The sequence below is a fragment of the Prionailurus viverrinus genome, chromosome B4 (assembly GCF_022837055.1).
Source record: "Prionailurus viverrinus isolate Anna chromosome B4, UM_Priviv_1.0, whole genome shotgun sequence".
Taxonomy (NCBI): Eukaryota; Metazoa; Chordata; class Mammalia; order Carnivora; family Felidae; genus Prionailurus; species Prionailurus viverrinus.
Genome location: NC_062567.1, coordinates 92,782,716 through 93,064,248, shown reverse-complemented (window position 1 = coordinate 93,064,248; position 281,533 = coordinate 92,782,716). Strand labels below are relative to the sequence as shown.

At 38.1% G+C, this 281,533-nt stretch overlaps 1 protein-coding gene and 1 non-coding gene across 2 annotated transcripts; one reads left to right on the top strand and one right to left on the bottom strand.

Annotated features, from left to right (window-relative positions):
* The first annotated feature begins 103,595 nt into the window (after positions 1-103,595).
* TSPAN8 (tetraspanin 8) lies at positions 103,596-224,861 on the top strand. Its single transcript, XM_047868488.1, has 10 exons — positions 103,596-103,684; positions 108,670-108,717; positions 193,305-193,473; positions 206,367-206,429; positions 210,978-211,115; positions 212,578-212,652; positions 212,750-212,857; positions 217,170-217,304; positions 220,080-220,163; positions 224,565-224,861. Exons 3-10 carry the CDS (start codon positions 193,414-193,416, stop codon positions 224,616-224,618), a joined length of 717 nt encoding a protein of 238 aa, XP_047724444.1. The 5' UTR covers positions 103,596-103,684; positions 108,670-108,717; positions 193,305-193,413; the 3' UTR covers positions 224,619-224,861.
* On the bottom strand, positions 153,174-153,277 carry LOC125171391 (U6 spliceosomal RNA). The gene has a single exon (XR_007154308.1). It is a non-coding gene; the product is annotated as a U6 spliceosomal RNA (small nuclear RNA).
* Positions 224,862-281,533: the final 56,672 nt, after the last annotated feature.

Sequence of the window (281,533 nt, the reverse complement as noted above, 5' to 3'; positions counted from 1 at the left end):
GGAGGCTGTGGGAAGAAAAGGTTTGGGGGGATGGAGAAGGTTGGAATTGAGCATGTTAATTTTGAGAGCATATTATATGTCTAAATGGAAACACTGACTATGTAGTTGAACATATATGTCTGGCATTCAGAGACTCTAGGCTGGAAACCTAAAATTGATAATAGTCAGAATATAGGAGGAATTAACAGCCACAAGACTTTTTGAGATCATTAATGAAACGAGTGTAGAGAGAAAAGAGAAGAGATCCAAGGCCTGAGCCTCAGATACTCTGAAGTCTACTCTATAAAGGTCAACTAGGGAGGTTGGGGCACGAAAGCATTATCAGTCCAGTGAGGGAAGAAGGAAATCAGTAGAATGATGCGTGCTGGGAGCCAAGGGAAGAAAACATTTCAGATGGGAGTGAGTGACTAACAGTAAAATATGCTTCTAATAGATTTAAGAAGAGGGAGAATCGTCTGTTGGGTTTAGCACGGTGAAGGTCATTCATAATTTTCACAAGAGCAATTTTGATGGAGTGATGGGAACAGAATCTACTTGGAGTAAATTCATCTAACCTTTTTGAAATAGAAGTAATTTAATCTATGTGAAAATATCTGAGATAAATAGAAGCACTCAAAAGTATTCTCTTTGCAAAAGACCAAAAACATACTTTTAGATACGGAGACAAAAAACAACAACTGACATTTACTTAGCACCTACTTGTGCCAGGCATTGTACAGAAGTGCTTTAGAGGCCTGATTTTATCAGACTTTCACAATAGATCTATGAATGAGGTCCCATTTCTCCATTTGACATGAGGAAATTGAAGTTTGCGAAGGTTAAGGGTTATGTGTTTCTCAAGACATGTAATGAGTAAGTGATAGAGCTGGGGTGTTGAAGTATTTTCATATTTCTGCTAAGGTACACAGGTATTTGTTTCCAAGATATAATTATTGTTTTTAGAAACTAATAGTCTCATTCTTTAGACACTAAGTATCGTTCCTTCATTTCATTCATTCCGTTTACTTCATGTCATTATTTTTCAAATATGCAGCACTTCTACAATATTGAAAATTTATAGCCAGTTGCTTTAATTGTTGTCTGCTTTTTTTTTTTGATGCAGAAAATTACCCAAAATGTTTCAATGTATTGAATTAGATTTACAAGGTCATTCATGTTAAAATATTAAAGAGAAAGCAGTGTTCTAGAATGAGTTCTATTTTTTTGTATAGAAGTTTATTTTGAGGAACTTGATTACATTTTTGGAAGTACATACTTAAGCAATGGTATGGAAAGCCACTGAGGATTTAACATGCTCATTTCCTGTTTACAACCACTCTGTGAGGTGGCTATTGTTATCATCTACATTTTACAGATGGGGAACCAGAGATTTGGAGAAGCTGAGTAAATTACCCAGTCACAGAGCTTGTAAGTGGTAGAATAAGGCCTGACCCCACGTCCTCTGAAATTACATTCCATGCTCTTTCCACTACAACATGCATACAAATTTAGTTAATTCCAAAGAACGGCTTGAAATATTATCTTTCCTTATCTGTGTAAAATTGATTACCCTCATTTGATGCACCATTGGAACTCTAACAGCTGGTGAAACAGGGGCCTGAAATTTTAGGAAGCACGTATACATTTTTTAATTAGACAAGTTTTCTCTGGGAAATATGTCAGTGGGTTGATTTTTTTTTCTTTTTTTCTCTATTAGGATTGGTTCTACCTAACCCTATTGAGGACAAAACTGTCCTCAATGTAGCTGGGATTGGTGGTGGTAGAGAACTGGAGTGAACACAGAATTGTGCCATGGATTCTGGAGACTGCCATGAAATGGGCCAGAGATTATATATTGTTTTTCTAGAACGACTCCTACAACTTCCCATTGACCCCTACCCCAACCTCACATTCCATTCACAACAAAATCGTTGGTCTCTTTAAATGAGCATGCTCTTCCCACTTCTACTTTTGAGCCTCTTTAATCAGGCTTCCACTTTATGGCCAGAATGGTCTATTAAAAATGCAACTCTGAGGTGCCTGGGTGCCTCAGCCAGTTAAGCGTCCAGCTCTTCATTTTGGCTCAGGTCATGATCTCAAGGTTCATTAGATCGAGTCCTGCGTTGGGCTCTGTGCTGACAGCCTGCTTGAGATTCTCTCTCCCTCTCTCCCTGCCCCTCCCCGACTTGGGCACTTGCATGTGCACATGCTCTCTCTCTCTCAAAAATAAATAAACATTACAAAAGACAACTCTGATAAACCACTTATGTGCTTATAATTCGTCAATGGCTCCCCATTATATTCAAGATAAAATACAAACCCCTTGCTGCAGCGTACAAGGCCTTACATGACCTGGCCCTTGTCCTATTCTCCAGCCTCAGACAGCACAATTTCCCCTCAGCCCATTGTGTTCCAGCCCAATGGACTCCTTCAAGTTTTTTCTAGGCTCAGGACTCACATAATACTATTTCATCTGCCCAGAATATTCTCTCCTTTATTGTCCATGTAGGTGCTACCTTCTTAGAGATCCTCCTTGACCACCCAATCTAAATTAGACCCCCTGTTATCATTTCTCTAACTACCTTGTGCTTTTCCTTTGAAGTACTTAAAACAATTTAGGACTACATTTTATTTGCATGTTTGTTTAATATCACTTCCCCCCCCCCCCCCCACATGCACATAAGCCACATGAGGACAGTTTCTATACCTGCTTTTTTTTTTCACTATTGCCTGGCTTATAGTAGATATTCAATAGAGTGTCTTGAACAAATGAATGCCCTTTCACAAACTGTTTTCTCAGCCTGGAATGCAGCAAAAAGGATAATTTTGCACCAATATCGTAAGCACTATGATATTAGACCTCGAGCAAAGATAGAAGGTGCATGTAAGTAGCTGGTAACGATAAAGGCATTTTATGGGTAGTTATGCTAACTTGATTTTTCCACTGGATTTCATTGACTGCCTTACAAGCAAATGATAGGGAAAGAGCACAGAAGGATTGGGTCAAGCATCATATTCTATTCTGTTGTATCTACATACCCTTATGTTATAGAGAACATACAATTGAGAATCTGGGATATGTAAGTGTATCAGCGTGGGTTTTTTTAAAGAAATGAATATTCATATCAACTTTTATGTCATTTTGTTGGGGGTAAGTAAAGATGAAACTCAGCTACCCTTTATTTTCTCCAAATTTGGAAATACTTTGTCCTCCCAGGAAACAAGATTGGGAGCAGAGACTGGATAAAGCTATTGTTTTAGCTCCCTCTGCTGGCGGTGAGTGATGCTTTTAGCAGGAGGCGAGTTGACCTTGCAAATACTGCTAAGACCGGGATGGAACTCTACCATTGCGGCTGCACTCCCTCTGGGAAAGGGAGGAAGCACACGTGCTCTGTCTGAAACAATTTTTAACAGCCATGTTGAGATATAGTTTACATGCCACAAAGTTCACCCGGTTGAAGTGTGTAATTCAAGAGTTTTTTAAGCATGTTTTATAGAGTTGCCTAGCTATCATTATAATCTAATTTTAGCACATTCTCACCACCCCCTAAAATAAACCTTTGCTCCGTTTATCCATCACTCCTCATTTCTCCCTCCACTCCCTCTTGCCCCTAGCATCCTGGCAAACACGAACCTTTCTGTCTCTTTAAATTTCCCTATTTTGTACATTTTGTTTAGATAAGGTCATATTATTATGAGGTCTTCTTTGACTCCCTTATTTCATTTAGCATACTGTCTTTGAGGTTAACCCATATTACAGCATGTACCAATACTTCATGGATTTTTATCGATAAACAATATTCCATGTCATAGACATACCACATTTCATTGATCTTTTCTTCAATTGATGGACAGTTGGGTTGTTGTCTCCACTTTTTTTGTTGTTATATGTGATGCTACTATGAACATTAGTGTATAAGTTTTTATGTGGGCATGTTTTCACTTCTATTGTGTGTATACTTCAGAGTAGAATTGGCAAGGTCATATCTATATTTAACATTTGAGGAACTGCCAGATTACTTTCCAAAGTGGGTGCACCATTTTACATTCTCACACACGTTCTCTTTTCAATAGATTTACAAAGTAGTACTTAAGGGGCAGCTGGGTGGCTCAGTTGGTTAAGCATCCAACTCTTGATTTCAGCTCAGGTCATGATCTCACAGTTTCTGAGTTGGAGCCCTGCACCAGGCTCTGGGCTGACAGCATGGAGCCTGCTTGAGATTCTCTCTCTTTTCCTTGGCCCTCCCCTGCTTGCACGTGTGCATACTCTCTCTCTCTAAAAATAAATAAATAAAGTTAAAAAAACAATTTAAAAGGTAGTATTTAAGAGAAAGAGAACTTAAATTTAATAAATATGACTTATCACTTATTCTTCTATTTTACTTAGGTACTTTTATATTTATTATCTTCATTTGCTTTTTTATTGTGGCCCATTCTCTTTTTCTCCGTACTACTGTATAATCTCTTTAGTTTTCTGTCCTGTAAATTTGGGTGAAGAAATGATATCTAAGTTTCCACTCAACTCAAATATATTAGGTGAGAATGAAAAACCCAAATATTGTCTTGATCACTAGCTTCCTCAATGACACTGCTGTAATATCCTTCTGGGAAAGTAAGTGGCTTAGAGTGTTGACTCTAGAGTCAGATTACCTGAGTTTAGATCCTTGGTTCACCACTTTCTTATCGTATAACCTTGGACAAAGACTTAATTTCCTGTCTTATGTATAAAATGAGAATAACAATAGTCATAATCGAATGGGATTGTTATGCAGACATGAGAAATGAGACAAAGTGCTTCACACAGTGCCAGGTTCCAATGCAGGGAGCTCTCAATAATACTGGCTATTATTATGAGTCTATGTTATTCCCTCTGAGCTCTTTGGACCTGAATTTGGAACTGTAAGTAGGTAGGTAGATGTAGAGATTGCTCCTGGAAAATGATGGCTACTACGTTAAACAGGGGCTCCTTTTTTTAATGTTTATTTATTTTTGAGAGAGAGAGAGAGAGAGAGAGAGAGAGAGAAGGAGCAGAGAGAGCAGAGGGAGAGAGACAGAGTGCGAGTGGGGAAGGAGCAGAGAGAGAGAGGGAGACACAGAATCCAAAGCAGGCTGCAGCCTCTGAACTATCAGCACAAAGCCTGATGTGGGGCTCAAACCCACGAACTGTGAAATCATCACTTGAGCTGAAGTCAGATGTGTAACCAACTGAGCCCCCCAGGTGCCCCAATAAGGGCTCCTTTAGAAAGCAGGGAGAAGAAAAGAATAAACAATCAGGATGGATGCTGTTGTATGAACATATACTTATGTGGAATCTTCAATCTGTATCTGCATCTTCAGAAGCAAAATACTCAACCTTGGCAAAAATTCTGTGGCATTAAAGGGCTGAAAGATTGGATGAGATCGAGATTTTGAACTTCTTATTAACGTAGCTTCTCTAAAACATTTTTGGGGCCATTTACCCTATTTAAAATCTTATAAAAGCAGTGAGCCCTGTCTATAAAAAATGCTCATGTGTGTATGTACCCAAAATTTTCATAAACTTTCAGGGTAGTCATGTACTGAGGCACTGAAGACCACAGAAGTCCATGCTAATAAGTGCTGCATTAAATGTGAAAGATTATTTACATAGCTCCCCTTTAGGCAGATGAAACAAATGAAATTATTTGTTTTTACCTTAAAAAAAATTCTACTTTCATTTTCCTCAGAAAACTTGGAAAAAACATATAAAATCATTGTACTTGAACCTTTGAAATGTCCATTTTTTCTCTTACAGTTTAAAAAAAGTTTATATTTATGGAATTTAGGGAAAGATAGTATGAGCTTAAGCTCTTAGCACAACAGAGACAAAAAAAAAAAAAAAAAAAAAAAAGATACTCAGAGAACAATGTCATGGCTCCCAAGTATGGGATTCTTGAGCTCAACTGTGAGGAGACGAGACCTGTGTTTATGAGAGCCTTGAATGTTTTGTACACAAAGGTAGGAGAGTAAAATGAAGAATGGGATGGCCTTTTCTTCACGCTGGACTGGATGGGGGAGGCGGCACTGAGGGAGGACTGTGGCCCCTTCTGATGTTTCCAGGAGCCTTAAGATCTGTGAATCGTCCAAATCTCCTAGGTCTTGCAGCTCTGTCAGGTTCTCTGAGACTGTGAAGACAGAGAGGTGGAAGCTGGCCTGTGCTTTGCAGTTCATTCCCTATTGGTGGAGGAGTTCCCGCTTGATCTCCAGAGCTTGCAATAGATGTGAGATCAGATGTAAAATGAAGGCACTTTTTTCATCTATAGGTAGATGCTCTTAAATGAGGATCACGCCTCAAGATTTCCCCTCTGTTCTGCCTTCTTCATGGGCTACATTTTATTACCTGTTCAGTTCCTCTCTGCTTGCTTCCCACCTCTCCAAATACCTAGCCCTGTGTGTATGATGTGAGATATGCTCTTCCTACACCTATGAGCTCTAGTTGGATTCATTATCTGGTGTCGTACTACAGAGATGTGGTCAAATTTTAGCTCTTCACTCTTACCCATAAATTTAAAAAGAAACTCTAGGGGCGCCTGGGTGACTCATTCAGTTAAGCATCTGACTTCGGCTCAGGTCATGATCTCACGGTTCATGGGTTTGATCCCCCGCTCTGAGCTCTGTGCTGAGCCTGGAGCCTTCTTCGGATTCTGTGTCTCCCTCTCCCTCTGCCCCTCCCTGGCTTACGCTCTGTCTCTCTCTCAGAAATAAATAAACATAAAAAAAAGAAGCTTATTTCTAAATCAAGAAGCTGAAGTTTCAGAATGGAAGCTGACTGATAAAACTGTATGGTCATTTATAAATTGGACTTTTTGAAATGCTAAACATGTTAAATTTACTCTTAGCAACCTTCAAGTAATAAACTGCAACTCCAATCTGCTACTGTGAATAAGATGATAATCAAAGATTTTATTGTAATTTTTCATGAGGGCTCTTTGGACCTGTAATGCAAGAGGCATTTCAAATTTTGGATTGCCCTTTAAAAGAAAATGCCAAGTATGTTAAATTGTGCACTTAGTTTTTAGTGTGGAGGAACGAATCCCAGGTTCAATGAATTAACAAAATTCTTCAGAGCTCTAAGTATATTTGCAATTAAGACACTGTACTTGCTGTGCACTGGCTGATTCTTTCTCCGGGAAAGCTTTGTTTCTCTGTGAAACCAAAACTCCTGCCATTGATCTGTACTCACAAAACCCTGTTGATTTAAACAAGACTCCCAGAGGTGGAACAACAGCAAAACCAAGAGACTCAATTTACTAAGCTTGGGTTACAGGAAACATATTTAATAGCAGACAGTTCCTGTTTTCATTGTTTTCCATCTAAGTTCCTACAAAATCAGATTGTCTTTAAATAGATGCTGCTGCCATTGGGACAAGGTTCAGTTTCACATCCCTAAAGAAATAAAGAGTTTTGTAAAAATCCACTCTACCTTGGCCTCACATATAATGAGCCTAAGTCAAGCCAGACGGATCAAGATGGATATCATGCTAAAACAGTGATAGAATAACAACACTAAAGATGTGAAACACATACTTTTTTAGACTTTTTAATGTAGCCCTCAATAGCCCAGGAGCGACTGCCGGTCAGTGGAAGTGAAAAGGATTTTCATTTGAAAGCAGTCCCTTTTTGTCTGTTTTAGAAGCATAACACAGGTCAGTCTTAAAGATTTCTGAGGAGAGAAAGGAGGGGCAATAGTTGGAGAAAATCATCACCTATGATTGTTCTCACTGTTTGGAAGGATCCTGGGTTTGGCAGGAGTCTTGGAATTTTGCCTTGACAGAGATGAATTCTGACCGAATAGCAATAATACTAAAGCTGATAATAATGATGATGATGATGGCCAATGTTAAGCACATAGTATGTGTCGCAAGTCCCATGCTAAGCATTATATATACACACACACATATAAATATATATATGATCTTATTTAATATAACAGTTCATAATGCTTGGATTAATACCTCAACCCTGAATGGCTGCATAGTATGATGATTAAGGGAAGGTATAGGGTTTTGTTCCTCCTCCACCAGAAATTTAGTGACCTAAAGTAATTTACTCTCTGAGTCTTAGTTACTTAATCTGTAAAATAGCACAGGAAGGCTTACCTCATTGATTTTTGTGAGGATTAAATAATACAGGCCGGTAGCAGAGACAGACAACCAACCACCCTGCAGTTTGAATGCAGTGAGATCCGTGGGATATAGGTGTGGAACAGTGGGAAGATTTTGCAGGAGGATTTCCTGATCTCCCAGGTCTTTGGGGATACCGGACTTCCTCAAGGAGCGGCCCTCTAAGTGGAGGCTTGGGTTATGGATGGGAGCAATTCAGGAGAAAATAAGGGAAGGGTGTGCTGGTTGTAGGGTTAGTGTGTTCTTGGGGAATTGCCTGTTGTTGCGCAGCTGCAAGGTCGGGAAGCCGGGAGGTGGAGAAAAAAACAAGCAGGAAAAGTAAGCAAGCCCTGTTCCTAAAGGAGTTTGGAGGCATTCTAGGGAGCTTGAACTTTCTCCTGAGGTCAGAGGCAGGGAGCCAGTGAAGAGTTTGAAGTGGGAGAGTGACATAATTAGATTTGCTTTCACTCTCTTTGAGATTAAAGCTACTGTGTGAACAGAGACCCTTTCCTGACCCCACATTAGAGCAAATCTATGACCTTGACCTCTTTGGTTTTAGGACTGTCAGCAAGTGACATCAAGTATCATCAAACAGGTATTTGACTCTCACTGCTGTGATTTCTGTTATAACCTCTTATGGGCCTGAATTATTTCCTTATCTAAGTGAGGTGGTTCTTTTTTTTTTTTTTTTTAACGTTTATTTACTTTTGAGAGAGAGAGAGAAACAGAGTGCAGGGGTGGGGTGGGGGGGGGGTGGGGATGGGCAGAGAGAGAGAGGAAGACACAGAATCCAAAGCAGGCTCCAGGCTCCGAGCTGTCAGCACAGAGCCTTACGTGGGGCTCGAACTCACGAGATCATGACCTAAACCGAAGTAGGATGCTCAATGAACTGAGCCACTGTGTGGGCCACATGAATACATTTTTTTCTTGAGTTGCCATATTGCCTATACTTAATATATTAAATGCAGCTAAGATTTAGTATTCAGGTTGACTTTTAACTGCTTTCTTCTCAATTGCCACCATTTACTGAGAGATGGTTAGGCAAAGCAAACCATTGTCTAACGTTAATCTAAGTAAAACAATAGTAAGTAGACACTCTGTCTCTTCTTACCTCCAACCCGGCTGCTTGTTATTTGAATGAAACACACAATGAAATCCAATTACATAAGGGATTCTTTTGGGGGGATGGGAGGCCTATCTGTGCTTCTGCTCCCTCTGAATAGAAAATTGATTCCATTTTATTATCGCAATCTTACATTCCCCGAAAAGTCTGAGAAAATCATCTTTAAAATAAAATTAGGTAACAGTGGCTTTCTAGGGCATATCTTATTAAATGATTAGCAATTACTATTCTATAAAATATTTATTAAAATACCAATACCTGCATAGTTAAAGGTTGAACTTAGGACAAAAATAAGAAGTCACTTTGGATTGTTTGGATTTCTGTGGAAGCAAGCACTTAACACATTGAAATCAAGTGAATGCTTATTTAGAACTCCATATGTTCTAGACTTGTGGTAAAATTAGAAAGTTTTAATATATCCACAAATAACAATCTATGCATAGTACCTAAAGGTAAATAGTTATAATTTAATTTCAAGAGAAATTACATGTTAGAGGACTGTGATAGAACATTTATTGGAAAATTTTAGAATTTCTTAAGAAAGAAAAATATGTATAATGGAAATCAAATATATTTGCTTTGAGTTGTTCGTGAAGTGACTTAGCACTCTTGGAGCATTTTATGTTTTACTAACGTTGTTAAATCCCATCTGGTGTTTGTAAAGTCTTTTACTATCCCCTGCTGGGACAGGCAGACATTGGTTTGCATGACTGTGTGTTCCGAAAATATTTTTAAAAAGTATCTAGTGGATTTTTACCAACTGTAGCAGGATGATAGAAGACCACATTTCCATTATGATGCCTTCAGGAATGGAGACAAATGTCATCAGGTCACAAAATATCCATCAGTTTTACACTGTGTGACATTTGGGGAAGAATGTAAATGATTAGTGGTTTTCAAAAGTTGTTTGGAATTCAACATTCTGTGTAGATATTACTTGAAAAATATTTATAGGTTCTGAGTCAGTGAGATGCAATTTATTCCTCCATGGAATTCATTCGAGAATGTGTGGAATATTGCCTTGAATCTTAGTCATTCCAACCAATTCCCTGGAAGTATCATTATTGTCAATAAACAGGTTGTTCTGCCTCCTTGAGTGATTTTTATTGTAGTATGATCCCCTATATTTCTGGAAATCAACAAAACTTTTCTATGAAGAGAAAATAATTCAGCAAGGATTTATTGAATAATTTCTGTGTTCGAGGCAGTCTTATAGGCATTGAGAGAAATGAAAAACAATCAGACATGATTCCTATTTCAAACAACTTATAGTTTAGGTGGAGAGACAGATAAAAAAACAAAGTAAGCTATTTCAAAAATGAAGTATAATAAAGATGTTTTACTGATACTGAGAAAGGAGCAATGAAATTTGATTGGGGGATGAAAAAAGGCATCATAGTGAAAATAAAACAGACCTTGAAGAATAAGCATAATTTTAATTTAAAGGAGGTGGTAAAGGTTGTATATGTAAAATAAGTAGTAAAATTTACAATATATTATATTCCAAGGTAAACTTATGTAGAAGTCAGAATGTAGTAAAAAGAATTTATAGATGGACACCTCAATTTTAATCTTGGCTCTGGGACTAACAGCGTAAGCTTAGGCAATGCTCAGCTGACACTTATTGAGTCCTTATGATATCTTGGGCACTGTTTTAGGTGTTGGAGTTACAATGCTAAATGTGACAGGTAGGGTATCTAATAGCGTGCATTTTAGTGGGAGGAGATGGGAAGAAATAAATGCAAAAATTAATAAAAAAAGAAAAAAGCAAGGAATAATTAGTACTGTGATAAAATAAAGCTGGTAGTGTGATAAGAAGATGAGAACGGGCTGCTTTAGGTTGTCATGAGAAAAGACCCATCTGAAGAGGTGATATTCTAGCTGCAGTCTGAATGACAATGAACTTTTCACATGAAGCGTTGTGTAAGATCGTTACAGAGTAGGATCTATAAAGTAGGAACACGCTTGAGTGTTGTAGGAATAGAAATGGGTCTACTGGCTGGAGAGAGGGGAGAGAAGCCATGAAGTTAGAGTTCTTGGCAGATTCTCCAGGGTTTTGTGTACGGGATAAAATAACTTGGCCCCTATTTTAAGTATGGTGGGGAATTACTCAAGTGTCTAAGCCAGTTTGTTTTATGGGTTATGTTTTACAAAGATCACTCTGGCTGGTGGGTTAGAGTATGGAGTGGACAAGTGTGGAAATAGGGACATGAGTTAGGAGGCTCTTGCTGTAGTTCAAGTCATGATGGTTATGTTGACTGGGGGGAGCAGTGGACATGAAAACATGCATAAACTTCAAGGATGATACATAGGTTCTTTCTTTGGGTAACTGGAAGGGTGGTGGCGACATTCACTGAGATAGGGAACACTGGGGGATATGGAGGTTTGGAGGGCATGACTCTTGATATCCCTAAGCTCACTTTCCCAGTTCCAAAATGTCAGCGATAATACCAATCTTCCCAGATTGTTGTTGTTGTCGTAGGAACATATGTTTTATACTAAACTGATTATTTGATTATCTTGCGTTGGATGTGCTTGCAGCCAGGAAATTCTATTATTGAATTCTATTGAAGCAATGACTCCTGGAAAGAGCTAGAAGTAGGAGATTCTACATTACGGAGACTGGCAGTGTGGAATATGAGCTGTTTTCTGTGCACCTGTAAGGATATTCCCATCTGAAGATATGCTAGTGATGGTTGAATTGGATTGTGGTATGCCCACAGACCTTAATTTAACCTTAAATGACAGTGGGACACTCATGTCACTCTATTGGATGGCTCAGAGGCTTGGACTTACATTAGAATCATTTATCTATTGCCTCCTTTTGGCTGCTAAATCAGTATGCTTCCGATTACATTGTTTGCTTTGTCTACTGATAACAGGACTAAGTGGAAGGGGTGCCTGGGTGGCTCAGTTGGTTAAGCGTCCGATTCCTGATTTTGGCTCAGGTCAGGATCTCATTATTAGTGGGTTTGAGCCCTGTGCAGGGCTCTGCACTGGCAGCATGGAGTATACTTGGCCTGCTTGGGATTCTTTCTTTCCTTCTCTCTCAGCCCCTGATCCCTCCCCAACCTCTCTCTCTCTCTCTCTCAAAATAAATAATAAAGAAACTTAAAAAAAAAGATCAAGTGGAAACCTGAAAAATCACCAGATGATTACCAAGTATTAGGCTATGGTAAGAGAGAGCTGACCCTTGATCTTAGAACTGAGAAAGGTTTTGATTTTTGACATGCAATGAAAGCTTTTGGACACTAGAGGACACTTTGCAGGCTGCATTCTCAGGGCACAGCTACAGCTTTCTCCAGGCTTAAGTCTTCGGGCAGTACCTTTTTATGGCCTCAGAAAAGAGGGCTTGTCTGGCTATTGCTAAAACTCTGTTACATCACAGACTCCTATTGACCATGTTGGGGTTCTACCTTTGTCTTAGGGTACCTCCCATGTTGGAGTTGTCTTCCAAAACTCTGTATGGGCTTCCTCAGCCCTTTAGGGCCTTCCGTCTTTCTCCCAAGATACCTGTCCTGTGGGTAATGCCCCAGGGAGTATACTCTCTTTAGGCTAAATGCACCCCAACTCTCCACTGGCCCATTAGTGTCAGATAACTGCCTTTGTTTAGATAGTTAAATTATTCGCATTCATTCCTCAAATCGTGCTCTTGAGTAATCATAATCATTTAACTATTGAAAACAATTTTATGATTGGTTAGTGTTTGTTTTTTGTGTTTTTTTTTTCTGTATTTTTTTTTTTTTACAGTCTCCAACACATACAAGTGCTTAAAATACCCTTTTTTCTTTTTTAACCTTTTATTTTTGAGACAGAGAGAGACAGAGCATGAATGGGGGAGGGTCAGAGAGAGAGAGAGAGACACAGAATCCGAAGCAGGCTCCAGGCTCTGAGCTGTCAGCACAGAGCCCGACACGGGGCTCGAACTCACGGACTGTGAGATCATGACCGGAGCCAAAGTCGGATGCTTAACCGACTGAGCCACCCAGGCACCCCTTAAAATGCCTTTTAACGGTGAAGCTGATTATCTTCATGACTGAAATTCAACAAGACAGGTTATAAACAAGAAATACAAAACTTGGGGGGAATAACAGACTTAATTCCAGTTATAGGTTCACAAATACACTTGCCATATTCATAGGGTAGAGAAAGGCAGAGTGATAATAGACTTTCTGGTGGGCTTACTTCAGCGGGTGGAGATGTGAGGTGCCTTGAGGGCAGAGAGCAGAGCAATCTTGCATTTCTCAGCCTGGCACCTGGGTCAGCCTTGAAGACAGAAATTCACAGGTATTTATGTCAATACTAATCTAAGTTCTTAAATTACCTTTCTTTTGTTAATTTTGTAGCATAGTTTTATATTTAGATTGAAGATATGATGTCTAAGAAATTAATAAAACAGGGATACTTTGTGAAGATAAAAGTATAGATTTAAAAATTATTTATTATTTATGAAATCTTATTACAACATATGTTACATATTTTTCTTCTTAAATTTAGGTCTTAAATAGGACATTAATATTCCTTAATTCATAATTCCATTTGTTTTTAAAGAGGCCTGAACCTTCTATTACACCTTTTTACCACCTCTTATCAGTGACTTTGTAAATTGACTTGTCTCTTCCCTCCACCAGACTCTTCCCTCAACTGTTGTTGTTTATAGTAGACAAGAGGACCTCAGAAACCTCACTTATGTAAATGTTTGGTAGGAGAGTCGACTTGTTATTGGTGTAAATAACACAGCCAGGCACAATAAAGAGTAATGTATTATTTCCCCAAGGTGAGGGGCAGTTACCATGAAGGAATAGTAAATGATTCCTCAGTCTGTTTGACATGATCATAGGCTTTAAAGTGCATTCAATTCGATAGTGGGTAAATCATTGTTCTTGCATTTTCTTTCAATTCTTCTAATTACTTTACAAGATAGTCTTAGTTTTGTGTTAATTACATTTATGATATCTTTCGAACACTTTGAATCTTTTATTTTATTTTATTTTGGGGAAAACACTTTTGTTATTTATTTTTGTTTTAATTCAAGTTAGTTAACACATACTGTAGTATTGGTTTTAGGAAGTAGAATTTAGTGATTCATCACTCACATATATCATCCAGTGCTCATTCCAATAAGTGCCCTCCTTAATGCCCATCACCCATTTATCCCATCTCCCCACTTATCTCCCCTTCAGCAACTCTCAGTTTGTTCTCTATATTTAAGAGCCTCTTATGGTTTCCCTCCCTCTCTGTTTTTATCTTATTTTATTTTTTCTTCCTTTCCTCTATGATCATCTGTTTGTTTCTTAAATTCCATATGTGAATGAAATAATATGATATTTGTCTTTCTCTGACTTATTTTGCTTAGCATAATACACTCTAGTTCCATCCATGTTGTTGCAAATGGCAAGATTTCATTCATTTTGATGGCTGAGTAATATACATTTATATATGTGTATATACATATACACACACACACCACATCTTCTTTATTTATTCATCAGTTGATGAATATTTGGGCTTTTTCTATAATTTGGCTAATGTTGATAGTGCTGCTATAAACATTGGGGTATATGTGCCCCTTTGAATCAGCATTTATCCTTTGGATAAATACCTAGTAGTGCGGTTGCTGGGTCCTAGGGTAGTTCTATTTTTAATTTGTTGAGAAACCTCCATACTGTTCTCCAGAGTGGCTGCACCAGCTTGCATTCCCACCAGCAGTGCAAAAGGGTTCCCATTGCTCTGTATCCTTGCCAACATCTGTTGTTGCCTGAGTTGTTAATTTGGCCATTCTGACAGGTGTGAGGTGATATCTCGTGGTTTTGATTTGTATTTTCCTGATGTTGAGTGATGAGTGATGTTGAGCATTTTTTAATGTGTCTGTTAATCATCTGGATGTCTTCTTTGGAAAAGTGTCTATTCATGTCCTTTGCCCATTTCTTCACTGAATTATTTGGTTTTTGGGTGTTGAGTTTGGTTAGTTCTTTATAGATTTTGGATACTAACTCTTTATTTGATATATCATTTGCAAATATCTTCTCCATTTCCGTTGGTTGCCTTTTAGTTTTGTTGATTGTTTCCTTTGATGTGCAGAAGCTTTTTATCTTGATGAGGGCCCAATAATTCACAGAATAGAGAACCCAGATATGGACCCACAATATATGGCCAGCTAATCTTTGACAAAGCAGGAAAGAATATCCAGTGGAAAAAAGACAGTCTCTTCAAAAAGTGGTATTGGGAAAACTGGACAGTGACATGTAGAAGAATGAACCTGGGCCACTTTCTTACACCATACACAAAAATAAATTCAAAATGGATGAAAGTCCTAAATGTAAGAAAGGAAACCATCAAAATCCTAGAGGAGAAAACAAGCAGCAACCTCTTTGATTGATCTCGGCCACAAAAACTTCTTAGTAGACGTGTTTCCAGAGGCAAGGGAAACAAAAACAAAAATGCACCTTTCATTTTGAAGAAGAGGAGCAGGATTCATACTCGGAGTCTTGGTAGGTATTTATGTATAATTAGAGTTTTTCTTTCTTATTTTTTTGTGTCTTTAAAAAGATGCTTTTTTTTCTAAGAAATTTTATTTTATTTTATTTTATTTTATTTTATTTTTTAATATATGAAATTTATTGTCAAATTGGTTTCCATACAACACCCAGTGCTCATCCCAAAAGGTGCCCTCCTCAGTACCCATCACCCACCCTCCCCTCCCTCCCACCCCCCATCAACCCTCAGTTTGTTCTCAGTTTTTAACAGTCTCCCATGCTTTGGCTCTCTCCCACTCTAACCTCTTTTTTTTTTTTTTTTTCCTTCCCCTCCCCCATGGGTTTCTGTTAAGTTTCTCAGGATCCACATAAGAGTGAAACCATATGGTATCTGTCTTTCTCTGTATGGCTTATTTCACTTATCATAACACTCTCCAGTTCCATCCATGTTGCTACAAAGGGCCATATTTCATTTTTTCTCATTGCCACGTAGTATTCCATTGTGTATATAAACCACAATTTCTTTATCCATTCATCAGTTGATGGACATTTAGGCTCTTTCCATAATTTGGCTATTGTTGAGAGTGCTACTATAAACATTGGGGTACAAGTTCCCCTATGCATCAGTACTCCTGTATCCCTTGGATAAATTCCTAGCAGTGCTATTGCTGGGTCATAGGGTAGGTCTATTTTTAATTTTCTGAGGAACCTCCACACTGCTTTCCAGAGCGGCTGCACCAATTTGCATTCCCACCAACAGTGCAAGAGGGTTCCCATTTCTCCACATCCTCTCCAGCATCTATAGTCTCCTGATTTGTTCATTTTGGCCACTCTGACTGGCGTGAGGTGATATCTGAGTGTGGTTTTGATTTGTATTTCCCTGATAAGGAGCGACGTTGAACATCTTTTCATGTGCCTGTTGGCCATCCGGATGTCTTCTTTAGAGAAGTGTCTATTCATGTTTTCTGCCCATTTCTTCACTGGGTTATTTGTTTTTCGGGTGTGGAGTTTGGTGAGCTCTTTATAGATTTTGGATACTAGCCCTTTGTCCGATATGTCATTTGCGAATATCTTTTCCCATTCCGTTGGTTGCCTTTTAGTTTTGTTGGTTGTTTCCTTTGCTGTGCAGAAGCTTTTTATCTTCATAAGGTCCCAGTAATTCACTTTTGCTTTTAATTCCCTTGCCTTTGGGGATGTGTCGAGTAAGAGATTGCTACGGCTGAGGTCAGAGAGGTCTTTTCCTGCTTTCTCCTCTAAGGTTTTGATGGTTTCCTGTCTCACATTTAGGTCCTTTATCCATTTTGAGTTTATTTTTGTGAATGGTGTGAGAAAGTGGTCTAGTTTCAACCTTCTGCATGTTGCTGTCCAGTTTTCCCAGCACCATTTGTTAAAGAGACTGTCTTTTTTCCATTGGATGTTCTTTCCTGCTTTGTCAAAGATGAGTTGGCCATACGTTTGTGGGTCTAGTTCTGGGGTTTCTATTCTATTCCATTGGTCTATGTGTCTGTTTTGGTGCCAATACCATGCTGTCTTGATGATGACAGCTTTGTAGTAGAGGCTAAAGTCTGGGATTGTGATGCCTCCTGCTTTGGTCTTCTTCTTCAAAATTCCTTTGGCTATTCGGGGCCTTTTGTGGTTCCATATGAATTTTAGGATTGCTTGTTCTAGTTTTGAGAAGAATGCTGGTGCAATTTTGATTGGGATTGCATTGAATGTGTAGATAGCTTTGGGTAGTATTGACATTTTGACAATATTTATTCTTCCAATCCAAAAAGATGCTTTTTAAACAAGAAGTTGATTTTAAAGAAAAATATAAGTAAATAATTACAGAAATACATTTTGTATACAAATATTTCAAACAAGTGAATATAGTACTTGACTGATTAAAGTGTGTGAGGTATTGGTAAGGGCACAGGCTTTGGACATCAAGACTGTCTCTTCCATTTAGTCCATGACTTGGGTGAGTATAAAATCCTTTCTAAGCTTCAGTCTCTTCAACTGTAAAATGTGATAATAACAGTACCTATCTCATATGGTTATTTTGAGGATTATATGAAATTTAATATTAAGTCCTTAGCACATTATAGGCATTCAATGAATGTTAGCTTCCTCTGCTTCCACTATTTCTATCACCATGATTACTTTTGTCTGTAATTTTGGTTAATGGCATATAAATGTTGAGTAGAAACTAAAAATTATGAATAATACATATCTACTTTCATTACCATAGTTTTATTTTTATGAGCTTTATATGACCCTTTACTTCCTTTTAGATAACCTAGTGACTAAAATGTATTGAGTTATAATTGATAAGGTTAATGATATCTCTGGGGATAATAAGAGGAAAGTACAGGGGTGAATGGTGGAGCATAGGAAATTTAAGAAGGAAAACACAAAATCAATATAACTCTTGCCTTGACCTTGAAGAGCTAAGAGTATAATTAATCTAGGAATTCAGAACCACTGACTTAATACTATTCATTCTCTCCATTTTAGGTAGATTTTATTTCTTCTGTATTCGACTTTATTATATTCTTCAAAGGTTTTCTATATCTATTAGGTACAGGTAAAATATAATGAAATGTACTACACCTTTCAGAGTGAAATAATTTTAGAAGTAGGTGTATGAAGCAGCAAGTGTAGTGATTTTCTGCTTTCTTCACAGAGGTGTACTGCTTATATTCATTCAAAAGAAGAAATGAATTTATTATTTATGTAATAAACTGTAATTTCTCTAGATAATGCTTAAAGCAGAATTCATTATAAAGTGACTTAACAAAAATGCCCTAAGCAGAGTGCCAAGACCATTCAGTGGGTAAAGAGCAGTATATTCAACAAATGGTGCTGGGAAAACTGGATATCCACATGCAAAATAATGAAGTTTGGACATTTACCTTACACCATATATTAAAATTAATTTGAAATGGATCAAAGACCAAACATGAGAGCTGAAACTATAAAACTCTTGGAAGAAAACATAGGGACAAGTTTTCATGACATTGGATTTGGGAGAGATTTCTTTAATATGACACCAAAGCCACAGGAGACATACACACAAAATAAGTCAAATTTCATCAAAATTAAAAACTTTTGCGCATCAAAGGATACTATCAACAGAATGAAAAGGCAATCCATGGAATGGGAGGTAATTTTTATAAACCATATATCTGACAAGAGATTAGTATCCAGAATATGTGAAGAACTCCTACAACTCAACAAGAAAGCTATCTAATTAAAAGGTGGTCCAAGGACTTGTGTAGACATTTCTCTAAAAATAAGTATATAAATAACCAGTAAGTACATGGAAAAGATGTTCATCATCACTAATCATTAAGGAAATGCAAATTAAAACCACAATGAGTTAGACCTTCACACACATTAAGTTGGCCACTATTAAAAAATCCAGAGAAACAGAAATAGTAAGTGTTGACAAAGGTGCAGAGATATTGGAACCTTTGTGCATTGTAGGTAGGAGTGAAAAATGGTACAATCACTGTAGAAAACAGTATGGTACTTCCTCAAATAATTGAATATAGAATTATCATGTGATCCAGCAATTCCACTTCTGTGTATATACACAAAATAAATGGAAGCAGGGACTGGTCTAGATATTTGTACACCCATGTTAGTAGTAACATTATTCATAATAGCCAAAAGGTAGGAGAAAACCAAGTGTTCGTCAATGGATGAGTGAAGAAACAAAATATGGTGTATACATACGATGGAATATTATTCGGCCTTAAAAAGGAAGGAAATTCTTGGGGCATCTAGGTGGCTCAGTCGGTTGAGCATCCAGCTCGATTTTGGCTTAGGTCATGATCCCAGATTTGTGGGATCGAGCCCCAAGTCAGGCTCTGCACTGAGTATGGAGCCTGCTTAAGATTCTCTCTCTCTTTCTCTCTCTCTCACTCTTTCCCTCTGCCCCTTTCCCCTGCTCGTGTGCACTCTCTCTCTCTAAAATAAAAACATAAAAATATTTTTTTCAAAAAAGGAAGGAAATTCTCACACATGCTACAACATGGATGAACCTTGAGAACATTATGCTAAGTGAAATAAGCCAGTCACAGAGGACACACGTTATATGATTCCACTTATATGAAGTACCTAGAACAGTCAAATTCAGAGTGACAGAAAATAAAATGACTGCCACCAGAGGCTGGGGGAAGAGGGGATTAGGAGTTATTGTTTAATGGGTATATAGTTTCAGTTTGGGAAGATGAAAAATTTCTGGATATGGATAGTGGTGATAGTTGTACAATAATGTGAATGTACTAATTCCATAGAACTATACACTGAAAAATAGTTAAGGTGGTAAATTTTATGTTATGTGTATTTTATCACAAAAAATAATAAATGCTGTAGGTATGTATTTTATGTCTGCTCCATGTTTAGTCCTGAGATTGGAGAAGAGACATGTCCATAAGCAATATAAGACCTGGCTTTCTCCCACAAAGAGCTTAGAAAGTTCCTGTGGAAGTTCTGTCAGAGTTGCTGAAGATAATATATTGACTTCTTTTAGGTCACAATCACTTGTTGAGAGCTTGCTAGGTGCAAGGTGGTGTTTGGTTCTGAGGAAGCTTTAATTCCTGTGGGAGAAGAGAACAAAATAAGTAAAATATAGTATGCAGGTGGGAGTGGGTGATTAGTACTATCAAAAAAAAAAAAAAAGAAGTAAAGTAAAGCTGAAAAGGAGAGTAGATAGTGTTAGGAGTTCGGGGGTAGGGAATGTCCATTTCTAAATAAGATGGCAAGGAAAAGCCTACTTAGAGGTGACATTTGAGCAAAGACCTGAAGAAGTTGAGAAAGAGAGCCATGGTAATACCTGGGGGGAAAGTATTTTAAACACATGGGCTCTGACGGGCCTAGAAGTGAAAAGGAGCATATAGGACATGATGGGGGGCAGTGAGAAGGGAGAAAGTGGAGCATAGGAGATGAGAGATCAGGAGGGTATGGCAGGTAGGGTGAGTAGATTGAATAGTCTTGAAGATGGATCTAGGGTCTTTCCTCTGTGTCAGAAGAAAGGCAGCTACTGGACTGGAAGGTTTAAATAGAGAAGTGATCTGACTTATGTTTTAATAGGATTACTCTGTCAGACTGTAGGTGGGTATATTAGTTTCCTATTTGTGCTATAATGAATTTCTACAAATTTACTAGTTTAAAACAATACAAATTTATTATCTTATGGTTCTGTAGGTCAAAAGTTCTACTGGGCTGCAATCAAGGGGTCAGTGAGATTGCATTCCTTTTGGAGGCTCCAGGGGGCTAATCTATTTCCTTATTTTTTCCAGCTTACAGAGGCCACTTGTATTGCTTGGTTCTTTTCTCTATCTTCAAGTCCTTCTCTTTCTCACTCTCTCTTATCTCCTTCTTCCACTTATAAGGACCCTCATAGTTACATTGGGCCCACATGGATAAGCCAAGATAATCTTTCTATCTGAAGATCCTTAACTTAATCACACCTACAAGGTCCCTTTTGCCATGTAATGTAACATATTCACAGATTTGGGGTATTACGACATGGACGTTTTGGTAGAGCCATTATTTTGCCTACCACAGTCCATCCTCTGGCCTCTGTCTTACATACAAAATGTATTCTTCCAATCCCCACATCCCCCAACATCTCAACTCATCACAGCAGCGACTCTCAAAGTCCAGACAACCTCATCTAAATCTCACTAACTGAAAAGTCCCAGATCTCATAATCTAACCAGATATAGTATAGGCTCTGGGTATAATCTATCCTAAGGCACAATTCCTCTCCATCTGTGAACCTACGAAATTCCAGAAACAAGTTAGCTGCTCTAAAAACACAGTGGTGAGAGGGGTATAGGATAATATTTACAGACATTCCCTTTCAAAAAGAGAAAAAATGGAAGGAAAAAGGAGTCACCAGTCCCAAACAATTTTGAATCTAGGTGGGCAAACAGCATTATGTTTCAAGATCTTTGGGTTTATGGAAGCCATCATTACTTTTTCATGAAGAGTAAGTAGTATGGGCTTGCAGCTGAGTATTTTTATCAGTCTGTTTTCTGCTTATAGAATTTTGGGAGTCTGACAGCTTTTTTTATTTGTTCTCTGTCTTTTCCAGTCCAAACTGGTTCTGCTTTTATAAAATTTTTGAGTCTTATGCGTCCCTTGTGTATGTCTTGGGATTTATTCCATTAGACAAGAGGCTCTTCCATAGGTCTTTCCTAGGTAATCCCATCCCAATTTTTAGCTTCTTTTGAAGTGGCTCAGGGGGAATCTATGAGTCACATGCTTAATCTTTTCAAAGAGTTCTTTTTGTGATCGAATACTCCAGTCTTTTGGACCCTTCCAAGGCACTAACAATATATATTATACATATATGAATATTTATTTGAGGTATTATCTGTTTACAGTAAAATTCATAAATTTCAAGTAAACAGTTACATAGATTTTAACATGTTTACACATCCTTGTAACCACCACCCAGATCAAACTATAGAACATTTCAATTCTCCTAACATCTTTTTTGGTGACTTTTTAATCAATACCCTCAGCAACTTCCCAGAAGTAATGACTATTCTGATCTTTATCACTGTAGATCAGGCCGGTCAGTTTGTGGAGCTAACATTTTCTGATGAGGTGGATGTGGGATGTGAGGAATAGAGGAGAATCAAAGGTTACCCCAAGGTTTTTGGCCTGAACTACTAGATGTTGCTATTAATGGAGGTGGGGGAGGCTGTGGGGGGAATAGGTTGTGAGGTAGGGAGGATAAAATATCAGGCACTCAATTTTGGATACGTAAATCTTGAGATATATACTAGATGTCCAAGTGGAGGTACCAAGTAAGCAATTTTTTATGTGAATTTGAAGTTTAGAACTAGTGACATAAATTTGGGCATCCTCAGCATTTTGATAGTCTTTAAAGCCCTGAAAGTTGGAGTGATCAATATATAGAGAAGTCTGAGGATGGAGTGCTGCAATACTCCAATTAAGTGTTAAAAGATCAGGAAGTTGAGGAGGAACCAACAAAGGAGACTGAATAGGAGCAATCTGAGAAGAGGAAAACCAGTAGCATTGCTACCCTGAAAGCCATCTCAAAGTTCGATGTGGCATGATGACAATGTTAAATTTTTAACATAAAAATCACTTTTGTGGTCCTTAAAAAGCATATGAACAACTGCGTTAGTAATATTTTCCAGAAATACAAGTAATGAACTATTACAAAAGTGAACAAAAAATTGTATCACTAGTAATTTTGAAATGACTAACGATCAATTAATTGATATTCTTTTATGATGACTGCTTACTTTGGACTTCAATTTGATACTTGGGCTTTGTTGGTCCCTGAAACTCTCATAAGAAAATTGGCCTTGGTAAACTTCACAGGAAATAGATTATAGAAATAGAGAACAAGAAAAATATCTCAAACCCATGCAACATCAAATAGAGGTTGTTAAAAAGCCTTGTAATTCTACATGAATTCCAACTTTTAGAGAGAGTGGGGAGTTTCTCTTTAAATATCATCCTAAAAATTGGGCTTTAGCTGGAATAGACTCAAAAGAGGCACTTGGATCAGCCAGGTGTAGGCTAATTTCCACCCGGCTCTCCACTAACAGTCAGTCAACTGATATCCCAGTTATTCAGTTTCTTCCAAGCAGTGATTGTCAACTGCTTATATCATTGCTGACTTTGGTTTTCTAATGAGAATTAGTAACTCTTGGAACTAGGCAGCTACCATGAAATTCTTTTTGTTGTGACTGTAAGCATATTGCAACCTTAGACCCTTATATTATTTATGATAATGTTCATTGAACTTGTGATGCTGATGATGAGAACACCATGTGGGCTAGTCTGATAGTATGAGACTGCAAGTGGAAAATTATACACCATGTCACAGTCTCCATCTTGAACATTTTTCAGATTTCTCAGCGCTGTGTAATACAATGGTGCTGTGTGACTCTTATGTCTTCAGAGAGGAAATTATATGGAAAATTACTCTCAGCAGATTGACTGATGACTTGTTAATGATGGCAATGTAACCTGTGTTAATGGAAGATTTGTTAGCTGCATTTTGGATGGCTGATCACATGCTGTTGTGGTCCCACTTACAATTCTTACTTGGGTGGGTTGGCAAATGCTTGCTATTTTAAACTGGTTTTGGAGGTAGGTGAAAGAGGACATTAAAGTCTCTGAAAGAGCTTTCCCTTCTGTTTTTAAACATGATTGGAAGCTATCTTTTATTTATTGAGGATAATTTATATTTATTTATTGAAGTATGGCCAAATTTACAAAGATCTGAGCAGTAAACTAATCAGCATCAAATTTAGGTATGCTTAACCAATAGGTGCCTTTTTGTTTTGTACCTTTTTCCCTTAGTTTTCAGTGTGTGTGTGTGTGTGTGTGTGTGTGTGTGTGTGTGGTGTACGTATGTGTGTTTTCTGAAGAGTAGCTCTGGAAATGTGGAAAGTTGCTTTCTCCTATGGAAATACTGAATATCAAATAAGGAACTAACAAAGCTATGTTTTTCCACTTCAAAGATGTGGGAACTCAAAATGCATTTTAAAAATACCAACTCATAGTGAATGCCGATTAGATGATCTGATACTACATTGGTAATATATTTGGTATTGTAGTTCTTGTACTTGTATAACAAAGTGTGTGACTCAGAGTACATGATCAATAAATATTTTTTTAATTTAACTGGCAAATGAAGTTGCGCTGGCGTAGAAATCACATCATCAATCAGTTTCTTTTGCTAGTTTGTTTATCAGTGCATCTATTAATTTGTTTTATGGTTAATACCTGCCATTTATTATAAGTTGTGATAGGTCTTGTAAAAAATATGAGAAATATGATGTGGACCTTGATTTCAAAGGATTTACAGTTTCAAGTGGGAGATGATATATATGCAAGGGATTAGAAGATAAAGTAGAAAATTATTACAGTGGGAAAAGATATTCTGAGTTCCAAGTTTATAAGCTCATGGAATTTTGGAACCTAAAACTGTGGTAAGCTCAGGGCCATCTGTGAATATTTATTTATTTACCTTTGTTTATTTACTTGTTATTTACCTTTGTTTATTTACTTGTTATTTACCTTTGTTTATTTACCTGTTATAAACTCTTTAAAATGAAGTAATAAGAATTTCTCTTTAATGAGACAAGTTAGTTTTAAATTTCACTTCCACAATAAAAAGGCTAGAGTGCCCATTGAAATTGGCATGAAATTCACAAGAGGTTGTCCTATGCTGCTTATTGTCTTGTAATAACTGAGGGTCTCTGAATTAGCTCTGCCTACTCTCTCTTACAGGTAATTTATATTTTAAAACTTTAAAAAAATTTAGAGAGACAGATCACGAAAGGGAGAGAGGGGGAGAGGGGCAGAGGGAGAGAAAGTCTTAGGTAGGCTCCATGCTCAGCATGGGGTCCCGGGACCCGGGGCTCCATCCCACCCCCCTGGGATCATAAACTAAACTGAAATCAAGAGTAGGATGCTCAACCAACCGACTGAGTCACCCAGGTGCCCCCCCAAAACTTTTTAATATTAGAAATTTTAAACATAGCAATATGTTGTTTTTTCTTTTCCTTTTATTAAAAAAATTGTTTAATGTTTATTCATTTTTGAGAGACAGAGAGAGACAGAGTGCAAGCAGGGGAGGGCAGAGAGAGAGAGGGAGACAATCTGAAGCAGGCTCCAGGCTCTGTCAGCACAGAGCCTGTCGTGGGGCTCAAACCCATGAACCATAAGATCATGACCTGAGCTGAAGTCGGATGCTTAACTGACTGAGCCATCCAGGTGCCCCTATTTTTCTTTTTTATTCCAGAATTTCTCTTAAATTCCGTGCTGAAAATACAGCATTTTTTAAAATTAAGATGTACAACTAAACTGGTGGTTGTTACCATAATCCTGACTCCTTTTGTAGGATGTTGCCAAGGCTTTGATGTAACAGCAACTAAAAAAGTAATAATAGCTTCATATTTTGTTTGTAAAACATTTAATTCTGTTAAAAACATAAACAATATTATAAATATGGCATATATGTATTTCTATTAATGTGAAGCCTTTGCTATATTTATACTTTAAAACATTATTTGGTGATTTAATTCTGTCAATAGGAAGGCAATACCGACATCCTTTTATTTTTCAGGATTCTCTTACATTTTGTACTTATAAGAAGCTTATGCATTGAAACTATGGTGGAGAATAGGGGAGAATAGCTGGAGAATAGGGGAGGAGGGTGGTTAACAGTGAATTTGTGGAAGTACTTCAATATTTTAACTCCTGACAGGAACATACCATTGTGTGTTCGCTGAATATTAGCTCTGTCTATAAACTTAATTTTACTTTCCTCATTTGTAAAATAAGTAAAAAAATTAACATACTCATAGACGCTTTGCCTGCCTCATAGAGTTTTTGCGAGATTCAAATAAAATATTTGTAAAATAGTAACAATAGTTTTCTGTCAAGCATCGTTGAAAGACCTGCAATCACTAGAGCATACAGTTCTCACAAGAATCTTATGAGGTAAGTAAGCACGATTATTCCCATTAGAACAACCCTAGGGGCGCCTGGGTGGCTCAGTCGGTTGAGCGCCGACTTCGGCTCAGGTCACGATCTCGCGGTCCGTGAGTTCCAGCCCCGCATGGGGCCCCTGTGCTGACAGCTCAGAGCCCGGAGCCTGTTTCAGATTCTGTCTCTCTCTCTCTCTCTCTGACCCTCTCCCATTCATGCTCTGTCTCTCTCTGTCTCAAAAATAAATAAACGTTAAAAAAAAAAAAAAGAACAACCCTATAAGCCAATATGTTTATAATCCACATTTTACAGAAGGAGAAAGTGAGTTCGGAGATTAGGTAATTTGTCTAAAATCACATAGCTAGTTAGTTCCTGGGTAGAGATAGGATTCAAACACTGATCTTCATTCAAAATATAAAAGCAAAATCTTAATAGTAAGAACCAGTTCCATTGATTACACACTTCATATACAGTAGTACATAACTTGTGTATCCATATTATAATATTATAATTATAAATTATTTTCGTCCTTTTTCAGATGGCTAACTAGTACTTACACTCTATAACCCTGGTCAAAATTCGGCCAAGGGAAATGAGAAAACCTGGGAGGTAAAAGCACAATTAAAACCATGTTAAGTTGGGGTAATGTGTTCAAACATTGAGTTTAGTTTGGAGCTCAGTGTTATACTGGCAAGAAATTCTGTCTCTCAAAATGGGGTTTTCAATTTCTTTATTCATAAACACACCATTAGACATTGTATTGCCTAAGTGTCAGATATGGTAAAAAATGTTCAGACATCATACTTAATGGAGAAACCCTAGAAGCCTTCCCTTTAAGGTCAGTAACAAACAGGGATGTATGCTATGACCCTTTCTGTTCAACAAAGAACTGGATGTCCTGGCCAATGAAATATGAGAAATAAAAGAAATAAGGGATAAGACCGTAAGGGAAGAGACAAAACTGTCAGTATGTGTAGATGATTTAATTATTCACACACATACAAAACTAAGAGAATCAACAGACAGGCTTTTAAGGCTTAAAAAAAAAAAACAAACAGTTCAGTGTGGTTGCTTGAGCACAAATCAATAAGTCACAATCAACAGAATTCTTTTACACTAATACACATTAGAAAATGGAATAGACCACAATGTGATATTTATGATAGCCAGAAGGAAATCTGTAAGTATCTAGGATGCAAAATTTATTATGGAGAACATTTTGAAACATTGTAAAAGGACATAAAAGTAGACCTAACTAGAAGAAAGAAATACAATACTTGTGGAGAGAAGATTTAATATTGTAAAGATGTAAATTCTCCTCCAATTAAAACATAAACTTAATGAAGCTAAAATGAAGAATGCAACAGAAGTGAAACCAGCATTTATAAATCCATACATAGCTAAAACAGTTCTTCAAAAGAGATATGGGGAAATATCTTACCAAATACTAAGATATGTTAGCAAGCTATAGTAATATGATATTGATACTAAAGATTCCAAGTAGATATAGAATATAATAGAGTCTAAAATAAATATATGTGTATAGGGGGATTTGGTGAATTGCTGGTAGATATTTGAGGAAATGGTAAATTATTCAGTAAACAGTATTGTGAAAATTGGCAAAATATTTGGAGAAAAACAGGCCCAAAGCTTATACCACAAAATAATACAAAAATAATCTCCCATTGAAATAGAGACCTGGAAGTAAAAAGACAAATGTGTAAAATATAAAAATGACTATTATTAAGAATGTTGGAGAATATCATTGTAACAATAGAATGGGAAAGTATTTCTTAAATTAGGTGAAAAAGCACAGACCATAAAGAAAAAAAAATTGCTGTAATTATGACATCAAAATAAAAGATTTCTGCTTTGTGTAGGATAAAATAGAATGGGAGAAGATATTTGGGATTTGAACAACCAACAAAGAATCAAACTGTAAGAAAATCCTATGAACCATCAATAAAAAGCCAGATAATCCAGTAGAAGAAAGAGCAAAGACTATATATATACACAGAGACAATTCACAGAAGGGGTTAACTAAAATAACTAAAAAGCACTTGAAAAGAGCTCAACTTGTATAATTGAAAATTGAAACTTTACACATGATAATGGCAACAATGAAAAAGTTAGGTAATCTGTAGAACTACCAAGATGCCTGAGGTGCTTCAGGCTCCTCCCCTTGGCTTCTCTCCAGCAGAACTGCTGGTCTTTCCACCCTGCAGCTCAGAGCTGGGAGAGGAAGGGTGCAAAAGCCCCAGGGTCAGATAAGGGCTATGTCCTAATTAGCAGAGTGTTGTGTTTGCAATATTCTACCGGTTGAAGCAGTCACGGGTCTAACCCAGATGCAAGAGGGTGGAGAAATTGATTCTACTTCTTCATTGCAAAGCATCAAGTCCACATTACTGAAGAATTTGGGAGAAGGGAGATAATGTTGCATATCTGAAAACCTGTCATGGTTGCTCATTCATTTTTTTTAATCATGCCTTTTCCATTAAAAAAATGCTTTTATTCAGGTCTCAGTTGGCTAGAGCACTTCTTAAAGTAATTATTTCACAGGAATGATGTACTTCCTGAATCTGTATCAGATCTTTTCGCCCTTAGAGGTGAATGATAGTTTGAATGCATACAGAAACCCTGGATCACAATCTTTGTCTTTAAAGCATTTGGAGCATTTAGTGTTGTACAGATGTCTGTTTCTAAATGCTTTTGTCTTTTTGCATTTTCTCTAGTTTCCCACGTTCCATCCCCTCTTCTGGTAGTTTTCCTTTCCTAAAGCCTTCAAATTCAGGAATTTCATCAGTGAACATCCAGGTTTGTTTCTTCCCACATAATTTGAGCTGGTGCTCATTAATCCATTGGGGCTAAAGAAACAAGCCTTCTCAGCTAAAGGAAAACTTATTCTACAATTCTTAGTGATTTTTGTTTACCTTTATATGTTCTATTTATATACAGTCTCTATTGTAAGTAAATTATATCTCTTGGATTTGTTCTCCATATCTCTTGGTTTTTACATTTTTTAAACAAATTCACTGATTCAACTTTTTCTAGTAATCTCTTATAAAATGTGGTGCCTTTATGATAATAATAATTTTGAATAAATCAATATTTGCACCCTTTAGATTTCTTTCATAGGTATAGTATATTTTCAATTCTTGCTTAGGATACAGATAAAAGATGTTGTTAATGTTTTCCTCCCATTTCTTTCAGTAAGTCTGTTTAAAGGGAAATTTTTATCTAGTGTTTCAGATCCCTAGATCTCTTTAAAACTACTAAATAATGTAGTAGTAGTAGAAATAATCTTTCTCTTTCTGCAAATTCCCACACTGGGGATACATGAGTTGATGCTTCCCCAGCATTTGGAGTTACACATTTTATAGATTCTATAGATTGTAATTCAAAGCTTTCAGATCCTAACACGTAAGAGTGAAACATTTGTTTGTTGTCATGGGCTGAGGAAAGTAGGTGTGGCTCCTTCTGTCTTTCAGGTGCATATGCTGTCTCCTCAGAAATGCTCCTCTGGGTTGACCCTTAAATCTAAAGTGACCTACCCAGCTTTCCCTCTTTCAAAATTTGGCAACAGAACTATGGCCCACAGGCTAACTCTGGCCCGCTGCCTACTTTCATAAATGAAATTTTACTGAAACACAGCCACACCCACTCACTTATGTATTGTCTATATTTGTTTTTGTGCTGTAGTATCAGAGTGGAGGAGGAGTTTTAACAGAGGCCATATGGCCTGTGAAACCATTTACTAATATGGCCTTTCAGAGAAAAAATTTGCTGACCCCTGTTCTATCTCATCATCCTATTTGTTTCCTTTATGCCATGTATCATACTTACAATTGTTTTATGTATTTCTTTGGTTATTTGTTATCATATCCCTTCAAAGACGAAAGCTCCATGAGGTCAGGTACTTAGTCTGCCTTGCTCATCTCTGTATCTCCAGGAAACTGGCACCCTGTTTGGAATGTAATTGACACATAATGGTTGCTTAATACATAAATAAATTAGATATATTTTTTTAAGTGTTTATTTATTTTTGAGAGAAAGACAGAGTGTAAGTGGGGGAGGGGCAGAGAGAGAGGGAGACACAGAATCCCAAGCAGATGCCAGGCTCAACTGTCAGCACAGAGACCGACGCGGGGCTTGAACTCATGGACTAAAAGATCATGACCTGAGCTGAAGTTGGTCACTTATCCCACTGAGCCACCCAAGTGCCCCAAATAAATTAGATATTAAAATGCTATATTATTCTGCTTATTTCACTGGGAATTTGGGAGCAGGATGGGAGAATTAGGTGCATTTTGGCTCAGTTAGCATATTAAATTGGGAGTAGGTAACAAGAATATAAAGGGTCCGAGACACAGATTTAGAAAGGAAGGTTGAGATGGAGTAGACTGAAAGATGTGAGGAAACCAGTAGAGACCAGCACCCAAAAGTCAAAGGCAGAAGGATTTCAAGGACAGGGAGGAAACAATTTCATCAAGTGCAACAGAGAGACATCATATAAACAAGATTTGAAAATTGTCTTCTGGGTTTAACAACAGAGACCTTTATGACATTGACAAGGGCTGTTTCGGTGGAGTGGTTGGGGGCTGTATTAGTCTGTGAGGGTTGCTGTAACAAAGAACCACAAACTTGGTGGCTTAAAATGATAGAAATTTATCCTCTCACTGGAAAGAATAAATTAGAAGTCTAGAGGTTAAGGGTGCTTGGGTGGCTCAGTCAGTTAAGCCTCCAACTCTTGGTTTCTGTTGAGATCATGATCTCATAGTTTGTGAGTTTGAGCCCCACGACGGACTCTGTGCTGATAGCATGGAACCTGCTAGGATTCTGTTTCTCCTTTCTTTCTGCCCCTCCCCAGCTCTCGTGCCCTCCCTCTCTCTCCCTCTCTCTCTAACTCTCTTTCTCGCTCTCTCTCAAAATAAACATTAAAAAAAATACAGATCTAAAAAAAAACAACAGAAAAGAAAAAGTCTAGAGGCTAGAAGTCTGAAATCAAAGTGTCGACAGGGCCATGCAGACTCTAGGGGAGGGTCCTGCCTTGTCTCTTTCTAGCTTTTGGGGCCTGCCGACAATCCTTGATGTTCCTTGGTTTGCTGTTGCATGACTCCAGTCCTTGCTTCCCTCCTCACAAGGTGGTGTTCCTTAGGTGTGTCCCAGTGTCATTGTGTCTTTACATGACCTTCTCATAAGATCATCAGTTATTGGATTTAGGGATGACCTTGTATCCAGTATGACCTTATGTTAACTCAATTTCATCCTTAAACACCTTATTGGGAAATGAGGTACTGGGGTGCAGATTTCAGCATGTTTGGGGGGCACAATTCAACCAACAACAGGAGCAGAAGTCAGACTGCCATGTGTTGAGAAGTGAATACTGCAAGGAAGTAAAGACAATGAGTAAGATCTTCAAAAGTCTTGGTGGTGAAGAGAAGGAGAGAAGTAGAGCAGTAGTTAAAGACATGAGGTTTAGGAAGATGTTCAAATGGCCAAGGGAAAAATTCACTAGAGAGGGGAAACTAAAAGACACAGGGGAGAGAAAATGTGAACATTATGAGGATGAGAAGGCAGGAGAGGATCGTGGTAGAGACTGTTACTTCTCCCTCGATAGCCATTCTTCCTTAAATTTTAGCTGGGTTCATAATTGTCCATATGAAGAATATATTTCCTAACTTCCTTTGCAGCTGGGTGGGCCTTGTAAGTTAGATTCTGGTCAGTGGGAGGAAGGTTGGTGTCTTGTGTATGTATTGACTGGAATGCATACACATTGGCTGGAGCTTCGGTCGTTATCTTGGACCATGAGGTGGAAGCCGTATGTTGAGAATAATGAAGACACGTGTCAAAAAAGGAGCCATATCTCTGATGTTTGTGGAAGTATTATAATAGCCCTGATTTGCTTAGGTAGGGTCTTAATTTTTGTAAAAGAGAAATAAATCTCAGTTTTGCTTAGGCCACTATCGTTTTGTGTTCTTCACTTTCTGCTGAACTTAATTGTGACTGAACATAGATAGACCTAGGATGCAGTAGATTAGGCTCTGTTCAGGCAGAAGGTAACCTAATTCATTGGGGCAGGAGGGGAGGATGGTATAATGGTTATGGATATAGATGCACTGGTAAGTAGATGGTGGGAAGTTTAGAGAGATGGTGTCTTAAGGCATTGGTTTTCTCTGTAAAATGAAAGTAGACTTAGTTTGTTGAGAATACCAAAAGAGATTTGTAGAGCAGGTTTGAGTTGGATGTTGAAGATTTAACAAGAAGTTATTGCAAGGCATGAGAAAGCTGACAAGTGAGGGTTTAGGGGTGACATTGAGGTTAGAGACTACATCATTATAAGACTCAGGTGAATTCCTCTTGTCATGGTCAGTGGGATGGGAGAAGGTTTATAATAGAGGCATCCATGATTAGGCTTTTGCTTTTTGGGAGTAAAGAAGGGACAGGGGGCTTTGCAGAACAGCTTCTATTCGACACTTCCCACATGGTAGATGGACTGCACAAACATGCCAAAATGAACAATACAGACTTCACTCCAACTGTAAAAGGAGCCAGTTTGGAAAGCTCGGCCCTTGGGGAGAGCTCCTGAATACAGGGGTACAGTATGTGGGGAGGTGAGTGGATGCCATTTCTGACCATGTGAAGTGAAGAAATACCTTAATATTTCATGGGTCCTACTGTAACCACGATCTTCTTCTTTTTTTTTTTGACAGGATTCATTTTATTTATTTATTTTTTAAACTACAATTTATTGTCAAATTGGCTAACACACAGTGTGTACAGGGTGCTCTTGGTTTTGGGTGTAGATTCCTGTGGTTCATCACTTACATACAACACCCAGTGCTCATCCCAACAAGCACCCTCCTCAATGCCCATCACCCATTTTCCCCTCCCCCCCCATCAACCTTCAGTTTGTTCTCTGTATTTAAGAGTCTTTTATGGTTTGTCTTCCTCCCTCTCTGTTTGTAACTATTTTTCCCCCTCCTCTTCCCCCATGGTCTTCTGTTAAGTTCTCAAGTTCCACATATGAGTGAAAACATATGATATCTGTCCTTCTCTGACTGACTTATTTCACTTAGCATAATACCCTCCAGCTCCATCCACATTGCTGCAACTGACAGGATTTCATTCTTTCTCATTGCCAAGTAGTATTCCATTGTATATATAAACCACATCTTCTTTATCCATTCATCAGTTGATGGACATTTAGGCTCTTTCCATAATGTGGCTATTGTTGATAGTGCTACTATAAACATTGGAGTACATTCACCCCTATGAATCAGCAGTAGTGTGATTGCTGGGTCATAAGGTAGGTCTATTTTTAATTTTTTTTTTTTAATTTTTTTCAACGTTTATTTATTTTTGGGACAGAGAGAGACAGAGCATGAATGGGGGAGGGGCAGAGAGAGAGGGAGACACAGAATCGGAAACAGGCTCCAGGCTCCGAGCCATCAGCCCAGAGCCTGACGTGGGGCTCGAACTCACGGACCGCGAGATCGTGACCTGGCTGAAGTCGGACGCTTAACCGACTGCGCCACCCAGGCGCCCCTATTTTTAATTTTTTGAGTAACTTCCACACTGTTTCCCAGAGCGGCTGCACCAGTTTGCATTCCCACCAACAGTGCAAGAGGGTGTCCCTTTCTCCACATCCTCACCAGCATCTGTTGTTTCCTGAGTTGTTAATTTTAGCCACTCTGACCTGTAATCACCATCTTTAATGTTATTTTTGAGAGACAGAGACAGAGCGTGAGTTGGGGAGGGGCAGAGAGAGAGGGAGACACAGAATCTGAAGCAGGCTCCAGGCTCTGAGCTGTCAGCACAGAGCCTGACACGGGGCTTGAACCCACGAGCAGTGAGATCATGACCTGAGCCCAAGTCAGATGCTTAACCAGCTGAGCCACCCAGGCACCCCCTGTAATCACCATTAAAAAAATTTTTTTTTAACATTCATTTTTGAGAGACAGAGAGAGACAGGGTGTGAATGGGGGGAGGGGCAGAGAGAGGGAGACACAGAATCCGAAGCATGCTCCAGTCTCTAGGCTCTGGGCTGTCAGCACAGAGCCTGATGCGGGGCTGGAACCCATGACCTGTGAGATCATGACCTGAGCTGAAGTTGGACACTTAACCAACTGAGCCACCCAGGTGGCCCTGTAACCACCATCTTTAAGACAAAGGGAAATCAGTCTAACTGGGCAGCTGATTCACTACTGCTCCAAGCTCTACTGATCCTGCTGATTCTACTCAGAGTGATGAGCATCCTGTACAATAGCACAACACAGGGAAAGAGGGCAGCAAGCCCTGCTTCTTAACTTAAAGAAGCCTTCATTAGACCAATATTTGGTCTTGAGTTTATCACTGCAGTGAAAAAATATATCATTTAGAGATAAAAGGCAGTGTCTCAGCAAATCATGATATAATCATGATGAAATTTGTTATTGGTTTTAGAACTTGACAGTTTTCAAGATACATTTTGATTATATGTGATCTCATTTACTCTATAAACAACACTGTAAGGTAGGATTTATTGTGATTATTTAACTTACAAATGAGGACGTTGAGGCTCAGAGAGGTTAATGATTTTTCCGGGACATGTAACTAGCAAACATTAGAATCAAATTTTGACTCCAGGGTCCCAAAGGGTGCATTTCACTGTGTTCATCTTCAATATGATGATTACTCACAATAAGTAATTAGTCTGGACAGCTCCACTGTGAAACAGCAAGGTTTTCATTTTCCATAGAAGCTCTCCAAGAGTCTGAGGCTTTTTCAAATTATTATTTAAAACTTCAGTTTGTGGTTTGTGGTTGTTAGTTCAAGGCAACATATCCACCTAAAATGGAATCTCTCTTCTGTTGAATTTGCTTTATTTTCTAAAGCCTATAAATCTTAAACTCTTGAAGATTGTACTTGGAGGCGCTGTTGAATGAATAAAATATATCACATTCATGCTGGCCTCTAGAGGTCACAAATGCAACAGAATCTTGCTCTCTTCTCTTCTCTCCAAGAGTGTTTTTGACAGCCCACAAACCACTATGGTTTTGATGCATGTGTGTGGTCACCGTAATTCTTAGGATTTTAATGATTGCATTACAAGAACAAGTTTGCTTACAAATATGTCCAGAACTTTAGTTTTTATACCAGCATTTTCTGAGTATTCATCGCTTTGGAGAACAGGCAAAAAAAAAAAACATAGATTTTTTTTTTTTATTTTTGGAATCTCTGCAAACTATTTTTTTTTTAATGCAGAAAGTGAGATCATATTATTCTAAGAAGACCCATTGGAATTATTTGATACCACTTTTGGAATCTGGGTAAATCAATGTACCAATGACAAATAAAAACACTTATTTTATAGATAGAGGCAATGAAAATATTTGAAAAAGAATTCATTTGCATATAAAAATAAATTGGAAAGTACTGTTAGTTTGCTATTTACGTGAAATAGTTAAAACTTAAAACTTAAATTGGCTTAGATAGTATGACAACATTTTAAGAAGCAATAAAGTTGGTGGTCAGTAGAGCCTTGAATTTTTTAATATTTGAATTTTATGGTGTTTTCCTAATAAAAATCTCTGCCACTTAATGGTCATTTATAACCTGCTGGACATTATGCTAAATATTCTTAAACAATTTTTTTTCTTAACGTTTATTCATTTTTGAGAGGCAGAGACAGAGCACGAGAGACAGAGAGAAAGGGAGACAAGGATCTGAAGCAGGCTCCAGGCTCTGAGTGGTCAGCCCAGAGCCTGACACGGGACTCGAACTCACGGACCAGAAGATCGTGATCTGAGCCGAAATCGGATGCTTAACCGACTGAGCCACCCAGGCGTCCACCCCCGCTCCCCCCCCATGCTAAATATTCTTTAAACATATTATCCCATTTCTTTTCACAACAACCTATGGAAACCTTTTGTTAAATTTAGAAATTGATGCCTTTTATTTGCCTGCTTTTTCCTAGGAAATGCTTCAAACTCTTTCCCACTATATATTAACTCGGAGAAAATAAGCACAGCTATTTAAAATTTCCGGTGGCTATATAAAATAAAAATATTTGTCAATTCAGTACACAGGTTCACACTGAGAGACAAAAAACCAAAATAATTCCAGGTGAATATAGGCAGTCAATAAAATATATGGCTGTTATTGCTGTATCACTACCTAAGTTTTGTTTCTGTTCCTTCGAGATGACCTCATAAAGCCACTTCTCCATCTATTGCCTGCTATGAATTGCAATACTGCACAGTTAGTACTTAGTAGTAGCACCAGCCAGGAAACAATATTGAAAATTACTCATTATGTCATTTTTACAGAGGAAAAGTTAAGACTTAATGAGATGTACAGATAGCATCAGGGTAAGTGCCCTCTCCCTTCTGAGCTGGGTTCCGCCGTGTGGAAAGAGCATGCCTGGGCTTTGAAGTTAAAGAAGGCTGGGTTTAAATTCTGACTCCATTATTTTGGGCAAGTTATTTATCCTCTCTGAGCCAGATTTCTCTCTGTGAAATGGGATAATTATATATTCTGAGAATGAAACTACCAGCATGGTGACTGCACGGCCATCCTTCGTCCTCTTTACCTTTCTCTGACAGGCAGTCATTAACTCCTTAGCGCTATAGGAAAGAAGGAAGGAAACAGCTGTGAGGTAGAGTATTCCCTACTCTCCATTATCTTTACCACTTCCTCTCCAGCAGATGGCTTCTATTAATGCTCAGCAGTCACTATTTTTTAATTAGATGATTGGAAAAGGAAGGGGATTATGGTGACTGCTGGCTGGCATCTGGGATAGTTGGCAAGAGCAGTTTGGAATAACATACCCTGTGAATCAAGGGTTTTGTATGTTATGCCGTAGGGGTCTCAGAGCAATTCTTCAAATACAAAGGACAGCAAAAGAGAAATACTATTTGTAAAGCAGACAGGCAATATAGCAAAAGGGTTGTGGGAACAGGTTCCAAGCCAGGCCACCTGGCTTTAAATTCCACTTCTGTCACTTGCTAGATCTGGAACCCTTTGCACATTACTTAAACTTTCTGTGCCTCAGTTTCTTCATCTTTCCAACATGATGATTATTAGAGTCCTTACCTCATGGACTGTTGTGAAAGTTTCCCTGGGTTAATATGTATGAAGCATTAGAGCACAGCCTAAAATGTCTTAAGCACTGTAAGGTGTTTACTGTTGTTATTAATGATTACAAAATAAAAACACCAACTAGGCTGCCTAAGTTAAGAAAGTGTAAATTAGCCTCATTAAAAAATATTATTAATGTAGGTTGTTTCCCTCTGCATCTTAAATTTTGATCCTGGCTTGTGGATGTGAGTAACTGAAAACAATGTACAGTTGAAACCGGAGTGTAAATTCCAGGAGATAAAATAGAGCCGAACCACCATATTTATGGTGTTCACACCAAACCTAAAATGAATCCAAGTTTGCTTTATGCCATCACCTGCTTTGTGTGATTTTGTTTTAAAGAGTAGGTGGTCCCTAAAAGACAGTATGGTCTTTGCTAAGTGTTTCAAAATGTCTGATGAAGCTTCAACATTCGAACTAAGACCAGCCCAAGTGATTTTGTTCTAAAAAGTGGGGCTTGATTTGTATATTTGTATATCTTATTTGCGGTAGGAACCTCTGAAACAAAGAGCACTAAATCTTGCCAAATCTAATGTCATAGAGACACAATCATATGATGTATCTTTGTCTTTTCTTTTCTCCTTTTTGGTCTTTCCTTTTTTCCCACTGCACACTAATTTAAGAAAACAAGCTTGAAAAGTAGAGTAAGACTTGCATTTAGACTGCTTTTGATTGTTTGTGGGTAGGTAGTTTCCCTTACGTCTAGATGAATTTTCTTATAGATATCTATAGTTAACTCAAACTCAGCACATTAATGAAACATTCTCTCTCAAAGCTCCCAGTTGTGGGCCTCCTCTTGTTCCACCAAGAGCACCTTCACTTACCCAGTTTTCCATCTTAGATACAGTGAGTCACTGTTTTGATCATAGACGCTTATTAAATCTACATCTGGAAAAACTGTGAAGTCTCTTTCATTCCCAGGGCCAGCCTCACCCTCTGCCACTCTTTGCCCTACAGCTTATGTTTGGCTATGTTGGATACTGTAGGCATTTTTATGGTTTTGGCTCTAAATCTAAAATTCTGCAAAAAGACTGCTTTTAATGTGTTCTTTTAGGTACCTCTAGAATCTCAGTTTAGAGATTCTAGATTAATTACAGAATTCAGCATTTCTTTCTAGCAACCCAGGAGATCTTCTCATTGTTTCCTTAGTTGTATGTGTCCTGGAATGTGGGAGATGCTCATGAATGTTTGCTGAATGAATGAATGAGTCCCCCCAAAGGATGGCAGTTTACTCGTGTGCCGAAATGGGTTCACACAAGATGGTTTCAATTATGAAGTAGTTCTGAGAAACAAAATGTAAACATAATTTATTTGAATTAATGGCTAGGAGGGATTCTAGTTTCGAGAGCACGCATAGCTTAGTAAATCTAAGATTTGAAGAGAAGTATTAGTGAAGATTAAGTTTTTCTAGCACTCAGAGAGAGTAATCAATCAGGTCTGCAATCAGGGTTTTTTTTTTTAATGTGATAAGAAAAAGAGCCAATTCCCCTTCAAGCTATCCCCCACCCCCACCCCATAAATCTAAGGCAGGAATGGCCAGCTGTCCGTCAGAGATTTTTGCTCACCCTCCATAGCGTCGAGCTGTTTCTAGGAGCTAACTGTGCAGACAGCCCTTCCAGGTGTTGGTGGTGCTACATCTTAATTCCCACAAGCAGGTAATAGAGGACGTGAATTACTTTACTCCTGGACTAAGGAGGTTAAGGAGTGGTATGCCTTCTCTATTCTGTCTTTCTCCATCCACCAGCTGACCTCAGAGGACTACAAGACTTCCAGCAAGTGACAGAGAAACAAGGTGGAAAGAGCCTTTGTTAAGTTAACATTTGTTCAGTAGAGGCTAGGGTATTCAATAGTGAGCCCAGAAGACCACAAAAGAAGTGAAATGGAGAAGTCTTTATTCACAGGTCCTGAGGAGACACACAGAATGCTTCAAGGACCTTGAGGGGAGGTCAAGGCAGGGTGCTGGCAGGCAGAGCAGCAGCACTTGGGACCCATGTCTTTTAGGGTGGAGTGCTTTGGGACTCCCAGGGTGAGGCCAGATTGATCATTTCAAATGAAAAGAATCAGGGAGAGTGCTTATCCTAAGGTGGACAGGGGAATCACATCAGGAAGTTACATTTACTTGTAACTCTGTGGGCTGTTGTCTAGGGCATGTGCTAGAGGGAGAGGTTGCTTAGCCACACAAAATGGAGACTGAGGCAGCTATGTTACAGAGTAGTTTAGCTAAACTTTCAGTGATCATCAAATGGAGGAAAGCCACCTTTACACCAGGAATGTACACAATGGACACTTACTTGAACACGAAATAGACTTCCATTGTGTTCGATTACCAGAATTTTGGGGTGTATTTGTTATAGCTGCTGGTATTTCTCTAATTCACCATCCTATTCCTATGTGTACATATACTGACTCTATAATAATATTGCATATCCTACACAGGATGGTAATTTGTCCCATAAATTTTTGTACCTACCATAATACTTAATACAGGGCTGAACATATTCTTTTCAATTCATAAGCATCCATGTTTATAGAATTGTGGATATCAGATAAGATGATTGAAACTATCTTCTGTGAAATATCTTTTGCTGTCTTCTTAAAACATAGAACAGTAGTTCGAATGGTAAATCATCTGATTTGATTGCTAATTTTTTTTTTAAGTAACGATCTTTATTGAGGAATTTTCAGCTCAAGTTTTGACTTTACAAATTTTCCTGACAGACTTACTTTATATTCCCTAAGGCAGAAGTCACTAGCCTCTCTTCTAAGATTATTAAGATATTTTCTATAGTAACTATAGTGCTGTATTACTCTTAGTTTCTTGTATAACTGTCTCTACCACAAACTCTTTGAAACAGGTGCCATGTCAAGTGTGTCTTTTTATCTCAACAGCCTAGAAATTCAGTAGTGATAAGACTTACCTTCTGCTCTCAGGGTGGTACCACTAAGTGAGGAATAGGTATTTCAATTTTCAGCCATATGTGTTACTTTCTCTTCCTCAACTAAGATTGCTGATGAGTTCTGATTTGTTATCAAGAGGGAAAATGTCTGAAATGAGATCAGGATAATAAAATAATAAAAAGTTAAAATATATAAAAGTCTTGCCCATATGCAAATCTGAAAAAATAATGTTTTGAAACAGAACTGCTACTACCATTTCTAGAGATGGACTCATAAGTGAGAGAAGGTGAGCAGGACAATCACGTATTTGAAAAACATGGTGTTACACTGTATGTTAACTCTCAGTTCTTTATTTTCTTTTTTATTATTTTTAGAGAGGCAGAATGATAAAATAGAGCATGGCTAGATGGTGAGTATTGATTTTAAAGTGGACTGACTATATATTATTGTGTAAATTACTGGTCATCTAAGTTTTCTGAGCATGAAACTGTCTTATCAGTGAAATGGGATTATTGGACAATCCATTCTAATTTCATGGTTTAATGGCCCTGTTTGAATGCAGGATGATTGAAGAATATGATGTTTATTTAAAATGTTTTGTTTAGTAATTCTTTTACTCAAATATATTATTTTAAAAAGATTTTTGGTATTTTAAGTATTTGCAATCACATTAGTCTTGTGGGTTACTTTCCTGTCTTGTTTTTCAATTACTTTTTAAATAATGTAATTTTTTACTTATTTTGATTTGATTTAAATATATGTAAAAGTATAAAGAAGAAAGTATAAATCACTAGAGTCCTTCAAAAGAAACCACTATTCACATTTTGTTATGGATTCTTTTAGTATTTTAATTATATATATTTAAAAAAATTATAATTGCGTTGTATATAAACATATTCTCTTCTGTCCTTCTTTCTTTCTTTTTGATTTTAGCATTATTTTTAGAGCATATTTCCTTGTCATTGACTTGATATTCCTTTGCCTGGAAGATCCAGGGTTTATTTAACTATTACCCTGAGATTACAGTTTAGTTAGTTATTTTTCACATTTTTAGTTAGAAAAAAAACTACTCTAAATAGATATCATTCTCCTCAGGCTTTGTTTATAAATCTGATCATGAAATTTTGTAAAATGCACTTATAGTAGAAAATGTTCTTTTTTTTTTTTAATTTGCTTTTTATTTTTAGTGAGAGAGAGAGAGGATGAGCACAAGGGGGGGGAGAGGGGCAGAGGGAGGGAGCGAGACAGAATCTTGCCCTATGCAAGCTCCATCCTGGGATCATGACCTGGGCAGAAATCAAGAACTGGATGCTTAACCAACTGAGCCACCCAGGCACCCTCTAAAATTACTATTCTTAAGTTAGTTTTCTATACATGAAAAGTCAGGGTGACTTTTACTATCATTTATAACTTACATTTTACTTGTAATTAGAAGTGTCTTAATTGCTAGTAAAGCAAAATAAACTGGAAAAATCAAATAGCACGAGAACACCTTTTATGCATCAGAAAGTGTTTCTAGAAACCTTCTTAAATAAGTGATTAGAAGCATTTATGTTTTATTCTTTTAAGAAGTTATTAATTAAATTGGCATTGAGTAAAATAAAGTAACAAACATTTATATAGTTTTCTTTCAAAAGCATATCATTGTAGTTAGTCGCTATTATCTTTTTATTGCTCACTAAATAATGATGTATAATGATGGATAGAAAGAGCTATTTGTAAAACATTGCTTTGTGTTCACAGTATTTCCTGCAAATTCAGATTTCATTATTTGGATTAAAAAACTACACATTTCCAAATATTGTTCTGAAAACAATTCATCCTGAGTGCACAGTTCTTACTATACATTATTTAAAGAGGCTGAACATTCTGGGGTGCCAGTGGCATAGTATGCTGGAAGGGCACAGTTCCAGAACTTGGAAAATCTTTTTTTTTTTTTAATTTTTAAAAATGTTTATTTATTTATTTATTTATTTTTGGTAGGGGGGAGAGGCAGAGAGAGAGAGAGAGAAACACAGAATCTGAAGCAGGCTCCAGTCTCTGAGCTGTTAGCACAGAACCCGATGCAGGGCTCAAACCCAAGAGCTGTGAGATCATGACCTGAGCCAAAGTTGGACACTCAACCAACTAAGCCACCTAGGTGCCTCGGAAAATGTTTTTATCTTAGCTTTGTAACTGTTGAGCTATTTGATTATGAGTCTGCAAACCCCCTTGTGTTTCAGGTTTCATTTTGGTAAATGAAAGGATTTGAAAGTATAGCCACTCGATTCACTTCCAGCTCTAAAATTTTATGGATCTCTGATTCTCTTTTTCTAAGATGAGGAGACAGAAACAGTATCAGAGGAAAACGGATTATAATTCATGATACATTGATTGCAGAAATGCTCCTAATTCTCTAGTATCCATACCCATTACAACGCAACTTTGAATTTCTTCTCTTTAAAGGGTAGAGTCTTCCCTACTCTTAGAACCAGTGTTGGCCTTATAACTTGCTTTGGCTGGGAGAATTTGCAGAAGTGAAACTACATAGTTCTGAGCTAGGCCTCATGAGGCCTTCTGAGCTTTCACTCTCCTTCACTAAACCTTGCTACTGCCTTGAGAATGAGCCTGTTGAAGGCTGAGAGATCGTGTAGAGCTGTGCTTGAGTCAGCCCCGTTATCAGAGCCAAAGCTTTAAATCCAGCCTAGATAGCCAGCACCTGACTACAAAAACTTGAATGAGTCTAGCTGACACCGGAAGAACCACCCAGTCACCAGCAGTATCTTGAACTAAATAATTACTTATCATTTAAATCCATTGAGTGATGTAGTTGTTTGTTATGTGGCATCATTGTGTCAAAGAGATAGTGGGTACATAATCCTCTAGAGCTTTTCTTACATATCTTGCATTTGCCCTTACTCTTGAGATTTCAGGCAGGGATATCATTTTCTCCTACCATTCCAACACCTCACTCAAAGGCACTCGGTCCTATTGGCATTATGCATGCAATATGTTTATGATTGAAGTCGTAGTTTCTCCCCTTTCTGTTACATCAGAGTGGCTCCTTATGTATTTCATATCTTGGTAAACATAGTATCAGAACTCTCTCAGGTTTCTCCCAACCAGAAACAATCTTGGAGACATACTTAATACTTCTGCTTCTCCACTGCCTCCCTGTCCCTTCTTCATTGCTGCTTAGTTTTAGCCTTAGTCTCTTGATTCAGAAAAGTTGCATCAACTTTCTAACTGATCTCAGTATATAAACTCTCCCCTGAGCTAAGCTTAGGAGCCTGGGGAAAACAAGGGTGCAGGCTAAACTTTCCATAGAGTATTCTATCATTGTTGGATACCCAACTGAACTCTCAAAAGTACACAAAATCAGCTACATACAAAATTGAATCCAGGTCAACAGTTTTGCTGAATCTGCTGAAATAAAATAAAAAAAAAATTAAAATCCCAGCAATACAGCTGAGAAACCAACCATGACCATATACAAATAATTTGCTTTGCTGGACTATTATTTCTTTGGGGGAACTTAAATACTTGCTGGGAAATTTAATGAACAAATTCATTAATCATGGCACTGAAATTACTAAAATGTTATTTATTTTTTTAAATAAAGGTTTTTGTTTGTCTTTGTACTGCCTGGCATATACAGACAAACCCAACAAATATTTGTTGTTGTTCTGCTTCATTTTAATGATTAGTGCTTATCTGTCTGAATTTCACAAGGGTGGTGGATTTCACATTGTTGCATTGAATGCCATACTTAGGTTCCGTAAATATTTTCACATACCAATGAGTGTAATCAAGGCAGGAGATATTTAAACTGACACATGGTTTTTCTTCAGTCAGAACGAGAAACAGTCACTTTATTCTGTGGCTTTTTGAAAAGTACACTTCTGTGTGTGAACATCAGCCTCTGTTTTCAAAGACTGGAACAACTACAAAATGAAAAGAGGGTCTGTGGTTGTTAAGACAGATGCTGGGCTTACAGTAAAAGTAAATAGGATTTTGTGGCTGGCACCTGATTTTTGGTGAAGATCAAAAAGATGAAAAGAAAATCTACTTGCTGCTGAGAAAAGGAATCTGGGGCCTTTTGAATCATCATTAAAATGTTGACCAGATGCAGCAGCCTTACTGGGAAAGATTCTTCTAAAGCAGGGGCTCCCAAATTTGAAATGCCATTAGGACCGCCTGGAGAGCTCAATAAAACCAACAGATTCCTCAGCTTGACCCTGTAGTGTGGCCCAGTCATCTGCATGCTCTAAAAGCTGACCAGGTGATTTCAATAGCCAGGCATATTTGGGCTTGAGTGTAGGATATTGACTTTTTTTTGGGGGGGGTTGGTTAAGAAACTATATAGGCCCCTGCTTGTGAGGGATATGTTAATTAATTGACAATGTATATGTATATGAAATTATCGTGTTGTATACCTGAAATATATACAATTTTTGTATGTCAATCATACCTCAGTAAATGTGGAAAAAACATTTTAAAAAGCAAAGCTAGGGGCGCCTGGGTGGCGCAGTTGGTTAAGCGTCCGACTTCAGCCAGGTCACGATCTCGCGGTCCGTGAGTTTGAGCCCCGCGTCGGGCTCTGGGCTGATGGCTCAGAGCCTGGAGCCTGTTTCCGATTCTGTGTCTCTCTCTCTCTCTGCCCCTCCCCGGTTCATGCTCTGTCTCTCTGTGTCCCAAAAATAAATAAACGTTGAAAAAAAAAATTAAAAAAAAAAAACAAAGCTAAAAAAAAAGAAATTATGTAGGTCTCTGCTTATGACACATTTTGTCATAAACCTTTAAAATTGAGTTTGTCTACTTAACCAGAGGAAAAAATCATTTATTTTACGATTATAATTCTTACTTCCTTTATTTTGCCATCTGGGCATCTTATGGTAGGGGATATTGTGCAACTGCGTTTAAAAAACATTATGCTTATCATTTCATAAGGCTTATTTGCAATGCCATGTTGCTTATTTTGTACTGAAAGTTAAAAGCTCCCTTTATAGCCAGTAAGCTATTAGCTGTGACAGTTGACTGCAAAAAGGGAGAATTCCTGAAAAAGAGAGGAAGATAGGAATCCTTTCTGGGAAAAGTTGGTCTGAAAACAAGTTCTAAAAACTCACTAATTTCTCTAGGGATGATGGGTTGAATTTTGTGAAAACATTGGCTGCCTTCATTAGAAAAAAAATCAACTGCCAAAATTTTAGCTAAAACCACCGGTAACTGCCAAGAATCACCAGATGGCAGCCTACCTGTCCTGATAAAGCTGAAATATTAAAACTACATGTGAGTAAAAGTATACAAAAAAGTGACAGTTCTTCAATATGCCTGTTTCTACTTGGAGCACTTAAAATTATTTTTAATGTTTATTTATTTTTGAGAGAGAGAGAGAGAGAGAGAAAGAGAGAGACAGAGACAGAGCATGAGCAGGGGAGGGGCAGAGAGAGAGGGAGACACAGAATCTGAAGCAGGCTCCAGGCTCTGAGCTATTAGCCCAGAGCCCTATGCGGGTCTTAAGCTCACGAACCGTGAGATCATGACCTGAGCCAAAGTCAGATGCTCAACTGACTGAGCCACCCCTCTACTTGGAGCACTTTTTAAAGGAGCAAATATATACTGAGCCATAGCCTAGTTTTAATGCTTCTTTTAATGATGTTTTGAACCAAGAATAAATTCTCAAAAGGTAATCCAGTGGGTAAGTCCAAAATAAAAGATAGAGATTGATGCTGAGTATGAAGTAAAGTTGAGTTTCAGTTAGTCAGTAAATGCTTCTCTATTGGCAAGTTACTTTGTATCACACCAATAGGTGTGAAACACTATATATTTGCTATTATGACTGTTCCAGGATAGTTTCTTGGTCCTTTGACATTTATTCTTTTCATTTAGTTAGCAGACTTGAATACCCAGTGTGTGTTAGGTGCTATGAAGAGAGTTTCTTGGCTTCATCAACCTTTTGGTTTAGATAAGGATCATCAAATTAATGGCTAAATCTGGCCTGTCACCTGTTTTGTAAATAAAGTTTTATTGGGAGACAGCCATGCTCATTTGTTTGTGTATTGATTAGGGCTTTCACAGTTAACAATGATAGAGTGAGCAGTGGTGACAGACCATATGGCTTTTGCCCGAAATACTTCCTGACCCTTTACAGAAAAAGATTGCTCACCCTGGTCTAGGTTCTTTCTGAAGTAGTAAATCTAGGATAGAGAAAGTAAAGACACAAAAATACCAATACCATAGATACAGTAGATACTGAAAAGTCTTTTAATTGGATAGAAAATATCTTTTGTTGGGTAGCTCAAGTGGCTACAACACCATGTTAACAAACCCAAGACCATGTACTTGATCCTGACATGAGAGATTATCTTCTCTCTAGTTATTACAGTCTAGTATGTGAACACAGACTTAAATATGAATGCCAGTAGCCTATGTTGCAAATTCATGGCATTGGTTAGAAGGATGACAGGTTGCAAGCCTGTGATTTAATCAATGCAACTTTTTTTTCACATGGTGGAACAAATAACTTAAAACGTATCCCTTTTTGATGCTGGACTCATAGTGTCTTTGTGGGTTAAATTCAGAAAGAAGTGTTGAGGAAGAGTGATGGCAGATAGGAAAGAGACTACAATCAAAGTGGCAGCACCTCTGGTCTTTCTGCTAAGTGGGAGTGACTGATGTCAAATCAGTCCAACTCAGTATCCATTTGGAAGATGTTTTAGTTGAGAAAACTCAAGTCTCATCTTGTCAGACAAAATTAGGGGACGGGGTATAGGGTCATCTCTGTGTCACTAAACTGCTTATTTAAGTATCTCCAGGATTGCCCTTGTAACTTTGAACCACATGGAGAAGACTGCTTCTAACTTTGGGCTATGAAGTAGGGGAGTTTCCAGGGAGGAAAACTGTGATGGAAACATGTGATGGTGAATCCATCACTCCTTCCATGTTGCCATGAGTGAGCATCGGTGGAAGTCTACTGAGGTTCTCCCTGCTCTGGGAAATTGGGGCTAAATATATTCCTGTTCTCCTTATGTCATAGGTAGAGGTCAAGCTTACTGCATATGAAAAAGGTCTAACATTTTATTTTCATGTGGCTTGGATAAATGGCTTTATTGCAATGCTTTGGGTTGGGAGAGAAAGTGAGAAAATGAACAACTCAATTTCATTGAATCATCACAGAATACAAGATCTCATTTTTAAAAATTAAATTGGCTTTACTTGTTCATAATTTGATTTATGATATCAACCTTGTTGAAACATAGAAATTGTCTGGTTTTCAGTAAATAGGGTGATCAATTCAAGCAAATGACTTCACTTGATCCAGGAAAAATCAAGTCAAATCTCAGTAAAAGGTCTAGAGAGAGAGAAATAAAATAACATTCTAACGGAGTAAATTTACTTAAAATGATGAAGCTTAGTGAATTAGGCAAACTATCTGGTTTCAGGACTTTGGCCTTCAATCTGGGCACCATGAGTTCATTGCTGTTACACTGTTAGCTTCCTGCCTTTGCTTTGTCTTGAGAGTTTTTTTTTTTTTTTTAAACATAGACAAACATCCCAATTGACTAGATCCATAGCTCTCTTCATTTTCTTCTCCTACTTAAAAAAGGAACTGTGATTTTAGGAAATTCAACGTTTTTTCCTAGAAGAAAATCTTTATTTTCTTTATAGTAAATCTTTATAGTAAAATGGTAACTTAATGGAAATATTAATAGATAGTTGAGAAGTGCAAATATAGGCTGATGTATATAAATACAAAAAGGGTTCCCCCCCCCTTCTTCTCATAAGCTTATAAGCTTCTCATTGGTGGTTTTTTTCTAATTATATCCTTCAATTCTCTGTCCAATATGGTTGGGTGACAGCTGTTGTTGTCCCAACTTTCCATCCCTCCTGGGATCAGGGGAAGGACATTTTCTCTGACGCTGTTTTCTTTCCTTCCTAAAGTCTGGGTTATTGTAACACCTAAGTTTCTCATGAGGATTAATAACACAGTGCATGTAAAACACTTACCACAGTATCTAGCATATAGTAAGTGTTAAATAAATATTAATTATTATTATTCAAAGTCCAAAATAAAGCATGGCAAACATTTCCATACCCCAAGCAGTGACTGTGAATTGAGGGCATGTGCCCTTTGCCAGAAATCAGAATTTGTGGATTTAAATCTCAATCTGGAATTCTAAATGTTTAATTCAGGGGAATCCAGCCTATTTTTCTAAACAGGAATAATTCCTGTTTTCTTGAAGTCCCAGATCCTCTGGGTGTGGTCAGATATGTTTTGTCTTGTCAGGGCTGAGTGGAGAGGAAACAGAGGCCTTGTCTTCTCAGGAAAGGAGATAGTGTTTTAGAGGGTCTAGCCATTCACGGACAGTTTTTACACTATATCTAGGGCCCAGGTAACAGACATGATAAAGACCCAGAAAGGCTAGGGATGGCTATTGTAATGAGTGTATATTGTGAATCAGAATGGTATTCTGTAAAGGGGATATGACGCAGTCTGGGAAGGCAAACTATTCACTTACTATAATTTGATTGGATGGCAATGGAGTGGTTGGGTGAGTGGCACCACCAGGAAGCTCTTTAGAAAAGAAAGAGATGGATGGTTGAGGGTACCTGGCAGGCCTGCTATGCTGTGTGCTTTACGGAGGCTTTCTCAGTGAGCTTGACAACAGCCATGCCACGTGGCTATTATTCCTCCAGTTCACAAATGATTAAATAGAAGCCATGAGGGGTTAAGTAGTTCCCTTGAGACCTCATAGCAAGTAAATGGAAGGACTGGTATTAAAATTTAGTCCTCAGATTGTGCATTTCATGTACTTGTATTTTGTTTTTTAATTATAAAACACTGTCTTCCTTTAAAATAGGATGTGCAGACAAAAGGAAGCAAACACGCAGAGAGGAAATTCATAGGCTAACCACCTGGGATTATGGGACTGAGAAGGCTTCAAGGAAAAATCCTAACGCTCAGGGCACAAGAAACTGAAAGCAGTGACCGAGCCATATTAACCAAAATTGGGATTTGTGATTGGGAAGTCAGCCAGAGCCACTGTGCTTTTCACCCTTCTTCCTACTGCATCTGACACACCTCTCACTTACAGTGATGTGGTTGGGAGACAACATGATGTGGATAAACTTAGGCTGAATCTCAGCTTTACAGTTGCTGGCTCTGTGACATTAGGCAAGTCACTTAACCTCTCTTAATCTGTCGAATGGGATGATCTCACATGTAACTGAAAAGAAAAACTGCAAACAACGTAGTATAATTATAACACTAATCATTTGTAATCTCTAAAAACCCCTGCTTCTTCACAGTTAAACTAATCCCTCCCCATCTCTGAATTATCTTTTGTCCTGGGGAAATAGACTCTGAAATAGAAATTTGCATGTGGGAGATTAATTTGGAAGTGACCTCAGGAATATCACCTGTAAAGTAAAGAGGAAAGCCAGATTGATCTGTGATATATTTGCAGCTTGTCTCAACTGATACCTCTCCTCACTCAGAAGTTGAGATGACACTTCAGAAGTACGCTGAATTGAGCCTTTGCACCCTTGTCCTTCAGTCACTGAGTGCAACTGCCTCCAGGGACAGGGCATGACTTTGGGAGAGACGCCTCTCTTTAGCCGGGAGCTATGCTCTTAAAGGGACTCAGCTGTGAGCTGTCAACTGGCAACATCCTTGGCATTTGTGGAAGTGGGGCTCCGGCAGCTCAGCACCGAATCCATCATGTGTTTACTGTCCCAGGATTAGCTAATTATCCACTTGCAGCCTTAACCATCCCTGTCCTTCATTGCTTCCTTTTGCTACCTCAGTCCTTCAGTGTAGGGGATAGAGCACTCACAGTTCCTTAGTATCTTCTGTGTGCCTAGTGCCGTGGTAGGTATGTCACATATATCATCCTATTTAACCCTCAACACAGTTCTAAGAAGGAGGAGGAAACTAAGGTTTATAGAGTAACTTGGCCAAATTGGCAAGAGCCAGGACTAGGTTTCCAATGCAAAGCAGTTTATGGCCAAAGCATGCTCCTCCTGTAACTTTGCTACATTCTTCCTTGCCCTATCCCCTCCACTTCACTTAGGGTTTCCAATATTACTACTTCTAGTATTTCTTCAGCAGATATCTTGAAAATAGGCCTTCCCACATAGCTTTTTGGAAATGCATTTGTTTTATTTAAAAATACCTGCATCATCCTTTTTAATACACTGTATTTAATTTGTATTTAATTTAATTTAATTTAAACTATATTTAATTTACAGTTTTAAAGCTGGAGAGGCACCTGGGTGACTCAGTTGGATAACCATCCGACTCTTAATTTCCGCTCAGGTCGTGATCTCATGGTTTCATGAATTTGAGTCCCATGTCGCGCTTTGTGCACTGACTGCACGGAACTTGCTTGGGATTCTCTCTCTTCCTCTCTCTGCCCTCCCTCCCTCACTCTTTCCATCTCTCTCTCTCAAAATAAATGGATAAACATAAAAAAAAAATAAAAGCTGGTAATCATCAAGGATCTATAAATATCAAGGTGAAGATAATTTCATTATATTCCTCAGGAGCTCATTAATTTAATTTTGTTTTTTTTTTTGTCTTTTTTTTTTTTATGAAATTTATTGACAAATTGGTTTCCATACAACACCCAGTGCTCATCCCAAAAGGTGCCCTCCTCAATACCCATCACCCACCCTCTCCTCCCTCCCACCCCCCATCAACCCTCAGTTTGTTCTCAGTTTTTAAGTCTCTTATGCTTTGGCTCTCTCCCATTCTAACCTCTTTTTTTTTTTCCTTCCCCTCCCCCATGGGTTATTAATTTAATTTTGAATCTCTTCATCAAAAATCCCTACTACGTGATAAGAATATATCTTTAGATTGGAATTAGTTTCTTAGACTCAACATGAGTCACAAAGTTCTGTCCTCCTTCACTTTCAGCAAGGACTTGGAAAAGCACTTCTTGAGAACAGTAATGTAACCAAAGAAGTTCATCTGACTGTAGTCAATTGGGAAGTTTATTATATTTTTTAATTTTTTACTTTTTACAGTTTATTATTTTTTTAAATGAAGATAGTAAAGTGATGTCAACTTAGTAACAGATAAAAGGTAATTTTCTCTTGTTGATAATTTTTCTCTGTGAATTTTCACAGTAGTTCCTAACCCCAAACAGATCATAGTTGGTTTCTTTTTTCCTTTTAAAAAGAAGTACCAAAAGGGGAAAATGTTCCTGGGTCAAACTTTTTCCCTTCAGAACTGTTGACGTTTCAATGAATTTTAAACCAATTTCTGGTTCTTTCCTTACTTCCACTGAAATATTTAAGGTATCTTTGAAAAGCTCTTGTATGTTAGCCTATAAATTCTCTCAAAATATATTGCTATAAATCCAATTTTCGTATCAGCAGCTTCCCCCCCCCCCCACAATAAAAGGTAATATAATTCTTTAGTATTCTTTGACCACTAAATTTCCAAGTTCCAGAAGCTACTGGTTTTCTACACCCATGTATTAAATCAACAAATCCTGCTTATTACAGAGATGCCTCCATAGAATTTGAAAAAGTCATATTGCTTCTTTGCCTTTATGGAAGGAGCTATTGTTTTGTGCATTTCCTTACAAAGAGTGAATTTAAGAAAGAAAGGCTACCTCTTCAAAGTCAAAGTCCTGCTCAACAGAGAAATGTGACAAAATATTTAAGCAAAGTCCACAGCCAATATGCCACTTTTCCTAACATCTAGGACACTGGCAGAAGTGAAGATTGGTTTCTGACCCAATATGTGATTTTCTTTCTCAGGTAGTTCACTTTTGTTCCTCACGCTGGGAACTAGTCTCCAGGTCAGTCTGTTCCAAAGATTCTTCTCTGCTAGAGTTCCCTAAAGGTTTACTTTACACAGACTGGTCACCCAGCATTATAGCAATATAACTTCTGCAAGACTTTCTTTGTTTCTTTAATGCCATCTACTTTCCATTCTTTTATTTAACTTAAAACCAATACTAGTTTTTCAGCACCTTACTGGTTAAGCATTTTCCATCAGTACCTCAAAAAAAAAAGAGAGTGTTTTTGAGTTTCGACCACCCTGATTAGTACAAACGTTGAAGCACAAAATGATTTAAAGTTGTATGCCTTAAAGATTAAGTAATTAAAAAAATACCCTTTGTTCTTAGTTTTATGTGTAGGAAAATGTTGAGGTTAATTCGCTGACCATGTGGGATAATTTGACTCTCAATCAGTAAATTTAAAAGATCTTTCATAACATAAAAAAGATCCAGCCTTGCCAAGGACAAATGACTGGCACTGAAATTCCTTTGTTAGCTTAAGTCATTGACATGTAAAACAAAAGAAAATTCTTTGGCAGAAAACACAGGAATGTCCAGATGGTTTCTATCTATTTTCTCATTGATTGTATAATTAAAATCCCCTTTAATCATCAGAAAAATTGAGATAGAATGTTTGTAATAGAACAGTACTGTGTTTTGAAGAAATCCTTCTTCTGTGGTAGGTTCACTAGTAATGAAGTATTGGCAGCAGCTATTTTGTGAATTTGCCCAATGGAGAAAAAATATCCAGACAGTTCATGAGGGGATATGACTGCCTATTTGGAGCATTGTGTTGGTTGTGCCAGATAAGAGCAAACACTAATCCACCAAAATGAATATGAATTAGCGATGATCACCTGCCTTTCAGGTGGTATTTCCCTGAACCTGAAGCAGAATTCACATCTTTGATGGATTAGGAGGTGGACTAGTTCATTGTGAGGTTGTTACTAATGAAAACACCAGTAAACTCCACTTATAATTCATGTCATCAGCAATTATGGGATGTAATTTATTTGCCCTGGAAGCCCTGCCCTAATCTTGCTAAACTCTATTCTGTGAAATTATGTGCCTGTTGACCAACCTAAATGATTCTGGTCAGCAGAACCACATTCTCAAGTGTTTCTTCTACGCTCCATCTAGTGATCACGCGATTATGTATTATTACCCTCTACATATAGCATGTACGTGTATATGCATGGTTTTACACTGGGTCTTTGCTAAAAGCCCAAGAAGTGATTATATGCATGGTTTTAGTTGGTGGATGACTATTTATTTATTTATTTATTTATTTATTTATTTATATCCAAGTTAGTTAGCACACAGTGTACTCTTGGCTGCAGGAGTAGAACCCAGTGACTCATCTTTTACATATGACCCCCAGTACTCATCCCAAGTGCCCTCCTTAATGCCCATCGCCCATTTAACCCATCCCCCCCACTCACCTCCCCTCCAGCAGCCCTCAGTTTGTTCTCTACATTTAAGAGCGTCTTATGACTTTATCTTTTTAGGTTGAATGACTACTTAAAATCTTATGGTGACCTTACGTGACATTCTATCTATATGTTTATGTCTATATCTATAGCATCTATATCTAAATCTATCTTCTTGGTTCATAAATGGTGTCAGTAATGGTTTTAAAATGGAAAGCAAACCAAATCCCAAAATTCTAGCAATTGTCCAGTAATTTCTGGGTTGTTGTTTTTTGTTGTTGTTGGTGGTGGTTTTTTTACTTGGTGGTTATTTTCAAGGACTTTACTTTTGTCTAAGTAATGAGACAATATTGTCACGATTTTTAGGGTGCTTATGAGACCAAATACAGGAACCTAAGATCTCTTTCCCAGCAGTTCTAGGAAAAGGCTATGGGGTAAGGTAGTGGTGGACTCAATACTACAGAGAAAGCAATACTGTTGCTCTAGTTACTAGATTCAGGGGGAAGGTGTGGAGAAGAATATGGTGAGGGGTTAGTTTTTCTATGGCTCCTTGCAGGCCTGTGTGATGCCTGATGGGTCATGACTCACAACTGACAAGACTGAAGGCACAGGAGGGTAGGTCAGGAAGCATAGGTCCTGATCACTGCTGGGCTTACTAGGTATTTACTATAAACCATGGACTTGTAAGTGCCAAGGACTTCACACAGATTATCTCATTGAACATCACCATCCCCATTCCATGCCCGAGGACAGCAGAGGTTTAGGAAAGTTAGGTAATGTGAAGGATCATTGATTCAAATCTGGGTATTTTGATTTGAGAGACAGCCTTTCCCAGCAATTACAGTATACATTATAAGCGGAAAGGCTATCTCACTGGATAATCAAGCAAAGGTGTTCATCACCATTCTAATTTGGACTTTGAAAGATCCATATCGATGTCAGAGAAAATTCCTGCAGCAACCATTACAAGAAGGGAAACTGCTGTCTGCTTCAGTTTGCTAGTTTCCTTTCCTCTCCCTGAACCTTGGTTGTTCAAAGGAGAGTGATGGGTATAGGAAATATTGGAAAGGGGGTGGGTGGTACTCAGGGTTTGACCTTTCCTGATTCAGTTGCAAGAATGTTTGCAAACTGGAAATCTGCTCCAGATTTCCAAACCAAAGTTTGTTTTTGTGTATCTTTTGCGTGACTTTGGTGATATGTGACTTTTTTTGTTTTTTAGTTGACTGATAACTTAGAACCCTGTGGTGACCCTGCAACATGACCTATTATTTAGGGCTTTGTTTTATTTAATTTTCCAATGATCCAAGGAGGCAAGTGTTATTACTCTATGTTATGAAATTTGGAATCACACATTCTGGCCCCCTCCTTCCTATATTTTAACATCGCTAAGTCAGAATGTCTCTTACAATTGATGGTATGTGTGTATCTAGTTTAATTGGTGGTATTATTTCTTTTCTTACTGGCACATAAAATAATAGCATAACTTTAAAAAATGAGGGTGTTCTGGGGCGCCTGGGTGGCGCAGTCGGTTAAGCGACCGACTTCAGCCAGGTCACGATCTCGCGGTCCGTGAGTTCGAGCCCCGCGTCGGGCTCTGGGCTGATGGCTCGGAGCCTGGAGCCTGTTTCCGATTCTGTGTCTCCCTCTCTCTCTGCCCCTCCCCCGTTCATGCTCTGTCTCTCTCTGTCCCAAAAATAAATAAACGTTGAAAAAAAAAATTAAAAAAAAAATGAGGGTGTTTTGGATGCAATGAAATACAGTATCTCTGGTTTATAGAGGCAACTGTGGATGTTAAATAATTTCTTCTGGGTTACCCAACTGGGAGTTGTTAATGACATGTGATGGTTAATTATTGAGAGAATCAGTTTCTCTTTCATCCTGTACACAGTTGGTCTACATTTTCCAACCTCCCTTGCAGTTAAGTTTGGCATAAGATACAGTTCTGGACAATGGAATATAGATGGATCACTGGAACCATAAAAACCACTTGTTTTTCTCCACTTTTTCCTTTCCCAGTTGGCTAGCTGGATGGATATCCATCTCCAAAACAGCCCTGGGAGCCAGCTGTTGAAGATAGTTGAACTTCTACCAATTTGAGTCATGAATGACTATGTGGAGAAGAACTGCCTTCCCTTCCCCACTTTCTCTAGTCTGCTGAGTGACTTTTCATGAGTGAGAGATAATTTTTTATTGTGTTAAGCCACTGACATCTTGGGATTACTATGTTGCACATAGATTGTGTTACCTTAACTAATGCATCAGTAGAGCTGGGATTCAAACTTTGTCATTCTAATTCCAATTCTAATTCATGTCTTCTTAACTAGTATATTTTTTTTTGAAATTTATTTGTTGAGAGAGAGAGTGAGCATGAGAAGGAGAGGGGTAGAGAGAGTGCGTGAGAGAGAATGCCACTCTGACAGTGCAGAGCCAGATGTGGGGCTCGAAGTCACGAACTGTGAGATCATGACCTGAGCTGAAGTCAGGAGTCGGCCGCTTAACTAACTGAGCCACCCAGGCACCCCTTACCTAGCAATTCTTAAAGTTAACTAGTATTATATTGAATAAAGGTTTCCATGGTGAAGTTTGGGAAACACTTAGTTGAGTAAGTTTTGTGATAGAAGACTGCTTGGAGCCATGCCGGTATGCCTTGTGAGTCTCTAAAAAGTGTCATATGCAGTTTTGATAGCTCTCTATGATACTGACAGTGACTGTCTGACAGACTTCTCTTAACATTGAATCATGTCTCTGTAAAAGCATGTGTTACCTTGCATAGGGCCGTATTCTTACTGGAGGCTGGTAAATACATTTCAAATTTTTCTTATAAAGAAACTATTTTTCACGATTTTTTGGTGTTCTATTTTCCAGTCTAGTCAGTAATTTTCGTATCCATCCAAGGGACTTACTTACCATACAGCTTATTTTATATGTTTTTAAATGGTAATTTTTACTAAAATTGTTTTGAGGATAGGGTCTGAGGTTTCCTCGTGCACCACGGTATTCCCTAGGCCCAGTGCCCTGTGTGCGGTAGGCACTCAGAAAATAGAGGCTAATGCAGTTAAAAGGGTAGTTTGGTGGAGTGGAATGAATGTTGAATTGGGTTTTGAAAAGTGTCCTTAGTATGGGATCTGTGAGCCTCAATTTCCTCATTTACAAAATAAGGATAATGATATTACTCCATTTAGTTAAAAGCATTCTGTAATGATCAAATGAAATAATGTTAAGTATGAGCACTTGGTAGAACTGTAATGTAACGTATTAGTACTACTATTAGAATTAAATCCTTAGTGTGTGGTAGACTTTATTTAAAACATATTTTCCCACAATTATTAGGCCTTGGCACAGACTTTATATTACATATAGATGATAAAATAGAATCATATGTCTTCCTCATGGAACATGAGGAAAGTTGAAACAGTAAATCTTATGTGCTCATCCTTGCTCAGCCAACTAGAGCCATTCTGTTTTTTGGGTACACCAGACAGTCACATGGAAATGCATTCAGCGAGGATTTGAAAGAAGGATATAAAGAACTCCAGAAGAACCAGTTAACAAGTTAGTTAAAAACCGCATAATGGATAATCTCTTAGATAATTTATCTAGGAAAAATAATTGAAGTTTGGAAATCTTTTTTCTTCCTTTGAGTTTTGCCATGTCTGTTTGTCTTAGAATGAGCAACACATTAATAATCAAAACCAGGTTAGTGTTTGAACAAGTGTCCTTCACATCAACCCCTGACTTCCCTTTGCTTCTATATAAGAAAGGGTTCATTACTTTCACTGGCATAAGCTTCTCATTTTGAAAAGTACTTGGATGAAATGTGTCCTGTGGTACTGAGTATTCTCCCTGTTAATGTGCTTCGTATATTGGATGTGTTGTCGAGTTTATTTGGACCCTCTTTAAGTGTTAGCAGTGAAATTATCTTAGATTGCTTTCTTTCAAACATTGATCTTTCGTCACTGTTGGATCAGATGTTTTTATTGCCAAATGACAGGGCCACATGTGTGGAATATTTTCAGGCAGAGATATACGGTGCCGCGGCAAGGGAAGGAAATAAAGCCCTTAGGTTTTGGTAATGTACTGAATGACTTATTCCCTTTTCCAAGAAACAATTCCAGAAACAAAATGTTTTCTCCTGAGCTTAAATGAAAAGCAGATACAACAAAGGCTTTAAACTGAGAAATAATAGATTCACTGGCATCAGGTACTAAAGGAATTGCACATTATTTAGACTTCTCAAAAAATTGGCTATGCTTGTTAGCTGGGGGTCCAAAAGTCCTCTGGAAATTATTGTCTATGTTAACCATAAAACTACTAAACAGTTTATTATTGTCAAATTCACTTAAAATGGATAACCTTGATCTCTAAGTAATTCCCTATAGGGAATCGCCTGTGGTAATAATATATTTTAGAAGTCCATTGTGAAGCATTTCAATAAATCAATATGATTGAAGAAAATTTGATATTCCTATGGAAATTTCCATGCTTTCATTGCTTTTTCCCCCTTATTATTAAGTCTAGTGATTCCTATGCTAAAGAATCTGAGACTAACATTTTCTCAGTTTAAAGTATAGTTTATGAATACTGATGGAAAGAATGTTGCTGTGGAAATATGTTTGTTTCCCTTAGTCTGCATTCTCTATCTTCTTACTCTTCAAGTTTACCTTAAACTTCTGTCAACCCAAATTAGTTCTGTTAGCCAATCACTGATATAGTCTCTATATTTACCATGAGGGAGATGTAAGCCCTAAATATTTGGTTAACCTAGTTTTCTGTTGGAGTCTTATAAAAGTTGTTGAAATCATACTGAGATTCTATGATATAGATTTTAGCTGTAGGTAAAACAACCATCTCTGTTTGCCCAGGACTGAGGGGTTGCCTGGGACACAGCACAGCTCTCTGCAAACTGGAACGGTTAGTCATCCCCATGCATTAATAATGTATACATTAAACATTATCTGAAAAATACCTAAGCCAACAGCACAATATTAATTATGAAATATATATCCCTGACAGGTCTTCGGTTTTTTAGGAATTGAATTAGCATTGAACTCATTCTTTGAAAAATTGCTTACTTAATTACTGATCACTTTAACAAAGAGATCACTGGATGGTTCTGACTTTGACATAATACAATTTAGTTATTTATGTATTTAGATAGATTTTATTATGCTCAAAATATAGAATTTGTTGTAACTTTCCTATATTCTTTCTTAGTTTTATTTCAATAAGAAGAAATTATAGGCCAAGAACTTCATTAAGAAATATTTTTTAATGGTTTATTTTCCAATTGGTTATTTTTTATGCTGAGATATTTACTTTTGGAGGTCATTAAACATATTTCTATTTCTCTGTGAATTTGAGCAGAGTAATTACAAAGTTCCCAATCTTTGGTTTTGCTAAAAATCAGACAGTTAAATTTTACATATCTGAAAAATGTCAACACTCCTTACTCCTTTTTATTTTCCCAGAGCTCTGGTTTGTAAAACAGGTCTGATGTGTGTTGGCTTTCTCTTATAGGATGACTTCACTCTTTCTCATGAAATGTAACCCAAAGCTCCAAAGAGCTTGAATTATCCCAAATATTAGGTATTTTAAGATTTGTGCTAGTGAGGCATAGCATACAGGACAAAGAATACCTACTAAATTTCTGGAGAATTTGAGCTTGGAGGAAAAATCTTGGAAAAAGACTCTCCTTCCTTAAACTTCAATAAGAAGGGCTTTCTTTCAGAGTTGCAAAGAATCAATTTTATCCTAGAAGAGTAAAGTGGGTCATAATATTGAACAAGATTACAAAAGCACATAATTCTCTCTGGTGGTAGCTAATAGTTGCACTGTAGATACACCTATCTGGTCTGTTCACTCTTGCTGATAGAATGTAGAATGACAAATGTGTTGAATGCCCACTTCATTTTTGAAGGAAGTGAGAGGGAATAGAAGGTCTATTTCATTCCATTGTCTGGGAACTTTTGGAAATGGATATTCTAATATTACAGGGCAGGAGATGCCAATAGGTGGCCATATTAAGTGATGGAATTTGTTGTACCTATTTTTCCTTTCTTGGTGTAGTTCATGGACTGTCTTACCATATTGCATATCATCAGGGCCTCAGTTGCTGTCTGTGATCTTCTATTCCTCTTCATTCTTTAACAGTGAATATAAAAAAGTGCCCTTATATAAAAAGGGCCACCAAATAAATAAAATCAAGAATGAAAGAGGAGACATCACAACCAACACAGCAGATATAAAAACAATAGTAAGAGAATATTATGAGCAATTATATGCCAACAAAATGGCCAATCTGGAAGAAATGGAAAAATTCCTAGAAACATATACACTACCAAAACTGAAACAGGAAGAAATAGAAAATTTGAACAGACCCATAACCAGTAAGGAAATTGAATTAATAATAAAAAATCTCTCAAAAAATGAGTCCAGGGCCAGATGGCTCTCTAGGGGAATTCTACCAAACATTTAAGGAAGAGTTAACACCTATTCTCTTGAAGCTGTTCCAAAAAATAGAAATGGATGGAAAACTTCCAAACTCTTTCTATGAAGCCAGCATTATCTTGATTCCAAAACCAGACAGAGACCCCACTAAAAAGGAGAACTATAGACCAATTTCCCTGATGAACATGGATGCAAAAATCCTCAACAAGATATTAGCCAACCGGATCCAACAATACATTAAAAAAATTATTCACCACGACCACGTGGGATTTATACCTGGGATGCAGGGCTGGTTTAATATCCAGAAAACAATTAACATGATTCATCACATCAATAAAAGAAAGGACAAGAACCATATGATCCTCTCAACAGATGCAGAGAAAGCATTTGACAAAATACAGCATCCTTTCTTGATAAAAACCCTTAAGAAAGTAAGGATAGAAAGAGCATACCTCGAGATCATAAAAGCATATATGAACGACCCAAAGCTAATGTCATCCACAATGAGGAAAAACTGAGAGCTTTCCCCGTATGGTCAGGAACAAGACAGGGATGTCCACTTTCACCACTGTTGTTCAAAATAGTATTGGAAGTCTTAGCCTCTGCAATCAGACAACAGAAAGAAATAAAAGGCATCCAAATCAGCCAGGAGGAGGTCAAACTTCCACTCTTCGCAGATGACATGATACTCTATACGGAAAACCCAAAAGATTCCACCAAAAAACTGCTAGAAGTGATCCATGAATTCAGCAAAGTTGATGCTGAATAAAATCAATGCACAGAAATTGGTTGCATTCCTATACACCAACAATGAAGCAACAGAAAAAAGAAATCAAGGAATCGATCCCATTTACAGTTGCACCAAAAACCATAAAATACCTAGGAATAAATCTAACCAAAGAGGTGAAAAATCTATACACTGAAAACTATAGAAAGCTTATGAAAGAAATTGAAGAAGACACAAAAAAATGGAAAAAGATTCCATGCTCCTGGATAGGAAGAACAAATATTGTTAAAATGTCGATACTCCCCAAAGCAATCTACATATTCAATGCAATACCTACCAAAGTAACACCAGCATTCTTCACAGAGCTAGAACAAGTAATCCTAAAATTTGTATGGTACCAGAAAAGACCCTGAATAGCCAAAGCAATCTTGAAAAAGAAAACCAAAGCAGGAGGCATCACAATCCTGGACTTCAAGCTATACTACAAAGCTGTAATCATCAAGACAGTATGGTACTGGCACAAGAACAGACACTCAGATCAATGGAATAGAATAGAGAACCCAGAAATGGACCCACAAACATATGGCCAACTAATCTTTGACAAAGCAGGAAAGAATATCCAGTGGAATAAAGACAGCCTCTTCAGCAAGTGGTGCTGGGAAAACTGGACAGTGACATGCAGAAGAATGAATCTGGACCACTTTCTTACACCATACACAAAAATAAACTCAAAATGGATAAAAGGCCTCAATGTAAGACAGGAAGCCATCAAAATCCTCGAGGAGAAAGCAGACAAAAACCTCTTTGATCTTGGCCGCAGCAACTTCTTACTCAACACGTCTCCGGAGGCAAGGGAAACAAAAACAAAAATGAACTACTGGGACCTCATCAAAATAGAAAGCTTCTGCACAGCGAAGGAAAAAATCAGCAAAACTAAAAGGCAACAGAATGGGAGAAGATATTTGCCAACAACATATCAGATAAAGGGTTAGTATCCAAAATCTATAAAGAACTTATCAAACTCAACACCCAAAAAACAAAGAATCCAGTGAAGAAATGGGCCAAAGACATGAATAGACACTTCTCCAAAAAAGACATCCAGATGGCCAACTGACATAGGCAAAAATGCTCAACTTCACTCATCATCAGGGAAATACAAATCAAAGCCACAATGAGATACCACCTTACACCAGTCAGAATGGCTAACATGAACAACTCAGGCAACAATAGATGTTGGCGAGGATGCAGAGAAAGGCTCTCTTTTGCATTGTTGGTGGCAATGCAAGCTGGTGCAGCCACTCTGGAAAACAGTATGGAGGTTCCTCAAAAAACTAAAAATAGAACTGCCCTATGACCCAGCAATTGCACTACTAGGCATTTATCCACAGGATACAGGTGTGCTGTTTTGAAGGGACATGTGCACCCCCATGTTTATAGCAGCACTATCAACAATAGCCAAAGTAGGGAAAGAGCCCAAATGTCCATCGATGGATGAATGGGTAAAGAAGAGGTGGTATATACATACAATGGAGTATTACTTGGCAATGAAAAAGAATGACATCTTGCCATTCTCAACTACGTGGATGGAACTGGAGGGTATTATGCTAAGTGAAATTAGCCAGTCAGAGAAAGACAAAAATCATATGACTTCACTCATATGAGGACTTTAAGACACAAAACAGATGGACATAAGGGAAGGGAAACAAACATAATATAAAAACAAGGAGGGGGACAAAACAGAAGAGACTCATAAATATGGAGAACAAACAGGGTTACTGGAGGGAGTGTGGGAGGGGGGATGGGCTAAATGGGTAAGGGGCACTAAGGAATCTACTCCTGAAATCATTGTTGCACTATATGCTAACTAATTTGGATGTAAATTTTAAAAAATAAAAAATAAAATTAAAATAAAAGCAAAATAAATAAATAAAATTAAAAAATAAAAAAGGGCCAAAAGTTGAACTGCATGTCATGTCTAGTATCAGGTGTAATTCTGCTTCAGGGAAGAACTATTACCATTTATTTATTTTTATTTTTATTTTTATTTTTTTTTAATGTTTATTTCTTTTTGAGAGAGAGTGTGAGAGACAGAGCACAAACAGGGAAGAGGCAGGGAGAGAGGAAGACACAGAATCTGAAGCAGGCTCCAGGTTCTGAGCTGTCAGCACAGAGCCTGATGCAGGACTCTAGCTCATGAACTGTGAAATCTTCACCTGAGCTGACATCCGATGCTTAACTGTCTGAGCCACCCAGATGCTCCAGACTATTACCACTTCTTTAGTAGGTCCTTTGTAGAATCGATCTATCTATGAATATTTAATTATATTTTTAGCATGTTAGTGTTATTTAAATATTATTAGATTATTCTTAAATATTTTAATATTTTAGTATTTAGCATATTTAGCATTTTTAATATTCATATTACATTTATATATTTTTCCAATGGGAAAAGACGTGTTTTAATTATATCACAAATAGCTTTTCATGCCATTAATTTATATTTACAGTTTTGGCTATAGAGCTATTCCTTGAGTATGAAATATAGATATAGATATAGATATAGATATAGATATAGATATAGATATATAGAGAGAGATAGATAGATAATCTTCTATGAGGGAGTAAAGCTGGATACTAACTCTTAGCAGTATTGCATACTGTCTTTCCTAATTTAAATAATTCAGCTGTCTGTCCAAGATCCATACCTGATATCAGCACAAGAAATGCTATTTGTTTTTGACTTTTAAAGATTGAATGTATATTTTTCTCTTTGAATAGTAATGGGAAAACCAGGGAATGTGAATTTTAATCCCTAACGACCATCCTCAAGATTTCACTTATAGGGCTTTTTTTTTTTTTTTAATGGTTGATGGTTTTCCCTACCATCCTAAGCAATATACAGCAAATCATATACATCCTAAGAAATGTAAATCACACATTATCTTTATTCTGAAATTAGAACATCTTCTGGGTTTTTCTCTCTATAGCAAATTGCGCCTTAACCATATGTGCTAAATTGTTCATTCCCAGCTGTCAGCAGTTTTGCAAACGGGTCCATGGAGGAACACTGATGTGGTCAATGGTTAGCTCTTTTCTGGACAGTCATGAATATAGTGTGTGGACCTAAGTACTCATGACCAAGTGCATAGTGCCAGAAGAAATTAGGTGTCAGGGCTGTGCAAAAGTAGGCTGGGGTCTAAAAAGACAATAAGTAAATATTGCCTGTCCTTCCAAAGTCATTTTGTTTTTTCAAGCATACCATTTCAAAGGAAGGGTTAGCATTAAGGTTAGGATTACAGACTTTAATACTAAGGCAATTACCATCTTTTATTTGTATAGCCCAAAGAAGAGTATTCTGAATCTTTCCCCCTTATTTTATTCAGATAAATGAATTAGACATGAGAGTCCTATAAGAATTCCAGTTGTTCATAATATCTATCGGGAAGAAAATGTGAGGAATTTGATATTTGTGAAAGGCAAGTTAGCAAAGTACATGGAAGCAAAGCTGTAGAAAGTGGTAGACATAGTGTGCTTTGTGAGTATGTCCTCAATCCTTCATGTCTTCTCAGCTCCCCGTTGAGGCTTTAGAAGAATCTGCTGTTCTTCAACCCCTACCTCCCCCAACTTTATTGGAATATGATTGACAAATAAAAACTGTATGTATTTAGGTTGTACAATATGAGTTTTTAGAAGGTGTACAATGTAATGATTTCATCTGTGTCCATTGTGAAGTGGTTGCCACAATCAAGTTAATACATCCATTACCTCACATAGCTACCTTTTCATTCTTTTTTCTTTTTTTTGTACATATGTGTGGCAAGAATACTTAAGATTTACTCCTTTAGCAAATTTCAAGTATATTGGATGGTATTATTAACTCTAGACACTTATGGAATGAGAGAGAATGTTTGCAAAACATATATCTGACAAGGGGTTAATGCCAACAACATATAAGGAACTCATACAACTCTATAGCAGCAAACTGCAAAACCTCTAAATAACCCAATTAAAAAATAGTCAACATGAACAGATATTTTTCCAAAGAAGACATACAAATAGCCAACGGATACATTAAAAGGTGCTCAGCATCACTAATCATCAGGGAAATGCAAATCAAAGCCACAATGAGATATCACCTCACACCTGTTAGAATGGCTATTATAAAAAAGAGAAGAAATAACAAGTGGTGACAGGGATGTGGAGAAGAGGGAACACTTGTGCACTGTTGGTGCAGCCATTGTGGAAAACAGTATGGTGGTTCCTCAAAATATTAAAAATAGAAGTACCATATGTTCCAGCAATTCCATTTCTGGGTATATATCCAAAGGAAATGAACTTGCTGTTCTTTGAACGTGCCAAGATCCTGTGCTAAGCTTCCGGGACTTTGCATTTGCTGTTCTTTCTGCCAGGAATGCTCCTTCCCCAAGTCCCAGACTGGGTCAGTCACTCTCTTCATTCTGGTCTCAGCTCAAATGTCTTCTCAGAGAGGCCTGGCCTAACAGGTCACACTGTCTGCTTTTACTGTTGTCACTAGAGCACTAGAGACTTTAGAGACTAAAGCCTGAGGTTGTTACATCTGTATTAATCAATTCATTCATTATTTATCTCTGTCACTAGAATGTGAGTTCCATGTGGGTAGGGACTTTGTCCGGCTTCCTGCAGCACACCCAGCCTTATACACATCAGCTGCTTGATAAATGCTTGTTGGTGAATGAATGATTGAATTTACAGTAAGGCCAGAAATGTTGTATAGCTCTTTTACTGGAAGAAGGAGATATTTATTTTTCAAGTTAGAAGCACAAAAAAATCTATTTCTGGCTTTAACATATGCTAAGACCAGGTGAGAAATGCAAGTCCCTTATAATAGACATCCGGTGGTAAGTTGTTATTGGAACAAAGGGCCAACGGGGGAGAAAAATGGATCGCTTCCTGAAACTCTAAAATCTAAATCAGAAGCATACCCTGGACCTGATGCTTCCTAGGCAGGCAGTCAACGTCGTCATCATCGCCACATGAACACGTGTTTATTGAACAGTGAAACTGTACCTCTTTTCCGAGGATACTTACAGGCAACAAGGAAGAAGCAGGTGGCGTCAGCACGTGGAAATGAGCCTGAGAAACTGCACAAAGATTATGGGGACATCTTTGCTCTAAGTCTCTCCTCAGTCTCATTTTTTAAAAAAAGTTTATTTATTTGGGTGGGGGAGGGGCAGAGAGAGAAAGGGAGAGAGAGAGAATCCCAAGCCGGCTCCACAATCAATGCAGAGCCCCATGCAGGGCTCAGTCTGTGACTGTGAGATCACAACCTGAGTGGCTATCAAGAAGCAGGACGCCCAACCCACTGAGCCACCCAAGCGCCCTATTTCTCAGTCTCATTTGAGGTAACCTCCCGAGAGCTTACGGCACTGATTGCTTATTACCTCTTGAAAATACTCCTCCCCCTCTTGACTTCTATTAAAATACTGAAGTTTCCTGTTGTTTGTTAACTGACCTCTTTTTTAAACTAGCTCCCCCTCCTCTGTTTTTCCTGTAAAAATTGATGCTCACTAGAATTCTACCTTTTTCCCCGTTCTCATTCAACATCTGCCTAGGGGAGGCTACTCAGGACGCTGCTGATTATTCCTGAACATAATAATGGCAACATTGAGCTTTCTTCAATTCCCAGGCCCAAGTTTCCAAGAGTCACGAGATATCTTTGTGTGGATTTTCCTTCAGGCATCTCAAAATTAATATATCTCAAACCAAATCTGTTGTATTGTTTTTTTTTCCTCTTGATCTTCTCCTTTTACTTTCTAGTCCTCTAAGGAGCTGTCTTCTTATCCCACATCTCGCTGTCTTCTTGTTACTCTCCTCCTACCTTTCTTTCAGCGGTTCATCCTTTCCCACGTTGGCTATCACAGTAAATAGCATGGCTTCTCTCCTCATGTCTCTGATGCCATTGAGTCCTTTCCTTTTTCTGTAAAACATCCCCTTTATTATCCCAGAAGTAAGGTCCGATTTGTTTATACAAGCATAGAAACATTCCTCAAATATGGCCCCCAAATATCCTTCTAGCCTCATTTGCCTCTACACCAGTCCCATCAGATGGCTTGTGTCCCTTGGACACTCCCCGTGCCTATTTCCTCTGTGTATTTAATCGTGCCCTGCTCTCAGTCTATGTGCCTTTCCTTGATTCTTTTTTTTTTTTAATGTTTATTTATTTTTGAAAGAGAGAGAGAGAGAGAGAGAGAATGAACAAGTAGGGGAGGGGTAGAAAGAAAGGGAAAGACAGAGAATCTGAAGCAGGCTCCACGCTCTGAGCTATCAGCACAGAGCTTGATGTGGGGTTCAAACCCACAAGCTGTGAGATTATGACCTGAGCTGTAGTCAGATGCTTAACTGATTGAACTATCCAGGCACCCCTCCTTGATTCTTCACATGAAGAAATTCCATTCACTCTTTGAGACCCCACTTAAACATTTACTATGAAGCCTCTCTCTGCTCTTTGAGAGCCTATGCCTCTTTCTCCATTTTATCTCATTTCATATTTATTTCATTCTTTCTCTCTCTCTAGACCATAAACCCATTGATACCAGCTGCCTTACTTGTCCCTCTTTATAGCCCCCCTTAGCATCTTCTAGTGTAGTGTCCTAACATTGGAAGCATTCAATAAATATTTCTTAAACGATATGCATTGTATGTCTTAGGTTTAGAGTAAAGTGCCCATTCTTAGTATGGATGATAAACGATGGAAGATTCACTGTTCTCGTGTTTGTAGGATGCCATTTATAAGCTCTTCACATTTAGCAAAATGGTTAAGATATAGGCTATGGAATTTAGCAGATACGGGCTTGAGTTCTGGCTTTGCTGTGTACTAGTTATGAAGTGTTAGACAAGTTACTAACCTTATCTAATCCTCAACTTATTGGGCATAATATTCTTTCTTTAATGTAGAGTGATTATTAAGATTGATGAAATATGAATGCAAAGTGTTTAACAGAGTGACTCGCACATAGTAGGTTTTAAATAAAAGCTACTTATTATTGTTCTAAGCCTTTAAGTAGTTATGTCCAGTCCTAAGATATCTTCATATTAAATATTAACTGGAGAGCAAGCTTTTCGTATAACCCCTTTATGTCTTTGGAAGGAGATTAGACACGTCTTGTGACACAAAGTCTTTGATTATATAATTCCTCAATATGCCTATTGTCATTCTTGCCTTTTGTTTTCAGTCTTTTGAAAAACAAGACAATTAAGTATAAACATTAATCGTGGCACAAATAATGCTCGCTAATGATATGAAAACAAAGCAATTGTTACCCGGTGTGGATTATAAAGATAACACACTAAAGTCACCAATACTGTCCTCTTCATTTTCATTTTGAACAAGCATTTAAAGCTAAATTAATTTAGATCGCTGAGATATAATCTTGGCTACAGTTTCTGGCATCTTAAAGCCAAAAGTAAAATCACAGTTTAATTGGCTTCCCTGACTTTGGCAATAAATAATATAATAGATTTTACTTAGGTAATTTTGACATTTTCGAAAGAATCATGATTTGTGTTTTAGCAGTCTCTTAACGACCAAAGTTAAACCCAGGAAGAGGCAAGCGGGGGAGAGAGAGAGAGACAGACAGACAGGCAGGGAGGGAATGATGAGAGAAGTATATACTTTGGCTTAGGACGAGTATAATTTTTGGATAAGAATTTGGATTGAGGTGATGTTTGTGAGGCAATTTAAGCTTCGTGAAAGAAAACTGGCATTACAAGCACAGTGTTATTATCTGCATATGTGTTTACGTGGCATCCATCAATATACTGTAAAAAAATTAGAAAGCGATGTTAAATAGATGTTTTGACCACGAGGGGTATCACGCTGAAAACACAGCCTCCTGCAGTTTCTAAGGAATCCACAGGGTTGTCTAGCCAAGTTCTCTCCTCTGCCCAGAAGTATACCTGAGGTCTACGAGGGGATTACTTATTTGGGTTCATTTAAAGGCTTTCCATAGGTAAAACCCATTGGTTGATTTCAGCATGCAATAGTCTTTGCTGGGAAATTTGCTTCCATTTCCTGAAAATCTAGCTCCCTTTTAGTCATTGTTGGTATGTAGCTGCTATTTTCGTACCTCTCTTGTCTGAACACCACTGTCTTATTTGTGTATGCATTTAACAACTGCTATCAAAAAGTTACTAGACTTATTGTGGTGATCATTTCACAATATATGCAAATATTGAACCATTATGTTGTACCCCAAACGAATATAACGCGCCAATCATATCTCAATAAAAAATAATGTATGTGCATGTGAATATTTAAAACAGCATAGAGATGCACCCATGGGAAAGGGAAGTGTTTCCTTGTCATCTTACCTCTCAGAGAAAACTTTTTGGTCTTAGGATTCTTTCAGACTCCTAGAACTTTTTGAAGAGCCCCAAGAGTATTTGCTAATCTGTCAATTTTTATTATATTAGAAACTTAAACCAAGAAACTTTTAAAACATCCACTTGTCAATTCATTTAAAAACCGATAATAAAACCATCACATCTTCACATTTAAAATGCCATTTACCAACAGATGTGTCCACAGAACCTACCACTGTGTGTGCATAAGAGTAATTATTCACTAATTCTTGACAATAAATGTATGACCGAAAAAAACTTTTTTTCCAAAGCCTAAAAAGATCATCAAACACAGATCTGCCCAGGAAGAGTATATTTCAAATGACTGACAGGCCGGAATATATTTTCTCACATCTTGATTTTTTTCCTTCAATGCGTAGCTATAACTCTTCTGGCCCCTATCCAGACCCTCATGTTAACTCACACCCAGTTAAGCCAATGGCAGCCTTCAAACCAAAAATGGGAATGTTAATTGTGAAAAGCTAATATTCTTTCATTCCACAAATCTAACCATGTGCTTCATACACAAGGCATGGTGCTAAACTCTGGAGATACACTAACGGACAAAACTGACACTACTATTCCACTACTCTTATCCGAGTGGAATTAAACCAATGAATAACTATCTAAAATATTAAAAATAAATATGTAAATATTCCATTTAATGAAAAAAGTGTTGAAAGAGATTTTCTATGGTAGTGAGAAGAGTGGCATGGTTCTGTGGTTTTTTGTAGTTTGTTTTTTTTGTAAATCTCTTTAAATGTCTGGATTAACACAAGACAAGAAGATTCTCATCTCTGATTCTGTGTGCAATCTGTTGCAATATTAAACGTCATGTAGCCCTCTAGGAAACTTCACAGTGCAGTGATGGCAAAGTGAGACCGATAAGGGCCAATAACATTGTGGTATGGTTATGAAAATAGTTTTGACCCTGTGGATTCCCTAAAGGTGTTTGTGGACTCACATGGGTCCTGGGACATACTTGGAGCGTTGCTGCCTCAGACAAAATAATTTTGAACCATTTCTGGGTTTGTCTCTTCTGATTATTACAACCATTATGTTAAATATTATGTTTATGTCCCTTGCTTACTTTCTGCTTAAATTTCTATCTAATCACTCCGTACTCCTTAAACTGTCTCCTAATACATGTTGGACACTTCTCTTTCCTCCCAGCTACACAAATGAACCCTTTGGTGTGTTTCCGTGTCCCTCACCCCCATCTCTCTTTTTCCCCTTCTCCTTTCAAAACCTGCCAACTCTACTAGCATTTTATATAGTTAACTTTTGCAGCATTTGAATTCTTTGCCATTGCTATAAATAGGGCTTCCATACTGTAAATTAAGGTTTTCCATGGATGTAAATTGGATTTAAAGTGGAAAATAAATGTCATGATTGTATAAATATTTCTATGTGTAAAAATCCGTAGAAAAATAAATAGAATCTTGCATCTCTGAATTTGTAATGTTTAGGAGAAGATGTTCCAGCATAAAAGTCAAATAAGTTCTTTTCTCAGATGCCTATTGCCCAAAACAATGACATTTCAATGTGCTTCTTATTTGGACCATATATTTCCTCTAGTTTTTTTAATTCTTCTTAAAGTTTCTAATTACCTCTTGTGGTTTTTATTTCCCAGAAAGAACTTGTGTGCCTTAAAAAACAACAACAAAACTTGTGTCCCTAAGATAATTCAGTTTCTTAGTTATACTACTTGTCAGATGCACCAGTATGTGTCCTAGACCTGCTGAAGAAGCATAATTCTGGGTTCTCTTGGATCTTATGTCCTTCTTTTTGTTGTTTCCTTTTTAATTTAACTGTAGTACATCTTCAAGTAATTCTTTTCATTTACAGAAAGGAAGATAAACACACTGATTATCTGTATGCACAAAAATGTCTTATAAAGTCTTCACGTTTTGATTACAAATTTGCCTAGGTACAGAATTCTGAGTTGAAATAATTTCTTGTGTTATATGCGAAGGCATTGTTTTCATTAGTTTCCAGCATTCAGTGTCCCTGATGAGAAATGTGATACTAATCTCACTTTTCTTATCTGTGCATAGCTTTTTTGTTCCTGTGGATACTTTCTGGTCATTTTCCTTATCTCCTGTTCTGACGTTTTGTGAGTATGTACTCAGGTGTGTGTGTGTGTGTGTGTGTGTGTGTGTGTGTGTGTGTGAGAGAGAGAGAGAGAGAGAGAGAGAGAGGGATTTCATTTATCCTGCTTTGATGTTTTAATTTGAAAACTTCTGTTTTCAGTTCTGATAAATATTATTTTTAAAAAATCATTATTATTTCCCTTCTCTCAATTTTACTTTTCCTCTGTTTCTGGAACTTTTAAAAGAAAATTGTCTGATTCTGTATCTTTTGTCATTATTCTCTCATATTTTAAAAATTATATCTTTTTCCTTTACTTGTATGTGATGTTAACTTTTTCCACCAACTTTCTATTGAAAATTTATTTTGGCTTTTAGACTGTTATTTTCCAAGAACACTTTCTTTCTCATCATTCCTTTTTAATATTTTCTTTATTTATTACTAAAATTTCCTTAATATCTTTGATGGCATTAGTTAAAATTTCTCTTGATTGGATCTGAATTATTTTTGTTTCCTCTGGGGTCAGTTCTGTTTGTTCAGCTTGATCCTCCTCTTTGGTGTTACTGGTCTTCCTCAAATGTCTGATATCTTGGTTTACTATACATATTTGTGCATGAAGAATGAGGTTGATTCATATAGGTACATGCTTTCTTATTCACCTGACAACCAGCCTGTGTCCTGAATGACAGTTGGCTGTGTTATGTGTAATGTGGACAACTTATTGGCTGCTAGATCTCACTCTAGGTTATACAGGCTTGGGACAGGAAGGCAGAATTTTTCCTCCTCCAACCTCGCACAAGACTTGCCAAAACAATGAGGGCCCTACTATGTGGCTCCAGTCCCTTACTTGGAAGCCTTAATTCCTTCAATGCAGATAGCTCATTTTATTCGCAGCATCATTTTCTGCTTTCACTTGGGTGCATATGACCCTGCTGCACATGAAGGAGGGGGAATGTCAGCCAATGCAGGTATTCAGTCAACAGATCTTCAGCCAATCGCCTGTTTTCTCTCCTTCTTTCTTCTTACTCTCACTGTTTATTCTTACTTCTGCTTTCTGTTTATCTGCTGCCTAGATTGGGAGAGGGCTGGCAGAGCTCAACAATTTTTTCCACTCCACTGTTGTCTTCTCTTGTGGATCCCAGGGTTGTAATGACCAATATTCTTTAGCATACTTTTAGTGTCAGTTAAATGAGGTGGTCATTAGGTTACCTTTTATCTTGGTTCAAATGACAGGCCCAGTCAATTCTCATTCTCTACTAATACCTGGAGAAGATAGCTTTAATGTCTCATGACAACCAGATGGCAATGTAGACAGGCACATCTACTGACAAACTAATTGATGAAGCATCCAGCTGAAGAATTCTTAAATGGCCTGCTTTTTATGTTTCAAACATTACCTGAGGAAACTTGACACATAGACCTTCAACCTAAGTCAGTTAGAGAGAGATCTGGAGTCACCTAGAGGCACAGGGAAGGAACAATTTGATTCAGTGAATGCATGTGTTACATTTTTATAACAGCCTTCTAAAATGACCCTCTCCATGATGTACATAAGCCTTTATGAACAAAATACAAATGTTTGCCAAACGATATTTTTAGGAAGCATTTAGTGAATGCCAGAATGCCTACAGGACACTGAGAGGAGAATAACAAATGCTGCATTTTATTGATGTCAGCAATAACTTGTAAACCTCAGACGTGACTTCACACCCAGAGATTGCTTCACTGCCCAGAATGAAAAGCCATTTTCAAGGGAACTCCTGGCATCACTTTTAAGAGCACTTTGTGCCTGGCCATACCACTAGGCTTCGTGCAAAGGGCAGAGGAACAGCAGCTGGTGAGTACATAAGCCTCTCACTTCTGCAGGTCTGAGTCCATAACTTAGCCTTGCTTTGGCCACAAGAAAACATTTCCTTGGTTCATTGTCTCTCTGCTCAGCCTCATTAGAAAACCACCACACCATTTGGCTCAGTTTGCTCCAACTGGCAGTGTCTGTTGAAGAAGGGGCCAAGGATTGGGTAAACATGGTCCGGTGAGGTGTGCTGGCTCTTCTGAGTGGAATTCTGCCCGCCACCTGCCTGGGCTTGAGTTTTCTTCAGACCAAACTCTATTAATACTTCTCTGTCATGAACACTAACTACATCCATGTCAAACTTCTGTTTTATCTTAAAACTAATTCATTAGGCATTTGCTCTTCTTAAATTGGAATTGGTAAAAGTTTAAAACATGAGGCTGATTGGTAAGAACTGACTGGTAAAACTATTGACTGGGATAGGATTCTTTTTTTTTTTTAAGTTTACTTATTTATTCAGAGAGAAAGAGAGAGAGCAGGGGAGGAGCAGAGAGGGAGGGAGGAGGGAGAGAGAGAGAGAGAGAGAGAGAGAGAGAGAGAGAGAGAATCCCAAGCAGGCTCCATGCTGTCAGTGCAGAACCTCATGAGGGGCTCAATGCCACAAAATGTAAGATCATGACCTGAACCAAGATCAAGAGTTGGACGCTCAACTGACTGAGCCACCCAGCAGTCCCAGGGTTTTATTTTTGAAAACATTATATCTTCATCTCACCAGGGTATTCATGGACTCCCTAGTGTGTTACTGTAATTTTTGTGTGTGTGTGTGGACTGGAAGTAAGATGTGGGTATTTAAGGTTTTCCATCTGAGACTTTAAAAATATTAGGAAAAGTACAAGTCTTTTGAAATAGCTTTAAGGGAAAAAAGGGTTATTAGTTCAATAGGATGGAGAGATAGTGACAAATTCTGCCCTTTTTGCACCATGGATCCTAAGGAACTTCTGGATCCAATAACAATATGAATCTAGCAACGTTTTAGATTCAAGTAGGAAGTTCCCAAATGGGCTTTTCTGTTGCTCCATGTCAGAGCCCCTCTTAAGTCCAAAATGGTCCTCACTTTCTGTCCTTTTGTGGCCACCATCAGCCACACCATCCTCTTCCTCTTGCCTCTGCCCACCGTGGCTACTGCTCTCGGGCTCTTTTAGTTTTAAAAGGATCTTCAAATTAGCCTCAAACCTCCAAATGCTTTAGAGGAATTTAAAATCGTTTCCTGAGAATAGTGTAGTATGCTGTGCATCATGAAGTGGTCATGAAGTCAGACCAAGGAAACATTGATGAGGAAACCTTTTTAAATTTTGAAAAAAAATTAATTTCAGCATTTAAAAGTAATACAACCTGATTGTTCCTTGACAGACAGATTAAAACAAATTTTTTTTTTCAACGTTTATTTTTATTTTTGGGACAGAGAGAGACAGAGCATGAACGGGGGAGGGGCAGAGAGAGAGGGAGACACAGAATCGGAAACAGGCTCCAGGCTCTGAGCCATCAGCCCAGAGCCCGACGCGGGGCTCGAACTCATGGACCGCGAGATTGTGACCTGGCTGAAGTCGGACGCTTAACCGACTGCACCACCCAGGCGCCCCGACAGACAGATTTTTAAGGTGAGGCATAAAAGACCTGTCATTCACTGTACTGCTCCAATACTGTCTTTTGAAAAGGAGAGTGGAAATATTTAAGAAGCCAAGATCGAAGAGGAAAAAACCCCCACCCACTGTAACTTAAAGGATACAGAATCTCTGAGGTTATATTCTGTGATCTACTAGAAGCAAAGAAGTGAAGATATAAGGTGTGTTTCTGCTAGAAATCTAAAAAATTAAAGGGCTTTTGGAGAGGCTTGGTCTCTGAATGATATTTTCAAATTCTCATAGCAGAGCATAGGGGAGACTAGATGCAGGGGAGCAGTCAGAGTTGACCTTAAATCTCACTTCTTTCCTTGAAACTTTTGTCATCAGGGAGCCCCCAGGAATTGCCACACCTCCTTTTTTGAATTTAGATCTCTACTTCACACTTACGAAAAAAAAAATTTATTGAACACCATCTATTTACCAGCAATGGTCTAAGTGTTGGAGATACAGTGATAAACAATGTGGATATGGTGTCAACTTACAAGGAGCTTACATGCTGGTGGAAGAGACAGACTGTGTGTTCTGAGTTTCACCCTACAGGCCACCTTTTAGTGAATGCTGTTAGAAGCGATGAGATGCCTGGATCTGAGATGAAAGACAGTTTATTACTCATAGTAACAACAGTCATAGTAGTTGCCAGAGAGCCAGCATTTATGTGCAAGTTCTCCAAGCCCCCATTCCCACAAGGAGAATGTGAAGAGAGTCAGATGATACCTGCCTATGCAGGAGAGGAATGCTCCTGTTTAGTTTAGGAGCCTGAATCCATAATAACAAGCAGCAAGCTGGACTGCCCTTTGTTTTGGGGAGAGATACTATCATTTTTATGCTGGATAGTAAACATACCTGCCCTTTCCTCCAGAGAGAGACCTTACCTCTGGCTCTCAAGACTCTTCATTATACAAACATCCTGGAGAAAGTGGTCTGAAACAAAGAGCAGTCAGTGCCTCATTTGCAAGACATGCAGAAACAGGAGAGACCCGTGGAAAATTCTGTTCCATCAGTTCAAAGCAATGGCTTGATTTGTCAGATTAGAGACAGCTCTGCCTACAGGAGTGAGAAGTAATTTTTTTCACATGCTGCCTTCTGGGGCTTATGGATGTGACCACAATACTGAAAAGGGCATGTCTTTGGGTGGGATAGAGGAGGAACAAGGCTAAGCCAAGAAAATCTCTGATGTGACAATTCAGTTGGCAGCTCCTAGAAACCTTCGCAGTCCTATGACAACATGAAACATTAGCTACGCATCTCAGGGTCAGAAGTGTTGGGCTGCAGGTGGCAGCCAGGCCAGCTACCAGGGTGACCAGGCATCCACCTGGGGTGGGGGAGGGAGGGCTGAGCCACTTGGAGGAGACATGGGATCCAGTCATGGAATAATTGCATTAAAAAAACCTCTGTTTTTGAAGTGAATTAGCCTAAATAAGTGTCTCATGTTGGCCAGGATTTATTTTATTTAAGCCTGATATACAGGAATTTAGAAACAGCCATATGGATTTTCTTGAAGGTTGGTAAAAACAAAATGTGCTTCTATGCAGTCTGCCAAGTTTCAGCCTTAGTTAATTTTTATGGATGAGTTTCAAACTCCTAAAAAACAAATGTATAATAGAAGTGCTGACGTAGAAACAGATTTAACTATAAAAACATGCAGTGGAAGCTGAAATATATATCATAGAATTTTTGTAGGACAAATTCGATAAAGGTGTATTTGGCATAATAATAAGTTTAAAGCAGTAATAAGATGTAGTAAAAATAAGAAATACTGATACTACTGGTGGGAAGAATGTATAAAGTGAATTGAAATGTCTCTTAATCAGAAACTCAAGGGTATTTCCTGAAATGACTGTCTTTGAATTGGACCCCCTGACTGAATTCTTCCTTACTAATAGTGTTAACAAAATAGTAGCTGTATAGCTAATTTCCTAGGCTGCCTAGGAATAAAGCTATTGTGCATTTAATTAGTCTTACTTAAATTTAAATTTAAATTTTAATTCCTCTTTTCTACACTCCCTGTGCCAAAGTTTGCCATAGATATGCTGAAGAAGAGTATTTGTGTTAAAAAAAAATCTTTTCTTTAAATTTACAAAGTGCTTTTGAATTTTTTTTAATGTTTGTTTATTTTTGAGACAGAGAGAGACAGAGCATGAGCAGGGGAGGGGCAGAGAGAGAGGGAGACACAGAATCCGAAGCAGGCTCCAGGCTCTGAGCTGTCAGCACAGAGCCCGACGCGGGGCTCGAACTCATGGACCGTGAGATCATGACCTGAGCCGAAGTCGGACGCTTAACCGACTGAGCCACCCAGGCACCCCAACAAAGTGCTTTTGTATAAATTATTGTTTGACCCCACTTAGTCCTAACAATTACACTTTGCATGGAGGAATTATACTTTTTGCAGCTGGAGAAACTAAGATAGTGAAACTTCAGTGACTGCCTACAGCTAGATACCCAGTGAGAGCAGAGAACAATGGATTGTCAAAAAATACACTGATTTGGTTCTTCCTGAAACAACCTAATTATTATGCAAACAACTTACTTGGTGGGATGACAGTTTCTAGTTTAGAGTAACATGAGAATGGAAATATCTCCATTAAGAAAAGTAATAAAAATATGTAGACAAACCACCACCACCACCACAATACACACAGACACACACAGACACACACACACACACACACACACAGACACACACACACAGTATTGTCTGTGATTCAATTTTGAATTAGACCAGTTTTGCCAATGCTTCAGAATGAAGGAAGAATGAAAATTGAAGGAGAAAAGGATGCCAGGCAATGCCTGAGATTCTTTTTGGACGTAACCTTCTGGCTTGTGATAACCTCAGAAGTAGGGTCAGAACTGCTGGAAGGTTTAGGATTCAAATATTGACTTAATTTTAATTTGCACACTCTGTTTTGTTGAAAAATTCGGGAGGGAACCTTAAGAATTCATTTACTTAATAAATAGACTTTAAGAAAGCAAATGTTTTTAATAAGGAGATCAATTTTAACACGCAGGAGACATAAAATACATTAAAACCAATTTAATTCTAGCCCCTACAATTTTGAATTACTTCCCTTTCCAGTTTAAAATATAAGCAAACTTTAGGGCTGGTGTAGTACTAAATATAATGGCAACTGACATTTTCATGGCAAAAAAAGTTTCACTATCAAATGGGTATTAAATTCAGCAATAGCTTAACAAACAGAATTAGAAAACCATGTTTATTAACATAATCACGAAACATTTATTTATTTATTTATTTATTTGGTATTTATTTATTTATTAAATGTTTATTTTCAGAGAGAGAACATGCACATGCACGTGGGGGAGGAGCAGAAAGAAAGAGAGAGAGAATCCCAAGCAGGCTCCACATTGTCAGCCCAGAGCCCAGCTCGGGGCTCGATCTCATGAACTGTGAGATCATGACCTGAGATGAAATCAAGAGTTAGTTGCTTAAGCGACTGAGCCACTCAGGCACCTCAGAAGTTTTTAATCTTAGTCAAAGAAAGTTGCAGCCAAAAGGGATATAATGTAACTGTTATAACTCTTCTTATACACAGAGAATAATGACAGTCGTAAAACACAAAATAGTATGAGACCACAGAGATTCATTCAGCATATGTTTCTATTTCTGAAAGTGACAAAATCCATTGTTTTATGTAATGGCTATGGTAAGCTTTTAAATGAAAGCTCCCACTCCCTACCACTTCCTTAACCCCTCCTCCATATACAGTTATAGATAAGTGTAAAAGGGATACTTTGCCTTCTCCTGAAAACTTGTTCTGGAAGAAAGTAGAAGGAAGTTGAAATTTAATAAGGCTTATGGGATTTTCCAAAGTTCAAAATACTATTGTGACTATTTGTGTGGTTCCCTGCCCCAAATACATGCCCTACCAGATATTTGAGTGCTTAAAAATTCACAATGGACTTATTACTTTGGGTTTTAAGATGTCTTTGGGTCATTGAGAATCTCTCTGGGAGTGATAACACCCAGTATGACACATACTGAGTGTCCAATAGATGTTTTTAAATGGAAGCTTTATTACATTCTTATGGGGATTAGTTCACAGCCAAGTGAGGTTAAATTAGGTCCTCAGTTAAGACAAGGAGAGCAAATAGAGAGTACTTCAGAGGCCCGGAGTGAGGGAAAGGGAAATGAAAAGAGAGCACACAAAAAACTTTGTTCAGTTTATAGATGCATTGAGGCTTTGTCTTTCCCATAAATAATTTGCCAGAACTTACTTTCTCTTCCTTTTATTCTTCCTCCTTTACTGATTTTTTCCTTTCAGATCCTTTTTCTCCTTTCCTTTTTTCCCTCATCTGTCTACTCCCAAAACAGATTTTTTAAAAAAAATATATGAAATTTACTGTCAAATTGGTTTCCATACAACACCCAGTGCTCATCCCAACAGGTGCCCTCCTGGAGAGTGTTATGCTAAGTGAAATAAGCCATACAGAGAAAGACAGATACCAAACAGATTTAAAAGTGTACTAAAAACTTTTTTAGAATCACAGGTAGCATGAAGAATAAGTAATTGGTACAGATGGTAAATTAGAATTATTTATTGGGCTATGCATCAAGTCAGAGATTTTTCTTAGGCTTTACTGCACTACTCTTCTTCAGGATATTTGGGGACATTAAACATACTTGAAAATAGTGTGCATTTTACTCTGTGAATTCACAAATGAGCAGTGAACTTGCCTTACCTATTTTTTAAAAATCCCAATAGTTAGCATTAAATAAATCTTTATTGAACGGCAAAGGGTGTTGAGATCAGTACTTAATATCTGAAATAAAAACACAATGCTGAATTTATTTCTCATAATGAGGGAAGACTATGCCAATCACACACACTGTCTCTGAAAAGAGTAGACTTCTGATCTTATGCAGGGTTCTTGAACACCATGAGGTTCAGGGATTGGCATACTTTGAGAGGCATAAGTGGGTTGACTTTATCCATTTCAGCGTGATTACTCAGGTGAGATGGTTGTTGATTGGTTGGCATTCAGAGGCATGTTTCTTGAAACAAATCTGTTTCTCACTGGCTGACTTTCAGAAGTGAGGGACTGTTATTGACTGGTTAGCTTGTAAAAAAAGCATGTTAATTGAGGCAGAGTTGTCAGTGGTCAATCGAATAGATTTAAAAATGATCCTGATGGTTACTTGCTACTATGGCTAAGGAACAATCATTCTTTTCCCTAAGATTGTGTGAACATTTTTATTCACACTCCCACATTTTGGTCCTTATCCAGATAAAGCTGCAGGAAGATTGCCAAAATATTCACTACTGTTGTTTATTCTCATGAAGATGAGATTTCATTTGATCAGCACGTTTTCATCCTGTTTTCATTTCTGAATCATTTGTTAAATCATCTGTTTGGATAGTGGCTATGCAGAATCATTCAAGAAAATGGACAACAAATATTGAATAACTGTGACACAAATGAGTGTAACCAGAAGGGTTAAAAAAAGGGCCTAGATAACATTTTGGAACCATGACATAGATTTCTCAGGGCTGGTCAGGAAAACTAATTTCCTGTGTCTAATTAAGAGAATCAGGATGTACCTTTTCTTTTAGCTTACATATAGATTGTTCCATCTCATCCATAGCATTAATCCAGGTATAACAGGAAGTAGAAATAATAGTGTAGAATCCCAGGTGACATAAACACACACACACACACACACACACACACACACACACATGTAAATAAAATCCAGGGCTATTGTATTGAGTTAAGGAATTAAATTGGTTTATTGTGCCCTTCTTGTCTGGGCTTATTTGTTACTACAGGAGTGAGGAAACAAATATTTTTGGTGACTGTATCAAATTGGCTAGCTATGGATGGAGTCCTTATCAGGTGATTTATTATTTATTCCCCCAATTATTATTTGCTATATATTTATTAAAAATATAATAGAGGTTAAATAGAGTGGTCTGATTTAAGAACAAAAAGAAAAATTATATAATATCAGGTATGATAAATATAATTATAGATGGTATTGAATTTAATAAAGGTTTTAAAATGTTATATACAACTGTCTGGTTATAAATTAGAAAATTTTTTAAAAATCTGAGTGTAGTAGATGCACAACATTACATTAGTTTCAAGTATACAGCTTAATGATTCAATGACACTATATATTATGCTATGCTTAAATTAGAAATTTTATTATATAATTTGTTAGATAATTTATCAAGCAAAATATAAATGCCAGACTTTGCCCCAGAAAAGGTAGAAAATCTAAATAGACCAATTGTTCTAGAAGAAATTACAAATGTTATAAAAAGTTGTTACAGAACACTCAGTATTTTTAAATACATGAGATCCAGATGGTTTTACACTTGTGTTCTGAGTAACATTCAAAAAGAGGTAATTCACACATAATGCAATTATTCAAGATTATAGAGAAAGTACACACACCATTTGCAAAGCTAGCATAACATTAATTTCAAACTCAATACTGAAAGTATAAAAATTGTAGACCTAGACATATATAGGCAAATCAAATTTATCAGTGTATTCAAAGAATAATACATGAAGTAAGTTTTGTTCCAGGAATGCCAGGATAGTTCAACTAAAAAAGGCCAGCAACATAATTCATTTCATTATCAAATGAAAGAAGAAAAAAGCACCACCATTCTGTCAATACAGTCTAAAAAAAGAAAATTAAATAAAATTTAAAGTTAACTGTGTTCCTAATAAAAATGCTAAGAAAAATAGTGACAGAGAAAACTATCACAGCATTATAAAGACAATTTATCTAAAAGTTCAGTAGCGTGCCTCTTAGTAAAATATTAGAGTTATTCTCATTAAAAGTAAGACTAACACTAGGATAATCACAGTTTTTTCTCATTATTAAATGCTATTTTGAATTTTCTAGATAAAGCAATGAGACAAGAAAACAAAATAAATAGCATAAATATAAAAAAAGACAAATATCTTTATTTGCATGTAATCCAAGTGATTCTACTAAAGGTGTTAGAATTGTATACAGTAGCTGGATATAAGATTAGCATAAAAACAGATCAGTTGCTCTTCTTTATTTAGTAATCAGAGTAGGGGGAATGCATTTAAAAGAAAGTTTCAGATTATGTGTGGACATAATGTTTTTGAAGATTCCAAATAAATGAAGGGACATGCTCTGTTCCTGAACTGAAAGAGTATTATGAAAATATTAGTCCTTCAAAAATGAATATGTAAAATCAATTTATATTTGTTCAATCAGAATTTCCACATGTGTTTTTTTAAGATTAGACAACACAATTTTAAAGTTTATCTGGAAGCATGTGTGTTGCAGAATTACCAATACTTCTAGGAACAATGTTAATGATGGGATCCTTGCATTGCTGGATATCAAAACTTACCATAAAGTTACTATAATCTAACTTGTACTGTTTGGCCCAAAGATAGATGAGTAGAAGAGAACCAGAAAGAGAGCCCCTGTATATAGTAGAGCCTAATATATCATGAAGATGGCATTTCAATGAGGTGGCAAAACATGGCATATTTAATACGTGCTACTGGCAGAATTGACAATTTTGTTGAGAAACAGAAAACTAGATTCTTATGTGGTGTCATATACAAACAAATTTTAGATATCTTAAAGGTTTAAGCTATAAATAAGTGAAAAAAAAGTAAAAAAGAAAATTAAGAAGGAACACCAGAGACCTTCATGAAATAAATATATGGAGGACTACAGAAAACAATTAAATTTATCTATATGTTGAACTACATCGCAAAAAAGGTCAAATGACAAATTCAGATAAAATATTTCCTTTTTTAAAAAAATATTTATTTTGAGAGACAGAGACAGAGGAGGGGGAAAGGGCAAAGAGAGAGGGATAGAGAGAATCCCAAGCAGGCTCCACACTGTCAGGAGCCTTGAAAATATTTTCAATACTAATGACAAAAGGTTATTATTACAAACATTTAAAGTATTGCTAGACATTGGGGCACCTGTGTAGCTCAGCCGGTTAAGCATCAAATTCTTGATTTCGGCTCAGGTCATGATCTCATGGTTCATGAGTTAAAGCCCCGTGTTGACGCCAGTCAGAGTGGCCAAAATGAACAAATCAGGAGACTATAGATGCTGGAGAGGATGTGGAGAAACGGGAACCCTCTTGCACTGTTGGTGGGAATGCAAATTGGTGCAGCCACTCTGGAAAACAGTGTGGAGGTTCCTCAAAAAATTAAAAATAGACCTACCCTATGACCCAGCAATAGCACTGCTAGGACTTTACCCAAGGGATACAGGAGTACTGATGCATAGGGGCACTTGTACCCCAGTGTTTATAGCAGCACTCTCAACAATAGCCAAATTATGGAAAGAGCCTAAATGTCCATCAACTGATGAATGGATAAAGAAATTGTGGTTTATATACACAATGGAGTACTATGTGGCAATGAGAAAGAATGAAATATGGCCTTTTGTAGCAATGTGGATGGAACTGGAGAGTGTTATGCTAAGTGAAATAAGCCATTCAGAGAAAGACAGATACCATATGTTTTCACTCTTATGTGGATCCTGAGAAACTTAACAGAAGACCATGGGGGAGGGGAAGGAAAAAAAAACGGTTAGAGAAGGAGGGAGCCAAAGCATAAGAGACTCTTAAAAACTGAGAACAAACTGAGGGTTGATGGGGGGTGGGAGGGAGGGGAGGGTGGGTGATGGGTATTGAGGAGGGCACCTTTTGGGATGAGCACTGGGTGTTGTATGGAAACCAATTTGACAATAAATTTCATATGTTGGAAAAAAAATAAAATAAAAATGCACATCAGAAATGTTCAAACTAGATATACAGACAGAAAGTTGCTTTAACTGGTAAGGGGGGAAGTTAGGAGGAAATGAGGAGTAAGTGCCAATGGGAAAGAGATTCTTTTTGGGATATGAAAATGTCCTAAAATTGATTCTCGTGATGAACACACACGTCTGTGAATATATTAAAAGCCATTGAGTTGTATACTTTAAATAGATCAAGTACATGATATGTGAGTTATATCTTAATAAAGCTGTAATTAAAAATGTAAAAAAAATAAATAAATAAAAAAAATAAAAATGAAAAAAAAAAAAGCCCCGTGTTGACACTGACAGCATGAAGCCTGTTTGGGACTCTCTCTCCCTCTCTCTCTTTCAAAAAGAAATAATTAAACATAGAAAAAAATAAAGTATTGTTAAATATTGATTAACAAAAAGACAAAAACTATTAGAAAAAGAATAATAAATTTAAATGTCCAATGAATATTTGAAAACATGATTAACTTCGCTAGTACTCAAGAAAATATGTAATAAAGCAATAATGAAACATAATTTTTCACCCACCATTTTGGAAAACATTGAAAAGTTTCATAACATCAACACTCACATATACCTGGAATGAGCTCATTTAACCCTTCAGGAAAGTTATTGGCAGCAAGTATCTCTTTTGGAACTAGGTCTTAGAAGAATACTTGCACAAGTGCGTAAGAAAATATGTCTACAGATGTTTGTAGGGAAAACATCCGGAAGAAAAATCTGAATGCCCACCAGTTTAGAGAAGTATTTAAAAAAAAAAAAAAATATATATATATATATATATATATATATATATATTCAGCATTTCCAGGATACATTTTTAAGTGAAATAAAACAAGTTGTGAGTAATATCTAATGAATAATCTGAATTTTTAAAAAAATGGAGTAAGCAAAAATCAATATATGGATATGCATGTTGGTATATGCCTTGATGATTATAGAAATAGGTGTGGGAGATTAAATACCACACAGGTTACACTGGCAATTTCTTTTTTTCTTTTTTTCTTTTTTTAACATTTTACTCATTTTTTGAGAGACAGAGAGAGACAGAGTGCGAGCAGGGGCGGGGTAGAGAGAGAGAGGGAGACAGAATGCAAAGCAGGCTCCAGGCTCTGAGCTGTCAGCACAGAGCCTGACACGGGGCTTGAACTCACAAACTGCAAGATCATGACCTGAGCCGAAGTCAGACGCTTAACCAACTGAACCATCCAGGGGCCCCTCACTGGCAATTTCTTGAGATAGGATTGGTTGGGGGTTAGAGGAGATTATTAACTTTTATTTTTCTACTTACTGTTTAATTTTTACAATAAGCATATACTACTTCAAACAATTATGATAGTAAGAAACAAAATAGATGTTTATCCATAGATCACGCAAAGCATTTTAAGATATTAAACCTCTAAGAAAATTAGGAGTTCTATGTAAAAGAATAAATGCTATAGGGGTGCCTGGGTGGCTCAGTTGGTTAAGCGTCCAACTTCGGCTCGGGTCATGATCTCGTGGTTCGTGGGTTTCAGCCCCACATCCACACCCTCAGAGCCTGGAGCCTGCTTCGGATTCTGTGTCTCCCTTCTCTCTGCCTCTCCCCTGCTCACACTCTGTCTATTTCTCTCTCAAAAATAAACGTTAAAAATTAAAAAAAAAAAAAGAAATACCATAAACCAAACACGTATACTAAACCAAGGGAACCAAGGGAATGAAGAGAGATAATAAAAATCCTATGAATTTTTGGAGTTCCTGTAAACCATAGCAATACAATTATTACAACACTAGATAACTAATGCTACCAGATGTTAGTTATTATATCTTACATCTATATATTCATGGCCAACTTGAATTAATATAAAAAAAAACAAGCGAGCAACAGGCAAACAAGTACCTTGAAGACAGACTTTTTGAGATGTATCTAATGGTAGGGATCTGGAATTATCAGTCCTGACTGTTCTTTTGGTTCTCACCCAGCTTTGCTGTCTGTATACTGATGTGGGATTAAAGTATTCTCTGAATCCCCAGAACTTGACCAAAATAATTATTACAAGAAATTAACAATGAAGAAATTTGTGACCCAGAAGGTTCCAACTTGCCAAAGTTGAGGTGAGTCAGTGGTGATGTTGAGATGTGCCCTGGACAATCATTTTAAATCGAATCCTCCTCCTCTGTCTTCTAAATTTTAGGTACTAAGATTGATCCTTATAAGATAATGCCTTTTCCCCCCAGCCAACCATAAGTAATGCTGTTTAAAATAAAAATGAACACATGTGATAAGACTGTACTTGTTTGATTTTTTTAAATACCTAAAGATTGTCTCATTATTCATAGTTTTGGTTTTCAGTTTGCTTTCTACAGCCAATGTATAAACTGACTAGATTAGCAGAGATTTAAATCTCAACAGATATCCTGTTCCTGTTTTTTCCTGCATTGACATTTTACAGGAGACAGACCCAGAGATAACAGAAATGCAATATAAATAACAATGTGGATGCTTATCTAAACTCTGTAAACATACATAGTTAATTCATTTAGATTCTGTACATAAGTTTAAAATGCACACACAAAACGTACATCATGAAGTTTAGGCTCCCTCAGGAAGACCCTGAGGGGTACCTGATTACTCTTATATTTCTGGAATAACCATTGATTTTCCCAATAAGTGATCATTTAGAAGAAGAAAATTGTATATCGAGGGAATATATCTCTTAACATAATATATTTTTCGACTTACGTTCACAGTAAAGGCTCTCGTGTCTATCCCATGATGTAAGTATATCAGGTCAACCACTGAAGGTTGAAAACTAGAATAAACTTACCATTTGTATGTATTTTGAGTTTGGTCCCATGTTAAAAAAAATACTTAGGAGCTTTGAAGAAATCACTTTAGATTCATTCCTACTGGAAATAATTGGAAACAGCTTTGCATGGAAACATTCACTGATACTTGTTGCATGGACTAGAGTCTTGCTTGTTTTTCTATGGCCCATGAGTTAAGAGCGATCTTTGCATTTTTAAATGGTTGAAAAAAAAACCACAATATTTTATGGCGCATGAAAATGATAAGAATTTCAGATTTAAATGTCCATAAATCACACAAACATTCCTTCATTTTTGCATTGTCTATGGCTATGTTCTTGCTACATGCAATGGCAAAGTTGAGCATGATCACAGACACTATGTGTCCCCCAAAATTTAAAGTATTTACTGTATGGCCCTTTACAGAATAAGTTTGCTGACTTTTGGATTAGAAAATGCCTGAAGGTATTTGCTGTGAGGAGTTTTTATGTAATGTTTCTTTTGTGGTAAGCTGTATGACATTAAGTAATTCATTCATTCATCCTTTTATTCTTTCACTCAATAAAAGCTTTTTTTGAATGTTGACACTGAACCAGCCTTAGAAATAGAGAGAAGTGTGGGACAAGTTCTTTGTCCTAGCGATTATATGAAATGATTGCATGTCAATCAGACAGTTGTCCAAATTTCTACAAATGAATGTCTTATTGGGCAGAGAACCATAGTAATTTTAGGTCTTCCAAATTCTTTCCTAAGAAGAGCTCAATCCCAAAATGTGGTGCAATACATGCAGATTCTGAGCTTTTCTTAGTATCTTCTACACCAGCATCCTGAACTTCCTTTTCCCTGCCCATAGGGTTACATGAGTTCCTTGCTCTCTGGAGATGAGCACTGTGCTTCCCTATCAGGACAGTTTTAGATGTCCAGATTAGCAGTCACTATTACCGAATATTTTCTATCTGACAGGTGCTGTGTGAGGAGCTTGACTTGAAATAACGTCACTGAAACCTCACACTCTGCAAGGTAAACGTGATCATCCTCATGTATGTTTTTTTAAAAAAAATTGTTAATGTTTATTTACTTTTGGAAGGGAGAGAGGGAAGAAAGAGAGATAGAGAGAGAGAGAACGAGCAAGGAAAGGAGGGGTAGAGAGAGATGGAGACAAAAAATCAAAGCAGGCTCCAGGCTCTGAGCTGTCAGCACAGAGCCCAACAAGGGGCTTGATTGAACTCATGGGCTGTGAGATCATGACCTGAGCCAAAATTGGACGCTTAACCGACTGAGCCACCCAGGTTCATCCTCATTTTTGTAAATGAGAACACAGAATTTCAGAAATGTCAAGTAAACTGCTAGTAAGTGGTTGAGGCAAGGCTTCAAACATAAGGTTGCCTGTTTCCAAAGCTAATCCTTTTAATGACAATTTACTGAATTTGCTTTGTTTTCAAGACTCAAATTCTCTCCACACGACGTTATCTTTTGGTTACTCTTGAGATGTCAATAGTTATCTAAGTCTTTTAGGCTGTGGCTATGTGATGGAAAACAAATATTTTTCAGTAAATATGCTGTTTTCATGTTTTTGGTGACAGTGTCACCCTGTAGGGGGCAGAATTCACCCTGAATTCCACTTTTGTTTCCTACCTTTGTTTTTGAAACAGTTGTGTTGACTTGAATGAGAAGAATTTTCCAGGCTGTCATGACTCATTCTAGGTCAGAGCCACAGGATAGGTGACAGAAGGAACACACATTCAAATTTATACTCTTGTCTTGATGTGAGCTTTTGTCAGTATCACTTCTTCTCTTAGTTTCTTCATTAATAAAATTATTCGTGGTGGAATTTGAGGTATGTCTGTGTGTTCCACATGTGCGTATGGCCATCTTTGGAATGAGTTTCCATTCAATGCTATTAATAGTAATCTATTTGGCTGGTAGGATCATAGAATCTCAGAGTTGGGGTGAACAGTACAATGTATAATTTCTGAAGGCAGATAGACTGAAATCATTACTAGTTGAAGGATCTGAGGGAAACTGACTTCTTTTGTTTACGTTTCAATTTCTGGATGTGTAAATGGAGAAATGATAGTACAACTTCATAGTAATCCTAATCTTGAGTCCTTGTTGTGTGCCAGGCACTGTTCTAAGCACTTTGGTTGAACCGAACAATTTAATCCTCATAACAACCCTGTGAGGTTGTTGCTAATATGAGCTCCATTTTTTGGGAAAGGAAATTGAGACATGGAAAAGTCTAGGAAGTGGAGAAGCCAGGATTTGAAATTTAGCAGCCTGGTTTTTGAGTCCAAGTTCTTAAAGATTATGTCACAGCATCTACAGACTGTGTTGAGGTTTAATTAAGAAAAAAACATATAAAGCCCTTAACGCAGGGTGGGTTTTCAGTAAATATTGGTTATTTTCCTTCAAAGAATGTTTTAAAAAGTGTGACTCACATGCACATGTACTGGAATCACCTGTTATGAGAGGTGTATTTGTCAGAAATGCTGATTCTTGGACTCCAGCCTGGACCTACTGGATTCTGGGAATTTTACATTTTTAACACATGCTTCCTGACTGATTTTTGATGCAACAAAGCTTGAGAGACTACCTTAGAATAACCCATCCCAGTTCACTAACAATGAGGAAATCCTTTCATGGCACTGCTCCAATTACTCCCAGGCTTCTGGGGAATTCCCAGTGATGGTGTGCCTCCAAAAAACTTGGATTGTTAGAAAAATTTTTCCTTGTAATTGAATGAAAAAAAATCTTCTCCACCTTATTTTATCTCCATTTCACCTATTCAGGCTTCTGAATCACACAGATTATCATTATAGGGAGGCAATGGGAAAGCCATTTTGGGGTGATTGGACTGCAGATATGTTTATGTACCCGGCAGGTAGAACAGTTTTCAGGGTCGACAGTTACCTAAGGTCCTCAAGGTGATGACTGTCCCAGTTGAGTGACAGGGAGACTGTGAATGGATCAAACACAGAAATCCTAAGGAGGGAGGCAGACAGATGATGATATCATCAGGAAGATGATCAGAGCATGAAGAACAAACAAAGACTCACATGCTGAAATGGGGAATGGAGTTATAGTTTGGTCATGGGGATAGAAGTCCATAAAGTTATTGTAGAGTCACTAACAATTTCACTTGACCCTGAGACAACTCAGTTACTAAATCAGGTTTCTTTAAGTTTCCCTTAGTTGGCATGAGATTCATATTTCCACCTATTGCACATTAGAGACATTTATTGAGTGAATAAAAATGGTGGCCAGGTGGCCCTAGCCATGGAGATTGCAAGGCAGGGATCAGAGCACATTTTTCCCATCCAGTCATCAAAATATTCAAGGAAAACCTTTCCTCCTCCAGCTTAAAATTTTTTGAGTTTTTTCCCCCTGCTATCCATCATAGGAGCCTATGATCTGGTTTCTGGAGCATTTTCCAATTGGCAGTCATCTTCAGGCACTTGGTTTGTCAATATCTCTCTTAAAATGTGGTACTCAGAGCTGAATATAGGGTCCTGATGTGGCATGACCGTACTGAGTGCCACAGGTCCTTCATCTCTCTTGTTCTATGTACTATATCGCCACTAATGGCCACACCAAACTATTTTTTAATTAAGTGGGCTGTATGTACATTGTGAATAACTCACTTCTGCTGAGGTAGCCTAAGATCGCATTAGCTTTTCTAGCAGCCAAATCACGCGCTTGGCTCATATTAAAACTTCTGTCAGTGAAATCCCTGAAGTTCTTTGTCATATAAAACACAACTAAACTGAGACAAATTTGGTTTGTATTTGTGCAACTGAGTGTTTGAACGGGTTTTTACATCTATTTCTGTTAAATTGCATCTTGTTAGTTTTGACCTGATTGTCATGCCTGTGGAGATATTTAAAAATTCTATTTCTATCACTCAATATATTTAGCTTCCATCCTTGTGCCATTTAAAATATTACCAAGCCTTCTATACCTTCGTCTAAGTCACTAATAAGAAGCATTTAACAGTAATAGGCTTGTTGTATTTTTCCGGGATCTCCCTTCAAGATGACATTATTTCATTTGTCAATATTCTCTTTGGTACCTATTATTTGCCAAATGCCATGTTATATCCTGGGGATAAATATATGAATATGGCCTAGACCCTGCTCTCAAGAGATTTACAATCTAATGAAGAAGAGTAACAAATTAGTGGACAAATGCAATACTGTGTGATGAGAGATGTACCAGAGGGGTACATAAGGGATAATGGTAAAATCAGGACTTTGGTAGAATAAGCATAGAATGATGAAAATCCATTTGGATCGAGTAGACCATAATTTAGAAACACTTATCTCATGTAGTTCCAATCATACGAACTCTTTCTATCACTCTTATGAAACACTTTAAAAATTACCACACTTTTTCTTTGGGTAAATACCCAGTAGTGGAATTATTGGATCATATGGCAGCCCTACTGTTAACTTTTTGAGGAACCTCCATACTGTCTTCCATAGCGACTGCACCAATTTGCATTCTCACCAATTGTGCACGAGAGTTCCTTTTTCTCCACATCCTTGCCAACACTCGTTATTTATTGTCTTTTTGATTCTGGTCATTTTGACAGGTGATCAGGTGATATCTCATTATGGTTTTTATTTGCATTTCTTTGAATGACGTGGAGCATTTTTCAAATGTCTGTTGGCCACTTGTATGCCTTCTTTGGAAAAATGTCTATTTAGGTCCTCTGGCCTTTTCAAATTTGGATTATTTGGATTTCTTTTGAGTTGTAGAAGCTCTTTATATATTTTGAATATTAGCCTTTTATTGAATATATCATTTGCAAGTATCCTCTTTTCTTCAGTAGGTTCCACTACTGAGTATTTACCCAAAGAAAACAAAAACACTAACTTGAAAAGATATATGCACTTCTATGTTTATTGCAGAATTATTTATAATAGCCAAGATATGGAAGCAACCCAGGTGTCCATCAATAGATGAATGGATAAAGAAGGTATGGTATATATAGACAATGGGATATTATGTAGCCATAAAAATGGATGATATCTTGCCATTTGCAACAACATGGATGGGCCTAGAGGGTATTACGCTAAATGAAGTAAGTCATACAGAGAAAGACAAATACCATGTGATTTCACTTACATGTGGAATCTAAAAAGCAAAACAAATGAATAAACAAACAACAAAAAGCAAAATCAGACTTATAAATACAGAGACCAAACCAAGGATGGTTGCCAGAGGGGAGGCGATGTAGGGCAAAATGCATGAAGGGAGTTGGGAGATACAGGCTTCCAGTTATGGAATGAATAAGTCATGGGAATAAAAGGTACGGCATAGAGAAAATAGTCAATGGTATTATAACAGCATTGTGAGGTGACAGATGGTAGCTACATTTGTGATGATCATAGCATAACCTATAGAGTTGTTGAATCACTGTGTTGTACACCTGAAACTAAAGTAACACGTGTGTCAACTGTACTAAAAACAAACAAGCAAAAACTACCACAACTGTGTTTTTGTTAAACATTAAGTCGAAGGCCCAGCTATGGTATGGTACTGTCAACTGTATTCTTTATCTTCTCTGGATACTCTTACCAGCTAGATGCGAACAACTACTTATTGCCCTCCTGTAGAGAATGGTTTTTATCCTTTGCCTTTTATGTAACTTACCTATGCTCCCCCCATTTCCCCAATTCTGCCCCATACCCGTGACTAAGGAGACTTCACTTAGTCACAGATGGCAACAATTAGCTCTGTTTCCATTTCGAATTACAGTGCGTATGTGTGTGTGTGTGTGTGTGTGTGTGTGTGTGTGTGTGTGTATTCTTTAAATGCAAGTGGCTGTAAGGTTCCACCTTACAGTCTTGTTCAGCCTAAGTTGGGTGCAATGCCAAAACTAGTTCAGAGAAGTTCTCATCAGCTCTCCTGCACAAGACAAAGTAGTTGGAGGAACAGTCAGCCTGTTGTTCTTCACCCACTTAACATCATTTAGGCCAAGAACTTGGCTTCAAGCTCCCATGGAAAATATTAGTTATTTTTATATATACAAATCAGTTCTGAATTAGTTTAGAAGCATATTTTTCTTTTTTTTCACCATAAAATTAGGCTAGAGAAATTTGGAGAACCACTAGTTTAAAATTGGGCTAATTCAGTATGTGCAACTTGTACCATTTTTAGTCATTCTCATATGTTAAGAAAAGAGACTGGGCCCCTCAGGATTGAGCATTGGTGCTGGGGGGCGGGGAGGGTAAGAGCTGATTAAGTACAATTGGGTCTCATACAGTAACTTATTAAATCTTATTCTTTCTTTTTTTGGGGAATTGCCTTTAAGTTTTCTCCTCTCATTTCTATTTTCTTTCTATTGCGGAGAACACTGGGGATGAAGGATTTGCTTCTGGAGTCAGAAACAACCTGGGTTTGTACCCCATTTCTCTGTAGCTTTGTGACCTGGATGGGTCACAACTCCTTATGCCTCAATTTTCTTTACTATAGAATGGTGACAACAGTTTATTCCTCATTGGGCTGCTAGGAGGATTAAACAGCATATGAAAATGCTTAGGATAGCACACTGTAGAGGGAAACTGCTCAATAAATGTGAGTGATTTTGTTGTTGATGTTGATAATGCTTTGAGGATATGGATAATGGAGCTGACAAAAATAGAAGTGACACCAGTGAATTCCCACAATTGCAATACAATAGCTCTAGAATATTTCTAACAGTGTCTCAAGGACATTGTTCTCTGAACTATTGATAAATATATCAATATATCAATATATTATTTGCAACAAATAATTTTTGTTTTGCTTTGTTTTTTCCCTTTGGTGGGTGGTGGTATTGTGTTGTGCATGGTAGAATGATTAGTAGCATTCCTGGTCTCAATCCACTATATGCCAGTTGCACCCCTTCACCCCCCAGTTGTTAACAATCAAAGCAATGTTTTCAGACATTGCCAAGTGTCCCCTGAGGAACAATAACCCCTAGCAGGCAAAGCATAATTGTAAGTCACTTTCTTCAGCCCTAGGGTCACACAGTTCCCCTTATCTTTACTGAGAGCTATAAAATTAGGTTTAAAAGGATCCCCTTGGCTTTGATGGACTGGATCCCTATAACATTTAAGTAGGTGTGGTCTTTGGAAATGAGATGAATGCTTTCTTATTGCTGAAGTATACCCATCTGGGATACATGCAACACTCCAGTGGGTTCTCTTGTATAATTCTGGAGTGGAGAACAATTGTGCATTGTGTTTGCATGTTATTTCACTTGCTACTTTTGATCCAGCACTCAATTCTGAAGGAGGAAAAAAGGAATTTTCATTAACAATAAATGCCATTTTCAATAAATATTCTTAGGGCTCATTAAAGACAAAACATTGAGCTAGGGAAAAAAATGGCATAAAAATGTTATTCATGTAAAATAAATGTGCTAATTGGCAAGAGTGGTTCAAAAGGACTTCTCCGCTCTCCAGACACTTTGAACTTTGCCCATTTTTTTTCCTTGGCAGTGCGGTGTAAAAATGGAAATAGATTCTTAGAGCCTCTTGATGACATCTTGTTGGAATATAAGACATATTGCGTTGAGATTTGTGATCTGCAAGAATTCCATCTGCACGATTCACCGGAGACAGTGCCACTGATGATGATTCCAAATGGTCTATTCTGCTTATTTATTTACCTGCTTAATAATAGCAAATTCAACTGAAAGGACAATTTGATTTGGAGGCTTCAGTCAATTATTCTATTTCTTGGAATGGCTTGTGTGGAACAAAGAGTGGTCCACATTTTGTTTGAGGCAGTTAATTTTATTCTTCCTGAATATACTTCAGGGATTTGTAAAGAAACCACTACCAAGGACCATCTTACCAGGTGAGTGCTAGAGGAAAACAGCCTGATAAAAATCCACGATTATTTAAAAACAATTTCTTTTTGCCCTCATCCCAACCCAAATGAATAGTGTCAATGAATTTAATGAGTCGACATTGTACCATTTCCTAGATTCTTTCAGGGACAGCCCTCATGAGAATGAAACATGAGTTGCTGTTTCAACCTTGGGGGACCAATTATGCAGCTTCGGTTAGCAGCTATTGTCATGGCCACTTAAGTGTCAAGGCTTTTGATATCCATTTGTAACCATAACCTTTCATTTAAAAATACTACTACTTTCTTTGGCAGTCATCCTAACCTAATTAGGAACTAACGCAGACTTGTACATTTCTTATAAACACATCAGCCGACCAGAGGATCCGGCCAGGGCTAGAGCACGATTTGAGCTTGATTGAGGGGTTTATCTTTTCCTCCTTCCTATAACACACGTATAGGTCTGGATTATATTCAGCAGAACTGCTTTTCCTCTTATTTTCTGGTTTTGACATTCTGCATTGATTACTCTCTTGCTCTCATTCTCCTGCTTTTACTCTTCCCTGCCATTGTTTTCCTTTCTCCTACAACTTTGTTTTGTACCCTTTCCTTTTTTTTTGATTGTTACAACTTTACCATTTGAACATTTACAGAAGAACTAGTCTGACAGCCTCTGGACAGTAGAGAACAAGATTGAATGATGACATCAGAGGTGATCTTTTTTTTTTTTAATGAATTGTATATTTCAAATTTGATTTTTTTAAAAACTTCTTTGAGAAGGGGGCTGCTCTGTTTCCTGCATGGCTTTAGTGGTAGAAAGCCATCAATGAGCACACACAATAAGATACCAGGCTTGAAGGAAGCCTTGGTGAAATGGGTAATTACAAGTGGCCAGGGGCATACAGTGCTACCCTAGAGATGAGTTGTGTGGGACCATGTATTTTAGGTTTTGCAGATCACCAGTAGTAAGGACATAATCATCAATTTGGACTATAAATATAGTGATAATATTCCAGCCAGTTTTGTCTATAATATGCTAGGTTCTATGCCAAGTCCTTGACCTACTCTTCATATAATCTTCACAACACTGTAGAGACAAAAATCATTTCCTTACCATTTTGAGATGAACTTACTCTCAAGGAAGTTAAGTAGTTTCTGTGCAATCTTGCAGTGACCAAGTTTGATTCTAAAATCTATATTATCAGCTAATATGACTGTCTTCCTACTAATTTGAATAGAATTCTTTTTATAATCCTCTAGAATGAGAGTATGAAAAATTGTAGTGAATAAGATAAAGATGAGCAAATGCTTCTTTTAGTAACTGTCTACTGGGCCAAGAAAAATCTTGTTGAGTATTGGTATTTTCTGTGCTTCATATTATTCTGTGGGTGTATTAATAGGTTTTAGCAAATATGGGGCTGATATGCTTTTCTTTTAGTCTTTGGTTAATTTCATCTGAAAAACTTGTTCTTTCAAACTAGCTCTTGAGAAATAAAATACTGTTCAGCACAGAAATAAGCATAATATGAAAATAAGATCTTTTCTGTGGCCCTTGTCTTAGGAGTGAGTTTTCAGCTAATGAGAAGTGATAAATAATGGAGCTGGGATAAGGACACAGTTATTGGACTTCACATGGTGAACTAGGTAGTGTTGCTGTTGGCCAACACATCCTCTAGGCTTTGGCTTTTAAGATAAAAATGTTTCATGGCTGAATAGTCGTTTCAAGAATAATGTGAAAGTAGTAAAGTAGAAAGTTAAAGCCAGGGCTTTGTTGTTGTGATATTTACAGGATGATATGCTCTAGTACAGGAATCTAGTCCTCAGTGGCCCCTGTGTGGCTTCGGAATGCCTATGGGTACCAGGGACAAATGGGAACAAAGGAAAAAGCAAGAGAATAAGAAAAGGATGAGAGAATAGAGCAGAAAAGAGGAGGATGGAAAGAGGAAGGGAGACCACCAAGGGAGTCAGATTGATGGAATAAAAGGAGATCGATAGAAGAAAGCTGTCTCCCTGGTGGGAATAACTAACAGGTTATTCCAATGCTATACTGGTGTGTAGAATTTATTTTATCATTGAATGATATGCATGATGGGATAACAAACCATTTGAGAAACCATTTAAAAAGTTCCTCTCTCTTCCATTAAACAAAACTTTAGCAACATAATATACAGTTATCGTCCTCTTGCTTGTTATACATCATGATATATCTTGGAGGTCTTCTATGTCAGAACACTGAAGTCCTCTTCATATAAGTGGCACAGTGTTCCTTTGGTGACATAGACTGGTGTATAAAATTGGTCTCCTGTGTTGTTTCTACTCATATTTTCAAACCACCCTGCCATTATCAATATTGTGCACGCCATGTTGTGTCGTGTATGAGTAGGTTTCTCTATGGAACAAATGCCCAAATACAGGATTACTGAGTTAAAAAGTGAATGCCAAAGTGAGCTCCATTGAGCGCTACCATTTTTGGACTTCCCGATGTAGGATGTGATTATTTTTTAACCCATTGTATTAATACTGAATGACAATAAACATTTAATGATTGCTTACTATTTGCCATATATTGTTCTAAGAGCTTTAAAGAACATCACTGCATTTACTCTGCCATATGAGGCAGGTAGAATTATCTCTTTTGTACACTTAAGGAAAATGAGACCTAGAGAATAAATAACTTGCACAGTGTCAAAGATATTGTAAGTGGTAGAGTTAGGCTTCAAATCCTGGTGGCCTGACCTCAGAACCTGCATTCTTTCTGTCAGCCGCTGCTCCGCCCAAACTGGGAAGGTCACCAATGACCTTCTTGTCTCCATTTCTAACAATTCCCAGCCCTCATTCTTATTATTTTTTTTTTTTTTCAACCTCATGCCTCCTGCAGCCAATGCAAGGGACTACAGGCTTTGAAGAGCCACACCTAAATTGCCTCCCATTATGTGTATTTTAGGCTTTTAAATAAAAGCAGAAGAGAGAAAAGAAAATGTGTCATTTCCAAAATTATTGAGGAAAAGAAATGGTATGTAATACATCAGTTCAGACCCGACAAAAAAGCCCTTGAATAAAAGATGAAAGTGTCAGGAAGAATTCTTGAAAATGTTCTACCATTTAATAATAATGCTAAAAGTTTGAAGAGTCTCTAGTAAAGCTAAGGATTTTAAAATTTGGAAATATATTACTTCAACATTTATTTAGCTGGAGGAAACTTTTTATGACATTCTTAAATATTTATACTTTATTAGTCACATAATTGCTTAAGCAATATTTATTTGTAAGACTAAAATTTTTGACACTTATACATCAACTTTTTGGCCTGGCCCTCAGAGTTCAAGGTAATAAGTAGGAAAATATAGTACTTCTGACTCTGATTTAATTTGAACAAATAAAGGATCAATATAACATATATTGATATTTTTTATTTCCATTATTAGGTGGAAGGTAGAGGAAAGTATAAAATATAGTTATCAACAAAATGATATGTTAACTAGTAGTTAAAATTACACATTACATCACACATCATCAGGGAAATGCAAATCAAAATAATGAGATATATAACTTCACACCAGTTAGAATAGCTATCATCAAAAAGACAAAAGTGGTAACATGTATTGGTGAGGATGTGGATAAAAGGATTTGTGCATTGTTGGTGGGAATGTAAATTGGTGCAGCCACTATGGAAAACAGTATGGAGGTTCCTCAAAAAATTAAAAATAGAACTGCTGTCCCACTTTTGGGTATATATCTAAAGAAACTGAGACCAGGAAGTCATAGCGATATCTGCACTCCCATGTTCCTTGCAGCATTTCTCACAAATAGCCAAGATATAGAAACAGTCTAAGTGTTCATCAGCAGATGAATGGATAAAGAAGATATGGTATGTATATGCAATGGAATATTATTCAGCCATGAAAATAAGGAAATCTTGCCATTTGCAACAACATGGATGGAACTTGTGGCCATTATGCTAAGTGAGATAAATCAGAGAAAGACAAATATCATATGAAATCACTTTTACGTAGAATCTAAGAAAAAAATGCAAACTCAGAAACAGAAGAGTGTAATTACTAGGGGTTGGGGGTGGAAGAAATAGGGAGATATGGTCAAAGGGTACAAACTTCCAGCTATATATGATTAACCAGTTTGGGGATCTAATGTGCAGCATGGTGGTCATGGCTAATAATACTGTATCATATGCTTGAATGTTGATTGTAGCCAATAATAGTATATGCTTAAATGTTCTTACCACAGAAAGTAAATGGTAACTAACTGTGTGATGTGACGGAAGTGTTAGCTAATACTAAGCTGCTAATCATGGTACGGTTTATAAATGTATCAAATCAATACTTTGTATGCCCTAAATGTATACAATGTGATGCACCAATTATATCTCATAAAGTTGGAAATCTATATATGTATTTCCATGAGAAAAGGACTAAAAAATTGACTAGAGTAAAAAAAAATTTTTTTAATGTTTATTTATTTTTGAGAGAGAGAAAGAGACAGACTGTGAGCTGGGGAGGGGCAGAGAGGGAGACATAGAATCTGAAGCAGGCTCCAGGCTCTGAGCTGTCAGCACAGAGCCCGACGCAGGGCTCGAACCCACGAACTGTGGATCATGCCCTGAGCTGAAGTTGGACGCTTAACAGACTGAGCCACCCAGGTGCCCCCAAAATTGACTAAAGTTTGGAAGTAATTTTTCTTTTTCTTTGTTTCTGAGAAGGTGAATGGACAAAAGTATAAAATAGACTTTAGTGAATTGCTGAGAGCATCTGATCTCTCCGTTCTACCCCCTCTCCTTCTCTATATTCTTCTCCACATGTGGGGCTGAAAGCCTACAAGCTATTTTCCTGGGATTCCATCACCAGTTGCCTCCCTGTTAGGTTCTACCAGCGGGAGACATTGGCAGGTAATTGGGAACTGGGAAGAGGGAAGAAACTTTTTTTCCCCCCTTGGCTTCTGGCAGAAGCTTCCGGTAGTAGAGGCCACTAGCCAGTGTGAGCTCTGGTTTCTCATTCAGTGTGTCCACTGGCAGTGGTGGGGAGTGTTTGAGCAGGCACTGGTACCACAGGCCACAATAGCCGCATCGGCAGTAGGGAGCTCTCAGCAGCCTCAGAGGCTCACACTGTGGGTTCTGGGTCATACCATTTCCCCCTTCACTTCTTGTCTCCTCAGCATAATAGTGATTCTCTGCAGTTACTGCTCTTTGGGTGAACTTCTCTTTTCTGGCTCATGTAGCTCTTCCAGTATCTTTGTAACCAGTTTCCAGTGTTAAATTGTCGCTGTTTGAAATGACCAGACTGGTTTCTGCTATCCTGGCTGCATACTGACTGATATAGTTCATGGAAGTTTTTCCCTTGTCCATAAACGAGAGCTTATTATCTTTAAGACAGTGGTACCCAAACAAGGTGGTGTCACATTTCTATGCCAATAGAGATATTTATGGTATAACTTGACAAGCCAAAGCAAGTGATGTGAAACCAAAGTGAAAAGAATCAGTCTTCTTGTGCTCTGTATGGTTGCCCGTGCTCCACTCCTGTCAGCATGTTCTTGGATTGAACCTCCAGCAACTGGTAAATATATTTTTTCATTTTTATTTTTTTATTTAAAAAATTTTTTAATGTTTATTTTTGAGAGACAGAGTGTGAGCGGGGGAGGGACAGAGACAGAGAAAGACACAGAATCTGAAGAGGCTCCAGGCTCTGAGCCGTCAGCACATAGCCTGACGCGGGGCTCGAACTCACAAGCCGTGAGATCATGACCTGGGGTGAAGTCGGACACTCAACCCACTGAGCCACCCAGGCACCCCTAAAATATATATATTTTAATGTTTATGTGTGAGAAAGAGAGAGAGAGCGAACTCAAGGGGCAGAGAGAGGAGACAGAATCTCAAGCAGGCTCCGTGCTGTCAGATCCATGAGGGGCTTGATGCCAGGAACTGTGAGATCATGACCTGAGCCGAAATCAAGATTCAGACACCCAACTGACTGACCCACTAAGGTGCCCCAGTAAAATCTTTGATACTGCACACATATGGATGTCTTTTTCTCCTTATCTGGAGGGCAATAAAGTTGAGGGGTGGGGGAAAGACCACCGAGAGCAATACTAATTGCTACCTTTTGTGGCCGCCTGTCTTATTACAGGAGCTCGTCAATATTGTTGTGTAAAACGATTGTCGACAACTTTGTAAAATCTATGTGTACATAGGAAATTATTGTTAAACTTCTAAGACAGACATTTGTCTCACACGTTTCATTTTTATTGTGTTTTATGAAATAAATGGTTCATTCCTGGTCTAAAAAGTGTTACGAATGTCAGAATGTAAATCAATTGCATCATTAAGCACACAGACTTAGTTCATCAGTTTTATAGCTATTTTTTGGTAACAAGATTTTCCTGATGAAGGAAGCAGTATATTGACTTATTTTATTTTATTTATTTTTATTTTTATTTTTTTTATATTGACTTATTAAAAAAAAATTTTTTTTTCAACGTTTTATTTATTTTTGGGACAGAGAGAGACAGAGCATGAACGGGGGAGGGGCAGAGAGAGAGGGAGACACAGAATCGGAAACAGGCTCCAGGCTCCGAGCCATCAGCCCAGAGCGGGGCTCGAACTCACGGACCGCGAGATCGTGACCTGGCTGAAGTCGGACGCTCAACCGACTGCGCCACCCAGGCGCCCCAATATTGACTTATTTTAAAGAACACTGCTTTGGAAGACTTTAATAGCAATTTTAAATTTAGTGCTTTTTAAAAAAAATTTCATATCATTTTACATATACCATGATATAGAATTTAAGAATAATATAGCATAGAATATTATAAATAAGAATTATAAATATAAATATAAATATTTATATTATATTATACATATTATAATTATAAAGAATATATTATAAATTATATATGATAACATAAATAAGATTTAATTGATTGGGATTCTGTCTTCCTTCTTGATTGTGACATCTTTGAAAATAGCCTGTGGCCTAATGATAACCATAACAATTTTTTCCCCTATCATTTATTTACCATTAGGCACCTGGTTAGCATATTGTAAATATTTGTTATATAAATGAACACACGTATATATAAAGATACATTTAATTCTTATCGAGAGAATAAGAATTATTAATTCTTTTTCTTTCTTTCTTTTTTAAACGTTTATTTATTTTTGAGACAGAGAGACAGAGCATGAACAGGGGAGGGTCAGAGAGAGGGAGACACAGAGCCTGAAACAGGCTCCAGGCTCTGAGCTGTCAGCACAGAGCCCCACGTGGGGCTTGAACTCACGGACCGCGAGATCATTACCTGAGCCAAAGTCGGCCGCTTAACCGACTGAGCCACTCAGGCGCCCCTATTAATTCTTTTTCTTGAGAGAAAGACTTTATCTTAAAGGTAAAAGAATAAAACTATTTACGTATATAAGGGACAACTCAAGTACAGTTTACTTAAATAATGGACTATGAAGTAGGAACAGTGTCGGAACCAAGGGTTCATAGCTCAATTTTTATCACTCATTGGTACAAAGGGATGAAGCAGAGAGCAGTAGAAAGAACTACAAAGAACCACGAGGGAGAGAGGATTACCTTGAGTTGATAGAGCAGAGCAATGAACTTTGGTGGAAAAGCAGGCCAATTCAAGGCAATCTCCAAGAAGACAAAGGAATGCTCACTTTGATTTTGGTTTCCCCTCTCTGTCTGATTTCCTAAGGGCTCATCATTGGCTGAACCCAGCCAGAACCCAGAGGGTGTGGAAATCCTGTTGATGCAGAGGATAAGTCAGACTTCCAAGATAGAGAGCAGAGTGCAGAAGTTTGGCAAGTAGAGTGGAAGATGCATTATATACAACTATAGCTTTCTTTTCAAGAGATTTTTCTTTTTTTTTTTTTTTTTTTTTTTTTTTTAAATTTTTTTTTTCAACGTTTATTTATTTTTGGGACAGAGAGAGCCGGAGCATGAACGGGGGAGGGGCATAGAGAGAGGGAGACACAGAATCGGAAACAGGCTCCAGGCTCTGAGCCATCAGCCCAGAGCCTGACGCGGGGCTCGAACTCCCGGACTGCGAGATCGTGACCTGGCTGCAGTCGGACGCTTAACCGACTGCGCCACCCAGGCGCCCCGACAAGAGATTTTTCTTTAGCTCCATTGAAAGAAAGGATTTCTAAAAGACATAAATATACATTGTACATTTATTTACATGGAAGTCTCTCTCTACACAGTATCGCCATTTATTCCGAAGTCATTTAATGATTTATTCATTTTGGAAAATATTTCGGACATATATAAGAGGGTTTGTATAGAAAGAAGAGTTATATAGCTAAAATACAGCTTAATATATAAAACATTATGAAAAATGAATCAAAGTCCTTAGATGTTCTCTCTATTCACATTCTTTTCCTCCTCTGCAGAGGTAGCCAGCCTCTGGAATCTGGTGAATATTCTCATTCATTTCTTTGATTGTTAATATTTATCTTTACCCACCCAAACAATATATAGAATTGTTGTTGTTCAGTTAGTATAATTCAGTTATACAAGATGCATACATTCTAGAGATCTAATGTATAACATAGAGCCTGTAGGTAGCAATAATGTTTTGTGTAACCAAACATTTGTTAAGAGGGTAAATATCATGTTGTGGTCTTACAAAGAAAGAAAGAAAGAAAGAAAGAAAGAAAGAAAGAGGAAAGAAAGAAGAAAGGAAAGAAGGAAGGAAGAAGAAAGAAAGAAAAAAAGAATAAAGGAAAGAAGGAAGGAAGAAAGAAAGAAAATAGGAAAAGAAAGAGACAAAGGAAAGGAAAGGCAAGGGAAGGGAAGGGGAGGGAAAGGAAGGGAAGGGGAGGGGAGGAGAGGGAAGGGAAGGAGACACCAGAAAACTTTGGATTGAGGCGATAGTTTCATAGGTGTAGGCATATGTCCTAACTTATTAAAATGTATACATTAAGTTTTAACTCAATAAAGCTGTTAGAAAACCTTATATAAATGATATCACATTTCATGAATTAGTCTGCAACTTGATATTTTTCACTCAACATTTTAATTTTGGGGCATATATGCCCCGGGTTGGTATGTTTAACACTCTTTCTTTCTACTTCACTTTCGTTGTCCCATAATTTTCTGTGACTTAATGATGCAAGTCCACTTATTGTTCTCATTAGAATCCTATGATTTTAAAAATCAGGGTCTTCATTGTAGTCATGGTTTTCTTTATACTAGTTTCCTTATCAGAATGCATGCTGCAGTAGTGGAGATTAATGAATTGTAACTATTTTCTTTTTAAGAAATTTACCTCAGAAGAGAGGAAGCCCTGAGTAAATTTTATTTTCCTCTATCCCTATCTGCACTTTCAACCTTGAATGTGTTAACCTATGCAAAATACTTGGAAGGGAACCTGGCAGAGGGTAAGTGCTAAAGAAGCATCATCTGAAGGATGCTGGAGCATTAGGATAAGGAGCCAGACTGTCTGGCTTTGAATCTCCACCGTGCTGCTTAATACCTGTGTGGCTTTGGGCAAGTTACTCAGCCTTTCTGTGCCTCAGGTCCCTCGTTTGTAAAATGAGGGTATAACAACAGTCCCTACCTCACAGGGTATTTTGGAGGATTAAATGTGTAAATGAAGACATGCAGAGAACATAGAACGCACCCAGCCAATAGTAAGTGGTTGTGTTTGTTATTTCAGCTTCCTTGGGCCCTTGCTCTGGACCTCGTGCTCTTTGGACCCTGCATTCTCTGCTGTCTTGGAACTTGGATACACCAATTCTTGCCAAGGTTGTAGTGAGTTGATGAGTCACTCCGTTCCGTGGTATTTCCCTTTAACACACTTGTGCTGAATGAGCCTGAAATATCATGTCCTGAGGGTGAGCATGTCTTCCCGGCACTGATCGAGTGGCACCACACATCTATTTCCAGTCTAGAGGACACCATCTCCATCCCTCCCCCTTCCTTCACAAGCGTTATGACACGGAGACTTTGTTGTTTCTTTTTATAGGAATATACATTTTTGTTGAAAAAGCTACTAGCAGCCGAGTTGGTGACATGACCTAAACTTTTAAAGATTTGTTTCTTTCCTCCCAGCTTAATGCTTCTTCCTCATATAACTTGTATTTCCTCTAGCTGGAGGTGGTGGGTGGGAACCAATGTTGTGAGCATTGTTCAGTTGGAGTGCCAGCCTCTCTCACCTCATGGAGCTTTCACCAAGTCCAGGGAGGTCTCGCACATATGTTCTTGGATCCGCTGTTCCATGACTCCTTTGTTCCAGTGAGCAGCACTAATCTGCTGCCACCCTTGCTGCCCATTTGCTGGTAGCCCGCAGGTCCCCTGCTCCCCTCCACCCGGGCTCACCCTAGGCACTGACCCAGCAATGGCACATAGTTCCTGGAATCTGGCTTTCTTGAAGCTCACTCTGCTCACTCAGCCTGGCTTGGTCTCCACTTGGGCAGTTTTTCTTTCAATGCTCTGCCTTTCTTCCTCCAGTCTGCTCTCTTTTGGGGAAACTCAGTCCCGTGTAATGGAAGCACACTGGAGCCACAATTGCCGGCAAACTTTAAGTTCTTTCCTACAAAGCTCCTGAGCCCCACCTGGATTAGGGTCTTTGGACGTGCCATGCCAGGAAAGAATCTGGGCTGCTCAGAGCACCCAGGAGACCTCTGGAGTGCAGTGGCTTGACTCTTTAAGTTATCCCGATGGGCTACTCTTTATACCTAAGTTAAAAGCAGTTGCTTGAGTTTCCATGAGGGTATGGCCATCATTTTAGAAGCAGAAAAACCTAGAATGTGTAAAGCTTAAAAATGACAATTATTTGAATATTCAAATAAGAGTGTTCTTATGAAACCACATGAATGAAAAATATCAGTGATGAAAAATTTAGAAATCACTATTATATAAAAATCTTAGACTGTTTTGTCTCTAAGGTATGAAAGGAATATTGGAGCCTTTATAGTTTACAAATATCTAAAAAGACTGATATAACACTGTTCCTTCATCTTGTTGCATACTAACACAGTATTCTTTTGCGTCACAAACTTTATTGAGACTAGTACTGACTCTTGCCAGGCACTGTTCTATAAGCTGAGATACAATGATGAACACAAGGAAACTCCTTTCTGTCATGGAGCTTATGTTCTAGTAGTTTTAGGATTTGATTAGACTACATTCTAGAGTATTTGGGAATCTAGTCATTTCACATCTAGAAAAGATGGCTATTCCTAGTATGAAAGTGTATAGTATGAGAGACAACTGTCCAGTTGGGGACAAAGAGCAAAAATATGTTCACAGTCTAGTTGGGAAGTCAGATGTGGGTATAGCGAATACATAATATGGAAGGTGCTATGATAGCGTATGAACAAAGTATAGCTAAGAACAATGGACATTAATCAGATTTCACAAGAGGATAAATTTAGGCTTTAATAAACTAATAAATGAGTTTTAGAAAACAGCACAAGACTGGACCAGACTACAGTCTTCCAGGGCTGGAAATCAAGGAGACATCCAGGGAGTAGTTATAGGATAGCTTGGGGCATCTGAAGCATAGAAGAACATTTTCAGACACCAGATTCTCACCAGAGGGAGAACCTTCCTCCTGCAGGGTCAGGGATAAAGGCAGGTCATCTAAGGGTCCTAATATCAAGGAGGAGGGTGGCGCTACCAATAATGGTGGAGCCATTATTATTTACCTAAAATAGTAAAAATATTCAGAAGCTCAGTTTCATAGGTTGAGAAGCTCTGCTTTCTGGTTAGGCTTTGTGTCATTGCGAAACAGAAAGAAAAAGTTGATAAAATAATTCAAGTTCTTACTAATTGTAAGCATTATCAATAACAGAAAGCTCTTGCAAGTCAATGTTTATTAAATGAAAGTTACCCACTAATTGTGAGGATTTAGAAGGATGATATATGAGTTCCTTTTCCAATTCCCACTTAAGAAAAGGAAAAGACTTTAGTCAAGTTGGATGGGGTCACAATAGGGCAGGAAAACTTTATCCAGCTCCAGAATACTCTTAATTTAGTTGTAATGGTAACATTGTCTTTCATACATGAAGATAAAACTACTGAACCACAATAAGGAGGGAATCATCTTTTGAGGGTTCCCCTAACCATGCCCTCAAAGGTGAGGCAGTTGGGTCGATACTCTGTCCTCATCTGACGGCTAACATGCAGGCTACCAAATACAAGTGTGCAGGGGACTAGGAACGTAAAGAGTCATAAGATGTGGTGTAATGGTCCCACCTTTCATAGAACTTCAAATCTTGAGGGGTGTGTGGGTGGTTCCGTCAGTTAAGCATCTGACATCGGCTCAGGTCATGATCTCATGGTTCATGAGTTCGAGCCCCGCATCAGGCTCTCTACTGTCAGCATGGAGCCCGCTTTTGATCCTCTATACCCATCTCTTTCTGACCCCTCTTCTTTCCCTCTCTCAAAAACAAATACACATTAAAAAAAAACCCTTAAAATCTTGAAAGAAGAACATAAGATAAAAAAAATCAGTACTATGTAGGATAGGGTTAAGGTACAAACTAAACTTTTGGGTCACAGACCAGCTATCATGCCCATACACAAACCTGCATTCTTCTTTGATGGAATAATGTGTAAGCAACTAAGGCTAGATATTTATTCAAACTAGAATCAGGACAATTCACTGAAAATCAGTTTCCAAAAAGTCAATTTGTCAAAATTGATGAATTCTGGAAGATTTTTTCAAAGTTTCAGTTTTGCCCTAGGCTTTACATCTCAGCTATTTTACTAAGGATTTATCTGTTCAACTTAGCTGGATGCTAATTTCGTGTGTATTTTATAATTTGGATGCCTGGTATTGCTCAATGCTTAATGCTTTATCCGTGAATGGGTGGTCTTTTCTTAAACCCAGTTTATGGCCTTCTCTATTTTGGTAGGCTCGCATCCCACCCCTGAAATTGCCCTCAAATGGTTGCAACCAAGTTTCCTATTACCTCAGGATATGAAGCTGACAGTTTCCTCCAGATGGTCTTTTGGTGGGTTTGCCATGTGCTGAAATAGCTTTGAATCAATTGGCTTTCAACAAATTAACCCAAAGCAGGTTCAAATGAACCCAGAGCACTCCAAACCACCTCTTAACTATCTCTTAATGTTTATTTATTTTTGTGTGAGAGAGAGACAGAGCATGAGCAGGGGAGGGGAAGAGAGAGAGGGAGACACAGAATCTGAAGCAGACTCCAGGCTCTGAGCTGTCAGCACAGTGCCCACAGCAGGGCTTGAAGTCACTAACCCTGAGATCATGGCCTGAGCCAAAGTTGGACACTTAACTGACTGAGCCAACCAGGTGCCCCATTAACTATCTTATGTCTTAAAGTGAAGTCTTCATTTCCCTGAATTATAAAGTTAGAAACCACTTAACTTATTTTTTAGTGATGTAACAACTTTCCCATTATCTTTCCTCCCAGTACTGATGATAAATAGTAGTAAAAATAACTCTTAATATATTTTTTAAAGCTTCCCTTTTAATTCCTTCCAGGAAAAGAATCCTGGATCTAATATAATCTAAACAAGCGCTAAACAGGTATCAGAAGCTTAGATTCAGGTCCCCAAACACTTAGGTAAACTTTTAAGATCCTTGACACTCAAATATTTCTCTATAAAATAGAAATAAAACATCAGCCTCTACCTTCCTTGTAAATAACATAGTAAAAAGGGAGTGGAGGTGATAAAGTAACTACTTTGGAGAAGAGTAGATTGATAGAGCTTCACTAATGGTCACCAATTTGATGTTTTCCAATGTAATATTTACCTAGCACTTCTGCTCAAGAAATGGTGTTATGGACTATTAAAAAATTTTAAAAAGTGACCAAGAGACAGATCTGACCCAGGAATAATTGTTTTAGTCAAATGAACAAAATAAATACATAAAACTACAGGGCCCAGTACAATAAGGGCTGAAAGATAATAGAAATGAAACACATTGTTGATTCCAAGAAGACAAATTACACGGGACATGTGGCCGGAAAACCAGAAAGTCTTGAGTAGATGAAAAACAGAAAGGGCATTTCGAGGAAGGGCACAGAGTTGGAAACCATAGCACCCATGTGTAAAAGGTGTGTTCATGGGGGGAACAGGAAATGGTGGTGGAGATTCATTGAGGGGCATAATGTGTAGGGATTTCTGCTGCATTTGGCAGCAATGAAACACTGAAGGTTTTCAAACGTAAGAGATGAAATTCAACAATATAGTTAATCTGGCAGTAGCGTTTAGGGTAATTTGGAGAGGTGGATAACGAGATTGAGAGTACAGCTAGGAATCAAAGGAGTTTCAAGTACTGAGCGGCAAAAATGAGACAGCAGACAGAACGTGGAACCTCTTTCCCGGTGCTAGTCAGAAGCCTAGTGACTATAGCCACACACAAGGAATGGGGTGGGACAAAGGGCAAACTCTTCAATATGCCATACAAAGTCCCTTCTAAACTGGCTCTTAACTGCTTTCTTAGCTTCATCTCCCACCATCTTCTTGAACTTGTCTCTATAGCCATATGGCACCATGCACATCACCCCAACCATACCGTAAGGACCTCAGTACCCCACTCTGCTTTGCTTTGCCTTCTGCCAGGGGCACTCTGGCCGCTCCCCCCCTTCCTCTGTCGAGCTAACTTCCCCTGGTCCTCCTCTTTCCACTCTCTCCTTCTTCAACCCTTTTCTTACACTGATTTAGAGGGTTTCTTTGTTAATTCCATGTCCTCCTACAGATTTTGCACTCTGGTGTAACTGTTTTCTTATTTTTCTTTTTTTCTCTAGACTATGAGCTGTGGGAAGCTGGGACCACTTGATTGAGCAGCTAGCACAGTGAGTGACACTGAATAGATGATCACTAAATGCTCGATGAATGGAATAATGACCAATTTAATACAGTACCTCAAACGTCTATCCAGAGTTGCATTTCCAGTATTTGCATAGACAGAAATCATGATACAAAAGAAGACAGAGATGTTTGGCTGGTAAGCCAAGGCAATTATCAGCACACACACATGTACACACATGCATACGCACACATCTAGCAATATGTTTACAACAAATACACAGTGGTTGATTGCATATTTAATGTTTATTTTGTTTAATGTTTATTATTATTTCTTCACTTTTGAGAGAGAGAGAGAGAGAGTGCAGGCAGGGCAGGGGCAGAGAGAGAGGGAGACACAGAATCTGAAGGAGGCTCCAGGCTCTGAGCTGTCAGCTCGGAGCCCGACGTGGGGCTCAAACTCACAAATGCGAGATCAGGACCTGAGCCTAAGTTGGTTGCTCAAATGACTGAGCCACCCAGATGCCCTGGTTGATTCCATATTTTAGATGTAAATGCTAGGGGATGGCAAAACAGAGGGATGTCTCATGGGGCCATTAGTCACGGAAGGCTTCAGATCCGCTGTAACAATTTGGGGGAGGAGGAATTAATGATTGAAAAAAGAGAACAAAGGAGAAAATAGGGTCAGTGATGTGCAAAGAGGACCATTTAAGGTTTATGTGTTATTGAGACAGGAGAGGCGAGTATGTATTCTTTCAGATCTCTCCTGTTCTTCCTAAGGTCCAAGTAAACAAAAGGAAGACCAAAATGGGAGCGGGAAAATCTATTCAAAGCCATGAAACACAGACATCACAAAATTGTTTCAGCAACATTTTATTGTCAGAAAGATTGAAAAGATAAATCAGCCAGGGGCTGCCTGGGGATTATGTTATGGGAGTTTGGACAATCGACTAACTAAGAATTACTCCAAGAGACATATTTGTAGTCATTCCTTGCTAGGGATGAAAGAGGATGATGTAAGCTTCAAGAGTAAAGTAACGTGTGATGAATTTTGGAAGAAATAAGTGGAAAAAAATAACAAGAACTTCTGGCTTGATGTTCCAGGAATACAGCTAAGCAGGCCAAGATTTTATTAAAAGAAAAAAAAGTGCATATTACAGAAATGAGAAGACAATGTTGTGTGGGTAAAGAAGCACTGTGATATTTTAAGCTGGCTGAATAAAATAGAACATGGCAATGGAAATATGAATCAAAGGCACAGAAATGGGGACTAGAAAAATCCAGGCGTAGAATGTTTTTTTTTCTGGGAACAGATAGAAGTTGATGTTGATAAAGGAATTTACTGTGAACCTGCTTTATAAGGGAATTTATAAATTTTGGGGAATTGGTTGACTTGGGCTCATGTGGTTAGCATACTGGGAACGTTGCATCGAATGCAGGCTTAAAAATCTTAATCTTGAGGAGGAACATATTTATTCTAAGCCTTTCACGTATTTGAATAGAAAACATGAGATAAAGATAAACATGAGATAAAGAGAAAATGGAAAAATCAGAGGTAACAAAATTTGAGCCTGCCTGTATTTTGTAGAAGCAGAGGAAGGAACTCTTAAAGGGAAAAGTAAAAATAATTTTATTACTTTAAAGAGAGAACACTCATTCAGAGGGACTGGAGGACATAAGGTATGGGGAAAAAAATCACAGAATGATATAGTATGGCAACTGGATTCTTATGTTGTAGCCACTAGCCTGCTAGAAGGTACTATCTGTTTTAACGTGTTTTTTATTTTTTATTTTACAAGAACCAGAAGGACATTGCTATAACTCAATTTAGATGGCAGCATTATATTGGGACAAAGTGTCCAAGAAGTTCCAGTCTTGCAAGGGCAAGATTCCATAAGAAAAAGATAAGATATGGAAAGAAGAGAGAAATAATGAAAATTGATACCATAACTATGTTCTGAAGGGGACAATAAAATTTAAAATGGAGCACTGGGGAAAGCAGTCTGGCTGAGGCCCAAATTGTCAGGAAAAGCCTTTAGAAAACCAAAGGATTCAGATGGGATGATGGGTCAAGTCTTATTTAATATCCCAATGTGTATTAGTCCAGTGGGCAGTAGAAAGTTAAAGAATCTGTATATTTAGACAGAAAATCCCATGATCAAGCACCCACAAGTTAACTACCTTCGCTTTTAAGTGGGTACCTTTGTACCCTGCAATGTGATGTGGGATGCCAAGTCAGTAGGTCACACATTCTGTAAGCACTTGGGCAATGGTGCTGGCTGAGGTCATGCAGGCAAGGAAGGCAAACCCATATTGGGAATACGTGTTGATTTCAGTCAAGATAAATGGCTACATTTCTGAGAATGAAAGGAGTCGAATGTAATCAACTTGGCACCAAGCTGGTCTGGAGAGTTGGTGCCATACTGGAGGCTCGGCATTGGTTTCGATTGCTGGAAGATTTGGACTTTCGGCAGAAGTGGTATTTAATCAGCTGTGGCGGGTGGGATCCCACGCAATCAGGCTCATGCTTCCAACTCTGCTGCCGTGGTGATACTGTTCATGTGCCCACTGTGCCAAGAATAGGTGGTCTAGGACAAGGTTGCTGATGTTCATTGGAAGTCATTCTATCTACTTCTTTATTAATTAATTTCATAAAAAAATTAATTAATTAATTTCATAAGTGTTCTCTCTTTAAACTAATACAAATATTTTAATTTTTCCCTTTAAGAGATCCTTCATCTGCCTCTAAAAAACATAGGCAGGATCAAATTTTATTACCTGCATATTGGATAACATGCAGTGCTTGCCCCCACTCCCCTTCCCGGACCTCGTTGTCTTCAATTTTGTTATTTATTCTTTATGCCCTATTTATTCTTGCCTTAAGCTTCTTCTCTTTCCACAAAAAGTGGATGACCAGGTGGACAATCTGAAGCCCTATTTATTGGGAGGATTTCTTTCCCCACTTACATTCAGGGCCACCTGTTTTTGGTGTACAATCACTTATTGAACCCGTCAGTCTGTGGAAACAAGCTTGGCCATTTTTTCCTCCTCCATTAGTTGATCATAATGGACTTCCCATGAAGCAGCAGGTGCAAGCTGGGGGAAAAGGTGCTGGAGGGAAGGTGAGGGCACCTGCTTTACAGCCTACTTGCAGTTCCAGCAGCAGCTGATCCCAGGTGTACCATGTCCATTGTATCGGATGCTGTGGGCCCACCCAGCCTTGTGATTTGGCAGATCTGGTAGGACTCAGCTTGTGATGGACCAATAAGTCAACTCTCTCACATCTTTTCTGTGGGAGAAGAGTCCCCTAATTCACTTGTTATTAGGCTCTCTGTTATTAGCAGCTGAACATAATTTCTAACTGACAAAAGCCTGATGTTTTACCACATGCTCCTCAAACTGTGTTGTATAAGCTACTGTCAGTCCACAAACTTTGCTATCCGTTGCAGTAAAATCAGAAACCAGCGCCAGAATATAGACGAATTTCTTTACTAAACACGCTGTAATTCAATTGACATTTCCCTCCTCCTCCTCCTCCTCCTCCTCTTTCTCCTCCTCCTCCTCCTTTTTCTTCCGGCAGTGGGGGGTGGGGGGTGGTTGGGAGATGTTTTCAATGAAGGGAGCAGTATGTTGATTACATTGCAGCATAAGCTCTTTATCTTGTAGTGGACCAGCAGCAAGCAGTTTGGACACAGACACCTTCAGTAGCACCGATCTAAGACTTACATCCCCCAAAGTGTAACTTTGAGACAGATGCACTTGGTTATAAACAAAAATCTCTTCATTTAATTGTTGATTCTGTTTTGAAATTTAAACCTGTGATTATTGACTGGGGCTACTGCTAAGTTTTCTTTTAAGTAATCTCTTTACTTCACTATCCTGGTCGTGGATAGTGAAAAATTATTACACAAGATGTGGTTTCACAGACTTCTGTAATCACAGCAGTGCCTGACATTTTGTTTACTTCAAAGCAGAATAAAAGCCTTTCATTACGTGCTTCTTTTTATGCTATTTGTCTATCAAACTTTGCTGTACCACAAAGCAACTGTTTTACACATAGATTCTGCTTCAGTTTCAGAGTGGAGATTGAATTATATGGTTTAACAATACATGTAGGAAGGGTTCTTTCATTATTGTTCAACTCCCCCACTGCCTCCGTACCCTACTCTAGATCCCATTGTGTTTATCAGAAGATGTTTTGTACGGGTATCAGTAAATAGGCAAAGACGAGTAAACCTTTAACGGCAGTCTTTATTAATGCTAAAATTTCTTAGTTAAGCCCCAACTGAACCACTACAGCTCTATCTTTATCTGTAGGAAATTGTGGAATAACAACCAATAGCTATTCACTGCTCTAGATACCATGGTTCTAAACTTCCTTGTGAAGTCAAAAAATAATCTAAGTTCACATTATTCTTGGGAGCATTTTATTCTGACTGTATGCACAGCTTTTGTCACCATGTAAATTCAATTGACATTAATTCCATTAGAAATTTGGGGGTAGAAATCTTTCCTTCTCGAAAATGATTGAATGGTACAATTCTCATAATCCTTGTAGTCTAAGGAGGACAGCCTTCAAGATACAGCAAGGATAATGCTTTTTAACTACAGACCTTGATTTCCTTAGCCCGACTTTCAAGGAAATGTACTGTTTGAAGGAATTCTATGACTGGTAAAGTAGAAGATATTTCTGCTAGATCATCTGCAAATTAGTGGAGAATGCTAATATTAAAAGGGACAATAGCTAGATTTTTTTCACCTTTAAACAAAAACTGTCTGTGACACCTGGGCATGACTAGGTTAGCATCCTAAGTTCCTGCAGAATTAGAAAGGGAAAGAAAGTAAGGAACAAATACTCTCAACAGTGAATAAACCTGAAAGAAACCAGGAAAGAGAGAAGGCCAGATGGGAGAGAGGGATTGGAGAGGGTAGAACTGAGGAAAACCTCACAAGTGGGACTCAGAAATAACCAGGTTTCCATACTTTTTCAGGTCAATCCTTTGGGGGTGAATCAGGCTCTTTCCTGTCTCGTTCTCACTTTTCTTATTGTAAGTTAGTGTATATGCATTTAACTCAGTTTGTAGAAGGAGAAATCATGTCACCTTTCTATGCTTTTATTACCTTATAGGTATATCTGATATTAAAAATATTTAAAAACCGGTATGGCATGGGCACCGGCTAATCAGAAAAAACACTACAGTCCATCAGAATGATCATAGGCCACAATAAAGTGGCCATATAATTAATGAGGACACTTTTGAGACACTTTTGAGACCTCACCAAATGAGGACACTTTTGAGAATGAATGAGGCACTATTGATAATTGTGCCAGGATGGGAGGCATAGAATGAGACCATCCCAAGAAAACTGAAATGTACAGCCACTCTAGTCATAAATAAACAGTAAGACTCCACTGGTATGTCCTGGTTGAATAAAACTAGAAGATTGGCTTGGGTCTCTTTCAAATATGCAACATTTTGTATACATACTGAACATATTTACATTTAAGAGTATTTGATAAATTTATCCACAACAGGCATGTAGATCATGTTGCTGAAAGAATACAGCCCTATCCAAGGAAAGAATCTATAGACACAACTACATGAAGAATGACAATGGGATTTAGATTCTGCTCTACCCTAGGCAGATACATAGATATTGATGTAAGTATAGCTACAGATATAAAAATAGACTGATATAGATACTCAAAAGTACCATAATATTTCTTATGTACTTTCTATGAACCAGGCTTTTTCAACTTTACAAATGACGAAATTGAAGTATCAGAAAGGTCAATGATGTGACAACTGGGCACATTGCATACAGTTGGTGTGTGATGAGACTGGAGTTTCTACTCCTTAATGATATGTGACAGAGCCTCCCCATCCTGGGCGCCTACCTTATTGCTTATGCTGTTGTCTTGCTTAGAGTCGTATAGAGTAGAGGACAGACAAATAAATCTACTACTTATAATTCCATATAAAATTTGCTGTGACACATGGAATGGATAGAGATAACTAAATCGCATGGGTAAGGGAAAACTTCCTTCCTGGAAGAGGGTGGTTCAAGGTGAAATTTTAGGGATGGTTAGGAAATGACCAGATACAGAGGGATCTGTGTGTGCAAAGACACCCAGTGTGAAACCCTGCATGACATGTTGGGGGAATTACGAGTATTTTGGGATAGTAGAAGTGAGGTGATGGATTGTGGGTTGAGCTAATTAAGGTGACAGCATCCTGTACACCTTCAAGAGTTATTTCAAAGGACTTCTAGTATAGTAATGGAGTGATATATTCATATTTTAGAAAGATCTTTCTGGCAGAGGTGTGGGGGCCAAGTTGGTGGCAGAGGAATCACTTATGAATTATAGGAATTTTGATGAGAAACTAATGTCTTGAAAAATGACCCACCACCATTTTCCTTACTTCCAAAGCACTAAGAATCATAAGTGAAGAGCAAAAAAAAAAAAAAAAAAAAAAAAAAAAAGAGAAGAATAAGAATGGCACCTTAAGAATCTAGGTTATTAAGTGGGAGAGACAGCTTGGAAGTTTCATAGGAGACAAGGAAATCAAGAATTTGGAAGATGAGAGAAGGGGAGAGAGGGAAGTAGGGAAAAAGAGAGGGAGGGCTGGGGAGGAAGAAAGAGGGAAGAAGGGACGGAGGGAAAGAGTTGCTCACTTCCCATTTTTGCCTTATCCTTTGTTTTCTTTGCCCAATTGTCTGTCCCTGCAACTACTCTCAGTATTTCTCCCTTTGCTTCCTTCTGTCGATTCACATGGTAAATACAATTACCTCAGTTTATCTGTACTTTTAAAGAGGGGATTGTGCTGCAGTGAGACAGGAGCAAACTGGAAAAGTCACCGCTGAGTTGTGGACTTGTTGACAGCTTCTTTTCATCTCCTCTACTCTAGAGGTTTGGTGTCCTACTTGTCTTTGAGAAAGGTGGTAAGTGAAATTGAGGGAAGGAAAGGAAAGACATTTGGTGTATGTAGTGATTAACTATTAACCAGGCTGAAACCACTTTTGCCCTTCACTATGCTTCTTGAATCATCTTCTGTCTTGCTTTCTTGCCATTGCTAGTTCAGTTTTCTTCTCTGACCCTCATTGTTTAAGGTTTTGTCTTTCTGTATGTTCTTATCTTTGCTCTCTGTTTAATGTGACAAAAGCTGCCATCTGTATACTAGCCAGACTATTTTCTTTAGCAGAGGAAGGAAAATAATCCTTTTTGTTAATAAAGAAAATAAATGTTTACCATCGATGTTGAAAACACAATGCTTATATTTAGGTTGAAGTTAAAGGTGCCTGGAAAAACATCAGCAACTGAAAACGTTTACTATATTTAATGCATCTTTGTGTGTGTGTGTGTGTGTGTGTGTGTGTGCACGTGTGTGGTGGGGGGTGGGGGGTGGAGTGTGTGCTCAAAAACAATGCTTAACTCTGTCATCAGGGAGACAAAGATACAGAATCAGCTTTTTAGAGCTATAGAAACAGAACATTTTTTTTTACTCTGATCTCTTTGTAAGGATAAAAAGCTGAAGGAAAGAAAATGTAAGTGAATTACTTATGGATATGAGAAAATTACCCTTTCAGATGTACTAGAAAGTGTGAAACTTTTATATTATCGTATTACATTTCATATAGGGGGTATTTTGAATGGTGTATTAAAAGGTAGCTTTCAGTTGAAAAGTATGTAACTTGCAAAGGATTGTTATCTTAAACAAGATTTTTGAATGAGACTTAAATTCATTTATTAGGGCGGTCAGAAGAAAGTACAGACTAGGTAGCTCAAACTATAGTAATTTATTTTCTCAAAGTCCTAGAGACTAGAAGTCCAAGATTAAGATATTGGCAAGGGTGGTTTATTCTGGGGCCTCTCTCCTTGGCTTGTAGAGGGCCATCCCCTTTCTGTCTTCACATGGTCTTCCTTCTGTGTCCTGATCTCTTATAAAGATAGGTCATATTGGATTAGGATCCACCCTAATGACCTCTTTTAACCTTAATTACCTCTTTAAAGACCTTGTATCCAAGTACTGTCACATTCTGAGGTCCTAGGGGTTAGGACCTCAGTATATGAATTTGGCTGTGGGGGGAACTGAATTCAGCCCATAACAATACTTATGCCATTTTTTTTTTGTTTGGGGACACATTTATAAAAATAGTAGGTAAATCCATACAAAGATAGAATTTATACATAATAGGTAACAAGATTTATAAATAATTTACACCAATCTTTTTAGAAATGCACTGACAAAATGAAGCAGGCCTGGACAGAATGTCGAGAAAAGTTAGAAGAAATAAGTGAACTATGATGGAAATAAGCAGGAGAGAGAAAGAGAATGACTAGTAAAGAAAAACAGAAGATAAATAGAGGTAAGACTATGGAAAGTGACCAGGAAATAGAGCAGCTTTGTTTGTACATTTGTGGCTGTGTTTTTCTAATAGTGATATTGGAAGTGTTCCATGTGGTGCAATTTATTCTATTAATAAAACCTGATGATTTAAGACATTAGAAAGAAGGAATGGAAAAATATTATATTTTCCCAGCCAAACCAAATCCACCCCTTGATTCTTATTTTCTGAGGTTGGCCCCCTATAGACATTACTTTTGCCAACTGCTAGTATCACAGAAACCACCAAAACCTCAGATTTGAAAAAAAAGGGGGCTCTAATGATTTTAAATTAAAAAAATTCAAATTTGAAAACGAAATATCTTTTTGGATTACTACGTGGGTATAGACTACTTATATTTCCAGCCTTTTCTTACTATACATTTAGGATAACACTGGACCAAAAATATTTTAATTTAAGTGTTAGAAAGACTGATCAAAGCAAAAGTTCTAAGGAAAAAAGCAGAAAATAAGCACATCCCTTCGTCGAAGTTTTGGACTGAAAATACCCCACCATAAGGTAGAAATAAAGTATGAGGTACTTTTTCATGCTTGACACACACTTTTAGTATAAGATTCTTCTAGAAGAAGCTTCTAAAGAATAGAAATATTCATAAAGCAGCTTATGCAAGTACCATATAACTAATCCATGAACAATTTAGTTCCACTCAGGCATTTAGAAGATAAATGTTATCCATTTCCATATATTTAAAATTTTCAGCCAAAAATATTTTAACCATATAACTTTACAGCACACAGGAAAAAAATACACATAAAAGTGAAAAATATGTTTTGCAATAAATCTGCCACTGATATGATATGAGTGTGCAATTAAATGGGCCATGCTGGAGAGAGGCAAGATTGGCTACTGGGTGAGTGCCAATGATATCCTTTGACGCTTCCCGGCCTCATGTGTTCCTGATCAGGCAGCCAGGGCTCTGGCAAATCCAAGCCAGGAAGGCAGAAAACAGAACACATCTTCCTTTCAATTGGGGGTTCAGAGGGAATGGGGCATAGGACACATACTTGATCTGTTGTTAACTATTTCATTTCTAAACTGAACACTAAATTATGCCATAGAATTGGATTACTTTTAAGGAATCATTTTCCACTTTTTTCTTACTTGCTTATTCCGGAATTCACAGTGGCACTTTATGGTGGTATAGCATAAGGAGTACTGAATTGAAAGATTAAAAACCTGACCAGGTGTGCTAGCTGTGTGACCAAAGGCTAGTCACTTAATCCCTCGAGGCCTGTTTCCTTGTCTAGAAAATTAAATGATTGGTCTAAATGAGTATAGATTATATAGAGTGACCCTTAAGTAAATCTGGCTTGCAGATGTGTTTTTGGCCTTCACAATAACACAAGATGTGTTAACTAGTAACCAATATCAAAAACGCAAGAGATTTCATGAAAATGTAGATTTCTGGCTTCTCTTGAAAAATTAGAATGTCTGGTACCTTAGGTCCCACAGCTTTGTAAAACAATATGTTCATATCAAGTACAGAAGACTCTTTTTGATACACAGTAAAACCTTGGTTTGTGAGCATAATTCGTTCTGGAAACATACTTGTAATCCAAAGCACTCGTATATCAAAGCGAATTTCAAGAACCATTGGCTCAGTTGTGATCATGTGACGTTCGGCCTCAAGTACTACTTGTATTGCAAGACATCACTCGTTTATCAAGTTAAAATTTATTAGAAATATTTGCTCATCTTGCAGAACACTCGCAGAACAAGTTACTGGCAATCCAAGGTTTTACCATAATTGGAAATGTTCTCTTGAGGTTGTTCCACTGCCAGCCTCAGGACCCAGTCAACTTGCTATATTTATTTACTTTAGGTGCCTGACCTTTTTAGACATTTTAGTTCTTCATCCTTTGTCTAAAGCAATGGTTTCTAAATATGTCTTACAAAGCCATAGTTTTTAGAGGAACCTTATGAGGACTCAAGAGGACATGGGTGGAGGGTCCAATCTCTCTTCAATCACAGTTCAGCTTTTATTTGTGGGACCTAAAATGACCTCTGGGACACAGACTTTTAGTTAATCCTCTAAAATCTGTTCTTCTTTTGAAATAATTGAATTTCAGCTGCGCACACGAATGTTTAGAATAAACACTACTCCCAGCCTCCCTTGCATCTAGGTATGGCTGATTCCCAGCTTCCTTTGTGTCTAGGTATGGCCCTGTGCCTGATTTCTGGCCATTGGAGTAGGAGCAGAAATGATGTGTGCAATATTCAGTCCCTAAAGTAGGAATTTGGTGATGATTAATCCTGACCATGTGGTCAAAGTATTACACTAGCAATGGCAGGGCAACATGATAGACAAATCCTGAGTCCCTAGATGACTTCATAGACCAGAGTAATCCTACTAGCAGCGTGCACCTAAGTTTTCAGTGTTACATGAAAGAAAAATTAACTTTCATCCTGTGTAAGCCAATATTAATTTGGGTTTCTATTACATACTTCTAAAACTGTATCTGAATTAAAACAGCCTCTTAGATTCTTTCAAGCTCCAAAATGCTTTGATTATTTTACCCCTGGTTGATTTTGAATTTAAATGTGTTTGAGTACTTTTGACTGAAAAAAGACAAAACATTGTTTTTAAACTTTTTTGAATTACTTCCTTGAATGCTTTTTTTTTTTGAGCGGAACTTAAATAAATTTATTTTCAGTCATGCACATGGTTATATTTTTATGAAATCATTATGCAAAAATGCCAGTGACCTAATACATATCGAATAGGGAGTATATGTTCTCTTTCCTTCTAAATGATCCAGTGTTATGGACACCCTTTGCAGGTCCATTTCATTCAGAGAATGATTTTGTCCCAAAGGAGTGGAGTCCAATGTGCAAAATAAATGATGTGAGTTTGTTCTGTTTAACTATGTAGATGGCTTGAGTAGAAAAAGATAAAGTTACCGAACTACCCAAGAGAGGTCTTTGAGGTAGGCTGTTTCAGGCTCAATTTCAAATCTGGCATTGATGGTCCCTAAAATTTGTACTGCTATAGCTGTTGTTATAAACAGAGGACTTCATTCTTTGAAGTGTGAGGAACTAAATTTTCTATGGCAATGAATTTTATTTTATTTTAAGAATAATGTACTTTAATGGGGATTACAGTGCAGCTCATCATTCTGAATACATGTACTGCCTAAGAAAATTCATGCATTTTTCTCAAGATCAGAAAAGAAATCCAAGACAAACCAACCTTGGAGGGTGATTGGAAATGATGTTTTTAGTAAGGTTAGCGTCTATCCCCCTCCCTGCCCAAAAACCTGTTATATATATTCATAAGGTCCTAGAAATTTTTGAAGTCCTAAAATTTAGAACTAAGAGAATTCACCAATAGAAATGATAAAGTTAGAGGTGGTTTTGATGTTGGGACAGACATGTGGTTGGTCTTTGGAAAATAAAATCCTTTCTTCGTGGTATTTGCAGGATTGGAAGTGATATAAGTAATCCACAACAATAAACTATTTCTTGAGCATAAACAAATTCTTTTAAATGGATAGATCATCATAAAACAAGTTATAGCTATTTTTCTTTAGTGACTTAATTAAGCTTTCAAATGTCCCCAATTTTCTCACTTCAAAATTTGGCTTAATGAAGTACAGGAGGCCATTCTTGTAACAGTTGGGCAGAGCAAAACAGTCATTTTTTAGGGTGGGAATTATCTAAAAACACATCATTACGTGTATAGAATTAAAAGAGAAACCTATTTTCTATGTGGGTCAGATCAGAATATTTGGAACTAAGAATTATTTTAAAGGCATTAAATAACTTCTTTGCCCAATGGCGAGAAGGACATTAGGTTTCTTCAGTTAGATTTCGAAATTGAGTATGCACTCTCAAGACTTCTTGAAGAAAACCTTAAGATTTCTCCTTAATTGGCTGAGTCAGAGAATGAAATAATTGAAGAAAAATCAATGTCTCTCAAGAAAGTTTATGAATAGACATCTGGGTCCTTTGATTTTATTCTGCAATAAGTGTATTTAACTATAAACTCTCATTTCTTATAATATGCAACAGTGATCGAGAGAGCCAATTGGCCTTGGATGTTTATGTGTTATCTATGTTAACATCCTGAAATTGCTATCGTATTTCTACATATATGAATGTAAAAAGGAATGAAACTTCTTTTTTCTTTGAGTTTATGTATTTATTTTGTTTTGAGATGGGGGAAGGGGCAAAGAGAGAAGGAGAAGAGAGAGAATCTCAAGCAGGCTCTGCACTGACAGTGCAGAGCCTGATGCGAGCTTGAACTCACAAACCTGGAGATCATGACCTGAGCTGAGATCAAGAGTATGACACTTAACCAACTGAGCTACCCGGGCACCCTGGGAAGGAATCTTCCTATACTAAAACCACAGTGATTTGGATTCTAGTTTGATACTTATTTTTAACTTTGTTAAGTGCTTTAGCTTCTCCATAACTCAGTTTCCCTACCCAAACAATGGAGGTATATGCTTACCTAATTATTGCCTGGAGCTTTTGCCATGGGAGACACCTGGTCATCTTACATCAAAATCTGCCATCAAATAACTGGGTGGCTATTCTGAGGAAACATTGGATAGATGCTCTTTTATAAAATGCCCTATTTTGAATGTAATTAAATACTGATGCCTGTGGCAGCCAGGAGAAAGAGCCTCTCCAAGCTCCTGCTGTACAGGGCATAATAACTGATGGTCCCAGCTGCTGTACTCTACATCTACCACTACCTTCATGTGGAAGCCACACTTACCATGGGCTGCTTCAAATCTGTGATAGAACATGGTAGAAATACTAAGGCAGGATGATTCCTAGGAGAGAAAGGATTCCTTTGGTGCGACACTTTTCTCAAGGACTTCCTGGTAATCTCTCTGGACTTCCTTAGAATTGCACTGAAGTTTAAGATGCTTCTGACCCAAACTTTCTTCCTTCTTTCCTTTGTGGGGGTCAGACTTGCATCATGGTCTGACAGGTTGCCCCAGCCTCCTCTGGCTCCCTTCCTAATCTTCCCTCACAGGTATTTCTTCCAGTAAACCTCTTATGTCTAATCCTATCTGGATGCCTGATTTTACACCAGACCTTTTTGAAGAAGGATCCCTTTGAGATTGCACTGGGACACTTTTCTATGATTTTGTAATTTGGTAGCTAAGTTTCCTATCAATCTGTGGTATCCATTTACATGGGAATAAGCAATAACCTGTTTTATACCATATTGCAACACAGACATTCCCAGCTATTAGATTTTTTTCTTTATGAATATAGGAATGGTTTGTAAGAAACACATTTGATACTTTTTATGATACTGTTTCTAAAGAGCTTGAGTAACTATCCTCTTAAGAATAATGATAACATGCAAACAAAGGAAACATGCGTAAATGACATGGTTTTGAGTCATTGTGATTCATTCTCTCATTTTTCCCCAAACACCTATCAAAATAGAAAAATCAGAGCCAGTGAAAAGTATTTTTATTTCTTCATAACAAAGATACAATTATTACATGATCTCACAAAAACAAAGTAAAGTGGAAATTTAAGGACAATTCAGGCACAAGTTCTGTTTTCACTGAATTAACAGAAAAATTGTAACTGGCAAACAAAAATATTTTAAGTCACTAATTATTCATAGTTTTTATATATTTAATCATACTACACTTAACATTTTATATTATTTTTGGGTATGTCATAAGCATACTTTTTGATTGCTTATTTACCATTCTCATAAAAATTATATAATAATCTAAGAAGAGGATGCATCATGTCTATTCCATTGAAGTTTTAGATTGCTTCTCATTTTTTTTACTGCTAAAAATAAGGTTGTTTTGTGTAGTTTTATAAATCTCTCACATTTAGAAGTGTTTGTGTAGGATGAGTTCCTAAGGGTTATGCCCATTAAAATTACATACCGATTTGTTTCAAAAACATTTGGGCCAATTTAAACTTAAATTATATGGCATTATTCCTATCACCATGCCCTTGCTAAAGTGCTAGCAGTGCCTTCTATTAGAAAACAGGGGCGCCTGGGTGGCGCAGTCGGTTAAGCGTCTGACTTCAGCCCAGGTCACGATCTTGCGGTCCGTGAGTTCGAGCCCCGCGTGGGGCTCTGGGCTGATGGCTCAGAGCCTGGAGCCTGCTTCCAATTCTGTTGTCTCCCTCTCTCTCTGACCCTCCCCCGTTCATGCTCTGTCTCTGTCTCAAAAATAAATAAACATTAAAAAAAAAAAGAAAACAAAATTTCCCAGTCATTTTACATGGATAAGAGGTTATTTCACTGAAGTGTAGCTAAATTGCCTAAATGTTTACTGTAGAGTCCTATTTACACTTTCATGAGCTATTTTTCCTTGTCTGGTACACATTCATATATTGTATTCATTTTTTTGATATCAGTCATTAGCTAAAAAAGAAATTACTCTTGGTCTATTGTATTGGAATCAAGTATTTTCCCCCAGTTGGTTGTACTCTCCTTTTTGTTTCTTTGTGTTTTGCCTTATCCATCTGTTCAACTAGCATCTATTGAGCACTTAAGTTTTGTCAGGCTCAGTGCTGGGAGCTGAGGATACAGTTTTGAACAAAGACAGACCAACCCCAGCTCTCTTGTAGCCTCCAGAGTATATTAGAAAAAACATAAAAACATATGATATGTGCTAGGTTATCAAAAACAAGCTAGCTATCAAAAAACATATGATGTGTGCTAGGTTAGGGAAGTAGGTACAGGAAGCTATTGGTGTTCTTTGTAGGCCATCTTATTCAGTTTAGAGGGATCAAGTTGATGCAGGTGGATGAAGAAGTAAGAACGAGCAGGACATGGAGTCAACAGATAAGACTGGAGGAGGCAGGAGGCAAGGTGGGAGGGACTTAGGCCCCTTTAGGAAGTTTGGCTTTTATCTCAAGGGTTGAGCAAGATAATTTAATGGTTGTTTAGCAGGAGAAAAAAAAAGATGATATTATTTTAGAAAGATTATTTGGCTGCTATTTGGACAATGTCCAAAAGGAGAGCAAGCCTGGAGATAGACCTTGTGGAGTTACCCAGGTGGGAGTCAATGCTGGATAGGCATTGTGTCAGTGGTTAAGTTCTGGAAATATTTAGGAGATGGAGTCCCATAGACGTGGGGATGGGATGTGGGCAGCAAAGGGAGATGGCAGATTCCCAGGCTTCTAGAAGGCTTGAGTAACAAGACTGGGGGTGCTGTTTTCGGCAGGAACAAATTGGCAGGAAGGTGTTGGCTATAGATTTTTATTTATTTATTTTTAAAAAAATTTTTTTAACGTTTATTTATTTTTGAGACAGAGGGAGACAGAGCATGAATGGGGGAGGGTCAGAGAGAGGGAGACACAGAATCTGAAACAGGCTCCAGGCTCTGAGCTGTCAACACAGAGCTCGACGCGGGGCTCAAACCCACGGACCGCGAGATCATGACCTGAGCCCAAGTCGGCCGCTTAACCGACTGAGCCACCCAGGCGCCCCAGCTATAGATTTTTAAAGCCATGTTTGCATATAACATTCTTGGCAATTTGTTATATAAAGATTAATTAATGCCTTGTCATCTTTAAGTAAATAACATTGAATTTATTTTGGCTTTAGTTAAGTAGAGATTTATAATTTGCTTTAGAAGAGAATTTCCAGTCAATCTCAATGACATTATTATAGCCTAATAATCCATTATTCATTGGGATTCCCCAGACTGATGAGAAACTGTTGGGTCAATTTATACAATTCTATAACCCTGAAGTGAAGTTCAAGATTTAGCTGATGATAAAGAAAAATACTTTTTTTCATTAAATTTTTTTTTTTTTTACATTTCAGTGTATTTAACATACAGTGTTATATTGTTTCAGGTGTGCAATGTAGTGATCCAACAATTCTACACATTACTCACCGCTTATTATGATAAGTGTACTCTTAATCCCCATAACCTATTTAACCCATCCCCTCATCTCCCTCCCCCCCTGTAACTATCAGTTTATTCTCTACACTTAAGAGTCTGTTTTTTGGGTTGTCTCTTTTTTCCTTTGTTCATTTGTTTTGTTTCTTACATTTCACATATGAGTGAAATCATGTTATTTGTCTTTCCCTGACTGACTTATTTCACTTAGCATAATACATTCTAATTCCATCTATGTTGTTGCAAGTGGCAAGATTTCATTCTTTTTTATGGCTGAGTAATATTCCACTATATATATATATATATATATATATATATATATATATGCCAAATCTTATTTTTCCATTCATCTATTGATGGACACTTGGGCTGTTTCCATAATTTGACTATTGTGAATAATGCTACAATAAACATGATGTGCATATGTCTTTTTGAATTAGTGTAAGACAAAGATGTTTTAAAGGAATAAACGATTATTTATCATCTTCAAAGAATGCACATAAATGAAGATCCAGAGATAATTTAAAATTTTGCAAGTTGGAACATCTTCACTATCTTTTATACATAGTAACTCATAGCAGATAAATGAGTTTATACCTATTCTTATACATCTTTAGAATTAGGTGGGAAGTGATATATGGATGTATGAGAAATTAGCCTTTTACTTGGAGGGGTGAAAGCTGTTTTCCAGAGGGGATGCTTTCCTCCATTTCCTTCAGGAGGGAAAGTAAATGCATAAGGCAGAGAACCTGGGTAATCCTCAAAAGTATGGCTAACAAAGTAAAACATAAATGATTTTGGCAAAAGGTCCTGGGACACATAACTTTTATTATAGTTATACACTAGTGTCTTTTGGGCTCGCCTACAAGCACTAAAAAATTTGTTTTCTAAACAGTAGTTGAGAACATTTCTTGTACTTTACAGCATTCTTAATGGCTCATTTGGAAGCTAAATAAATTCCTATTGAGAATATCGTGTTCTCAGGTATACTAGACTCTTGAGCGTAATGTATGCTTCTGAAACTGGCTGTGATAATTTTAAATCCCAACAGTGGTAAAATAGCACACTCTCTTTTTCTCTCTTTGTAGTCATGTAGTCTTGAAGAATACTGCCACAGTTTAATTTTGTGTCCTGCAAACTTCCACACCAATTAATAATCTAATACTACTGGGATTTGCTACTCAGTCTCTGCTTTTGTAAGAGCAAACAAATGGTGTTGGAAAGGACTTGATGCATGCCAGTGAATGTGAATGAGCTGCAGGGTCCTTATTACCTAACCAAAGCCTGCAGTAAAACATTTCTCAAAAATATTATTGGGTCTATCCTGTCCAAACTAGAGGAAACTCACATATACCACATTTATTTTCTATCACATACACAGCCCAAATGGCTAGCTGGCTAAAGTCGTTTTGTGACTTGCACATTCGGTTTGAAAGCTGCTTAATCAAACCAGAAATCATGTCTCTTAGATAGGGAATTTAAAGTTGTATTTATGAATCTGATTTCATACTGTACATATATATATATATATACACACACGTATATATAAAATATCAAATACATAATGAATAAATAAACATAAGAGTAAATATATAAATAAATATGTATCTTAACTCATTTCTGAACTCTAAGACCCTTTGAACTAAAGCTCTTGTTTGCTTTCTGTTTAAGGCTAAAACACAGCAACAGTGGATTTTCCCTTTTATTTTATTTCTTTCAACTTCACTCAATTCAATAGACAATAGGCAATAAGCCACAGGCAAGACATTCTGCAGGGTATAGTGAAGACTTCCAACATGGTTCAAAATTGGCTTCCAATTTTTAGAACAAAGTTTGTCCCTAGCTGTTCCTTGATGATAAGGTAATTGTGAATAGTATTACCACTTTTTTAGCCAAATAATTTGTTCAATATGTTTTGGGGATTAGGGTGTGGTGGGGAAGAATTTTGTCTCATGTGCAATTGGCTTTTGTTGAATTAGTTTTCAATTTAGCAATGCAACCGATTTTAATCTTCTTGGAATTTTGCAACTTTATATTACTTCAAGGCTTAAACTGAAAAAGCACAGTATTTGGTGACCTTCTGGGAAGCGAATTGCACCAACTTTGCATTTAGAATCCTGATATTATCATCAAAGTTTTGAAGTTTCTGAATTTAAGTATGTGCATCTAAACAATTATCTTCACAGCCTCCATGGATATGATTTCATAATAGTGTAAACTGTAAATCCTGTGGAAAGGGAGCTTTTGCCCATAAGGTAGTTTACATAGGGAATGGGCATATTGTTGAGAAATACAAGCTTCAGGTCATTGTGTACGTAAGAGCTTACCAACCAAAGACAAACAAGACAATTTTTTTTTTTTTTTTAGTGAATACTAACCAAAATTCTGGAATCTAAGAGAAAGGATTCATCTAGGAAGGGGTATGTGAAAAAGAATAAAAAGTTTCTTTTTCTCTTTTTGGATTAGCAGAACAAAATTTTGTAATGCAGGAGATTTAATTCTGGCACTGCCTCACCTTGTTTTCCACACTTGTCTCCTTCCATTTAGCCTCAATCCTTAGAACTGCCATATTGCTCTAAGTGCTCCATTGCAAGTTGTTAATATCTGACACCCTCCTCCTCCACGGATCCATATGCCATGACTACCTTCTTCCCGCAATCCAGTCAAAACTCCCAAACCAGAGTGCTATTCACTTCAACACATCACTACAAGGGAAATAATTGGGTCAAGCAAATCATACTAAAATTTGATTGGAAAATAGTCACATAACTTTCAAGATGGTATTTACACTTTAAAGAGAAGATGTTTTTCTAACCTAAATGAATTCAGGTTTAATGTCATTCTGATGAGGAAACCAGTTAGTCAGCTCCCCTAAACTGGTTTTATCTTCTAGGGTTTTTTTTTCTTCACCTTTGCCCTATAAGGAATTAAAAAAATGATAGGTTTGGGAGCACCTGGGTGGCTCTGTGAGTTAAGAGTCCGACTTCAGCTCAGGTCATGATCTCGCAGTTTGTGGGTTTGAGACCTTTGTGGGGTTCTGTGTTGACAGCTCAGAGCCTGGAGCCTGCTTTGCATTCTGTGTCTCCCCCTCTCTCTGCGCCTCCCATGCTCATGCTCTGTCTCTCTCTCTCAATAATAAATAAACATTTAAAAAAGTTCTTTAAAAAAAAAGGTAGGCTTTTCTTATAATGGGTGATTCTGGTTCAGAAGATAGAATGGGTGATTCTAAAGCAGTAGGAATGGGTGATTCTGGTTCAGAAGATAGAGTATCAGTAGGATAATCGTTTTTGTGTATGTGTGAAGTGTATGGTATGTGTTTGCAAGTATGAAACTGTCTGATTATAACAGAATAAAGAAGAAAGCTGTTTACCAAATTATAAACCTCTACAGAGGTTTAAGTTTAATTGATATTTTACACATGTTATTTGTATACTTACAGCCTGCTTGTAAATTAATAAAGCATGATACATTTGATTGGAACTCAGACATAAAAGCTGACTGGAGCTGTATATGTGATTCATCCATCATGTTTCAGGGGAGAACAGAAGGTGCTATGATTCTCTTTCTTTTACCCCTTTTCTACTCTGTTGAAAGCTAGACCATATATTTAATAATTTTTTAGTTATTTTCAGTGACCCAGAAATAATGTCAGTCATATCACAGGATCCCCCAACTCAGTAAATATTACCTTAGATCAAAGAATGAATTCAGCAATGGAACATACTGACTCTGACACTGACTTTAGTTTATTGTAGAAGAATTCTCTTTGTGCATGGTAGCAGTAAAGCAAACTCAACATGGTGTATATTAACTAGGCTCAAAGGAGAAAGACTGGAAATCAAGAGATATGATGGATGGTTATAGAAGAATTGGCTAGCAACCACATTTCTCTCTTCCCACAATATGTGGGTTTTTCTTGGCTTGGAGAAGGAGACTTTGCATGTAGTAGCACCCAGTTTTTTTCAACAATGATAATGGGAAAATCAGAAAGTTCAACTTCACTTTAAAAGCTTTCTGGGAGTGTTTAAGATTGCTAACATTTTTTCTTCTAACAAAACACATGACAAACACACACACAAAATAGAATGAATGTGTGTAGAGTCCCCTGTATACTAGCTTTATCCATAGGTAATCTAGTAAATTAAATGTCACCTATCAAAATATTTCTCTTCTGGCTTCCTCAGGACCTGACAATCCACTATTAAAGATTTGCAGTTTGAGTTAAGCTTTTTGGTTATTCCTATTGTCTTCTTTCACGGACTAAATGCATCTAAGTGGGGGAAGTGTGTAAAGGGTCATGGCTTTTAGGAGCCCTAAAATATCTCCTATGTGTCAGGTGTACCACTAGCACTGAGGATAGAAGAGTAAGGGAGGGTTCCTGTCCTCAAGGTGCATATAGTCTTTTTCTAACTTTTATCTTTAGCAGCACTAGGATTATGCATTTCCAGTGTCAATGGCTTGAACTTTCCTTGATGGTCTATCAGCCTCTCTAGGTCAATATATCTGTGATGTAACATATCATCTTTTCTTACAAATTTGCCATACTTTTCACCTTTTTTTAAAAAAAATTAAGTTGTATTTACTTATTTTTGAGAGAGAGAGACAGAGAGGGTGAGCAGAGGGGCAGAGAAAGAGAGGGAGAGAGAGAATCCCAAGGAGACTCGCACTGTCAGCAAGAGCCCGATGTAGGGCTCAAACTCACAAACCGTGAGATCATGACCTGAGCCGAAACTAAGAGTAGGACGCTTAATGGACTGAGCCACACAGGTGCCCCTCCACCTTTATTAATCAGTGGTGCTACCATTTTCCCAGCCAACAGAACTTTTCCTGACAACTCAACTCCACACTAATTCTTCTCTTCTCAAAACTACTGCATTAAAGTAAAACTCATCCAGATTGGCATAATTAAGTGCTCAATGTGTGATCAATTTGATCCCCAGCTATGTTATAAAACACTTAAGGGCAAAGATCAATCTTGGCTTCTTTTATATCCTCTAGACCTGAGGTTTCTCCAAATGTAGACCCTATAACAAAGCACCTCAGTGATTCTGATTAAGCTAAACCACCGCTCTAGACCATAGTATCTCAAATTTTAATGTATTTACAAATCACTTGAGGATTATGTTAAAATGCAGATTCCAATTTAGCTGGTCTGAGAGTCTGAATTTCCAACAAGCTTGCAGATAATACTGATGCTTTGGAGGATGGTTTGAAGATCAAAGAAAGATAGTTTTTAACCCGCAAGTACAGAGTTTGGTCCATGGGGAGATGTTCAACAAATATTTAGTGATTTTATTCAAGACAACCTTAGTGTGAATTAGTTTATACAACTAACTGAATAATTGTGTTCACAGCTGAGAAAAAAAGTCATGAAGAAGGATGAGGAGAGTAAAGGAAGGTAAAATTTACCTATTTTACTTACCTATGTAACAATTTTAATTAAAGGCTTACCTGAACCTCCGATTTGACACATTTGTAAAGTCTTATATTGTTTTCTAATTTTTCTTGTAACTTTCTCCTAAATATCCCTGTAAGTATAAGCAAATATGCTAATCTTATCTTTGAAAAAATAGCATATCTATAAGATATATCACAATACTAGTCACTTAACTTGATATAAGCTTGTTAAATTGAGCTTCTCTAAGTAGACCTAATAGGTACAGAAAAAAATGTTATCTATCTCTGTATAATTTTTAGAGCATAGTACTAAAAATTACAGAACTTCTACAGTTTATGTTCTTGAAGCAATTGAAAAATGTTCTAAATACTGACTTGGTGGAATGTAGTAGCTGAATGGCAAATGGACAAGAAGAAAATATATATTCTGAAAGAACCAACTGGTGTAGAGAAGTGCATAGTTAATCATTAAGCCTTTTCAGGGAAACACGAATGAAATAATGAACATCATTGTCCTAGATCGGATGAATTTTGTATTAAACTATGACAATATTATCCTTGGTTTTCTGCTATTTCAGAACTACACTCTTAACATAAAACACTGTCATGCCTGGTACATGGTGCGCTCACCAGCAGTCAAAAGCAATTAAATGAATGGTTTGGACAAAGCCAATTTTTATATATTGCATGCACATTGAGAAAACAAGTTCAAATAAACCTCAAACAAGACTAAAATTTAATAATGAATGGGTTTTATATTTCATGAGACTCTTAACTACAGACAAGTAACACCTACAGCCTGTTACTCTACATCTGTCTCAAAGTTGGAATAAGGTGTTACTGAAATGACACTTTTGCCAAGACCTTTTTAAAAAATTATGGCAAAAATAACGCTTTTATTAAAATTTTGTTTAATCATGAAGAGGAGAAAAGACAAAAGTAACACGATTTCCCTTCAGTGACTCAGATCTATGGAAGCCTTTCCAATAATTTCACCTCTAACTGCTGTGGAACTTGTTCACAAGGGCACAAATGAACATTCAGTTCAGGAACCAGTTGTATGACTCAGAGAAAAAAATGAGTGGACTGACTTATACCCCAGATCAAACCAGAACTGAATGCTTTCCAGGGTTTTAAAGCATCTGGAAAATCTTTCAACATTGTCTCTTCTTTTGGTCCTATCTTTTCACTCATTTCCATCCAAGATTGGGGTGGGGGAGCTGAAATGTCGTGAGAAAGTTATACTGAACTAAAGTTTATGTAAGAAGAACCAATGCTTTTTCCTACTTGACTTCCATTCCAATGTCGCATACTTAAGGGCTGGTCTTTTAAGGGTGCCAGCATTCCCCTGAACCAAAATAAGCAAACATTCAAGTACTTTGAATTCTCTTCCTCAAAATTGTGCTTCATTATCCTGGGATCTTGACAGAATAAAAGACCACTGCTCAATTCCAAAAGGTTTTCAAATTTATCTGGATATAGAGTAATATGGAGGAATTTATCCATTGGATTTACCTTTTCCTATTTGAATTTTACCCTGCAGAATTCCTGACAAATTTGAATTATCATCTGTATAAAGAAGAGGCAATCCAGAGAAAAGCTCCTCCTCTTCTCCCAGAATCCCCCAATCCACAGCCTAGTCCAGCAGTTTAACGAGACTTAAGGGAGTTCTGCTATAAGACATTGCTCCCACTGACATGGTCACTGTTAGAAATTACTTTGAATGAAGGCATTGAAGACCCCTGTGAAAACAAGTTTTACTGCTTTTGTGTATAAGAGACCTCAAGTGAATTAAGACTGGAGAATTTTCCACTGTGGCTTTCACAAATCCTTGTACCCCCACCCTCAAATCTCTTGAACCCCATAGCTTTTCCTTCCCATCCCCTCTTGCAAATGACTTTAACCCCTAATTCTTCCTCTTCACCTCTCTCAATAAAATCCAGACTGCCCCAAAAGTGACTCTTATTCCACAAGAACAATCCTTGTATTCCCATTTCCGAAACTAGCTGGACTGCAGCCAAACCCTGTCCTGCTAAGTCTAGCTGAATTTTGGCCAACCCCCTCCTGCTAAAGCCATGCAAAATTTTCCGCTGTCCTTCTCCAAGTTAAAATGGTTCTTTGGAGCCTTCCTTCAGAGCCTTATGCTAATGGCTCTCTAGTTGATTTTATTCCATAGTTTTGCTGCTACGATTCAGGCCGGATTGGCCCCTTTGCTGTTCAGCCCAGGCCACTTCATTAGAGGACCAACTCCTTCTATGGACTAGACCAGTGCCTGGCTCTCTTGGTCTTGAAGCACTGTCTAAGCCTTTATTCTTCCTCTTTGTCTTGTATACAAATTGTATACATCTCTTGGTTTGATTTTTTTCTACTAATGAGGTTTTCAGTCATAGTGGGGCCATGACGCTAAGGAGATTTTCTTAGCTTGTTCAGGGCACTTGAATATAGGTGTAACATTATAAAGCCAATAACACTAAACTTTGGAAGCTCTGTGAGTATTCTAGGATTTTGGTGGCCACCCTGGGGAACTTGGAATACAAATAAGGCAATCCATTTTTATGGTAACTTAGCATCAAAGAATTCAAAGATTCCAAACATTTAATGGTCAACAAGTTTTTAACTGGTATGAAGAGGCCTCTTAAAAACAAAAATCCTCTAAGAGAAAAATTAAATTACTTCTCTTAAGGACTCCTTAGGAAAAGCTAATACAAATGTGGAGGATCTAAAAATGCAAACTTAAAAAAAAATAAAAATGCAAACTTAAGTTCTCTTTTTTCTCTTTTGCCTTATCTTTGGATTGGGTTTCCTCCTGGCCTCCGGTCTCTCAACTTCCTCTTTCCCATGCTTTATTCCTCTTGCTTATCCTCCTGCACATTCTCTCACCCCCTCTTTCCTATTCTCCACTGTCCCTTCCTAAATATAGTCCTTTCACTGGAAAATGTCCCTTCATGACATCTTTTAATGTAGATAGAATGGTCCCACAGCTTTAAACCTTAGTCAAGGTCAGATTTCCACAATGTAGCAAAGGACTTTCTAATCCCTTCTAAGGAAAGTCAAAAATTAGTTTAAGAATTTAAACCTTTTCACCTATAGTCAGGGACTCCCTGAGCTCTTTCAATTAGCTCATCTTTTTGTAGGAGCCAGAGATGCTAGCACTTGGTTTGAAAAGCATGATGGATTGATTAATAAAATGGTAGGAAAAAATGTGACAAAATTTAACTGCAGGTGGATATAAAAAGTGTGCAAATAAGACAAGCTGTCTTAGTAGCTATTCCTGAGGCCTTTCCTGTCAAAACCAATTGGTCAAAAATCCAGTTATGGAAGGAGGGAAAAAAGCAGACCCATCCCTAATTTCAGAGATGGCATAGCTACTACCTTCTAGAATACTCTTTTCTCAATAAGATCAAAGATATCACAACTGCCCTAACCACCTTCTTTGTTGATGGTTTTAAACCTGAAGTGACAGATTTAGTTAGGAAACAGAAGGCAGAATGGTAGACTGTCTTCTTTCTGAACTACAAGAGCTGGATAAGCACTTAGAAGATACTTTGGCTCAGAAAAAATATTACAGATTAAATTAATAACTCTCCAGATTAAGCAATTAGATAAACACAGGAACAAAAACTGTCTATAGCCAGTTGGAACAAAGATATATGTGGATGTTATAAGGAAAGAGACACTGGAAAAAACCTTGCTCTGCCTTCAATTGAAAGAATCTAAAGTAACTTTTTGTGACAAAACGCCTCCCTTTTGAGTAAGTAGATCCTTTGGTTTGTCCAAAATCGCCTTTAAAACAAAAGGGAGAAATTTCCATGCAGTTGCAAAAACTCCAAGCATGTTTCTTTTTTGTTGACACCGGACCTACACATTCTGCCATAAACTTACCTTTCCATCATTCCTTCCTTGGAGTTACCAAATGGCAAGAATTTCAGATACTCCTCTCACTAATAAACATGCTTTCCTGCATAATGATTCCACGCTGGTGGATCTATTGGAGTGAGGTTTACTTTGCAAATGGGGTGCCACTCAAATGTGAACTGGGCAACCTATTTCTGCAACTCCATGGAAGAAAAGATTATTTTATTTTGGTACAGGTTAATTTCCCAGTACCAGAGACTTTGCCTGAGACACGACTCACCTAGAGCCTTCTGTAACTTAAAAGTTGCTCTTCAAAACTCCTGTGCTTGCACTCCTTAATTACCATAGATAGGCCTTTCCTTCTATTTGTATATGAAGCACCCAAAGATAAACTTTAAGGTTTCTAATTCAATAGCACAATGGGCTTCAGACATTCATCACGCATAGTAGCCTCTCATTTTACCCTATAGCAAAAGCCTACCCTCTTTGTCTTCCCTCAGTGACAACAGTAGCACAGTTAATTGAGGCTTCTATTGATTTAGTTTTAGGATCTCCTCTTAACATTATGGTTCCTCATGTCATTCAGACCTCACTCTTGAATGAAAACACTCAATGTTTTTCTGCTTTGAGATTGACCTTCTATGAAATCCTTCGCTTTTCACTCACACATATTTCTATCCATTGCTGTAGCCCCTAGCCTGCCCTCCCCAACAACTATCTTTCTCTTCCAGAGGAGAAAAAACCCTAATGACTGTATGCACTTATTCGGGAATTTTCCTTACTTCACTCTAATCTCTTTGAAACTCTTTGGCAAGCCAGATTTAGAAATGTTTATAGATGGAGCCTATTAGAGAACTGAACAAGGAAGCTGTCAAGCTCAGTATGTGATTGCAACTTACTTAGACTTACTCAAATATTATCCTTTCCCAGGGGCCAAATCTGTACAAGTTGCTGAAATTGTAGCACTTACTACAGCCTTCTAATTAGGCAAAGATAAGAGAGGAACTAACTATGCAGATAGCAAATATGGTTTTGGGATAGTTCGTGATTTTGGTATGCTTTGGAGGCAATGTGGCTTAACTGCATCTGGTATTTCAATTAAACATGGTACTCACATAAAATTCCCATTAGTGCTTTGTTTTTCCAAAGGAACTGGCTGTATTAAGGTTGGGTCCCATAGTAAAAAGCAGACTCAAGAAGCAAAGGGTAATGCTTTAGCAGATTACTATACTAAATGAGTTGCTTTAACACCTCCAGGCTTTCCAACAAGGCTAAGAGTCAAAGCCAAAACTAACTCCTAGCTGTTGGCACTAGGTCTTGAGTTAATTTTAGTATCAAGCATTTGATTATGAAGAAATGTATTGGAAAAGATTAAATTTTTTCTCCTCCCAGGTAGCTATGATGGCACCAAGATAGTCTCTTGGTCTTCCCCAAAATACTGAAATGGATTGTCTCAAAAAGTGTTACATGCTATCACTCATTATGGAAAGGAAATTTAAAAAACCATCATAGGGGCACCTGGGGGTTCAGTCAGTTGAGCATCTGACTCTTGATTTCAGCTCAGGTCATGATCCCAGGGTTGTGGGATCAAGCCCCATGTTGGGCTCTTCAGTGAGCATGGAGTCTGCTTAAGATTCTCTGTCTCTGTCTCTCTCTCTCTCTCTCTCTCTCTCTCTCTCCCTCTCTCTCTCTCTCTCTCTTTTTCTCTCTCTCTCCCTCCCTGTCTCTATTTCTCTCTGCCTTGTTCCACTGCTTGTGCTCTCTCTCTCTCTCAAATTAAAAAAAAACAACATCATAAATAAGCATTGGTGGGGACACTTCAATATGATTTTAGAGGATACCTCTGGTGCATTTCTCGTCTGTCAAACCTACTATCTTGAGAAAATTGTAAAGCTGGGGCATAAACACAAGCCAAAATCTTTAGGATATTTTGAGCATCTATTTACAGATGAATTTCATTCAGTTACTCATCTCATGTGGTTATAAGTATGTCCTTACTATTGTTTTTATTTCTCGGTCTTCTAGAAGACTTTCATTGCCATAAAACAAATGCTTTGATAGTAGCAAAGAAACTTTAAGGCCTTGTGTTTTCCACTTAGCAATACCCACCTATTTGTTTGGTGATAGAGGTACCAACTGAGACTTGTAAAACTATCTGAGGAACTTTCATTACTGAGGCCAAAGGTTTTGTTCATAATTCTCATGGGTGTTAGGGCCAGTCTCACAGAAACCTATAGACTATCCCTATTTAAATAGTCATTGGATGCACATTGAATCTAGAGATCTTACCCTCTATCTTAACTATTCTTTTTCAGTCCAACATGGCACAATATTGTAAGGGATTAATGCAGCATACTCAAGTTTATAATCAACAGGTCCAAACAGCTTTTCTCAATGATACTCCACAGGAACTCTTGCATGTCTTTCAGACTTGAGTCTTGGATTATAGGAAATGGCAACAACATAAGACTATTCTCAAACTTCATTGTAAAGGACCATATCAGGTGTTGTTACCTACATAGACTGCAGTAAAACTTTAGGGAATCCCAATCTTTGGATCCTTGTCTCCCAGTTAAAAAGTTATAATACATCTATTCCCTGGACTTCTGTGTCAACAGGAGATCTAAAACTGAGAATCCTTTAGAATCTTCCAGAAGGTGACATCATGAAGGTGATAGTTTTCCAAGATTTTTCAATCAAGCAGCAGGCTGCTGAATGTTGATAGCTTCTATCCAAAGTCACTAGCTCAAAACCCTTGCACCCCAAGTGTATTGACTATGATATACTTCTTCATCTCTTTCTCCTATTTTTCATAGTCATCTTTGATATTCTTAAAGTTTCTTTCCATGGTCTTTTTTTTAAAATTTAATGTTTATTTATTTTTGAGAGAGAGAGAGAAAGAGAGAGAGAGAGAGAGCAAGCAAGGGAGGGGCAGAGAGAGAGGAGGCACAGAATCTGAAGCAGGCTCCAGGCTGTTAGCACAGAGCCCCATGTAGGGCTCAAACTCAAGAACCGTCAGATCATTACCTGAGCCATAGCTGGACACTTAACCCATGGAGCCACCCAGATGCCCCACTGTGGTCTTTTTTTTTTTAATCCAAGTATAATTTTTTCTGGGTAAATCAGGGGAATGAAAAGTATTACACAATCCTATTGATGTCAAACCTCTCTTCTCTGTAAATTCAAGGTGGAGATAAAATTTTTCTTCTGGGATAATCCCAGATGGGGTAGGATATTGGCTAAGAGGCATTGTCCAAGGCCTTCTTATAATTCTTATGTCCATATGTATCTCCACAGTCATTTGCTATATTCTCTTTAGAATTTTAAATGACTCAGGCACTCACTGACAAATGATTAAAATTGGATTACAAAGGCAGAATTCACTAGAAGGACAGGTATAATTAAAAAAAAAAAGCCCTAATGGCAGTCATACTAAAGAGTCTGAGACTATAGCTGTCTCAAGTGGTACAGATCTAGAAAACTGAACAAACCAAGACTAGGCTAAATGATGAGACTCAGTATGCCCATTTAACCTAAAGGAGAGACTATGAGAATTCCCAGTGTGGCCTGGTCTCCTTCAGATGTTGCTCCATACCCGTCTTGCATATGGCTTTAGTTCCTAACTGTTTATCTTCATCCTTGACAAAATCCACACTGCCCAAGCAATGGCTGCTGATCTACAAATTTAATTTCTTCTATTTCTAATTGAACTCCAGACAGGGGAGTGAGAAGGATGGAACAATGCTTAGAAAAGGGAGAAAATCCCGGGAAAATGAATAATGACAAATAAACAAAGGAGGCAAGAATTCAAACACTGATTCTGGGAAGCCTAGAAAAATATCACATAAACCCAGGCACAGCTTTGCATGAAATTGTAACCATCCTAGAGAATCATATTTGAGATAGAAACTGTATTAGGTAGGATAAAAGCTGTAACTTTGAGACCCCAAGATGCAGTAGCTTATAGAACAAAGAAGTTCTCCTCTCTTTCCATAATAGTCCTTGATTTAACAGTCCAGATTCAGACACGTTTCTGATCCATGTGGACATTTAGAGGTATGCAATCTTGTTGGTCTATTGTCCTTTAAAGCACAACAGAAGCTGGTGACAGGCACTAGCTTTTAGTCTATAGAAAAGGGAAGAAGATGCACAGTAACAAATGTCTTGTGTCTTAATGCCTAAATTCAAGGGGCACACACCTCTTCTGCTCATATTCAGTTGTTGAGAAGATGGTCAGATGTTCACACCTATCTGCAAGAAGGTCTGAGAAACTTGTACTAACTGAGCATTCACGTACTTTATGTCTATATTATCTATCTGTCTATCTATCTATCTATCTATCTATCTATTCGTCTCTAGCTTATAAATCACTTTCTGGATTTAATTTCCAAAGGCCTAAGAAGTTATGAGAGCAGAGCAGATTTGTGATATAGATAAAATGATGAGTATTTTGACAGCTTGCCACTCAGGGTCTATTTCCTTTCCATCTTTTTCAAGGGAACTCCCATTCTTTCAACTAAAGCCCCTTGCAGGGCATACTCTCTTGTAGTCTAAGTTAGTCATATGACACAATTTAGCCAATGGGATATAAGTGATGTATTTCTAAGAGTCTTTTCCTTCTTCTTTTTCTTTTATGCTTTTATACTTTAATATTTCTTTCTGTCTGTGCATAGATGCACAAATATGATGCTTGGAGGAAGAGCAACCATCTTAGATGAGCCATAAGACAACCAGAGTGAGCATGAAAGCAAGAATGTCAAGGACTCTAGAGCGGAAAGATGGAGAGGCTCTGGGTCTTTGGTAGCCCAATGGATCATAAAACTAGCTATGTGAGCCAGATAAACCTTTTTGTGTTTAAACCAATATATGGCAGACATGGTAGTATTTGCAGTTGAATAGGTTCCTAGGAAATGGGGAGGCAGAGTGGAGAATGAGAGAGAGAGCATTTCCTTTCTGCCTCTGCCAGTTCCCACCTCTCTCTCTCTCTCCCTCCCTCTCTCTCTGTCTCTCTGTCTCTCTCTCTCTCTATATATATGTATGTATATTACTTTTTTCCTAGCTGTGGGAGAAAAGAGAAGGAAAGGGAAGAGGAATGATAAAAGTATAGTGAGGAAGAATGATGAAAGCAATGATAAAAGCTTATGATGGTCATTGTATACTTTACCCCACAGATCCACTTCACACCCTTCATCCTGCCTGGTGCCCTGGGTGACTATCCATATGGGCAATATGAACAATTTCCTTGCCCTCCATTCTTTCATTGGGTTTGGCCAGTAGAAGACATTGGCAAGAGATCTGGAGAATGGGAGGAAAATAAGAACAGGATATTTATTCCCTCGTCTTCCCAGCTGTGCTCCTTAAATAAAAGCCACAGCTTCTGTCAGATGGCTCTTTCTGCACTGCTCACTTTTTGGTTCCCATAGCCACTTCCTCCCCTCATTTATTCTGGCTGGGTATAGGGTGGTGATGGCTCCCTGTCCCCTCCTGCCCACATTTTTGTTAACATTTCCTTTATGAAATCATAAATTACCCAGTTTGGAAGTGCATTTGATTTCTGCCAGGATCCTGGATGATCCATTTCTACAGAGTGGGGCCCAGAGCCCTGATTCCAGGATTAGAGTCACATGGAAGCAGCGAGCTCTAGACTCTCTAGGGACAGTGTCATAGAAGTCCCCATGCACCAAAGCAGCTTGGTTATACCATACCATGGCAGAATGAGAAGAATCAGGAAGATAGGAAACAGAGGTATAGAACCAGACAGTGTGAGTTGGAATCCTGACTCTGACTCCTTCCAGAGGGTCAGATGCCATTAACTCTGTGCCTCACTTTCTTCGCCTGTAAAGTGAGATAATAATATTACCTGCATGCTAAGATTGCAATCAGGGTTAAATGAAATGTGCATGTAAAACATGGCAGTTCTTGGGACTTTGATATTAATCAGTAACAATAACCATAATAATAATTATTATTGAAGACCAAGTATCAGGCAAGATGCTGGTTGCTTCAGAAGATTTTTGTGTGGACAAATGAAATCAAAGACTAATGACTTTGTAATGAAGGCTCAGACTCTGTATTTTGGTATTTGATTGTTGACAGCTGTTATATCTCACTTCTCCCTCTTACCCTTATGTCTACATCTGGACAAGCTGATAAGAAGCCTGGGCGCTCACAATTTTGGCACCAGTAAAACCGCAAGCTCCTGCTTTATGGAGACTCTCATCCTCAGCCCCAAACCCTCACTACAATTAAAAACCTACACCAGTCTCCTTCCCTTGCTTTCTCATTTCAGGTTTGCTTGAGGGGCCTGCCCTGCTCTCCCAGACACTCAGTTATGTTAGTAATGAGCCTTTTTATACCTTTTTGGGGTGTGTGTGTGTGTGTGTGTGTGTGTATGTGATAGCATCAGTATCAACATCCAAAACCAAACTTTGGGTGGGGAGCCACCTGTCTCTGCAAGTGACACAACAGGCTTTCCTTTGAAACACGTTGTCGTTAAAACCACTGTTCCACCATCCTATTTCAGACCCACTTTGGGGCAAAGATGAAAAACTTTGAACTCACTGAACTTAGTTTTCTTTTTACAGTGAACGGGCATCTCAAAAATAGAAAATAAGTTGAATCACAGAATATAAAGTTCTATTTTTTTCCAATCGTGAGTTGTAGACTGAGATTTATACCTGCTATATCAGGTTACCTGATGATTTAGTCACCAAGCAAGGCAACATCTTGGCCAGCCTTAAAAGTCTGCCCCCAACCAGTCAAAGCAGAACAAGGGCTACAAGAAGGGAAAGACTTGATGGTGCCTATGGTTTGAGAACATACATTTAAAAATTTTTTTAATGTGTATTCATTTTTGAGAGACAGATGGAGACAGAGTGTGAGTGGGGGAGGGGCAGAGAGAGAGAGAGACACACACACACACACACACAGAATCCGAAGCAGGCTCCAGGCCCTGAGTTGTCAGCACAGAGCCCGACACGGGGCTGGAACCCACGGAACGCGAGATTGTGATCTGAGCTGAAGTCAGACGCTTAACCATCTGAGCCACCCAGGTGCCCCGAGAACACACATTTTACACTGTACTGCTTTATTTCTACTTCCTTCTCTTGACCTCCAGATTGACCGCCACTGCCTGCTGACCTCTTACATCTTTACCAGGCCCTTCCAGTTAGCACTTTCTTGGCCACCAGCAGTCTCCTTTTCCTCCTTAATGCCTTATTTCTCTCTCTCTTTTTTTTTTTGTAAGTTCAAGTACTGAAATAATTGTGACATATGCATGACCCATATAGACAGCTCTTTTCTGGGTATGGTTAGCCCAGAAGACACCCAAACCTTTATGGATAGACATAAGAATCACTAAAGGAACTTTTTATTTTTTATCTTTTTAAATAAGTTTACTTATTTATTTTGAGAGAGAGAGAGAGTGAGTGAGAGAGCAGGGTAGGGACAGAGAAAGAACAAGAGAGAATCCCAAGCAGGCTCCACAGTGTCAGCACCAAGCCCAACCATGGAGCTCCATCTCATGAATGTGAGATCATGACTTGAGCTGAAATCAAGAGTCAGATGCTTAACTGACTGAGCCACCCAGTCATTAAAGGAACTTTTTTAAAAGTTGCAGATGCTGGGGGGCGCCTGGGTGGTGCAGTCGGTTAAGCGTCCGACTTCAGCCAGGTCACGATCTCGCGGTCCGTGAGTTCGAGCCCCGCGTCAGGCTCTGGGCTGATGGCTCAGAGCCTGGAGCCTGTTTCCGATTCTGTGTCTCCCTCTCTTTCTGCCCCTGCCCCGTTCATGCTCTGTCTCTCTCTGTCCCAAAAATAAATAAACGTTGAAAAAAAATTTTTTTAAAAAATTGCAGATGCTGGGAACCTATCCCAGACCTGTGAAGTGAAAATTTGCTGGCCTAGGACAGACAGGGATGGGAAGAGATAGGTTAGGAAGATATATATTTTAAAAAACTTCCCCAGCTGACTCCAATGATGAATCAGGTATAGAGCATATTGGAAAGATTAATTTTGTGACACTGGATTGTTTTAGCCCCTAGAATATCGTGATGCAGAGACATTTGGCCCCAAGGATGTTCTGATCCCACCATTTGCTCTTTGCTGGGCCATCAGCATGGGTGGCTGGTGGAAATATGTTAAATATGTTGATTGGAAATATGTTAAAGAATTAGATCATCAATATAGAGAAATTCCAGAAGGCAGAATAAACTTTGGCATAGCTGAGGGAACTTACAGTTTTCTTGTGTATTAGCTAAAACAGAAAAAAATCCAAACTATCAGTCCTTTATCCAATTTATACTATATATTGCTGGTGGGAATGATCAGCACAAAAGAGAAGTCAATGGTTGAACCTGCACATGTTAAAATTTGTCAGAGATGAAAATCTGATGACAAATCATGTCTTGATGCTTGCATTGAAACATGCAAATATTGAACAGGGAAAAATTAGACTTGGCAAAAGTAATCAACATGAAATAAAACTGCCAACAGCTAAACTGGCACATGTTGAAACTTATTATTGCATAAAAATTGATGCAAGAATCCAATTTTTTGACTAAGTTTGGGTGTGAATAATTTGACCTGAGACAATTGGACTTGGTACAAATAGTGACCATAAAAGAGCACATGCAATTGCAGAAACTATATTCAGGAAAAATTTGATATGAACGGCAAGGAAAAAAACCCCACATTGAATAACATTTTCATTTAAACCTTATGTGGAAAATAATTGATTCCAATGAAAGGAATTTCAGTAAATTAAAAAATCAAAAGGGAAAAAATTTAAAAATGCCTTAATGCCTTGGAATAAAAATTTTATCGAGGAATTGAAGTAGCTTGGGGCGCCAGAGTGGCTCAGTCGGTTGAGTGTCTGACTCTTGATAACAGCTCACGTCATGATCTCATGGTTACTGCAATCCAGCTCCATGTCTGGCTCTGCCCTGACAGCGTGGAGCCTGCTTGGGATTCTCTATCTCTCTCTCTCTCTCTGCCCCTCCCCACTCACCTGCAAGCACACATGTGCTCTCTGAAAATAAAGAGATAAACACTTAAAAAGAGAAATTAAAGAAGCTTAATACAAATTAGCTCTAAAAAGTACTTTCTAAATGAGTGAGTATTCATTCATGTAAACATAATTTTGATATAAAGGTTTCTACTCCTAAATACAGGAGTCAAAAGATTCTCAGATCAGAGAGTCAACTGGATCTGAATAGATGGGTTAAAACAAAGGGCTCAAAACTTCCTGCACCCAGTTATTTATAGTGAGCGTCAAGAAAGGAGTGATTAGGAAAATTCTGGAACATGGGGTAAACCCAAGAAGGGCAAGCATTCATGGAATCCCACAATATAACCTCTGGTTTCTGGGCATCCAGATGGCAGATTAAGTACCTGGGAGAAAGAGCACAGAAGAGAAATCCTTTAAAATTCTTTTTATGGCTCTCTGTCCTTACCTACCTTCTTACCAGAGGAACTGAGCCACAATCCTAAGTTTGAAGTTGACAGAAATAGTCATCTTTCAAAATGCAAATCCCACTATAATAAAAAAGATGAATAATAAGTGTTGGGAAGGCTGTGGAGAAAATAGAGCACTCCGCCCTGCTATGAAGATTGTAAAATGGCACAACCACTTTGGAAAACAGCCTGACAGTTCCTCAAAAAAGGTAACACACAGGTTACCATATGACCAGCTATTTCATTTCCAGGTATATACTCAAGAAAAATAAAAACATGTTCACATAAAAACTTGTTCACAAGTGGTTATAGCAGCTTGATTCATGATAAGCAAAAATGGAAACAATCCAAGTGTCTATCACTTAATCAATGGTTAAACAAATTTGTGGCATATCCATAAAATGGAATATTGTTGGTCAATAAAAAGAAATAAAATACTGATACATGCTACAACCTGGATAAACCTTGAAAACATTATGCTAAGTGAAAGAAGCCAGTCACAAAGACCACATGTTGTATGATTCCATTTAGTAGTTTATTTATTTTTAATTAATTTATATTTGAGAGAGAGAGAGAAAGAGTTGGGGAGGGGAAGAGAGAGAGAGAGAGAGGAAGATAGAATCCCAAACAGGCTCCACCCTGTCAGCCCAGAGCCTGATGCAGTGTTCAAATTCATGAACTGTGAGATCATGACCTGAGCTGAAACCAAGGGTTAGAGGCTTAAGCAACTGAGCCACCCAGTGTGATTCCATTTATATTAAATGTCCAGAAAAGGCAAATCTATAAATACAGGAAGTGGGTTAGTGGTTGCTTAGGGTTGGAAGGGACTAAGGAGGAAATGAGAAGGAAATACTACTGAGCACGCATTTCTTTTGGAGATGATAAAAGTGTTCTAAAATTGACCATGGTGATGGTTGCACAACTCTGTGAATTAATATACTAAAAATCACTGAAGTGTATTTTTAAGTTGGTGAATTGTGTAGTATGTAAATTATATCTCAAGAAAGCCTGTATTAAAAATGCAAATCTTGGGGCACCTATCTCTAGGTGTGTCTCCTCCTCTGTATAATGGGAATGATATTAATATCTGATGAAGATGTTGACAGAATTAATGAAAGAATGTACATGAGAATGCTCACACACCGTAAGACATGAATGATTAAAAGAGCTAAATGTCCAACAAGATCTGTGCTTTTCCTTTCATGGCATGGAATCAGCACAGGGAAAGAGTTGCTCAAGCAGAGACTAATTCCATGACTCCTTGCATCCAGTTATACCATGATCTAGTTTCTTTAAAAAAGATTTATTTTAATGTTTATTTATATTTGAGAGAGAGAAACAGTGCAAGCAGGGGAGGGGCAGAAAGAGAGAGAGAGACAGAATCTGAATCAGGCTCCAGATTCCAAGCTGTCAGCACAGAGCCCAATATGGGGCTCGAACCCACAAGCTGTAAGATCATGACCCATGCAGAAGTCGGATGCCTAATTGACTGAGCCACCCAGGGACCCCATACCATGATCTAGTTCTGACCAATGGTATGTGAGCAGAAGTAATGTGTATGGTCAAGGTGGTCAGGAAACTGCTATCTATTTCACCCTTTGTTTTCTCTCCCTCCTGGTTGTTGATAGGGAGAATGGAGCCATAAGTTGGGAAATGCCTGGGTCCTTCAACCCCCTCAATTCCCAGCTGTATATAACATATTGGGCTGATAGTCCCAGCGAAGAGTTGAAATGTTTTAGTTACAGTGTTTATCTTCACTAATGCAAAAATTTAAGTAGGCCCTCAATAATTTTTTGAGAAAAATTAAGACATTTTTGTCATTTATTGGTAGCTTTGGAGTTTTAAAATGAAAGCCAGTAAAGACTGAGATGATGAAAATATGGAAACCTGAAAAGTGAAGAACATGAATGCAAGGGGGAAGCCTGTTACTGGCTCCATCTCACTCAGAATCTTATTGTTTATTGCACCTTTCATTGTTCATGCTTTCCTGGGGGCTTGATGTGCTTCATTGAATCTCATGGTCATGGAGGAGGTACCACATCAGCTCTGAGCTCTGTGCACTATTTGCCAGCCCTAATGTCTAGAGTGAGCCTATATTCTTAAGGAGGGAGATAGACAATAAACCAAACAAATAAGTAAATGATATGATATTGAATAGTGACAATTGCCATGGAAATAAATAAACAAGGGAATGTGGGAGCTCAGGAGTGATGTTCAGTTTTAAATAAGATGATCAAGGAATATATTATATGGAAGGTGACATCAGAGCAAAGTCTCAAACACAGTGAAGAAGCAAACCATGATACCAGACAGAGGGGCTAGCAGCATAAAGATCCTAAGACAGGAACATGCCAGGTATGTTCAAGGAAAAGAGAGGTCTATGTAGTTGGGGAAGGGTAGGCAAAGGGAAGAATGACAGAAAAGAAGTCAGAGAAGTAAGGGAATGAGACCAGATTGCGTGGAAGCCTGTGGGACTAGACAAAGAGCATAATGGGGGGACCTGAAAAAGTTCAAGACCAGAGATAAATGGCTACTGTTCTTGACTTCAGCAGCAAATGCCAGTGCAATGCCCTGCAGACAGTCTGTTTCAGTTTCACCTTAGCAGATATCAGTTCAAGAACTAGGTAGCAATTCCACAGTAGGAACTAACAAGAATTCAGATGGTGAATGGGATTCAAGATGTCCCATCCTCTACTCCCTGCCACCATGAAGTCACATCAGTGGCTGTGTACTCCACAATGGCATATGCTGTAGGACCAAGAGAGAAAGAGAAAGCTTGAAGTATTGAGCATTTACCAGACAGCAATTATTTAATCTGGAAGAGACTGAATTAATAAGGATAAGAAAAAAACGATGCTACATTGTCTTTGCACATCTAGTTCTACTGGATTAGCTTTATAGTGTTCCACAGGCCCCACAAGCTCTGTTTGCTTTCCTTCAATCTTTTTTTTCTTTCTGTTCCTCATACCTGATAATTTCCATTGTCCTATCTTCAGGTTCTCTGATACTTACTTCTGCCTGTTCAAATTGCCGTTGAATCCCTATAGTGATTTTTTTTTTCACTTCAGTTATTGTACTTTTGAGTTCCAGAATTTTTTTTTTTGGGGGGAGGGGATCTTTTTAGACTTCCTATCAATTGATATTTCCATTTTTGTTCACATATTATTTTCTTGACTGTCTCCACATCTTACTTTAGTTCCTTGAACATTTTTAAGATAGGTGCTTTAAAGTCTTTGTCTACGAGATCTGCTAGTAAGTCTTTACAGGGAGAGTTTCCATTGATTTATTGATTTACTTTTTCCTTTAAATGAGCCATACTTTCCTATTTTGTTGTACGCTTTGTGCTTTTTTGTTGCACCCTGGACATAATAACATGGTAACCCTGGAAATTAGATCTTCACTCTTCACGAGTGTTGACTGGTTTTTGTTACTGTCTTTGTCTTTTGTTTGTTTGCTTTTGATTGTTGTAGGATGTCTCTGTGCTGAAGAAGAGCCTGATGTGTAAGCCTAAGGTCTTTCGTAGTTTGTTTCTGAGCTTTTCCCTGGGCATGCACAGTCACTTTCTAATTTTCTCCAAATATGGAATTGTTTTTGAATGGCCTAGTCTTCAATGTCTGGCTTCTGAAAGGGGAAGAAGTGAAAAGTGAAGCCTGGTTCATTAAATCCCTTAGAATTCACTTCAGCTGGCAGGGGAGGGGCTTGCAACCATGGGCGGGGAGGTTCAACAATAATGGCTGGCCGCCTCTTTGCACCTCTCTGATCAGAAGCAGCAATCAATGAGCAGAACACAGAGTTCCGATAATGAGAAGACAGTGTCCTTTTTGCCTAGCCTAACTCCAGGAAACTGAGTGCAGACTGCTCCAGGATCGCTGGCAGAGCAGCCTGTCACAGGACAGAGGGTGGAGGATGGTTAGCTACTACTCTGCTAAGAACTGAAATTGACTGAAATTAACTTCAATTTACCATCCAAGTCTTCCCCTGGAAATTACAAGCCTTTGACAGACTCCAGAGTTCCAAAGTAGTTACATCAGAGAGATTCTGCCAGTGCAATTGCTATCTAGGTGGAGAGACAGATCCCTGGTGCTTCTTACTCTGCCATCTTCCCAGAGTCCTCTATTAGTGAATAGAATCCTATGTGTTGAATAAAATGTTAAATATTATGTGTTGTTTTATTCAGGGTTCTTGAGAGAAGCAGAACCAATAGGATGTGTATATGAAAAGATTTATTATAAGGAATTGGCTCATGTGATTGTGGAGGCTGGTAGGTTTCAAGATCTGCAGGATGAGCTGATGAAGCTGGAGACCAGGAGAGCCAATGGATGGTGTAGTTCCAGTCTGAAGGCTGATTGACTCAAGATTCAGGAAGGGCAATATTTCAGCTCAAGTTCAAAGGCAGGAGAAAACCAAGGTACCAGTATGAAGGCCTTCAGGCAGGAAGAATCCTTTTTTTACTTGGTGGAGAATCAGATCTTTTGTTCCGTTCAGGCCTTCAACTGATTGGATGAGGCCCACTCCCACTATGGAGAGCAATCTGCCTTCCTCAGTCTACCAATTTAAATGTTAATCTCATCCAAAAACACTCTCACAGAAACAGCAGATAATATTTGACCAAATATCTGGATATATCATGGCCCAGTCAAGTTGATACATAAAATTAACCATCACACTTCTAATACAGAAATTGTATCTGGAAATAACTAGATGTTATGGTCTCTTTAGGGAAGGTTCATAAAAAACTTAGTGGCTACATCTTCTCAGCGTGTTACTCAAATATCTGTTGAATATGCCGAGTATACTACAATCCCAGCCCTGGACAAAAAAGGGCAGTTTATGATTTTGGTGATGATGATGATGAAGTGCAAGTCATTTAAACACTTGACAGTTATATTTATGGAGCAAGACATTTCCTTTCATGCTATTTTATAGGCAAGAGGGAAAAGTCTGCAAACATATTTTGGATGACATACAAGTTTGTCAGGGTCTTGAGTTACTCTATGCTCAGAGAGCAGGAGTACTTTACATCAACACGGAACATTGACACTTTATATAAGCAGGGCTTGGGGAAGGTTCAAAATATCTGGAAAACAGACTTCGTATAAAGATGTTCGTATTGGAATGATGAGTATATCACAATTTCCCCAGGGAGGAGGTTAGTAGTCCCTCCCCCCAGGGAGGAGGCCGATTCAAAGGCAGCTTTGACCTGGTGAAAAGTCCTTAATCTGTGGAGTTTAATGTTGCAGGAATATGGAACAGTAAAATCAAGACTGAATGGCATCTTATACTCTCACTACCTTACTTAAAACTCAAGCACTTCTTTCAATGCCAAACCAGGGAACAAAGCCTGGACTTTAGAGAGAGGAGCTGTGGATAGAAATGTTAATCACACTTGCTTTGAAGAAAGCTACTCACCCGGAGCACAACACATCTAGGAACTTTGTCCTGGGCCATTCTGGTTGGTAAATTAAGGGCCAGGTGCTTGTGACATCAGACCTTTGGCAACTACTCCCTCTCCCTTTTCTCCTAATCTAAGTCACAGAATCATATCTTAGAGTTGGGAGCATATTTGGATTGGTTAGAATTCAGAATTTGGGGGCTCACGAGGTCTGGCTGGGCCACATATCTCACCAGGAGAGAGCTGATTTCAAAATGCTGTGAGTGCACATCTTAAGGGATGTTTCTAATTGAACTTTAGACTAGAGCAGGCCTTCTTTTCTCAGTCACACATATGCCATTGGGGGAAGTGTTTCATTCTCTTTTACAAGTGTCATTTACAAATGCACATGATTCACTTATTTCATTGACTTCATTCAACAAATATTTATTGGTAATTAGGCACTGCAGTAGGCATTGGAGATAAAGGTGATCAAAAACAGGGAAGGACCCAGTCCTTAATAGAAGTTATAGTTTAGTGATTTTATTAGTAATTTTTGTAATAGTTTAATTATTATTTAGATCTTTTATATTAATATAATTTATCAACCAAAAGGAGAAAAGAAATAAGATTTAAAATTCCTCCTCTGATATCACCTTTCAGCTTCTTTTTTTTTTCTTTTTTCTTTTCATGTTTATTTATTTATTTTGAGAGAGGAAGAGAGCACAAATATGTGTGAGCAAGCAAGGGGCAAAGAGAGAGAGTGAGAGAGAGAGAACCCCTGATGTGGGGATCAATCCCACCAACAATGAGATCATGATCTGAGCCAAAATTAAGAGCCTGATGCCTAACCAACTGAGCCATCCAAGTGACCCTTGGCTTCTTCTATTTTAACAAGTTCCTTTTATATCATTGTCCTATGCCTGTCTTTTTACCTTAGTTTTAATCATGGTATATATTTTGCATTAACTTTTCATGTGTGAATAATCTTAGCAGACTCTTCTCCATGAATGTTACATCACAAGCATTTTCCCTATCACTATCTGCAAAATCATCATTTCTGCAAATGCAGATAGCTTGACATATGACATATCTAATTACTCTTTTTTTTTGGCGGGCAGATAGTTGTATATAACTCAATATATAACATTGTAGTACTTTCTTTTTTCTTCTCTTGAACTTTACCTTAGAAACTAAAGAGTTGAAATTCTACAAATTGGAGTGATGAGATGCTTTACTTCTGTGTTGAGCAAGACAAAAAATAGTGACATACTTTTGAGCCACTCAGTTTAGCATAGAATTCCAGATGACTAGAAGAACCAGTGGGAGGCACAAAAACAAACCAAACATTTTGTCACCAGATGCATGATACAAAAATGTCTTTCTCCTCTTTTTATTAAAAAGAAAAAAGAAAATAGAGGGGAATATTTCCATGTACACACATTCACAAGATTGCACGCACATGAAAATAGGAACACTGAAACCACTGACAAGGTTTCAAAATGTATTTTTCTAGGCTTATATTACACTTATCACATTTTTATGTTAACCTGCTGAATTCTGAAGTGTGGGATCATCATCAAAATGACCACAATATCTTGTAATGTAGAAAGAATTATTTTTGCCCATTCTTGTGATAGGTCCATTACTGGTAACATTCCTTCCCTTGTCAACCACAGACTGCTTCCTTCTTGTAAAAATGAGCATGGGCTTACTGGAAGTAATGTCTGTACCATCTTACCTTTCTTGGCTTGATTCTCTAAAGGGTTATTGATGGGGAGGGGGGGCTGATATTCCTACTGGGAGTCCTCATGTGGCTATCATGGGAATGTCTCTAATGAAAGACAAGTAGGATCTAATGAAGAGCAGGATACAGTGGAGCAGTTAAGTCGAGTCTTGCATGTTTCTTCTGGATTTCAATTATTCTGGGCAGTCTAGTAGATTCTGAATTACCAGCAGCTGCTCACTTGCTCACTTTCTTGTCTGCCACAGCTGCCACCAGCTGTTCTCTCTTTTTTACCCGCGATCCAGATGCAAACAGCTGTTCTTTCTTTCTTTACAATTGTCAACAGTGGCTCATTTTGCCCCAAACACACGGACACCTGCAGCAATAGGAATTCTATTTTTCAGTTGTGGTGAAATACTGGACAGCTTTAGGAAGGTTGAATGGAGGAAGGGAAAGAAGGAATGAGAGGTGGTTAGATGTAGAAGGAGCCTGTGTTGGCCGACTGGAAGATGGATTGGATACTTCTAGTTGTTTTGGGGGCTGACTAAATACTTCTAGTTGTTTTGGGGGCTGACTAGTTGTTTTGGGGGCTGACGGAAGATACTTATACCTCTTCCTTACTATGACATTCACTTTAGAAAGCAGAGAGTCATCACTTATAAAAATAATTCTAGGAAACTGAGCATCTATAAAGAAATTATGATGGTGCTTTAAGGGCTTGGTCTTCATTTATTTATTTAAGAAGTATTTATGGACACTTATGTCAAGCACTATTCTAGGCACACAGTAGATGTTAAATAAGTAAGTATGCATTAATGAACACACACACATATTTATCAGTCTAGTCTCAATGATATCAAAAGACAATATTAAACACATTTTTTTTTCTGTTGGATTGAGCCTCTCTTCTACCTGCCCTTCCCCCTCCCCCCATCATTAGGATTGGGGACTTTGGGATTATCTCCTTGACCAAGAAATACTCCTGGTTCTCACATCTCTCCCTTTTTTGCTGGGACTAGAGTGAGGAAAGTAGAGATGGAGAGGAAGGGAATTCACATTTATTGAGCATTTAATGTGTCCCCATTACTGTGCATTATTCTTTATATAGGTTATCTCATTTCATCTTCATCAGAAGCTTAGAAAATTGGCATTACTATTCCCATGTAGCTTATGGGGAAACTGAAGTTGGAAGCGTGAAGTTACCAAGGCCACAGAGCCAGGGAATGATAGCCAGGATTAGACAAACTCTCCCACTCCAGAGCATAAACTCTTTTCTCTATAGCCTGCTTCCTTACATGCTTTTTCTTTCTGCTATTCAGAGAATATTCATGTGAGTATTAGAGGATAGTAATAGTGATAATTGGGTTTAATGCTGTGATTGTAGAAGTAGTAGTCTAATTGGTTCAAAGTCTCCATCTTCAACCGGAAATTGGGTCAAATTTCATTCACCATTGTAAGCTGCAGAGCACTGTCATAAAGGCTGAAATAAAATATGAGATACTGAGGAGTCATAGATAAAGTTGTTGTCACAGAAATAATCTCTACATCCCCAGGATGTTTTCTGTTAACAATGGGTTTTGAAAGAGTATTTGACCAAAGTAAGGGGGACCTTGATACCCTCATTTCACACCCTAAGTCCATCCATTAGTATCCAAAGAACGTTAATGATTATCCTTTGGGATACTGAGTGGGAAGAAACTGGCTGAGGCTCTAAGGAAACTTCGTATGGTTTAAGGAGCCATTAGGAAAAGCTCCTTATTCTTGTAAAAATTTCCCGAACCTTCAGGGCTGGGTTTCTGCAGCTGGCCAAGAATCAGCCTCAGTTAGGATCCTGCCAAATTGGGCATCAACAGCTCATTTGGCTTGGAAAAAAAAGAAAGGAGAAACAACTGACGTTTGTATACTTGAAATTATGAGCTGTTTCTCTAACAAAGAGACCAAACACTTTCGGCTTGTTTTACAGTAAACATACACATTGAACAATCTGGTTGGTTAGCAACTGGCTGTGCATATGTAGGACATATGTGAACACATATGGATGCATAAACTCACATATGTTCACTTAAAAGGACACTGTCAAGTCATTTTATGAGGTTTTTTGTTCTCTGGGCTACATTGTTTATAAAATCTTCTTAGAAGCTTAAAAATACAATTTCTTTTCCTACTGATTTTTGTTCTTTTTTTTTTTAAAGCAAGTATTTTGAATGACACTCAAATAAATGGGACTGGTTCTATTTAATACCAACTCCTACTTAAACATATACAGCAGTAGAATATCCAATCAGAAGCAGAGCACTCAGAGTGAAACAATTCCTTATGAAGAGAAGAATAGCCAACATCTGCCCTTAGAGTAGACATTCCAGAATTGAAGAGTACTCACAAGATTATTTTCTGGCATCCCAGTGCTTTTATGTATGTATGCATGTATGTATGAATGTATTTTTAAAGTAGGGAATGCTTTACGAATATGCATGTAATCCTTGCACAGAGGCCATGCTAATCTTCTCTGTATTGTTCTAATTTCATTGTGTAGATTCTGCTGAAGCGAGCACCCAAGTGCTTTTGGGGTTAGATATCAAATATAGATAATGGCGACCATGATAAAACCTATTTTTCTATTTTCTATAATATTTTACCAATATTTTTATAGCTTATTTACTAAGCAAAACCCCCTGTAAAATATCCTTGCTTTGGGCAAGAGCTGTGAAGAATCAAATCAGAATGTCTAAAACACCTGGAAGGATGCTCAAAATCACAACTAGCTGGGAAAACAAAAAGTTAAATAATGATGTTATCTCACTTTATATTCATCAGGCTGGCAAAAGAAAAAAGCAACATTGCACATCACTAGTGGAGATGTGAGGAAAAGGGCACTTTCATATGTTGCTGGTGGAAATGGGGATTTTAAAGAGCCTTTTTGAATGTAAATCTAGCAACATTTCTTAAAATTGAAAGTATATACTTACCCTTCAATGCATCCTTCCTCTCTTGCGAATCTAACTTATAGAGACAGGAACACTACTATATAGGATATAAACTCAAGATTTCCACAGCAGCATTATGTATTGTGGCAAAACAACAACAACAAATTTGAAATCAAGTGAGTACCCTTTAATAACAGACTGTTGTTGAATAAATTAATGTATGTCTATACCATGGAATATATGCAACCTCCCAAAAAAGTGAATTGGAACAATACTAGTTGCTTATAAGGATTACCATCAGATACTGTGGAGGGAGAAAAGCAAGATGTATAAAAGAGTAAATTATAAGAGCCCGTTTTCTAAATCATTGATCTAAAACACTTTTATAGGTATACATTTGTCTCTGTCTATATCTCTCTTGTCTGTACATGTATTTGTATAATGTCATATGGTAATGGAAACAAACATGAATGGATACATACTAGGTTGTTAAATGGGTTGTCTGGAAGGGGGTAAGGAGGAATTATAGGGGTGGTGCATGAGGCAAATAAACAAGAAAGGAAAAGCCTAACATGAGAAACATCTGGTGTGGTCACATTTATGCAAATTATATGTGTATATGCCTACAAAGGAATTTTTGAAATAACAAGAAATCATTAAAATAAAACATTCTCATCTTCTAGTTTTCAGAATTTCCATTGATTGAGATAAAGGAGGATGTGAAAGTTCTGGAAGAAGTCAGATAATCATGAAAAAAATTGAACTTGAGGGTTGGCCGAAGACTTTTTTTTATGAGTGCAAAATTTCCCCGTTTAAGATCTAGAAAAGCAGGTTACATTTCAATCATTTCAGGGTACTGGTGCCACCAAGTGGTGTCTGGAGCAATTGTTGGTGGCATTTTATTACCCTACCAGTGAAAGAAGCTCTTGGCTTACCTATGCTTTCCATGGTAGCAAGCGGTCTGTGGAGGGCTCCCCTTCTCCTTGGCATGAAGCACACACCTGTGAGCCTGGCACTGACATGAACAGGAAGTATGAGAACAGATAGGGAGCAAACAACTTTTCCCTAGAATCAGAGCTCCCTTGGTTTTTCCTACTATCAGGTGCTCTGGTATGCCTGTCGTTGACCTGTCAAGTCCTTCGAGATGTGTGTAATATTTTTTAACTACTTGCACAAGTAGTATAACCTATCTGACTTCTTTAACTGCCGACGTCTCCTATAGGTTTTCTCTTTTCATGGACACCATCCTCACTGGGCCTCTTATTGTTTCTTTCCTAGCACCCTAAGAACATTTTCATGGGCTTTCCTACCTTCAGTCTCTTTCCGGTCTGTTCCGGCCAAAACTCACTTCTGTACTAAACTTCCTGAAGTTATGGTCATTTAACAACACTATTCAGAAGCTTTCAATTGTTTCTCCCTGCCCAGCATCAAATTCTGACATCAGAGCAGAAGCTTTTAATAGGGTGACAATATGTCTCAGTTTGCCTGGGATGGTCCCAGGTTACTTCTGTTGCCCCAATGTAATTATTGTGATTTTATTCACTCGCAGAAGTGCTGTGATTTGGATAATACACTGTATGAACATTCTAGCTCTTAACCACTTGGTTCCCCAGCCTGTGGTACATACAATAAGTAAGCCAACAGAAGAATGTCTAAAGTTTGTGGCAGATGGGGCGTCTGGGTGGCTCAGTCGGTTGAGCGTCCGACTCTTGGTTTCGACTCAGGTCCTGATCTCACGGTTCCTGTGTTCCAGCCCCGCATCAGGCTTTACGCTGACAGCATGGAACTTGCCTGGGATTCTCTTTCTCCTTCTCTCTCTCTGCCCCTCCTCTGCACGCTGTCTCTCAAAATAAATAAACTTAAAAAAGTAAATAAATAAAGTTTGTGGCAGATGAAGGAATTAGATCCAAGAAGAAAGTACATCGTTTTTCTTTAAATGTTAAAAAGCTACTAAATATGAATTATTTGGTATATTTTACCTTATTTAAAATTTATTTGCTCTGTCATTTAAATGATAACTAGTATTTTTTTGTTTGTTTGAACTCGAGTAAGAAAATCGACCTTAGTAGTTTTCACATAGCTCTTTTGGTTTTTCATAAGATGAGAAGAATCCTGTTTGGGGTCTGGGGAATGTCACATTCATAATTTGTTACCCAATGTGAAGAATATTCAACTAAGTGATAACACAGAAATTCTAAAAATTTGGAGGAGGTAGAAACACCTGTTCTGTGAATTCCTTCAGCACAAGAGGTCATGACTTATTTATCCAGCAGTTAGCAGAGTCCTTGAGCATTAATGCTCTTGAGAAAAATTTTGAGCAACGTCTGCCCATTTGTGGAACTGAAATGTGGGCACTGCACTCTGGTTTAGGTATCTTCTATTCCTGCTTGCTGCATCTTGGTTGTATTAATAGATTGAGTGTACACTGAGGAAAATGCTTTGCTCTTAGATCACTGTTGCTAGGAATGTACTGAGTTTTGCTGTTTTTTTTTTGTTTTTGCAGTAGAATAGATTTTGAGCTCAACCACCCATTTTCTCTTACCCGGTCCTTTTCATAACCGGTTAAATACATTTTCAACACAATGATAGTTTGTGTTCTTCAAAAGGATTTTCTGTGAGAACCAGACCTATAAAGGCTTGGAGCTGTGACCTCATTAAACCACGCACTCACCAAGTGACTAATAGTCATTTAATGCCTGCCCGCCTCCAGTGCAGATCTTTTCCCTTACTTATGGTCTAGATTCGAGCCACTCTAAAGTCCAGGAAGTTGGAGATCAGTTTAAGCTATTCTTTAACTAGCTGAGAGTCATTCATTCATCATCATCCATTTATCTCCCAGGTGCCCCACCAGGTTCCGAGTATATGATGGAGAACCGGCATGCCTTTTGGGAGGGGAATTTTCCGGCAGACACACACACACACACACCCGAGTGGTCAAATGCCTACGCATGCACAGGCACACACACACACACACACACACACACACACACACACACAGGGAAGCTTTAGCTTGTTATGTTAATGGACAGTGAGAAACCTCCCTCTTCATCCTCTTTTCCAATGTAGCTTATTTTTTCATACTTTTTCCTGATTCCATCAGCATCATCAGGAGCAGAATCAGGCTTTAGACACGATGCATCGACAGATATTTGGCATTCTGTCAGCTATTGGCTTTCCTTTGTGTACTTCTCCTTTTTTTCTGAGTGTGTTTAATGGATCTGCATAATTTAGATACAAGGGCAAGATGTTTATGCCTCATGTTTCTAAAGATGCCCCAGATTGTAAGTTCTTCCAGGTCAAGGACTGTATAGTATTTAGTGTACGGACTCTGCCTCTTTGACTACCTGTATGGGAAATCCCAGCTCTGTCACTTAGTAGCTTTGTGGCCTTCGATAAATGATATAACCTCTGTGTGCCTCAAATTACTATCTGCATGATCTATGTCTTGGATTTTACTGTTTTTTAACAGCCTTATTGAAATATAATTCATATATCATAAAATTCACCCATTTAATGTACAAGTCAGTGTTTTCTAGCATATTTACAGTTGGTGAAACCATGCCCACAATTTAGTTTTAGAACATCTTTATCGTCCCAAAAAGAAATCCTGAACCCATAAATAATCACTCCCCATTCCAGCCTACCAGTTTTTATGATGATTAAATGAATTACTATATGAAGAGCACTGAGAATATTAGCAATGTCATTACTACTGTCTCTGTGCCTTCAGTCAGTACAGTGCCTGATACTTACTAGCTCCTGGCTAAATAAATAAAACAGTGAAAGATAGTGGAAGGCACCATTATGCCTTAAGTATTCTAATAATGGTGAGGGAAATGCCCTATATTATATATTATAAAGACATAATGAAACGCACCACAGAATCTGTATTAGAGCACAATACTTTCATGAAGAATGATATTTTTAAATGTTTTTTTTTTCCATAACAGCTTGATGGTATGGCATTGATGATTGAAGAAAATTAGTCCCAAATCCTGAATGCTGATAAGTAGACTTGTGACCCAAGGAAAGGCACAGATGCTGAGTCTCTGTATAGTTACCTGTAGAATGAAATTGGATTCATTCAATGATTTCTAAATTTACTCCTCTTTCTTTTTTTTTTTTTTTTTTAATTTTTTTTTTTTTTTTTAACGTTTATTTATTTTTGGGACAGAGAGAGACAGAGCATGAACGGGGGAGGGGCAGAGAGAGAGGGAGACACAGAATCCGAAACAGGCTCCAGGCTCTGAGCCATCAGCCCAGAGCCCGACGTGGGGCTCAAACTCACAGACCGTGAGACCGTGACCTGGCTGAAGTCGGACGCTCAACCGACTGCGCCACCCAGGCGCCCCTACTCCTCTTTCTAACATCCTGAGATAGTGTCTGCCAATAAATGTCATGAGGATTTGTATTTATATATGGTAACCTACACACAAAACCACATGACACTCATTTTATGATCTTATTTGTTACAGTTCCACAGTGCCTTGTGTTCCCAAAGAGAACATAAGCATGGGTCACCTCCATCCTTACATCCCCCAGTGGCTTCCCTCTGCCTATAGGATAAAGTCCAAACTCCTTGACAGAGCACGCAGGCCTCTCATGGGTCTCTTTTTGCCTGTGGAATATCCACCCTCAGTTCTCCTGGGAGACATACAACTATTAGTTTGCAGATCCAGTCAGATTCCAGTGCCTGTAGGCTTTGTAGGACTGCTGTTCAAGAAGCTCTCTGCTCTCCCGGCCAAGATAGGCCAATTTTCTCCTGGAAATTTTCAATAAAGAGAAGGAAAGATTGAAAGTAGTTGGAAGTGGTTTGTTTCAAGCTGTTGCTGACATGTATTATAGATTAAGGCACTCTAGGAAGATTGTCCTTCGCAACCATTACCTGGATCCCTTCGGCTGTCTTGGATTCTTTCAAAGACATGCTTATTTAATGTTTCCTTTGCTTCTGTATGTTATCCACATTCTTTTAATTAATTGTCTTCTCCTTTTCCCTATTTTCTTTGGCATAAGCTGGCAAAATTCTGTTTCTCCTGACTGAAGAGAACTGCTAACCAAACAGAACTAACATGAAATTCTTTTATGATCTGCCACATCCCATCTTCTGACTTAGGTTCCTAAAACAGAACATAGTTTCTTATGGCCTCCTGTCAGAAAAGTCTTTCTTGTCTGCCTAATGAATTCCTATTCCTTCAATGATGGGCTTAGGCACTCTGTGGCAAGGCCTTTCCTGGCCTCTTTCCATGCAGTTAGCAGCTCTGACCTCCCTGATCCTATTGTATCTTGGATGCATGCAGCAATATTTAGAGCCAACAGCTACTTTTTCTTATTTTTGGAGAATATTGAGGGGAGCAAAATACACCACCCCAAAATATACCACTTTGGCATATTGATTATTTTGAATTAAAGTTATTTAGGAAACAGCCAGTGCAGGAAAGACACTCTGACCTCCATATTCCCCTGAAGTAGGAAGTAAGGCTCCCATGTGAGGGTAGCGTTCCTATACAAAGACGGTAGAAGGCATCCTTATCACCAGAGATAAGGAATTCGAGGCTGAGAAGGCTGTATACACACACTTTGTCACTTCTTCCTTAATTTGCTACCCCACGCCCATATTCCTTTGTTTTGTCAAATCTTCAGAAATAATTGTTTCTTTGTCTAACAGATGTAAAAGCTGCCTGCTTGGCCACTTCTCTGAGTCATCTATCTTTGGGGCTTCAGTGCATACAATGCTGAAGTTATTTTTCTCCTGTTAATCCGTATTGTGTCAATTTAATTATTAGACCAGACGAAGAACCAAGAAGGAAAGGAGGGTACAGCTTTCTTCCCCTACATCGTAGGATCAGTGTAATTTTCTTTATCTGCCTGCCCTTTTCCCTCAACCATGAGACCTATATTAGAATGACGACTGTGTGCTGTAGGTGTAGTTGCTGAAGTGTCTCTTGGATTTGCTCCAACTTTTTCTTTCCCAGAGAAACAGCCTCTAACTTGCTGACCTTGCTCTCTAGTCCTTCCCCTACTGGGGTTTGACTACTTACCATAGTAAAACCAACTCGATCTACTCACTTGTTTAAAATACCCATACTACCCCTCCCTTATTTTCCAGAATGGAGTCCCTTGCACGTAAATGGATAGTCAAAATCTGGTTTCTGTTGGGACTTTAAAGGAAAGGTTCTATAGCATATTTTTTCAATGTTAGGATGTCATGGATGTCAAGTTACCCTTTTGATTTAATGCAACCTTTCCGAGGAGAAATGATAAACCACAAACTGGTCTTTTCTGTTTTTGAAAACAAGTATGGTAAAATGTATTCTGAGCCCGTGGTAGCTAGTAGATGGTTAGAATTTCCCAAAATTGAATTCTTCCAGGTCAGCTGGAGGTACCTTTTAGTTGTCGTGAGCAAATGCTTAGCCAGAGATCTCCAGAGATGACTTTTTTCTCCCCCCACCCCAAACACAGATAGTTTGATTGTTATTTGCAGGAAAGAATAAGGCAGATCTTCCTTATTCTGTGGAAAACATATAATTGGTTTACCTCACTATGTAAGTGTGAGAAAATAAGAATCGTTTTTCTGATGGAAGGGTATAACTAGCTCTTTTATATTTTGATGTGTTTAAACCAAAATCTAGGAAATTTCCTCCAGCCTGGGGGAGAAGGTGATGTTGGGAAGAGTCCTTTATGTGGGAAAGGAAGGAGCAGTGCTCTGGCAAGTGGCCGTACAGGTCACCAGAAAGCGAGCAGCTATAAACTACGAGGGCGGGACCCTGTGCTCCTGCTGCTACCACAGGACAGATAAGGATGAAGGGGTCCTTTATTCGCAGAACCTTAGAGGGTGACTCTTGCAGTCCCCAGAGCCTACATCCAAAGAAGTCCAAGTCCAGTGGCTTTTATTGTTAGGAAATCAGTACCCATCTTGATCCTGGAACATTCATTTTCAGATTTCACTTTTTATTCATCTCTAGCAAAAAGAGATATTTTAAGTCTTGAATACTAATTTGAGTTAAACATATTATAAGTCTCCTCACCTCTACCTCTCCTCAGCCCTGAAAGAGAGGAAGAAAGGAAGAAAGAAAGAAAGAAAGAAAAAAAAAGGAAGAAAGAAAGAGAAAGAAAGAAAGAAAGAAAGAAAGAAAGAAAGAAAGAAAGAAAACGATAACCAAATTGACGGTTTCTTTAAAGACTTACTCTCCTGCTGTTAGTTAACATAGGCTGGTGTTCATACTCCCAGCATTATGAGTCTGTCATAGCAACTCAGGGTTTGGGTTTTTAAAAACTAAGTTTCTTCTTGGCCCATAGCTACCTCTAGCCTTAAGTAGGATGGTAGATCCTTCATATAAAGTACATTTGAGTGCAGCTTCCATGTGCAAGGATTCCTTTCTGGGCTTCACAAAGGACATAGCAACGATGGTTCAGCCTTCATGAAGAATCTAAGGTGAGAGGTGAGAGGTGAGAGATGAGAGGTCTCCTACAGAACTAACCAAAGGCACACACCTATAATAGGACCACAACTAAGAAGAAAATTCTGGCAGACTAAATTGTTTTTCTCTCCCTTTAGATTTTTAGGAGAAAGAGGCAAATGGCCATAGCATAACTCTACAATAGAGATTTATTTAAAATTTAAAAAACAAACAAATAACTTTGAAAGTACAGGTTAGGTGTGTCTCCTCTCACCTAGAAGAAAGGTAACCAAAAATAGAACAGTGCCTGGTACAGTATAGTACTCAATTATAATTCTTAAGTAAATAAATCTTGCTTTCTCCATCCATTTTGCCAACTCTCTTACACTTTCTCAATCTTTTAGCTTCAGTATTTTTTCTAATGTCCCAGATGTTAATGTTAATCATAATGGCTAATACTTACAAACTCCAGTAAGGTTATTACTGTTGCTAAGCTTTGTGTATATGTATGTATGTGTGTATATATTTTTCTATACATATATATTTCCATACAACAACCCTAAGAGCTTAACAATTAGGTATTCTTATTTTAAAGACAGAGGAATGAGGCATTTAAAGGGTTAAAAAACTTGCAAGGTCATATAGCTAGTAGATGACAGGATTCAACTCTAGACACAGTCATTGCTGGGTCCTCAGTTACAAAAAAAAAAAAAAATCCCTAAATATATCCCTCTAGGCTTGCTTAGTGAAGTAAGAAAGTGAATCCAGGTCTCACAGTGATTGAGGAAGGGGGATTGCTGTGTAACCTCAGTTTACCAGAAAGCCAATTACATGGGCTCCGTCCTGACTTTTCAAGGCTTTCAAGTAGAGATCAGCATAATATGTCTCTTAAAATTGGCCATGATTGGAAACTTGTTCTGTTCTGGATGCTGTCCTAAGTCTTCTTACAGACAGCGTGTCTGGAATGATCACAACAAACCCATGGGTAGAATTCCTACCCATGTTTGACAGGTGAGGACACTAAGGCTTGAGGAGTGGACATCACTTGTCTGAGGTGACACTATTGTTAGATACGTGAGGCGGAACTCAAATCTGGGCCCATCTGACTCTAATGTTTATTTTACCCCAAGTATCATCCCCTATTTTTTAGGCATTTCCAATTGATCTGCCTTTCCAACACAGTTAGTGGCAATATGGTAACTGATGTGTATTTTAATGAAATGAACGTTCCACAGAGAATTTCTTGAGCTTTGTTCTTACTACCAAATATTAGTGAAGCAAATGGTAGAAATTCTTGCCAAACTTAAATTGGGATTATTCCTCTTACATATTTTTCTTACACATGGTTGATTAACCATTAAAACCATTATGTTAGTATTGAATAACCAATGTATTCTGGTTACAAATGTGGGGGAAAAAAGGAAAAGAATCTGTAAGGCTGTAAGCTTAATATATCATTATACTGCACATTTCATTATGGGTTATTTTGAATGCAAATGGATATTTCCAAAATTATCAGTAAACTTTGGCTTTTTTACTAGAGTTCAGTTGACCTTTTATCTTAATTTTAGCTATTATTAACACAGGATGAATGTCTCAATCATATTTCTGCGTTTGCGAGCATCATGAAGGTGAAGGTTCTGATTGCCAAGCACTTTGGCCCAAGCAAGAGCTCAATAAATGCTACGGAATGAATGACAAGGATCTACTTAGCCTGAACTATGAAACTGGCAAAGTTTGAGTGCTTCCTTCTTGTTGACCTGCTTTCTCCTTCTCGAATGCCTGATCACCCCTAGACCCTACCTGCTGTTTGCTCCAAGCCCTGAGTAAAATAACCTGATCAACGCTAACATTGGTGATTTGTGTTATTTTCTTTTCATAAGTATTTACAATTTCCAAAGGAGGATAAAGATAAGACTGAGTGTACCTGGTAGAATTTTACTAGCCACAATGAGCAGGAGGCCTCCAAGACCTGTCAGACCAGTTTGGGAGCAGATGACTATTGATATATTAGATGAGCTATTTAAGAGAGAACACTGCACTTCATTTGCAGGCATTAGCATGGCCTTGCCTTTACTGTGGCTGGACTCTTGCCTTTATCTTTCCTCTAGTCTCGTGGTGATTCTGTGCCAAGGGCAGGATCAGAGATCAGAGTACTTGCCACCTGGCTTAGGACTTGCTGCATTCCGCTGCTTGTCTTTATTTCAGTGCCACATATGAGATTTTTTTTCCCTCTCTCACTGTATTTACTTAGTGCAGTGTCTTTGATCCATGGACACAATCACCATACATTGTGAGGGTTACTGGTGCTGAAGAGAATTAATAACAGCAAAATGTAACCCAAATAGACATCTCAACAGAGTCCAAATGAAAAACCTGTCTAATTTCCTAACATTCATTTGGAAATTGGCAAACTAAAGTTATTGGGCCAAATTCCAGCCAACACCTGCTTTTGTACACTCAAGAGCTAAGAATGGTCTTCACATTTTTAAATAATTGAAATAAAAGTCAAAATAATAATATTTTGGGGTGCCTGGATGGCTCAGTTGGTTAAGCATCCAACTTCAGCTCAGGTCATGATCTCACAGTCTGTGAGTTTGAGCCCTTTGTCGGGCTCTGTGCTGACAGCTCAGAACCTAGAGCCTGCTTTGGATTCTGTGTCTCTCTCTCTCTCTGTCCCTCCCCTGCTCATGCTCTGTCTCTCTCTCTGTCTCAAAAATAAATAAAAACATAAAAAAACTCAGAAAATAATAATATTTTGTGATGTATAAAAATTATATGAAATTCACATATCAGCGACCATAAATAAAGTTTCGTTGGAATACAGCCATACTCATTTACTTACATGTTGCCTATACCTACTTTTGGGTAGTAATGGCAGAGTTGAATAGCTTTGACAAAGACCTGCAAATCCTGAAATATTTTTTATCTGGACTTTTATAGGAAAATTTGCTGAATCCTGATTTGGTCACTCATCTGGCACCAACTAAGAGGGCTGCCTGGAAACCATTGTGAAGCAGACCCATGCCACTTTACCCTTGTAGCCATTTGTTTTCCCAGGAAGCTTTTCCAGCTTGATTAATTGCATCAGTGGGTATTAATACGGGACAGTCAAGCTCATATTTGCCTGTGCCACTGAACTGTCTAGGTTGCATAGCAATGGTGACGTGTTACCAGTTCCCTACATGGAAATGATGAGATAAAAATAGGAGATAGAACTGTAAGTGAACATTAACAATACCATTGACATTATTAGTTTTATAATGTAATGTTTCTGCCTTGTACACATTTCTATAACTGAGTTTAAAGGCCATTATGGGAACAAAGCAAAGCAAGACCAACAAACATAGTTCTCTATTTGGAAAATGTGAACAAATGAAGGCCCAGAGAACCTCAACAACCTTCCAAACACCCCATAGCTACTGAATGGTAAAACCAGGACTGGAAACCAGGTATCCCGACACCTCATTGCACTACGCTGTTTCTTGTTGATGAAACTGCCATCTGTACAAAACTGTGAAGAATACCTTTATAGATTTCAGACTGGGGTTCTTCTTTTTGCTCATTTCCCTGAAAAAGCAATGTGAAGGGATTTAGCTAATTTAAATTAGGCCTAATCTATCCACTTTTTCCATTAGCAGGTAATGAAATTAACAGGATCTTGGGGGGAAATGTTTTCTAACTTCTTCACTTGAGAGGATGAGATTGTTGCTAGATGAAGCTTGGAATTAATATCAAATGCATCTGTGGCCCTTAGATTTCATCCCCAATCAGTAGATCACAGATGCATACATTTAGTTTGAATATAGATTGGTTTTTTTTTTTCTACAGACAAGAACTTCTCACGATACAGGATATACTTAGGTGGTGATTGATACACCTGTGATCAGGGATGCCATGTACAAATACTTGGCTAGCAGTGGTTTGGCAGTGTGAGTTAGAATTAATGGCTTTTGACCCTGGAGTTATTGCACTGCTAGGTTTTTAAAACTGTAACCATACCTCCTGGAGGTGATGAGTTTCCAGTCTTCTGAATATGTTGCCCAACCAGGAGGCATGTGTTTGCAAAGTTGCATCCTAAGCAACTCAAAAGGAACAGTATTGCTTTGGAGAACAATGCAAAACTTCTGATCTTAGCGAGTATTTCTTTATATATGGAAATCCTCAGGAAAAAAGAGGACCAGATGTGTGAAATTAAAGAGAATTAAAGGATTAATGCTGTACATCCAAAATGTGTGTAAATTTAGTGTCAGCATTTCCTTTAATTGATTTCCAGGGCTTTGTCTTGGGAGTTCTATATTATTGTTGGTGATTCTATGTGCATTGTATGGATGAACATCTGATGAGTTTATTAAAGCAGAGTGTATTTATGTTTGTCTTAACAGCTAAAATGTTTTCTTTAATTTGTTCTTTGACTTTTGTCCATGTGTCTTTGTTTATTGTGGAAAACAGTTTGTTGAATTGTAACCAGTTTGAAACATAGTGTAGTGAAGTCAGATTATTCAAATAATGGGGAATGGGGTGCTCTTTACCTCTTCTTATTGGCCAAGTGATGTCACGATAGGTAATATGTGTAAGATTCATTCCTATGTTTCGTTAACTGAGGCCAGCAGGGCAAATGGATACTTTTTGTCTCCATCTTGACTCCTGTCCAAGGGTAATTGACTTATGCTAAAAATAATGCAACTGTTATGTTGATTAGTCATGAAAAGAAAAAAAAAAAAGAAAGACCAGAGCAAACCCTTATAGAAAACCCTTTTTCTTTCCTCCTTTCCTCTGTTCCTTCCATCCATTCATCCTCTCTCCCTCCCTCCCTTCATTCCTTTTTAACTGTTAATAGTTTGTTTGTTCTCCCTATAAAGAGTACACTAATGTTGTTCACTTACTCTTATACTCACCTGGGAGAAACAACAATTAACTTTGAACATGGAGACAGGTGGCTGAGCAGACTTTTTACAGATCCGGTTAATTAAGTCTAGACTGGAAATGGACCAAAAAGGAATACTCAGTAGTATTTGTGTGAGAGAGACCTGCATTGCAGCTGTTCTCACTAAGCTCATTGAAGACATTTTAAATGAAACAAACTGTTGGCTTTGATGAAACTGTAACACATGATGTAGCATGAAATGGGAGAAGAGTGCAAGTCTCCAAAAGTCACACAAGTGATGAGATTTTTAAATTCGTGTGCTTCCCTTGGGTGTGACGGCCTCATATTTGGAATGCTTTGCATAATTATGAATGTGGAACTGTTTTGTTTTAAAGTCTGTTGTGGGTTTAGCCGGTATCTGTATGCAACTTCATTCTTTTTTATTGTCTAACAAGAGATGCTTATTTTCTAGAATCTTCCTTATAGAAAAAAAAGTCCATTAAAGTGGGCTTAACTCTCTGAAGATGGATTATATAGCATAGATATACATTCTCTGTGTTTTGATGTCCTTAATTTGTAGATTTGGCATCTATGGCAAGATAGCATTAGTAAGAAAATATAGTTTTACAAGATTTTAAGAGAAATGAGTTATTCTTTTTTTTTTTAACTCCTGAGGGCATGGTTTATTATTAAAATGGCCCTGTGCTATGCCAGTCCTTCTGTCTGCTCCAACTGAAATAAATAAAGAAGGGCCCTTTCAACAGCCAAAGAGTATGATGTGAGGAAAGTCAAAACCATAATTAAACAGTTCAGGTAATGGAAATTTCTAACAAAACATTTTTTTGAAGAGGGAGTGCCCAAAGACAGTTTTCACATTGATTCTACATCAAAAACATCTCAAGGTCAGAATAATTTTCTGAGACAAATTTTCCATAGAAAACAGTATTGTTTCCTGGTTCATTGTGAGAAAAGATTGTCCTTTGAATACTGCAAGACAGGGAAGTTCACGGTTAGCATGACTGCTTTCGTAGGAAAGAAATGCAGTTGTTCAGGGAAATGCCTTTGTCTTTTAAAAGGGACCAGACACATCTGTCTGCAGCATCCACGTGGGATTATTAAACCTCGTGTTGCATAACATAAGCTTCAGGAAGGAATAACTATTGTATGATCTTATATTTATAAGTACTTAACATCCTTGGTCTGTTCTTATACTATAAAAAACAGTAAGCTGGTTTAACCTATCAATTCCTGCATTTAAATCATATGGGGAATAGCATGCACTTTGTGTATCTCTATATAATAGTATACATTTATCATTTCCTGAATGGGTATGGCCTTTTTTTAAAAAAAATAAACAAAATATTTACATATTACCAACTCCCCTGGGCCACGTGCAGAAGAGAGACAGGAAGGAGGAACGCAGCCATTCCCAGAGTTACTGCCAGCTACAGTATTGCACTTTCACCCAAACTGTCTGGCCCCACAGTCTCAAGCACGTCATTGAGCCAGTCTGAATCTCAATTTTCTTTTCCATACACAAGGATTACAACATATAACTCAAAGTGTTATTGTCAGATTTGACAAAGTGGTATGTAAACAGTTTCTGGCATACAAACAGAAATGCGTATACACCAACAGACACCTACACATGGTCATCTCCAAACCCTAAAGAATTCAGGAAAGATCTTTGTAACAGGAAGGGGTATTTGCATAACTTCTCAGTGAGTGTTAGCTGTATTAAGGACTTGAAGCAAAAGTGCTGTGCAGTGAAGAGGAGAAAGCATGTATGCCACATTTTCCAGTGGACCATTATGCAGGGTTGAGCCCTTTCTTCTGCCCCTGGACCATGGGAGGCAGAGTGGCAGTACACCTGATGTTCCAGGACTCTGGAGGGAGAAAGATGGGCTTGCATTCTGGATGGTCACTTCAAATTCCTTAAAGTGGGGCTAATATTGTACTTGGCGCTTAGGAGAGTAACCGAAGTTGATGAATGTAAACGTATATATGAATGTGAAAAGCTTAGCACAGTATCTGACATATTGTATATTCTCTATCATAGTCTCTATCAAGTTTAGCTTTTTTATGTTTGAAATGCAAACAGGAATGGCTCATAATAAAAGGTACATTAATGTGAAAAAATTGAAACTGAAGAGGGTGGAGGTTCCTGCGTGGAGCTCCAGGGCTATGATTTATCATTTGGAAGATGTCCAAATGTCCTGTGAGGACATTGTTGATGGCATCCCAGATCCATGTAGGACTAGAAATGCATAGAAAATGTAATGCGATGAACCTGTTGTTGAATTACAGTCCCAAAATTAAGTGTAGAGTTTCCAGGGCCTGAGCTGGTAGGTACCACTCGATACTGCTATTGTCTTAGTTTCCTTGAGAGATGCAAATAGGAAAAAAAAATTCTTAATTATAAGAAAATACCAAAAACCTTTTTGCTAAGCTATCAGCATAGTTTTTCCTGAAGAGACATTCTCAGTAAGCAGGTGCCTATCAGTGAGTAAAGGATGTGTGTGTGTGTGTCTGTGTGTGTACATGAGTACAAGCCCACATTTGCTGTTGTAGGAGTGACTTGAAAGGAAGCAAGAAAATAAACCAGGGATTGTTGAGTGCATTGACCCCATGAAATTTATTTACTTTTATTTATTTTTAATGTTTGAGTTTTTAGTTATTTATTTATTTTGAGATGGACAGAGAGAGAGAGAGAGAGACAGAGAGAGAGAGAGACAGCATGAGTGGGGGAGGAACAGAGAGAGAGGGAGACAGAGGATCCCAAGCAGGTCCCATACTGTCAGTGCAGAGCCCAGTGTGGGACTCCAACTCACAAGCCGAAAGATCATGACCTGAGCCAAAATCAAGACTCAGATGCTTAACTGACTGAGCCACCCAGGCAACCCCACCCCATGAACTTTAAAAACATAAATACTGGAGACTGATCTTGAAAACTAGGAAGAGTATCTCAAATGTCTAGTAACACTGGGTCTTGAGAATTTAGCATTAGAATGCTGTGTATCCCCTTCTCCTGACTGCTGACATCACTTCATTTTTGTCTTCATCCACATGCACCTTCCCTCCTTTACTGGAGTTTCAGAAGAAGAGGTGTCTCCTCTCCTGTGCAAAGGTTGTGCTCTGTGGGTCAGCTCTTCACCTCTGTCAAGGCCAGGACTCTGTTCTCTCATTGTTTCCTCTCTCATTTGTATTTTCAATCTCTCATTTTCTGACCCTAATGTTGCACCTGGTGTACATGCTCAAGCCTCTCATGGATATTTAACAAACATAAAACTCGTGTCCTTTTTTACCTACCTCTTTATCTCTTACCTTTCCCTTCTCACCAAATTCATCCAAAAATCTTTTGTGCTTATCCTTACATCCTTAGCTCCTATTCACTTGCTAAAAATTTAGTTTAGGGGCTCCTGGGTGGCTCAGTCGGTTGAGTGTCTGACTTCAGCTCAGGTCACGATCCACAGTTTGTGGGTTCGAGCCCCACATCAGGCTCTGTGCTGACAGCTCAGAGCCTGGAGCCTGCTTCAGATTCTGTGTCTCCCTCTCTCTCTGCCCCTCCCCTGCTCATTCTCTGTCTCTCTCTCTCTCTCTCTCTCTCAAAAATAAACACCAAAATTTTTTTTAATTTAGTTTATATTTTTACCAAAATGTAAAATTTGGTAAAAATCTCAGTTTAAATAGCCAAATAGGTCCCCAAGGCAATATGCTTTAATTTTCTTTATCTTTGTATTCTTCGTATCCCTGCAAAACATACTATTCTCTGATTTTTCCATTGTCAGCAACACCTGTTGATCATTTCTGTTCTATGAAAGATGAAGATTTCTCTCTAACACCATCCTTCACACATGTACTCCAAGCCCTTCCTTTCCAATATAGTTATATATTAATTTTGGTGTCACACAACTATAACTGTCAAATGTCATGCATAGGTGAATGACATGATATTTCCTTTGCCACACACCTTTTTCTACTTCCTGGAGTTAACATTTTTTATTTCCCTCATTTGCTCAGTCTTCTGTGTATTTATTTAACCCGTCCTCAGTTGTCTAAATCTGCTCTCACTGTGTTCAAACACATCAGGGATTCTATCAATTTCACCTTTTGCAGACTTCTCTCCTGGAGCCTTCTGACCTGCTCTGGTTTGGGCTGGCTCTGACCCACACCTGGCACACAGCTGTCCTTCTGGAATCTCTCTTCATCACTCAGGATTTCCTCTGCCTCACCCTTGAGGTGGATTCCCTGTTTCCACACCCTCATTTGGGTAGAATACTCCCAGTCATTTCCGGAGAAAGGATGCATGGGTGTGTGTGTGTGTGTGTGTGTGTGTGTGTGTGTGTGTGCGCGTAAATATTTTGGGTATTTGCATGTCTAAAAATGTGTGCAGTCTATCAGCACACTTAATTGGTGGTGTGGCTGTATATAGAATTCTGAGTCAGAAATCACTTTTAGAATTTGAAGCTAAGAAATCCAAAGCTATGCTAATTCCTCATCTTTTGCATGTGACTTAATCTTATTTATATTTTAATTAAAATTTTCTACTCTCTGGGATGCCTAGGTGGCTCAGTCAGTTAAGCAGCTGACTCTAGATTTGGCTCAGGTCATGTTCTTATGGTTCATGAGTTTGAGCCCTGCATCGGGCTCTGCACTGGCAGTGTGGAGCCTGTTTGGGATTCTCTCTCTCTCTCTCTCTCTCTCTCTCTCTCTCTTTTACTCTATCCCTTCCCAGCTCTCTCTCTCTCTCTCTCTCTCTTTCAAAGTAAATTTGAACTTAAAAAAATTTTTTTTCTCTCCAGTTGCTTTTTAGGAACGTAGATTGGTCCACAGTGTTCTACACTTTCTCACAGTGTGCCTGATACTAATATATTTGTACCTCTTTTGTTTTTTTCTGGGCTCTCTACAGATGCTTTCAATATAGGAAATGCTCTTACATTTATTTGATGATTTCCTTTCCTCCATTTTCTCTGTTCATTCTTTCTGAAATGTCCACTATTTGAACATTGGGCTTCTTTGATCAATTCTCCAATGTTCTTTTCTCTCTTATCTATCCCTTTATCGTTTGCTCTATGTTAGAGATTTCCTGAATATCTTCTTACCTTCTTCCTAAGTATTTTGTTTCTGCAAACATTTTTATTTTTTCAAGGGCTCTTTCTTATTCTTTGGTTGTCCCTTTATTTGTAACATTTTGTTCATATTTCAAGGGCAGTACACTTTCTGACTATATGAATCGTAGCTTTTTACAGTTTTCACCTCCCTGTGGAGTTGGTTATTTGTCGAGAGGGTTTCTTTAATCATTTGGGGATTTTTGCCTGTCTGCTCGTGTTAAGGTGGCAGCACTAAACACTGATGGCAGACTCTCAGAGAATAGGGTACATTCTGCACTGTGGACCATGGGCCTGGTGGCAGGAGTCAGGTAAGCCTGTTTCTTTGGGGAATCCTCGATGTTGGTATTTTTAAGGTCTTTTCTCTTTGGCTGGCTAGGGTCTCTGAAGAAGATGCTTTTAGTCTGAAGTTTACTTATTATTTCTGTCTCCACTGTGTTCTGTATAAACCTTTATTATAAGCCCCCTGGGACTTTTTTTTGCCCTAATTTGTTTTCACATACATTTTAAGCTTTTTGAGGGTAGGAACCATGAATGATTCATGTCTTAGTCTCCAGAGATTAGCATTCTGTCTGGCATACAGGAATATTTCAATATACATTTGTGGATGAACAGATACAGGAATAACAGTGGAAAGTATATGTGTCATTTGCACTGTAGGGAAAAATTTTCCCTACAATGGAAAAACTTCAGTGCTCCAATGGAAAACTCTGCTTAGGTTAGGTCTTTCCTTACTGGGTTGGGTTAACCAGTTTTGATTTTATGGAGGCTCTGGGCCTTTTATTGCCTTTGAGCTACTTTACAATCCTGTAAATTGTAGACAATTGATAGCAATGAATAATAATTCTTGTTTTAGGCATGAAAATAAATTAAGCACAATAGAGATTCAATTGACTTCTCTCTCTCACTCCTGAAGTAGCTAACTATGCCTTCATTTGCACATTCCTTTCAATATTCTTGACCTACAGACTGTCTTTAGAGTCTTCGTTAAATCACTTATAACTTTTTTTTAATGTTTATTTATTTTGGGGAGATAGAGAGAGAGAGCATGAGCAGGGAAGGGGCAGAGAGAGGGAGACACAGAATCCGAAGCAGGCTCAAAGCTCTGAGCTATCCGCACAGAGCAGGGCTCGAACCTACGAACCATGAAATCATGACAAATCATGAGATGTTGACCTGAGCGGAAGCTGGGCGTTCAACCAACTGAGCCACCTAGGCTCCCTGAAATCACTTGTAACTTCGTATCAACTGCTTCATTAATGACGAATTAAATAAAATCTTTAACGCATCTTCATTTGATATCTATATGAGTATTATGACATTTATTATTATTATTATTTTAATTCTTTAACTGTGACCCAAACTTGTCTAATGATGATCTTGGAAATTTTAAAATATTTTATGAGATGGTCTAAATAAAACTCATTCTAGAGATGATCTGAAACCATCCCTCCTATGGGGCATCAAGATTATCATTGAAGATGAATAAAACACATTAGTCATACAGGATCAAGTTTGAAGCCTTTTGTCTAATGGGAGGCCTGACTTCAGGATCTGTGTGCTAAAACTTGCACAACTTTTCTAATAACTCCTCTTATCCCATGAGGCAGAGAACAAAGACAACTTTTTTTTAAGTATGTAGAAAATCATATGGGACCCTTATGGGCCTCTGGGCATATGGAATCAGAGATGTGGGGATAGTCTTGAGGATTATAGAAAGGAAGATTTGGCAGAATAATAAAGAAAGGAAAATTACATCTCAAACACCCTTTCAATCTTTATCAAATTGTAACTATTACAAAGATTATTTAACCATAAAGGAGTCCACCTTAATTAGATCCACTAACTTCTGGGAAATGCAACATATAAATTATGAAAAGCTACTCAAGGAAAGCAGGTCAGTTTAAAACCGGCCATACAGAAAACTAATTTGGACCAACTGAAGAAAAAAATGAGAGTTAATGACATGCCTTATTTATGGCAAACTTTGACAAGAAATCTAAGTTTACAAAGGCTAAGTGTTACAGAGTAAGATCTTAACTAGCTTTGCTTTAATGAGAAAATTCAAGTCATTTGTAATCAGCACATTAATTGTATGCAAATGTATGTGGTTAAAGCTGCCTGAAAACAAGAGGTTTCCTGAATTAAATTAGCATTTTGCCCCTTACATTTTGATTGCATTATTTATTTGCTTCACAGAACAAATGTGAAATCCCTAATTATCAGCATATGAATTAGTAAGCTTTAGTCATAATACAGAAATCCGGATGAAGGACTAATCAAAGAAAGAAGAGAAAAAAGATACTAAACTTCTCATGAGATTTGTCTCTATGTTTTACAAAATTTTTGATATATATTTTCTTCTAGATTAAAGCTGTAACTACTAATGCTTTTTTTTTGAGTGTCTGCTAGGGTTTAAAAGATCTCTCAGTGGTCTGTAGGCTTTTATACATGGCTACCAGGTATATATGGTCAACAGCCATAGCAATAACAAGAATGATCACTTATGAGAATTTACGAAGGGCCAGTTCTGTGCCAAGCACTTTGTGTATAAACTTTCATGTGCTCACTTCGGCTGCACATATACTGTAATAAACTCTCACGAGAGCACCCATCTTAAAAATGAAGCAAAACAGGGGCGTCTGAGGGCTCAGTCTGTTAAGCATCCGACTCAGCTCAGGTCATGATCTCACAGTCCGTGAGTTCGAGCCCTGCATCGGGCTTTGTGCTGACAGCTCAGAACCTGGAGCCTGCTTTGGATTCTGTGTCTCCCTCTCTCTGCCCCTACCCTGCTTGTGCTGTCTCTCATAAATGAATAAATATATAAAAAAAAAAGAATGAAGCAAAACACCTTTTCCTCTCTCTGATCATGTCCTCTCTCTGATCATGTCACCCACACTCTGTATAGTTGGCTCCTTATTTTTCATATTAACTAACTCATGACCTCCCAACAGGTTTCTTCAAAGTAGGGCTCTTACTGTCATTGATGCTTTTGACACCTGTCTTTTTCCTTCATAGCACTCATTATAATTTGTAAGTACAAATTGATTTGTTGGTTTATTTGCTTTGTGTTTATGCACTGCTAGATTGTAAACTTTACCAGAGCTGAGACTGTATTTGCTCTACTGACTATCATACCCAGAATCTAACACTTTATGGGCACTTAAAAATATTTGTTGACTAGACAAAAGAACAAAGTTCTCTGAGATGGTACGAAGCAGATTCTTCCTTTTCAACTCAGGACTCTGAAGTAAAGCCCATGCTTTTGCCAAGAGCATTTGACTTGTACCTCTGTCTCTTTGGATAGCTCAGCATCCCCTCCCTGTGTTCTTCCCCTCCACCCCCACCCCCACTTTTTTTTTTTTTGCCAGTTTGCTTCACAGTCTCTGATGCAGACTTCTTTGCAAGCTGAGCTGCCTTGTGTGTTACTGTTTCTGGGGAAAAAAAGTTGTGAGCCTTTCATTCTTGAAAACGTGTTATTCTGATGTCAGTGGACACTGTTTTCAACCTGCTGTCTGTTAGCTTAATTGGAACCTGCTCTCCTTGTGGGAGGGCTGGGTGGTGCAAGGTGACTTCAGGATAAGCAATGGTAACATGAAAGCACTCGAAGGATGTCAAATAGAGAAGTTGGTGAAGGATTTCAGTTAAGAGATAAAAGGGATTAAATAGAGGGATGTTGACAAGTCAGAATGCAGTTTTTGGTTTTGCTTTGCTACTTTCACATTAGGTTAAAATATTACAGCAAATTTAATAAAAGGAAACACTGAGTTTTGTGCCAAAACAACTAGAAAGTCTAAAAAATATCTCTAATTATGGTGATGATGAGAAGAAGTTGGTGATTTGGGGAACAGTTGTTTTATTGATAAAAGATGGTTGTTTTATCATACCCTTGTATCTCCTTAGAAATCCCTGAGGGAAGAAACAAAAATCAAAGCATTTATTTACTCTTCCATTCATTCAGTATGTGGTTGACACAGTTCATGGTAAGACAGACACAACGGTGAAGAAATCTAGACCCTGGTTACTTGCATGCTAGTAAAGAGAAAATACAAATAGACAACTAAGTCTAATGGAGAATGTTTAAATTGACTTATTGGGGGGGGGATGCTATAAGAGTTCAAGAGAAGGAAGAGATCTATTAAAAAAAGGCCTCATGTGAGAGGTATCATTTGAATTCAGAATTGAACAGATCTGATTGTATGATTGAGTTGTTGACATGGGAGAGCACTTGGGACAGGGAGAATGGGAGGAATAAAAGGATAGAGCTGATAAAAACAGGAAAAAGGAAGAAAAATCCATATTGGTTGACATAGGTGGTACCAGTTGGGAAGTCTTTTCTTAAAATTTTTTTAGGGGCGCCTGGGTGGCACAGTCGGTTAAGCGTCCGACTTCAGCCAGGTCACGATCTCGCGGTCCGGGAGTTCGAGCCCCGCGTCAGGCTCTGGGCTGATGGCTCAGAGCCTGGAGCCTGTTTCTGATTCTGTGTCTCCCTCTCTCTCTGCCCCTCCCCTGTTCATGCTCTGTCTCTCTCTGTCCCAAAAATAAAAATAAACGTTGAAAAAAAAAATTAAAAAAAAAAATTTTTTTTAAATGTTCATTTATTTTCGAGAGAAAGAGAGAGTCAGAGTTCAAGCAGGGGAAGGACAGAGAGAGACAGAGACACAGAATCTGAAGCAGGCTCCAGCTGTCAGCATAGGGTCCGATGCAGGGCTCAAACTCTGAAACTGCGAGATCATGACCTACGCAGAAGTCAGAAGCTCAACTGACTGAGCCACCCAGGTGCCCCTGGAAGTCTTAGGAATATAAGAGTGGAAGGGGAGATTGGGAGATTGGTGTTGAAGGGCCTTGAATGCTCTGCTAAGGAGTTTATATTTTGTTTAGGAAATAGGGAATTATAAAAGATATTTTTGTTAAGAAATTCTAAAAATTGAATTCTTACTCTTACCATGAGTGATGAAAGATTATTTTGGGAGAAAATTCTTCACGGGTCCCACATTTCTGCACAACTTCTGAGCAAAGACGTTGAAAGTTTTTGGTTTTTTTTCCAAGAATGTCCTTGGAAGTTAGAGGCAGAGGGAAGATTTTTAAGGGAGATTGAGATGTAAGAGATTGGAGTTTCTTAAACTCAGAGTTCCTCAGTGTGATACAAATTTACTGTGTACTCAGCATTCATCTGGACTGCTGGGCATCTTTACTATGGGACATAGGGATCAAGAGACCTGATATAAACATGAAACTCATAGAGTTTGCTGTGCTGTGAGTTGTGAAGTCCTTTGTTCCTGACCCGGGAGTCTCATGTCTTTTGACAGCAACCATTAAACTGTAGCAAATTAACTTGTTAATTTGTAAGTGGGGTAAAATCTCCTAGCCTTCAAAGTTCTTGACAGGCTGAAATCTTGAAGTTCCAGGAGACAGTTATTATAACTCAATAAGGCGCTATAAGGTATTGGTAGTGGACATAAGTCTAACGTTTTCTAGAGATAGAATTGACAAAATGTATCCATACATTGAGAAAATAATTCATTAAGAATAATGGTTTTTGAGGGGTGACTGGGTGGCTCAGTTTGTTGAGAGTCTGACTTTGGCTCAGGTCATGATCTTGCCATTCCCAACTTCAAGCCTCACGTCAGGCTCTGTACTGACAGCTCAGAGCCTGGAGTCTGCTTTGGATTCTGTGTCTCCCTCTCTCTCTGCCCCTCCCCTGCTCATGCTCTGTCTCTCTTTGTCTCTCAAAAATAAACGTTAAAAAATAATGGGTTTTGAGCCTCAGTTTCCCATGGGATGATGCTTATCTCACTAATAACAAATAGGATTAAGAGAATTAAAAGGGGGACAGCTGGGTGGCTCAGTCAGTTAGGTGTCCAACTTCAGCTTAGGTCATGATCTCGTGGTTCATGAGTTCAAGTCCTGCATCAGGCTCTGTGCTAACAGCCCAGAGCCTGGAGCCTTCTTCGGATTCTCTGTCTCCCTCTCTTCCTGCCCCTTCTCCATTTGTGTTCTGTCTCTCTCTCTCAAAAAAAATAAACATTAAAAGAAAAATTTAAAAAAAAGAGAATGAAAGGTACACCACATAATGGGAGAGAATATTTGCAAAACACATATCAGATAAAAAGACTGATCTCCAAAAACTTAGCGATAGGAAAATAACCTAATTAAAAACTGGGCAAAAGATATGAAAACATCTCACAAAAGAAGATACACAGATGGTAAATAAGCATATGAAAAATACTCAAATCAATTGTCATTAGGGAATTGCACATTAAGCCAACAATAAGATATCACTACACACCTATTAGAATAACCCAAATCCAGCACCAACCCCACCAAAAGCTGGTAAGGATGTGAAGAATCAAGAACTCTCATTCATTACTAATGGGAATACAAAATGGTGAAGCCACTTTGGAAGACAGCTTGGCAGTTTCTTACAAAATAATCATATACAATACAATCCCTGAATAGCCAAAGCAATCTTGAGAAAGAAGAACAAACCTGGAGGTATCACAATCCCATATTTCAAGATATACTACAAAGCTATAGTGATCAAAACAGTATTGGGATGCCTGGTGTCCCAGTCAGTTAAGCATGTGACTCTTGATTTCTGCTTAGGTCATGATCTCGTGGTTTGTGAGTTTGAGCCCTGCTTTAGCTCTGCACTGGTGGTGCAGAGCCTGCTTGGGACTCTTTCTCTCTCCCTCTCTCTCTGCCCCTCCCTTGCTTGCTCTCTCTCTCTCTCTCTCTCTTAAAATTTTTTAATGTTTATTTATTTTTTGCACGAGAGAGAGAGAGAGAGAGAGAGAGAAAACACAAGTGGGAGAGGGGCAGAGAGAGAGAGGGAGACACAGAATATGAAACAGACTCCAGGCTCTGAGCATCAGCACAGAGCCCGATGTGGGGCTCAAACGTGGGAACGGCAAGATCATGACCTGAGCTGGAGTCGGACGCTTAACCGACTGAGCTACCCAGCCCCTGCCCCCTTCTCTTAAAATAAATATAAGTAAACTTTTTAAAAAAAGTCTATCAAAAAAACAAAAACAAAAACAGCGTGGTCCTGGCAAAAAATGGACACATAAATCAATGACACAGAATAAATCCACACTTATGTGGTCCATTAATCTACTACAAAGGAGGCAAGAATATATAATGAGGAAAAGACACTCTCTTCAATAAATGGTATGGGGAAAACTGGATGGCTACATGCAAAAGAATGAGACTGGACCACTTTCTTATGCCATTCACAAAAACAAACTCAAATGGATTAAAGACTTAAATGTGAGACCTGAAACTATAAAAATCCTTGGGGTGCCTGAGTAGCTCAGTCGGTTGAGTGTCTGACTTTGGCTCAGGTAATGACCTCACTGCTTGTGAGTTCGAGCCCTCCGTCAGGCTCTGTGCTGACAGCTCAGAGCCTGGAGCTTGCTTCGGATTCTGTATTTCCCTCTCTCTCTGTCCCTCCCTCACTCGTGCTCTGTCTCTCTCAGTCTCTCAGAAATAAATAAATGTTAAAAAATTAAAAAAAAAGAAACTATAAAAATCCTTAAAGAAAATATAGGTAGTAATCCCTTGGTATCAACCTTAGCAACATTTTCCTGGACATGTCTCCTCAGGCAAGGGAAACAAAAGCAAAAATAAACTTCTGTGACTACACCAAAATAAAAAGTTTTTGCACAGTGAAGAAAACCATCAACAAAATAAAAATACAACCCACTGACGAAGAGAGAATATTTGCAAATGATATGCCCTATAAAGGGTTAATATCCAAATATATAAGGAACTTGTATAACTCAACACCAAAAAACAATACCATTAAAAATGGGCAGAGTATCTGAATAGACATTTTTCCAAAGAAGACATACAGATAACCAACAGACACATGAAAAAATGCTCAATATCACTAATCATCAGGGAAATTCAAATCAAAACCACAATAAGATGTCACCATATCCAAGGCAAGAAATAACGAGTGTTGGTGAATGTGGAAAAACTTGTGCTTTATTGGTGGGAATAGAAATCAGTGCAATCACTTATGAATGGTCCTCAAAAAATTAAAAATAGAGATACCATATGATCCAGAAATTCCACTACTGGGTATTTACCCAAAGAAAATGAAAACACAAATTAAAAAAGATATATGCAGGGGTGCCTGGGTGGCTCAGTTGGTTAATCATCTGACTTCAGCCCAGGTCATGATCTCGCTGTTTGTGGGTTTGAGCCCTGCATCAGGCTCTGTGCTGACAGCTCAGAGCCTGGAGCCTGCTTCAGATTCTGTGTCTACCTCTTTCTCTCTGCCCCTTCCCCACTCATGCTCACGCTTTCTCTCTCTCTCAAAAATAAATAAAATTTCAAAAAAAAATAAAAAATAGATATATGCATTCCTATGTTTGTTACAGCATTATTTACAATAGCCAAGATAAGGAAGCAACTTAAGTGTTCATCAGGAGATTAATGGATCATGAAGATGTGGTTATACACACACACACACACACACACACACACACACACAATGGAACATTACTCAGCCATAAAAAAGAATGAGATCTTGCCATTTTTGACAGACAACATGGATGAACCTAGAGGATATTATGCTAAGCAAAATACCAGGCAGAGAAAGACAAATACCATATAATTTCATTTATATGTGGAATCTAAAAACAAAAAAACCCAAAAAACAAAAATGTAATCATAAATACAAAGAAGAAACTGGTGATTGCCAGAGGGGAAGGGATTTGGTGGGGGGGAGGGGTAGGTGAAAGAGGTGAAAGGGATTAAGAAGTATAAACTTCTAGTTATAAAATATATAGGGGCACCTGGGTGGCTCAGTCGGTTAAGTGGGTGACTTCAGCTCAGGTCATGATCTTGCTGTTCCCAAGTTCAAGCCCCACATCTGGCTCTGTGCTGATGCTCATAGCCTGGAGCCTGTTTCTGATTCTGTGTCTCCCTCTCTCTCTCTGCCCCTCCCCTGCTTGCTCTATGTCTCTCTCTCTCTCAAAAATAATAAACATTAAAAGAAATTTTTTTGAAGAATAAAATATATAAATCAGGGGGATAAAAATTACAGCATATGGAATATAGTCAATAACATTGTAATAATATCATGTGGTGACAGATGGTAACTAGACTTCCGTGAATATAGCATAATGTAGGGAGTTGTTGAATCACTATGTTGTACACCTGAAATTAATATAACACTGTATGTAAACTATACTTCAATTAAAAAATAAAAAAAAGAAGCTGCCATAGTCAACTCAACCTTTATCAATACCACCCTGATCAGTCAACAACCATCAACATCAAGGCAAGACCTTTCACCAGCAAAAAGATTTTGACTCATCGAAAGTTCAGATGATTGTTAGCATTTTTTAGCAATAATTTTTAAATTAAGGGACGCACATTGCTTTTTAGACATAATGCTATTGCACTTAATAGACTAAAGTATAGTGTAAGTATAACTTTTATATGCACTGGGAAACCAAAAAATTCATTTGACTTGCTTTATTGCAATATTCACTTTATTGCGGTGGTCTGGAGCCAAACCCACAATATCTCCAAGGTATGCCTGTATATAAATTCTGGCTATAAATTTGGGATTTCCACATTCCTTCCTCAGTTTTGATAATTTGCTAGAACGAGTCACAGAACTTAGGAAAGTGCTTTACTTACTATTATTGGTTTATTATAAAAAATACAAGTTTGGAACAGCCAAATGGAAAACCCATAGGAGAAGGTATGGGGGCAGTTGCTGTGTGCACAGCTTTCATGCCCTCGCTAGACATGCCACCCTCCCAGCACCTCAATGTGTTCACGGACTTGGAAGCTCTCTGAACACAATTGTTTAGGGATTTTTATGGAGTTTTCATTACTTAGGCAAGATTGATTAAATCAGTGCCCCTTGATGATTGAATTAACCTACCCTCCCTGGAAGCCAGGGGGTAGGGATGAAAGTTGCAATTGTTCCTTGGTCTTCTGGCAACCAGCCACTATCCAGAAGTCCTTTAGGGACCCATGTTACCAATTACTTCATTAGCATGCAGATGACATTATTATTCCTTCTGAGATTCCAGGGGTTTTAGGAGCTTGTGTGCCGGGAACCCAGGGGGAACAAAGACCAAATATATTCCTTATTATGCCACAGGTATGTACTGTATGATTCCAAGTATATGACATTCTGAAAAAGGCAAACTATGGAGACAATAACCAAACCAGTGGTTGCCAGGAGTGGAGGGAGAGAGGGATGAGTCAGTGAAGCACAGGGCATTTTTAGTGCAATGAAACTCTACTGTATGATGCTGTAATGGTGGGTGCCTGTAATGATACATTCGTCAATACCCATAGAAGGTACACCAAGAATGAACCCTAATGTGAACTATGGGCTTTAATTATTAATAATGTATTAATGCTGGCCCCTCAGTTGTAACAAATGTGCCCTACTGATGCAAGATGCTAAAGAGGAAGAAGCCCCCTGGTGGGGGGCAGGGGAGGGAGATTAGAGGTACTCTACACTCTGCTCGAGTTTTCTATAAACCTACAACTGCTCTATAAAAATAAAGTCTATTAATTAAAAAAAATAGTAAAGAGGAAGATGGTGATTGGGAGAGCAAATTCATTTAATTTGATAGTTTTGAGTTTGAGGTCCTGAGATATATAAAGATATCAGTAAGGCACATAAAGCAATTAAACAGAGGGTCAAAAGTGACCCACCAAGGAAGGCCAACAAAATACTGGGTAAAACAGCAACAAAACTGATAACAATAATTTATCCTGTGGTGAGAATAGAGGGACCACCACATTCAGAATACAGCTTGTATCTGACTGATATACCTCTTGAAAGACATGTCATATCTAGGCCTCAAGCCTCCAGCAAGTTTGAGAGGAACTAGCCCTGTTGTCATCATTAACTTCTAGTTTTGGAAGAACTCATTTTCTTTTTCTTCCGGAGAGTAATCTAACATGTCCCAAATTGGTCTTTATTCTCTGAGAATACCATTGTAATCAAAGCATGGGCCAAAGTGGCCTTGTCCCACAGTAGATGCTCATAGAACATTGTTCTTTTATACATATCTGCCTGCTTGCATCATCTCCTGATATAATTAAGCCCCCTTTCCCTATCCTGAAAAATTTCCTAAGTATTTGATTGGTCCTTGATCACTGACTTCCCCTTTCTGTATTTAGACTCTGTCTCTACCCAGCTGGCATAGAGCTTATACCTTTCTGGCTCCCCTCTGATATGACCCAAAGCAGATCTTAAATGCCATCTGCAAGCCTGTCTGCTGGCATCTGTCCAGTTATCTGTCTCCTCAGCTTTGAATTGAAACTCAAATTTAAATTGAAATCAAAAAATTTAATTTTCTGGATAGCTAATATATTTGCATAGTTCAAAAATCAAAATAAAATAAAAGATATACCATGAGAAGTCTTGCCTCCACTCCCTATTCATTCCTTAACCTTAAGTTTCCTTGTTTATTTAGGTATTTTATAATTATGTATGTGTAACCAAGTCTGAGCTCGTTCTGCTCACCGTATGACAGGCTGATAAGTTGAGAGGCAAGATATTGGGGTAAGGAAAGCAACTTTATTTGGAAAGCCAGCAAATCGAGGAGATGGTGGACTATTGTCCCAAAGAAGTATCTCCCGTCAGTATGAAATTTGGGCTTCTTTTGTCAGTGAAAGGGAGAAGCAGGATGGGGTTGGATTCAAAAGGTGACTGACATCTGTAGGCATCTAAGGAAGGTCATGTAACTTCTTCATCCTTAGTTGATCTTTGCATATGGCATCTGGTCATGTCATTCCTGTAAATCTTAAACATAGCATAGGTAGTTCTGGATGTACCTTTCTTATCTCCTTGGGTGAAGTAGGTTTGGGGTAAAGAGTGGTATTTGCAAATGTTGGCTGTAACATGCCAATGTACAAGGTTAAACAGAACTTTCTAAGCTATACATCATAGCAACAAAGGAAATAGAAGCAATATGGAGTCAGACATGCTAAGTTTCTCCCTGTTACATGTATATTTCTGTAAGTTGCCTAAGAAGGTTGTTCTTTCTGGAACATGGTATGATATAGCTACTAAAATGCTGGCCATTAGTTTTCCTTAATTTCCCATTTAATACTGTTAATATTTGATTGGATTTATTAATTCTGTTGATAAGTAATGTTTCTTTCTTATTAATATCTATTGTGTAAGTTATGATTCTTAGTTACCAAAGCATTTGAGAGGAAATTTACCTAAGAACTTATAAGAATTTAGTATCCAAGAAACTCTATATTTCTATTTTTCCTGTTATATATTGCAGTTTACTAACCTGTGATCTGCATTTATGATTTCCTACAGACTTTTATAGAATGAATGAAGAGTTTAATTCTACATAGTACAACATCATAATTTTAATGGTACATATGTTAAGAAACCCTCCAATTTAATTTACATGGGAACGTATTTTCACATCCCTCTGAAATTCCCAGTGAGTGCTCCCCTTTACACTGAAACTTGAAATAATTGTCTAAAGTAAATGATTTTACTTTCATACTTCTCATTCCTTCTTCAACCCTTTCTAATTGGACTCTGTCTTTACTATGTGATTAAGACTAGTCTTCTCTCAAAGGCAGCAGTAATCTCCATGCTGCCAAAACCAGTGGTGATCGGGAGTGCTCATATTTCCAGACCTCTTGACATCTGCCCTGTCTCTCCATAAGACACTTTCCTTTTCTCGCTTCCTGGAGACCACTCTGCTAGTTTTCCTTTTGCATCACTTGTAACTGCTTTTTAGTCTGATGTACTTACTCCTTTGTTAAACTTTAAATATTGGTATGCTGCAGGAATTGGGCCAGGGTTCTCATGTTTTATCTACGTATGGCTTCTCCTTAGATGATCTTATCCAGTACTTTGGCTTTAAATATCTCCCATGTGGCAAAGATGCCCAGGTTTATATTGGGCTCTGACTTTGTCCCAGAATTCCAGATTCATATAGTCAGCTGCCTACCTGACGTCTGCACGTGGATGTCTAATAGGCATCTCAAATCTGAGACGTTCAAAACAGAACTTCTCCCCCAGTTGTCTCCATCTTTGTGGCATCACTATCCACCAAGTTATTCACATTAAAATCTTGCCATCCATGTTTCTCTCTTTCTCTCCCCTCTCAATGTTCATCTCACCTCTAAAGTCTTGAATCCAATCACTTCTCTTCCTCTACAGTGCTGTCACCCTAGACCAGCCACCAGCATCTTCTGCCTGGATCACTGCATCATGTCACTGCAACTGCTTGAAACCTGCTGTATTAATTTGCTAGGGCTGCTGTTACAAATTACCACAGACAGGGTGACCTAAATAACAGAAATTAATCTTCTTGCAATTTTGGGTGTTAGAAGTCTGAGATCAAGGTGTCAGCAGGGTTGATTTCTTCTGTGGGCTCCCTCCTTGGCTTGTAGGAGGCTGTCTTCTCTTTGTGTCTTGACATAATCATTCCTCTGTGTATGTCTGTGTCCTAATTTCCTCTTATTATAAGGACATTAATCATATTGGTTGAAGGCCCATCTTAATGACTTCATTTTACTTTAATTGTCTCTTTAAAGACTTTGTGTCCAAATATAGCCACATCTTGTTTGTTTGTTTGTTTGTTTATTATTTTGAGATAAAAACTTAACATGAGATCTATTAACAGATTTTAAGTGTCCAATAAGTTATTATTGCATGTAGGCCTAATATTGTAAAACTGAAACTTGATGCCTCCTGATAAATAACTCCCCATTTTGCCCTCCTGCAGTCCCCAGCATTTTGGTCTCTGATTTTTATGAATTTGATTACTTTAGGTACTTCATTTAAGTGGAATCCTGTAGTACTTGCTTATCTTTCTGTGTGTGGCTTAGCTCACTTAGCATAATGTCCTCAAAGTCCATCCCTGTTGTCACATAGTGCACAATTTCCTGTTTTTAAAGCTGAATATTATTTCATTTTATGTTTGTATCTCATTTTCTTTATTTATTCATATGCTGATCACAATTTAGGTTGTTTCCTCATCCTAGCTAATGTGAATAGTGCTGCATTGGACATGTAGTACAAATATATCATGTACAAATTTGTAGTACAAATATCAGTGAAAACCTGATTTCAATTCATTTGGATATATGCCCAGAAGTGGGATGGTTGGATGATACAGTAGTTCTATTTTTATTTAGTTGAAGAACCCCCATACAGTTTTCTATAGTGGCTGTACCATTTGCATTCTCACTAATAGTATGTAAGAGTTTTATTTTCTGCACATCCTCACCAAAATTTGTTAAGTTCTTGGATTTTTTTTTTTTTTTGATGATAACTCTCCTAACAGGTGTTGGGTGATATCTCATTGTGGTTTTGATTTGCATTTCCCTTATGGTTAGTGACTAAGCATTTTTTTCATATACCGTTGGTCATTTGTATGTCTTCTTTGGAAAAATTTCTACTCAAGTCCTTAGCACATTTTAAAATTGGGTCTAAGCTCCAACACTGGTAGGTCAGTTTACTGGGGAGGCCCCTCAAAAAAGAGTACTGGATAGGCAAACCAACCTCTACTTTACCTGGGAGTAAAGCCGGGAGCTGGGAGATCTCCTTCTGACCATGTGACATAGCACCAGGGGAAGCAACTCTAGGAGGAAAGTGTCCTGAATCTCCTTACTGACATCAATAAATCTGCTTTCGTGATTGCCCAGCATTCAAGAGCCTTTCACTTAATTTCTAGATTTCCCATAAAGAGCATTTGTTCATGAATTGTTGCTTAATTGGTCTGTTTGTGGGCAGAAGGATGGTCCAGGGCCTCCTACCCCAGCATCTTTCTGATCTTGCTAATATAGTCACATTCTGAGTTATTGGGGATTAGGACTTTAGCATGAATTTTGGGGAGCACGATTCTGTCCATAACACCTACCCTACATTTCTAATAACACTTAAATATATCCACTCTCTTTTCCCTATCTTACACCTCTCTATAGGATCTGACCTGAATCTGCTTCTGATTTCATCTCAGACCTTGCCCCCCATTAACTCATTATGTTACATACACATCAGCCTTTTTCCTCCAGCATGCCATGTTTGTGCTCACCCTAGGGTCTTTGTACTATCTGTTACCTTTGTGTGGAATTTTCTTACCATACATCTTAACATGGCTTGTGCCTTTTTCTCATGCAAGACTCTGTTTCTTTGTTTACAGTGTATTCATTTTTAATAATAAGGGTATCACTTGAGAGCTTACTTCGCATAAGGCATTGTGCTAAACATTTATATGTCCTATTTGATAGAAACAACACGCATAGTGGTTGAAAATTTCATAGTTTGGAGCTAGACTGCCTGGGTTCACATCCAGGCTTTGTTACAAACTATGGGAATTCGGGAAAGTTATTTAACTTTTCTCTGCCTCAATTACTTCCCCCTCACGGAGACCATTTATCTTTATTCCAAACAATTTGAACCTACAGAAAAGTTACAAGACTGATACAAAGAATCCCCATGTTTCCCTGCCAAGAGATCCCAGTCATGTTGATTAATTTCACCAGTAACAACTTTTTTATAGCAAAGGCTCTGATTCAGGATCACATTTCCCCCAAGTTACGTGTCTCTCACCAGCCTCTTTGAATATGGAATAAGTCCTCACTCTTTCCTAAGTTTCCTTGTCTGAGCATTTAAATGATTTAGGCCAGTTATCTCATAGAATGCCCTTGATTTGGGCTTGTTTTGTGCTTCCTCATGATTTGACCCAAGTCAGGACTCAGTTTGAATGTCAAGTTTTCAGGGTTCCATCTAATGTAAAGTATTTGCCTCAGTTACTTTGCAACACGAGATCCTGTCATTTTTCTCTTCTTAGTGTTTTCTTGCATATTTATTTGTATATTTGTTTGTGTGTGTGTGTGTGTGTGTGTGTGTGTGTCAAGTTGGTGGAATATAAAGTTCATAAGGACATTGTGGACTTTAATTTTCTTTTGCAGTGTTGCATCCTAGCACATGTGGTGATTATATCTGCTAGTCACTGTGGTAGGCAGTAGGAATATAATGGGGAACACAAACAGGTGCTCTTTGTTATTCTTAAAAAATAAGTTAGAAAATATAGTTAGATAACTTGCTATTTAGACATTCGGTCAGTGCATATTTATTGAACACCTACTATGTTCTGAACCCAAGGGATATGTTATTCTGTGAACAACACAGAAAGTGCTCCTGATCCCCTGAAATTTACATTCCAGAAAGGAAGCAGACAATAATATGAATAAATAAATATGTAATGGTGTGAGTGGAGAGGATGAACCATCTAGCTCTTATAAATGAAGAGGATTCCAGAAAGAGGAGGAAGTGGGAAGGCCCTGAGTCGGGAATATACTTGGCAAGTCCAAGGATCAACAAGGAGTCCGCTGTGGCTGGAGCAGCATGAGTGAGGGAGAAAGTGGGAGGAAATGGGGTCAGTGAGGCAGCCAAGGGCCCATCTTGTGTGGCTTTGGATTTGATTCTAATTGTGATGGGAATCCATTAGAGCGTTCAAAGCATGGGAGTGACATAATCCTTTACTGCACAGAGAATTGCTTTATGAACTATTTCCTTTTCAGAGAGCTCCTTAGGGGATTGGCTGAGAATCTGTGATTCTCAAGAAACTTGAAATTTCTGGCTATTTCTTATACATCAGGCCCTGAACTGGTAGCTAGAAATCCTGGAATGTGTTCCCAGATTTGCACATTCCTTTTTGAGGGACCTTGGCTAGGCCAATCTTCCTGGCTTAACAGCACCTCTTCACACTCGTGGATTCAAGAAACCATGAAGAGTGAATAGGAAACAGAGCAGAGCACTTACGGGAATTTTCTGGCTATCTGAAGCCTCAAGTATGAATATGGTATAAATAAATTAGTATGCAGAAAGAGTCTGGACCTATTCCACAATTAGAAAAAAATCAGTAAGTTCTCTTTTGGAATATTTTCTTAAGGTTTAATGATTAGTGTAGGCTAAATGAGAGGTCAACTTGATTCTGTAGAAAGCAAAAACAATTCCTCAGCTTTGTTTTACCCATAGACATTTTAATGACCCCAAGAGTATCTTATTTAAAATTTTTTTGACTTCCTCACATGATTCGCCTATGGATGAAGCATTTTCTGAATAAATCAATGTGCTAATAATAAAATAATTACTGGGAAGAGTTAGGGAAGGATACTTTAATACCTGAATATAAATGAAAAATGGAACTAGAAGAGAATTCTGGGAGAAATGGTGTATTCCATTTCTGGAAATAGTGCATTTAGATATTATATTCCTAAATATGTATAGTTTTATTTGATATGGATTGAGATTGGGGTGATCCATTTAAACAGTATGATAGTGAAGCAAATGCAGCCAGGCACGGTCGTTGTGGGAACGATGGTTTAGGTGTTTATCCACAGGTTTTCTGGTTTTCTCAGTTTTGCTTTCTCACGGTAAGGGAAAATCAAGTCTTTCAAGTGCTCAGGGAAAATATAAATAGGACTCTCTGTAGTTAAAAAAAAAAATTCAAAACAGAGTCTGAGTTGTTTTCTACCTGGGCTTAATTTGGGATATATTTGGTGCTTCTTATAAAGGTGTGAAATGGAAGTTTGGGATTTCCTCATAAATGACCTTTTACAGCGACTTTCTGTTATTTTATTTTCTCCTGGGAACTAGAATAGCCATGCAATACATTCCCACTGTGTGAGGTTGAATAAACCTTTCTAATTTAGAATCAGTCACTTGTGAGATCCTAATTAGCATTATGAGTAAAACGTCTATGTTTATTTCTGACCAGTCATGGGATACGCCTGTGTTAAATTCAGTGTAACGTTTTGTTGGCTCTTTCAGTTTGAGAAACTGGTGTCTGATATAAGCATGAAACATCCCCACCCGCGTATTTTTTCTTTTTCTTTTTTAAATTCTGTGTTGGTGGCCTCTGCTCATTTCCCTACCTCTTAATCACCGTTACCTCAGAGCCTAATCATGCCTGGCAGCTAATGTGTACCTTGTGAACTGACCAAACAAAGGACTGATTCAGAGAGAACTCAGAGAAAAGCAGGTTGGCATTTACACTTTAAACTTAAAAAGCAAACAGCCAGGCAAATTCAGCACGAAAATGGAGTATCCAATGATCCTGGGCTGGAGATGACAGAGCTCTGTTTTGTATTCTTCATTCTCCTGTTAAGTATTCTTGTCTGTACGTGGGCACACATCCTGATTTGGAGAGAAGGAAAATAGGATTGACCTCGGAGAGACCAACTAGTAAAATCTATAGGACTGGACCAAGAGGGCAATCATTTTTAAGTGAAGAATTTTAAAAATACGTAAAATGCAATTAAAATGTGATCTTGGAAGCAGGACTGAATTGTAATTATGGTCGAGTAAATGGATACCCAATGTTCACGTCCTCTTGCCTGGGGATAGACTGTGATCACAGAGAGGGCATGGACTGAACAGACGACAGAGAAGGCATCTGGAGGAGAAGGAGTCTGTGGTTTGTCACAGCAATGTTCATGGAGAGGCTGCTGCCTCTGCTGAGGGTGTCATTTGGTGGGTTTGGCTGTGGGATCCCTGAGATGGTGCTAGACTCATCAGCCTATCAAATCTTAGCAATGCATCCACCGACTCCTTTACTGAATTTCCCCTCCAAGAGACCACGTGTGTATGCTCTGGCTTCCGTGCTGCTTTCTGACAGGGAGTGGTTTTTCCGGTCAGTCACTGTCTTATGCTGGATGGCTTAATGGGTACATTTCTCACCATAAACTAAGAAATTGACATTCTGGCTCCTGTGAGATCATTGAAAGTGAATCTGTCCTAAGAAGCAGATCACTTCAGGAAAGGTTGGCAAAGCTGAGCTTCGGGGGCTGTCAAGCCAAGGACCCGACCCTGGACCCCAACGAGCAACTGGGCCCTTTCTCATCTTACTGCAAAGCGTGAAGAGAGTATAAACACTATAGTGAGATCTAATAAGAATTCATGGGCATCTCTAATCCATCATGGTCAACACTGCATTTGTAATCACTGTACTATTTTGCCTCAATCTTCACTAATAAACACTTAAAAATGGATTTTGGTGATCTAAGGTCTATTTTCTTATGCACGTTTTCATATTTTTCCTTTTGTAACCAGTACGGTTAGTGACTTTATGTCTAGGTACAAATCATGACAATTTTAGAGCAAAAATATCTGTAAAAGAGGAAGAATATTCATTGGCTATCCATTGTTCATGAACACCATTTTGGTACTTTACAAAGACAATTCTAAGTCATTTATTTTTGAGCTGGAATTAACACCACAAATAGATATTGTTTCAAAATTTCCTGCAATGGAAGGAGACAGATCATTCTCATACCAGATGCTTCCCATCCCCAGTGGGAATATGCAAGAGGTTTTTATGAGCTAGGCTCCATAAGCACACAGGATAGGAAGCATAGAGTATTATGTTCAAATGAAAACAGAAGAAAAATGTTGGTCTTGGGAATGTTGGAATTGGCCTAGAGGACAAGAGCCAGGCCTCTGCTCCTGTGAAAGGGATCATAAAACCTGTAAGTGAGCAACCTTTATTTTCCAAAACTAGGAAAAAAGTTTTTTTTTCAAAATGAGAAATGCTAAAGAGCATCAGAACTTTCTCTTCACTCTAATTATTTAGAATGCATGACCTCATGTCTTCATGCACTTACACACCCACACCTAAGTAGTCATAAGGAAGAGAAACTTCAACATCATTTCTCTCGCTAGTGCTATTAGCCTTTGAGGAAATTAATATTTACAATGCTATTAAAAAAACAATATAGTATATAGTGACAGTGATGATGGGAAAATATATAACATAAAATAGAATATAATCTTTTCTCTGGGAGGTGGGTAGAGGACAGCTTGCCCTGTGTTATCAGTGCCATTCTAAGAAATCTGAAAATTTTCCTGTGACAGGAAGCCATCCTTAGAATGTTTTTTTAAATGTTTGTTTATTTTTGAGAGAGACAGAGAGAGAGAGAGAGAGAGAGAGAGAGAGACACACTCGTGTATGCACATGCACACACACACACACACACACACACACACACACAGTGTGAGTGGGGGAGGGGCAGAGATAGAGGGAGACGCAGAATCTGGAGCAGGTTCCAGGCTCTGAGCTGTCAGCACAAACCTGACATGGGGCTTGAACCCACACAGTGAGATTATGACCTGAGCCAAAGTCGGGCGCTCAACTGACTGAGCCACCCAGGAGCCCTTTAGAATGGTTTTTAACCAGGAGAATTACATAGTCAATAAGTATTCATGAAAAGAATTATGGGAAGGGAAAGAGAGAAAATTCTGGAGTGTTAAGGCAGATAAGAGGGGGAAGAGACTGGCAGGAAAACTAATTAAGATTCTAGTGGAATGGCCCACGTATGAGATGATAACAGGTTGAATAATGACAGTAGCTAAAGGAGAGATGGGGGAACCAGATTTGAAGGAAACTGAGGAGCTCCGTGAACTGTGGGGAGTGACTGGATACCAGGCAAGAAGAAAAGAGGACCACAAAGGGATTCCACAATATTTAGCTTGGGCAAGTTTTATGTGATCATAACATTTACCAGGATAGGAATTCAGAAGAATGAACTCCTTCATACAGATTTTGAATTGGACTGGGGATTCTTTTACAAAGAGTAATTTTTCTGTAAAACACATCCATTGATTTTTATGTTTCAGGGTTCCACAGTGATTTAACTAAGGCTTATATTCTTTACAAGCAGATTTAAAAAAGTATATTCCAAACTGAAATTTGATAAGCACTCAATACATTCTTGTCAACAAACAGCATTTTTATCTATATATTTCTTTTGATTTTACCTCTAAATGATAATCATTTGTAGGACTTCAAATCCATTTGGTTTTTCAGTTCAATCAAAAACTCTTTCTTCTTTCAGCGATGGATATGCACTATATGCACTATTATCTCAGTAGAAGTAGGAGTGAAATTATTTCCATTTTCTAGAAGAAATAGCATAGAACACCAACAATTTTAATGATTATTTAAATATTAAGCCATTCTTTTTGAACTAATCCTAAATTTGGCCTTAGCACTAAACATTATTGGTGCTCATACATTAAAAATACATTTTGTTTATAGTCAGGGAGTGGAATTGTTTCAAAGGCATCTTTGTATGTTTGTGAAAAGTAGAAAAATATTCTTCTAACTAATCCATTTTTTTTACTAGCCCACACTTGTACAGAACTTAACAAAGATTTAAAGAGGTATTTCCCCCAACAGCATTTTGAAGTATGGGGTTCTTTCCTTTAGGGGGAAAAGAACTCCCTTTTAGATGCAGGATGTGAAAATTAGCATGACCCAAATTGTTTATACAAAAGCAGTCCACACCTCCCTGATTAGGTCAGAGAATTTTGCCTTTACCTGCAGCAGCTGCCTTCTATTAGCTCTAGAAACAAACTGTACCATCTATGGTCGCTGAACTATGACCACCTTCACATTTTGAATTTTTTTTTTTTTTGTCCGAGAGGACCCGGAACCCAGAAACTGGGTTGGTGGAGAGGAGCTGTTGCTAGGTATAACTTAACAGAGAATGGGAAGTACAGTGCCTGCCTTAACAGTAAACTGAACTATCAAAATAGCTACACATTATAAAATGAACATAATGGGGCAGTCAGAGAATGACTCCTGAATTTTTTTTCTTTTCCACTGTAAGAAATAAAGATAAAAACCGTATGGTCTTATCATAGGCAGGGCAATCTCTTCTTCCTCACTTCCTCTATGAGTCATTCATAGCAGCTCCGTGGACTTGTTTTGAGTTTAGTTCAGAGGCTTTGCAAGGTGGTACCTGTAATGGTTGTTCCCACTATTCTGGGGTTAAGAATGAAAGGTGGCTACGTGTAAGCCTTCAGATTTTGCAGATTTCTCAATGTATTTTTATTGCACCCGGAAAAAATTGTGCATTGTTGAGAAAATACAATGCAAAAACGAGTTGAGACACAATGCCCCTTTATCTGTAAGCAAAACCAGTCTTACTTCTCTAAAGTGGAAATAGAGAGCAGGGAAGTTGTGGGTTCTGAAATCCAACAACCAAGTATCGCTGTGCCACTCTCTCCCCGACCCAGCGCCACTCCTTAACTTGATATCTGTTTACTTTAGAGGAGGCAGTTTTGGAGAAAGGATCATAAATATCCTGGCCCGGTGCCCCAGGAGCCATGACAAGCAAAAGAACATACTCGCCTAGAGATAGCCCTTGTGATATTTAAATGTGTGGGTTAATTTTTTATCCACTTTAATAACTGGATTATTCCCCTCCACCCCTCCTTTGCTTTCTATTTCTGCTCGGAAGCCGTGGGCACAGAAATCTCTGCAGGCAGATTACTCCTGAGCATATTGCAGGACAATCCTATAACCAACAGATACATTTGCAGCATCTGGATTCCTGATCTTTCTTCGACATGGCAGGTGTGAGCGGCTGTTTAAAATATTCTATGTTTATCTTCAACTTCTTGTTCTGGGTAAGTGTTTTCTTTTTTTCCTAATTATCAATTTTATGCAAGAAAGGGGATCTTGATATCAATAGCACAAATAAGAACAGACTCTGCACTAGAGAAATAGGAGGAGGAAGAAAATGTATTTTCCATTCACTTGTTTGGATTTGTTTGTTCTTTCTTTGGTTATTTCAGTAATTGAAAATGAGCCAGTGACTCAAGAAAGTAGACTTCAGGATCTGCGAGGGTAAACATTTCATAAATGTTTTGATATTGTTGCAAAACAATCACAGGAGAAAAAATACCCTTTAATTAAAGGACAACTATTCTTAGTTGTATATCATATAGGCCTCCCTAGTTTTAAGGACCTTGTGGGAAAAATTTGGTCTGATTCCACCAGAACCCAGCCCCTGAATTCTAATCTTTACATCTGGGTCTGAAACAGGTGAGTGGTGGGTTGTCAGATGATAGACATGAGGAAGGGATCGTTTTCAGAGACCCAAAGAAGAAACAGTGAGTCATAAAATAACTTGAGAGGGAAACAATAAAATTGTTTAATCAAGGAAAAATTAAACTTTCATCATGGAAAAAAATAAAAATTAAACTTACTAGGTTTATATCAACCACTGAAAGTCAGTATTTTGATTTTGATGTGTCATCACCCCACCTTTTAATCAACAGCGTTGGCATTTTAGCAGGTTCTTAGGTGGTTTTTTTTTTTTTTTTGAAAGCTTATTGACATAGGACAGCAAATAAGTTGGTAAGTAGCATCAAATGTTAAAAAGTGGAAAAATAAGATCTGGAAGGCAAAAGGTAAAAGGCAGGCTGGGATGTTGGAAAATTGCCATTATCACTTTTAGTATATATGGTACAGTTAAAGATTGTTCAGAAGTAAATCATTAAAAATAGCCCAAAGTTCTTAAATGAAAAAGTCATTTTGTATACTGAATTAAAAAAATGGCTTATGCGGTGTAAGCAGGAGAGAATTCTGGTTTTGTTTTTTACCTGGTTACCTTTGGTAAACAGGCAGCTGGTATCTGTGTTGGTAAATTTCTGTCCAATTAAAATAATGATGTACCTAATTAATCTCAATTGCAGGAATACAGTCTTATTGTCCAAAATTACTTTCATTCAATGTCAGTAGCCCTAATGACTACAGATGAAATATTGATGAAGTAAGCAAATGAGGATATAAATAAATAAAATAAAATAAAGAAGAAAATTTGTCTTTTACTTCCTCTTTTCCCTAGGAAAAATGGGCTGCTTTTGCAAATATTAAATGTAGGTCATGAATATATACCAGTTTTTTAAAGTTACTCCAGATTAATTTCTTCCCTTGAAATATTTAAAATTGCTTAAAGCTTGAGAGTAGAATATAAACAAAGGAATGTCTCTGTACTTTTGATTGGCTTTGTTTGTAGCTTTTTGTTACGGAGAATTTTGAACATTCACAGAACAGAAAAGGATAATCAACCCATCACCCAGCCCCAACAGCCAGGACATCATGGCAATCCTTCCGGGTGTTCTCATCCACTTTCTCCACCCTATGTAAATTGAAGCAAATCCTAGATATTTCACCTATAAATATTTTAATATATATCTCTAAAAGAGAAATAATTCTTTAAAAAATATAACCACAATGTTAAAATTTAATAAGGATTTCTTAATCGATTATCAAATATCCACCTAGGGTTTAAATTTTTAATTGCTTCATACATATTCCTCTTTGAATCAGAATCTAAATAAGGTTCAGACATTGTGATTGGTTGATATATCCTTTATGTCCATTTTCATCTTTAGGTTCCCCTTCTGTCTTCATCTCTTTCTCCCCACCTTGAAATTTTATGAATTGGTGTCATTGTTTGTGTTATCACATTACCCACGGGCTGGAGTTTGCTATTTACATATCCATGGTATAGTTTATCATGTTCCCCTGTCCTCCATATTATCTCCAATCTAGTGATGGCATATGTCACCTTGAAAAGATTCAGGTTGCTATTTGGGTAGGAGCACAACTACTTTATAAGTGACGTTGTGTTCTTTCTTCACACACTCTCTGACCATGTCACATTTTGTGATGTTAGTTGCCACTGATGCTGGAGAACCTAAGAATCAGTCCATTAAGAGTTCCAAACTGGTGATACTCTGTGCTCACTTCGGCAGCACATATACAAACTGGTGATACTCTATGTCTATCACCTTTTCTTCATTTATTAGCTGGAATATTTTCAATAAAGAGAAACTTGGCATTTACTGATTGGTTACCAGTAGTATCCAGTTTTTATTAAAAAAAAAAAGGCAGCATACTTCTTACTCTTCACTTAACAAAATGATGAGTTAATTTGCAGGATCATACAACAGTAACAAGCAAGTATTTCTGTAAGTAGCCTTATGATATAGTAGATTTAAACTCTATCACCATTCTTATCTTTGTTGATGTGCAATTTGTTTTACCTTTGACCACTGGGGAGTATTTTCAGTGAGACCTTTTGACGTGATCTCAACAACATAACTTCTTCCCCATTTGGTATGAAAAGATGTTCCAGGCTTACTTCACTAGTTCCTGCAATATACCTGGAATCAGTTTTTTTTTAAACTTTTTTAAGGTTTCTTTATTTCTGAAAGAGAGACAGAGTGCGAGCGGGGGAGGGGCAGAGAGAGAGGGAGACACAGAATCTGAAACAGGCTCCAGGCTCTGAGCTGTCAGCACAGAGCCCAACGCGGGGCTCGAACTCACAGACCGTGAGATCATGACCTGAGCCGAAGTCGGCCGCTTAACCGACTGAGCCACCCAGGCGCCCCTGGAATCAGTTTTTTCTTCAAGAAGTCCTCATATTTGTTTTTAAGAAACTATGACCATTGTCTTTTTATGGTACACAACGTACATGGGCCATTTAAACAACCAAAATGTGAAAATGCTAATAAATGCACTACTCCTATGTTAATAAGATGTTCCTTAGTAAGATGTTCTAAAGTGCCTAAACTGGTGGCAATCTTCAAATCATGAAATCATCAAAATATATTTGTTGCATAAAAACAGCATATAAATTGCCAGTTGCTATTATGAATACATCAGAGGTCAATGTTTCATTAAATAGCTAATTGGGAATTTGAAATAGATCTGAATTTTAAACTGAAATGATAAAGGCACATTAGGAAAGGGGCATGCTATATGTTTAGGATTATATATGTAAGATTAGAGATCTGTACCATGCTGAACCTAGATATTGTCACTGCTTTCCTGGGGACCTCTGATTATTTTATGGTTGCTATTGTCTCTTTGTTTTCTGATAATGAATACAAAGTCTTTCTGATGCATTATATTTCAGTTAGACATTTCTAATTTCGCTGGAGTAAAAGGCCTTGTTCTTTCCATCAACATATTGGTACGACCTACAATCTCTATATGACATATCTTGAAATGTAGTCTTTGAGTGAGAACAATGGTGGTAAAGACCAATGATAACTTCTCAGCCAACAGGTGACATCAATATTCTCATTCAAAATCTAGACAGCAGGAGTCTCTGAGGTTAGGGAATCACTGCTATTTCTATTCTCCCCTCTATCCCCCAGCCCAAAGTTCTCAGTTAGAATTTTATGACTCTTCATAGGAAATTAGCGATTTGTCACATTCCTAATGTTTACTTAAGTAAAAATTTTAATGGTCCCACTGATGTGGTTTTCTTATAGATATCCATGGCTTTATGTTTTCAAATGCATTCTTTCTGGTATAACTTGCAAAACTAAGCTTTTGCAAAGTAGGGCCAGATGTTGAAATATCTCGGAGATATGCATATGGTCGTGTAAGCTAAACATACCAGTTTCTTTTGTGAGAGAACTTGAGATATGTCACATAAATAGGCAGCAATTTTCATTTGTCAGAATTAGCATTTGAAGAAGAACACGTGGAAGCAGAAATCATTCTTAATCACTGATGCTAGCATTTGATGTAAGTTACAGTGAATGGAAGGTGCCGTAGAGAATGGATAAATTCCAGGTTCAAAGTCTATTTCTCCAAGTCTTGTGTGTGAACAGATGAGACGCCCAAATTTTCTTGTGCTCCTCTCAGATATCTGAGAGGGAATATGGTAGATGCTGGGGCATATGGTAGTTGCTCGGATATGGTAGTTGTCCAGATAAACACGGGACACAGCCGTTAGCCCAGGGATGCAGTGGAACTCCTGCCGGAAGTAGAGAGCTATAGAGAGGCCAGCCCTGTGTGCAGGAAAGCAGAGTGAAGCCACATTACCAATCCCAAATGAGGTAAGGGGAGAAGGAGAAGCCAGGTTGTAAAAACCAAATGTATCAGCAACTGCAGGAAGCCAGTGTGTGAAGCAGTGTGAAGAGAGCAGAAGGAAGTCAGAACTTGGAGAGAGTCCAGGAACCAGAATTTTGATATTCCTCATTGTATTTTATGTGGTGCCTGGGTCTCTTGGCTGGCTGTGCTGAGAGCAATGAAGAGAGTTAAGGCAGACATAACTGAGATAGGGGAACCTTAAAAAATCAGGCCCAGGGGCCCCTGGGTGGCTCAGTTAGTTGAGCTTCTGACTCTTGATTTCAGCTCAGGTCATGATCTCAGGGTCATGGGATTGAGCCCCATGTTGGACTCTGTGCTGAGTGTGGAGCCTGCTTAGTACTCTCTCTCTCCTGTCTATGCCTCTCTCCACTTATGCCTCTCTCCCTCACTCCTGTGCTCTCTCTCTCTCCCAAAAAACAAAGAAAGAAAGAAAGAAAGAAAGAAAGAAAGAAAGAAAGAAAGAAAGAAAGAAAGAATCAGGCCCAATTATATTACATCCTGTCAATTGTTGAAATCTCCCATGATAAAGACTTGACTGTGGCTAGAATGTGTGAACTTTTTATATACAGTGGCTTTCTGACACTGTGCCATCAGTGTAGAATTACAACATGGAAGCCCAGTGGTTGAGAGTTCAGACTGAACCTCAGCTCCTTCATCACTAGCTGTGTGACCTAGGGGAAATTAGTTAATTTCTCTGTGCTTTAAAGTTCTTCATCTTTAAAACTGGGGATCATAGTAGTATCTACCTCATGGCGTTGCTGGGAAAGTCATTGATTGAGTTAATGCATAGGAAAGAACAGAACAACGCAAAAGAAATGTTCAAGAAACGGACATTTCGACCAACGTTGTATAGACATTTTTATGAGACAAAAATATGAAAGTACTCTGTGTAGTGATAAATCAATTCCAATGTTGGAGTTTGAAACAGAGGAGGAAATAAGATGGCAAGAATTATGATGAAGGCAGAAATTCTTCTATTACAAATTAGGGGAATGGAAAGAAAGCATATTTTTGTAAGCCGACTTGAGATGCAAATCCTAAATTCACTCTATATTGCTCTGTGGCCTGGAACATGTCCCTTGACTTTTCTGTGCCCCAGTCTCTGTATTTGTAAAATGAGGATGATAATTTTATCCAGCAGAGTTAATTGTGAAGATTAAATAAGATACTTTCTGAAAGCCTATAACCAAGGACTGTCATGCAATAATAGTTCAATGAATGCAATTTTCCTCAATTCCAACCATCATATTGCTTTTTCATTTTAAGTATTAGAATCTGGTATGGTAACATTGTATACCTCATTGGCTTTTAAAACTTAAATATTATTTTAGCCCTACTCCGGTCCTCTTCTCGCCTCATGGGGCAAGGGATCGGTGGGGCTAGAGAACTATGCTCACTCTGAGCCTGGCCTCCACTTTGGGGACTTGGGACCCCAAATTTCCCTTCCCAAATGGCTCCAAACCTGTTTCCAGAGTCTGCACAGGCCCTTCTCCTGAAGCGATCAAGGGGGGGCTGTTTGGCAGAAGGGGAGCAGGTTGTAACGGAGCTGGCTTGCACTGAGGTATCCACACTCATTCCTATCATGTCCCTCAGAGTTCAGGACGGAACCGGAAGTGAGGGCCTGGGCGGGGCTGGCTCTCCACAGGCCACCAGCTGCTGGTAGCAGATTCTGAGGAGTCAGAGCATTCTAAATCAAACCTCATCTTCCAGGTCATTAAGTGGGAACCCTTGTCAAGGTTGAAGCTAGGAAACATTTTATATATGTTTATTACTGTGAATTCTAACTTCTCAATATAGAGACCTGTGGTCTGTGGACCGTCTGTGATTTGTGTCCTTGCCCCCCGGGGGCCCTGCAAAAGTATGTTCAGGTCTGCAGGTGTTACTGCCATGGCAGTTGTGCTTTTGACACAAAGCGATAAAAACATCCCTGAATTTGCATCTGTTTTATGATTCAGAAACATTCGGGTGCTAATCAAATGCTGAACATCTCTCTTTACCTATTTTGAAGTTATGTAAATTTTAGTGATTGTGTGCTTTCATGCAGCAAAGATAACCCGAAGCACGTTCACCCAGACCCTACTTATGTCAGAAAGGAATGTGTTTGATTTCTTTCCCTTACATTTAGAGCTATTTGAAATTAGAATTTGCAGCAGTTGTACTGGGCGTTTGGCTTACTTACTAGGTTTAGAAGATAGCCATGGATGCGACTATAGAGACACTTTGCTGTGTACATAATACTCATTGTTACAATAAATACCAGTCATTTGGGGCTGAAGAAAGAAAAACCATGAAGGCAGAGCCTGCTAAGAATTGAAGTTTTTAATTGACTCCACTGGTTTAGAGCAGAAAAGCAGTGTGTGAGTGGCAGGAGGCCATGTCAGTAAATCAGAGCTGCAGTAGGCCATGGCTGTGGAGAGGATGTAGAGTGACCTCTCCTCCAACAGGAAGTCTGAGAATTACCATGACCCACGTTGTTAGAGAGTGAGGCAAAGGGCAGACCCTACTCTCAATGAATAATACAGCAGACAAGGTCTCATCTTATTCAAGGATGAATAAAGGAAAATCTAGCCCAAGTCCCAGTAAAAGGACTGAGGAACAAGTGACAGGGAATGTCCCTCTGAAACCTTAGAGGACAAGCACACATCCCTGAAACACTCCAGCATCGTGGAAGAAGGATCCTGAAATCGGTCTCCACAATGCAATGCCAGAAAATAATAACTCCCTGTGAAACAGAGGAGAGAGACCATGAGAGAAGAAAAAAGTTAACCAGAAAAGCATAGAATGGGAAGAAAAGGAAAATGGATACAATAAAGAAATGGTTCATGTAAACCCGATATGCAATGATAGAATTAAAATCCACTCCAGAAACTACATGAAATGGATACAGTGATATGGAATCCCAAATTGAGAAGCTCTCCCAGAGGAAAAGCAGAAAGAGATAAATGAGGTGGAAGAAGAAGGTAGAACAGAGAATGGAAAACCAGGGCAATTTGTATTCCTGAGGAAGAGGATACAATAAATGGAAAACAAATAATTTAATATAAAAAATTCACATAAGCAACAGTTGCACACTCTGCATTATCTTACCACCATGCAATGAAACTAGACTTTTAAATAAATGTTTAAGAGAAGAAGAAACTTGAAAATTAACAACTTTCCTAAAATGTTAGTACTGTCTTAAAATGTTAGGGCTGTTGGGATTCTCACCACCTGTAATCATGGTGTCTAGTGTCCTGGGATTACCATAAAGACAAATCTTGTAGTTTTCGAGGTTATCCATTTGGGTGTGTTCTTATTCTTTCATAAACTTTTAGGAAGCTTTCCCCTAAGCTTATCTAAAATGTATCCATTCTGGACCAATAATGATGTAGCTCACAATCCATGCTCCCTCATAGCATAGTGCTATGCACTTCCCTCCATGTGCAACACTCTTCAAATACAATGTGATAAAATCCAAAGATAGAATTGAGGGGCATCTAGGTGGCTGAGTTGGTTGAGAGTCTGACTCTTGGTTTCAGCTCAGGTCATGATCTCACAGCTGATGAGATCAAGCCTTGTGTCAGGCTCTGTGCTAACAGCACAGAGCCTGCTTGGGATTGTTTTCTCTCTCTCTCTCTGCCTTCTGCCCCCCACCCCCAAATAAATAAATAAACTTTAAAAAAAGATAGAATTGAGAGGAAGGAGTAGGGATGATTGGCGGACACACTATCAGAGAAGAGGACAAATCAGCTTGTTCTATGCCATTTATCCTTGATCTAGATGGTGCTTCCATTTTTCTTCCTGACACTTTGTAGTTTTCAGCTTCTTTCCTGTCTCAGTCTGCTTGGATTGCCATAACAAAATACCACAGGCTTGGTGGATTAAACAACAGAAATTTATTTTCTCACCATCTTGGAGGTTAGAAGTCCAAGATCAAGGTGCCAACCAATTTGATTTCTGGTGAGAGCTCTTTTCCTGGCTTGCAGATGGCTGCCTTCTTGCTGTGTCCTCGCATGGTTTTTCCTCCATGCGTCAATGCAGAGAGAAAGTGAAAGACACAGAGACAGAGACACAGAAGTCTCTTCCTCTTGTTATGAGGTCACCAGTAATGTCAGATTAGAACCCCATTACACAGTAATTAACCTCATAAAGTCCTATCTCAAAATACAGTCAAACTGTAGGGTAGGGCTTTAATATGTAAATTTGGGGGGATATAATTCAGTCCATAGCATGCTCAAAAGCAAACATCAAAATTATTACCTAATTTTTTAGAATGCTGGCTCAGACAAAATGCAGCCTAATTCCATAAAAAGAAAGAGGTCTCATGAGAGCTGAGTAGCAACCACAATGATCTTCCTTCAAAGAGAAGCCAGTAGGTGGGCACTGGGGGGAAGGAGGCCTGTTCTGCCACGTCTACTTTGGGCTCAGAGGCCCAAAATATCTACTCATTTCCTTTACAACCTGATCAACAGAAAGCAGGACAGAGCTGGATACTTATGTCTTGATTTATACTCTCAATTATTTAAACAACATAAGAAGGCTGGAGACAAACGCCCAAAGCCAAACTGGAAAAAGGCTCAAAGAACCATTATGATAGCCAGTCTTTAACAACTGGGATAACATAGGTTAATATCAATCATGACTCTAGAATGATTATTCTTTTTTTAAAAAAAAAAGTGTATTTATTTTTTGAGAGGGAGAGAGAGAGAGAGAATGGGGGAGGGGCAGAGAGAGAGGGAGACAGAGAATCCCAAGCAGCCTCTGCACTTCAGTGTAGAGCTGGACTTGGCACTCAACTTCACACACTGTGAGATCATGACCTGAGCTACCCAGGCGCCCCTGGAATGATTATTCTCTACAGAAAATCAATTTACTTTTAAAGTCAGTCAGCATAAAATTTAATAATTTTATATCTTTAAGACTAAGTTTTACATGCCAATATCTTCAAAAAGATGAGAATGGCGTGTTCTCAACATTTGTTTCTTCTGTTTTTAAGAGGAAGTTTGAAGAAAAAATAGAGAGATAGGAATGGAAATGATAGTTTGCCCAACTTCAAGATTTCTAAGAAAATTGATCTAATTGTAAAGATTGAAATTGGGCAAAATACTCTTGACTTCTGAAATAATTGGATGTTCTTTCTTTAGGAAAAAAACCTTAATTTTGGGGGGGTGCCTGGGTCGTTCAGTTGGTTAAGCATCCAACTTCAGCTCAGGTCATGATCTGACCGTTCAGTTCATGAATTTGAGCCCTGTATTGGGCTCTGTGCTGACAGCTCGAAGCCTAGAGCCTGCTTCAGATTCTCTGTCTCCTTCTCTCTTTTTGCTCTTTCTCTTAGAAAAATAAAAATAAACATTAAAAAAATACTTAATTTTTTACAGCAGTTTTAGGTTTACAGCCAAATGGAGACGAAGGTACAAAAATTTCCCATATACCCTACCCTCACACATGCATAGCCTAACTTGTTATTAGTGTCACTCACCAGAGCAGTAAACATCCGTTATAATTGATGAGCCGCCATTGACACATCATAACCATCCAAAGATCATAGTTTTCATTAGGGTTCTCTCTTGGTTTTATACACTCTATGAGTTTGAACAAATGTATAACGGCCTTGATATGTATCCATAATTATAATATTTTATAGAGTATTTTTGTTGCCTTAAAAATCATCTGTGCTCTAGTTCTGCATTCTGTCCCCCCCGCCCCACCAGCAACCCCCAATCTTTTAACTGTCTCCATAGTTTTGCCTTTTTCAGAGAGTCATATAGTCCAAATCATGCAGTATGTAGCCGTTTCGGATTGGCTTCTTTTACCTAGTACTATGCTTTTAAGCTTCTTCCATGTCTCTTCATGATGTGATAGCTTATATTGTTTAAGTCTGAATAATGCTTTCTTGTCTGGATGTACCACAGATTATTTATTCATTTGTTCACCTACTAGAAGACATCTTGGCTGCTTCTAAGTTTCAGCAAGGGTGAACAATGCTGCTGTAAATATCCTTGTGCAGGTTTTTGTGTGGATAAATACCCAGAAGCATGATTGCTGGATCATATAGTAAAAGCATGTTTAGTTTGGTAAGAAACTGCCAAGCCGTTTTTGAGGGTGGCTGTGACATTTTGCATTTCCACCAGCATCGAATGGGAGGGTTCCTGTTGTCGCTTCACATTTTTGCCAGCATTTGGGGTTGTCAGCGTTTCAGATTTTGGCCATTTCAGTGGTCGTGTAATAGTGTCTCGTTTTGATACACCTTCTTTTTTTTTTTTTTCAACGTTTATTTATTTTGGGGACAGAGAGAGACAGAGCATGAACGGGGGAGGGGCAGAGAGAGAAGAAGATACAGAATCGGAAACAGGCTCCAGGCTCTGAGCCATCAGCCCAGAGCCTGACGCGGGGCTCGAACTCCCGGACCGCGAGATCGTGACCTGGCTGAAGTCAGACGCTCAACCGACTGCGCCACCCAGGCGCCCCTGATACACCTTCTTTTAAAGTTAATGAATGTTACAGGTGACTTTTGGTGACTGAGAAGACTAAAAGTTATCATTTGAGGAGCAAATAGAGTTGATTTCATAAGATTTCTCAATGATTTGAGATCTAAAAGCATTGAAAAAGTAAACTAAAAAGTCACACAGAAACAAGCAAAAAAGTTCAGAGTTTTAAAAAAACCACAGTCTTAGTCTCTAGGACCTCCTACAGTTTTCTCATTGATAGTCTCATAAATAAATATCAGATAACGATAATAACTATAATACCTATTTGGATAATTAATACTATTTTCAGTTAAGCTAAAAGCCAGGCCAACTATTAAGGCAATCAGTGTAAATCTGCTTGAGAAGAAAAGAAAGAAAATATCAGTGAACAAACTGAATAACAAAAATCCAACTGCTGTAGATTACTGAAAACCTCAGAGGGTCTCATTGTCATTCAACATAAATTTTTATAGACTTACTTATTAACACAGAACTGCTAAAATGAGCGTTTGTCTCCATCTGCAAGGGAAATTAGGATTTAGTGGAAAACAGGAGGAAAAAAATGAGGGTTTTCAGGCTCTAAAGCTGTCTTTTCAGTGGTTTGTATTTTATAGTGTGTGCGAGTGTGTGCCTACAAGATCATTAAATTGGATAGGTTATTTGGCGATTTGAGAAAGAGCTCTGGTTTTCTACTGCGTTTGTTATTTTGTAAGAGTTGGGGCACATAGAAGGGCGGGATTGGATCAGGAGAGGTGCCAGATTTTCAGGATGTGACTGTTATCTCACAGGGTTCTAGCTTCTTTACCTGAAAGAAAGGGTTTGAACTCAGATGATGTTTTCTGAGATCTTTTAGTGAACACAGATATTCTGCCCTTATTCAGCTGCTCATGGTATGTCCTATTCCCAAAGGCTTTGACTCTATTTCCACGGCAGGCTTCATGAGACGCCATTAAAAGTGAGATTGTTGGGGGCACCTGGGTGGCTCAGTCGGTTAAGCGTCTGACTTCAGCTCAAGTCATGATCTCATAGCTCATGAGTTCAAGCCCCATGTTGGACTCTGTGCTGATAGCTGGGAGCCTGGAGCCTGCTTCAGATTCTGTGTCTCCCTCTTTCTCTGCCCCTCCCCCACTCATGCTCTGTCTCTTTGTCCTTCAAGATTAAATAAACATTACAAAAAAAGTGAAACTGCTGTTTTGACATGCCAAGCATATGGCTCAACCATGCACAAAAGCAATGATACTACAAGGTCACCGGGCTTCAGAGGACTCGGGCACTTCTCCGTCAGAGCACCATACGGCTGGAATAGTCTAGAAAGTCTTGCAAGGCCTCCTGTGTCTGTTATGTTACCAAGCTTGTTCTCAACATCTCTATTTGATAATAGATCTTTGATTTTTTTTTTTTCGAGGCTGCAACATATATATCTGAAACGAAACAAAAGCAAACCAAACCCTGAAAGACAAGGGTTTTCTTTACACAAAAGTAAAATGTGTTTCACATTTTATGTGTTGGCTTTGGTCCAAATTAAATAATCTGGTAAAGTCATTAAATGCATTTAAGAGTTTAAGTACTGTCGCTCATTGTTCTTCCTCTCTGGGTAAGCTTTACAACCTAAAAGTGCTGGTTGTTAAAAGAGTTTATTTGGGTACAAAAAGTGTTGTAAACCCTTGTTGTTTACCTGCAGATTTTGTCAGATGTCCTACTGTTCCCTGTCTATCCTGATTTCTTGCTTCTTGAATCTTGAAGGAATGTTTGATAATTAGTTATTTTCTTCCTTTTTGGTTCAAGACAGCTTCTTAGAAACAAACCCAGGGCTCTCGTAAGGATATTTTGCCTTTAAGCTGTTGTGACTTATCTTTTGTGTATTACAATCTAGCGAAAACAGAGTTCGAGTTGAAACATGAAAAAATCATTTTTCCCCTCCCCTGTAGTGGTGATGATTTCTTGTCTGTAGACCCATGAATGGATCATGGGCAGGAAAAAGAATTATTCTTATCAAATTTACCAGTCACAGCAGAACATTTTAGCAATTACCTGCATGTGAATATACCAGATTTTCTTTTAGGTGGTAATATATAATTAATGATAAACCATCGTAACCGGAAGGCTGGGAGTGTGTTCAATCAGAGCTGCAGTTCGCCTTTGTTGTCTAACATTTTTTTTTTTTTTCCTTTCTACAGCTATGTGGCATCGTGATCCTGGCAATAGCGATTTGGGTACGAGTAAGCAAAGACGGTCAAGAGGTAAATAAGCTTCTCTGTTTCCAAAACAGTTTATTTCTCTTATGATGAAAGTAATGACAATAATAATGTAAATATTTCTGTAGCATATTCCTTGATTGCCTCATGTAGTCATTTGTGCTGGTATGTGATTTTATCATTTAAAAATTCAGTTTAATTAATCAAGTTCACTCACTCACTGTGTGCCTGGCACTTTGCTAGGCATGGATCAAGCCTTCTGGAGACGGGAGAGGTGTTATGCCAAAGATAGGGAGATTGCCGTGAAAGTGGGGGTTGAAGGGGCCAAAATGGAAATCAGCCTCCTTTGTTATTTGCATAGGCCAGGCTGAAGTGTGGCTGGAGGGTACAGACTACCATTCCTCCACATCAAGAACAAATTTTGCCATACGAGGTACTGACAATCATTTGGCTGATCCCAAGGTGGGAGGCTGGTCCAAAAGTAAAGAAGGTGAGAAGTTCTCTTGGAGAAGAAGAATCTGGATCTGTGTTTTAAAGGCAACAAGATACCACGATGGTTGGCAATTCCTGCATCAACTGGCATTGAGGGTAACTCCTTATAGCAGTAAGAAGCTGGTCACACTAGTGTGACTCAGCAGCTGGCTGGGGGTGTCCAGCTTCTTGCTCTCTAGATAAGATTAGCACGAGCCTCTTTCCTTCACCATGCACCATTCCACGCCCTGTGGCAAAGCTCTTACCAAGATCTCCATGGGTCTGGAGGAAGCTTAGTTCATAGAGTCAATTTTGGCTCCAGTCTTTCGACTGCACGTGTGCTGTTTCTGTTCCATACCACGCACACATTTGTGAAGGTGGAAAGAGAGTGTGTGGGAGAAAAGGGGAGGGCATGTAGGGCCCTTCTCTTGGTTTTCCCCGGCATAATACCTGGCATTGTTTCCTGGCTCTCCTGCTCCCATTTTCCTCTCTCCCTTCTTCTCAGGAGCACTCCCTCCACCCAACCCTCACAAAATTCCTAAATTATTGTTCTTAAGCTGAATGCCTTTGGAGACAGCCTCGTTGCAAGAAAGATCGAAAACAAATTAACATCTGTTCTGATTCCTTTCCTAAACTGGGTGACTTTTCTGCCCCTTCCTTTCCTCCCTCCCCTCCTCCCTTCCTTCATTCTCTGTCTTCTCTTTTTAAAAATTGCTTTCTACCCTTAGAGAACCTAGGGAATCACAGTGACAGCTGCTTCCTCATTCTGTGCCTACCCATGATGAAGAAATTGGGTGGGAAACAGGTGTAGCAACTAGTTGATAATACCCTAGTCCATCCAGACTTGATGTATTTTTTTATACTGGTAAATGTTAACTGTGGCTTCCTGGTGGGCTTGGGCTCTGGGTTTGAACGCTAGAAGGGTATTTGAAGATGCGCCGAATCTCTGCTATCTAGAAGCGGATGTCTGACTTTGGAACTCATAATTAAGCACAGAGATTAAACAGTCACCTATTGAGAGGGTGCTTTGGCCTTTTTAAGATATGTGTGCAGCCTGTATTTTATTTATGTTATTTTATTTCTGGTTGATGTGGGAACATTTTCTTTCCCCCAAGTGCTTCTGGTAAACAAATTTGGTGTTTAGTCTGTTAAGAAATTCCACACATTGAATGCATTAAGAGAAAAACTGCTGTCCTTGAGAGGGTGGGACTCCACATCCGGGGACACGAATGAATTACTAGAGCTAGGCAGCATCTTCGGTTACATTTTTACTCTTGCGTTCTGTCAGCCTCACGCCCTGAATAAAAGTCCTTATCTGCCAGGACATCATTAACCAGCTTGACTTCTGTGAAACTGGCTTGATTTGTCTTTATCTGCAGTCAGTGACAAAGAATCAAGACTGCAAAAAACCGAATTTAGCAGTGGAAAAACAAAGGCAACAGTTTTAGAAGGAAAAGCATGAGCATAAACACAGAAAGGAAGAATGTCAGGGAGGTCTTTGTGCACAACCTCTAGCGTATCTCTTTGTGCTAAAAATGTCTCTCTCATAATGACACTTTGTTTTTCCTCAGGGAAAAAAATCTATGGACAGTCATTCTTGTCCCAGGAGATCCCTTATAATCCAAAGATCAAGGTTCAGCCATTAGAAATTCTCCTCTTGTCCTAATACACACAGAAACTGTTCATCCAAGACAGCTTTTAAAACTCTGCTGTGCCTCTCCTGGAACAAACAGCTGAACTCAGATTTCCATTTCTTGCCTGAAAAAGAATAGCCACTTGTGTAGCTGGACTTGAAACAGTGACCTCCAGGCATCCAACACACTGCTTTCTGGCCAGTAGTACCTGGCAGGGGGTCACCCTGCCCAGACCAGTCTTAGGGAAGTACTTCACTACCTGCTGAATAAATGCTGGTTGCACCATCCATCACACTTGTAGATATTTGACCTGTTATTTCTATATCTGGCCTATCTAAGCAGAGTTCTGATAACTCAGACAGTGAGTTATTCCTCTCAGAAGCCTTAAGTTTTGCCTGCACCAGCCATGACATTCTAGTGAAGGGGTATTTGATGGTGAGGGGGTAGAGTGGATTTCCTAATGCTGGCCTTCTTTTTTCTTTTCTTTTCTTTTCTTTTTTTTTCTTTTCTTTTTTTTTCTTTTCTTTTCTTTTCTTTTCTTTTCTTTTCTTTTCTTTTCTTTTCTTTCTTTTTTCTTTTCTTCCCCTCCCTTCCCTTCCCTTTCCTTTCCTTTTCTTGTCATTATCTATTTTGACCCAGATGTCATGCATGTTTATTAACAAAACTGATTTCTTAGCTCCAATATGAGCAAGCAAACAAAAATCAAACAAATAAAAAACCTGAAAAAAAAAGTCTTTGGGACATAACCAAGCTTTCTAAATCTGTAAGTTGAAACATTGTCTGTAAGCATAGACTTTTAGAGACAAAGAGGCCTTAGATACCACAGAGGCTGACCCAATTTCCTTTATAAATGGGAAACTGGGGCCCAGCAGGGTTAGTTGACTATTCCAGGGATAAATAATAAACTTAGTTATATATAAGGACCCTGACTAGAATATAAATCTTTGTTTTACTGCTTTTACAATTTCAACACATTACTTTCCACTGATCATTGAATGAAGCTTTCCTCTAGGCTATGAGTTGATTTTTAAAGTCTTTAAAAATGTATGCATCATTATCAGTAGTTTTTTGTTTTTGTTTTTTGTTGTTGTTGTTGTTGTTTTGTATTTCCTGTTAAGGGAGCTAACTTACATGCTGTGCAGCAGATTCTAGGAGGCAGAGTCTCTGAGTTAGTCTAACAAGTAGTGTTCCACTTGGAAATAGCCCAGTAGATAGAGATCATACAAGACAGATGGGCCACATGGAGTACTCACGTATAACACAGGCACAAGGCTTCACTTTTTGATTGTGATATATCTACAGGACAAGTGGTAGATTGAGGCAGGGTATGATGAAGGTGATGAGGGACAGTATGTGTGTTGCTGGAGAGAAGAACTGAATTACAGAAGATGGGTAGCCCAAGCCAACATAAAGAGCTCTAGGATGTTTTCTTCAATATCCCATTACTTAACAGGCAAAATAAAGAGTTTCTGGAAGACTCTGCAGACTATACTTTCTGGGAACAAGGAGATAGAATTATATGGAATATCAAGAACTATACTTATTTTCTTAGTTTTTTTTCAAACTTTTTAAAAAAGTTGATTGATTTATTTTGAGAGAGAGAGAGAGAGAGGGAGAGAAAGAGAGAGTGCACAAGTGTGCGAACAGCAGAGAGAAAGAGAGGGGGATAGAGAGCATCCCAAGCAGGCTCTGTGCTGTCAGCTGTGGAGCCCAAAGTGGGACTCAAACTCATGAACCATGAGATGATGACCTGAGCTGAAATCAAGAGTCAGATGCCACCCAGGTGACCCTATTTTCTTAGTTTAAATGTTTTTGTTTGTCTTGGCAAATATATAGACCTGTGTAATCACCATTGCAGTCAGTATGCAAAGCATTTTTATAAACCTAGAGATGTTCACTCCTATCCCTTTGCTGTCAGTTCCGTCTTTCCTTCCTACCTCCCTCAAAGTCAAGCACCGCTGTGATTTCTGAGTTACCTGTTCTTGGATGTCATATAAATGGAATTGTATGGTAGTCACTGTTTTGAATATGGCTTATTTAGCTCACCGCAATGTTTTTTGAAATTCATTCATATTGTCGCGCTTGTCAGTAGTTTGAGAAATTTGCCTTTCTAATTTAGATAATTAAATTGGCATAAAAATGCATGCTTTACAATGCTACTCTTACATATAAAACACAAAACATGCAAACCAAAGATCACATCATGGGTGAAAGTACCTGTCCTAAGCTTTTAAAAATAATTGGTATTTTAAAAGCCTATTATATTTCTTCCATACCACATGGAAGTTGGAAATGTTATTCAGATAAGTAACACCTCAATAGATTGTAAGCTCCTCAAGGGCAAGGATTTTTGCTTGTTTAGATCACTGAAGTATCTCAAGGTTCTAGAATAGGGTCAGGCACATACTAAGTACTCAATGGCTATTTGTTGAAAAACAAACACCAAAGAAAAGGATTTTCTGTCATTAATTTCCTTTCTTATTTTCAGATTCTCAGCCCTGGGGATTCTAGCACTAACCCCTATGTTTCAGTGAATATCTTGATTGCTGTGGGTTCTGTCATCATGATTCTGGGTTTCCTGGGATGCTGTGGTGCCGTGAAAGAAAGCCGCTGCATGCTTCTTTTGGTGAGTTCTCCAGACAAATCAAAATACTCAGTCTTCACACTTGGGAAGATTATCTCCCATCCCCGTTGTCTGTCAAAAGAACTTGCCAAGATTGATGAAACTTTAACTTTTGTTTAAAGAGTTTGATTATGGAGAGTACTATTTTTAGCTTAGATTAGAGGTACCCTGAGAAATTTCATTTATTCATCCATTCATTCATTCATTCATTCATTCATTCACTCTTACTGAGTACGTGCTGTGTGCCAGATACTGTGCTAAAAGACATAGACATTAAGACATTAGGGAAGACTGACACGCAAATTATTAGCTACAAGTGTGAATGGTCCAAGAAGAGGAGGGCAAGAGTAGAGGAGAGAATTTTCAAACTAGGAGCAGAGGGGAATAAGGTGGCTGTGTGGGTGAGGGTGTGATGGGCTTTCCAGGGAGAGAGCCTGGCAGGACAATGCTGGCACATTTAGAGAATTACAAGGCCTTGGGTATGGCTGGAGCGTGGCAGGCAGAGGCTGCTTTCAGTAAATGACGGGAGATGGGTCTGAATGTGGACGGCACCAAATCATATCCCATGGTAACAAAATTATAAGGGACTGAAGTAATCAGATTTGCTACTTGGAAAGCTTCAAGGAGGATGGATTGGGTTGGGATAACCCACAGACATTTACTTTTCACATGTACAATAGAATGATAAATGGATGTAGAAAAATATTAGATAAAGACCAAGATGTATTTGTTAAATAAAATCTAACATTAGAGTTTACAGAACTCATTTAAGCTTGTTCTTCCAATAAAATAAGTATTGTGTGTGTCCCTGAAAAGATATTTGTTAACTGTTTGTTTATTAAGAGAGAAGGTAGAGACAGAGCTTTAGCAGGACTTTAATAGTATCCCTAGTGGTTACTTTTTGATCAATAGGTCTCATTTACAGTTTGGGGGAATTTAATTACTCAAGGAGCTGGTTTTAAAAAGAGAAAACCTAATCTGTGGACCGCATTCTTTAAAGTTATGATTCAGTAGACCTGAGACAGGTTTCAGGAGTCTACATTTATAACAAGACCCCGGGTGATTTTGGTAGCGGTAGAAAACTTGTTTTGAAGTCACTTCTGAAATTTGCTTTAAAGTTTGTGTGAGTTTGTGTTTGATGAAGAAAGAGGAGAAAGATAATACACAAGTAACTGTATCTAAGTTTTCAAACTTCCCTCCACTCAACATCACACTGATGTCTACAATCCTATCCATACATTTTTGTTTTAAACACTGCTTGATTGGTGTCTGAAGCAAATGTTTCTGACCACTAATGGCCCCCAAATTGGCTTTTTGAGGCAAAGGGTAGAATAAATGAAGAACACGGTTATTATTCCAACAGTAATATGATCCCGACTGGAGAAAGAAACGCCATGCTCAAATGTCCCAAGATGTCACTGAATGCCCTGGAGATAATATGTGTTCCATTTCTTTCTTTTTCCAGTTTTTCATAGGTTTGCTTTTGATCCTGCTTCTGCAAGTAGCAGCAGGCATCTTAGGAGCTACTTTCAAATCTGAGGTGCGTACACATGACGTATGATGATTTTGGAAAAGTCTGAAAAATCAAAATAGTACTTTCTGGCATGAATAATTTAACAATGCTTTTCAATTTTCAGTCCGAGCGCATTCTGAATGAGACTCTCTATGAAAATGTAAAGCTTTTGGAAGCAGCAGATAATGATGCCAAAGCATTCCAGAAAGCCCTGGCTGAATTTCAAGAAGAGGTAATTTGAATTTGTAGGTCATCTGGGTAGTTTGCCATAGGTTTCGTGTTTACCTAATTTTTAAAGATATTATTTAACGTTAAAACATGTCTCCACTTTGCAGATTTCGACTGATTATTCTGTCACTCTGCAATAGTAAAAATCCAAGAATATTTCTAACTCTGTTTCCAGCTTATGAGGTTTTGAAGCAGTTTAGAAGGACAGAGATTAAGAAATCTTTATGATCAATTAAGCCTCAGTTGAGCCAAATCAATAGTTGTTTTCGTATTTACCATTTAGTAGGGTAGTGTGTTTGGAGCATTTTGAGAGTCTCTCTCTCTCTCTCTCTCTCTCTCTCTCTCTCTCTGCCTTCATATCTGCCCCTCTGTCATAAAAATAATTGTACCTATCATTTATTGCTATTTAGTGTTACTAGACTTTACCTTTGGTAGCTCATTTCATTCTTAAGACAACTCTTTGAGATGGATAATATTATCTTTATTATCCCTATTTTACAGATAAGTAGGTTAGGGCTTAGAGAGGTCTGACAGCTAACAAGTAATGGGATTGGAATTTGAACTCAGCTGTCTGACTAGTTAATTTTTTAAACTGGCATATCAACCCCTCCCTTATTTAGTTATTGAAACTGCTTCTCTGTCATTAGGGTATCGTCAAAACTTGGGCAGATGTTGAAGGTGTTACATTCTCTGGCTCTTACTTAATATTTTAACGTTAGTAGGCACTACCCCATCAAACAAAATAACACAAAACCACCCTAGTCCAGTCAGGTTTGTCTATTCAGGCTCCCTTACATAATTCTGCCTTCCTGACTTGGTATCATTCCCTACCTTATCTTAGAAATTACTTACTCCTTTTCTCTTTCTTTTCAAATATGACACATGCTTTAAGGTGTGTCTAAAAAATTGCTTTGTGAAACTCCTAATCACACCTTCTTTGTTCGGAGTTCAAGTCATATTAGCTACATGGAAGTTTCATTTCACATATAGAAATTCTCAGAATCTTAGAGGAGAGCTGGACATTTAAGGCATTTGACCTGACATGACTTGACATGATTCATTTAACATGATCTATTGATTGGAGTATTTTATATTTATGTTCATCCAGTCTCTCATTAAATATTGAAGAATTGTTGGGGTGCCTGGGTGGCTCAGTCAGTTGAGCGTCCAGTCATGATCTCACAGTCTGTGAGTTCGAGCCCCACGTCAGGCTCTGTGCTGACAGCTCGGAGCCTGGAGCCTGCTTCTGATTCTGTGTCTCCCCCTCTCTCTGCCCCTCCCCTGCTCATGCTCTGTCTCTCTCACTCTCAAAAATGAATAAATGTTAAAAAAATTTTTTTAAAAAATTGAAGAATTGAAAGTGCCCCGATTTTTGCAATCCCATCCCATTTATGTCCATGTCTGATGATTAGCATGTTTTTTCTTAATTTGAAACAAAATCTGCTTCCCTAGGATTTACATCATCTAGTTCTTCCTTCTGGAGTTTTAGAGGGAAAAGAAAATCTACTGATGCTTTAGCACATTGCTACTTCTTTGACAATGGCTGTTGTATGACTTGTAAAAAGCTTTGCTTTTCAAGTTGAAACATCCTTGGTTTCTTGAACTATTTATCAGATGACTTTTTATTCCAGAGCATTCCCCAGTTCCTGTTTGAATAGACTCCAGCTTGTAAAAATTTTGCTGAAAGCATCATTTCCAAGAGCTGAAACGTGATAGGAGTCAGTCCCTGCTTCACTTCCTCTGTGTTGTGCTTTTCCCGGCTTCCCCATAGCTGCATTTCTTGATCCCCTCCCCTCTAGCATCCTACTCTAGAGCCCAGACCAATCCAGGTTTAAAGCAGGAATGATTTAAGCAACCCAATTCTTTCCCTGGGTGGGACTGAGCATCCTTGATCCTCCCAGGTTGTTGTCCTAAGACAAAATGTACTGTAGGTATCCACTGGATCTCTGGATTGGGTCCTGAATCATCTTTGCTGCACATTGTTTCTGATATCCAAGATCTCAGTGCCAACCGTGGGATTCTAAATGTTCTGTGTGTTGTAGCACGCTTCTGAATTACTTCTGTTCTTGTACACTAATCCTATGCCTGAAGCTTCCTGTTTCACAGTACTATAGTTCTTTCTTAATGTCCATTTTGAGTCTCTTTCTTTCTTTCTTTCTTTCTTTCTTTCTTTCTTTCTTTTTCTCTTTCTTCCTTCCTTCCTTTCTTTCTTCTTTCTTTCTTTCTTTCTTTCTTTCTTTCTTTCTTTCTTTATTTCTTCTTTCTTTCTTCCACCAGGGTTTTTCCCTTTCAGTAACGGATAGGATTAGGATAAAGAGTCCTACACCAAACTCTGGCTGGATGACCTGGGGCCCCACCACACATGGACAAAAATTGTAGACACTAAGTGGTTTTCTCTTTGAATTTCAGAGAATTCTCACATGAACTCTCTGCTAACATACTAATGGAATGTGCCCCTCTCGGATTCTTGGTGATGACTATTTGTCTAGAGGTTGTTGTATTATTCCATGCACAGTGCCTTGTTCATTCAGCTTTTATAACACTTTCAACAAGTTTTGACCAACTTTTTCTTCAACTTGGCTCACAACTGATCTGGTGACCAGATATCATACCAAGTTTAGCCTTTCTACCTCCTACCCTGTCTTCTGTTTCTAGGCTTCCCTGAGGAATCCTGAGGTATATTGTATTCAAAATATGGACTGATTTGTGAGTGCATACAATGGGACTTTCTCTTTTTTGATCTAGGTCTCTATATAAATAATATTATTCTAGATTATTTAATCAGAAAGCACACGCAATTAATCATGTCTATCGTGGACATGATAGGAAGACAAGAAAGGAGGCTATTTCAACGTTGCCCTCTTTGCTAATATGGATTGACCTTGGGACCAGCTGAAATCTTTAGCTTTTTGCATTATGGATGGCTGATGAGTCATATATTTGTGCAATTAAGTCTTTGAGCCAAAGTCCAAGGCTTTATACCTGCCTCTGTTGAACTTGTTGGTTTGAGTCCATTGTTTGAACTAACTTTGGAACTTGATTCCAGTCTTCAATGTGTTAACCATCACTCTCAGCTGTACATCAACTACAGAGTTGAAAAGGTACTTTCCAAATATTTATCTAAATTATTGATATCAGTGTTGAACAGATCATGTTCATGTGAGAGCATCATGGAAACAACAACCACTGCAAAATAGAAACAACAACAATAATACCTAACATATACTGAGTACTTCCTACAAGTCAGGCACTGGGTTAAGCACTTCAAATCTTCACAGCAATTTTCCTATTTTTATCTTTACAATAAATCTACAACTTACATACTATTGGGAACAACTACTATTATCTGCATTTTTACAGATGAAAAAACTGTAGCACGGAGAGGTTAAGTAATGTGGGTCACCCAGTGAAGAAGTGAAGGTTTTCTCAATATCCTGACATTACAGTGCATCTGAGCCTAGAAAACAATGTACTCTTTGTTCTGTTTTCTTCAGCAATTTTTTTTTCTACCTTTCTTCATGAAGAGTTGAATAGGACATGAAGAATAGAACATGAAAAGGACATGCTCTTCATGAAGAGCAAATAGGACAAGATGAGGGACAGTTATTTTTCTCTTTCATCTAATAATATGATGTGCCATATACCCTGAGTCATTGGGCTTTTGGTTTCCTTGTTTTTCTTCCCAAAACACGACCACAAATTCTCTAAGTGTTTCAGTATATTCCGAGCCTTAAACTTCCTTGACATTATCCTAAGAGTTTCATCCTTCATTTGCACCCCTCCCCCATTTTGCAGATGTCCATGTTAAATTCAGACTTATGGGAAGCCTGCTAAGCCACTTTTTCCTTTGTGAAGCCTCTCACTCTTTTCCTCCTCTCCTCCAAAAATGATCAAAGATCAAAGATGGAAATATAATTTTTTAAAAACCTCTCATCTCTTTTGGGTAAAAGTTCTTTAAAGAGACCTTGACTCTCTCATGAACTCTTTGGAAGCTTCTTTCCCAAAATCTAGGATACATAGATTTGATTCTGCCCCTCTCTTTTGTCATTTAAAACTAGGTGGGTTTTTCATCTTTTCTCCAACTTCCTGAGACTTATGCATCTGCAACCCTATTTTTCGTTCATTAATATTAAAGTCAAAATGGAAGATTCCTGTATTTTTGCTTCTACATTCAGAGAAGTTGGTGAGGTGATTTAGATGATATTTTAGTATAAGAAACATCTTAATAATAGTTTTAGAGGAATATGATTCAGTGTATTGGCAACATTTTTATCTTCTTTAACGATAGCTTTTTATATCTATTTTTTATCCAACAGTTTAAATGCTGTGGTTTGGTCAATGGACCTGCTGACTGGGGAAATAATTTTCAACAGAATTCCAAGTCATGTGCATGTCCAAGTCCATCAGATTCTTCTTGTACATTGTATGATGGCAAATATGTTTACAAACAGGTGAGGACAAATCAAATTTGATACAGTAAGTGGTTCCATTAATTTTTTTTCACAATGAAAGTCTCTATAGAAAAATTAAATTGCAGCAATTACAATAGGAATCATGATATAAAAGTCCCAGGAATTTCCCAAATAAAAAATAAATCCTATTTAAAGATAAAAGCAGATATAAAAAAAGTGAAATTAGTTCATTTTTTTCTGAGTCTGATATCATTTGAAGTCAACTTTAATAGATCAAAGAAACATCCCACTGCAAGGAGAATGAAAGTACAAGCTAACTGATGAAAGTTTATCGTGTCCTTTCTTTGGTGACCTTAATCATTATTCTTCTCTTTTTTTTTTCCTATTTTAACATAAATCCTGGAAATCTATATTTTTACTTTAGTTATCAAATAAAGACCTCTTTTTCTTATGAAATGTTCCTTTTCTCAAGTAATTGCGTAGACCTGCCCTTTTGGGGTTGGGCTCTGGATACTAAATGTTATCAAAAAATCTGCCTAATTTTTGCTCCCGTTGAGAAGTTGCCTGACATTGAAAGTATATTGAAAAAGCTGGGTTTATCTTTTATGTGCTGTAAATGTCACATTTGTGTCACTTGTAAACATCAATATATGGATGTCATATTTCTTATCATTGCTTAATTTGTCAATTAATATTGACTCCCTCCGATTCTCCAGACCTTTTATTGGCCACTGGAAATCCATTCTTGACAGGCACAATGTCTGCACTCATGGAACTGATGTTCAAATAGTGAAAAGAGAGAGATAATTAGGCAACTTCAATCAAATGAATTATTGGTAATTCTTAGATAGGGGCAGGCATGAGGTATTATGGAACTCTGTCTAACTCAGTCTTCAGGGTTCAAGGTATCCTAGAGGATATGATATCTGTCTCTTACCAGAGGGCTTTACATAAATTGTTCCTTCTGCCTGGGAGGAATGCATACAAAAATGATAATTAATATTAATGTTTAATGTATTTGCTGTTATTCTTCAGTGCCCACTATGTCTCAGACAGACCCTTGCTAAAATCGCACATACTTCTGGACCCTCTGGGAGATCATAATCTAGTTGGCAGAGGGATATGTTAAAGCTATTATAATCCAATGAATTAATTTCTGTAATACCTGAAGATTAGTTTGATTTTGCCATTGGCTTAGTAATGGCTACTAAGGTTAGTTACATATTAGGAAATAGAAAGCATCTCAGGGGAAATTTCTCTCCTGCTATCACATCCCTTTTTACTAATCCAATCAAAATAAGGAGACTCTTTTCTAAAGGAAAATTGCTATTACCAATATTTAAGATAATTCATGTGGAGAAGTTATCTACCAGACTACAGAGCTACCATGTTTTTTTTAATTGGCCAAGTGGTATCACTAAACAGTTTTATTTTTACTTTTTATACTCCTAATTTAGTATCTGCAAGGAAGAGGGGAAATAAATATGGTGTAAATGAGTGCAGTTTCTACTTCGGATAATGAGGAACTTAGTAAATTCAGTTGCAGTTGTTATCTGTTTAAGATTCAACTCAAAGATGTTTTTCCTCAGGATAGATTTTGCAAAGCTCTAGCATTATCCTAAAAAGTAATTGACATTCCCTTCAAATTCACACATAATTCAGCTGAAGATAGGCTGATAGCTGCACTAGTTTCCCAAAAGGAGGGTCATAAATTCATAAAATACTTCCATCTGTACTTGCAACTTCTGTAGTTTGCAAGAAGTCTGGAAAAGTAAGAAATCTGGAATGGCCATAATTCACATTTCTTCTTTTTTTTTTTTTTTGTCCTCTCCCTTTTGCCAAGATAACCTGGTTATCTGGAAGGGAAAGAGGGAGAAAGCTCCTCAAATATAATAAATGTGACTCAGTAGATAAGATCATTAATCTCATAGTTAACCCTAAAAGACATAATAATTTACCTTAATGTTTACCACTTTGGATCAGATGTGAATGGAGAAACCAATTACATTCAAGAATGAGAGGGAAAAGAATGTTTTACTCATTTGTACGGAGAACTCTTATTTTATTAACCAGAGCAATGTTTTGTTAGCCCTTTGTGCATATATAACTATCATAGGGATAGTGATATATTTTCTGGCAATATGGATAATACCACTATTACATTATGTAGTATTTTTCCATTTTGAAAATTAGCCATATAATTTAAAATTGTTGGAATTTTTAGGTTTGGTCTGAAATGTTATAAGCTTGAAATTGCATGCTAGCTTGAATAAATTCAATAAATGTGGCAGATAAGCAGCTTTCTAAATTCTCTTTTTTATCTAAAGTAAGGACAAAATAGTGGACATAATATTTTTTTTTCCTTTTTAAGGTGAAAATAACCCTGATATATATTATTAAGGGATTTTTTTAAAAAACCTTGTTCTAAAAATGAAAATTTGTTAGCTGAAACCCCAACTAGGGAACTCTTTGCTACAGATTACAAGCCTAAAAAATACACAGTCAAAGTGATAATAACTCTAAAATGAAAAATTGGAAGTTAGGATAAAATTATTATTTATGCCTAAAGATCCCTAGATTTAGCAACGAGACAGTTGAAGCAAAAGTTTACTTCTTGGTGCTTTCTAATGTATGAACAAACCACAGTTAACAATCTTTTGAGGAGTGTGGAGGGGCAGAGTGATATAATCCAATTCCTCTTGGTTGAGTGTGTTCCTCAGTAGTAATGTAAAAAGTCAACCCAATGAGCAAATATCTTAAAGTAAGGTCCAAGTTTTGATTCAAGGTAACTTCTTATGTTTTGTTTTTTAACAGCCATGCATTTCTTTGATAAAAGACGTAGTTGCAAAACATATTCTCATAGTAATTGGAATTGCGTTTGGACTGGCAGTAATTGAGGTATAGTATTATCTTGCAATGTTGATTCTTCATTCATTCCCTTGTTTATTCATTAATTCTTCCAACAAATATTTTTAGTGAGCCAAATGTAGACCAGGTTCTTGAGAAAAACATTGGGTAGCAACGCCCAAGGTCTAGCATCTTTTTCTAGCAGTCTTTGGTCTGGGGAGAGGATTATAATCTTATCAATCGAGCAGGGCTGAGACCGTTATTTATGAATGATCTCTCTACGGGGAAACAAAAATTGAATTAATTTCCACCCAGTTCTTAGTCCTAGATAAGGACTAACAAGAGAAATCTAACAATTTTTAAAAACTAGAGACAGTTGCCTTAAGGACTATGGACTCACTTGAAGAAGTTTTAAAGGAAATTTAAGGTTTATATATTTACTCTCAACAATGTGATTACTGATGTTGAAAAAAAATCCTGTGTAGGATTTTTATCTTGATGGACTTTCTTGGCATGACTTTTTAAAGAATCCAAGGATGCTTTCTATATGGCCTAAAATTCTTTGCTAAAAAGATGAAATAAAACTATTTCAGAGAAGCATTTTTTGAATAATTCCAGATTTTGGTTAATTTAGATATCAAATGAGTCAATTCACTCTTGATTCCCTATCAGGACATTGGCAAGAATTCTAATATGTGATGTGTTTTCCTGGTTACTGCCTCTGAGGGCTGGTTAGGTCAGAGGAGTGACTTATGCTTCAGTGTCATGGAACGTAGTACAATGTCCTCCTTGGGATTTCTGGTAACTTTCTACCTCTTACTTGTGCCACTTTACCAACAGAGAGGAATTTTGATTTTTTTTTTTCATGTTTATTTAATTTTGAGAGAGAAAGAGAGAAGGAAAGAGAGAGAATGAGTGGGGGAGGGTCAGAGAGAGAGGGAGACACAGAATCAGAAACACGGTCCAGACTCTGAGCTGTCAGCACAGAGCCCGACACGGGGCTTGAACCCATGCACCTCGAGATCATGACCTGAGCTGTCAGCACAGAGCCTGATGCTGGGCTTGAACCCAGGAGCCGTGAGATCATGACCTGAGCCAAAGTTGGAAGCTTAACTGACTGAGCCACCCAACCACTCCTCCAACAGAGAGGAATTTTAGCTGGGAATGAAGCAATTTAGTGTTCTAAGTGGTCTTTTGGTTAGTGGTAGAGTTTCCCACCAACCATTAGGGAAAGGGTAGGTACTATAAGCAGTAAGTTGGGCTGTTGAGTATTGCTTCCTCGTAGTCCAAATATGACACATTCTCTGTTGGTAGATATGGCTGTCTTTCTTTTTGTCTGATATATGGTGGAAGTCAAATGGTGCCATATACTAGGTCTATTTTTCTTGATTCTGCCTTTTGTAAAATGTCCTTTGTTTCTCTGTTTTCCTTATTGGTTGTAGAGGTGAGTTAGGAATCACACACATATGCACTCATACATTTATAAGCATAAAACACACACAAATATATGTTGGTGACTAGACTTCAAATGAATGTTTGAAAGATCAGGCTTTAAATGTAAAGCTTTCAATTACAGGCTTTTCAATGTAAGTGTCAATATTATTAAGTGTCAAATCCATGTTAGACTCGAATTCAGACAATTGACTATGACTGGCTACAACCCACTGATGCTTTTAAGAATCTTCTCAAAAGCAAAGCCAGAGAAAATAAGGACATAATCAACTGGGAAGATTGATGTCTCTCATATCTTAGCCAAAGACATTGCCAAGAATCTAAATACATCTAATGGAAAATGAGATTACAAGAGGAATAACATTTTATGAAATTGGTATATTCCATGTATTTGTTGCATATTTAGATATTTTACTGGTTGTTCTAAAGACATGTATAGGGAAAGACCTTAACAAAAAATTTCCATGGAGTAACTTATAGGTATTGAATTTATATAGTAATATCATAAATTATAACCATTTTATGAGTTAATGCCAGTTAAATTAAGTGTGATTTTTAGACTATATGTAGATATGGCAAATAGTTAGTTCAAAGAACTGCTTGACATTTTTTGTTGTTCATTCCCTCAATCTAAAATCTGCCCTCCCTCTAGCATTTCAAGAGAAAAAAAAATTCATTTTTATATTCCCTCTCTCTTTATTCAAAAAGGAGCTTTGAAAATATCTAGTCTATAAAACTGTATCCAAAAAATGTACATTAGTCTGTCTTACAGGTGTTAATACTACTTGCCTAACAGGCCTATCTCCATTCTGTTTCCCAAATTCGAATTCAAGAAAAGACAAAAATACATAGATAGAAAAATCACTCTAATAGCTTTTTTTAAAAAACTGTATTATTACTATTTTATTGTTAAGGAATCCACTTGTGTGACTAGCATGAAGTCCAGACTGGGTTAACAGCAATGAGTCCTGGAGGTTACAAGCACTGTATTCTCTCTCTACCTGAGCTGAAAACCCAGACTCATGAGGCCTCAATCCCTGCCTCCCAATTCCCAGAAGATGCCAAAGCCAACTACATGGCAAGCTTCTTCAGAGGAGAATACGACTTTGTCTTCCCAGAAGACAAACCCTCTTACTTTGCTTTATGAGGGAGATAGCAAGCCCAAACCACAGACAGGTTGGGACTTGCACAGGCCCCCACGTAATACCTCTTTTTAAGAAGGAAAAAGAAACAAATATCTTCTTGCAGAAGAAATTACATTCAAACTCTTTCCATAGAAAAATCTCACATGAAAAAACTACCCACTGGCATTTAGACTTTTGGTGTTAATCTGTTTAGTCACAGCCTGTAGCAGACTGCGGCCGATGGTTATTTTCAAGGCTCTGTTAAGACCACATACCTGAGGAATTTTCCTCAGATAAGATGCTAGGGGTCTATGCAGGATGCTTTATTTTGTAAGAAAATTTTATCTATAGGCATCAGAATTCTCCTTGTTCAGAATTAAATGACCAGGTTATCATGTCTCTCCTTATTTGACCACAGCAAATTACAAGCATAAAACATAAGCAGTGCTTTCACTCTCATTTTAATTAGAAAAAAAAAAAAGAAGAAGTGGTTGATAATGATAGTCACCACTTTGTAGGATACAAGTTAGCTTGGCAGGAGGTCCCAGGAACAGAGCAGTTAAAAGAGGGAAAGGAAAACTGTGTAACATTTTTTTTAGACTGCTTCACAATGTGGGAATTCACGCACACTACTTAGCAAGTTTATCCTGAGTCTCAGCATGCATTACCATATGACGAATCCCTTTTAATTATTTCCATTTTTATGAGCAACGATAAATTATCTTTTCCAAAGCAAGAAAGTGTGACATTAAGTATCTTGTCTGCCGATGAATGGTGGGCTTCCATTTCAAGGATGTGACAGTGAATGACAATAGAGATTTGTGTTATCCCAGTATTTTGACCACTTTCTTTACTCTGTCCTGGTACTTGTCTCCCAGACTTCAAGCTTGGGACAAAGGCAGAAAGACTGAATTTCAGTGCTTTTCCGGGTCATTCTAAAAGAATGACTTTTGGAACATTCTGGAAGAAAATCATATATTTTTTTTTTGCAGAGAATTGGTGTCTACTGCTTTGTTTTTAAGAAGGTATTGGCCATCAGTTCTCATCTGAGATTCGTTTCCAGGAAAGATTTAGTAAGCAGGATGCCTCAGTACAGTAGGAACATTGGAGATGACTAAGCATAAATGGCACCTCATGATCCTCCTGCTTCTGGTGGGGAGGAAACTTTCGATCTTTCCATCATTTCTACATCAAAGCCACAGCATGCAAAGCACTAACTGCAGGGCCAATTAGGGCAAGTTTTGGGGTCCCTCATTCCTTGGGAGAGCCATTTAATGAGATGGAAATTATGCCCCAGATTTTCAGCTGTACTTTTTCACTTCAAAGGAAATTCCTGAATTAAGCTATTCCCCACAGATTTAGAAGCTTTTTAAGAAAAAAAAAAAGTTACTTTCTTCATTCCTCTTGGCGATGCCTAAAAATATGGCAAGAGAAATTCTAGACTCCTTGATTTTCTGCAGATGATCTAAACCAGATGATCATATAACCCTTTCATGGAAGCAGTAGGTGTATTTAGCCCCCAGAGGCTTGACTTCTCCAGAGCTCCAGTGTAGATGCCCCACAGTGTAGATCCAGTGTGTGTTTTCCAGAAAGGTAGGGTGCTCTGGTGGTAGCCAGTTCTGCACCATCAAATTGGGCCAGTTAGAAGCAGATCGGCCATCTAAAAACCCTGATTGAAACACAACAATACTCAGAAAGCTTTCTCAATGCTCTTTTGTCCCACTGGAGGCTCCAATTTCCCAAGAAGAGAGATAACTTAGATAAAATAAGATTAGAACTGTCAGTAGTCAGGATCTTTTCACATGTAATGTTCTTTCTATTTATAATGTTGCCATCATTTTAAGTTCCATGTTAATCTTGTTATTCTATTTTCTAGATACTTGGTCTGGTATTTTCTATGGTCCTGTACTGCCAGATTGGGAACAAATGAATCTGTGGATGTGTCGAGGTATCACCCATCAACCCCCTTTAAAATTTTGCTTTGGTTTTGTAACTTTAAATATATGAGTGCTGTACATGTTAGGAGCAGCTGTCTTATTAAAACGTCTCATTTAGCTAGATCACTGATATATTCCAGACATACTGAACATATTTAAGATTTGAGCGACCCAAGGAAAATTATATGAATGTGATTTTTACTTAAAATAAAAGTAACACTGTTTGTGCTGGTGTATTTTCATGTCTGATCATTGTGTTCAGGTGGTACTGTGCTTAAAACCTTCTTCTGGAGCCACCCAGTGGAATAATCTTCATTGCTAAGTGACAGACAAGGCCATAGTTAGTTAAAGCAGTGAATGTGGGCTTTTCAGAAGCAACACTCTCTTTTGTGTGCCGTATCAACCATTGGTGATAAGACGGAATTGAGTCTCAAGTTGAAAAATTGTGGCCCAGCTAAAAAAGTCAACATCTCTTTTCCATTTGTGCTCTGTTTACTAATGGTATCTTTTTTCTCCTATCTACTGGGACGGGGTGGGGAAGGTGAGGCAAGAAGCTCCGAGTGCTGCCTTTTGGTCTTTGAATCTCTGGTGCCTCTTTGGACCTTCCTCTGGGATGTAGATATAACTGCTTTCGTCTTTCTAGTTCTCAGACATTTTTACATTTTAATTTTTATTGGGGTATAATATACATATAATAAAGAACAACACTTAAGACTCTACCTGTGTAAGCACTATCCAGACCAAGATACAGAACATTTTCAGCACACCAGATTGTCCCTTCATGCACCCCCCCAGTGGTGTGCTAGGCTGGCTCACACCAGCTTGCCAGGCAGACTGTAGACGTAACCTGTGCTCAGTGATATCACACTGGTAACTTGAAATCCACCATGGTGGGAGTATTTATACCATGGGACCTGGCAAATGCTGTAAAATCAGGCTTTTCTTTCTAGAGCTGACTGCTAAACATTTACCAGTATACCAGTGCTCTCAGCAAGTACTTCCCCAAAGGTAACCACTCTTCCGATTTCTATGACTGTAGCTTCATTTTGCCCATTCTTGAACTTTCTATAAATGTAACAGCAAAGTGTGTACCCTGGCTTCTTTTGCTCAACATTTTGTTTGTGAGATTCCTAATTGCTGCACGCAACTCTAGTTCACACTCATTGCTGTGTAATATTCCATCGTATATGAATGTATCACAATGTATTTACCCATCCTCCTGCTGATGGGCATTGGGTTTGCTTCCAGTATGGTGCTAGTATAAATAAAGCTGCTATAAACATTCTTTTAGATCTTTTGGCACTTACAAGTACCGATTTCTGGATAGATACGCGGCAGTGGAATTGCTTTGTATTCATATATTTAGATTTAAAGGATTCTGCCCAAGAAATTATCTTTTTAATTTTTTTAAGTTTATTTATTTATTTATTATTTTTTAAAATTTTTTTTCAACGTTTATTTATTTATTTATTTTTTTTTTTTTGGGACAGAGAGAGACAGAGCATGAACGGGGGAGGGGCAGAGAGAGAGGGAGACACAGAATCGGAAACAGGCTCCAGGCTCCAGGCTCCGAGCCATCAGCCCAGAGCCTGACGCGGGGCTCAAACTCCCGGACCGAGAGATCGTGACCTGGCTGAAGTCGGACGCTTAACCGACTGCGCCACCCAGGCACCCCAATTTTTGAGAGAGATAGAGATAGTGAGTTGGGGAGGGGCAGAGAGAGAGGGAGAGAGAAAATCCCAAGCAGGCTCCACACTTTCAACATAGAGCCCGACGCGGGACTCAAACTCACAAACCATGAGATCATGACCTGAGCCAAAACCCAGAGTCGGATGCTTAACTGGCTGAGCCACCCAGGTGCCCCTATCCAAGAAATTTTCTAAAGTGGTTCTGCTAATCTATCCTCATACTAGAAAAGTAGGGGAGACTTAATCTCTTCTGAGGAGGAGAAAGGGAAAGAAAGTCAGTAATTATCAAATAGATCAGAGTGGGGAAGGAGTGGGAAACTTGGTGGAGCGGGGATTCGGCAGCCTGTTTCTGTGCTCCCCTATTGCTGATAAAGATAATTAACAATCCTTTTCTGCTCACTTGTCATCATCTGGGAACTATACCAGAGAAACTGTATTTTTTATTATCTTGTTTCTTCTCACCACACCTTTATGAGCTAGGTCCTATTATCCTTTTTGCAAGTGGGAAAATAGAAGCTTATTGAAGTTAGGTAACTTGTCTAGAGTAAAAGCATTAGTAATTGACAGAACTGGGTCCAAACCTTGACAATCGTCTTCCAAACTTTCCAAACAGTTGCCTCCCAAATGGATCATGCTGTATTTGGCTTTCCCACATATCTATTAATATACTTGCCACATTTTATTTTAATCATTGTCCATGTATTTGTCTCTGTTGGTATAGTGCAACTTTTTGAGGGCATTCGTTGTTTTTATTTGTCTTTATGTCTCCTGTACATATCACAGTGCTTGACACATAATAGGTGCTCAATAAATTGTAGCTAAAAAAGAATATTTAGATTATTCAGAGCATATATATATATATACACCTAAAAATAATCTAAACACTTTGCACAGAGTAGCTCATTTAATTGAGAACAACCTTCTTCCGTTAGTACTATTATTGGGTCCATTTTACAGATAAGAAAACGAGATGAATGAGATGAACTTTTCTTAGGTCATGCAGCCAGCAAGGGGTGGAGTTGTAATTCCATCTCTGTGTCTCAAAACCTGTGCTCCTTATGTCATGTCATTTTGCCCTACGTTACAGTATTGTTGGGAGACTAGATAAGGAAATGAATATGGAAGTGCATTTTATGTAGTGTCAGGTACATACTAAGATATTTTATGGTATCAATGATATAAAGATCCGTGTCAGTCACGGTAAACAGGAAAGCAAACATTCTCTTAGTTATTTCAAACAGTGGAAATACAATGCAGGGAATCGCTGTATTAGTCAGCTAGGGCTGATAGAACAAAATACAACAGACTCAGTGGCTGAAACAACAAACATTAGTTTTCTCACGGTTCTGGAGGCTGGAAGTCCAAGATCAGAGTGCCAGTAAGATGAAGTTTTTGGTGAGAACTCTCTTCCTAGGTTTCAGACAGCCTTCTTCTTGCTGTGTCCTCAAGAGCTGGGGAGAGAGGGAGAGAGAGGGAGAGAGACAGATACAGAGAAAGGGAGCAAGAGAGCACTAGCTCTCTGTTGTCTTCTCTCACAAGGACACTAATGCTATCAAATCAGACCACCCTTATGACGTAATTTGATCTTAATTACTTCTTTACTCCAAATATAACCACACTGAGGGTTAGAGCCCAAACATATGAATTTGAGGGTCCATACCTACTGTTTACACAAGTGAAGGAAGAAATGGGGTGGCAAGATAAACCAGAGATTGGCAACAGTGGGAAGTTATACCACCCTTAGAACCGGAGGGACAGAGATGGTGTTCCCAGGATCCAGGGTCACCAGGTGGAAGATGGAACCGTGGCAGGGGCCACAGAGGAAGGACTGGCTAGCAGGAGTAGGAGCTATGGAGGTGACTCAAAAACTGTTGTCACAACAGAGAAAGTGAGAAGGGGCCGGCCTTCTTCCCTCTGGCCCACTCCAACCTTTTGCCAGTACCTCCCATTGGGTGAACTCATCTAGAAGCCTGAGAACAAGGGAGCCTGGGAAATGTAGTTTCCTCTCATACAAAGCAAAGCTGAGAATGGCAAGGACTGGACTGAGCAGACCGGGAAGACTGTTGTTATAGCAACTGGACATTCAGCGAGCAAGCACAAGGGCCTGAACTTTATGATTAAAGGTAGTATGAAATTTTAGAATCAGCTTGCCAACTTACGCCCGCGCGCGGGCGCGCACACACACGAGTCCTACTAGAATTTTTATTGATTGTGAAAAGTATAATTGACATTTAAAATTTTCATGAGAAATTGTACAGAAATTCTTTCTGTTTTGGTTAAAATTTAAGGATTTTAAGGATAGAGAGGACTTTAGAATAGCTGCTGTTAACTGGGGGCCGTTTGTCCTTCGGGGACTAATTGGCAATGTCTAGAGACGGTCTGTGTTGTCACAACTGGGGTAGAAGGAGAATGTTACTGGCACCTAGTGGGCAGAGGCCAAGGATGCTGCTAAATATCCTATCATGCACAGGAATGTGCCCCTACAACGAAGAATTATCAGTCCAAACTGCCCATATCAGTCACTGTTGTAACTGATTGAGAAATTCTGCTTTAGAGAGTTGCATCTGAATAATAAAATAGCTTCTTTCCAGGGGACAGTAAGGTATGTTACCATGGAAAGTGAAATGGAGTGGGTCAGGAGTCATCCTAGACCAGGCTCTGATAGGCTGCTGGCTTTATGATTTTTGCAAATCACTTAACTTGAAGTTTCCTCAATTACAATTAAGAAATTTTACCTACAAGAAGAGAGTTATCTGCTTGTGATAGCTCATCAAGATTTTAATTTTGGCCTTTGGTACTGAAGGTGATTATGAGGAAAGCTTTCATTCTCTTCAAGTATATTAAGATTCATTTTAAGAATTAGTCATACTTGGGACACCTGGGTGGCTCAGTTGGTTAAGCATCCAACTTTGGCTCAGGTCATGATCTTGTGGTTTGTGAGTTTGAGCCCCGTGTTGGGCTCTGTGCTGACAGCTCAGAGCCTGGAGCCTGCTTCAGATTGTGTCTCCCTCTCCCTCTGCCCTCTCTCTCTCTCTCAAAAATAAATAAACATTACCAAAAACTAAAAAACAATTTTTAAAAAACAGAATAAGCTCATACTTTACCTTCATGGCTCCCAGAACTAACCACGATATTCAAAGACATATTAAATTACTTAACAGCTATAAAATAATAAAATAAAAGGTAAATGTCATCAAATTGATCATTGATAATGTAGATGGAAATGCTTCTTCCAATTAAGAGAAATGTAGGAATTATATTCATTATGCTTAAGACTGTACTGTTGCACTAATTTAGATATACACAATTATATAAGATTTTGACAAATGCTTCTCAAATCTGTCCATTTCTCTGCTTCCCTGTTTCTACAATCCTGTGGGATCTTTTTCAATCCCTCTGGATATAGACACAAGTAATAGTCTACTCAACATCCTTTGTTTCTTTGTCTACCTTACTGGTATATCCTGATCTTGTTGGAGTACAATGAACCCAACTAAAATATTTTGTTTCCCATCACCTACTGTAGTGAAACTCCTTTTTTAAAATGTTTATTTATTTTTGAGAGAGAGAGAGAGAGAGATCCAGAAAGAGAGAGAGAGGGAGAGAATGCACAAATGGGTAAGAGGCAGAGACAGGGGACAGAGGATCCAAAGCAGGCTCTGCACTGACAGCAGAAAGACCAATGTGAGGCTCAAACTCACAAACCATGAGACCATGACCTAAGCTGAAGTCGACGCTTAACCAACTGAGCCACCCAGGTTGCCCCAAAACTCCTCTTGAACATACTTAACAAACACACAAGCAAAGAACACACATAGTGAGTGTTTCTCATTTTCCACAGTAGTAGGCTGATCCAATTTTTAATTAATCTAACAATATTGTAAGGACATCTTTTAAACGACTGTATTTACTGGATCCAACTTAGAGCATTAAAGTAGAGTTTTATCATATCGATATAATAGACACTGTCTGATGTTCGTAATCTAAACTGACCAAGAGTCACATAATTTGAACTGTGCACAGTTGAAAAGTGCAATTTCTTCTGTACCCCAGGCAGAATGGCTGTCTTGGGTGACAATGAAAGCCTTTTTCAAACACTTTCCCTTTAGAGCTAGCTCAGTACTAGACAAACACAGCTGGCAAAGTAGGATATTGTTCCAAATCATCTCAGAGTCTGTTTCTGGACTCTTCATTTTGTTCTGTCCTTAGATTGATACCATACTGTTGAATGTTATAAGACTTGATATAAAATAGAATAAGCTCTCTCACTTTGTTGTTCTTCATAAGTTTTGTGGTTATTCTTTGCCCTTGCTTTTCTGTAGAAATTTAAAAATCAGCTTGCCAGTTTACACACACACACACACACACACACACACACACACACACAGAGTCCTACTAGAATTTTTATTGAGATTGTTTTGAATTTATAGCTTAGAATGGGTAAAATTGACAGCTTTACAATATTAAGCCTTTCATCCTTGGTATAGCTATCCATTTATTTAGATTCCCCTTAATTTCTCCTAATAATGTTTTAGAATTTCTCTTGAAATCATATGTAAGTTTAGCAAAGTTGTTGGATTTAAGGTCAACACACGCGAAATTGTATTTCTACATACTAATGACAAAAATTACATATTACAAAAATTTTTTAAAAGGTATCATTTATGAAAGTCATGAAATGTCAAATACCTAGGAATGAATCTAATAAATAATCGCAAGACTTTTAACAGAAAATTTATAAAACATTATTCAAATAAATTATATAGAAATACAATTTTTGTGTGTTGATCTTGAATCCAGTAACCATGCTAGACTTACTAATTAATTTTAATAATTTACCCATAGATTATTTTATTTAAGGATTTTCAATATATATCACTGTGTCATTGGCTCATCACACAGCTTTATTTCTTCCAGTACTTACACATTTTTATTCTTTTTTTTTCCACTCTATCTCATTGACTAAAACTTCCAGTGGAATGTTAAACAGAAGTCGTATCTTCCATGGGTGTGCAATGTAGATACACAGGCTTTTTTTTTTTACACATTCTGAAATTAGGGTTTACTTCTGCTAGCTTTGTGAGTAACCAAAATTATGCTAAAATTCAGCATAGCCCTGGGGACTTATGTAAAGAAAAAACATTTTAAGTGACATTCTCGATTAGAGGGTTCATTAGTCTGAAAGAACAAAGAGATTTGGAAGAAGAGCTTGGACCCAGGAAAATAGTAACTAACGGCATTGGAGTGGTGACAGGGGCCAGCTCCCCAGACATATATCTTTCCCCAAGGAAGATGGTAATGGGCATTGGACTACAGAGAAACGGTGCTAAACACATTTATTTTTATATTAGCAACATCTACATTTGTCATTAGTGAGCATTCAGCTACGTGGAAAACAGTTTGAGTAGGAACATGAACTTTGCATATACTGCAAAAAAATACAAAAATCTGGATTTAAATCCCAGCTCCATCACTGTAGAACCACAGGCAAACCATCCCTTTGAAGCTCAGTTTCTCACCTGTAGATTGGGGAAAATGGTTCATACTTATTAGGACCATTATGAAAATGAAATGAGATATATGCTATTGGTTATATCAAAAACGTATAGTAAATGTTAGTTTTCTGCCCCTTGTTGGCTTGAATTCTTCTTTGTCCGTAGTGTTGTATATTATTTTCTACATATTAGACTATATTCTTTTATCTTTGTCTTTCTCTCTTCCTTGCCTCACCACCACCCCTAAATGCCCACACTGTTCAGGCACATAAGACCCTTGGGGAGGAAGTGAAAAAATGGAAAGCAGACATAGTCTGCTGTGCTTCTAGCTTTTGCATTCAAAAGCTTAAAATTTGAAGGCAGATGTCTTAAATTCATGAGTTCTGGGCCTATTTGCCTTCAGATGTGTTTTGTATTGCTTCACAGTGTTTAAAATATTTTTAATAGCCCCTAGCAGTTAATAATTGGGACACGTAACATAAAAGTCTGGAAGATCTGACACAGCTGGATCTGCAATTTCACAAGGAGGAATTAGCTAGAACACTACAATGCCTGCTCCTTGAGATGGGCTGCTTGAGCTCCAGTCTGGCATCACCACCATGTGCCTGTTTCATTCATCTAAGTAACCTGTCAGTTGTTGTAAGCAGTCCCCACCTGGGGACATTTTATGTATTTGGAGTGTAGACAAATATTTGGGAGAAGCAAGTGGGTGAGATTGTGGCATTGTTGACCCCTCACCATCTTAGAACAGATATCTCCCAGACCCAAACTGTGGGCAAGAGAGAATGAGAGGAGAAATGTGTGAGTGTGCCCGTGTCTGTGTGTGACTCCGTGTGTATATGTGTTTGTGTATGTGTGAACCCAAGTAAGACTTGGCTAAGCACCTGGGGAGGCAGCAAGCCCTCACAGAAGGAAGGACATCACAGCATATATAGAGTAGGCATGTAAATGTTCCAGTCTCCTGCCCAATTTTGGTACCAAACTAATGGAATAAAGTCTTGTCCTCTACTTCAAGTATGGATTTGTCCCTGAAGTGGCCATGAGAACTGAAATGAGGTCTTTTTCATGGGGCTCTGTGTGCAATTCTGGGGTCTGGTAAGTGATAATCAAGCTGGCTCCTCCAACACCCCCATAATATCTTGGCATTGAAACTTCCAGAAATGTGCTTAGATCGAGTTTCTACCTCTATACACTATATGTCCTTCTCCACTCCTCCCCACAGTGGACACTAACATAAGTTTGGTTACATTTCTTTATATTCATTTCAATGAATTGAGAGTATGGACTTCTATTCTTCTTGACCTCTTTGCCTCCAGGTCACCACACCTTTCTTGAAATCTTGTCTTGTAGCTTCCACAGTCCTACTGCCTGTTTATTCTTCTGCTTCCAACACTGTCATCATCCCTCCAACCCACAGTCAGATACTCGGTGCATTGGCTCCTTTTTCTGTATCTGTTCTATATTCTATTACTTATTGTCTTTCTCCTGGCACCCCTTTCACTTAGGAGTTTCTCAGGCTTCTAGTCTTAGTCTTCTTGTCCTTCCCCTTTCTCTTCCTTGCTGATCGTAACTATTTCCAAATTTCCAGCAGACTCTCAGGACTTCTAGATCCATAGCCCTCATGAGGACTGCTCTCCTGAGCCCTGAGTTGAATTTTTTAGCTGCCAAATACAAATGGTTTAGACAAATCTGCTTCTCCTTCTGCCTTTTTGATTTTGGCTATCAGCATTAACCAATACTTGGTCATCCAAGCCAGATGTCTTAGAGTCATCTTCAACACCTCCTGTTTGTTATATCTAATTGGTCACTCCATCTTGACACCTCTACTGTATCTTCCCTCTTCCTCATCCCTAGTCCCAGCCCAGGCATGAGACATCTGCATTTCTCTTCAGTATCATTGTAATAATCTTTTGATGTCTTTTTCTACCTTTGTTTTCTCTTCAAACCTATTCCCCATGGTGCCACAAGAATATTTCTAAAATGCAGATGTTACCATGTTACATTACTCTCTCCCAGGTTTAGAATTGACTACAAAACTCTTTTTTAAGAACTAATCCCACTTTTCCCTGCTCATCTCCAGACACTCGTCCATAAGCACCTCACAAACCTTCAACTTTCTGTTTTTCTGTTATCCCTTTATATCTTTGCCATGCTGCTCCTTATGTCCGGAATGGCCTTGTTACTTATGTAGTTGGATTCCTTCAAAGTCTGGCTCAAATGTGACCTCCTGAATAAAGTTTTTATGAGCCCATGGGGACCTAATGAATTTTTCCATTCATATGCAGTTTTCCATAGCACATTATATTTAAATATCACTTATTCTAATGTATTAGGGCTAGTTTTCTGTTGTCTCCATTTTATTACATGCTTCTGGAGTATTCCTGAGCTCTATTTTTTTTAATTAAAAGAAGTTGTTTTTTTTTTTTTAATTTAGAGAGAGAGAAAGAGAGAGAGAGGATGAGCAGGGGAGAGGGGCAGAGGGACAGAGAGATCTTCCACAGGCTCCATGCTCAGTGCAATTCCTGACACGGGGCTTGATCCTACAACCCTGAGATCATGACCTGAGCCAAAATCAAGTGTCAGATGCTCAACCAACTGAGCCACCCAGGAACCCCATTCCTGAGATCTTGAATTGAATTTGTTCCCCAGACCCTAGTATGGTACCTAGAATATATTAGAGGCTCATAAGTATACATTGTCATTAGTATTTGAAGAAAGCTATCCATCCTCATTTTATACAGCTCTTCCATTGAATATCAATATTTTTATTGAAAATATAATAGCAATAGCTACTATATATAGTACTATTATATATCAGGTGTTGCTCTAAGGAATTTATATATGTTAACTCATTCAATTCTCAAAATGATTCTATTATTAGAATTATTATCTTTATTTAACAAATAAGGAAACTGAGGCACAGAGACATTAGGTAAGTTGCCAAAAATTAATAGAGCCAGGCTTCACACCCAGCCACCCTGGCTCCACAGCTTCCATTCTTGAACCACAACACTATAGTGTTTCTCTTGGAGAAAAAGCTAATTTGTTTAAGAAACAGAGTTTTAGTTTTTTTTTCCAGAGTAGCTAAATTACTGAGGGTAATAGTTGAATATCAGAGTATATTGACATATTGCCATAAATCCAAATGGATCGGTCTCACCCTTCTATTTTGTGCACACCTCCATCACAACCTTTATTACACTATATTTCAAGGCTTTGTTTCCATGTCTGCCTCTTTAATCTGATTATGAACAATTTCAGGCAAAAAAATGTGCCTTTTTAACTTTACATCCTCACCACACATAGCATAGTATCTCACAGATACTTGTTCAACCAATGTTTATTGAACTAAAGAATAAGAAGCAGTGCTTGCATTTTTAAAGACATTAAAATTGCCATACCATAAATGAAAGTTGACAAGTCCTATGACTTACAACCAATTAACTTGACTGCAGAAATATCTGCAGATTAGAATATCCTGTCCTTTTTAATGAGAGGGGTTTGTTGATTTTCTCCATCTATGAGTGGTGATTAAGAGCTATAGAATCTGTAATCAGATTTGTCTGGGTTTCTTTACAGGGCTGCTGTGAAATTAAATGGGACAATACATGCAAAATATTTTGGACATATGGTACAGTTAGGACTCAGTAGGTGTTAGCAGCTATAATATCATCATTATTATCAGAATAAATAGACAGCGTTGGCATTTAAAAATTTACTTATCAAGTTTTGATTTTGATTATGAAGCTTCTTCGCACTTCAAAGAAAGTTTAAGACCATCAGAGACTTCATCTTCAAAGATTTGAATTTTTAAAACGGATTTTGACACCAGCTATATTCCACAGAATAATAAATCTTCTCAGAATCTCCTTCCAAGACTGCTATCCAGCAATCATGTTGAGCAGTGAAACCAAAAAGACAGGGAAGGGCTCATGGGCCAGGAACTGAGCTGCATGGAATGACAGACAGCAAATGAAAAGGGATATAATCCGGGAATCACCTTGATGTTCAACAGCATGCATCAAGTCGAGTGACGAGACAGCTCTTTTGGCATTGCTGGCAAGGTGAGACCCAAATAAGTCATGTCTATTTAATACAATATGAGCATCAATTGTGGCAAAGCCAAGAGCAATAACTAACCAAGGCGAACACAACATTGCACCTGGATTGTTCTATCTCCAAGAGTAATTTGTGACACTATTTCAAGTGATTCCAATAGAACATGTTGTTCTCTGCAGAAATTATGATTTGGGAAAACAGGTTAGGGTTCATGGCAAATTTTGAGATGGAAATAGTCAGGAATGTCATAAACAAGCAAGAAATCATTAATACGTTCATAACTGGAAGCCATAATAACTGGCAATTGGACTTCTTTTTTTTTAATAACCCCAAAAATGCTTAATATAGAAACAGGCAAGTCAAGAAAACTAAGCCCAATAAGTACTCAGAAACAAAATGAGAATCAAATGTGTATAATGAGCACTAGGATGTGGTGAGTATGTGTTGACTCGGGAAAAGCAGTCTCATGGGTCTGAAAGTTGGAGCCATGGGTTGTAAGTCAGGCTGTGGGCCTGGCTCTGTGTGATGCTGGCTAAACTCCCAATACCTTTTTTATCCTCATTAATTACCCCTCAGTGGTTTAAAATGCTGGACTTTGGAAAGCACTTTCCAAAGATCTAAAGATCTAAAAATCCTTAGATAGAAAGAGCAAGTTTCTGATGGAAGAACCAATTTTCTTTCCTGGGAAGCATCCAGCCATAAAAAGCCTAAAAATATCTTGGACAGCATATATTTGAGCAGAAATTCTATTTTCCCTACTACTCAGATTATTCTCATATGTAGTTATCCTGTATCTTTACGGTTAAATGGTAGTAATGTGTGTCTGGTGAAAGAACTGAGAAATTTCAATTATTCACTTCAGGGGAGCAGGAAAAAAAGGAATGGTATTGGGATTGTGAGGCCTTTAAGCCTCCAAAGAAAAATGGCTATTCATATAAGATTTTCTGAGATTGCTGGATTAAATTGCAACGTTGGACTCTCTGTTGTGAAACAAAATGTTGATAACATAATTAAAATTCTTTAAGAAACAGGGTGCCTGGGTGGCTCAGTTGGTTAAGCGTCCAACTCTTGATTTTGGCTCAGGTCATGATCTCACAGTTCATGAGATCGAGCCCTGTGTTGGGCTCTGCACTGACACAGCCAATTCTGCTTGAGATTCTCTCTCTCTCCCTCTCTCTCTCTGCTCCTACCCCATTCATGGCTGTCTCCTTACCTCTTAAAATTAAAAAAATAAACATTTAAAAAATAATTAAAGAAATAAAATTCCTTACGTAACTTATCCTAGGAAAATGAAAGGCCATACCGTGTACATGAAGAAATTGGCCACATCATGTACAAGATTTACTCAGTAGATCCCAGCTATTTGTCAGCCTTAAGATTAGAAACCCCAATTCAGAATCTCAATACCAATGCCTGGGTCCCATTTACAGAGAATTTTATTTATTTATTTATTTATTTATTTATTTATTTATTTATTTTAAAGATCTTTGAATTAATTGGTTATTATAATGTGCAGCTGCAGCTGAGAACCACACCCTTAGAGGAGTCCAGCGAGAATTGGTTTTTGCTCCCCAGTGGCCTTTTCTCTTGTGCTATTGAATTCCACAAATTCTCTCAAGCATGTTCCCTCAGAGTACCTGCACACCACCTGCAACAGGATCACCTTGTTGTACTTAAATATTTTTATCAAGTAATTAGGTATTTTCCACTCTTGAGCCTGTGTACCAACCTTATAAATTCAACATTGGGCATTCCGTGGGTTCCATCTTGGCCCTAACTTCAGAGTGGAATTTGAGGCAGTTGATTCGTGCTGCCTTTCTAGAGACTGGCTCTAACAATATATAGCCATTGTCTCCCCAGGGTTCTGAAGCATATATTAAACTCAGCAGTCTTGTGTTGAAAGCAGCCAACATTGTTCCTTTTTCCATTGTCTAGCGTGGAATGGTTGTCTTTTCTTTAGACTCAAACCTTTGCTTCAGGTGTACCTGTGGAGTAAGATATGGTGACCTGCATTCTAAAGCTTCCCCCATCTGGCTTAGGATGGTCTAAAGGCACAAACATACCTTTCCTGAAATTCGAACTGGACCTCTGCACCCCATCCCAGGTCTTACCACCCTGATGCCTCTGCTGAGGCCTGTGTGGTCCGAAGATTTGTGTGAAGCTGCCCATGTGTACAATCCTGGTCTACAAAACAGCTAATTGCCTGTGGACACAATGGCCAGAAGCAGCAACCACCTGCCAAGGTCAGGCTGAAGCAGTTACACAGTAAAAACCCTCTTGGCATACCAGACTCTATATGAGACTTTATGGAACCACCAAGGGGACATCCCTCCCCACACATTCAAGTCCATGGCCCACGAATCTAAGCCCTGTGAGAATCCTCTTGACATGTTATTTTGGTCTACTGTTCTATTCCTAATTTTATTTTTCAGTGTTCAAAGCACATACACCAACAGTTGGATTTGAGATAACACTCCCCAAATTATAAAATCCTGCCATAGAGTGAGCTACCCAAGAGATATACCAGTTTCCAAAGGGGAAAAAGGAGGAATTAAGCCAAGCAGGCCCAGGTTATAGCAGGCCCTAATTTACCATTAGATGAATCATTCTACCTTTCCCGGGGAAGAGAAGCCTGTGGGATAGGGAAATCTGGGGAAGATACTTTTTAAAAGTATAATTATACTAGCTTATAAACTGATAGAAAGTTGAATGCGATATGGTTATAAATGAGATATTTATTGGATAGCAGATTTTCTTCTTCAAATCACACCTAAGTAAGATTCTTCTTTGAGACTTATTTTTAAAGAATTATTTGACATTAATTATAGACTCTGAGTAAAATTGAGCAAGGTAACTAATTATGGATATCTTTTATCAACATGGGTTTGGCTTTGATTTTCTATCTTTTTTGTTTTGTTTCAAATTATAAAATTTGAAACATTTAAAACATACAGACAAAAAAAGAACAAAACAGCTTCCCATGACTAAAATGCATTATTTGATCCAGGTCTGTCTCATACAAAAAAGATGTAAATCTTCTGGACACAGCTTAAGTCTTATTTTCCTCTGCCTCATACAAAGTTTCTCTTCCTTCCTCCCCACAAAGAAAATGTTCTCCCAGAGGTTAATGTTTAAAATTCTCATGTATTTTTTTTATGCTTTAAATAACCTTGTGATTTGAGTTTTAAAATATTAGATGAATGGTCTCCTGCCCACATCTTTTGGCAATTGACTTAAAAAAAAAATTGAACATTGTGATACTGAGAGTTGTTCAAAGGGAGTGAATTCATTCTAGAAGATGTAGCATTCCGTGACCCCAGTGTATTCACATACCGAGAAACAGCTCATTCATTTCTGCTGCTTTTGAATTACCAGCAGGCTGTAGTCAGCGTCCATGAGCATATTCATTTCTCCTTGCACATCTATATTACAGTTACTCTAGCGACCATGCCCACTGTGGGGACACATGGGGACACACATCTCCAAACCAACAAACTGCTTTCCCAGATAATCGTCTCATTACTTGTCACACCAACCAACACTGATTGTGTGTTTTGACTGTTGGATGACTATTTCCCTTGGAATTTTATCATTTCATTTGTTTGAGTTTTTCGAGGCCTCAAATGCAGTTGAATCTCTCCAAGATGGTTTGTGTTTGCTTGTACTAGTTGTCTGGGGATGCGACCAATCTGAGTGAACTGACGTTTTTCAGACCATCTTGGTTCTGAAATTCAGACCATACACGACTGTGAGTGATGACTTTGTTAGATATCCTCAGGGGAGATTTTTGGTTTGTACTTTCACTCAATGGAAAGCTTCCCGTAAGTGTAAACTTACTGTATAGTAGGTTTATTTCCTCTTCATTTTGACACAGAAGATAAAAAGGGTTTTGGGTAACCAGTTTTAGGCTTTGTTAGGTATTCGTTTTAGCTAAACCCAAGGCTTATCCTCCGTCCTTGCCCCATGCAGCCATCAAAATAAAAGCTCAGAGTCTTTAGGACTTGGGGCCAGATTCTCTAGGATGGAAACCTGCTGTGGTACACATTGCATCACAGAATTCTAGCATTCCATCAGTTTTGACCTCTGTGTGCTTGCTTTTTGTTTTGTTTTGTTTTGTTTGTTGCCGGCTTAGCAAAGCATTCAAAAAGATTTTTAATATTTACATATTTGCTTAGAAGTTTAACAATTTAATTCAAAATATCTACTCTGTAATGTGCCAGAAACAGAAATCACAGTTAGGTCTTTAATCTACCTGTAATTTATTTTTTGTGTGTAGAAAGTAGAGATAACACATTTTTTTTAACCTCCCAAATGAATAGCCAGTTATACCAGCACCATTCAATAATTAAACTGTTCTTTCTCCACTGATTTGTAATGTACCTCTATCACACGCCAAGCTCTTATGTAGACATAGATATACATATATAGATATAGATGATATAGATATAGACATAGATACAGACATAGATATAGATATAGACATAGATATAGATATGTTCCTAAGTATTCTTTTCCATTCACTTAATTTTCTTATGTAACTTGGTAGAATCTCATTCTGATTTAATTTCTGTATGTTTGTAATTGAAAGATTAGTAAAATGTGAATCCTCCCCTTTAAAATTCTTTCATTAAAATTGTTTTGTCTGGTTTTAGGTTTTAATTCTTCTGTGTGATTTACAGAATGAACTTGACAACTACAACAAGAGAAAATTGTTAAGCTATTGATTGGTCTTGCAGTTAGCTCATAGACTATTTAATATCTTTACAATATTAAATCTTCCCATTTCTCTCTCTCTCTCTCATCTGTTTTATATCTTTCAATAAAATTCACTAACAAGGCATAATGATTCGAAATGTGTTTGCACATAGATAACAGTGAAAAATTCATCAGGACTTTGAAAAGAAATAGACAAACCCACATTCAGAATTGTATACTTTTAGCAAATATTTTTCAGTATTTAACAGAAGAAACTATAAAAAAGTTTATAGAAAACTCAAATTATGTTATTACTTATCTTGCCTTAATTGATACTTCTAGAACATTTCATCTAACAACTACAGGATACACATTCTTTTCCAGCACACATGGGACATTTGCCAAAATAGACCATATGATACATAGTAAATATTAATAAATTGTAAAGGGCTGAAATCAGACTGTAAGTTCTCTGACCACAGTGAAATTCAACTAGAAATCAGTAACAGCAGCAAAGGTCCTAGAAAAATTCCCAAATGTTTGGAAACTAAGCCACATACTCATATTTTGAGCAGCATGACCCATATTTTGTTTTAAAAAGAAAGATAGAATTGGAAAGTGTTTTGAATTAAATGAAAATAAAAATATGACATATCAAAATTGCAGGTGTGCAGCTGAAGCAATGTTTTGAGGGATCTTGCATTTTCAAGAAGCTATAAAAAGAGAGCAAATTAAATTCAAAATGCAGAAAGCAAAAAAAGAAAAAAGAAAAAAAACAGAAAAACACTAAAGATGAAAGAAAAAAGCAATGCAACAAAAACCAAATGTTTAATAAATAAAATCAGCAAAGGGAGAAGTTGGTTCTTTGAAAAGATTAATAAATCGATAAAATCAATCAACCCCTAGTAGTATTGACCAAGATAAAATAGAGGCAAAAAATGTCAATATGAAGAATGAAAAAGAAGATACTATTATTGATCCTTCAGATATTAAAAGGATAATAAGAGATGCTGTGGACAAGTTTATGCTGATAAACTTCACAGCTCAGCTTAAAAGGAAAAATTCCTTGGGAATCACAACTAATCAAAACTACACAAAAAGAAACACAGCTTATGAATTATTAGAGCTAATAAGTAAGTTTAGCAAGGTTGATGGATACTGAAAAATTGTTTTTCTATATACTAACAACAAGCAAGTGGAAATTGAAATGAAAAATTATGCCTTTTACAATAGTATCAAAACCCATTAAGTACATAGGTTTGAACCTAATGAAAAACATGTAAAAACACTATGGTGAAAGTTACAAAACAGTTTTGTGAGGAATTAAGCAAGTCTTAAATACAAAGTAGAAGATGTCATGTTCATGAATATATCCCTTTGGTTACCATGAAAAAAATCGACATTGTAAAATGTCCACTCTTTCCAAGTCGGTCTATAGACACAAAGCAATCTCAATAATAATCTGAGCATTTTTAAGTGGAAATTGATGAGTTGATTCTAAATTCTCGTGGAAATGTAGCATCTAGAAGAGCCAAGACGACACTTGTAGAAAAACAAAAGCGCATGACTATTAGATATTAAGACTTACTACAATAATACAGTAATTAATACAGTGTGGTACTGGCACAAGGACACACAAATAAACTCATGACACAGAATAGAAGCCAAGAGCACACCCATTTATATGAAGTCACCTGATTTGCGGTGACATTCCCCCGCAATTCAGTGAGTGAACAGATGGTGCATCGGTTGAGGTTCTGAAAGGAGATAGAAACCACACTAGTAGTTTGAACAAAGAGAAGATAATATGAAGCATTGCTCACAGAGTACGATGTTATTAACTACTAAAAGGGCAGAGAATCCAAGCGTAACAACTGCAGAAAGCAAACTGCAGCCACCATCCCTGTAGTTGAGGGATCAAAGGGAAAAGCTTGAGAAGTTAGGGAAAGGGCTTGCAGGGCAGATTCTCAGCTCTGAGGAGGGCTGGCCTCGGCTGGTACGTCCTCAGCTGGAGGATGAACCTGTGTGATGGGTCCCAGGCCCCTGAAAAGGGAGTGTTGTTGCTGCACAAGGGCAAAACATTCTTTTGCCACCATAAGGATGAAGTGTTGATGGGCTGCCACACAAAGAGACCACCAGCCCCAGAAACCCTCAGGAAAGAAACAACAAACTAACAAACAGGAACAGTAGGTTTTCCTTCTCCTCCAGCTTTGACACCTCTTTCTAGCAAGTTCTATTGGTACAGCTTAACAGCAAGCCAGCTGGCAAAGCAGAAGCATGCTTTGCAAAGTCTCAGCCCCAGCATCACAAAACAGCATACAGCTAGGTGGGTTTGGAGTTGGAAGACAGTAACTGGTAAAAAATTGGCACATGCAATGTTTGGAATAAATGTTATTGGAGCAGCTATATTTCCATGTGATAAAAAATTAACTTTAACCACTATTTCAAGCCATATATAAAATTAATTCAAGATGGACCATAGACCTAAATGAAAGAAAGCAAACTTTTAGAAGACAACAGGCTAGTCTGACAGCCTTGAGATGGGCAAAGATTTCTTAAACAGCCACAAGAGCCATCAACCTTAAAAAATTGATAAAATATACTTAAATAAGTTATAAGCTTCTGTTTATAAAAAAAATCAATAAAAGGGTGAAAAGGTAAATCAGAGACTGGGCAAAAATATTCAAAATACACATAAATGATGGAACAAAAACAATGTAATTATAAAAAGGACAGAATGAGAGATGGCTTATAAAAATCCAGAAATTTCACCAGCCAGTTATTGTCAAGTCCTCCAGTTCTGGGAATGGGGAGAGTCTTTGATCAGACTTCAGTTCAAAGGACTTATAGATATATAGGATGACCCTCAAATTATTACAAAGATAGATAATTTAAAAATAAAGACTTGAAGAAGCAATCCACAAGAAAGACCATCAAAATGTCCTATAAATATATGCATCATTAATTATCAAAGAAATTCAAGTGAAAATTATGGTAAGATACCACAATTTACCCACTAGGATTGCGAAAATTAAAGACTGGCGTTAATAAGCATTGCTGAGGATGTGAACCTCTCTTACATTGATGGGGGGGGGGGTAAAAGTTGGAATAATCATTTCAAAAAACTGACAGTTCTGAAAAAAGGTAAACATAAGAATTCTCTATTACACAAAGATTTCACTTGGGAGCATATACCTAACAAATAAAAATGTTTATGTGCACCAAAAGCCATATGCAAGAATGCTCACAGAAACCTTATTTATAATAGTAAAAAAACTGAAAAGAGGTCAGGAATTGTATCTTATTTGTCTCAGGATTTAAAACATCTTGCATAGTACGTAACAAATCATTGGTATTCAGTAAATTCAATAAGTATTTTGGAATATGAGAATGAAGGGAGACATTAGGAAGACCATATTATTGGGAAACAAAGAAAAATAAAGCCTTCTGTCACTGGAGCATATTGTGTTTTTTATTCCTTCCCTTTGCTACCATACATCAAAGCATTATTCAGCTATTCTGGGATTGCAATACGTATGTCTTTCTCTCTTATAGTTTGTTTTCTTGATTTACATTAACTGGGTCTTCTCCAGCCCTGCCTCCCCTCTATGTCCACTGCTTATGTTCTCTTGTAAAAAAAAGAAAACAAAAAACAATCCTGGAACACCAAAGTATTTTTTCCTCCTTCTTTTAAGTATATAAAATGTATATTTCCTAAATACAAAGTTATATTATTAGCCAAGTTGATGAACAATGATACTTAGAAACCACAATTTTGAATGAAAGTCTTTTTTTTTTTTTTTTGGAGATTATATTCTTGTTGAATTGCCCAGATAGAATTTATTTGCTACCACAATGAGCAATTACCTCTCAGGCATAGTCATTGTAGAACTGCTTAGAATTACTTATAAAACAAAGTTACAGGTCAAGTAAAAATTTCCACAAACTGCTCTACCATGGTTCAGTTATTACCATCCTCTAGGAACTTAACCCTTTGAAAGGGGATAAAAGGCTCAGGAAATAAGAATAATTCCATTTATTTCCTTAATAATCTTATCAATGGGTAGTGTCAGATGAAAAGGAAAGCTAGTATTTTTAAGAATGGAAACATTGCGCTCTGACTCACAAAAGAAATCCAGGACTAGGGGCATCATCTTGGACATAACTGTGAAGTTAGAAATACGTTTCTTTCGTTCGCTTCTACCTTGTCCTTCTGAACTCTTTCCCTAGCACCCTCCTTTCCACTGCTCCTTCAACCCTCTTCTTACCCTGTAGCCACAAACTTGGAGCCGACATCTGGTGTTTCAACTTTATGTGTATATTTGGCTTTTAATTGACTGCTACTTATTATTATTATTTTTTATCTTTTAAGGTGCTAGAACATAAAGCTGAAAGTCCTACAAAATGCAATGAATACTTGGTTGAGACCCAAACAAATGAATGTCAAGTATTTTTTGGCACCTACTAGAATATAGGGAGGTATTTGTGGGGCAAGAGGACATGCCCACATTCCTTAATGTCAAGTTGGTCTCCTACTGAGTTACTCATAAATCAAATCATACGTTGATGACTAATAAATATAATCAGTAAATGTAAGTAAAGTTATACTCACCGGACAGCCAGCTATAAACTAATGAACATCTTGCTTGATTATCATTCTAAAGCATAGTTAAAGGAAAAATAGAATCAGGCTAGGTTCAAGGCTTGCTCTTCTTATGATCATAATAATAAATATTTTTATTTATTTTCAATAAACATAGTTTAAAACACTTTAAAAGGATATAGTGGAATATATATTTAACTTAGTTTTGCAAAGACAGATGATAATGCAGTGATATCACTTAATAAACATATAACCTGAACTAAATTTGGCAAAGGAAACATGTTAGGCTATACCATACAATGGGCACTCAATACACTTGCTGATGATGTTGATGCGAGCAAAATCAATTTCTCCAGTTTTATAGTAGAGCAAGCATAGGCAACTAACTACAGCCTGCAGGTCAAATCCAGCTGCTGTCATCCTTTTTAAAAAACTTTAAAAAGTTGGGGCACCTGGGTGGCTTAGTCGGTTAAGCGTCCAACTCTTGGTTTTGGCTCAGGTCATGATCTCATGGTTTGTGAGTTCCAGACCCGCATCAGGTTCTGCCCTGATGATAGTGTGGAGCCAGCTTGGATTCTCCCTTTCCCTCTCTCCCTTCCCCTCCCTCACTCACTCCCTCTGTCTATCTCAAAATAAATAAATAAATAAACTTAAAAGAAAAAACTTTAAAAAGTTTATTTATTTTGAGAGAGAGAGAGAGAAAGAGAGAGAGAGAGAGAGAGAGAGAGAGAGAGAAAACGTGTGCACATGCCAGTGGGGGGAGGGACAGAGAACAAGGAGAGAGAGAATCCCAAGCAGGCTCCACACTTATAGCATGGGGCTTGAACCCACCAACCAAGAGATCATGACCTGAGCTGAAATCAAGTTGGTCGCTCAACCAACTGAGCCACCCATTTTTGTATGGCCTGTGAGCTAAGAATGGTTTCTACACTTTAAATGGTTGGTAAAAGAATAAAGAAGAGTAATATTTTGTGATATGTGAAACTGTATAATATTTGAATTTCAGTGTTCATGAATAAAGTTTCATTGGAACACAACTGCATTCATTTGTGAATGGTTTATGGCTGCTTTTTTTCTAAGTGGCAGATTTGAGTAGGTGCAATAGAGACCATGTGGCGCACAAAGGCTAAAATAATTACTTTTTGATCTTTTACAGTAAAAAACTGCCTATTTGTGGTGTAGAGCATGAAATGAAGAAGATAAAATAGAGCATGGGCTACTAAATATATAATACTCTTTCTTTTTTTTTTTATATGAAATTTATTGTCAAATTGGTTTCCATACAACACCCAGTGCTCATCCCAACAGGTGCCCTCGTCAATGCCCATCACCCACTTTCCCCTCCCTCCCACCCCCCTTCAACCCTTAGTTTATTCTCAGTTTTTAAGAGAGTCTCTTATGGTTTGTCTCCCTCCCTCTCTTTTTTTTTCCTTCCCCTCCCCCATGGTCTTAAGTTTCTCAGGATCCACATAAGTATAATATTCTTTCTAGAGCAAAGACAACTTTTCAATCCAGCAAAAAAATTTTGTGTAAGGCTTAAGTTCAGTACATTTTAATGTCTGGAAACCAATCTAAGATCAATATTTTTATGGGGCACCTGGGTAGCTCAGTTGGTTAAGTGTCCGACTCTTGATTTCGGCTCAGGCCACGATCTCATGGTTCATCAATTTGATACCTGCATCAGGCTCTGGCCTGACAGTGTGGAGACTGCTTGGGATTCTCTCTCTGTCCCTCTCTCTCTGTTCTTCCCTCTCTCTCTCTCTCAAAAAAAAACAAAAACAAAAACAAAAAAAACCAACTTTATTTATTTTTTTGATGTTTATTTTTTGAGAGACAGAGAAAGACAGAGCGTGAGTGGGGGAGGGGCAGAGAGAGGGAGACACAGAATCTGAAGCAGGCTCCAGGCTCTGAGCTGTCAGCACAGAGTCTGACGCTGGGCTTGAACCCCCAAACCACGAGGTCATGACCTGAGCCGAAGTCAGACGCTTAAACGACTGAGCCACCCAGGTGCCCCTCAAAATAAACTTAAAAATAAAAAGAAGATTAATATTTTTATGGCTTTTTTTTTTCCAGAAGCTTAGAATTTGCAGTAATATCTTCACCCTTCAGATCTGATTTATGTGAAAAACGTATGGTCGTTTCATTGAAAACTCACTTTCTTTTATTTTAATGAGTTTCATCAAGGATTTACAGTGACAGATTAGGGCTATAAAGATGAAGAAAAAATTGGCCCTGCCCTAGTGGAGCTGACAATTAGTAGAGAAAATAGAGAAAGCTCGTGAACATTGGCTTACAATTTTTTCCAGTTTTCCTGAGAAATAACGACATACATCACTGTGTAATTTGAAGGTGTACAGCATGATGATGTAATTTGCATATATTGGGAAATGTCTGCCACAATAGGTTTAGTTAACATCCGTTGTCTCACATAGATACCATAAAAAGAAAGGGAAAAAAACTTCTCCTTATGATACAAACTTAGAATCTACTAGTCTCTTCAAAACTTTTCTCTGTATCATGTAGCAGTGTTAGCTGTAGTCATCATATTGTACATTACAGCCCTAGTATTTGTTACTTTATAACTGAAGGTTTGTACCTTTTGACCACCTTCTTCCAATCCCCTCCTCCCCCACCACCATCTCAGGTTTCTAGTAAATTTCTAGTAACCACAAGTCTGATCTCTTTTGCATGAATTTCTTTTTTAAGATTCCATATACAAGTGAGATCGAATAGTATTTGTCTTTCTCTGCCTGACTTATTTTGCTTAGCATAATGCCTGCAAGGCCCATGCATATCACAAATGATAGAATTTCCTTATTTTTTATGGCTGACCAATATTCCATTGTGTATATATATCACAGTTTCTTTATCCATTCATCCATCAAGGGACACTTAAGTTATTTCTATGTCTTGGTTACTATAAATAATGCACTATTATTTATAAACATACCTTACTATTTTAAAATAATAATATAATATACTATAATAAAAATTTATGAAAATAACTTACCAGTATTAAAAATACGTGGGACTGCAGGTATTTTTCTGACTTAATGTTTTCACTTCTTTGGGGTGTAATCCTACAAGTGGGATTGCTGGGTCATATGATAGTTCTATTTCTTATTTTTTGAGAAAACTCCATACTGCTTTCCATAGAGGCAATACCAGATATATTAAATATATTAATATATTGTTATTAATATTGTTAATATTATTAATATATTCAATATACCAGTATATTTAAATACTTATACTATTAAGTATACTATTACATACTTAATAGTATAAGTATTTAATCTATGTTAAATACCTATGTTAAAAACCTATGTTAAATACTTATATTATTAAGTATGTAATAGTATACTTAATAGTATAAGTATTTACTATTACTTATAGTATTTATGTATTAGTATACTTAATAGTATAAGTATTTTAATATAGGTTAAAAAATATGTATTTAATATAGGTTAATATAGGTTAATATAGGTTAAAAAATATGTATTTAATATAGGTTAATATAGGTTAAAAAATATGTATTTAACCTATGTTAAATACCTATGTTAAAAACCTATGTTAAATACTTATATTATTAAGTATGTAATAGTTTACTTAATAGTATAAGTATTTACTATTACTTACAGTATTTATGTATTAGTATACTTAATAGTATAAGTATTTTAATATAGGTTAAAAAATATGTAGACTTTTCCTCCTTCAAATCCACCTTTCATCTGGCTTTCAGAATGAGCTACCCTAATAACACAAATATGATCCCACTTTCTTGCTTTAAATTCTTCAGTTGCTACCCTCTTGGTTTCAGGATGAACTCCAAGCCCTGAGTAGGACATTCCAGGTCCTTCATTATCCAGTAGTCTCTCCCTAACTCTCTCTGCTGCCTCACCTCGATGTTTTCCTCCTTTCCAAATATTTTTCCTGAATGCTGTGCTTTGTAATTCCCCAGAAACTCCACCTTCCTTTGATTGTAAGTCTTTGTCCTTCTTTCTTGTTATTTTGTCTGCTTAGAATGGATCTTCTACCTGGCTGCCAAGAGAGGATTCCCTCTGACCAATTAGAGCATTACATGCCCAGGCTCAGTGATGGGTTCAGAGAAGGACAAAATACCCAAGTCAGTCCTGTGAAAGACAAATCTAGGGTTCCCTGAAGGAGCCGAGCTGTTGGATAAAAGATGCAATTTTTCTGCGGGAGTTGTTAAGCTTTGTAGAATGTAAGTCAAACACCCTCTGACTTTTTAATTATACAAACTGGGCTTCCCCCTACCCCCTTCAGCCAGTTTGAGCTGCATTTCTTTCACATGAAACCAAAAGAATTCTAACACCTTTGGCCTCCCAAAAAGGTGACATGCAAACCAGATTGGGAAGAGCGAGTATGAGGTTTAATGGCAGAACAAGTGGAAAGACAGGTTTTACACAAGTTAGTACATGTACGTATTTCCTTTTCAGAGTGAAAAAACTCAGAACTATTTTCGTGAGGCTTCTGAATCCCTGATTAGAAAAGAGAATTATTATATGCTTGGATTTTAAAATTCCTGTGGATGTTTATCTCTGCAAAAGAGGAAAGAAGAAGAAGAAGAAGAAGAAGAAGAAGAAGAAAAGTTTGATTAATCAGTCCAATGATTTTCTAAGAATCCATAATAACAGGAGTATGTCTATTACCATCTTATGACGCTCCTGGCTAATTGGCTTCTAGATATAGTGCAAGAAAACCAAAAAAATTCATGTCAAAATAAAAAGCAAAAAAAAAAAAAAAAAAAAAAAAAGAAAAAAAGAAAAAAAAGGAACATGCCCAGCATTAAAAATCTGACAAATTTTCACCAGAAATACTCAATATTCAACAATAAGTATATTCCTATATTGTATCCCAGTTCCCTGTTATAAATTTATTTCATAAGGGGCAAATAGAAATAGAGCAAACTAATGCCTGATCGAACCTATAACTTGAAAAAAAAATCTTTTGTTTGTTGTACGTCTAAGATTACCAGTCTCCTCAAAGGCGTTGGCACAAGGGACACTGCACGTTTGCAGTGGCAACATTTGTCAGCAAAGAGCCTTTTGGCAAGTAAATGTGTTCTTGTGTGAATCTTTAAGATATAATTACAGAATGCTAAAGTTAAAGACATGTCAGCAAGGGGGAATAATGAACATGGAGGTTAATCAACGTTCGGGTTGTGTCACTTTTCTCACAATTACTTAGGCTTTGAGCATTCAGTAGCACTTTCCTGTCAACTCAAATACCCTAGATGGCTTCCTATTACTTGGAGAGGAAGCCCAAACTCAGCCTGAAAGGTTTCCTATAATCAAGCTCCAAAATTCCTTTGGTAAAGAGTGTCTCTTTACCACCTCCTTACACAGTGAGTCAGGACCAGCTGAACTAATTTTCTGGAAATCTCTTCCTCTGTTTCTTTGCTAGTGAAATTCTCCCTACCTACCACACCATTTTTGCTCTAATATCCCACTAAAAATATCTCTTAAGTGTCAAAATTATCTTTTTATGGTTATAAGTGGTTGTGTGTCCTTACTGGAACACTTGGAAAATAGTGTTTTACAAAAGTAAAAAAAAAAAAAAAAAAAAAAAAAAAGAAGGCAAAATTACCACGGTCTTATTATCCAGAGTGAACTAGTCTAAACATTTTCATGCATTTGCCTCCAATCCTTGCTTTGACACATATCCTGTAGTAATTTTGCTCATGCTATATATACAATATCATATCCTGGGTTTTTTTTCCTTCTAAAAATTATGTAATCAGCAATTGCCAGCATCATTTAAGGTAATTTGAAAACTTTATTTCATTGGTTCTATCATTCACTTAAAAGGGCACCCTTATTGTAGAAAATGTAGGTTGTTCCCAATGTAGGGGCATCGTAATTAAAGAAGTCGTGCACATTATGGAAGAATATAACCGAAGGGCATGAGTTCTGCAGTCCGATGGATCAGGGTTTGAGTTTGGGTTCTGTATTTTACAAGTTATGTGATTTTCAGCTTATTGATTCACTCATTATTTAGCAGATATTTATGGAAAGGCAGCTATGAGCTGGGTATCTGGTGACACAGCATAAATCAGTTCCTCCTTGAACATAGCTGAGGAGTATGACAATAAACAACTAAATGCATCGCATTGGTTAGTGACAAGGGCCAGGAAACAGAAGCAACCGAGCAAGTGGGCACTCAGCTCGACAAACTCTCCATGTGCAGAAACACTTCGATCTTACTCATCTTCTATCCCTGTGCCTAGAATAGGTGCCCATCGAATCACTGTTGACTAATTGATTCATTTACATTACCAACTGGGATCATCATTTTAAATATAAGTAAATTTCCAACTAAAATTATTATTATCTGTCAGTAGATGGCAATGTATGAATTTTCCAGACTATGCTTAAATTTAATATAACTTTGTGGTAGAGTTTGCCTCATCTCAAATGATTTTTTCATTTTCTTTTTATTCTGCTTTAAGAGAAAATTGTCTTTCCCAGGAAATTTGTGTCATTGAAACTTGCATCGTAAACACAGTGACTCCTTGAGAAACGGGGTTTAGCAGTTACTGATTTTCTGATTCAAAGTAAGATTATTTTGTGCATGTTATTTCAGTGACATCAGCTTATAAAAATCCTTTTGCCTGCTTTCAAATGCTGGCCAAAATTTATGAATTGATGTATCTAAATGGTGGGAACCAAACCTAAATGTGGTGCATTTGCCTTTGTACCCATTTATGCAGGAGCCTTTTTGAGTCTTTCACTGGCTCTTGGCCTTGACTGCACTATTTAGCTTGGAGCACACTTCAGAACAGTCTCAACCTAAGAGAAAGGAGTGCAATGGCAAATAAAAGGTGTTACCAGAGCAGGTTGTGTTTTCCAGGTTCTGTTGTCTCTACTTTTTTCCTATTCTCTAAGTGATGCTCTGATTCCCAGTTGTGATCTGGTTGAGAACACAACGTAAATTGGGTTCCTTAATTCATCGGCCTTGACTTATATCATGTTTGTATGACCCACAAATCCATGCCACAGGGAAAATGCTTGCATTATAATGTATGAGAAAGACGTAAGACCTTATTTCAATAATCTTCTAAACCGGATAGAGAGCCCATAGCCTTGTTAGAGACCATAGCTTTCTCCCTGGTTGTAGATGTTAGCACCTGTTTGACAGCCCATAGCAAACTTGCTATTTCTACATGGTGCATCTGTGTCTCAGCTGGGAAGAGTCATTGCTTGTTATTCTTTTTATACTCCTATCACTACATGAATGCCTAAGCTGGGAAGCAGTCAGTCATGCATAATCACACTGAGAAATGTGTGCTGTGCTCTGAAAGTGAGTTCTGTCTAGTAGCAGAGGACTCACATGCAGTCTCCTCCAAACATTGAGAGGTCACTAAGTGGGTCGCTGCCAGAGTAATTCATCCAAACATGGCCTGGAGGAATGATGACTTTCTAAAACAGCAGGCATACCACTCTGTTGGGGTCTGAGACAAGGGCAATAATAAAAGCAATTGTCCAATAGTTTCCATTGTCTTGCTCACTAAATTTGTTTTGCTCTGCCCTTGGACTTGATTTAATTTTAATGGTATTCTCCAAAGAGCAGCCAAATGTTATTTTAAAAATATAAATCAGATCATGTGACTTCTCTGCTTAATACTCCCCCACCCACCACCATGGCTGTCAATTGGTTAGAATGAAATCCAAAGTCCTTCAAGGTTATGCATGACCTAGCTCTTGCACTCTGTCCCCCATCAGCTGTGACCCTTGATGCCTATCTTCCAGTCACTCTGAAGATGTTTCTTCTGAGTCCCAAGCGTTTAGAATAGTCCCAGGACATAGCTGATACTCAGTATATATTTGTTGAATGATTGATCAAATGAATGAATGAATGGCTCAGAGCAGCTCTTATCAAATTTGACTGCACATATGAATCATCTAGAGAACTATTAAAAATAAAAATGTTTCAAATGCACTCCTAGAGTTTCTGCTTTAATGTCTGCTATGAAGTGGAGCATTGGTATGTTAAATAAAATAAAATAAAATAAAATAAAATAAAATAAAATAAAATGTATTTCAGCTGAGTCTAATGTGCAGGTAGGGTTGAGAAGCCATGACCTGGAAGAAAGGGCAATCATTCATAAACTACTCAAATGCCTTACTTAGACCCCTGAGCTTTCACCCTATGTGCTGTCACTGCCATACAATCCTATATATTCTCAAAAAGTAAATCTTTTCCTATTTGTTGCTACAAAGCCTGTTATATTTCAAATTACTGATACATATTGGCTGTTATGACGCAACAAAGCTTGGTTCAATTTTCTCTGCTCTGTACTAGAATCACTAACTTGGGTTTCTGGAAATTTCTGACATGGTAAAGGAAGGACCATTTGAAGCCGTTTCACACACTACAGCTCTGCTGATTAGAAATATCTGGGTCTCAGCCAGAGGTGTCGTCATGTTGGCGACATGACTATTGCAAACATACCCCAGCACCCAGGCAGATACGAAGTTCAAAGCTTATTTAGACTGGGAACACTTATTAAAGAAAATGTCATTTGTGCTCAGAATAATGGCTTGTAACTCTTCCAGCATTATTTTTCACCTAATCGGATTTGTCTTCTACAGAGCAAATTCCAAGGAGGAAATCTGGAAATTTTGGCCTGGTGTGTACAAAGAGACCAGATGGCCGACAGGTACTGAGCTGGTTTTTGTAGTGGGGTATGCTGAATGAAAAAGACAAGTCTTTTTAAGATGACAATAAATTTCCCAAATGGTCTGTGTGAAATGTTTCAAGGTTGAAGATAAGGGTTTTGGGTTACATTGTCCTTAATATGAAAGGGGGATAAATGGAGCCAGGTGGACTGCTATTTCAGACTTAAGCAGGACTGAATTCTGAAACTGTGAACATTTTAAAAGGAACTGGATGGAGTTTGGAAGCAGTAAATTACTATAGGGTCTACACTGGAAGCACATACACGTGCTGTCTACTTCAAATGATCCTTTTGAAGATGTGACAGTGAGGTCTCAATTAGAAAGGATCAACCCTCAAAAGAATCTATTAACTATTGGAAATGCAGAAATAGTTTCTTCTCTAGATGGCAGAGTGTTAAAATAACGTGAATTCTCTTTCCTTGTTCTCTTCTCACACTCCAATACTACTCCCACTCCAGTCTACCACCCATTAGCCCCAACTCCCAAATCCAAAGAGTTCTTGAGAGAAAATTGTTTTTTCCAGAATTCATTTGAGCACAAAACTTGTCCTAAATTGATGTGGGGCTATGGATAATCTTTATTTATTTATATGTTTCACTGACAAGATCATATGTCTGGGTGTTTCCTCAGACTTTTCAGCGGAGGCTACCTGGTGCTCAGTATATGAGTCATATTGCCTTTTCAAAATCTGAAAAATCTGCATCGCAAAGTACATCTGGCTTAGGTTATGAATATACCTACTCAGACTTGTTAATCTTCAAAAATTAAAACCCTCATGAGGGTTGGTAGATCAGTGATGCCATACCAAGTTCTTTTATTTATATCATGCCAAAATGAGGCAGTATATATGTCTGTTTTCAGGGGAACGCACCTCTGAGATTGTGAGAAGAGAGAGAGCAGGAAGACTCCCATATTGACTTGTTAATTAAAACAATAGAAGTCAACATCCAGTAGCATACTGAAGGTTCTTTTTAGCACTCTAGGGCTGGTAAAGGTGGGATTTGACATGAAGTTATTACTTTTTAAAAATTATTATTATTGTTTTGGCAGCCCTTAAGCCAAATCTTGACAGATGATTTTGATAAGGTTTATGTAAATATAACTGAGATAAAACAATTGGCCAACTGAACTGGGTTTGAGCTTGGATAATTATTCTGGACTGATACAGAACAGATTTATTTGTACTAGATTTGTAAGTTCCTTTTCGGTGAAGTGCTCAAAGTTGGAAAAAATGAATTGACTGCTTTGATCTTCACTATTGTGATGCCAGACCCCTGTTCATCTTGAATCAGGAGGCATCATACCTGATGTGTGTGTGTGTGTGTGTGTGTGTGTGTGTGTGTGTGTGACTGAGGCAGAGCACTGATCCTGTGATTCTCCATTGTTACTACTCCATTGCCCATGGTTGAGATGTCTTACAGAACATAGATTCCCATATAACTTAACCTAGCCTCACGATCTTGATATTTTAGATACTTTTGAGGAAAATAGTTCTAAAATATATTATGGATTTTCCCAAAGCATAATGAACATAACAGATTTTTTTTTTTTTTGGTATCTTGAGGTAGCATCAGGAACATTTTCTTTAAAATTTCATTTCTATGGGGGTGCTTCTGTGGCTTGGTTGGTTGAGTGCCTGACTTCGGCTTGGGTGGTGGTCTCGTGGATGAGTTCGAGCCCCGTGTTGGGCTCTGTGCTGACAGCTCAGAGCCTGGAAACTGCTTCGGGTTCTGTGTCTCCCTCTCTCTCTGCTCCTTCACCAGCTCACACTCTGTCTCTGTCTCTCTCTCTAAAAAATAAACAATTTTTTTAAAAATTTCATTTCTATGAAGTAATGACCTCAAGAACTTTTGATACACGTACAACTGTTTGATAGAACTATTCGCACTCATAACCTGACCATCCCCTGGATCCCATGAGTTAGTGGTGCTTAAACAAAGACAGCCTAACCATTTGTGTTCAGTTCTGCTGAATCAACAGCCCCCACTTGTCAAGTGACAGGATCTCCGCTCTTTCCCTCAGAGGGAAATTCACAGCTTTCCGAGCTTCTATCATTCCTCTGCTCTAGCTGCTCTCACTTTCTCTCGTGCTGATTGCTGGGGATCTACTCAGTGCCTGCACCTTGTGCACAAGTCTGTTGACTGATTCACCCATCAAAATCATCAACACCTACTATTTTCCAAGTACTCTTCTATGATCTTGGGCTATCTCAGTAAACAAAATAGACAAAAGTTCCTTCTCTCCTGGAATATTCTACTGGAAGGAGGCAAACAATAAAATAGATCTTTTGAGGATGCTCTTTCCACTACTACTACTTTGAGTAGTAGTAGGCCCACGGGCCTCTGGGTCTCAGGCTCTTAACTTTCTCTCTTTGGCTAGCATCCCCCTCTTGTTCCTTATAGCAGAGTTGCTAGGAGTCCCGAAATTATACTCTTTCAGTGATGGGATGGAAGGACTTAAGTCCAGGTGTTATGCTTTACCCCAGAACAACTGTTTGTTTGTTTTTTTTTTTCCTATACATCATGTCCAGTTTCTGGACTTCCTTTTAAAATGATGGTGATTTTTTTTTTTTTTTTTATTCAGGAGCTCTAGGTAACTTGAATACTGTGGCATCCCTCTCTCATTCTATCTAACATGGTTGGCTGCATATGTCCAATTTTTAATTATGTATAGCCCTTGTTCTTCCCATGACATATTTCTGCACAATGAAAGTTTTCGGATTCTGCTAGATACCAGCGGTAATGTCACCTAAATTCATACAGAGCATATCTGAGCCTCAAATTTGCCCCTGGCATCAATGTTAATGCATTCAACAATAAATGTCGTTTATTGTCATTATTATCTAGTGGTCCCTTTTTCCTTTTCTGATTGATTACAGGTCCGCAAATCATATTAATGTTGTTAGACTGCTATATAAAGTAAAGGTAAATAGTCTTAGGGAAGGCTTAAGGATTCTCTTTTAAGAAAAATGCATGAGGTTAGAGTCCTTGCTTTAGAATGTCCAAAGATTTGTTTTCTGCTTTTGATCTCCATTTTATTATCTTTTCTTTCTTTTTTAATTGAAGTATAGCTAACACACAATATTATATTAATTTCAGGTATATGGCAGTGTTTTGTGTTTTTTATTCACCATTCTTCCTTCTGGTTCTGATCCTGTTCTTGCTAGGTAGCATTTTTGGCATGTGAAGTGTTATTGAGTAAACATTTCTCCTGGCACATTTCAAAACATTGACATCAGGAACTGAATGAGAGCACAGGGCTAGAATTCCAAAGGTTTTGTCTAGGTCTTCCAGTGACCATGACTCTGGGACAAATCCCAGAGCCACTCCGTCTTTCCTTCTTTATATTGAAATTTGGCATGACAATTTTCTTACTTTCTTTAGAAGTTTCAGGTGTGACTCTTTCTACTTTCTTATTTATTTATTTATTTATTTATTTTTAACTAAACTCTACACCCAACATGGGGCTCGAACCATGACTTGAGATCAAGAGTCACACGCTCCACCGACTGGGCCAGCCAGGTGCCCCTTTCCACTTTCTTATTTTAACTTCAAGGGCATCAGACAGTTAATATTCTTCCAAAGTATTGAAGGCAACACAGTACTCTAAAGAGACTGAGTGGCAAATCTGGTATCTCAGGGAGGCCTACTGGTTCCAAAGTTTTTGTCTTTTGCATGACACTTGATAGGGACAAACATATGTGTTCTTACATACATTATTGAAGTATTAGAAAAATAGAATAACCAAACTTTTAAAAATTTGAAAGCAAATTGCCATTATATCCAAGTTGAGGACATATTTTTTCATTATCCATAAATTATGCTTCGAAGACCATGGGGAATTTTTGGCATGTTGGCTCCCTGTCCCGTGTGGCATGAGGAGAATCAGGTTTAGGTGATGCAGGCAAAGTTAAGTGAATAAAACCAGAGTCCTTCTTTAGCCTAACAGACAGAACTATATTTATAAACTCTGCAAGGTTTGTTTTCATATTTGTGTATTCCTTGGCTTTTCATTCCAGATTCTTCTATGCAAAGAGGCAAAGAGAGGGAAGGGAGAAGTACCGGGGGGGTGGGGGCCTGGGGGGGATGTTGTGAGGACAAACTGCTCCAGAAAAGAAAGATTTTTAAGCTCAGTTATGTAGGCTCACAAGGTTTATATCATTTCGACATGCTTGGAATAAGTAAGTTGAAACAGAGCTAGAAATCATTTGATGTTCATCCATCACTAAATTTAACCTGTTTTTTGCATTATGCGTGTTGCCACGTTGCTTTACCAGTACTTTGTGTCCCTGGGGACAGTTTTTCGGCTTCAGAGTTTCTTCTCCTGTGGTTAGGAAAGCAAATGTCACTCTGTCCCATGAAGAATTTGGTGGAATTTAAGGCCCGTGGATGTGACAGACCAGGGCCTGAGAACATTCGAAAGAGCATCTTACTTTTCTCATCTGCACTACAAAAACATTTCATTCCATTTCATTCAAATGAGACTCTTTCCAAAATCAGTTTCTCAAAATGTGACACGTTAGATTGCATTCAGTATGGTGGCGAATAGAGCATGAAGCACAGAAATGCTTTTTTTGTGGAAAAAAAAGCAGAATAACCGTAAACTAGCTCCTATTATTTTGGTTAGGCTTACTAACACGTAAACTGTCTACACCACATCTTCAGCAGAGACTGCATTGCCCTAACCATCCTCGAAACACTTCTTATTCAGAAGACATTGGAACATGGATTTGCAGACAGGATCCAGCGGAATATGTTTACTATAACCTCCCCAAATCAGACTTCAGGCAGATGTTACATCCTGTCCTCTGGAATTTTTTTGCTCTCTGTGGTTTGCCCTAGAACCTTGACCTTCAGGCAATGCTATGAGATCTTTTCCATCTGACCTGTTCTCCCTGTGCAGGTGTAATGAGGGAGGGTGGGGAGGTATTGTTTTAAATAATTCAGGGGTGTTTCATGTGGTTAATCATTGTTGTCTCTGACTGTTTCTTCTAATATATTTTCATTAACATTTTATTGTAGCCTGAGGCTAGTTAAAACCCAGGAGACACTTTTATAAACCCACACCCTTTCTCTTCCAGTTCTCCATCTGTACTCACTAACTGGTTCACTGGGGGTCACTTGCAGAACTGCAAATGATAAAGATTTTAAGGACAGCTGGCTTTATTTTGAGTGGAAGAGGAACTAAACTTTGATCAATGAAACAACCATAAAAGAAAAAAAACGCATATGAGTTTCTTTTTTAACTAGCTGTTTCAGTGAGGAAATACAAGCAAAACCATGTTGAAATTCTCTTTTCTAAAATAGAAAAGTGCAAAGATGGTGACCTTGACCTATGGAAATTATAAAATCTTTTCTCTCTATTCTCTTAGATTTCCCACATTGGTTGGGTTTATCTGACACATGCAAATTGATATCTTAGTTGTAGAACAACCCAGGGAACTTGAGAGAAACAGAGCGGGTGAACTGAAGCCTGGATCAGATAGAAAACGTACTAGACAACCCTAGTATTTAAGGCCTGGGAACTTTCTGGTCTGATGGCCTGCCCTCATGTTGTACCTCTTTTCAAACTCCCCACTCCTTTTCTACCTCTGTCCCATCCCCACTTCTAGAGCCCAGTTTCAGCCGTGGAACTTCTTCCATTATGTATACGATTGTTCTGACCAGTGAACACCTGATCTTGTTTGTTTTCCTGAAACTCTTCCCTGAAATTTACTTGTCAAAGAGACTTTAGTCATGGTTTGCATTTTTTCCTGCCCCTGTTAATCATAATGTTCAGAATTTTTAGTTACAGTGACTTCACACAGACTTTAATTCCTGAATACATATTTTACTTAAGAATTTAGCTTTGATCTTCTTTAAGACTATCATTCGATGATAAATCTGGCTGGAGTGGCTCTGAGAGAAAAGCGATAACACAGTCTCCATGGATGGACCCTCTCCATTGGAAGTCACTCCCTTCCACCTGCTGGCTGGGTCAAAGGGTGTGGGGGTGCAGGAGCTACCCACACAGTCTTTCAAGAGCTTTCCACAATATTTGGCCCTCTTTGCCCATGGGAGGACTGGACTCTCTCTGAAACGGTTTAAGTGGATGGTCTGTATTCTTGGTCCTGCTATGTTCAAACATTCATTTCAGAAGTGGTGAGAACTGATCCTGATTATCTCTTTACATCCATTCCTTCCTATGGAGCTCATGATCTCCTCCTTAACCAGTTAGGGTTAACAGAAGACTTCACTGTGATTCACCAAATGAACTGTATATTTATTGAGCACTAATAGATATTTTATTTGTAATACAGAGAATTATGGTAGCTGCAGTGGGGAAAGGAAAAAGTTACTCAGAAGTAAAAATGCACCTTGGCCCTTCCTGCTCTCAAAAAGTTTACCATCTAATTGGGAAGACAGCTTATGTAGAATTTGCTAAAAACTGAAAAAGTTAGAGAAGGGAGTGCAGCTCATTTGCGCTGGCATGACCCAGAAGTTCTTCATAAAGGAGTTTGGAGCTAAAACTAAGCATTGAAGAATGTGGAGGGTTCTACCAAGAGGAGTGATGTTTGTAAAAATGTATTTGTTAGGCATAGCTTCTATGTCTAACATCCACTTTCCTGTATGTTTCTACTTGATAGCTACACATCCATTGCATTATTGTTGGTTGACTTTGATCATAAGTTTCAAGAGGTAAAAAATAAATTTTCCTTCACTCTTTGTGATAAGCACCAGTGAATAGAATTGGTGAAAAATAATAAATAATGGAATTATAGTTTCTAGCTTTCTTGTGTAACAATTGAAGTGAGTGTGTTGGAATTTGTACCGTTTGAACTTTTTTTATTTAAAAAAGAAGCAACACATTTTCATTACAGAAATTTCGGAAAGTGTAGAAAATTTACAAAGAGGGAAATAAGAATGCCTGTGATTTCATCAGACAGATGAATAAAAACATTTTGGTAGATGCTTGGAAGGGTGGTCATGCACAATTAGTCTGGTTGTGCTTTTCATAGCTGCTGGGATTGCCTTTCACGTAGGATACAAATGTCAACAGTGCTCCAGGGGCATGAGAGGCAGTGGCCCTGATGCCCATAATTGGGACATATCCAGCAAACTCACATAGCCTAACTCTTTTCATTTTTTAATCTCAAAATAATTTATGTGTAATAAATATTTATCTCAAATATATTTTTAAATAGCTAGCAAAATTTAATTTTTAAACATATCCACAATCTTAAACACATTTCCTACTGTTTGCCACTATTTGCCATTTAGAGTTTTGTTTTGTTTTGCTTTGTTTTTCAATTTAAATTAATGTCATAATGACTATCCTTACAGGATTTATATCTGAATTTTATTGTAATTTGTCATTTCCTAGGTTAAACTCCTAGAATAAGACTTGATGGGAAAAACAGTCTGAGCACCTTAAAAAACTTTTTATGGGAGTATAACATGTTCACAAAAAGCACGCAAATCATAACTGTACAGCTTATTGAAGCAGCACTTAGAACAAAGAACAACTTCCCCTTGGGCTTTTCTTTAGTCATGATCCCCCAAGGGTGACCACTACATTGCCTTCTAGTACCTTAAACAACTTGGCCAACTTTCGTATTTTGCATAAGTCAGATCATGTAGTGTTCACCACTTATGAGGCTCATTCATATTGTGGCATATAGTCAAGGACTGTTCGTTCCATCACTGATAGAATTCCATTACAGGACTATACCACAATTTATCCATTCCATTTATTGAAGAACCTTTGGATGGCTTCTGGATCTTGACCTCTGCAAATAGTATTGCTAGGAATATTTTAGTGCCTGTCTTTTGGTGAGCATAAGCAGGAACTTCTGTTCAGTGTGTGCCTAGGTAAGAAGTAATTGGGTTAGAGGAAACATAATATTCAGCTTTAGAAAACTGCCAAACCTTTCTTTAGAGTGGTTTTATTTGTATACCCTGCCACCAGCAATGTGAGAGCTCTGGTTGCTCCACATCATTGCAGTTCCTGCATTGTGGGTCTTGGCCATACTTTGCTGTAGTTTTAATTCTCATGTTTGTCTGCTGGCTAACGTAAGCACCTTTTCATATGTTTAGTTATTGGCCATTTGGAAATCCTCTTTTGTGGACTTACCTATTCAAGTCTTTTGCCCATGTTTTAACCAGTTGTCTGTCTTTCTCCTACTGATTTGTAGAAGGGAACCAAACATTTTGTTTAAAGATCCTCTGCAAAGCTTTAGGAACATGCATGAATACTTAATCGGCTGATCATTAGGGAGAAGAGATAGTCCCTGGAATTCACATAACCGTAAGGAATATCTGTTGTGTGAAGAGAACCAAAAGGCTTTATGTTAGACATTAGGGCATATTTTAATTCTAATATGAAATTTTAAAGATAATGCTTTCTATAAAATTCCCAGTGTCTCAGAGTGCTTGAACCAAAGTGCCAAAACATAGGTGTTTATCCTGACATCTTATTTAGAAGGATCTTTAAAAAAGCAAATCGTGTGAATGTTCCAGTCTGGCAATATGAAAATAAAGTGACAAGGAAACAGTTTTAAATTCTCTAAAGAAGAAACGAAGAAAAAAATTATTCTAAAAATGTTCAAGTTTCAAAATGTATCTCTATTTAGATGGTGATGATATATCCAGGGATATATAGCAGATGTGCTGGCCTGTGTCCAAGCCCTGCTTGGAGGTTTGGAATCAAGGAAGACTGTTACATTATGTGTGAAATGTCACTTCAGTTCAGAGTCTGCTAGTAAATGGGTAACACCAACTTCATAGTCTTTTCAGGCTGATTAGTGGGAAAAGCATTCCCAGGTGCAAATATCCACACGTTTAAATCATTTTTAAGAAAAAAAATAGGGCATCATATGATCCATCTACTGGTCCCTTCTAGAAACTGTAGGTTGAATGATCTTATATTTCTCAAATTAGGTGGGTTTCAGGGCCATAATATTCCTCTTTCTCAAAGAAAATAATAATTCTATGCCATTTTTAACGACACTACATTAAATTTTGCAGGTTAAAAAAAAGTTGAAGTTGAAAGTTAAGTGGAGTGAAATCTCCCTAGTCCATTTGGGCATTCTTCCAAAAATCTCTACAAATTGTATAACTTTCATCAATTTGGGACTGAACAAACTACTGTTGAAGGCTGTGTCCATTACCTTCTTAGCTGGGAAAGGAATATCATCCTCAAATATTAATCACAATGTATGTGTGCGATTAAGACTATGTGGCCTTTGAAACATTTAGAAAAGTATATTGTGTAGAGATCAGACCAAAAGGGGCTTAATGAGTGTGTGCTCAATCTTTGCGCATCTGGCTTTACTCTTGATCCCTTTTTCTTTCTTGTATAGCAGAGAAGTTTTTACTGGCTTGTAGCAAGGTCAAAAAGAGAAAGATATTTTAACTCGATAATAAAAGGCAAATAAGAGGACATATAAACAAGCCATGAAGGAACAAAGGTTTTCCTTTCCATCAAGGATTTCCTGAAGAAGTCACAGATTTCACCCAGGTAATCAATACCTTATTAAGTTCATTTCTGTGAAATCTTACCTAAGTTCACACAGGAAACTTTTTAAACACACACCAAAGCACAAAACTTGGGCCATCATCAATAAGATAAAAAAGTGGGGGTTACTCTTAAAGAAATTTTGGTGAACTGGAAGAGAAAAGAACAGCTGCTCTTTATGGATTTTATCAACCCATGTGATTTCATCAGCGAATGTTGCCTTTCTTCCTTCTGTGGACTTTTGACCTATGATGATCATCAATTTAAGATCAAGGCTCATGACCCAGCATCACCACTCTGGGATTTATTATAGAAAACAAATAAATCAAGAAATGAGGAGTGAGGTCCAAATTAACACAGCATCATATAGAAGAGATCAGTGGGGCTTTTATGCGATTTAACTAGGACTAGTATGATTTCTTTTTTTTTTTAATTTTTAATGTGTATTTATTTTTGAGAGAGAAAGAGAGAGACAAAGCACAAGCAGGGGAGGGACAGAGAGAGAGGGAGACACAGAATCTGAAGCAGGTTCCAGGCTCTGAGCTGTCAGCACAGAGCCAGACACAGGGTTCGAACCCACGAACTGTGAGATCATGACCTGAGCCTAAGTCGGACACTTAACCGACTGAGCCACCCAGGCGCCCTGGGCTAGAATGATTTCTAAGTGGTATGAGTAAATCAGATGTAATTTGTTTTAGGATATTGTGTCAGAATGGAAGTACCATCATATTTAAGTTTTATAAACAAAGAAGTAAATGTTAAGGTATTATATCTCATTTTTCTTTGAGTGCTCGGCAAACATCTTTTCCAGATATACTTTTCCTTTACTATTTATAAGACAATACTTTAAGTCATGAGACTGGTATTTGTAAGTGGCTTGTGGAAACAATATCATTACTTCTTATGCCTCATGCTTTTCTCGGGCATGAATTTCAATCTCTGCACACTATGGCTGTATGAACAAGAAGGGTCAAAAGATCATTACTGACTATACTTGAAAGAGAATTCTTCAAGTTAAAAAAAAAAGTAAAAAAAAAAAAAAGAAATGCAAAATTATGAGGGAATAGTTTACCTGAAACTCACTGCTCTAATCATGTCTCCTATCTACCATGCTCATAGTATGGAGATCTAGTCCATTTTTAATCAGGTTTTAGGTGCTTTTTAAAGGTAAGCTTTAAGGTAACCACAGAATTAGAGAAGCTAGATTTGACCGAAAGTCTGAGAAAATACTAACTGAATTCAGGTCTTCTCTTTGTGCACAGAAGGTTTCAGGCAATATTGTCTCTGATGCACAGAGGTGCCACGCTAGAGTCACCCTGTGTAAAATTGAATACCTGATTCGTGTCATTCTGCTCAAAAAAATTTACTTGAGGGCACCTGGGTGACCCTACCTCTCCACCCGAGTATATCTAGATGGTTGTGAGTTTATGTAGATTTATGTAGACCTGGGCAAGTCAGTATCTGGTTCAGGGGAGACAGAGATAGGTGGAATTCAGACTCTCCTCAAATGCTTCCAGATTTGTCTAGATTACCTAAAATACAAGGAAGTAGGGGGAAAGCTTTGAAATAAAACTTGCTCTAGAGACGGTCTACAAATCGGGGTCCTATACCGGAAAGCAGTGAACAACAATTAACAAGTACGTATATATCTGTTCAGGAAGGGGTGAGGACACTGAGACTTAGTGAGCAACGGGCTTGTTTAGGCTGTGGGAAACTCCCTTGTCCCAAGTTTCTGACTCATTCTATTTACTCCCACACAGCTTTTTGTTAATGAATGTATGGTTCCGCACCGTTATCTCTGCATTGTCTGTTAGCTTACTCCCTTCTCAGACAAAAAGACATTTCTGAAGGGCTTTTTAAATTTCTTTCAACTGGTTCTTCCAGCGTGCTTCCTTAATAGCTTCACTTTATTGTTGCTTTAATTTGAAAATGCAAATACGTAACCATTTGGATGAGGAAATTTACAAGTAAAATCCTTAGATTTTTTTAATTCGCCGGGAATAGGAAAGCAAGGAATCAAACACGTACTTACCAGCAAACTCAGTTTCAAAAATGGGGAAAGACTCCTTGAAGACGTCACAAATGGAAAACGCCTGAGCTCAACCGCTTGGCATCTGAGACTAGTTACCCTGGATGGTAACTGAATGTTGGAAAATATTCTGGCCAGGGAAAATTTTGCACTCACGCTTGCAGGGGGAACAGAGCTTTTCTGACAAAAGGCCTCTGCACACTCAGAAGCATTACCAGTTTTCAAATTCTAAGGGTTTGCGTGAGGAGAGAAAGGAGATAGTCAAGGGAATGGGGCAAGACTGAATTAAAGATGAGTGGGGGATTATGTCAACAAATGTTCATATTGCCTATCATCAGTTCATTTGACACAAACATCTTGGGATCCTGGAACCAGGAAATGGGAATTCACTTAATGAGATAGATACAGTGGATGTTGGATTTCCCCATGGTAAAAGAGAACCTTCAAGCTTATCTGAACCATTCTACTTTTCCCTCCATTTCCATCTTAAAATTCTCTGCTAGTGTGTTGTATTTTTTAATTTCCAGAATTCCTACTGAGGTTTTTCTTCAAATCATCTCCTCTCCTCCAGTTTCAGAATCTGATAGATCTGGCTTTAATCTTTGTAACGGATTGAATGCTTGTGTCCTCTCCATCCCTGTCCCCCACCATTTGTATGTTAAATTTCTAACCTCTCAGTGTGACCGTATTTGGAGATGAGATCTTTCAAGGAAGTAATTGAGGTTAAATGAGGTCATAAGAATGGGTCCCGGATTCAATAAGATTAATGAACTTAAAAGAGGAAATACCAGAAATTCTATATGAAAAAACACTATGTGAGGACATAGTGAGAGGGCAGTCATCTGCAAGACAGGAAGATAGCTCTCACCGGAAGCCAATCCGCTAGAACCTTGATCTTGGACTTCTAGCCTCCAAACTGTGAGAAAATAAATTTCTGTTATTTAAGCCACTCAGTCCGTGCTATTTTTGTTATTGCAACACAAGCTAACTAATACAATCTTGTTTTCTCTCATCGTTGTGGGGTCTAAAAACTCAAGCTCTCTGAGCCACAGTTTTGTCAACTGTGAAAATAGTTTAATGACATCCAACTCCAAGGAAAGTTTAAAGGTTAAGCACACACACACACACACACACACACACACAAACATGTCAAAGTTGTTCGAATATAACAACAGCATAACAAATTTAACCTTACCCCTTCCCTTTCCTGTGGTTGGACATCTCCAGAAATGAGGACCCACTCCACTCTCAGGTGCTGGTTGGAACACATCTGATTTTTTTCTAATCCCTTCTTCTGAGTATGTCATTTGCGCTTTTATATCTCTTGGATATAAGATCCCTCTATGGGGGGGGGGAGTGTTTGGGGATCAAAAAACAAACCTTCTCTTACCCATCCTATTCCCAAAACAACTGAAAAATAAAGCACAGGTGTCAGATGGGCATCAAAATATCAGCACACTGGTGAAGCTGGATTGGCAGAAGCAGCTTGAGATAGCACCTATGTGGGCCTTCCTAACTGGTCACACTTCCAATAGGAGCCCTTTCCCCATACAGGGGATGGAGGCTGCCCCAGAAACAGACCAGAGGTATCACCTCTGCAGGGAAATCTGGAGGAAAGACACAAGGGCAGAGCTGAGCATGCTCTGTTCTCTCTTCCAGACTTGTAGGTCAGATAACTCATTTCCTCTCTTAGAGGTGGGGGGGAGGGTAGGGGGAGGGGAGGAGGGCTAGACGTGTCACTTCAGTACCATTCATGCCTGGGAATAGAGGTTTCCACATGGAAACATTAGGAGAAGGGAAGAAGGTTTTCCCTCATCATAATTTTAGTTGTCAAAAATAAAATGTGACTTAAACATTGAGGGAAGATGGGAAGGCCCAGCATGTGCTGACATGTCTTAACATAAGTCATAAAGAGAAACCTGAAACTGTAAGGGAGTACACGGAGGCAGTCCTGCAATGCAAGGTCGGTGTCAGACATCAGAAAACACAGGTAGCAGGGAAGGAAAGTGTAGAGCAGGGAAGAATTAAAAGCAGATTGAAAAGACAGACAGGTAAGAAGATTTGTACACGAGTCTATAAGGAGGGGAGTCGGGTATTCAGGAAGGTCTGGAGGAAGAACTCCACCTAAAAGAAGTGAAGGAAAAGAGGGAAAGTGAGGTGGAGATTATTTTTTTTTTTAAAGTAAACCAGAAGATGAAAGGGAACTTTTTAAGATGAAAAGCAAAAATATAAGACAATCTTTTGGCTGGAGAACGTTTTTCACATATGTGGAAGAGATAATGTAGACACTTCAAGGAAAAATTAAATTAAGAGAAATTTAGCACAAGCCAGAAAGAAGCACTCAGCAAGTAAAAGAAGTTAGGCTAAATGGAGATACAAATTTCTGTAAAAATTTGAAATGCTTCCTTTCATCCTATTCTTTATATGCTTTTCCACCATCAAGGTAATTTGATACACCTTAGCTATCTAGTGTTGGAAGTAGTCAAGTTATGAATTTGTCACATGATTGTGAGTGTCACAATGGATCTGCAATGTGTTAGTGGCTTCCACATGTCCTATCATTTTCATTGAATCTCGTCATTGTTAGTTGTAAGATGCATCATTATTCTATGTTCCACAAAGAAAGAGAAATGCTGTCAATTTAAAGCTAGATATATGAGCAGATTTTAAGGTATTTCAAGATCTCAGAATTACTGAAATGTAAAAAGGAAGAAAGAAAGAAAGAAAGAAAGAAAGAAAGAAAGAAAGAAAGAAAAGAAAAAAGAAAAGAAAGATTACATTTTTAAAATTTAAGAAATTCAGTATTTTAGTTTGATCTATTTATTTATTGCATCTCATTTCTATCTCTTTCCTTCAGAATTTAATTCCTTGAATGAAGGCAGGCACTTTGCCTGCCATATTTATGACTGTTTCTATCTGGGACTATATTTGCACATAACGGAATATTGTTTGATGACTAGTTATTCTTATACAAGGAGGTGATGAAAAGAGAGAATAAGAAGCTGATATTTATTTGGTTCCCTCAGTCACTCACCCAAGAAATATATTCTTCCTAAATCAATCCTCCCATTCAAAAATATTTTTAGGTGCATCTGGGCGGCTCAGTCGGTTAAGCATCCAACTTTGACTCAGGTCATGATCTCACAGTTTGTGAGTTCAAGCCCCCCATCGGGCTCTGTGCTGACAGCTCAGAGCCTGGAATCTGCTTCAGATTCTGTGTCTCCCCCTCTCTCTGCCTCTCCCACACTCATGCTCTGTCTCTGTCTCTCAAAAATGAATAAAAAAACATTAAAATATTAAAAAACATATTTTTAAATGTGCCCTGGTGTGGCACAGAGTGCCCTATCTGTGCCACACCAGGTTCACCCTCTTCCAGTGCTTGGCTTTAACCGTCATTTTATGGGGTTATACTCTAGCTTCGGTGAGTAATGTGACCATTGTGCATAGCTGGAATACCCTAAGGATCCCCTAGGGTGGTGCCATATTGTGGAATAACAACATCCCTCAGTAATTCCAGCAATTACCAACTTTTCCGTTAGAGGGGGAGCAGGTCATGGTTTCTTTTGATGGGCACCAGATGAAAGAACTGGCATATATTTAGAGGCCATGCATGCGAAAAGAATGTATCTCTAAACCTTGAAGTCACGCGGGGTGGTGAGATGCCCTCCTCAGGAGCTGGTGGAATGTAGGCATGGAGTCTGATGGAGAGTAACTAACCCCTGTCTCCCATTACAAGAGCATGAGCTCACTGAGTGCAAGGCAGATGAATCATGTGCAATGTTTAGAACTTTTTTTCCTTCCTTTGCCTTTCTATACGCAGTGGTGAAAGTAGAGTATGTCCTAAGTGCAGAGCATCCCATTCCACAGACCACGTTTGTCTTTACCGTGTGCATCCTGGTAGGATGTTGTCTTCCAAGATGAAGAAGGGATTGAGTTATATTTCCACTATTATTAATTACTTATATGTATAAAACCATGTCTTATTTCTGATAATACTACTTCGTATTTCCTGACTCTTTTAAAATACTGCTCACGTGGCTCCACTGTTTCACTGTACCATGTTCCTGGATTAGGTAATATATCATAGAACAGCTTCTAGATTCAAAACGCCCAGCTTCAGTAATGAGTCCACCACGTACAAGCTGTGAAGCCTTGGCAAAATGACTTGTCTTCCCTGTGCTTAAGTCTTCCATCATCTCTAAAGTGGGAATAAAGCGATATTTTCTTGGGGTTTTTATAAAGATTAAATTAGATAGTTTATATAAACCAATAGCACATGGCACATGTTGACTGTGCAACAAATGGGAGCTTCCAACGGCCTCTGTTGCTCTTCCATATCTATTATCTTATTTGATTCTCACCGAGTCCTGTCAACTAGGAAGAATAGGTTATTTCATAGGAATGAAACAGGTTTTAAAAAGTCAGCAGCTCTCTCCAAGTTCACAGGTCCTGCCCAGTGAATGTCTGAACCCCGACTGGAACGCATATATTGAGATCTACTGGCATTGAAGAACAATGTAATCTCTTCGGATCTCATAGTCCTCACAGGAAAACAGCATCTCTAAGTTTCCTTGTAGCTGCTTTGTTATTGTATTTACCTGTTAGTTCCTGGTACCCCAGAGAGCCATGTTACTTCTGACAATTGGGAAGCCACTGTTGTACAGGATGAAGTTAGACCAAAGTCCATGGTGACCAGATGAGTTTAGTCCCCTGACCAAAGGGCTAGGTCCAATAGTCATCCATTCTTTGTGAATTATTGCTGATGTGTATGTTCGTGGTATTGTTAGCATCACAATTTATTATTTATTGAGTGCCATCTCTGATGCAGCGTTGCGCGAAACACACACCAGACAGGGCTTTCCCCCGAGGACATGGAAATGGAATTCAGATGCTCACGATTCATGAGATAACAGTAAAGCTACTCAGGGTGTGCAAACATGGTTTGCAATGAGATCAGCCTTGGAATGCTCAGTTAAAGGAAGTGTTTGATAGGAAAGGAAGGAGGGGGGAGGTGCTTGTCACTAAAGCAGCAAGAATGTTTCCAGGTATAAAAAGCATCATGAAGGTCAGCAGCTAAAGGTATAAAAAAGGTGGGAGGTAGAGAGAAAACCAGGATCACATCAGTCATCAGAAAGGAACAGAGTGGGGAGGAGCAGAATGAGAACAGAGTTCTCATTCCCAATCCAGAGTTGGGCCTTTGTGGCTGTATCCTGGTGCCATGTGCAGTTTGTCCTGGGACAGACCAAAAGAACATGTCTTGCCTTGTTAAGGCAAGTGGCTCCATACGGCTGCCTAGATCAGGCTAGAGTGGAAAGTTATATCACATCTGTGCTGGTTTTTAATCTCCGTTTGGTTTTGTTTGTTCAAGTTAATGAAAATGATGTGCTATTGTTATATAGTGATGCCAGAAAAAGTTTCACCAGAGACTTCAAAAATGTGTTTGGTACTGTGCCCACTTCATGTGGTTTCACTTTCCCCGTCTTCTCTCCTCCCTCCCCTTTTCTCTCCCCTCCACTGAAGCCCTTCTCTGATACTGATGGATTAATATCATGTGACTGGAAGGATATTTGGAGAGAATTCAGCTAAGCTGACAAGCTAGCCCCTAAAAGATAAAGTGACGGAAAACTCTAAAGGCAAATGGAGTTAGTATCATTTATAGAGGACATATTTGTAGAATCATCCATTAGTATCATTTATAGAGGACATATTTGTAGAATCATCCAATAGAAACACATAATTAATAGCTCCTCAAATTCATAGCCGGAGCTGATGAATTAGGATGAATACATCTCCATCTGGGAATAATTAATAGTAATTTATAAACTCCTTAAGGAAAGGAACTATGTCTTCACCTTCCTTAGCCAGTCCTCTGGGTGCCATAGAATCTGCTTTGTCCATCTAGTCTTTCAAAATTTATTAGGTACTAGGTATTGTGCAAAGGCATTGGGAGACACCAAAGAAAAATAAGGCATCTTTACCCTCATGAAACCTAAAACTTTGGGGAAGAAGGTAAAACAAGATAGACTGTGATATCTGCCCTCAGCAAGCTAAAATCAAAGAGATATGGGGCTGATTCGTAGGGGGGGGGGGGTAATATAACTCAAGGCTCCCAGTACCCAGTGACAGACATTCTACTCAAACTGGCTTAAAACACATGTAGGAATTTATTGGCTCAGTCAACTGCAAAGTAAAAAGTATTATTAGATTTAGGCCGATCAAGTGCTCAAATGACCTACCAGGAATCTGTCTTTCTCCACTGTTTTGGCACTCTCAAGAGGTTCTATCCACGTTGTAGCAAAGATAGCCATTGGCAGCTCCATATTAATGCTAAACCACCTGAATAACAGTAGCAACAAAAGAAAACCTCTTCCCAAGAATTCCGACAAAACCCTTGGAGCTTCATCTTAACTGGAGCAAACTTTGGTAAATTGACAATCCATGAACTAATTATTGTTGCCAGACAGACAGAGTAGACTTATTATTGGTGACGCTTAGGTCATGTACTGCTTTCCTGGAGCCCACAAGAAGGAGTCAGGTCCATCCAAATCACAGGGCTCCAAGTGAGGGAAGGACATTTTTCAAAAGGAAAATCACGGTTAGCAGAACAAGAGGGCACGAATGCTGGGTACGTAAAAGCGACAGCACTGTAGAGCCTTGGTGACAATCTGTGAAGGAATAATTGTGACCCCCAAAGTTGGCCAGACTCGCAGGGTAGGGATGAAGACTGGGGGTGGAGTGGACATAATGTGTGGTACTCCACAATACTTCCACTTATATATGAAAAAACTTAGTCACATTGGCATGACTGGGAATTTGGTCATGGAGGTATCACACGGACGCACAGGTGACGTGATTGTTCAGGCGATGTCGGAAGGAAGAGTAGGAATTACACCAAGAGAAGGGTGGTAAAGTGTCTGTGTGTTTCCACCTTTGGGCTGGAGAGGGAGTGGTCCAGAGAGAAGTACGTATGTAAATACAGGCAGGTGTAGAAATACTTACACAAAATCATTAACAGTGTCACATCAGAGGTTAGGACAAGAAGGAGAAAAAAGGAGATTATTAATTTTTTTCCCCTATGAAACAATATTATTTAACTAGACACAATGAACTTGCATTACTTTTGTAATATTTCAGTCCCATAAAATCAAGGAAGACATTTGCAGACAGCAGCATCTAATAGAATTTTAGATCTATAAGAGAATTTGGTCATTTCTAAAAGCTGTGAGAAGCAAAGTAACTTCCTTAAATCTCATCCAAAACAAACAAACAAACAAACAAACAAACAAACAAACAAACACTGGGATTAGAATCCAAATTCCTTGGATATATATGGTCTTATAATTGCCCCAATCATGGCTTTTATTTTCTCCACATTTTCTTTGTGTGAATAATTGCTATTTATTGAGCATGTACTGACTACTTGGCATTGTGACAGGCCTCAAAAATATAGCAACGAACGTGGCATTTGTGGGCTCCTGGTTTCAGCCTAGTTTTAATTCATTCAATAGTGTATGTCAACTATTGAAGACAATGTAAGCATTTTGTAAGCTTTGTTTTCAAGTACATGATTCCTAGAAGAAGTTAAACCCGAAACCGTGCAATTGTAACTTTGCTGCTATTGTTTCAATCTCTCAATACAATGTGATATGTAAAAGTTATTTATATTGAGGTGGTTGCCACATCTCCTGTAGCAACAATTACCTCACCTTCCATCATTCGCCTTTTAATCACTTTAGGTGACTAACCCTGTATTGGCCCCAAATTAGAAAAAGGGGAACAGGAAGTTTGGGATTCCCCAGTTAAGTTCTTCTGGAGATGTCCTCCCCAGGAGACAGATGTCTGCACTCATTTTCCAGTGGGGTGTTTTGACTATTTGTTATAATGAAACAAACACCATGGGAGAGAGATAAACTTAACTTTATCATGGCCCTTGACTTCGTAAGATGCCTGTGATTTTGTAGGCCACTTTGAAATTTCCCTAGAGTTTTATATGCAATTCCAAGGAAATAAAAGTCTCATTCAGGTAAAGGATGGGGGGCAAGTGAAGTGGAATGATGGGAAAATTTCTTCAAACACTCTCACCCAAAAATAGGCTTATGTTTGAGTGAGGTGGAAAAGGTTAGTTTTTGTTTCTGGATCCATTCCTAATTTGATGCTAGGAAAAGATAGATTTTAAGACAGATTTTAAAAAAGCCAATTTGACTTTAAAATGCTTTAGTTTTCCAGTTGAACATTTATCCTCCAACATGAACTGAGGCAAGCTAGTAAATTATACATTACTTGATAGGTCTTTGAACTTTCCAGCTGTAATTTACTGTGATGAAGCAGAAAAGCACAAATCTGCACTTCATTGGTCAGAAGGTTTTCGTATGGTTATTGGTCCAATTTCATAATTTACTTTTATAGTACAAAAGACACACCATGATAATCTGTCTCTCCGATTATTTCTTGGCATCGATGGAGACTTTTGTTTTCTCAAAAACAATCCTATCAGTCATTTGAAAACATTTGGCCCTAAATGTAGTTCTGGACCTAAAAGCAATCCTGCACATCTGGCTTCCTTTCTCCCAATGAGTTACATCTTCTTAGGATTTTATTTTATTTTAGTATTTGAGAGTAATTTTAGGTGTGATTGGCAGTAAGTATGTATGTCTTCATGTATTGGAGAAACAAGAGAAGGTAGAAGGGCAGTGAAGTGGTAATGAAGAAATAGGTCTGTCTGGAGCCAATTAATCAATCAATCAATTCCACAAACATTTATTGAGTGCTTGCTCATACAGACATTGCACTAGGTGTTGGTAATTTTAAATTTTTTTTTTCAACGTTTATTTATTTTTGGGACAGAGAGAGACAGAGCATGAACGGGGGAGGGGCAGAGAGAGAGGGAGACACAGAATCGGAAACAGGCTCCAGGCTCTGAGCCATCAGCCCAGAGCCTGACGCAGGGCTCGAACTCACGGACCGCGAGATCATGACCTGGCTGAAGTCGGATGCTTAACCGACTGCGCCACCCAGGCGCCCCGGTGTTGGTAATTTGAAAGTGAATAAGATAGATCTCCCTGCTGTAATTGAACTGAGACTCGGGCAAAACAATTCTTAGTCTTACAAACACTTGTTTGTCAATAATTGTGATCCATACTATGATGAAAAATTTCAAGGTGTTAGGAGATCACATAACAGAGAAGCCCAGTCTTGTCTGAGCAGATAACTCTCAGATTTAGGATCCCCATGAAATCCATCTTCATCCATCTAATTGTCAGTTTGCCATCTTCCCCTGGTTATCTGACAGAGAGTTCAAAGTCACCGAGGACAAAACAGAGCTTTCTACCTTTCTCCTAAAACCTACACTTCTCCTAGCGTTGCCATTTTAACGTTGCCATTTTCTTTCTTGCTCAGACTGTAAGACCCTGGACAATTGGCTCTTCTTTTGCTCTTCCATCCACATTCATTCCCTTAGTAGATCCTGTTGGATGTGCATTTAAAATAGCCCGGAATATAGCTGTTTTTCAATAGTTCTCCCACAGAAGAATCACTACCACCTTTCACTCAGGCCAATGCAAGAGCTCTCCAACTCTCTCTCTGCTCTCCCCTTGCACTGCCTCAGTCTACTCTGCCAGCCAGAGACCCAGTGGAGCTTTCCACGGTTGGTCAGATCCTGGGACTCCGCTGCTCAAGCCCCTGCAAGGGCTTCCTGTGACATCTGAATTCCAACCACCTCACACTGTCCTACCCAATCTGGCCTCCACCCCCACCCCCCACCTACCTTGTGCCATGCTCCCCTTCCTTCATCTGTCCCCAACTGTCATCTTGTTCCTCACAAGTTGCAGTTCGTACCCCAAGTTCTTCCCTTCGTGCTCTTCTCCTGAGTCTGCACACAGCTTGTTCCTTCACTTAGGTGTCTGTTCAAAAGACCCCTCTTCAGAGAGGCCAGTCCCGAGCACCTTAACTAAAACAGTGCCCGCCCCCACCACTGTAACCCCTTGCCTGTTTTATTTTCTTTATAGCACTTACATCTACTTGACATTGTATCATAGATCCATATTCATTTGTTCTATTGAAGACAAGGTTCTTATCTCTTCCTCATATTTTTCTACTTGTGGGATGAATGAATGAAAGCAATTATGGATGATACATGGTAAATGAGGAGGGCGCTGGTACAAAATGAAGCAGGGAAGAAGGTGTTTTTAAAATATTCAGAGCCTTCGGGTGCCTGTGTGGCTCAATCGGTTAAATGTCTGACTCTTGAATTCAGTTCAGGTCATAATCTCACAAATTGTGAGACAGAGCCCCACTTCGGGCTCTGTGCTGATGGCGTGGAGTCTGCTTGAGATTCTCTCTCTGCCCCTCATCTGTTTTCTCTCTCAAAATAAATAAGTAAATTTATTAAAATAAAGAAAATATGCAGGGCCTTGCCCATCTTGAGAAGTTTGGACTATTTCCTAGAAGAAATATGAAGCCATTGAAGATTTTAAGTAAAGACAGGATACAACCTGATTGACATTTTTAAAATTCTCCAATGAAATTGTGAGCTTGAGTGGTTTTTTTTTGTTTGTTTGTTTGTTTTTGCCATCAGGAATAGGTTCAATGGACCTGCCACTTATCAATGCATTTTTAGTTGTTTTGTATAAGTGTGTTTTGCAAAGATCACTTGTATGAGATTAGAAATAACTCCCTCTCTAAAGAAGAATAACCTGGTATCATGTAACTTTTAATTAGAGGAGAAGATCTGCTATATTATGACTTTTAGAATAAAGCATTATTTAAAAATAATTAAAACTTTATTATTGCCAAACAAAATATATTTTTTATTCTTTTATATGTTGTGTTAAGCCTCAATAGACTTCTCTTTGTCCTTATGAAAGATAGTAACTGAAATAGAATGCCTATTTTGAGTTAGAGCATAAAAACAAAGTCTTTAGGGATTTTTGAATGGAGTCTGGACTACAGCCCTACACAGTATCTTTAAAATTTTATTCTATGGACTATTAATGTTTCCCAAGATATTCAAAGGTGTTTTATGTAAATGGGATTCTGGTGCCAGATTAAGTTTCAGAAAGGATGGAATAAATGAAATTATGCGTCTTTAACTCAAGATTTCCAGAGCCTGTAATTTGCTTATGTGCACTCTGAGTCCCCAGGGCTGATACACAGCATATAGCATTTCCAATTGCCCCTTTTTCACGGAACACCTTTCCTGCGGAACATGGTTTGGGGATTGCTGATGGACTGAGGCACAAGCGATGTACGTATAACTCATATGGTACCCGCAGGGCCGGGTTCAGGGGTGTGGGTCCTGTGCATCCCCGCAGGGCCCAGCTCTCAGCAGGAGCCTTGCGTCCGGTTTATTGCTGTGCTGGCACCATCTTGAAATTTTTCATAAGTGCTTTCTGTCTTCACCCTTGGATTTTGCGGGTGAAATACGAAGGGACACTGGAGCATGGGCAGCACGCGCCGAGTGTGCTTAACTGACCAGCAGCGAGCGCACAGGAAGGCCAGTGTGTGCGCGCGGGGACCTGATCCTGCTCCCCGTCTTGCGCACACACTGGGATAGCCCTGGGCACCGTGGGGCCCCAAAGGGGCAGCTAGGGCTGGGACTTGGGTTCACACTGATGGCGTCCTTCAGTGCATCCGCGTCGGAAGCAGCAGCGGTGACCGCAGCTCCAAGGGAGAGAGCAGGGCTGTGCCTGGGGGCAGTAGGTGGACCCTCGTGGATGGCTCAACTCTCATTCTCCTGCCCAGTGTCCTTCCTGTGGCGTCTGCATAGACATTAACTTTCAGGCCTGAAGGCTGAGACCGGTTCTGCTGGTGCTCCAGCAATGAACTGTTCACTAAATACCGCGAAAAGCATGCACACGGATTGCCCAATAAAGCCTATCAGATTTTAGGTTCGATGGTTTTGAACACTTCTGCCATGTTGCGAAGCCAATGCCGTGCCACAGACCTCGAAATAGAAACTAAGTTTAGAGATCATCACAGTTGTTGGAAAACAGCACTTTTCAGAGAAAACTTCCGATGAAGCAGTTATTAGGAGGAAGATGTCAAAAAAATCTTTGCAGTTGAGGAAACAGCGATAGAATGCATAAAGAGGCACTGTGAACTGTATACAATCATGAAGCCACTTTCGGTTTCTTGTACAAACCCCAAGAGTTACAAGAAATGTCACATGAAACATTAAAATGCCATTGTATAAATTTACATTTACAACGAAATTCAGGCTTATGCGAAACCGACTTGTGTGAAGAATTAAGTCTTGTTGGAAAACTGCTCTACAAGAATCATTAGCTCTAGATGCACTAAAATCCATATTTGGAATAATGTATCTGAAATTTATCCCTAAGTTGTCCCAGTCTGTGAATTATTCTTAACAGCTCTAGTAGCTGTGGCATCAGCAGAAAGATCTTTCTCAAAATGAAAAATTATCAAATCATTGGTGACATTCCATTTGCCAAGAGTAACGGCAATCATTTCCCATTATATCAATGAAAACGAAGTTACTAAAAGTAAAAATTTAATGACCTAATAAATTTCTGGCAATGTCCAAGCCAGAAAACTTTTAAGATCAAGATATAAAATATTATTATTTTATTTTATTATATAAAATTATGACACCAAAATGATTTTTTTTTGCAATTTATAAGTTTATGCTGGTACTCATATATCACTATTACCCTTATTATGTCTATAAATATTAACTTTTTTTGAGGAAAAACTTTATATTTTGTTCTTTTAATTGTACTTTGTTCCTACTTTTTTAACAAGGGGGGGGAGGGGTCTTTCATTTTCTTTTTGCACTAGGCCTGGCAAATTATGTAACCAGGCCTGGATACAAGGCATGAAATGGTCAGAGTTGTCCAAGCTACTATTCCCCCAAGAGGTATTTATTTGGAATGTTTCCTAGGAAGTGTTAGAAAGGTGGGCAAATGCATGATTTGTTCTAGGTTTGGATTCTGTAGCAAAAGGTATGCTTTCTACCAAACAAGCTTTAAAATCCTTCCTAGTTTATGGGGCACCTGGGTGGCTCAGTCAGTTAAGGGTCTGACTCTTGGTTTCTGCTCAGGTCATTATTCCAGGGTCGTGGGATTGAGCCCCACATGAGGCACTGTGCTGAGTGTGGGGCCTGCTTGGGATTCTCTCTCTCTCTCTCTCTCTCTCTCTCTCTCTCTCTCTCTCTCTATCTCCCCCCCCCCCCCCCTTTCTGGCTCTCTCTGGCTCTCTCTCAAATAAAAAATAAAAATAAATAAAAATAAAATCCTTCCTACTTTCATTGTAGGCTAAGAACCTATCGGACAATGTAGACCAGCAAGAGAATGCAGAGGATACAAAGAATAGTTTACACATGCAACATTGTCAATAGGATTATCAGCAGCTGATTTCCTTTAGGAATTAGAAAAGTCAAAGTCAATTCCTGACCACGGAGGGTCTCCAATCCTTCAAAAGAAGTTCCCTAAAGGGAAAGAGGTATCCTTAGGATTGGCTACTTCCAAAATGTTAAAAGGATTACTTTTACCTCAAGCCTGAAAACAGGTAAAGTGGGTGGGATTTTTGATGTGTTTTTGTTAAAGAGGTATGTATTTGGTGTCTATATCTGGCCATGGCAGTGACAGTGGTGATGATGTGACAGCATTATTGGAAGGCATGACTTGCCTGGGAAGATACGAGGGCAAATATAGCCTGAAGGACCTGATAGACTGTGTTATGAATTTGGGGCTTTATTCTAAGATTTTGGAGGGTCCTATAATTCTGGAAGCTAAATGCACCACTTTTCCAATAATCTTTCTGCTCATAATGTGACATGGAATAAATAGTTTCCCACAGCATATTTCAACAACAGTTTACCAGAGAGAACTATTGATTGATGATGTCCTTTTTGTGAATTCCGAGGTGTGATGAAAATTACAGCTTCCTTACTTTGTGAAGAATTTTCACAGGTCATTTCCCACAGGAAGAATTCACCCATGTTTTTGTTCTAAGAAAGCTCCATGGCTACACGGGATGCTTTATGGCTTATTTCACTCCCTTTGATGAATTGATAAAATGCTTTGAGCAGGCGACCGAAGCAAGAGCACAATGTAACAATGAGCCTGGGGAGATAAGAAGAAAAATTTTAATGTTATGATTTTATTATATTGATGAAAGTTTTCCCAGACACAGTATAATCTGATAGATCATAGAACCTCAGTGACTACTGATAAACTTTGTTTTGAATGTGACCAAACACTGAATTTAAAAATCTGGGTATAAGGAATAGGACCTATGTAACAAAAGGAATATAAACAAATTTAGGGACATGTTCTAAGAACCTACAGAACGCTCAAATTTGCAAAAATTATAGGTTACTTCATTTTTCATATACTGCAGTAAAGTATAACTTAAAACTGTAATGTGGTATCTTCAGAGCTTAATTAAAATTCCATTCTAAACTTCTATATAATTTGTGGCTAAGAACCACTCCCTTTTTTAAAATTACCATTACCAGCTCTAGCAATTAGCTTTCTTTTCAAGACTGTGTTCCACCAAGAAACAAAACTGTATTACCTCTCAAGAACTGCTAAATAAATCCCGAGTAGTACCGGAGAGACAGATTGAATGCTTGTAAAACTCAGGTAGTTGATGTAAATGAAAAAAGGAGAATCGTTTTCAACAACATGGCACATTCAGACGACTGCTCTTTTACTGTAAGAAACACAATGATTCAATTTTGATAATAAAAGGCACCTCACCTTGGCTTCATATGGGAAGTAATAGGGAGTGGGAAGGAGTTCAGTGGATGGAACGTCCAACTAATTCTTGCCACATAGGAATTTTTAAAGAGGAACTATAAATAATTTTTCTTTTACTTTCTTTTTAAAAAATACGTAACTTTTCTCAGTTTTTAAACCTTGGTGGATTTTTAAATGCCACATAGACCAAACAAAATATGTCAGCAGGCTGATTAACTCCAGGGGCAGGCAATTTGTAAACTCTTGAGTACAGAATAATCAAGCCCCATTGAGATGCTATGCTAGACAGTGCCTGATTAGTGTTCTCCAAAGAGGGAGAGGAAAAAAGGAACAGAGAGAGAGAGAGGGAGAGGGACCAAGTTCAAAGTGTTTTATTAATAGGTGTGAGAAACCATAGAAGTTTCAAGAACTTGGCTGTGTTAGACTCACCAGTTACAGCACACCAGCCTTACAACTCATGGGATTCATATTAGTTTCTCAGCAAAATTAAGACCAGCTTAAGACCAGCTGAAACTGCATCTATAAAATGCCAAGTGTCTATAACATCTTGATTCTATTACTGATCAATTATATTAAAAAGCAAGGGCAAAATTGAACACTGTTTCTTAGTTTAAGGGCTGGGAGATTCAACTCATATCAGTGTCAAACCAGAACATTTCCTCAATGGAGTAATACTTGTTTTAACTTTTAGATGAATCATTGGGATTATAGACTAGAGAACAAATGAATCGTTTCAGTGACCTTTGGAAATGTGGAGAAAAACTCATGCACAATGAGTTTCGACAAAAGCATCTTTCCTTATTAACTGCCTGGAGCCCTAGAGAATTATTTATCCACTGCCTACTCTATTATGCACTTACTTTATGGAGCTAAGGGGAGGCTCACAGTGGGCAGAAGTACCCCATGGTTTTTCCATATTTCATTCCTTTTTCTTCCCATGGAAGGAGTAAATCTTACTCTGATCTCTCTAATGAAAGGGCAGTTTTCTGTCTGGTAATTAGGCAAGCACTCCTCCGTTCTGATGATTTTATGATGGCTTGTTTCATTTCAGTTTATCAACACATTAAAAAGTCTTAGAACCTGTTTCCGATTCTGTGTCTCCCTCTCTCTCTGCCCCTCCCCCGTTCATGCTCTGTCTCTCTCTGTCCCAAAAATAAATAAATGTTGAAAAAAAAAATTTAAAAAAGGGGCGCCTGGGTGGCGCAGTCGGTTAAGCGTCCGACTTCAGCCAGGTCACGATCTCGCGGTCCGTGAGTTCGAGCCCCGCATCGGGCTCTGGGCTGATGGCTCGGAGCCTGGAGCCTGTTTCCGATTCTGTGTCTCCCTCTCTCTCTGCCCCTCCCCCGTTCATGCTCTGTCTCTCTCTGTCCCAAAAATAAATAAATGTTGAAAAAAAAATTTAAAAAGTCTTAGAATAGTTAA

Bases quoted from the DNA above. Each gene is read 5' to 3' on its own strand.
- TSPAN8 (XM_047868488.1), top strand. From the start codon at position 193,414: ATGGCAGGTGTGAGCGGCTGTTTAAAATATTCTATGTTTATCTTCAAC. The intron at 212,858-217,169 runs GTAATTTGAATT...TTTATCCAACAG, and splicing joins TGGCTGAATTTCAAGAAGAG to TTTAAATGCTGTGGTTTGGT. The intron at 217,305-220,079 runs GTGAGGACAAAT...GTTTTTTAACAG, and splicing joins GCAAATATGTTTACAAACAG to CCATGCATTTCTTTGATAAA.